Genomic DNA, 288,358 nt, shown 5'->3' on the forward strand with positions numbered 1-288,358 from the left:
GATTTTCTTTTGAAATTGCAGCAAGAGGTAGTGGATGGACAATACATAATGAAGCAGAACAGGAAACAGGAGAGACTTTTTAATTCACACAATTATTTTCCTGTGCAAAAGATGATTACGTTCCCACTGCACACAGATTTTTTTTTTAAAAAGTTCCTTTCTATTTATTAGAAAAGTAACATTTAGAGCATTTAATACAAACCGTTTTGCTGCTACTTATAATGCTTGTCCTGAAAGACCGAGGGACAGTGCTGTTGCAACCTCTGAGACCAGGAAATCTGTAGAGAGTATTTGCGTCTTAGTGTAACTGCTGAGCACCAAGAACATTAACTGCTCTTTCACATGAATGAGAAGCAAGCAGGTTTTCAACCCTCTTTTTGCAAAGATGGCAGTGATCTCAGGCACTGAGCTTCCCCTTCCTCAGTGAGATGTCAGCGCACCATGGTGAGACAGCGATGGGCTTCAAGGAGCCTGGAGCATAGGTGACTTTGGTGTTTGGTGTGGTGGTGGGCTTAGCAAGGGGTTTGGATGGCTGAAGCCTGAGTGAAGAAGGAGATTTAGGAACTGGGGAGCAGCAGAGAAGGAGCAGGGATGAAGGTTGCATGTGGTCCAAAGGAAGAAGGAAGCAGGATTTTTGCAGTGTTGGGGAGTGTTTGCTAAAGAAAGGCTCTTATAATGGAGGGGTGTCCAAGAAAAGTAAATGAGAAGAATTTGAAGATGGGCAAGAGCGCAGTTCAGCTTTGCTACAAGCAAGGCTTTTCCAAAGTGCGGTGGGCAAAAGCATTTTCTTTGCCCCGTTTATGATAAGCGGAGAAAGGAGCGAGGCTGTATTGAAATCTGTGTGGTAGGAGCTCCATTTTCGTTAGGAGACCATTTAGGGCCTTACAAAGGCTACGAGTCAACTGCAAAGAAAGGAGGCATTTCACAGAAACTGAAGTGTGACCCTGTGTTTTTCTTGACCTCAAGGTCCTCAGCGACACAAAAGAGGACCCCAGCACCAATTCTGCGGCAACAAATGCCTGTTGTGAGTAAGTGTATTTAAGGAGCAGTGACAATAAGGAATGACCCGAGGTGCTTGTTTCCCAAGAGACTGCCAAGGTGGGGAGTCCTGTGTGCAGCCTGACAGAGGTGAAGGAGATTAGGGTGCTTGGAAGTATTTCCCTAGAAAGTCTCTCCTGGAATGCATGATCTGGCCATCCGTGTTTACTGTTGTGACACCTGGACAGTGTTTTGTTTGTTTGTTTGTTTTTTAATTCAGTTCTGCAAAAACTATAGAAGTAAATACAGTAAATACAGTCATTACCTGAAGTGGGATTTTTCTAATTTAGGACTGGCAAGTGTTTAGGAAGGCTTAGTAGCCTTGTCTTTATTTCACCCTTCCATTAGCCCATGATTCTTTCACAATCAAAGTAGACATGAAGAGCTGCAGGTCCCTATTAAAGTTCGTGATGGAATTAGGGTGCAGAATGATGGATTTCAAGACATGATAAAACTCTTTCTAGCAAATAGTAGTCCCCAAACATATTCCAGTTGTGACCTGAGAAGGCTGCTGGAATCATCCCAAGCAGCCATGTGTTGGCTCTGCAGATCGTTTGAGCTGAGGAAATGCATTTGCATATGGATGTCATGCTAAGGAGGCAGGGCAGCCCGGATTTCATTACTGCTAATGATGTGTGTGGGAGAAGTGATTTAGTTTACAGCCAATGCCAGGCGTGGCATATTGAGGAAGTACTTCGTTCATACAAAGCTCTCTCTTGCTTCTAAGACCTAAAAAAGAGGGGATTTCAAGCAGTCCCTGGAGGCCCAGTGTTACATGACATGGTCTTGTTAGCACCAAGGGAAGAAAAGAGCTGTGACTGAGGTGAGGGAAGGGGAAGAAGATATAGTAATGATGTCGTGGAGGAAAGGATAGGGGGAGAAATGAAAAGGAATGAAAAGGAGAACAGAAGAAGAGCAACTGAGGATGGAAAATCAGCAGGCACAGCTGACTCTGTAGGAATTGTGGCTGCCAAGACTGGACAGTCAGACTTTGCAGGTGCCAGAATTTTTACTCCAAGTCCTTGTTTTAGTCTGCCCAACTCAAAATGCAGGCAAGCACATTGGGCCTGGGGCAAGACATCCAACTTCAGACGACAGGAGAATTTTCCGAGAACTGGAGATGGAAAATGGACCCCAGGATAATACTGGAGATGGAGCAACTGGTAGTTGCTGCACTGTCAGAATTATCTCACACTATCTCCGTACTCCAGTGGGGCTGCCTCTGCTTTCCCTGCTGCAGCAGGCACTGCCTCAGGCAAGGGGGAAAAGAGAGGGGCCTAGGGGCACATGCTGGGCATGCACTTTGGGGGACAAAGGGATTACTATGCTCAACAGCTTCAGGAAGAGCTATTTGAACTGGGCTCAGTACCTTGGCTGACCTCTCAGGTCAGAGTAATGAATCAGTCAAACAGAAGAAAGCAGACAGAGGGAAGGACAGGGTGAACAAGAAGGAGGAGTAAGTCAGAGGGATTAATGATGGAGATAATCAACCTGATCTAGTTGAAGATGTCCCTGCTCATTGCAGGGGGGTGGGATTAGATGACCTTTAAAGGTCCCTTCCAACCCAGACTATTCTATAATTCTGTGATTCTATAAGGCAGCCAGTGACAGGGAACATGTAACAGCAGCTGGAGGAGCAGCTCAGGGCATGCACCGCACTCAGGGTGAGCGTTGGGCCAGAATTTCAAAGGCTGAGAGGACCTTGAAGAAAGGCCCAATTTGGGGGTTTATGAGGCCCAAGACCTCTGGTGTTTTATACTTAACATGGTATCATTGCACAGTGTACCAGGGCAGAAGGGCTATGAGGTGCTGTCCATTGTTTGGGCATGGGATGTGACAGCATATCTATCTACAGCTCACAATATGAAAACCTGAAGAAAGATCTTTGAAGAGGAATTATTCCTGCCTTATTCATGGAAAAGCAGCTTTTTTTAATGGATTTTAACTGTTTGGCTGCAATCACCCACCGTGTGTGTAATCAAATGGGTTACGAGCTGCTAAAACTCACTCCTGGAGCAGTCTGGAAATGCTCTCTCTGGAAATACAGGATTTTTTGAGTACCTTATTTAAGCTATGTTTTTTTTTTTCTAGCTTTCTAGAGAGGGAAATCATCTGGTCAGTTGGACAGGGGGATGTGAAGGCCACTTCAATAATTAGTGAATGCGTAAATGCAGTTTGGACAGTTCCCTGTTTTCTGCTTCATCTGGGTTGAACTCAAAGGCTATGGGACACTGACATTCAGCTGGGGTTACTGGAAATAAAATGTTGTTTACTTGATATTGCAGGTGAACTCAGAAAAGTTGTGAGATGTCTTTAAATTAAACCAATTTATAGCATTTGTGCGCCCTTGAAAAAATACTGAGATTTGCTGAAGTGGTGGCCTTTATATGCTGTTTTAGGACAAATGTATGCTATTGAACATGTTTTGACTATGTGTGAGTCATGTGAATGATCTTCAGTCGTAGGAGGGCAGCATGTGGACTTCACCATCTAGAAGAAGTTAGAAAGATGATTTAGCATAAAAGAGGAAACAGGAATCAGCTAAGTTTGCAGTGGATCTGCAGAGCAAAGGTGGGGCAGAATAATGCCCAATATTTTCTAGATGTTGTAAAGAGAAAAGGAGAAAAAGAGACTAAGCCAATACATCATTGTGCAGTGGGGCTCCGCTGGATGACTGAATTCTGTTGGAGATGGTTCATTTCTCCTCAGCGACAACAGCAGGTTTCAAATAATGCTTCGTATTTCCCAGGTTTAGCAGATGAAGGAAATGAATTACTTGGGAGGTAGATAGAGCAGATTTGCAAATAGAGGAGAATGTTTTATGGACAGACTTGCAAACATTTGGCCCCTGCAGATGCCAGAAGATTCTGCATCTGCTTTAATCAACGTGGGTTGATCCTTTCTGATTATTTCTTTGAGATCCCCGTGGTTCTGAAGGCAGTAGTTTTATATTATCTAGGACAAAGAGACTGTTCAGCTTCACACAGAGGGCGACTTACCTGCAAATTCAAACTGTGCAGCTTTTGATCGGTAAGAAAGGCAAGTGAGAGCTGATGATCTGAGAATAAGCATTTATTAAGAATTCTGTAATTCCCCCTCTGAGGTATCTCAGCTGTCTTTCAGCTATGTCTTCATTAGAGATACCACAGACTCTTCTGTTTATATTGTCTTCTTTATATTTTGGCAAAAAAGAAAAAAAAAACACAACATGGTAGGAAGCAAAGACTCTTTTTTCAAGCAGGTACCTGGGAAATTACTGCATTGTGCTCAACTGAGTGTAAATAACGGCTGCAGAGTGGCAGACGCTTAAAGTAATTCACACAAAATTTGAAATTACCCATTAATTACTGTCTCAGGGGATACAGGTCTTTTATGGCAGGAATCTCTTCAGCAGATGGGATAAGAGAAGTAATGCAGTTACTGTACTGGGCAAGGCACAGTTGTTCTTTTAAATCTTTTTACCCCTTTGTTGTACTTTTCAGCAGGAAGGTTCCCTTCAGATGTGGAGGTACTTTGTGGCAAGTTGTGTGGTGGGAGCAGCTTCCAAGGGAAGCCCATATAACCGTTGTTCTGAGAAGGTGTTCTGGCTCAGAGAAGTCTGGTTTTTGGGGTTTGTTTTACATTTGAACTGTTATTGTTCTTTCATCCCTATATTTAGGATCTGTTGGCCTCAAAATGTTGTATGGCTGGGTTTGCAAACAGTTGGCTTCTGCAGATACCAGATACCACTGTTTGCTTTGATCACAAGAGGCTGATTATTTCTTTGAGATCCCTGTGGTTCTTGGAGCGGTAGATATATACCACCTACAACAAAGTCAACGTTCAACTTCTCTTCACAGAGAGGACAACTCACCAGTAGATTCAAGCTGGATGTCTGTTCAGTTATTCGCAAATGGTGGAGAGAAAAACCGAACATCCTAGAAATGCTGAGCAGTGCAGTGGTTGGTGTAGAGGCCCCATGGTGTCACCTTGACTGCTTTTGTTTTCAAGACGGTTGGATTGGGTTGGAGGGTAATGGGATCGGGTCTCCCTGTATGTTTATAGTGTCCCTATTGTAATGTATCTCCTTTAAGATAACATCTTTTTTAAACATAAGAGGCAGGAGAGAGGGGAGAGGGCAGGCAGGCACTGTATATAGCATCTATAACATTTAATTATATGAGACAGGGATTTTCCAATGTGCCTTGCAACACAAAGAACATTTAGATATCAGCATCACGGTATGTATTTTCTCAATCACAACACCCACACATTTCCTTAGCCAAGTAGAAGTTTTCCTTCTATGGCTGCATATCTAAAATTAGCCTGAAGGTCAAATCTGAATAGAAATACCCTTGCCATTGAACGTGCTGGGAATGATTGGTGCAATGGGCTCAATTTTCCCATTGAAAACCTTCATTTATTTTTTTAAATAACAGTTGCTTTTACAATTAAAGAGCTTGGAGAAAGGCAAAATGAGGCCTGCTGTATAACATCATCATCAATATTCTGCTTTCACTGCAAGGCTATTTTTATAGCCAACTATTTTAAATGTAACAAGATGGATATAGTGAAGCCGTAGTATAAAAGAGCAAGAGGCTTCAGAATAGCTGAGCACTGGCACCTGAAAGAAAGGCCTTAAAATTCGGAAGATGTTTGTACATGAAAAGATATACACCATGAAGAATTATAAGCTAAGAAATACATTGTTGAGAATAAATTAATAGTTTAGGTCTAAAAATAGTTGCTTAACCTGCAGTTGTATTATGTGAGGACTACAGGGCCTATACTGCACAAACGTAAAAGCACCGTCTTGCAAGAAGTGCATTTATCAGCCACAGTGTTTTATTGAGTGCTTTAATAATACAAGTGTACATCAACTGATCCACAGTCAAAAGTGGCAGGTCCCTAAGAAATTTACAAGCACTTTTTTTTTTTTTTTAAGTAAATCAAAATACATATTAATTTGTTCAACGCAATAGCCTTTTGCGTGGGAAACAGAAGGCTAGTGATAAACACAGTCTTAGTAATGCACAGTGATTCTTGATTTTAAGCTTTTATACAAAACTTGTTCCCAGTAGCATGCACCCACCATTAAAGACTTCAGTACAAAAAAATAACCCTAAACACTACATTTAAGTAGAAACGAGATATAATTCTGAATTTGTTTGTTTTCCCAAAAACCACATGAAAGAAAAAAACCCCACACATTAATACAAAGCTTTGTGACAAAGCTCTATACTATTACAGATCCAACATTCTTTGCACTGATAACCAAAATTCCCTGTCTACATTTGAGGGAAACAACTTTCAAGTTAACAGAACAAAAAAACCCCAAACAAATAAAAATAAACATAAAACCAAAAAAGAAAGTAAGGACAACCTTTTGTCACAAAATGGTTCAAAATTTAATAAAAAATAAGAATGGAGGGAAGGGCTATTGATGCACTTAGTGAATGTGCTTGCACAGGTCCAGCAAATCCTAGAGTAGGTTCCTATGTGGCGTATCGCTTGGTCCACTGTCTGGCCATTCTGTCGTGCTCTGCTCTGTTAGTCATGTACTGAGTGGCAATACTTCCAACCAGGGGGTCAGCTGAAAAGGAAACACAAACTGTGAAATACTCATCAGCCTTGAGTGGATGAAAAAGCTCTTCTTTGATTCACATTCATTGAGTTCTCCTGGGTTTAACTGTAAGAACCAGGTGTCTACAGACACTAGTCCCATTTTGAAAGCATGCGTGCATACAGGAGGAAGGGAAGAGGAAGATGGGGAGGAGACAGTGGGCTGGCAATTAGCTATGCATTTCTGTCAAACATTTAATTAAAACCTTTTTCTAAAATTCTACCTCACAAACTAATGTTCCAGTAATTTTATTTTGAGCTAAAAGTCTCCTTCATGTGACAAGTACAAACATACTATGTCATTTATTTATGGTATTAGACTCCCACAAATAGCTACGTTATCACCTAAGAAGAGGATGGGCTTGAATTCCATTATCAGGTTAAGTGTTTTTTTTTGAATACTTTTAGTTTTGAAGCATTAAAGAAAATATCAGGAATTAGGGCAGTAAGTACTATTTTCAAAGGAGCAAAAGTTAATTCCAGTCTTTGGGAACTGGTATTTAATTTGTGGCATCTTTCTGAACATTTATATCACCAGAATGCTGCATGACTTGGTCTTCTCAAGATGTTTCTCTATTTCCAAAATGAAGAAACATCCTTAAAAGGTATTTTCACATTAATCTGGATCTACAAGTTACTTCACAAATTATTAAGCAAAACTAATCAGCCCTCTAAGAAACATAAACCAATACTTTCCCGTAAGTCACTGTATGTTATCACAATTTTTCTCAGTTTAAAGCAGACAAAATGTATAGAGATTTTATCTTTTCTTGGGGACCACACTCTTGCTATTTCTGCTGCAACAGTAAATTTCCTGAGATTCTACCACCACACCATGCAAGTTCAGAACCACTGATACCATGGGGTTTTTTTGTGACTTAGGACAGATGAACATAACATCTTCTTAAAGTCAGTTAATTATCAGCTTTGTAGCTGACTGAAGATGGTGCCATCCAACAATATGAATCTCAGCTTCACCAGTACAGTCATAATCTGAGTGTGGTGTTTGTGTTATTAACCTCTGAAGTTCCTGGGACTGGATGTCAGGCCATCCACAAAGCCGAGTAAATTTGGGCTTTTTTGTTTGTTTCTTGACGATAAGAGTTTATGATGGGAGAAATGTGTTGGTTTAGCCAAAAATGAATTGATTGGCTTACTGCCAACATTACTGAATATTACTGAATAATATCTAATGAAAAAATCTTTTGCTACTTTCAGGAAGAGTCCATGATTTGAATATTAAATGTGCACCTACTAAATTAATAAGGCAAGTTATCACTGTGACTGTGGTATACTAAGTCCCTGTAGTCTCAGTCCTGCAAACACTTACTGCATATGATTACCTTTATTATCTTGATATATCCAGAGGAGGTCACTGAGGCCTGGACTTTGCTATTTTTAACATGCATGAGTGTCAAAGAAGCATATCTGATCTAAGATCCATTTTAAAAGTTTCAGACTAGAAAGTATGTCACCTTTAACTCCTCAGCCAAGGAGAAGAACTATATAGGGGATTATCAGAAGGATTTTGTTCTGTGCTAACAGTCTACAGGTATTTAAGGAATGCAAATTGTTCATGGCTGGAATGAGGTTTGAGAAGCACTGCAGGGTAAATGGGGAACTTGGGCAATGGGAAGGGGCAGAATTTTTTACCATGAGGGTGGTAAAATACTGGAACCAGTTGTCCAGAGAGGTGGTAGATGCCACATGCCTGGAGTCATTCAAATCCAGGCTGGAGGGAGCTCTGAGCAACCCGATCTGTTTGAAGATGTTAATGCTAAATTGTTAAACTGTTAAATAAGATGCTAAATGCTAATTGCAGGGGGGTTGGACTAGATGACTTTTGAAGGTTCCTCCCAACCCAAACTACTCTACGATTCTATTATTCTCTTGGCAAAATTTTAGGGAGTAGCCACAGGGGAACCTTGTCATAGTGTAAGGTAACCTGGGGATGAGCCTGACAGCTCTGCTGCAAATTCCCACACCATCCTTGGACGGGACACCACTGTGTGAAGGAAACACTTTCACAGACCCATGGAAAAACAAGGGTTGAACTTGGAAGGAATTCTTAGAGCAAAATTCAATGAATGTGCCAGTTTACAAGCCATTGGGGAAGGTGCAGTTTGGCCTCTGAGCCATCTGGTTGTGACGAGTTGCAAGAATATCACAGCATTATCATCTGGAATGCAGCAAGTACTTAATGAGGTTTAGTCCGTATCTAAAGTGCTGCTGCTAAGACCTTTATAAAACCTTATGTGAGTCAGTGAAAAGTGATGTGCTGTAGTAAAGGTTTACCCAGTTCAAATCTGAAAGTCTTTTATGTGTGGGATGAATGATTCTGTGAAAGCGTGTCTTTCACATTGAGAGCCGTAAATCAATTTCCTTGGTATACTGAAAGGGTGCTGAGGATCATATCATCATCCCCAATCCTGGATGATAAATTACAATGTTTCGTTTCCTAGTGTGGGTTTCCATCTATATCTCCTTTTGGGAGAAAGGAAGTATTTCAGCAACATACATCTTTGGAAGGATTTGGAAGGTACAAGCTCTTCCGCTCACCCCCTCCCAGCATAGGAGGGTGTCTACTGTCTTTTGGGGCAAGGGAATCAGTGAAAGGAGTTCTTGATTAGAAAGTGGGGAAATCTGTTGAAGCCCAGTAATGTAGGGAACTGGGCTGTTTATTTACCCATATGTTCAAGACTTTGTCTTTGCAGTGCTTTTTTGGCAGCTGGGGAAAGAGTGGAGGTGATGGCCTGCAAGATGTCTGAGATCTACATAGCTTTTGTTGTAGGCATGTAAATTCCCACCAAAAGAGTGACCTGTGAATCAATTATCGTCTTGGGTGCTTTCCTCAAGTCAGTGCCTCTCTCCATGGGTGTCTACCTGTGTGAAGCCAAGAGAGGTCCTTGCCTGCTGTAGTGCAAGGAGGACCAGCTGTCCCCACAGCCAGCTGCCAAGCCAACGCTACGCAAAGGTGTTCTCAGTAACAACAGTAATAACATTGTTCTTTGCAATTTGGCAGCTTGGCTATACATTTTATTGGCTATAACAATATTGAATAAAAGAATAAACCCACACTTTTGCCAAGCCACTTGCTCGTTCCAGACTCCAAAGTGAAGAAACAGAAAAACAGTTATTGCTAGAGAGGCCTGCTTTTTCACATCCTTGTCAGAGGGTCTGGAGGTGTGTTGTCATTGTATGTTGTTATTTATGAGGATTTTAAAAAGGACTCTTCAACAGGTGTTTGGAGAGCTGGTTTATTTTAGCAGTTCCCGTGAAGCCATAAAAGCATCAGCAGACACAACTGCTGTGTTTGGGAAGTCGGGACAGCTGGCAAGGAGGGAGACATTAACTTCAGAGCCACCCAACCAGTGGCACATTGGCCTGTTTGATGCAGCACACTGTGTGTGTGCTGGAGGACAGAAGGATGACATGTGAACTCCAGAAATGCAAGTGGTCTCTTTCTGCACCTGCATGGGCAACTTCAAGCCCAAGCCCTATTGTCCCTGGTGGAGGAGGGAGCCAAGGCCCAAGGTGACACACCTCTCAACACTTAATGAGTTGTGAGTCACCATCGCTATGCAGTTCACGGGATGGGCCATAAAATTGAGATGACAAGACAAATTGAAGGACCTTAATTAAAATGAGTAAAAAATTTAATTCCCAACATGCACAAGCCTTGGTTATAGTGTCCGAGTCCTACAAAATACCAAATATAAGGAAGAAACAATAGTTCCCATTTACCCCCTAAACTAAAATTTTTATCCTGTCCTTGGATTAATTCCATGCAAAATCGGAGTTCACCAGGAGTTACAGCATCAAACTTAACGTTAAAGAGTAGTGCAAAAGTAACGAAAATACATAAAAAAGCACCAAATTAAACAAGCATGGACGGAAGCTAAGGTTCAGCAAAGTTGCTTACATGGAAAACATTAATACAGAGAACTAAAGTATGAAGAAAAGCTTCTGGATGATTTATAGGAAGACTGCAGCTGCTAAATCCCCGCTCACCTCACCATATGTAATCCTCATGTTTTATCAGAATTCACAAAATTACCCTGAATTTAAATGTAGTTTTGAAAGCTGGGCAAGCTGGATCTCCTACCTAGTTTAAAAAGGTTAGATGCAATGCTTTACAATGCCTTGTCATCCTTTGCAGCCACTTAATAGGACTGTATAAGGAAGAACATTTGTGTCTCATGTCTGTTGTAAGGCTAATCAAATTTACAGCCCAATTCTAGGGAGTTAATGCTATTGGGGATTTGGATGAGTTGAGGTCTGGTCATTACAAAATTTCAGCTGTGTTTAATGCTAGTTATACTGCTTTATCATTCAGAAGACAGACTATAATTCTTCTTTAAAACTACTTTTCCCCCAAATAAATGAAAATATATTGCTAGACTGTATTTTTCTCCACTTGTATTTTTACAGCTATTTCTATGACAGCAAATAGCAATTTCAGAGCAGAACTCATCTCCTGGGCTTTTCAATGCTCTTTTAAAAATACAGCAAACATACTCTAGTGAAATAAAACTGGAGATGGTGTGTTTAACAGCTTGATTTCAATGTGCCTTCTCCATCAGCCACATGACATGCAATGAAATTCCAATTGATAGTGCCAACATGGTTAAAGAGACATACATTTAGACTTAAAATGTACATTACGGGTGTTTGTATGCATTATATATATATTTATGAGCATTTATAAAGTAGAATTATATTTCTATTGCAGTATTCTAGAGTTTTAATAGAGAGCAACTGATGGAGCCAGTTATTACACCATCACAAATGGGTTCTCAGAAAGATTTCTGGAGCACCTTAAAAACAAAAAAAAAAACACGGCCCTATAAAAATCTCATGGTTTCTTCAGCCAAATATTTACAATGCACTTTTTTTTGGTCCAGGTTTAGATCCAGCTCTGTATCAGGGGGAATTCAGAAGAGCTGGCCTCCAGCTGAAGAAGCAGAATTAAGCTGGAAGAATTTCCAAAGGTTAGATGCAACTTGAAAGGTTTTATTCTGTCTCTTGAACTATAAACAACTCCTTTCTCATAGCTGCAAGAGGCATCCCATTGAGAAACTCTATGGAACTAACTGTTCTGAAACATCAGTCACCAAAAAATAAATTAAATTTTCCTTTCTTTGGACCAGCTGTATGAAACGCAGAAGAAAACAAACAAGTAACTTTTTAGTTATTTGGCCTCCAGTTACACCTTTAGAAGAGTTTTTGGTTTATGGAATACATTTTGGTTTTAGGCCTGCTTCTCTTTCCAAATAAGCTGCTGTATTGCTTTTTGAATTAAAAATTGGGAGTGCTCTGTGATTTTTTTTTAGGAAAAGTCCAGGTGCTCTGTAGGTCATCTATAGGACAGCTGCCTTCGAGTCATCTTTATACAGCAGCACAGGCAGGACTGGTTACCCCAAAATTAAACTTCCCCAAAATAAAAGTTCATATTATCCATAGCTACATTTTGTTTGGTGATTTCAGTGCAAATAGCAGTGCAGGACAGTATATATTTCCATACTGGTTTGCAGTGAAAGCCAAGTTTCCTGAATCAAATTTTTGTGGTTTTTAATATTGTACCAACTTTTAAGAAATAGGTCCCAAAAGGCACACTAAAAAAAACCACGCAAAAAACAACCAAACAAAAATGACAGGAAAAAGCAGAAACTAATAATTCTGAAACACCGGTTTTCTTAACAGTAAATGCTGACAGCTTGATGCACATCCAAAACATCCTTAAACTTAACTTTAAAAAAAATTGTTTTGTTTCTAATTACATTTTATTATGTTGTTTTCAGTGGCATCTGGGCTAGTGTTACAAGAAGCCTGGTCGGTGAAAACTACAGAAAAAAGCAGAGTCAGACATGCAATATCAAATATATCATAGAACAATTTAATACTCTGAGAGGAAGAGGTTAAGAGAAGATGAATTGTTTGTGAGTAATTCTATTTATAGTGTCACTTTGTCTCAGGAAGTTTCCATAGTTTGCCACCCGTCACCTGTTTTAAACTTAACGAACTCCTAAAAGACCATGTCAAGGATACTGTGGGTCTTAAGGTGGAAAATGAGGTATGTGAAATGCATCACAGCATCCTTCAGTGATCATACAGCAGCAGCGTTGCTCTCTTTTGCTACCATTAATAATAATGCACAGACTAAGTAATTCTTTGGAGGCAGAGGCAGGTGAAGTGGCACACTGAATTACTCCACTAACCTTTCACCTCTGAAAAGAGCGCTCAAAATCAGGGCAGAAGTGAAAACGAAGGCAGCGCAAGCACTAGTCCCTGTTTGTGCAGCAACAGAACTCTGCTCACGGTTGGAAGTCTGATGAACACATGCGTACGAACGGGAACAACAGAGGGATTCAAGTCAGAACAAAGGGCGGTGGCAGGGCTCTGAATTGCTTTACACACCCTACAAGCTGAGCTACAATTTATTTCTGACTTTCATAAAGTCACAGTTTCAGCTCTCCATACAGAATGTATTTATCCATCTATAAGACTCCTTGAAAACTGTACAGAAGAATGATAAAGTGATCAATAAACACTGTACAAAAAAAAGGACTATTAAAAAGGAATTATTTCTGTAAAGAAAAAAGGTAATCCTTAGACGAGAAAGGATCAAATTCTAGAAAGGTCTAATGTCTACTAGGAAAGAAGTCAGTGAAGTTAATATCCAGTTTAGCAGTTAGTTTATGGCAGAAATCATATGATATGGAGTATAATGAACTCTGCTTCTTGTTTTAGGAATTAGTTTTGCAGATTGGGTTGGTCACATCTCAACACTCAATAGAAAAATTCTGATATATATAGGCTATGGCAGTGTGCTAAAACATGAAAAGATGCCTGCTGAAATTGCCTTAGGCCTCATGCAGATCATCAGGCTGGCTACTATGGTTGACATGGTTTTGAAAAAGTGAACAACCATCTGACCTTCAAGGGTTGTTCCCACCAAAGTAAAATAAGAAGAGATGCTGCAAAATATCACCCTTTGACATAGTCTCCTTAGGTACAAGGTGATCGAATGTGTTGGTGTCAGAAGAAACAAAGGACAAGTTCGTTATGTCACTTCTCAGTTTCAGATAAGACCCTGTATTGTCTTTCCAGGTACAACACGGGAAATAGGGAAATATGGAGCAGATGCATAAGAACTTGAGACACAATCTTTGGAAATGGATCTGAATGTTTAAGCTAACCACCTCTGCATTTAGAGAACTGAGAACTGTGCTATATACTGTAGCTTGGAGACTGTGTAACTTTAAAGCCTAAATTTGCCAAAAGTTTTTGTACCCACATAGGAAAGCCAACCTAGTGGTCACTGTTTTAATGCAGGGCTAAAGGAAACTTACAGTTTTGCACCAAGCTTCCTATGAAGTTGTGTTCACCAGTACATCCCATAGTCCTGGTCACTCAGTCATCTGGCCCTTGGCTATCTCTGCAGCTATACACCTAAAGTCTTTTTCCTGGGAAAAATCAGAGCAAGTGCAGGAGGAGAAGGGGGAGAGTGAGATAAAGCATGGAAGACCCTGAGGTTTCATTCCATTGTAGAGCCAAGGTGTAGGCAGGGTGCATGTCTGGGCACGTAAGCAGGGAAGCTGTCGTGTCACACTGCTTGCAAGAGATGAAACTCAAGAGTGCTTCTCTGAGGAGAAACTTCTTTACTTTGAGGGGGACAGAGCACTGGAACAGGCTGACCAGAGAGGCTGTGGATTCTTGTTCTCTGGAGACATTCAAAACCTGCGTGGACACATTCCTGTGCAATCTACTCTAGGTGAACCTGCTTTAGTAGGTGGGTAGGACTAGATGATCTCCAGAGGTTCCTTCCAACCCCAACCATTCTGTGATTCTTGGTCTTCAAGGTTTTCAAGTCATCATGATGACTCCAAGGAAGTTAAGTGGTCTTACAGTGGTGCCTCAGTTTCCCATCTATAAAGTTGGACTATTGCTTCTCCATCACCCAGGATATTCTGAGAATAAATATGCTAAAAATTGTGAGGTATCTGGATTCTGTGGTAAATGGGGCTATATAGGTGTGTATTGTAAAGAGACCAATATTCTTGACTTAACTCTAACTTTTAAGCTCCATAAAGTTGTCAGAAACACATTTGACTTCTGTTAGTTCATACAATGATTGAAGTTACACAAATATTAAGGCATGTGTGACTTGATTCCAATGTTCAAACTGTTGTCTGGAGGAAAACGTTACGTACCATCGAGAAAAAAAAAATGAGCTCTGCAAATCCACCTTAGAAAACATCCATTTACTAAAATACCCATTTTGGATACATGGAAGGAGAAATTCATTACTCTCCCAAGGCTTGCATTTGATTGCTGTCAGCCTACCTACCACAGATCTGTGTGAAATATGAGGCTGCCTAAGAAAAAGATGTTTCAGAAACAAGGAGTATTATCTGGACCAATTTTATTAACATGGCTCTTAAAGGAAAGCATTGGCAGTGATTCATCTCTGTATATTGCCAAGGGAAATAATTCTTGTTTAAAGAATAAGGTTTTTTCCCAGTCTTCGGTTTTTAGTAGGATTTCTATAAACTTCACTGGCTGCCTGGGAGTTAGCTGAGGCAATCATGGATCAACGGGGCACAGTGTACTGATCTTGAAGAGTTGTCTTTAATTAAGGAAGAACATGCACCTATTAGAAGTGCCAGCATGCTGGAACAATTAAAGTTCTGAAATAACACACTTCACTTTGATGCTTGGATGCGTCTCAAAATTAAAAGGACAGATACATTAGCAACGTATCTGTTCATAATAATGAACTCAATTGAGAAACAGTCATTGTTATTAGAAAAAAATAATAAAAAGGTGTTACTAGATAAGAACTTGATAAGAAAGACATTACATGGCACAAGGGTTGATAAAATTTGCAGAAAAAGTGATGGCAATGTGCATTTACCTTGTAGGAGGTGACTAGGGGTTGGATAATAAGGAAATCTCAGCACATTTTCAGGCAATGAAAATGCTACCATCCATAATGTAACTGGCATGTATCCATAGGGTCATAACTATATTTTCAGAAAAATGCTGTAGATTTTATTTTTGTCTGAACACTTATTAAGGGAGGGATAGCTATTCTACAGGAATTCCAGAATGTTTAGCGTTTCTTTCATCTAAAGAAAAAAGTACCACTTTTCTTCTGGATTTGTGTTTTCTCACCTTCCACTAATTACCATCTCCAGGCAAAGGCATGACCTATGGGTCTTACACATCCCAAACAAACAGTTTAATCCCAAAGCAACTGGGTGCAAAGGCATTGCCTGTGGCCATGCTTTGTACAGTGTTAGACATCCTATAATCACATGCAGCAAATGTAGACTACTACACAAAAAAAAACAGGAGGTCCAACAGGATCCACACTTACTGTGTGGATTCTCAAGGGACAGGGAGGGGAGGAAGTGTTAATGCATGTTCTGGTCTTTAGTGGCATTTAGACACTGGTATCTTACGGGTTTGAATGTTAGTGATACCAAAATCTTCAACTGAAACACATCAGGATCATTTTAGATGAGATGCAGGAGTCATCTGAATCCTGCTCTTGAATCTTATCCCTTTGTTGCTTTATTACAATTAATCATTGGAGTAAATAGAAAAGCCTATATATGTTCTGAATGCTGCTTATTTTAGTTTAATCTGATTTTCTCGTTTTTGTCCTATTAAATCTTGTTATTAATTTCACACATTTAAATCCAAAACTGTTATTAGGAATCCCATGCAAAATGTCAAAAGAATACAAGAGGCTTTTATTTACAAAAGGGGGGGCTGGTGAAAAATTTTATCCTTACTAAAGGCCAATAGGACCTTTTTTCATAGGCCAGGGCCTGAAATCCCTTGGCAAGTTGAACATCCCTTAGAAGAGAAATAGGAACTTGGGTGTGCCTTGCATTAACACAACTCTTACTGTTACCGGTACCAATAATAACTCAAAAACAGGCCTCTCCGTTCCCTCTCTATACTTTCTTTTCTCCCAGGGAACATGTGGAAGGAAGTTGCAGGCTGTATCTGGCTCAGATGTATCTAAGTTTATATCTGCATTGAGAAATAGTAGAAGGAAAATGCCTGGAAACTAATTTGTTCAGGGTTTTTGTCGGAACGGCCCAGATGCTCTCTTTGATGGGCCTGGCTTCCTGGGGCTTTTCTGGACTGCAGGCATGGGTTGTTTGAGCCTAGTTCTGTGCTGCTTGTTGGGACTGTGTCTCACATTTCCACATGCATTTGTGGTCCATACTGTTCTTAAGGAGTCATCCAAAAGGTCACTGTGATATAAATGTAGGGAACAGGTGCCATCCCAGCAGGTATGGGACAAGGACCTCTGGAGTCAGTGTCACTGCTAACGTGTACACTTGATAGGTTTCTGACAGTCCAGAGTGGTGAACTCTTGATCCCTTGAGTGCTGCAGTGTTAGCAGTAACACTGCCCTACCAAAAGAGGCATCCAAGGAAGATGCTTGTACCAACACACAGTGGCTCGAGAAAGTACAAAACCCCGAGTGCCATCTTGCCATGAAGATCAATACAGGGCAGTTACGGTGATATTCCTGGAGGATGATCACTGACGTGACATGGGACATCCTATGACGGGAGCAGGGTGGTGCGAGCTCTGGCAATGACTGAGCCATCAGCAGGTGAGTGAGAAAATTACCTCATTTTAGTAACCAAATAGACTATGCACTTCTAAATTAACTTCAGAACACGAATATAATTAGGCTTCATTACAAACAGATTGTAATAGGACTAGAAGGAAAAAGAGGTTAAACAAAATAATTAGTATTCAACATGTAGGCAGGGTTACCTCCTGGATTAGTTGCAATGAAGTTATATGGCAACACTGAATAAAGATTGAATGTATGATATTTACAGAAATAATTTCATATTTAGTAACAGGTAAAATAACTTTATTTGCAAATCCTATCTTTCCTGCATGAGGGGTCACACTGACTCCATTGTTATGCCTGACTAAATGATGGTCACTTTGCCAAATGATTTCAGGCATTTGCGTAAAAGGTCCTAAGACTGAGCTGTAGAAAAAAAATTATACAAGGCAGAGATGGAAAAGACATGGAAGTTCATGAAGGCGTTCCTTCTGCTAGTATAATATTGTGCCTTACAGTACTTTCTACTTTCATGCCACATTAATAGGTATTATAAAGACTGAGGATTCCAGCCCTTGAGAATTTTCCAAAATCTAATTAAAGTTGCAAATGCTCCACTCCATGGAAAGGCCTTTTTCTACGCCTTGTATAGACGGAAAATTTTACAAATAATTTACTGATCAGAGCTCTATTTCTCTAACCCATATGAATGTGAAATCTTACAGTACAGACCATCCTTAAATTTGGGACAATTACACCATACATTTTGCTATTTAAGTAACTGTCTGCTACTGCAGTTAAAGTGCCTGAACTTAATTTGCTGTGAAAATAGGGATTCTGAAATACACACTGCATATAATTTGTTTTATTTGTTGCCTTTGATAGATCTGCAAAACTGTAAAACACAAACAATCATTTACTCCTCCCCTGCTGAATAATGCAGAAAATTAGCCATGCAAAATAAAAGAGAGATGTTTTGCAGTAGTGTAAATCATCTCGGAAGGTAGAATCTGAATGACTCAGGAATAATAATTTCTGAAATTTTACTCAAGACAGTGAGAGATTAAACGATTTAATAGCTAAGATAATTATATCCAGGATTATAAATTTTGCTTTTCGGGACTGACTACGTTCTTGTGAATCTGTTAGAGAGCCAAATGAGCAGGCTTCTTTTCAGGAGCTTAAAGAAAGTGGAGCAGTGTGATTTCTATGGTGAAACAAGAATAATTATATTTTAAGAACAGGAAGAAGCAGCCTTAAAAATACTTGTGCTAATCAGGGTCCTGAAGGTGGTTCACAGGCAATTAGAAACATATGGCAAAAAAAAGTGAAAATATGTCCTTGCCTACATGATAAAAAAAGTACAGAGAAAAAGCAAAAACCCCACTTAGTAAAATGGAACAAAGTCTAAATGAAAAATCTGGGGTAGAAAAATTCAGAGTTTATGCTAGCTGAGATTTGAGCTATTTGTACTAACTGGGAATAATGGATATTAAATTATTATGAGATGAGAGAATTAAGTGAAGGAATACAGGTAACATGTGATGCCTACATTATTGATTTTTTGGTTTTAATTATTTTTCCCTTAAATATGTACAGTTCTATTAGTGAGAAAATATACCCAGTAGAACTGGTTAAGACCAGATCTGTTACATCTACTTCATTCAAAAGACTCCAGTGTAATTAAGGAGATGTCTATATTGGCTAGACAAAACCTGCATGAAACAAAGAAAATACATGTAATGACTGTAAATTATTGGAGTGTATTTTGAAAGTAAAAGGCAGTTTACTTTGTATCTTGTAATCCATTCAAATTAAGCTAGGATTCCATATTATATATATGGGAAATAATAGCTTTATCTGAATACTTCACATTGTTAAACATTTAACATTGATAACTTATTTCAGTCTTGGTTCACACAAAGATTTATTACGTGTATTCACTAAATCACCAGTCTTCTCTCTGAGGTAATAGGCATAGAAAACCTCCACTGGTACTATTTTAAATTACACATGTTTATTGGAAGGAAAATGAATTGTAACCTTTTGTATTTGTAACATCCATCACTCTCGCATTTTCTCAAGTACTTTCAATTTGACAATGGCTAAGGTAAAGCTCTTAGAAAGCCTGTGTTTCTTTAGCAGAAGTGCACAAACTTTAAAAAACCCTGTGTGTATATTTATCATATAGCTTTTATAAGCTTCATGTGGAAAACCACAACCAACCAAAAAACCAACAAAATTCCAGTTGTATTTTTTTCCAGCTTTACTTCCATTTTGTGAGAAGGCTGAACTTTGTATGTTATAGAAGCCCCTTTTGAGGAATAAGAAAAATGAGGAACAGTTAAGGGTAGTGACAAGACTCTTTTCTCTCCTGAGTGCCAATTACATCCCTTTACATTTATTTCTTGACAGAGATGTACAAAACTTCTTTACTGATTTGGATTTTAGTCAATTTCTGATTTAATCAGATGCCATTTAGTAAACTGATGGTTGGGTATTATTATGTGTGAAGTTCAATTTTTGTCACCTTGTCTTAAATAAAAACAAAATAGGACAAGAAAACAAAAAGCACAAGAAATAATTAGCAGCACGGTTACGCTTTTCCCATTTCAGGAATGGTTGAAATCTAAGTTTACTTCCCTTGGGAAAAAAAAAAAAAAGACAATATAAGATGTGACAGGTAATTTTGTAAAGAAGGTTATAAAAAAAAAGTGGTCTCTTTTCCATAGTAGGAAAAGAACACAAACAAAAAAGCAACACATTTAGTAAAAGTTAAAAGGAAGCAGATGTTTCATATACCAAATAGTTAAACACAGGCAAGAATATAGTGTAGGGATATTAGAAGGTAATTTAGGAAAATTAAAAAAGAATTAAAAAACACACTAGTCATGGCACCACCTAAGTCACCATTGCAAAGGCTATTACTGCTCATGCTTCAACACACAATCTGATCATTGGCTGTGGTTAGGGAAGAGGGAATTTCCTCTCCAGTATGTTACTGTGTGAGTAAAGTGCTTTGAGGGAAGTTTACATTTTTCACTGAACCACTGAGCAATGAGCAGTTACAGGCAACATACCTGACTGAACCGAGTAGTACTGTTTTTCTCCTACAGAATGACTATATTTCTCCTTCTGGTGATTTTTCTTTGTAGAGTTACAGATGCACCAGTTAAAAAAAGAACAGGGTAAGTGCATGTGTGACTGGTATCTGGAGCTACAGCTAATGACTGCTTTGTGCCTTGGATACCACAAAATCCAGATTGCATATTTTATTTTTAAAAAGTAATCTCTACCATTCACTTTCTAAATTACATAAATCCACCAATTTTCTTATGTAAATAACTCCAGACATATTTGAGAGAAAAAATTATTTAAATAGACTGTAGACTTCTGAAACCATAATGGGGGGTTTAAAACTAACTATTTCTAAACAATCTTACTTCTCTAGTTGCATTAATCTTTTTAATGATGTCTTGTGAGCTTTGAATAGCCTAAATCTAAACACATGAGCAGCCTCTATGCTCATGAACAACCCTCTTCTACCCATAAGGTGTTGTCAATGTGCAACTGAAAAGAGCAAAGATTTAGGCCAACATAAATAGTAATCCTGATCCAAGCCTCCTCCCCCTGCACACATAATTAGGAGATATTCCAAGACATATTTTCCTGAGAACTACTAAAGGGATGACAGTTCACAAATGTTTTTCCTGCTGTTACAGTAATCCCTACAGTCATGGGTTCATGTCGAGGGGACTTAGTCAACTGATAAGAACAAAATCTTGTAACAGTTTCATCGTCTCTTTATGACAAAGCAAATTAATTCTCTTTCGATGCTTATCTATGCATGATTTTCATAATGTGCTGCTGCACTGCTTGCATTCACATACATTTAATTTCATGTTTATGGAGCAGGTCCACAGAATTTAAGACATATAGGTGTATGTGTCTGCAAATATTTAAAGACCAGATGTATTAGGGAGTCTCTTCCTGGCAGTGCAGAGACACTCCAAGGGGGGCTTTGGATGCCTAAACCCCACGGATAGTACTGCTAACCCTGCTGGCTGGCTGCTGGCATCTTTAGGTGCCTAAATGCCTTTAACATGTTGGTGCTGTGCGTTCAGCTCAGAATACAAGAAACTCTGATTCAAACTACGGAATAAAAATTAGTATAGTATAGTACTATAGTACAGTATAGATAGTATAGTACAGTATCTTTTAAAAGGAATGTAAAGAGAAACTATTGATAGACTAGCAAGGATTTGTAAAGATCAACTGCAGAATATTTGATAAGTCCAAATATGGACATATTACTTCAATAAATATACAGCAGATTCTGCAGAACTGGCAGGGGAACATACAATATTAAAAGATAAATAGGTACTTTGTAGCAAAAAGAACTTTGTTGCAATTGATGGGGTCATTTTGCTCATATGAATGAATTGATGGCGGCGGGTTTTTCCCAAAGCAATCCTGCTCTGGACGTCATTCTGTGCTTGCTAACAGCAGAATGAAACTATCAGCTTTGTGCTGCGTTTTCATTTTGTGATGCTTTTGGACAACCGATTAAGATGGCCTTTAGGTAAAACAGTCAGGCACACACACCCATCCAGCAGCACCAAGCAAATACATTCTGTATTTGCTAAGCAAGAGCCACCGGAGTGAGCTTGTTGTATCTGGAGACAACCCAAGGCAGAGATTTTAAAAGGAACAGAAAGGTTACATTGCAACTTGTAACAAAACAAAACAAAAATTACTACATGAATTGATTCCTCACTGCTCACTGCTGACTTTTGTCTACTGTCCCTTACTTGTTGCTGTGCTTGAGTGACATGACATAGAGTATTTTCCTGCTCCAGATACAAAAGAGTATTTTCTATTGTGCTGAAACAGCCCAGAAACCTGCCCGTTTCCTGAGAGAGCACAGTATACAAACTCTGAAGAAAAGGGAAAAACAGCTCCAAGCTAAAGAGTATAAATAATCTCAGACAACAGAGCAATTTCATTGTTTACACAACCCTCTGTTGCTTACAAAAAGGATATATGGCAAAACGAGATTATTTTGTTGTATGTCTGATAGTGCTGTGCTGTGACATTGCACCTGGTAGCCTGTGGGTGCCAGGGAAGAATCAAAGCAGCAGGGGTTGGGACAAATTAAATATTGTTTTGGCAGCTTCTAAGTATTTCAGTCACTTTCCAGGATATTAATAATGTTTGACAAATCTACTCAAATATTTTCTGGATTATTTCAGGAGTATTTAGGATTTTCCTGTCTTCTATATATCTTGACAAAAATGTTGTAAAAGGAAACAAGATTTTATTACAAACCAGTACAAAATATATTTGTGCACAGAGAAGACTTAGAGTCCTGTTTAATAAACTGAACAATGATGTTAAGCTGCTAAATAAGAAGGAAAAAAATTAGATTGGATTCTGAAACAAAGCTTTTTGATAGTAGCAAAATGTGCAGATTATGGCTTTAAGGGGAAAAATTACGAGAATGAGGAAAATGAAAAGTGGCTCATCCCTTGAACTTGCTGTCATCCAGAGTTTCTAAATTCACTTCACAACTGGGGGTGAGGGGAAAAGAAGGAATGATAATTGGGAAGTCTAAAAAATTGCAGAAGGAACATCTGACGTGAACCGGTACTGACAGAAAGCAGCCTCTGCTATGGAGAAGCACCAGATGAGGAGAAAGACCATACATATGAGATATATAGAAGAACACAGAGAAAAAAGATACATCCAGTCTGCTGAGTGGCGAGGGGCACGGACCTGTTCTTCATTACCCAGGGCTGGGTAGCTATTTTAGAGTTTGAACACAGAAGCCAAACAGCAGAGCTGTGATCACAAGTCAGCCAAACCCTCACTCCGAGCCAAACGCTCCAGCATGGAACAGATTTTATTTTTACAGCTATGTTACATTTTCCTTTAATAAGCTGTCTTAGATTTATTTTTAAACTTTTTTTTTGGACAGGCTAGTGCTTTCAAATCTCTCAGTAATTCTGAAAATAGATCTTTTTTATTAATACAGTGGACATGTATTAGTGTATCTAAATTCATGTTGGTATGCCTTGAGCTTATCAGCTGAAAAAACAGAGATACTCCTGTGGAGCCTAATGTGGTGACACATGCTTGCTTTGTAAGTGGCCATGGCAATTTTGGATGTTAATGCCCCTGTACCAGAGACATCAGGCCAAAGCAGAGTCAGGAGAAAGGAGCGTGCCAGTGGGTATCAAGGTCAAGGTTGGCAGCCTTGCTCCAGCTCCCAGTGGGAGATGGGCTTTCCTGAGAGGGTTCAAAGGAACCTGCTTCCCTTTGCCTTGGGCGTGCAGAAGACAATTCCATGGCTGGCGCAGGGGGCAGCAAGGGACATCCTTAACAGCCCTATCTAGATTTACCTGTCAATACCTCATACAAATTGGTAGATCTCCCCACCTACTACTGTTTTGCAAAGGTCCTGGTAACAGAGAGCAGCAATTCCAGCAACTTTGTAGCAGGGCAAATACAGTTAAAAGTCACTCTCCAAAGTGCTGTTTCAGATCCTGTTCAGGATCAAAGATAAGCATTAAATTACACTATTGAATCCTTTTCCGCAAAGGATGACAGAACTGGGATTTTTTACTCTCAGCAATAAGACTACAGAACCTTACAAACCTTTAGGAAAACAAAAAAGATTAAAAAAAACAACCAAACAAAAAAAGGATATTGTAATGATTGCATCCCATCTCTAAACTGTCCTAAATACCAGCACTCTCATGCAGGTGCTGGTGAGTATGTTAATAATTTTTTGGCAGAAAATATTTAGGCAAACTTAAAAACATGCCAAACCACAAGGATAACTAGTAATTGCAATAGAAAAACAGCAACAAATTGGCAATTATACCTATTCTGGTAGATAAAGGCAAAACATAAGGATGATGCCTATAAAGCAAGCTTGAAAGGATGTCTCGTGTCCCTTAGTGAAACCAGTAAAGATCCCCATAATCTAAGTATGGTGGCTTTGTTTATCTATGCATAGATAAATGTAAGTCATTAAAATGCACAGCCATGTTACTCAATGTGGGCTAACAAAGTATGAAACAATCTGGCAAAGTCATGATTCATGGCAGAACTTGTAAAAAAGAGTATATATACTTTTAATCAAGGTGTATTTTATTTGAAAACCACCATTTGTTTTGCAAAGGTTTTTAATGTAAGCACTCTGCTTTTCAGATGTGCTGAGCAACTGCAACTCCAATAAAAATTGATGTGCCTTATATCGAAGTAATGTAGCAGTATCCATTCAACTCATTTACTCTTATATTTCCTGTGAGGACACAGAGAACTTTACATGTTACACTGAACAAACTGTATCACACTTTCTGGTGTATTTAAAGGATGAAAAGAGACAAGCAGCTTTTCACTGCTAGTACGATTTGCCACTGAAGTGCTTGAGAGCAGAGTCAGACCAGCTAACCTGGCTAGTGCTGATCCAGGCAAAGCCAGTACTGTTGTCAGGTCATGCATTTGCTTTGCCAGAGGCTAACTAACTTTTCTAGCAAAAGCTTTTCCTTCCTCTCCTTCCTTCCTTCCTTCCTTCCTTCCTTCCTTCCTTCCTTCCTTCCTTCCTTCCTTCCTTCCTTCCTTCCTTCCTTCCTTCCTTCCTTCCTTCCTTCCTTCCTTCCTTCCTTCCTTCCTTCCTTCCTTCCTTCCTTCCTTCCTTCCTTCCTTCCTTCCTTCCTTCCTTCCTTCCTTCCTTCCTTCCTTCCTTCCTTCCTTCCTTCCTTCCTTCCTTCCTTCCTTCCTTCCTTCCTTCCTTCCTTCCTTCCTTCCTTCCTTCCCCACTGGCCATGGAACGTGTGTGTGGAAAGTGGTAAGGAGCTAGAGGCAGAGGATGACACCAAAAGGGAAGAGGCTGGTGTGAGGGAGATGCAGGTTTTGTTCTGATGTCCTAATCAAGGCTTAGCCACGTGTTATTAAGCAGACACGATTTGATGTTAGACTGTTCAGACATCGGGGATGATCAGGCCAGCCAAGTTCAGACTTTGAACGTGTGAAGAAGGAGGCCAAGAAAAGAAAAAAAATTGCAGCGCAGCCTCACTGGTGTTTCAATTTACTTTCTCTGGAGAATTTGCAAATGAGAATTTTCCTGGGGCTTGAGAACCTTTGGCAGGGCTGAGGTGGCAATGACCAAGTGAAAAGAGTAAGCATTTCAACTCAGATCAGCATCACCAGCTCTCTAAATAGAAAAATAATTAATTTGTTTTCATACTTGAAGCTCAGTAGAAATACAAAACCTCAGGGCCCATCCACACTTGAAAGCTCTTTTGGATTAAGGCAGTGTGGGAATTTACACTCCCCAGGCTCTGCTTGTATACTTAAAGTACAGTTGATTTTTACTCCAAGTAAGACAGTTTTCTGTGACTTAACACATATTCAAAGAGGGGAGTTACTCTGAAATAACTGGCTGCACATGTAGGCAAGCTGTAGCAGCTAACACTGGAAGTAAATATTTTAGCACTCAAGCACATAGCGTATAAGCACTTACATATTTGGGTTCATTCAAATGACTCTATCTACCAGGTTTTGTAGGGTTGCTTGTGCACATGCCAAAATATTTATAGGATTGCCCTCCACCTCCCCCCCAGCTTTGATGGAGATGTGTGCTATGCCCCAGAGTGCCAACTTAAAGGAAAATATGAATCCCTGGATTGATTGCTAGTGTATCCCATCATCTTTCCCATCTCTCTGATACCATTCCAGTTGGCGCTCTCGCACTCCCAGATAATTCACACATGTTCACTCATACACAAACGCTACAGCACCCCTTCCCCCAACGAAAAAGTCGGCCAGCTGTTACAAAATTCAGACATTTCATTAACACAGTTTACTGGCTGATATTGCCAAGCAAAATAGAGACAATTAATAATAATCAGGACTGAAGGGTCTGAGACAGCTTATGAGTAAAGGATAGTATTAGTTGTTTAAAAAGGACAAACTCACTCCTGCCTGGAGTGATAGGGAACAAAGGGCGGTGATGTATAACCGGGGAGGAAAGAGACTCTCTCCATGGCTTTTGCAGATTACTGTGTGAATGACAGGAGCGGCAGGAGCAAATACCTCTTTTCATTTGCTCAGCCCGCTGCAGAAGAATAGCAGCGCTTGCCAATGAAGCTGCAGCTGTGCTCTAGCTCTGTTTAATCACTGTGTGTGACTGAGGGTTAATTAGCTGCCATTCTTACTGTTATTTGTTGTTCTAATGAAGATTTGCATAAATGTAAGACTAGGAGGTAACTGATACTTGATTTTTCCCTTCAGAGAGGCTGGGGGTGGAAAACTCTCCCATCCCAAGTGTTTATGTTTGTGGGAGATTCAGTGTTGCCTTTCCATTTGACCTGATCTGCTTCTGGCTGATGAATGGTGAACAAAGAGTTCAAAGTTGCTTATCAAATCGAGAGCTCTGTTGGGATTCTGCCTTTAGAAAGTGGCAGACTAGGTAGATGAAGAGAAGACTGAGGGATCAGAAAGTTTCATCCAGCTGACAGAGAGGAAAAAACATATCTGTGTGTTTCTGTACATATATTAGAGTATATATATATGTGATATATCTCAGTGATATGTATCTCAGTGATCTATCTATCTATCTATCTATCTATCTATCTATCTATCATGTTCAATCTGGATGGCATGGAACCAATCACTTACTAACGATAAAATTTCATAAAAAATAATGAGACAGGCAGTACGACCAGAGCAAGCTGTAGCATATTGGGCAATATGCTGAACAGTAAGACTTTTAAGTTTTTGCAAGCCCTCTGTTGTACATCACTAACACTTAAAGTTCACTTTTTAATATAAAAGGTATCTAACACTAAACAGGCAATCTCAGAAGAAGGCAAAAATGACTCAGCAGTTCACAGTCACCTGTCATCAGCTCCTTGTAAGAGGGGATTTCACAACACAAATTAAGAAATGGCCTTCATTCCTCAAAATACCATAGAAAAGTTTTAACATGACGCAGTAAAAAAAAATCCAAAACTACTTTGTAATTAAAGAGAATGTTTGAAAATGAAACATCATTAAATTGTTTTATTTGCTATGGTCACAACAATGCTTAAGGCTACTAACTGAAATAAACTGAAGAAAAGAGTAACCTTCCATTTTCAGTGTAGCTTGGTGCATGTGATAATATATTATGGGCAACTGTTGTCAGTGTTCCTCTTACACACTTGCTCAGCTAAAACTGTGGCTTGACAGGATCTGTAAAATAGTCTGAGGGAAAGAAAAAGATCAAGAGGGCAGAGGTAGTAAATTTCTAAATTTCAAATCACCACTGGCAAGTGGCCAGCGCTCAAGCAGCCTGTATCCCTCCACAGAGAGGTGACCACGAATGAGTGCAAACTTATTGCCAGTTTCTCAGTCCCAATGCAGCTTTGCAGTGTCTCTAGTCCTTTATTTGGTCTCTTAAGACACATAAGCAAATACTCAGATGCTTTTCTCTACACTTCTGCCCCCAGTCCAATTGATTTCCTACAGGCACCTACACAGATTTTGGGGCAGATGCTAGCAGAAGTCAATCTTCCAGAGTCATAAGCAGAGAGCATCCAGCCCACCTGAAATAAATGTGCCTGAAATGGTAACACAGGGCTCCTCTGCCCTTAGCTGGAAGGAATGCCATGGATTTTAATGCTATATACACCAACAAACTCACATGAAAATAAACAGAGTCAATTGCATTTTTGCCCACTTTCACCTTATTTTGAGCTTTGAAATAATTCAGTCTTCTGTTACAGCTTTTGACTCAGCCCCTGATTACACAATCTCACATTCTGCCCTTTGCAAAGCAGTTTTTAGCCCTTTTGTTGAAGAGAAAAGTTTAAGAACAGGAAACCTAAAGGTTTAAAAACTAGATGGCAAATTAAAAAAGAAAATTTAAGTGTATAATGAAAAAATAAACCAGCAACAACCCTCACAATGTGTAGATAGATCACTTAATTTTTCTTTAATGACTCCTTATTTATTTCTATATACTACAATTTTCCAAGGATACAGTCAGAATCATTCACTGGTAAATAGGGTAAGAGAAAGTGGAAATTACAGATCTAGTGGTCAATGGCAGAAAACAAATCTAAAAGAGCTGAGGGAAGAGGTTAAGTGCTATGCTACTTAATAAGAATGACAGCTTGCTTTGAATACGCACACTGGCTGTCCAGGATATTGAATAAACCTAATTTAAATTAATTTTCGTTATTTGTAGAGTCTGTGTTTGACATCTATCATTGTCAGCACTATTAATATTCTTTTCAGAGACCATATTATCAGCATATTTAAATGAAAGCTTTCATTTTCAATATTTATTAATTCATTAGTGTTTCTTGGTACTAATATCCTGCTTGTAATATCCAAATTAGTGCCTACTACAAGTTATTCTCTACTGATTACACTTTTTGAATTAAAATATTTTTATTCTCAAGTACTAAAAATGAACTTAAGCTCCTGAAATCACGCTTACTTTCTATACTATGTCTTAATTTAAATAATGGAATTTAAAATTTACATTTACGTCTTTTTTAGTAGATAGCAGTAAAACAGTGCACCGACCACAACCTAGTATCCAACTGAATGTGAACTGTGAATGAATGCGAATGTGAAAGTTAATTGACCTTACCCGGGTTGCAGTCTGTGAGGAGGGAGCAGATGGAGAGAAGAACTTTAGAAATGGTTAATGCTGGGCTCCAGTTGTCTTTTAAAATGTCCAGGCAGATGACGCCTTGGCTGTTAATATTACAGTGGTAGATTCTTGTCCGGAATGTTACCTAGAAAAGACAGCATGTCTAAGTACAATGGTGTTCAATACAGTAATTACACAATTATTAGGCAATTAAAAAACTATATGAACTAATGTCCTGCTTTTCTGATTGAAATAACAGCACTCTGCTACTGTCAGTTAAAGACTGGGTGAGATATGGATATTCATAAGAAAATGAAGAAAATAAAGTCTGCCACTTCCACCTTTGGCCAGCGGTGGAACTGGTTTGTGCAAGGAGAGAATGGGACATGTTTCCCGAGCTTCCTTTTGCCTTGGTCTCATCAATCTTATTTTTGTATGGGACCATAAAAAGCTATTCCAGCCCATGATCTGGACAATGTTCATAACTCCAGCCCACAGGTACTTCATGCTTTGAAGGGAAGCAGAAGAAAACAGATTCTTCTGCTGTCTTCATCCATTCACCGTTTGACCCAATAGATTAAGCAGGGGAAAAAAAAGGAGGCATCCCATCAGTGAATCCTGGAAAAAGTAAAGTGAAATATTTTTGATAAAGGCTGCTCAAATAAGATGCTTTTCTTTCCAAATTTTAAGTTACAGTTGAATTGCTTGCGAAAAACCTTTTGCTCTTTTGTAGTTAATTTTGAAGATTTCTCTATCCATTTTATATTGTCTCCCAGGCGATCCTGTATGTACCAAACTGAGAAGAACACTTCTTTTAGCCTAAAATGATGTGCTTCTTCATCAAGCCAAATATTTGGGCCTTTTATTTTAAAAGAATTTCAGCTATGGAAGTCCACTTTGTAGTTCAGAATGAATACTGGAGCTACCAGATAGGAAGGGACAATGTAAAAAACAACCTCTTGGGGGTCTCCATCAAGGACTAATTTCTCCATCAGCTCTATCCAAGTGACAAATCAAACCAGATGGTTTTAATGACACATTCATAACATCTGTAATTAAGATGTACAATTTCAGTGGTCTATCTCATCAGCAATAACCATGGAGAGTAATGGAAACTGATGACAGGCGTGCTCCTGCTCTGATTTTTTTCAGTATCAGAAATCTCAGTGATTTCAGTGAGACTGAGATCAGGCTACTTATCAGTAAGCAGAAGAGAGGATACAAGAGAAATAACACAGTACCTGTTTTATTTGTATTAAAAAAAATATTATCCAAAACACTAAACAAAATGTTGCCCCTTTGGACTAAATCAAGCACCTTTGGCAAAACAATGAATAGAAGAAGTAAGAGATTTCTGGTATTAAAACACTGCATTCAACAAGAAGTACTCTTCCTCGCAAGTACTTTTCCACATGAATCTAGGAAGCACTTTTGGAGTCCAGTGTCACACACCAGTATGTTCTGTAACAAAGTTCCCAACAAAGCAAGTTCATCAGTTTTCAAATGCATCTATGTCTAAAGGTATTGCCAATTAACAGGATAATTTAATAGTCTGCCTTTCCTTTTTTTCCCCTCCAGTTGCGGTTTCATTTATTGTTTTCTAGCCTAAGTGCTTCATTTCAAGAACTTTTATGAGAATTCAAAACGTTTCTGTCATAAAGAGCACAATTTATCCAAGCACTATAGCCAGATGATGTATTTTTTTCCCTCATTAGGAGTCCAAGCACATTCAGCATTTGGAGCGAAGGAAGTCTTCTGCAAGATCAAGAAAATAGTATTTACTGATAAAATTACATTTTCATCTACAAAGGGATGCTATTTTGAACAAGGAAGTTTACAAATACAGATGTGATAAACTATCTTGCACAAACTGCATGTCAAAAGTATCCACAAAGGGAGTTGGCGTGGAAGAGCATCCTGTGAATTGTAGGCCAGTGTTAATCATTAAGTCCTTGGATAGATTAACTCCAGGCACTCTAATACTTGAGGATACACATGAATCAGGGAATGTGACCCAGCAGGATGTCCCACGACTCAGGCAAACACTTTAGCATCTGCTTAATTTTAAGTACTGGATGTTTACTTCTCAGTACATTGTTGGAATAAAGTTTTTGATTAATTATTTTTCCTGAACAAAGGTGCTTTCCTATGCGTCCGTGATGAAAAATTTGAGGACTTCATGCAGTGATATCTGAATACACCGACTTGTAAGATATATGTGGTCTCACCAAATGTAGGGGAAACACACTGAATCCATTGCACAGATTAAATTATACTCTTTAAATTATTTATAGATGGCTCAGACTGAGCTGCAAACTGCTTAAGAGAAGGCCATCAATTTGAGCCTGTAATTTAACGTGTAACTGTTTTGCCAGCAGCTGAGAAGACAGACACATTGCCCAGACTTAGCTGTGTTTGAATCACTGAAGTAGGGACACTGGGAATTTGGCAGGATTCAGAGAGCCACCGGGATGAATGGAGGTGGTTCATGTCTTTCCTAAGTTGTTCAATGCTCCATTGCCATCTTAGGCTGTCTGGTGAATAAACATAGGTGGGAATACACCCATTTGTAGTTGGAAGGCTATTTTTAGCAATACTTAAACCCAAAATGCAGCATTTTTTCACCATGAGCACATGTTAAAGCCATGACACTGTGGAAGGTGCCCACTCACAAGATAAGGCTTGCTGCTGCTTATCATTGACAAATATGTCGCCAACTTGCCAAACATACCAGTCCACTTTAAAATGCCTGCCTTAGTACACAGAGACACTTTAATGACAAAAAAAATCAAAGCTTTCCGAATTTAAAAAGAAGCTGACAGCCTTAATATGACAGACTATTAATGACAGCCATAATATGCTGGGCACAGTGGACTGACGGTGGCAGGTAAGAGTGTTCTAAAGCAGCACCCAGTACACCTGGGATGACACACCACTTTCCTCGGCCAGGTACTGCCTCAAATTGCAGCTAATGTGGGAAATGCTGACATGCAACTTTCTGGATGTGGTGTTTACACATTTTAAATTTAGGCAGGGTCGTTCCTGTTATATGTGTAGAGAGAAACCAAGTGAAAACACCATTCCAGGGGAACTACATTTTCTTTATTGCGGTCATATTTTTACCTTTGATGCCACCTAAATGGTTCCTATAAAGGCTGAACTCTAATTCTATTTATCCGCTAATAAAAACACCTAAGCAATCCCACACAGGGGCTCAAGGGAGTGTGTGGGTGGATAGGAGTTATCCTCAGACAATTGAATGATAAAGGAGTATTTTTTTTTTTTCTTTGAACAATAAGTGTCCTCTATGGATTTACTGTCTTTGATTCTGCAGTTTTAAGAGGATATCTATTTTTTGTGGAATAAAGGTGGAGGTCAGAAAAATGTGAATTATGGGAAATAAGGAAAAATGGGACTATTTTCTGAAAACTGTAAGAGTACTATAAACAAGCTTTTGAAAGATAATGATAAGGAATTTATATTCAATCAGTTTTGCAAGCAAACAATAATAAACTCATCTGTTTATCTACTGCTGAATGCCAAACCCTTCTGAGTACTGTAAAACAGAATTAAACAAATAAAGCCCCCTTTATATAGTCTCTAAGAAGAAAATGAGATTAGCTATTTAAAAGGGGGAGAAAAAATTATTAAACAGAAAAGAAGTACATGTAAAGCTATGGCTGGCTGTTCATCAAATAAGTTTTAGGACTGAAAAAAAGATTGTTTATAGAATCTGGGAAGGGTAAATTAAGATGGATTTCAGCTGCGTAGCTTGAGACAACTGGTTGTAGGCAAGACAAATCTCTCCTGAATCTCAGAGTGATTCTGAACACTGGTTTCCCAGGATGCTGTAGTCCTAAAATCACTCACAATCTCTATTTTGCACCTAATATCCCTATGTTAGGTCTAAACCCAAGCAGCCACTGTGGTGTTGCCATCCACGTGTGTCATTTGCTTAAACTGCGCTGTGAGATTCAGAGACAGGCACGCGAATGCCCGTCTAAATAGACGATATTAGGAAAAAACTTCTTCACAGAAAGGGTTGTCAAGCATTGGAACAAGCTGCCCAGGGAAGTGGTTGAGTCACCATCCCTGGAGGTGTTTAAAAGATGCTTAGATGAGGTTCTTAGGGACATGATTTAGTGCCAGAGTTAGGTTATTGGTTGGACTCAATGATTTTGAGGGTCTCTTCCAACCAAAGTGGTTCTCTGATTCTAAGGCACTGCAGCTTTGAAAGGGCTAGTCCCACAAACACATCAGACTCCACTGAATTCAGTTGTAATGCTCTTCAAAAACCTATCAGGAGGAGGAAATGATTCTCTGGTTCTGCACATTAGCACGCAAGGGGTTACAGCGTGTGCTCAGGAATTGATTTCTTCAGCTTGCCTGGGTTCAAAACCCCACCTCCTGTTGCTCATTCCTCCCACTGAAGCCTGGTGACAGCCTACCGAGAGACAAAAGATTCCCAGAGCCAACAGGAGAATAAACAGAAACAACCCCATTTTGCTCAGCCAACACTGGTAGCAGGGCTGAGATCCCAGGGCTCTCATTCCTGCAGTTTTGGAATGTTCCTTTCAAGCTCTTTCATTTCTTACAAGGGTGCAATCCTGCATGCCTGCCTGAGATGAAACTCCTGCCTTCCTCAAGTATTCCCCTGGAATTCCGTTTTAATAAAACTGTGGTGGCACTACCTGAAGTGGAAGAAGTTGTACTGCATACAGAAAAGGTTATATATATATTAAAAACTACGATGCCCTTTATGATGATGTTCATGGAGCTCAGGAGGGAGTAAGTAGTTCCCATCTCAGTTTGTCAGACTTTATAAGCAATAGATTTGTCTGCTCAAATAGAGAGAATAATAAAACCAAGATCAAGCCTACACTCTACTCATATTAGAAAAATACTCTAGAACAACAATGAAAAACATCATGCAAGAGCCTTTACAAGCCTCTGGTTTGTAACTACAGATTTGAAACATGCACACGAACACTCACTGAGATACTTAATGGATTATCATGCAAAGTGCGTACGTAATAAATGACTGACCACATGATGCTCACTCTTAAAGAGCACGATTTAAATATATGCCAAAAAATGAACTTCAGCCAGTTCTTAAAAAACTTATTAATTTTAGTTGGTAACGAATAACTATACTTTATCAATGGAAAATATATGTCATCTGCATTAGCAGGAAATAATAAATTGTAATTACTTTTGCTTGACCTGCAGAAAAGTCTGACATGCAAACTGCTCTGGGTTTCTGTGGCAAAATGCACCATGCGAGACACAGCTAGCTGAAAGTGGTAACAATTTAAAAGGGATATAATAGCATTCATGAGTTAGCCTTTAATATTACTGAAAATGAAACAGTGTGCAATATGAGTAATTATTCATTATATTCATGGTAATTATGAAGCTGAGTAACCACTCACACTGTCTCACTGAACAGCCCACTACAGGGAAAAGATATTGAATAAGCGCAGCAATACTAAACATCTACAATATATAAACATACTCATTCTGCACACAGATTTAATAGCAGGAAATGTAGAAAGGGACCTTGATAATCTTTGAGGTACTTGAGAGGCAAATAAAAAATTATCGTGAATGGTACAAAGCTTTCTGAAAATAAGGTAAGAGCAGCAGCAGACAAGGGAAGTGGATTACTATTTGGGTTAGGGATCTTCAGAATGGAAACAATATTATAAGATGCAAAGCATCAAAAGCTTTCTCTGACAAAGTAAATATGAGTTTTTAAAAATTATTATAATTTAATCAGCAAAATCTTTCTTATAATTAGTAATTCCATATGGAATATTATTTTAAGATTTACTGGCTATTTAACTTTTATAAAATAAATCCTCCATTTCCTAGTTTAAAGCATGCAGGCTATATCATCCTACATGCACACCTCTCTGAGTTCGCCAAAGTGTTCCTTCATGTTCGGTTTAACACAATGCAACACTTCTGCCCTAGATGTGAGTAAGCCTAGTACATCGCACCATCTTTATTTTACATGAAAAAAATGTATGTCACCATGTGACAGGCGGTATCTGGCATTTTACTGTTTTTCCTAATTCTGCGAAGTTTTGGAAAGAAGGGAGCTCGCGGGTGTGCTCTGGTAATCAAGGCACGGGCAGGTGTGGCAAGCACGGGGCTGCGGGCACAGGGCTGCTGCTGAGCAGGACCTTCAGGTCCTAAACTTCATTTTAAGAAACTTCAGCTTTTCTTCCTCACCCAGTTTTAACAGCCTCTGGGTATTTAGGTGCTCCCTACAGGAGCAGTTCTAGGCAAATTGAGCTCAAATCACTAGTTTTCTGTCCCAATCAGTTCATCTGCTCTTATTCTATAGTAATACTGTAAATAAAATTCTTTCTCTCACATCTGCATATATACACATACGCGTAAAAAAGGACAAGAAAGAACACTGAAATACGATGCAGTTTTAGATCACATGCATTTTTATGCAGTAGTAAAATGTGTGATATGACAGAACTATGTAGTTCAGAGATTTACAAGGTATTGTTCCTATCAAAAGTGACTTTTGCACTTATTGGCAATAAAATATAGTTATTGAACCTTTCCTCAGCCTGACATGTATCTGCTTACATCTCTATCCTTCACTTTACGTCTCTGTGATTCTGTAATTTTGAGAGACATTAAAGTTTCTTCAAGAGCCACTGGGGTTTGACCTGTCCTGAGCCCTGTACCGCTGCATGCTGCCCTATAGGTTCAGTGTTACCTGAAGGTATGGGACGTATGGAAGGAATGGAGTTCCACTGCAGAGTGACAAAGCTGGTGAGGGGCCTGGAGCACAAGTCCGATGAGGAGCGGCTGAGGGAACTGGGGCTGTTCAGCCTGGAGAAAAGGAGGCTGAGGGGAGACCTTATCGCTGTCTACAACTACCTGAAAGGAGGTTGTAGCATGGAGGGTGTTGGTCTCTTCTGCCAAGTAGCAAGGGATAGGACAAAAGGAAATAGCCTCAGGTTGCACCAGGGAAGGTTCAGATTGGATATTAGGAAAAAATTCTTCATGGAAAGGGTTGTCAGGCATTGGAACGGGCTGCCCAGGGAAGTGGTGGAATCACCACCCCTGGAGGTGTTTAAAAGGTTCTTAGGGACATGGTTCAGTGCTAGAGTTAGGTTGTGGCTGGACTTGATGAACTTGAGGGTCTCTTCCAACCAGAATAATTCTGTGATTCTGTGATTCTATGATTCTATGGTGCAAGCATGGGAACTGCAGGCTGCAGTTCTTGTGCTCCAAGAAGAACAGGACTTGGGCTGATCCTGCCAGCTCTGACAGCGGTCTGCTGGTGGCAGGTTGCCCATTTCTCCCTCTCAAAGGACTCCCATGTGTCTGGTTTCTGCCTGCAGCCACCCAAAGCCTTTGCTCGCTGGGAAAGCCTGCCATCTCCATTTATTGTCATGGATGAGGGATCCACGGGCTGCTCTCAGCGAGGAGATGTAAATAGCAATGCTGGGTGAAGAACAAGGCGGTGTGGAGGCAAAGCAAAGAGGCTGGTGGAGGCATGGAGGTACGAATGCGCCAGGTGAGGGACCACCAGACAACAAGGAGGAGAAGGATGGGGAGGGCAGGAGGCAACTGAGAAAAGCTGTGAGCAGCCCAGGATGGCACTAAGAGCTGACCTGATATGACAGAGGCTATGAGAGAAGTATGACGAGGCAAATGAACGTAAGGGATAACAGTGACAGGAGATCACAGCATGTGAGGGCTGTTCATAAGATGCAAATATCTGGGGACGGTCAAGAGATGGTCAGTTGAAGCCCTGCCTGCACCAGGGGTGCAGAGAGGGTACATAGCCATGATCAAATAGGCTGTACTTAAGATTATTTTGAGAGCTTCAAATGCAAATTTTGTTAATAGTGACACATACAAGTAAAGGTGCGGTTCTGCCTTGTGAGGTTCATTTTAACAACTGAGGTTAGTAATACCAAGGAATGCTTATTTTTTCTCATCTACTCCTTGAAACACTGTTTTTCTATTACACTGCAGATAAAAGTGTCCTTAACAAACAATCACATATAAAATAGGCATGAAGAAGTAGAGTAAAAGAACTACCCTAGTACATGACGCTGAATTTTATGAAATAGGTAGAAAGTTTGTCTCACAGAAGAAGGATTCCACAAAATGATATGTAGTGTACAGAGATTAGTGCTATATGACAATTACATATAAAAAACTGAAGAGATACTTAATGTTGCCATTAAGATCAGATTCTATAGACACTGTGCATTATATTTACAAAGGAAAAAGACCCTCCTTGCAGTCAAGCAGTTGATTTAAAACAGCTAAGCTTTCAAATGCTGAGAACAATTCGTCAGTCAGTTGATAGACATATGAGATTTACAAGGAGGAAACGAAGTTTTCTGTTATTTTAATTTTGATTTAGAGGTGATTTAGCATTTGCAGCTTTCAAGTCCTGCGAACCACTTTTCAGTCAGCTGAGATTAAAGTCCCCAGCAAGATTAATTGTAGAGCTGGGATTAAGAGATTTTATAAATCACTCAAATTCAAAAATAAAGCTAGCAGAGTACTAGGATAATGATAGATATATCCATATTGTATCAGCTACAGCTAAATTGAATTGACACTGTAATAGACTGAACGCAATCAAATATGAGAGTAGAAGTTATTAATAAAGATTATTCTAGATAAAAATGCAGACACTACTACAGTGACAATTCCTGGGGGTAGAGTTCTCTTGAAGAGCATTATTTTTCTACAAGCACCTGTACAACCACGGTATGGCTTCCTGATTCATCAAGGCTTCCTGCTCCGGAGGGACGGTATGCAGGATAATGAAATTATTGTCTTTCCTTCACTAACTATCATGTACATAATGATGCAGTATTAATTTGTTGTGATGGCTAAATGTTAAAGGATCTCAGATCAAAATTTTGCACACTTGGGGAATTCACCGATTTCTTATGTGGACCAAGGACAGAAATTGAGCTGAAATTATTTTTGTCAGATCAGGCTGACTAAATGTGATACCCCCTATTCATATACATGTGTATCTACACACATGTACACCCACAGATAGACTCACACCCACACAAGGGACATCTATCTATGCATAGCTATATGTCCCATTCAATACCCTAACGAAAGAGAAAGAGCAAGAGAGAGCTCTCCTTTGTTAAAGCCAAGGGGCAAACTGTCTGAATCTATTAAGGATGAAAGGAAGATAGTTAGAAAGAAAAAGAAATCTGAAAGGTATTTCTAAAAAACTGTTGAGGGGTCATTAAGGCACTGGAGAAATGTAAAGTTATTTGCCTGGCAGGCCATCTCAGTATTTTCATTAATTTCTTTAAGTGGCTTCTCTGAATAGGACACAGCTTTCTCTGTTCTTCAGCCCACTGCACTACAAGGGAGATGCCGTATTTCTGGTCTGAAGTGACACCTCGCCTTGTGACCGAGACTGAAGCCTTGGCAGCATCTGGCCTTTAGCAGAAGGTGAGATCATCTCCAGCTCTCTGCCTCGCTTTGGCTGTCCATACCATCCACCTGCCTGGCACCTCATAAAACCAACGCGATACTTGGGATGCAGCTGAAAAAGAACAGTGATCCTGCGGGCTGCTGCTTTCTTGCTGACTCAGCCAACTGGGCACTCAGCTAATTTCTGCACTGCTACAGAAGCTTCCTCACAGTGGAGGCAAGGAAATATTCTTAATTGACTAGAGCCTCCCAGAAAGCCAAAGCTAATTTGTCAGGTCTCAGATGAGCTGTTCTGAAAATCCTGTTCTCTGGCTGTAGAGATAAATCAGAGATAGGCTGGGGTGGCCCTTCATCACACCTACTCAGTTTGCATCAGTCACACATAGATAAACTTTTTTTGGGGAAGAACAACTCCCTCTGCATGAGTGTGCTGCAGCTGTGAGTGAAGCCAAATGCCATTGATTTAAAAGGAAAGCAAAGCTGAAAGGGTCAGTGACCTCTGCCTCCGAAAATCTGCAGTCCAGTTTCAAGGCATGAGACAAAGCTGAAAAACTGAAATAGGCTGACTTCAAAGAGGGAAAAAATTAATATTGTGAGAGCAAATTATACTCTGACTTACCACACATCCTAGTCTGTTTTGGTAAAGAATGACTTAATTTGATACTATGCTTATGATCCTACTGTAGAGAGACATTGACAGGTGAGGACAGACAAAAAGAAAATTGTGGACCTGTAGGGTAAAGACTGGTTGTTGCAGACTGGAGGGGAAACCCGATGGCAGCGATGCTTGGCTATGCAAAATGAGGAACGTGAAATGGACCATAAAGCGTAATTAGAAGATGTAATGAATAGAGGTAAATCTTAAAAATCTTTAGAGGATGTGGTGTTGAAGGCTACAAAGGTGTAAAAACTGAAGAAATACATAAAAATATAAGTTTTGGATAGATACTTTTCCTTTGTTTAAATAAAACCTGAATGAATTAGTGATTCACTTTCTTTTATGTGCTAAAGATAAGGTGAGACAGCAGCTTAACTATCTAGAAGAACAAATGAAAATTACTTCATACATTTGTTAAAAAACCCCAAATATAGGTCAAATATCTTTTCTTCGTGTGCAAATATTCTCTCAGATGTTTAATTTTATTTTAATAATGTTTTCCAATATGCAGCAGGGTGCCCAGTGATCAGAATAGGCATCAACAATGTTTACAGAAGGAATCTTGATGCTTTAGAAAATACTGAGAACTTTGTATAATACAAAGCAAACAATGGTTACACCACATAAGTATTTCAATTATAATAATAAAAATAAAAGACATGTCCCCCAAATTTATTTCAATATATTTTTCTCACTTTAAAAATTATTTTACCCTTCCCAGCATCCACATGCAACAGAGACATGCATGATATCATAGTGCATAACATCTGAGAACAGATAAGGAAAAAGGATCGTGGAATCTTTCTGCAGATTTTGAAACACTTTGGATTAGGCCTTTTAGCAGTAACTAAGTTATGTGACATGGGCATTTGCGTTTGGAACCTCAAGATGGGTCAAGTAATTGCATCTGGGAAACATGGTTTCTGTTTCTTCCCAGGTCTCTTGTGGTCACATTTTTGGAAGATCAATTTTGACAGTACTCATTTAAATGTTCCCTTACTTCATAGTAAAATAGGGATGAAAATGGCCCATGGAAATCTCAGGAGGAATGTATGAATTCAATCATAGCGAAAAATGTGAACTAGACCTTTTCTGCTATGTACTTACAGGGAGGTAATCTTGCCAGCACTCAGAAATACATTTTATCTCTTTCTTGGTACATTCCACAGTCTTGTACTTTATCTCTAGATTTTTTAAGATGACAGAGCCATAAGGAGTGAAACTATACTTAGAAAAAAAAATCTAAGATGATCTCTTCCCATAACCCTAGGACCCATGATTTTGAGAACAGCACCAAATATCACAAATCTTGCATTCAAGTAGGAGAGATGTCAACACCCAGTGACACAGACAGCATTGTACTGTGAGGCCATATGTTCTGTTCGATGTACTCACTACCTTTCTTTTGGTAGAAATAAGCACGTGAATAACATGTTTAACCATCACTTCCCAACAATACGGACTGGAAGCAGCTACCTTATGACAAGCAGTCATCTTCCCGTGCTGCTTTCTTCAAGGGATTTCCCAAACTATTTTACCTATGAATCAGTTTCATAGGGTCTGGAAAACAGCTGTAATGAAATAGCAGTTTGAGAGGACCTACAGCAGGACTGAAAATAGAGGTCGTTTACAACAATGGCTGAAGTGAATAGAATAAGAATCCATGTGTACAAAATATGCCAGTGACATCATCGGTTGCATCTGACATTAGTCTCATGCACATGTAGTCATTACTTTCTTACAGAGAATAATTTCTCTCTTCATAAACGCTGGCCTTTTAGTAATACAATATGGCATCATCAACTCTCTCATTCTTTATCACGGAGTACATTTTCATATGACTTATATGCAGACTTCTCTTCCAATGACAATTGGCACCAAGATGAAGGCAACAACAAAAAAATCTATTACAGAGCAGGTTAAGAACCAGCTCTTTGCTCGATATTTCATGAATAAGCAATGCACAGCTACATTACTCATGTACCAAAATAATACAGTTGTCAAGCACAACGAAGAGTGGATTGGAAAAGTCTTCACCTCATAGTGAAACAGCAAACTGGACCCAGACCTTCTATTTTAAAAGGGTGCATATTGCATATATTGCCTCAGGACAGATTCAATAGAGAGAATGACAAAAGATATCCCTTCAACTTGTCTTTCACATTTAGTTCTTTACATATTAAGTTTGGATCTTCGGAAGAATTTCAAGCTCTATTTTAGACTCAACAAATCCATTTAGTGGATATGTCAATATCCCCCAAATAATATAATTTTAATTTGCTGAAGGACTGAATGTAACCCTTGCATTACAGCTAATACAAACTGACTAAGCCCAGCAAATAAACAAACTAAAGGGGTCTGTTAAAATGGACCTTGTTTAGCAAGTAGAAAGTCTTGGACTGGCCTGGGCTGAGAGGGAGGCAGGAAGAACAGGGCATCACCCAGCTCAGTGTGCCCAAAGCTTCAATTAACTGAAGGAGAAGTTAGGAAGTTTCAAATTCTTTCTTCACTGTGCAATCATAGCTATCTAAATCAGAAAATATGCAGCCAGCGAGGTGTACAGCCCCTGTAAGACTTGTCAGGGGCCTCAAAGCTTCCCTAAACCAGAACACTAAAAGTGGGAAACAAAGTCGGACCATCTCTAACACTGCTGTGCTGACTCATCTGTGGGTCACCACGAAAGTCTGCTTTACAGAATGAGAAATATTTTGAATTCACATCTCTCATTCTTTTCTTTTCTTTTTTTTTTTTTTTTTAAAAAAAACAACTTTTCCTGATAATATCCATGTTAACTACTATAAACTTTACTACTGTGGCATTAAAATTCTGTTTATAAACATTCGTCTTTCAATAGTGTACTCACGGCAATCAAATAGGAGTCAGCTCCTTCCTCTTTTAATGCAACACCTTTCTAGCATAGACCAACATGGCACACCAACCCTTTCACAAAAGTGTCAGAAAGAGGGTAAATATTTTTGCTCCCACAGCTCCTCCCAGGGACCTGTTCCAATCTCTCACTTTCCACACTGGCAAGGTGAACAATTCACCTCTTTTCACTTTGTTTCATAAGGGACAGGCCTATCAATTTATTTCAGCATTAACAGCCCTGCGGGGTAAATTTTCCCAGTTTCTGTTCCTGTTAGTGAACATGTGTGCTAAGAATTGCACTCAGTCTTCCAGATAAAGTCTTACAAATGTCTTGTATGTGACATTGGTAATTCCTTATCACTACAGGCAATGCCAAAGGATGCATCTTAGGACTGTATTTGCCTTTTTCATACATGCATTTAACAGGTGTTTTGTACTAATCGTGTGATCGCCCTGTAAAGCCTCCTTTTGACACCCTCCCTCAGCAGTTATGACTATTGGTTATCGATGACACTCTGCATTACTGTGTTTCATCCCATTTCTGTTTTTCCAGTCTTCATAATCACTAGATTTTTCCTGTTTCACATTCCGAGACTACTCAATCATGGTAATGCTCTACCACCTTCATGTTACTGGTACAGTTCTATGCTTGTGGTTAGTGTCATTCTTGACAGAATTGAAAATGAATCCATAAGGAATTCTGTAAATATCTGCCTTTCACTCTAGTTTCTTGCCTTTGTTGTGTGTTTCCAAATTCTTCTAGAAAATGGTGTAAAGTGATCACTTATAACTTCATGAACAATACCATATCTTGCATCTGCAGAAGTAATTTATATGGGGTAGTGCAAAAGTTGCACATTTTTGTCAGACTGCCACAGACCTCTGGTGAATGATATGGGTCAAAAGGCAAGATTAAACATCTTCAGCTGCTATTAAAGGGTGCATTTCAAATATAGATGCTTTCATATTAGAAACAAATCCAAATCAAACAAATAACTGCTGGAAATTATGCAACTGCTTGCTAAATAAATCCATATCCATCCAGCTATACTGGTGACATGCAGGCAAATTTTAGGCAGTTATTTAAATACTTTCCATCAAAATACTCAGTTTAAATATTCATTATTGCCTTGAAAGTTTTATATTTCATCCTACAATGATATACCAACATACACATTAAAAGATATCACAAGGAGAGGACTCCTGTCAGACTTTTAATATCCTCCTACTAACCTTAGGTGGTTTAAAAGGGTAGTCCGGTGAAAAGGTAATGTCAAGGAAGAAAACTCCACCTTCATATACAGACCCTGGAGGCCCCAGTATAGTTGACCTCCATTCATAAATGTTGTCTCCTTTGGGTCCAGCACTAAAATAGAAAACAAAAATATAACATAATAACCATATACAATCAAGAATATACTGCATCAGTTATAGTCTACTAGCAGTACCACTGGTTTTGCAGTAACACTACAAGTTAAAATTGTGTATCACATTCATTAAGTTAGTGTAACTGGTGTCCTAAGCTCTGTCAGTGAAGTGATATATTCAGCCAGGATGAAGTATTAAAATCACATTATAAATTATTCAAATAAGCGCAAAAAAATTCCCAACTGCCTTATCTCAAATATTTTAGTGGGCAGATGTGAAGTATTTACAGTGCAAGGATACAGAGACTTTGCTCAGATGTCTTGTCACTGCCTTGCCTCACAAGCCATCCTACTTTCACCTACCTCCTCATCCACCTACCTCATCAGTCAGTAGCAGTGTAATTACACACATTATTATACAGTACAGGCTGTACTAAAGGCTGAGCAGGGTACAAATGACCTTGCAGCTGTACTTTCTAAGTTACTAACCTAAGGACTACAGTCACTAGCACAGAAGACTGCTTTACTCTGCAATCCTTACCCTATCTTAAAAAAATATAAACAAGAAGTTGGTTAAATTGTTGGATTATGTTAAGTCAAAGTCCTAATTTAAAAACACAGTACTGAAACAATATTTAAAATACATAAAACATTATGCTGTATGTGAAACAAGAAAAAATGTTCACCCACATAGTTAATTCCTGAAAAAATCAAACTGAAAACTAATAAAAGTTCTTGAGCATGACTCTTCCAAAAGCCAACACAGCCTCCTTTCATACAACATAATGCTTGTCCACAGCAGTACATATTTTAGTCAGGGTGGCCTCTTAAGGAGTATGAAGATTTCTGTTTGGTTCGCAGCCTGCTGATACCAGTTGCTGATACAGGACTTGAATTTTAATTAGGATCAGTTGGTATGGGGACTTCTAGGTATCTGATTAATATTTTCCAGAGGAAGGCAGTGCTGGTAGGCATTTCAAATAACTGACGTATTATTAAGACATGTTTTGTGAAACAATTCTTGTTATGTTTGCAATAAAGATTTCCACAGCATGCAGGGGTTTGTGAAGTAACCCGGCATGTAGAACAGATGAAAGCTCTTGGCCATGCCCCATGCCTCACAATGTACCCAAGGATACAACTATTGTATGACATCATGTCACGTTCACTGCTCAACTATTCATTTTGTTCACTGAAAGTTAATAAAACCTTCTTTCACCTGAAATTCCTTGGGCTCCCTTCATTAAAACTTCTGACTGCATGATTCCCTGCACACAACTCCGTGACTTAGTGCTGTGCGGTGTACTTCATTAGTCATAGTACCTACATGAATTTTCTATAATAGCTGTTAATGCTTCTTGGCTTTCTAAACTACGTGTTTTCTTAACAAAAATGGGTTAGAGAGACTGTAACATTATGAAACATCCATTTTCTATAGGTCATTGTAACAAAACTAGCAATTGTTTTAAAGATAAAATCTGTTTCTTTAAGTGTCACAATAGCAGAAGTCTTGCCATCCATATTTCACAGTGTCTATAATACATCAGGTTGCTAGCTGCCAAACAAATTTCATTTACCCAGTTCTCAGTTTGCATTAACCTTTGAATAATAAAGCACAGCTGAGACTGCTGTAAGAAACAAACCAGAGAATGAATAATTAAAACCACCTCCACTGCCTTTAGAAAGACCATTCCCGAGTCAACAGGGAAGGTTTAATTGTGACTGAACTAGGCATTAAGGGGCTAATTGAACTCTTTATAAGCCCAAATGAATGTGGAACTACATCAGTGCTATGGTATACAAGGTTCATAGAAACTAAAACCCTTAAAAAAAATATCAGGCAATTAGTTCAAACAGAAAAGGCAAGAAGCAGGGGCAGTCTAAATCTTACACGAAAAAAAGCCCATAATATGTGAAGGAAACCCTTTCCCATTTTCTGCAGAAAAGTGTTTTAATACTTGGAGGAGCAAGGATTCAGTTGATGCCAGTAGGTTAAAATGGAAGTGATTCAAATGTCGATCCCAGAGAAATGGTTGGAAATAGCTAGTAACAAAAGCAAGCCCTGTATTTATGAGACCTTATTTAGCCAGGAGGAGATGGTTGGGCTCTTTTCAGGTTTGAGTGAGGCTCACTTTTTTGATCAGAAGTCTCTCTGATGGTCGCACTTTCATAATCTATATTATTTTTATTTGTTTTTCCTATTTATTTAATTGCATTAACATTTGAAATGAGCAGTCATTAATTAGAATAGTTGGAAAATGCTCCATCTGCCAGTTGAACTGTTTCGGCACGTCCAGCTACAAGCCCAGCCTGATCACATTCTGAGGATGCTGATTAACATTAATTGAAGGTTTTATTTGCAAATAAGAGATGAAGCTTTATTAACTATTATTATTAATTTGAAGAATAGCTTGAATTGTATGGAGTGTGGGAAGACTGCTGTTATTGATGTTGCCTGTTCGAGTGCTTGCTGGCAGCAAGGCCATTCAGCCGATGTAAAATACCGATCCACATGCACAGGCAACAGCTGGTATGAAAGGCAATAGCATGCAGAAGCATAACAGTTTTTTTTTTTAACTTGCACATTAATTATACAAAAAGTTTGACAGGTGTTATATCTTTGTTTTCCTTATTTCCTAATTGTAAGCCTTTTATTTATCCACGTTATTGGCAGCAAGAGCAACGACTCATCAGGCTCCGCTAGAGAAAACTCCCATATGTGCAAGACCTCAGCCAGATCCTTATTCTATAAGGTTTATAATGCAAGAGGATTTAATTGCCCTTCTCTCCACATGGATATCTGCCCGGCACACTGAAGCCTGAGTGTTTTACATTCAGTATGATTTATATTCCAGCTCTATTAATGTTACTGGCAACCAAACCACAGATCTCAAAGAAAGGAAACCAAACATCTCAGTGCCTGAAGTTCTGTTATCTTTGGAAGGAGAGATTCAGATGTGCATCCGCTTGGCAAAGGGCAGACTAAATCTGTCTTGAACTCCACTGACCCAGGGCCAGAGCATACGCATGTTGCCTCCTGCTCACCCACTGCGAAATCTATCACCTTCAGGGGAGAAATAACGATGGCTGGGGCTGTTCCAGGTGGAAGTGGCTGAACTACAAGGATGACATGGTCAGGAGAAGGACAGGTCTGCTGTCAGACCAGCAGCGCAGCCTCCCAGTTTGAGCCCCTGATGCTCCAAGCCCAGCAAACCCACAGGATGAGGCAATGGAGAAGCCCAGTGAGAAGCAGGCAGTGTGACCCCAGAGCTGGCACTCCCAACATTTCCATTGGTAATTGGTAATGTAGGACTGAGGAGGTGCAGCTGAGCATAAAGACCCTGGCGACCTTACATTATCAATGGCTTGTCAAGAGCAAGCTCTCTGCTGTCATTATTCCCCTGTAGCTGATGAGACACTGCTCACAATATCGCCTGGTTTACTCGGTGGGGAAGCTTTGCTCCCTGGAAGAGCTGGGGTGGGTAGACATGGAACCAGTCTCTGTCCCTGTCCAGAATATCAGTACGGTTGTATGAAATTCAGGACAAAGGAGTCAAAACAGGTAAAATAGTCTCCTTTGTGTTTCACCTTTCCTTTGCCTCTTCTTATCTATTTTAGTTCTGCCACTGCCTCCCACATACATGCTTGCAGGTGAGATTTATGCACATCAATTACAGTTAGTAGCAAAATACTTTAAATGCTACTATAACTGAATTCATTTTGCTTTAAATATGCTTAACGCACTGAGTATTTTCTATTCCCTCAACATGTTTCAGTTAGGCAGTCACTTGAAAGTAGTGCTGCTGAAAACTGCTTGTCCAGTACAATCCATTATAAACACCAAGCTTTCCCCGCATTTAGTATATCATGAAATATTAAATTTAAAATGATGTATTAGGAGAGTTGTATGAAAACAACAGCATCTATGAGACATACCAGATGAAAACCTATCTGGAGAAGTTATGCAATTACAGTTGATTTTTAGTTTTATCAGAGCTGTGATCTGCATACAAATTTACTCAATTTCCAGAGAATAACTCAAAACAGTAGAAACACAGAAATTCAAAGAAGTAACAGTATCCCACATGTTTATCAAGTAGTTGTATGGAATATATTAGTCAAAATAATATTATTATTTTCTAATCTAACTTATGTTTTTGATGCAGTTTGTTTTATGAAGCAGCATAACCTTATACTGTAGAAAATAAGGACTAGTTCAATGTCTTCCATTCTTGGTATCTGAATCTTGCTGGTATCCACTTTTAAAGTGTAACTGTACTCTTTAACAGAAGGGAAAGGCAAGGCTATAGCACAAAACAAAGAAGTAAGAAAAGGAATTGTAACTTACATTGCCTGCTAGTACTGACATGCTAATGGTGTGTGTGGGGAAGCCATCAGGCCAAATAAAACAGGAAAGCAATATGGCTGGGAGGTCTTCCCATTCCTTAGGACTCAGGAATTGGAAGATTCTTCTGGACTGGGTAAGTTTAAGTTCATTTTTACCCTCATCCTTTATAGCAGAGCAGAATAAAGCAGAACCAGGTTATTATAGTAATGTTGTCCATGAACTAGCTTTCCATGGCATTGTCTACGGCGATTCATTCTTATTATCTAATCTGAATTGTCTTAGCACACAAAAACACACATCAGAACTGAGGTTCCCCTGCCCTAGGTGCAGTCCATGGAAGATGTAGACCCTCTCAACTATCTTCAGTAACATCTGACAGCTGAAAGAAAAGGGATACAGTCAAGTCTCTTCCCCTTGTTTTCCTTTTATTACACAGAGCCTTGAGTTTACTACTGAAGAGATTTCCCTCTGAGGAGGGAAGCTTACCACAGAATTATCTCAATTTTTAAGACATACAACACTTTTTCTTGCAATCCTGTTTCTTGCTCATCTGGAGCAGATCCTGCCTCTAGCTGCCCTCGGTGAAGGCTTCTGGGAAGGCAGTTGCCCAGAGGGCAAAGTGGATACAAAAGTATTGGAAGATTGGCAAAATAATATGAGAGTACAGCTGGTGAGGGAAGAGGATGGATGTGACAAAACAGAAGACTACAGATTTTGCTTTCAGTGAGATACGTCTCTTGAGAAGCGCATCCGAAGCCTCATCAAAATATACCCAGTACATACACCTCTGCTCTTTGTTTTGAACATGGTGCCAACACTGAAACTGGTCCTAAGCCAAAGTGTTGCCTTGGTCTGTACCACAGCTCGGGGCTGTCCCCATGCCTGGCGACAGCCACAAGACCAGCAGCGAGGCTGTGCTGGCACAGTGGTTGCTGGATAATCTCCATGTGGGAAGGAGTAAAGGCAACAGGAGCTATGCTGACGCTAACGTCACCAGGTGACTCAGACCCACCTGTGCACCCAGCCCAGCCCCATTCAACAAAATGCAAAACAGTGCCATTGAGGAACATCGGCATCACACTCCCATGAGCAGCTGTCGTTCTCAGCCCTGCATTCCCACCCCTGTGCGCCTCTGCTTCGGAACGGTTACAGGCAGTGCCAGCAACATCAGGTATCTGTTGAATTTCTTCTGCTCTTCTCCCAGTTCTCTCTCTCCTCCATTCTGGAAGGCCACCTCATCCACCACCTCTTGAGCCTTCACCCTTTTCTCTTCCCTTGTTACTGACAATTCTCCTTCGTAGAACCTGTATTTTCTATTTTCTGCTTGAGGGTGGTGTCTCTCCCACCCCCTCTCTCTGTACGGTGATAATTCATTGCTCCATCATAGTGGATCCTTCCTCCCTTCAGGAGGTGCATGCAGATCCCACGTCCACTAACATCCCCTTTCTTTTTTCTCTCATCAACAGCCATCAACACATCCTGCTATTTTTCATCTTTCTCCAGAAAAGAGGAGGGGGTGGAAAATGGTGCAGAGGGGATTTTATTACACTACAGCAGTTACTAATTTTGTTTCTTTCTTTCTCTGTTACCCTTCTTCTGAGATGTAGAAAATGAGGAGCAAGCAGCACGGGTGCTGCAGCAACAGTGGCGTAGGGAAGGGAGTCACAGCTGCCTGCCCAGATGCTACAGTGATATCAGGAGGTACTTTTATAAATGTGTGTAATAAACAGTTGCCACAGCAGCCAAAGGAATATATTTCTACAAAAGAAAAACAAAGAGAGAGCAGCGAGCACTGAGACTGCCTGTGGCAATGGGCACAGTTGTATGGTTAATAACACCTCTGCTATGAATAAAATTAGCAGACTGGTCTCCAAGCAGTAAAATCAAAGAACAATTAAAGGAATAAACCCCTTCAGAATTAGAGATAAGTGCTTAGTTCGGCTATAATATTGATGACTTAAACACTCCTCAAGAAATAAACTCTCCCCAAATTTGTACCTTTGGACTGTATAACATTTTCTTCATTTATTTTTCCTGAAAATCTGCTGAAAACTCCTAGGGTTTTGTTTTTTTTTTTTTTTTTTCATTATTTATCCTCATCTCAATTACTTCATCTATACGGTGCAAGAAGTGGTTCTTAATACTTACTATCTAGACCAAGGCTAGAATTTTTCAGCACTAAATTTTATGCCCAAGCAATCTGAATTACTCTAAAAATTAACAAGATTTACACATTTTTAAAGAGTTGTTCATTTCTACTTTAGCTAGATGCTATTTGTAGTGAAAAAGCTTGGCTTTCCATGATCTAACACTCGAATTTGGGTCTACACTAGATGCAGGGTTTTCTGTCACCCTGCAATATTACTGGGAATTTATGTCTTACATATGTTGGAATATCAATATAATCAAATGAGGTAAGCATGATTTTTGAGTAGGTATCTCTCATTAGTCTTAATTATTCATAATGGAAACCAAGGGTGAAGTGACTGGGCCACTTGTCACTCAGTAAGGCTTTGGCAGAAAGTGAAACTTCAGACAAATCCCTTACACCACTTAGTTTCCATTACTGCAACATAATTCAGCTGTAAAATTTGGATCAGACTTCCTTCCAGTTCTTCCAGTTTTCTGATTGAGACCATCTTTATGTAAGAAACCTTAAAAAAAAAAAAGAAGTAGTTTTAGGCAAGCAGTAAGAGGAGGAGGATATTAAGACATTTTTCTAACCCATGCTACAATTCCTTCAAAGTGGTTATATCCTGCCTTTATCATGTGCTTTTTATTGAAGCCAGTTACAATTTTCATCTACACTTTGGAACCAATATGTTTGTGGTAAATGCGACTGGAAGAATATCTAGGAAAACTGATCCCAATGAGCTGTCACAGGAGCACCAACGTATTACAGCACAACACCAGATATTGCTTCTTATGCTTATAAAGAGTGATTGAATTCAGTATGGTATGGCATCTTTTCACTGTGAATCTTCTTGAGTTTTAGCAAGATGTTTCTAGAGGTCCATTTATCACCCAAAAGAATATGCTGTTTAACTTTGGGTCTTCCTGCCCCTTTCTTGCAGCAAACCCGCAGCACACCCGGCCAGTGTGCCCAAAGTCTGTATGAGACAAATCCTTTTTTTTCCTTCTGATTAATTTTCTCTGCCTGCCTGTCACTGGAGCCATTAAAACTTATTGGCTGAAGCCGATGAAACTATGTTGCATTTAAAAATTAATAAGTTTTGGGCACAGTAAAAACAACAAATAGATTAAGACCAAACCTAATATCACTTATTGATTTTATTATTCACTTCTAAATAATACCCCTAAAAATTATTAGAAGTATCCTAGTGCTTTAGCAGACTGGTGTTATTCAGAGAGTACTTTGAAGCTTTTATTCTCTAAAGTCCTGTCTTCAGAGCGCTCCTGAGACAGAAACCATCATGAAGAAAACCGCTTCTTAATGCACAAAATAGTTATTTATATTATAGTATCTACAGCAATTTATTCATTGCAAACACCATTACACAGTGTATGATCACAGCATGCTGAGTATTCACAATGAGATTTTAAAAATGGCAATTTTGTTAAGTATTCTCCACTTTGTTCAGCTGAACAAAATTACATAAAACCCTTCACAGAAGGTTTTCCTTGTTCGGCGCCGGAAACAATCATTTGCCTCCTATTACACATCTATGGGCTCAATTCCCTTTTGCCACATCTCTTGTTTCTTTTTCTTCTAAAGTAATACCACTAACTGTAGTTCCAGCTCTTTTACACCATCAGAAATGGACTGTATATTTTAAAAAAGAGAAAATATTTATCAGCCTGATTTGCCTCTATGGTAAATTATATCAAACGTGATTTGTAGCCATACTTTAGCACAATAGGAAAACACAAGTAACTGGGAACGAAAAACACCACGAAAAAAATGTAAAGATTGTCCTGGGACCTTCTAATATGACCTCCAACCTTGCAACTTGGCAAGTGATACTATTTCCATGTTATTCCTGATTTGCTTTTCCTTCAGGTTTTTGTTTTCCAAGACTGCCATTTATTTTTCAAAACACAACTACTTTTCAATTTAACATTTCCCCTTGCCCACAACAGCTGTAATTTACCATTCTATCTTTTCTAAGTTAAACAGAAAACATGAAAGACAAGAGTGGGGTGGCACCATCAGGCACTATAGTTTTAAATTCTAGATCTAACTTTAAAGGATGGGGTGACTGAGCGTGGACAGATAGCATGGAAACCCCACAGCAATTGGACATTTAAGAGGTGTAGTAGGGAGGAAAGCATTCTTTAAAACAGCATTGACTTTTTAGTTTCTGTGGAAACCTTAGAGGCAACACAGGAGAGAGAGGTAGACTAGGTGAAAGCAGACCAGTTCAAACAGCCTAGAACAACCTGTCATGAATGGGTGTAATATACTGAAAGCTTTGGATTTGAAATCCATTGGATATGTTGATTTGGTCACTTATAAGAAAAATTATTCCAAACTCCAGCTCTTCATCAGGATGAATCATGCAGAATGTATTAGCAACGAATGGATCGGCTGAACTTCAACTAACATCTCCTTTACTTTCTGATGATGGACTGATGATTTAATGTAAGAAATTTTTTAAAGTCTTATCCAAAAGAGATCTCCACAGTATGTTCAAGAAATATTAGTGTTAAGATATTCTTCAGTAATCAGACATTTCAGTAATTGAGAATTATTTAAACAGGATTATTTCTAATATATGTTCACACACATTTTCTGATTATTATGGCAAATAGGCAGTAACATTTTTCAATGACTGCATATTCTCTGTTCCTCAGAAAGCTGATTTTCTGTATGACCACTAGTCTTTCTATCCTTCCCCTACTTGGAAATGATTTATTAAACTGCCTATAAAGAGGTTTGATTTGCTCAAGACTGTCATCTTTAATAATCCCATCTAAAGGCAGTTGTCTAAATAGGAGCCTGGAAATTTTGAAACGTTATGCAACAAGAATAATTTTGTAGCTTTTTTCCTGAAGGGCCTCGATTCTGAGATTTCTTTTTGTGATGTTTTAGAGACTTCAGTTTCTACACACAAGCTGCTTGTAAAACTGTCCCAAAATATTAATGAGGGAAAGCAATGAGAAGAAAATTTAAATAAGTTAATATATACAGAAAGAGATATCTCAAACATACAATACAGCTGTGTAACCAACAAATCTGCTCTTCTGTCCGCCCTGTAAACAGAGGAACCGGCTTGAATACAGACTCCCTTCATCTTAGTGAGAGATTCACACACGCTTACACGTGAAACGCTTGCTTACACAAGGAAACAACTCTGTATTATGGCACAGATTAACTAACATGATGTTAAACACATTATAAAACAAGTCATTTCCTCCTGAGTAAACAAGCCTATAAAGCCAACAGGCACAGAAAAAGGAAATTTGATTCTGAAATCCATATACTTCAAAAGCAGATTCCTTTTATTTAGTCAATTTAGTTAAGAGGCTGTCTTATTTCTCCAGATCTCTGGTAAACAGAAGAAAACACACTTGGAAATTACTGGCGAACAGACTTGTTTTCACAACATTTGTTCTTCATTTGAAATTATTAACTTACTTCAAATATGGTCACCAGCCATAGGTCCAAGGTGAAAGAAACCTTAAAATGTCTCAACTTTTGACTGAGACATTGCCTCCATTGCAGGCCACTTTCTGACTTACCAGAAGAAAACACCATTTACAGGCAATTTTCTTTGCAGTATCTGTGAGGACCAAGCAATTTACACCACTTGACTGACTAGTCGAAATAAATGGGAATCTGGCAAATTTCTGGGAAGTGTTTCCATGAGACTGGGACCTGGTAATGTGGATTATTCTACTTCATTAGAATATTATTAAGACTTTTTAATGCATTCCTTCCCTGGACTCATCTGGATCCGTGACAGGGTGAACAGAAAATAAAAGCCACAGAAATTTCTCATTTTTCTATCAGGATAATTTTCTCCTAGGATCTTTTGGGAGTAGCTTTGGGACTGACGTTAGGAAGGGGCTTACACGGGACTGAGCTTTCTGTGCTGAGGTTGCTGGAAATCCTCTCAAAGTCAGAGCTGGAGCTACCAAGTGAAATTGCTAAAACAGTCCCAGAAACTGGTTATGCCATGGATCACTATAAGAACGGGGCCATTCCAATGTGCTTTTCAGTAAAGGTGAGCTTATCTGGGACAACTGAGGCTACATTTTCCTCAGTATACAGACCTCCGCTGCGCTCCCAGGATCAGGACTGTTGATTAGAAAACCCTTCCCTATAAAGGGCTTATTTTAATCCCTTGCTTTATTCAAAAGCATTAGGATGGAAAGCTGGAAAGTGATCCCGGGATGGGTGATGGCAGAATTGGTTCAAGAAAGGAAGGATGCTCACTTGTCATTTGAAAGCTATAGTGAAAAGGTATGGCTGGAAGGGGAAGATGTCCACCTCTATTCTCAGGATGGGAAGGTGAACAACTGGTGTGCAGGTACCCCCTTGTGAAAGCAATCTTCACCTCAGAGCTGGAGAACTCAGAGTTCTGTAATATCCCCCTCAAGCTTTCAAGTGACACTTCCACTGTTGTAGGCCTCACGCATTATCTACTCTAGAAATGATGCTTTGTCTAACGAAGAAACAACATTAGTAAGGGAGAAGCAGCATTATCATATGTAATTTGTAATCAAATATTTTGTCAGAGAAGAATTAAACTTCACATCTATAAGACCTGTTTTTTTATAACCACAGCGTATGTTCCCTACATCAAGATATAATACCAACAACAGTTGAAATTACCATTACAATTTCCTTGGCAACAGTAACTTGGAATCCTTACTCACGCAGATGTTTCTTGCATGACAAAAACTACATTTGTGTTATTTTCCTTTCCATTTTCAGTCCCAGCTCATCTCCTTTGTTCAGCTGCCAGTGATACCTTCTCACATCATTGTTTATTCACTTGTAATACACCTGGTTGTGTGCATTAAGTGACAAATGGCCAGTCTCTTGAGTCAGAGCTACCACAAGGAGAACCACAGAACACTACACTAGTCATGCTGAAATTTGCCACGTAAAAATAACATGTAGCTTAACCTATGAACACTAGAGTTATATTGCTTATCTTTATCATGCATTACTGCTTATCTTTATTGTCCTAATCACGCTTGTTTAAGCCTTATGTATTCAAAGCAAACAGCTGGAACAAATGGCTATGAGCTATAGAAATCTTCATCTTGTGGTCTCTGGTTCAGCACTAGCCTAGATGGCTTCTGTCCAAATTGTTCGTACTTGGAGGCTCTTTGGTGGTCTGCATCTAATGAATAGGGTTTTTATGAATCCATTTCTTAGTGGACAAATGTCCCAAGTCATAACAATATCACTGCTGATTGCGGCCTTGCTGGCAACTGACTTGATGGAGGAGGAAATAGTCTTTGGCTGGATGTGCCAGTTCTTGCTTGAGGCCCTGAGAATGCTGTGGGAATACATGCCAGACAGCTGCCTGTCCTTACTGGTTATTCACAGGTTAATTAGGAATCTATCTGTGCTAATCACTGTAATGGTCAGGTCGGTACTCCTCACAAACATTGCACTGGGTGTAATAGTTTTAACAGAAAAACGTCCTGCTTTTTTTCTAACACAGAGGGAAGGCATAGTGGAGATACTTCAAGTCCTATTACTGTCTAGGTAACTTGTATATGATCAAAATCAGTGATGGTCCAACTGTACTGCTTGTGATAATTTAGCAGAAATCGATCTGCCTGAGAAAGATTTAAATATACCATTTCATGTATTAAGAGGAAGAACTGTTCCTCTGCCGGATCATATTGAATCACAGTGGTGTGTATATGCATTCTTGTCACAGTTTCTGCACTTTTACCCATTTTGATGCCTTCAAAATTACCTTTTTTAAAATTAATGTACTTGCCAATTGTATATTCTGGAAGGGATAGCAGCTGTTTCCTCACAACTGTACGCATAGCCTTTTGAAGAAAATTTTGTTTATTAATAGTAATCTGTTTTTCATAGCTTTGCAATTTCTAAGATAATAGGGCAAAACACAATTTTCCTTTCATGTTCTCTGCATACTGAAGCGACAGATGCAATTGCAAGAGACTACTCATGCTGAGGGCAAAACTTAGTACTGCTTAATGTGACTTAATGACTAAAAAATGTGTATCATTTATAGATGACATCCAGTACTCAGCTAAGATATTATTATGGTCAATGAGTACTCTTCCCTGCCAGTTAGTAAAAAGATTTGGAATTAAATCTGTTTTTATTTTACTTGTTCAAGTAGACACAATGAAAGCAAACGAGCTAACCACATGAGTAACACAAATGAGATTTGGTCCTTGCTCTTAATCCTTTTCTAGACAGAAGCCAGAATATATATTTTAACTTGAAACACAGAACAGAGAGAAAGGGGGATAAAATCAGGAGTGAAGAAAGGCTATTTTACAGCTACATAGATCTCTAAATACCTCCAGGAACTTTGCATAATAAGGGCAGCTACTTTCAGTTATCACTCTATGGCCCATGACAATCTTTGCAGGAAAGCACTTCTTTCTCCCTCAGGCAATGCTATCAAGTTAGCGCGGATCTCTTGAAATACGTAAGTGCTGTATTTAAAGCTAAATGTATAGCATATGGAGGATTGGAGTTGTGCTCTGGAGAACACCCCCCACCCGAAGGCACTCAGGCACACCAACAAACATCCCTACAAAATGTGGCAAATATAACAGGGAAAATGCCAGAATACAGACATTTCCTGTAGATTTTAACTCAAGTCAAGAGACAATCTTGTGTGATAGAGATACCACAGGGTCCACAACCGATCTTGAACTACCTCAAGACACAATGTACACAATGAATTAGTGTTTAATACACGAGCACTGTTTCCCTTATGGGATACATTACTTAGCTTTTCCTAAAGCTACCAAAGCAATCCACATGCTTCTTTACCAAACTAGGTGTATTCAACGCCAATGCAGAGAAGCTGTGAGTGACACTCAACTTTCCCAGGAAGCGAAGGCTCAATCCAGTGCACTCCAGAGTTGATCTGATGTTCAGTGATGTCAGTGATGAAATTCCCACTGACTTCAATACATTGAAATGCACAAAAAAGAGCACTTATAAGCCACTTGTAAGCCCATAAAATGTGCATGCACTTCTGCTCACAATTTTAAAATATCTTATTTTTAATGAGTCTTGCTAAAAAAAAAAATTGCATATGCAATTGTACACTCAAATTTATGCTCACGTGCTTTAATTTTTTTTCAGTTTATCACGTTAGGAAACATATTTCAAAACTGTATCCTCAGATGATCAACCCCCTCTCCCACCTCAAACCTTCTAAATCAAAAAGCAGCGGATGGTGGTGCGGTCTGTGCAACCACCAAGCTTTGATCGAGGTTCTTCCGTTACAGCAATATTTTAGAAGCATGCAAAAAATATGAACCAAACTTGTTGGTTGACTTCCATTCCTACCACTTCTCTGACATTCAAAACTGAAATGTCAGTTCCTCTGTGAAATAAGAGAACTCTGTAATTTGGGAAGTCTATTAACTTGTCTGACAAAACTAGATTTATTACATTTCTGGCATATATTCCTTCACAAACTAATATTCTTTGCTTAAATAATATTTCTGTTTTCATTTGCATCTTTATACTTATTTTCAAGTAATTTTATCAGTAACAAGGATTATTGCTGGGTTCAGGACTCAAATCCTATTGCAATTCAAAAAAATGGGAACAATTTCACATTAATATTTTTTCTGCAAAGGTAAAAGGTTAAACTGAGTACCACTAGACACAAGAAAATGAATTAGTAAGCTGAAGGAAAGATAATCAGTCTGGCTTCAAGGTTAATTTTCTGTTATTTATTGCAGCTGTTTGGTGTTCTTTTTTCCTTAACTTCTAGCAGTATGCCAATCCAGTGCTAGCACAGCAGACACTACACAAACATTAATAGAAACAATGTCTAAAAATCACACTCTCTTTCAGAAACCCACCCCTGCTCCACAGCTACTCCCTGCTAAAAAATCTGCAACAAAGTAATATCCTTTTTGTTGAAAATCAGGAAACTGAAGTCCTGGCAAACTGACAGGTAAGGTTATTTATTTTCCTCAAAAACACGACTGTGTGAATAAGAGGTGTTCAGAAATGTAAGCGGCCAGCTGCCTTCTTGGATGTGACTGTAAACACTGCATTTAAATACAGAATCATAATATTTACGAACAGAAATAACACACAGTGTGTCTTTCAAAATCCCTCCGACATTGTCCAGATTTTTTTTTTTTGTGTGTGGTAAACAAACCCATGTAAACAGTGGGAAGTAAAAGTGGTTTAAAAATAATTTTATTTTTTTGCAAATGAAGCAGTCTTGCCAACATCAACAGCTACTACTGTTATCCTAACGCTGCTTTCTTATTTCATTCTTCTTGTTTTAACATTATAAAACTGATAAATATATTTTGCTTCACAAATTGAGGGAAGCCTGAAAACCTCAACTTTTCCTCACTTCATAAGCTTTGGAGAATTTATCTAAAATATTTTAACATTTAGAAGCCCGCACTTCTTATTGTATAAATAAAGTTACATCTGAACTTGCACGTATTTCCAACAAATGACAAAACAGATTTAGTGCAAGTCAGATGGTTTTGCCACAAATACAATTTCAGTTTATGGTTATCAATTTAGGCAAATTAGAATTTCCCAACAATGTCAGTTGAAAGTTTGGTATTGACTTACTTATCTTATGTCAAAAAAAGTCAGTTACTTTTTTTCATCCCTTTTCATCTTTCCCTATAATAGCCACAAGTATTCTATGAAGTATTTTTTATTTGTGGGCCATAAAATATTACAGTAATTCATTACATATGGCACTGGCATACTTGTTATAGCTACCTAGTGTACATTTCAATACCAAAATACATTTCTCAGTTTAATACACTACTAATGAATCAAGTAAAATTCAAGTGGTTTGGGGCTTCAGCTGACACTTTAACTTATTGCTCCCATAATCACATCATGAGCAGAAGTGGCCTTGTAATTCTCACTTCATGTTCAGGCAGTAGTAGTGAAACTCACTGTAATATTCTTGTTCTGTGGTTTATAATTACTTCCAAATTTCAGAAAACGTATTTATGTGCCCATTGACACTATTTTTTTCAGGGGGGCTTTCTGTTATGCTAGCCACCACAGATGCCTAAAAACAAACATCCAAAGAATGCATATCCAAATATACATCCAAAGGAATTTTTTTAGCATTTCAAACAAAAGACTTTGCTTCATTAAAATACTTCACACCAGACCTCCACAGCAGAGACCGACCCAGAACCAGAAACTCCTGACTGAGGAGTAGAGGTGGGCAGTCCTTCCCTTGCCAAAGAGATTTTCAAACCCTTTGACAAACCCTGCTTCAGTTGTTCTTTGCTCATTCAATGACATTATTTGTACAGGCATACAGAAGAAAAAAAAGAAAGGTTTTGAGTAATGCCCAGTCCTTTGCTGCGGACTTTCCACCACTGCTGAGGAGAAGATCTGGACTTCAGGTGTTGGGGATAGTTTTTATAAAGTTGCTTCTCCACAGTCACACGTAGCACAGCTTGCAGTCTTTGCTCTACAATATTTAAAACTTAATAACATGTTGCTGCAAATACTTTCTACCAGGTGACGTCAATGAAAATATTCACAGTACTATAAAGAGGAGTCATTAATTATCTTCAAGTCTTACAGAACATCAGGATCTAGTACTAAAAATATATATGGACATGAACAACAATGTTTTGTGCACGTAAAGCTACTTAAGGACATAGCTTCCCAGGACCCACGCTTCCAAGCTGCAGCTTGCTGTTTTTGACAGCAAAGTGAAAAGTTGCACTCCAGGAACTGAAATACAATTCTTTTATAGCATTATTTTTCAGCCAGTACACTACCAGGAGACACTAACAAGCAAGTCCTATTTAGTTCTGTTGAGCAATGAATAAACTCAGTTATCCAAGGATGGAATATTTCACAAGACGACCTAAGAGTTCCGTGTTGGATTTTGAGGGCTAATTTTTGCTTTTTGTGTACAGAGCATGAGATCAGTACCCACAGCAGGCACAGAATACAAGGCTTGCTATCAGCTCAGGTCTTCATCTGTTCAGCAGAAATTCAAAACTGGGATGTCTTGTGTTGAACATCTGCATCTACCGCACCACACGACAGTGGTAAACACTTCGTAGAGCTCAGGATGAAGGGATCTCACCTCCACACAAGACCTTGGTATGCTGCCGGTTGTCAGTCATAATTAACTCTTTTAACTACAGAAATAGGCTCAGCCTCATTTCAATAAATACCGCAGGGAGAGGAAGATGAGAAAACACACTGTGGTACCTCTACAGAGTAGAATACTTCAGCCTATCTGCAGTCAGATTCACCAATTATAAGGCATCCATTTAGTCTGAGCTGGGCAAGCAACGTCTCTGTCAATGGGTAGAATAAACACTATTTAGAGTGGAACCATTTGTAATATGCTTTAATTGGCAATTTTCCCTTAGTGAATAATATAACATCTTTCATACGAGGATTCTGCAGCTCTGTGATTTTTTGTCCCTGTATTAAGAGATATGAAAACTACTGCACAGAATGAATTCTCTTAATAACAGAGCTTAGAATAAAACATCCATTATTACAGGGATCAGACTGGTCTTCTACAACCCTATGAATGCAACCAGAGCAAGAAAGTAATGTAAAACACCCATGTACTTAAAATTAATATATTTTCTCCAGAACAGATGGCAATATAAAATATGAATTAAGAGTAACTTCACATAAATTAAGGAAAAAAGCCTTTTTTGAATAGTAGAAGATACTTCACTCTTTATAAACTGTGTTTACACTTACAGGATTTCTACTGCATGAAGATATGGTCAGGAGGTTCAGCCAACAAAGAACTGCGTATGTTTTTTGTAGGCTATGCAGAGGCTTGCAGACTAGACAGACTGACAACACCAAAATGTCACTGAGACTGTCTTTCAAAGGGACAGCTGACGGAGTTCTGCACAAATTTAATCTCTTCCAGGGAAAGGTAACCTGAAATGATGAAGTCCAATTGACTGGGAGCATCCAGGAGCTGGAACATACTCTCACATAAAACTGCTGGGTGTTGATAAGGTGAGTTCCATTGATAGCTAGACTCTGCAGTTTAAAGTGACTGGAAAGTCTCAACTGAAGAAAGTTTTAATTCTTTGTCTTTTAAAAAGATTTCTATATGCTTTGTTTTTCTCACTTAAATTGGGCAGTACCTATCCTTCAAGGGTCTGTACTGGGACCAATACTATTCAATATCTTTACTAATGATATAGACAGTGGGATCGAGTGCACCCTCAGCAAGTGTGCAGATGGCACCAAGCTGAGTGGTGCAGCTGATATACTTGAGGGACGAGATGCCATCCAGAGGGACCTGGACAGGCTCAAGGAGTGTGCCCATGTGAACTTTGTGAAATTCAACAAGGTCAAGTACAAGGTCCTGCACCTGGGTTGTGGCAATCCCCAAGAGTAATACAGGCTGGAGTACGAATGAATTGAGAGTAGCCCTGCAGAGAAAAACTTGGGGATACCGACGTGAGGCGTCAATGTGTGCTTGCAGCCCATCATCTCCTGGGCTGCATAAAAAGAAGTGGGACCAGCAGGTCAAGAGAAACGACTCTCTCTACTCTGCTCTGGTGAGGCCCCACCTGGAGTCCCATCCAGCTCTGGGACTCTCAGCATAAGAAGGATGTGGACCTGCTGGAGACGGTCCAGAGGATGGCCAGAAAAATGATCAGAGGGCTGGAACACCTCTCCTGTGACGACAGGCTGAGAGAGTTGGGGTTGTTCAGCTTGGAGAAGAGAAGCTTCAGGGAGACCTTATTGTGGTCTTTCAATACTAAAAGGCAGTTAATAAGAAAGATGGAGAGAGATTTTTTTACCAGGGTCTGTAGTGACAGGACAAAGGGCAACAGTTTTAAACTGAAAGACGGTATATGTAGATTGGATGTAAAGAAGACCTTCTTTTTTTAAAATTTTTTTTTTAATGAGTTTGGTGAGGCACTGGAACAGGTTGCCCAGAGAAGCTGTGAATGCCCCATTGCTGGAAGTGTTCAAGGTCAGTTTGCATGAGGCTTTGAACAACCATAACTGGCGAAAGATGTCCTTACCTATGTCTCCTAATCCAGGGGCTGGACTAGATGATCTTTAAAGGTCCCTTCCAATCCAAACCATTTGGGTTTTCTATGATTATATCAAGTTGCTCTATATTAAAAAATAAAGTAGACAATCATAATACATCATACTCTATGAGGATATACGTATTTCCAAGATTTCATTTTCATTAGAATAGACATCTACTTTTCTTTATATTTCCCAGTGTGTTCTTATCAGAATACAAACCCTTTAAACAGCTTACTGGTATCAATTAGAGCTCCTTGTAGTAGAATAAAAAGAACCTGCTTGTAATACATACATATGTTAAAAAAGCTCTCATAAATTAATGTAATGGGCCAAAACTTGTCATTATATGATTCCCTGACTTAAGTGGAGTTTTTCTAGCTTACTTAAGGATTAAACTTGGCTCAGTAAGATCATTAGAAAAATAAAAGACTATGGAAATATTTTTTTTTTAAATCATGGAAGTGGATTGTGTAAGATAAAAATGGAGTAAAAAAGTAAATAGCAGGATGAAGATAAATACACAAAACTCTGTATGGGTACCAAGATCAATATTGTCAGAATGTGATCTGATGCTAAGAAACACACATGCACTATCAGAAAAACAAGAATAAAGTAATTTCTCAGAGGTTCAATGCAAAAGACATTATCCCCTTAGAGAAAACGTTATGAAAGGCTTTCTCTCTTCAGAGAAAGCAACAGAATGGAAGGGAATGAAAAGTGGTAGGAAATACCTCTGCATCTCCAAACGCTATTCAAAGTTAGAAAATGAAAACGTTTCATTACAAGATGAGGAAAAAGAAACAGCTGATCAAAGTCAGCCAACTCGCTTATTTATATCTCAGGAAACACCTCAGGTCTGCACTTTGTCAATCTGCAGAAAGTGAAAGATTTTTCTGACCTCATAAATTGGCAAGAAATGGCTTGTGTACTGATCTGTTCAGCTCAGCAGATATTTGGCACCATTTATCCCGGCTCTCACAGAACCAAATACACCTACCATGAGGGTGATTGCTATGGAGTTTCTCAAGGTCAAGAGGAAAAAGCCTCATTTAAGCAACTGCTATGTCACAGTGGTGTCACGTCAACTCTGGTCTAATTGCCTGACAAAGCTGAAGATGGTGACCACTGAATGCTACTATTGTCACTATTCTGTACCTCTGGACACAGTAGAGCTACAGTATAGTGAGGCAGGACCTCTAAAAAATTGTTAGCAATGTCATGTTAAAAGTCATGAGGAGATGACACCTTATTTATAGCCTGGAGTTTTCATTCAGCTTCCTAACTAATTTGCTATGCAGGTATCACCACTAATAAGTTGAAATATAGCACTGTATTGGCATAGAAGCATCTAAAGAGAACATGTCTAAACATACAGGAGTGGCTGAATTAGTCCTGGTAGTATATATTCACATTCACATTCATCAATAACTTGGTATGTGAATAGGAAATAAGGTGTTTATTCACCAAGATAAATGAGATTTTCCAGCATCATAGTCATTCACTTTTAGGTCTAAGTATGTGTGCTGGCAAGATCTATGTATGGATTGTATGCTAGGACTAGACTGCAAATGGAATTTACTATTTTTTAAATTACATTAACTTCCTTAAAAATACGTGTCTTGAAGAAAACTCTCCTAAAATTTTCATTCCAAAGTTTAAAACTGCAGAGCCTCTCTCCCATATTTAAACTGGGCACTTGAGAAATACAACCCATACTGTCTGCTCTTCATCAGAGCATCATGTACACCCACTGTTAGAGAGACAAACACATCAGATCTGTGGCTGTGGAGGGAGAGCTTCTTCCATGTATTGTTTCTAAAATCAGCACAACTATTTTGTACCTTCTATATGCGTTACCCCTTCAGAACATGGGGTATCCTTTTCAGATAAGTTGGTGTTCTATATCCTGATGGTTTTCTTTAAATAAATATCAGCATGGCAAATTGAATCCACTACATTAGTGCAACCCATACAGTGAGCAGGACTGGCCACCAAACAGATCCTGTGACAGCTACCCTTCTAAGCACAAATAAAAGGCTGTAAAAGAAGATGTACCTGTTTTATTCAAGATTTCACATTACCTCTTCAATGGTTTCTGCCTGCCGACAAGCAAACACATAACCTAGACATCAGCAGCGGGAATTACCTATTCGCTTGAAGTGTGTATTTGCTGACTTAATGAGTTTAGCATTTGTCATGTACACAGAGGTGTTGACAAATACAATCTTCTTGTCCTTCCTTAATCATTTTGTGGAGCAAGAAATTACTCAGTTCATTCTTCTTCCTTACTTTACTTTTTCCTCACTATGGTAGCGTGCCAAAAACCAGCTCACAGCCATTTCCCTTCTCTAATACACAAAGTCAAAGTAAATTTCCATCTGGCAAATGAAATGCGATGTTGATTAGGAATGCAATGTATTTGAAGCATTTGACCTTTAAAGCACAAAAAACTTGCATCTGAAATACAGTAAGTTTGTCATATATCCACAAAGCCACATCAAATCAGGAAATGCAGTTGTTAGAGCTGATTAATGCTGACTTGGCAGTTTCATGATTTTTGTATATATGTGTCATAGCCCTAGCTCTGTAAAAGAACACTGCCAAGTCCTTGACTTCTCAAATATGTTCTTTTAAACTGCTATCCTCTTGTGGAATTATGTTATATATATTCCAATTATATCATGGTTAAGTAAGATCTCAGATTTTACCTTCAAACTGACAAAGTGTAGCAAAGCAAACATTTGAGAAATTGAAATACAATCTAAATGTTACCAGTTTCATGCTATTGATAATTGCTGTGTCAAAAATCATCAAACTGTGAACTTTCTTCATGTTATTTGGAAACTCGTCTGCTGAAATACAAGTTCTAGAAAGAGCTTCAAATATTTCTCCCGTGCTGAAGCAAACTGATTTATGAGCTCAGACATTGTCTACCAGTTGCCTAACAATAAGAAGCACAAACACTGGGTATGAGAGACCTTTAGTTACGTAGCATTCAATCACTTCAATTCAACTCATTTCCTCATTCTACGTAAGTGTAGACTTAGATTCTACCCGTATGGAGGACAACTTATTCAGACCTTATGTTTCAGGGATTACTGCAGCGATTAGCTCTAACCAAGACTTTCTGCCTGGATCTGGGGGAAGAATTAAGGTGTGAAAAAGGGGAAAGATTTCAGGTATGTACAAGTTCTCCAGCTCTTCCTCTTGGGTTACAGGCTACAAAAAGAAACATAGGGCTATGGTGATAAAAAAAAATAGCAGGAAAAATTCTCTTACAAAACCTGCTATGCCAGCGATAGGTTGAATATTATTCCTGTTGAATATAGGCAAGTTGGCAGTACAGGCTCCTGGTAAACGTATGATGTTTTGAACATATTTTGGGGTTCAGATATTCCTCTTAGAGATTAAAAGCATTCACCATGTGTCCCAGTCCTGCTTTAGCAAGACTGGAAAGAACTTTGTACTGATTTCAATTAAAATTAAGCTCTTCCCAAATACAGTTTTGTATTTTGTTTAATTGAATGCACAAGCATGCTATCCAGTAGAGGGGGTATAGCTCAACCATTTCTCTTCGTTGAAGGGGTTGTCACAACTGAGGACAATATTAAGAAGACATAAGCAGGAAAGCTGTGAAAATTTACATGCCTTTAGAAAGAGAAGCTGCAAGGGGAGAAAATAGGAAAATAAATATTAATTTGAAGCTTCTCATTGTTTAATATAAACCAACCAAAACCCAGAAAATATCACAAGTACCTTCAATCGATTTCAGATTGAAACCTCTTCTGTTAAGTATTCTATCTCAACAGTGTACATACCCTACTTATTTTGAAAAAAGATATTTTGCGTGTTAAAAATTCTGGAAATAAACCCAAGCACCATGTAATTCCATCAGTTTTTGCATTACAGCAAAATGAGGTGTTGATGTATTCTCCTTGAGAAATGATGGGTAAAAAACGCCATTATGTGAGTCCAATCCAGTTGAACTGTAACGGTTGTACAACACTTTGCTATATCCCCACTGGTAAAAGCAAATTCTGGTGAGGAAAATTCCCTCCCCCAAAATGAAGCACACCTCAAAGACAGATAGAAGATGCATTTTTATGTTACAGAACTCCTGGCTGCTATCAAACCAACAGCAGCTAGCAAAAGGAAATTTTTCAGATTTCCAAAAAAATGCTTCAAGAATGTCAACAAATATACAAGCTGTGTTAACAAGTAAGTTCAGGCTCAAACTAGCAAACCGATCTCCCATTTATGAGGCCTTGGATTTTTAGTAACTACATTAGACATTTTTATGTGAAGACCTCACAAATACCTTTGAGGCCAAGGTGTGGTTGCACAGCACTTCCCAAATTAGACTATTAGGTCATGATTCAAGAAAGCTCTTAATAACTGCTTAATTACTAACCCAAATGCATATGCGCTATTCAAAGTCAGACTCCGGAAACGGCAGCACCCAATGCAGGAAACCCATTCTGAGTTTGCTCCAGGCCAGTAAGCGCAGCAGGACTTGCAGAATGTGTCCAGAAGAAAGCCTGGTCAGTTTTGAATTCTGCAGAAGCTTTGCAACACTTCAGAGAAATACCCATGTATTCTCAGACTCCAACTGTGCTGTAGTTTAAGATAAAAAAACCCACCCTGCTACAATGTCTTAGAAAGTTAAAATGCTTTGTTATAGACCAGAGCAATTTATGTTTAAAAGGCATAATACCCTGATGTTAAATGTCAAGCTATTCCTATACTGTAAAAATAAATTCTAGTGTTGAATCTTACAGCCCAAGGATTCAATTGGAGTTAAAGAGGTGTAATTCAGGATGGCATTAGCTCAATTGTGGCCATACAATTTCTATTACTAAAACCAGTATCAGATGGGTAACTATGCATATCTGCTCTATTCATGTAAATGTGGGGGGTTTATACACATCAGTTTTGTGCATGCAATGTAGGCACCTATCAGTTACGGAAACAGCTCTAAGTGTACCTGTGCTACCTAGTTCCCTGTATCTCCATTAATGATATTCAAGGTAATCCCAAGAGGTGGGTCCTCTTACAAGCCACACATGCATGGGATGATTGTCAACCACAGCGACCCCAACTTACTTAGAAATAATTACATTCATAGGAGGGAGTTTTTGCCCAGTGTACACTGCACAGCCATTACCCAAATAAGGCTTCTACAACTCAAGTCTACTTTATCCTCAGAGAAACCAGAGGAAGGGAGGGAGGAAGGGAGGAAGGAAGGAACGAAGGAATGAAGGGGGAGAAAGAAAGAGAGAGAAAAGAAAAGACAGGAGACAACACCACAGTAAAGAGCAGAATTATTTATTTTCTCACACTAGGCTGAACAGACACAAGTCCTGCCTGAATGAGTCTCTTAATCCCCCTATTTGCTCCATTTTCCCTTTAATACTTTGTAATTGCAATGCTCTCAGACAGTCCTTCTTGCCTCTAGTAAACTGCACCTTGCAGCTCACAGGCTACCCAGAAGGAGAGGATGAAAAACAAAGGCAGAAGGCCCCACTTCACCCAGCAAAAGGTCACACAATTTTCTGGACCTCTAATCTATACCCATATTAAATTCTTTTCAAGTGCCAGGAGGCTAATTCTATAATTAATGGAAGGTCTGACATTAAATGAGTTAATTTTGTTCTCCTCACTGTGGGTAACATCTAAATTTGAAATTTCCTCTCAAATTGTTAATTAATTTTTCTAATATAGACTGTAATTCTCCCAAGTGAGGGAAACGAAGAGAAGCATGTTTGGAGCCCCAGAGTGTTGCTGCTTAACAAACTCCCAGGGTCAAAGCTGAGCAGAGGAACATCTCTCTCTGCTGTAACTAAAGCAATGGGGAGAATCATGGCTAGTTTGCTACAAAACGTTTACGTGACAGTTTCTGGAAAAAGCTGGGGGTAATCTCTTCAAATGATGTGTTCTGGCTTTAGGGTCCCTGGCTGTATTCATACCAATCTGGATTGAAATCTGAGAGATCTGGGTTCAGTTCCTGACTGCCACAGGCTCCCGTGTCATCAAGCAAGGCAGACGAGTCAATAAATTTCACTATGTTTCATTTCCAGTTGTAACATGAAGATATAAAGCTCATTTATGAGGGGAGAAGGAGAGGGAGAACAATGACTAATGAAAATATTTAAGAATGAGTAACTGAAATCCTTCCCTAACACCAAGTTCATATGCTTTCAGAAAAACAAAACAAAACAAAACACAAACCTCTTAATTCATTAAGAGAAATAAAATAAATCAGTATATTGTTTTTTTCCAGCAAACGCTTATGCAAAAAATATTTTCAATTAAAAAAAAAAAAAAAAAGAACGGCAAATTTCACCCAGTGCTCACTTAGGATTATCTACAAATTCAAGGATTTGACAAAAATAAAACTGTAATCTTGATTTAGACTTTGTCTCATACACAGGCTGCAGTTTCTTGACTAACTTACGAGTCGTATTCACTAACTTCACCTTATTCACTGCTACTGAGATTAGCAGTCCTGCCCTCCCCGCTGCCCGTGACTGTGTGGTTTGTACTGGCATCAGTGCTGGGACAGATGTGCAGCTGGACTGAAGATTAATCTGACCACAGCGAAAAAAAAAAGATTTATTTTTTTTTTTTCTGCTGAAGTAGCTCCCTGAACTAACAAGCCCTGTGCTGACACAGAGAGAGGCAGCAATGAATGGCTGAAGGATAAAGCCGAGGGAGGGACAACCTCTTTCAGTGACCCCAAGGATTTAAATAGGCTTAAATCCATCATGAAACCACTTCCTCGGCCTGATCCCCACTGCCCAGAGGATCCTTTTCTGTCTTCGGTGGGGGACGGCACCTTCACACAGACAGATATCTGAACAGTTACTCTCCACAGATACTATCTCTGCATCAACAGGAAATGTGAAGCTATTCAAGACAATCTGGCCCGGAATAAAGCAGAGGTAAGTGACATTGCATTGAACATGGGACAGACTCTGGCCGTGGCCAGTCACCACCACAGCATTGCACATGCTGGGCTTATGTCGCTTTTCATAATATGCATTTTTGCTTAGCAGAAACTACATGACAACTCAATATTTTAAGTCCCCAAATAATGTGGGGAAAAGAATTTTTTGGACTCAATACAGTAAAAAGGATCATAAAACTGATATAATTAGAAAAAAATAAATGTTTTTGGTCCATACAAAATACTATGTCCAGGAAAACATGGAAACATTCTACGAGTAACAGTCTAAATATTCCTACAAGGAATCCCCAGTATTTTAATTATGGTATTCCTAGGATTTTTCCCTTCTGTGTGTTTGACAGAGTACTGATTTTAATACAAATATTAACATCATCAGGACAACTTCATTTTAAAATGACCTATTTTTTCTAATAATTCTATTTTGATGGTACATGTTTGGTCCTAAATAAAAGTTTCATTTCTCAGACTCTGGTGAGAACTTTAAAAAAAGGGTCTCTAGTGACATAAGCTGCATATTCTTTGCAGATTCCTAAAACATTTTGCAATGGAACTGTTGTAGAAAGTAGAGTATCATTTTGTTGAAAGTCAAAACATAATTCAGTAATATCCTCAACTTTAATTTTTAATGATGTCGATACCACATTGATACTTCGGTCTTGTGTTGATCACATTTCTAATATTCTTTTATGAGCAGCTTAAAAATAAGAGTAAGAAAAATGTCATAATGTGATGTAAAAACACCAACAACTGAAATGAATCTTCCGTGTAGTCATGCTTAAATCAATTAAATAGATCCAGATCTTAGGAAAGTTCTCTAATTATGCTTCAATTACTACCCAAGCTTTAAAAAAATACAGAAAGATAATGAAAAAAAGCTTAAAGTTATCAGGTGCTTCATCTTCCTTGTTATCACTTTGAATATGCAATGTTAAAAGGCATAGTATGTTAAAAGACACTAGTAATGAGTTCTTGATTTATGCCAAGTGAGCCGATCATTTTCTTATGATGGAAGTATTTCTGTGAGCAGTAACACTTACTTAAATAGAAATATTCACAAACTTCTTCTCCAGCTAATTAAAAGCACTCGGTCTGATTAAACATGAATCTAAACAATGCTTTTCACCCCTATCTCTCCCAATTCCATCATAAATCAGTGCTCTTGAGTGAGTCGAGGCTCTTAAGTACTGTCCCTATGCTGATTTTATTTTTATTATTTTAAGAGTCCTTAAAAATATTAGCTCAAGCGACACATGGAAAGGCATGAAGTCTTTGTCTGAAGGCCTAGCAGGTGTTTGCCAGCTTATTGTTTCTAACACTTTAATAAATGACCACTTCCACAAAATGAAATAGGTGATATTTTGTGCTGTTGCTGAACCATTGTGTGGGCCATTCGGTAACTGGAAGGGAACTAGCTGACTCCCTCCACTACATGAGTATTCTTCTTAGACCTCACAAAGCAACTCATCCTATGGCTCAGGGACACTGGTTGATATGTTACAGAAGCTGGTATGGAGGGACAGCAAACCCTCCATACCCCACATTTCCCTTGGAGCTCCCATGACCACTAACTGGGTGGTCTTCCAGTGGTGACAGCTCTGTTACAGCCATCTCGATCTGCCTGGCAACTAAGGTTGGGTGTTAGTTTCCATCTGTTGCTTGTGACCTTCCCCCCAAACACAAGATGGGGTCAGACAGTGGTGGTGGCAGGGAAATTGGCCTCCCCATCCTAGTAAAGTCCTCTTCTTTTATCTCTGACTACTGCGCTTGGCAGGAGCCAAAAGGTTTTAGGAAACTTTGAATGGTTCTTGCCAGGCAGTCTTTTCTATAAATCGGGCTGGCAATCTGGCAGACTGTAAGAAATTGCCTGGAATTAGGGTAACTGAAAGGCCAGCCTATTCTCTAAAACATAGAAAACTAGAGGAGATTAAAAAAACCCAACAAAACACCGCCCTTCAACCTCTCTGAATTATGAGTATCAGAATAGGGCTGAGGTGAACATGATTAAATTAACATACTACGTACACTTTTCCCATTTTCATTTTACAAATTCATCTGGTTAACCTTCTTAGTTCTAAAAAAACCCAACCAAACAAGCCCTGCCACAAAGCCCAGCATTGCTATTTAAACTATCCATAAACCAAGCTGTTAAAATGGTTTTGTTTCAGCTAGTAGTGTTTGTAAATACATCTGAGAGTTGTAATTCGTTCTCCTAATGTAAAAATATAAATGTTTTTTAAAATGTCATTTTAATTTTTTTGAATGTTATCACTGTAAATACTTGAAGGGGTTACTAAAAAAAGCCAGAATGAGACTTTGATGCACCTTCTGTTACTAACTGTCTCATTTGCTGATAAACTTATGGTACAATAAAAACCTTTTTGTTAAAACGAAAGAACTAGGCACACTGTATATTTTCAAAGGAAGTCCTAATCCACGTGAACAAAAAGCCACACTGCCAATTTAGCTCTCTGCAAAAAGAGATGTCTAAAGATTGTGGCCTGCTAATGAAATCTTTTTTAAAATTTTGCCTGTGGAGCTCCCATTCATGTTATGTAGACTGAGAGATGACTGAGACACATATCCAAGAAATATGATAATTATTACTTTTCATAAAAGACAGAAAGCATAGCTGTAAGATTACCTTCTAAAATGCCTCCAGCTATCTGAATTCAGAGTAACACCTTTACAAGGGTAGAACGTAACATTTCACAGTACCAGAGGCTGGAAGGGAAAGACGGAATTTAAAGGAAAATAGCAGCTCCTCTTTTATGAATTTGCAGCCTAAAAAGTTTGAGGTAATTGTACAACTACCAGACCATGTTTAATCTTTGAAAGAACATTTGACAGAGGAAACACAGAAGCTGTAAATTACTAGTAATGACAGTAATCTTTTCATTTAACTATCAGTATATCAAACCACAGACTCACTGAACACAATAATAACTCGTAGATAGGAATCTAAGGAGATCCAGTCTGTATATTTATTTGGTTCTCAAGTACACCGTTAAGCTGGGAGAGACAAATATGTTTGGTTTTCTTAGCAATAATAGAGGCATAACAAAAGGTTTATACAAGAACTAAAACAACAAGTGTCAAAAAAAAAATAACACTTCCCAAACACTGCAGGTACAGGGCCAGGTGCAAAAGAGCAGTTTGAGCTGGAACACCCACGTGAAGGGAAGGGCTGAGGGTTATTACAGTGCAGCTACTGAAACAAGGGGGAGCAGCCCAAAGGCTGATCTGACTTCTGCTCCAATGCAATCTGATGATCGCAACACTGAAGAAATGGGACCATGTGAAATACTAAGAGTAGTAGCTCTGGGACACCTCGCTATGCTTCTGTGCCACAGGGAGCAGCCCTTGGGCTGTTACTGGTATTCAAAACTTGGGATGTGAGTTTGGTATTTTTGAGGAGGTTTGCTGCCATCATTTGTAAGCCTGGGAGCCTGGCCTGGTTCATACCTGAGAATTCTTCCCGTGCAACGAATTTACTCAGTGTGCATTATTTTGGTACCAAGACTTTTGTACTTGGAAAAGGTTTTATTGATACGTGTAGCAGTGCAGTTATTTCCTTTGCTATAAGCAAAAAAATACAAAAACATAAGGAACCTCTCTATCAGTGTAAGTGAAGTACATGATGGTGACTGTTTTAAACACATGTATGGGTTTAATTATAGTGATAACATTTTATAAAGTAAATAATGCAAAAACAATGAATGATAATCAGCCATAATTTATGCTGTAGCAAAAATTATAAAAACAGGCAGTAAAAACATGTGCTCTTTCAATTACAGCTGCTTCTGTTTTTTCCTGACGGCGAAGCACTTCATACAAATATTACAGTTTCAGTGCTCAGTGTTAAAGTCTGCAAGTGAGAATCGAAACCATATAGCACTCTGATTTTATTCTTCCCTCTTTTTTCTCTCCCACAAAGTCTCTTTGCAAAAGTAGTAATTTCTAAAATTGATTCACATCAATCAGAGCCCAGGGTTTGCCATCTATATATCACACCCTCCTAAAGGCATGACTACTCTAACTTTGTTTACATCTTTTAACACCACACATCAACAAAGTCTACATGATTATCTAACTGAACACCATATCCATTTCTAATGGATGGGCTAACACCTTTCTTGCCTGTTTTTCTTCTTATGATATATCTAGTGCCATGTACAGCTTGTGGCCAGTTTATTACTGAGTGACTGTGGATGTTTTCTGCTGCAGAAGGAGATTAGCATGTGTTTGGTGCTAAATGTGCGAAGGGATTTGGATTCGGCAGGGCCTGCTGCAATAAGACAAGGGGTAATGGTTTTAAACTAAAGGAGGGGAGGTTCAGGCTAGACACGAGGAGAAATTTTTTTACCATGAGGGTGGTGAAACACTGGTACAGGTTTCCCAGAGAGGTGGTAGATGCCCCATCCCTGGAAACATTCCAGGCCAGGCTGGACAGGGCTCTGAGCAACCTGATCTGGTTGAAGATGTTCCTGCTCATTGCAGGGGGTTTGGACTGGATGGCCTTTGAAGGTCCCTTCCAACACAAACTTTTCTATGATTCCATGAATACTGAAGGTCATTACTTCTCATGCTAAACACCCAGACCCAGATGCTCTGGACCGGGTGCCTGAGGTCCCTGACCATAGGAGAAGCGGGTGCATTGGAAGGAATTCAGAGCAGATGGTAAGGCTGAGCTGGGAGCTGTTGAAACTAGCCAAGAGAAACATTAAGGAAAGGGTGTGTGCCTCAAATTATTCTCCTTTTGCAGCTTAGATAGCCTTTTTTTTTACGGCCTGCAAGGCAGTGCCTGTGTCAGATAGGGCTTCAAAGCCCCAAATCCACCCAAACTTGTTTGGGCACCTCACTTCCTCCTTTCACACCCAAAACATGATAATTGCCTACTCTTTGTATACTGTTGTAGGGTAAAAACACAGAGGACATCGTACAAACCTACACTTCGCAATTCCCAGCAGAATGTTCCAACCCCATTACACTGGCAAAAAAACGGGTGGGAGAGAGGAAGGGGTCACTTGCCACTTTCTGCCTAAATTATGCCAGTACTACAATGAAGGCAATTTACTTAGTTAAAGCAAAAGGTATTTTATAGTAGTCTGTTACTTTTTGGACTAAAGTCCAAGGTCTACTGTGTTTTAAATTATATTATGCATTACTCTCATAATCTTATTCCCTTGGTATACGACAGTTTCCTGGGATTCTTTACACTTCTATTTAAATTTCAGGGACATACTGCTTTGCAGTGACTTTCAATTAGTTCTCCACTTAATAAATAACTGTATGTAATTGAATATCTTTGTACATATTAAGAATAGAATGTATTCATTGTTAAAATTTAAAATGCTTAGTTATATGCTTGGAGCCAGTGAACAGCATTGTTCACACTAAAATAAAATCAAGGTATTACAACATGGAATGCTTATGTTTAGAAATGGATCATTTGCAATTTCAGAAAATAGATAATTTACAAAGTCTAAAATAAAATGCATGGTTGCATTGTTCTAAGCATTGAGGGACTGAACAAAAGGCTTCCGCTTTCTTATCAGCATCAATTATGGCATGAGCATGAATAATATGAATTGTGATTAAATCATTACTAACCATTTTTGCATAAATTTCCACTTTCACTTCACCAATATAACATTTTTATAAAAGATAGAATTATAATTTTTCTGAAAGCCATAAAGAAAAACCACAGAGCTTGATCTGTGACAATTATTAAGAAGAAGATACAGATGATCTCTCTATCCCTAACAGTTACGGCTAATAACACTCCTGAATTTTATTTCCCAGCCATCATCCCCCATGCACAAGGTTTTCACCTCAGCTTTGATGAAGCCAGAACTGGGAAAAAGTTTTTCCTCTTCCTGCATCTGTTGCAGGGATGTACTTGGTTAAATGGAAACCTGCATAGGACCTGGTGAGAGGACAGAAATTTTTGTATTAGGTGTGTGTGTGTGTGTGTGTGACATAACCAGGCTGGGTATTGCAGCCCATTCATGTAGGCAAAAGAAGAGCGATCAGTCCCGTGTTAATTATGGAGCCTGCAGATTGTGCAGCAGCTAGTATTTCTTTTGTCTGGAAGGTGACTTGGAACAGTGATGGCAAAAGATGATTACTGTATAAACACTATACATTTCCATACCTTTCAAACATAAGCCTTAATTTGGACCAGGAAGAAGATGAGATTAAAAGAAGCTTGGACTTAAAGTATATGATAATCAATCACCCAGAAAAAAAGTTTGATTATATCTGTTGTGTTACTTAAATGCTCTCTGAAGGCAGATGAGACAAAATGTATGTTTAAATATATCAAATATGTTCAAGGAATATTTTAAACAGCTATTCTACATTGAGACATCTTAAGGGACAGGCTCATGGGACTGTAGATGTGGATCCTCAAGTGGGATACACTGAGAGGCTGGACTTCAGGTTACATAGATCGCTCTACACATGCGCATATGGGGACCAGGGACTGTGCCACAGCCATTTTGCTGCATTTTCAAGTGAAAGTACTGTTTTTTGCACAAGTTATTTAACACCCTGAAAGAACCCACAGAATGCAGCAGGGAGCCATGTAATACCGTGTTTGATAATGATTTCTCTCCATGTTTGTGTAGTTATCTGTCTCTCTAAGGTTCATCTGTTGTGAGCTTTTCTCTAGGAGTGTCTGGATTGGTAAAAAGGCTTTTAGGTTTTCTGTTCTCTGATGTTTATAATTTTTGTCATGTATCAAAGGGACTACTGATGCATATAACTCATTAAACAAAATTTAATGAAGGATAATGCATGTGTTTAACTGTAAACACCTGCTATAAATCTTTCAAGGAATGCTGGAAAGCAGGGGGCACAGAGATTTATCAGGGTCTTACTTGTGGAGGCATCTTCATTTGAATAAAAGTAAGTGAAGCATAAAGGAAAGATTTGTGAGACAAAAAAATTGTGTTATTATTACAAGGAGGAGTTTTTTCTATCACATAAAAAACAAGTGACTAGTGTGAGCCAGGTTTCCCGCTTTACTCCAATGGAAAAAAAAAAAAAGTGGCATGGTTACTTTATCACCTTCCAAAATAAATTTTATATGAAAGCTACATGTTTCTTTATGGCACACGAATGAATACATTAGCCTAGGAGAACATTCAGGCTTTTGGTACTCCCTGTATAAGTCAACTGTGTTAAGACAAAAATGTTTTGCAGAGCCCTCCCCAGTAGCAATGCCTGATAAAACAAAAAATAATCAGCGTATAAGAAACTTACAGAGGACAAGGAAGAAGCTGATTACGGAGAAATGTTTTATACTCCTGTTTTAAAACCCAACAAGGACACTAGAAAGAATGCCAGATGATCGGAATAACTGCATAAACAAACGCACTGATAATCAGTCAAGTTTAGAGATAAATTAGTATGGATTTCCTAGGGAATTCAGTTATTTCAAAAGCTCATATTATGGCAGATGGCTGTAGGATGTTCTATTTTACAGGCCTGTGCTACCAAATGTGCAGTTACAACATAACCTACTTATTCTATACCCTTCATTTAAGTGGATCTACCTTAGTACTTGGATAGATTCGCCTTGAACATCCCGAGGCAGTGACACAGGTCTTATTATATTATCCAGAGCACTGGCCTCATGTATCTGGGCTCTATGGGATCATTCCAGATGATACCAAACACTCCCTAAGCTTTGTGTTCAGCTATTCTGTATGGTATTTGACTTGTGAGCATTGCTTCCCTGTTGCCTTACCATGCTCATGTGGTTTCATGCGGACCTGCTTGCTTGCACCGGAGCCTTCTTGTAGAACATCTTTTGTAGGCCAGTACTAATGGCTGCTGCGTGAATTGGGAAGCTCTTTATGGAGGACAACCTTTGTGACACTGCTCCCCATTATTTTCTGTGTATACTTCTAGATCTACAGCCTATGTACGGAGCCTTTGTCAACTGTAAGCATTCAAACAATTATTTAAGAAGGCCATTCTAGGTACTGCTGTGGCTATTATCCCTCTGCATGAAAGGTCCTGGCAATCAGCTTCATCCCATAGCATATGAGGACCAACCCCACTGGCCACAAATACTTAACTACAAAAAGAAACCTACAATGTTCGTAGTCCATGAACATTTCTCCCTCCCCATGGTGCTGAGTACAGCTATCACCATCAGGGGACCCGGGATGGGGAAGGGGCGTATGTGCCATGACTCTTCATCTTTCGTATTGCCAAGAAGATGAACCTGGTCCCGGGACCCCTGGGAGGCACCGTGCCAGGCAGGTGGGTTTGCACAGGCCCGTGTATTGGCGCTTGCTGTGGTCTCTTCCCCTTCCCTGGGATTTTTTTTTTTACGGCTTATCAATGACGTTCAGCTCAGTACTAACCAGGGACTGCAATGAAACCTCTGGTGTGAATTTGTGGACCGTATGTCTTAGTTGGATCATTCATTCTTTCGTAAAGGTAGTGCAAAAAAAAAAGTCACATGTTTGCAACACTTTTTTGGAATAGTCTTTACCTAATCTTAAAAACAACTGCACTGAACTTCCTCATCACTGTTTTCTTTTATGGACACCATGCCATGCCAAGATGTTGTGGTGTTTTGATTTTGTTGTGGTTTTTTTTAATATCAATTTTTTTCCCATAACTTTCTTACTGCAATGCTCAATAAATACCTAAGTGCCAGTGTGAAGTGGATTATTGTTAACATGTTGCAGGAAAATTGCACAGTGCTAAAGCTTGCAATAAAAATAAGCAGAACGCCCACTGTTAATACACTGTAGTTAAGTGTATTAGCTGTTTTCAAAAGCATTAACTCCCACACAAATAGCAATGCTATTTTGTCCAATATATTATTATCAGACAGTGAAAATCAGTTGGGGACTATCTAAAGCCTTTATGCCCGTATGTATTAAAACAAAATTGTTTCACAAAATTAGGAAATTGTGTAGGGACAGCACTTAAGATTTCACTAGGTGTAAACAAATAATAATAATAATAAAAAATTATGAAATTACATACCAGTCATACAAATGACTCTTCTCTGTTTCCCACCTGATATTCAAAATAATTGAAAGAAACCACTTTTTTTTTTCTCCACCTCTCATTTTTTATTGTATTTTCTGTCTCAGTAGCTGGTGAGACTTCATAAATTTTGATCTCTTGTACTTTTCCCTTCACTGGAGGGGGGAAAACTAATATTGGATAAAATTGATACATAAGAAGAAGCAATTGTTAATGATCCTAATGTGGCAGTGGAAGCTCTTCATGAATTTACTGATTATCCTTTTGTTTCTGCTTCCTGTTCATGTGTCTCAGCAGCGACATCATGAAAATAATAATAATTTGCACCCAGATTCTCCAAGTGGTTTGCAAATATTAATTAATTGCAAACCTAATTAAGCCTCTGAGACAGATTTTATGCTCCTGTTGTGCTCTGGAGACCTACATGCATCTCTCCTTAAAGTATATTTCTTCTCCTTATGGGGCTATTCAAAACCCTCTGAAGGTAAGAGAAAAAAAAATTGAAAATAAAGGGGTAGGAGAGAGGGAGGGAGGAAAGCGGGGAGTGCAGGGAAATGAGAATGAACCCCTCTTATTTCACTAGGTATTGTACTGGGCTCTAACTACCTGACATAGGAAAAACGCTGTTTTCACAGCATTTTCTGCTAGCAGTAGTATTAAAGATGACTATGTTTTATCCTGAGGTACTGTTACATGACAAAAAGTAAAAATATAGCTAAAATGGTAAAAGCTGTCAAACTGTATCTTAATTTTACACGTTCTTAGATGATGACTGTCATCTGGCTCCCAGCAAGCTCTGCTTCACATCTAGCTGTGGTTTTGGGTTTGGACTGAGCTGCAGGGGTGTCACGCAATCGGGCACGCTGTCACATAGCAGGTGTAAACCCTGCCACATCCCCTTTCTGGTGTCAAACTGTCACAGGCTCAACTAACAACTTTGCAGCAACAACAAGAAGAGACAAATGCTTTAAAATGCATCCTCTAGGGAAGCTGCTGAGGATTTTCCCTTCTTTCAGGGAAGCACACTTTGGTGTAAACCAGGATGCATGTCCCTTGGAATAACTATTACAACAAGTTATTTCTTTTCCACCTCTTTCTACTCTTTTTCAGAAAATCCTACATCACTCTAAGGAATCAAACTATAGAAACTATAGAAAATACTCACTTTAACATCATTGATGATACCCAGGTGATTCTGCCCTGCAAGCACTATTCTGACTTCAAAAATTAGAAAATAATTATTTCAGTCCTAAAATCTGCCGTTTAATTCTCACCCCATTACAATAAGAGCCAATAGAAGAACAGGCCAACTAGAGTCAACAAAACAATGACCTTTAAGTCCTTGATCATCACCAAAATATCTTTTTCCTAACAGAAATACACATGCTTCTATATTATAAGTGGTTTACCAAAGGGAAAAAAAAACTACACAGTCCTCCAGATGTCTTACAAAATGAAATACTCCTCCTATAAATAGCACACAGTCTGATGAAGACCAACAGGAGAATTAGAGCTCATGAGATGTTTAGGACCCTGCAGGAGTGCAAAAAATTCAAGTAAAGATGGAAGAACAAGTTTAAGATATTTTCTATAAAACTGAAATAATTAAAAGCGTTTTAAATCACCTATCCTAATTAGCAGAATGTGAAAATGTGAATACTCTCTGAAAAACTTAAACTTATTTTTAAAATTATTTTCATGAGTTTTTTCCTCTTTCTTCACCTTATAGCCTTAAAGTGGACAATGTAGCTGTCAAAAGGATTTACAAATAATCTATTAATAAATTCTACAAAAAGCATGCTTTATAATGAGTACCTGACTTTTAAATTGGTCAAATTTAGTAATTTGGTTTACTCATTTTTGTTTCTGAGAAGAGTAGCTGAACAGATGACTGGCTCTGTTTCTCCTATCATTTCCACATTTTGTAATACAAAGGGATTTAATAAAATGATAAGAAGAGAAAATAAAACAACTTACAGCTTTTTCACCCAATCAGTCCATAAATCTTTAAGCCCCCTCACCCCTCCCCCCTTTTTTTTTTTATTAAAAACCAAACCTACCGGCTTATAAATCAGAACATAACTCTTCAAGAAATGTAAAGCCTGATATTTGAAGTTGTATGAGAGTCTTGCAGAAAGGGAGTTGTAATGTGCTGGCAATGATCTCTGGAGCAGCAGATGGCAGGAATAACTTTGTCTCTTACCTTTATTCACCATATGTCATTTGACTGATTAAACTGTATTTATGTAGAAAAAAATAATATAAAACAACACACGTAAGTATAGCTCTTCAGCGCACATTATCCCACTATTTTTTTTTGTGTTCTGATAATCCATCTGCAAACCCCGAGCATTTTCGTGCAGGTTTCCTCTCCCTGCGTGAATTTGATTCATGTTTTTGCACCCCTGCAAAATAACACATATTCCAAACTCTTAGAGCTGTCCCCTCTGGAGTTCTCCCTGGGTAGGTCTTTTATTTGTGAAAATAGCAATGGTCTATACGAAAACTGTGACTGGCCTGTAGAGCTGAACTTTAATTGGCTTCCATCTGATGTGATTTTCTCATTTCCCTGAGTGAGGTGAGGATCACTCCCACCTCGCTGATGAAGGCTCCACTGATGTCAGTTATGGTCTGGAGTCAACTGGGCCAGACTGAAGTGTCTTGGGAGTTAAGAGTGAATAAAGGAAGATTAAGAAAAAACTAGAGACCACCAGGACTAATGCAGCGGGAATGCAATGGGCCGTAAGAAATGTGGGAGAAAGAGATTGATATCCACCCAGCTGATTCTGTTTAAACCTGGCAAAACCTCACTCTCAAATAAGCAAGCTAAGACTTCTCTGTAAAACTGACAGAATCAGCAAACTGGGAATGACTGGTTCCAGTGATTGCACTGACCGAGAGCTCCTCAGTTTGACTTTGGCAGGGATTTACCATCTGCATCAGCTGACAAGTGTAGCCCATTGTTAGAAACTACTTCTAGTAGCTTCAGGCCATTATTCTTTCTCTTGATATCTTCTCAGACTGGGAATAATTCCCTCCTTCATCTACACAGTTACTCTGGAAGTATTTATAGATGATAATTGGGTCCCTTCCTTCCATCCTACTGACTTTTCTCTAGCTGTAGGACTGTCTTATCATTTGTTACATTATCCTATCTTTCAATCACTTTGTTAGTAAAAAAAAAAATGCAGCTTCAGATATAAAGGCAATCAGAACCATGTAATACTTCTGATGTTGCAGGATCTGATAATGTGAAATATACACTTATAAACTGTGGAAAATAGAAGTCCAAAAAGAGAAAGTGAAATAAAATAGCACTCCCTCCACATTCGAAATAGTCTGAGTATTCATTATACAGGTTGGAATTTTAGTTAATGCCAATAAAGTACACAAAGGAAGAAATAACAAAGATTTCAATAACGTTCAACAATCAACTCAGTGAAGCTTCTGCTAGTTATTAAATCAGTTGTGGGCTTTTAATAAAATATTCCAAATCATTTAAACATACAATTGAAATGGTGAATCAGAATGTCTTGACAAAATGATTTCAAGGATATAGATAATTTGAACTACACAGATATCTTGTTTTTCTAATTCCAATATGTTATTAATTCTCCTTCCCTCTACAGCTGTAAGTAATAAACCAGATTCCTATTTTAGCTAGCACTGGATTAAATGTGGAGTATTCTTATTGAAAAATTAAAATTTTAAAAGCCCAAAGTATCCTGATTGAAAAAGAAGTATTACCATTTTGCCTTTTTTTTTTTTTTTTTTTAAGGATTTGGACTCAAATGAAACTTTGTCACCATATGTAAAGTTAATATAAATTTGAAAGATGTGTGCTAATCTGAAAAAAGTATTTAACTGGACTAAAATTTCCCTGGTACACAGAAACCAACACAAACTATCAAAGCTAATTAAACTATCTCTATAAAAAGTTCCTCATTTCTATTTAACACTGCCAATTTTCAGGCTATTCATGAACTATTTTCTACACTCTTAAAGACAGCTTCATGTTGCCAATGTTTTTTTTCACCCTCCCCTTTCCAACAAATGAAATTAGACTCCTTTCTATGCTGTCTACCAGTTTATTTGCTGATAGATTATTATTAACTATCTTCAAACAAAGAAAATACTTTTATTTGCACACATCTGGTAATGATATTCCTGGGTCTAGACAAGTGAAATAGGAGTTAGACAAGATATGTTAGTGAACTTAATACTGTATTTCCAAAAGAAAAATAAGGTAAAACTTCAGAAAAGTGATGTAGTTCAGTATAGTTAAAAAAAATAAGGATGCTACTCAAATATTCTATTCAAGCTTTTGGAAATTGAAATAGGGATTCTTGCCATCTATAGTGATTCAATAAAATAAAACAATTCTCTGGCCATCTATAGTGATTCAGTACAATAAAATAATTCATATCAAATTAAGCATTACACTGAAATAAAACCCCTGCTCTAGTTAAGTGAAGGAATAAATAATGACAAACCTGTTTTGTTATAAAAACATATGGAAAAAAACCTCATTATCTTTCATTCATGGATCTAGCAAATATAACATCCTACTTTCAGATTAGTTTCCCTGTCTCCATGTAATGAGGCATGAGATTATTTCAGTAAGATTTACCCTGGACAAATCACAGACAGATTCCCACTCCACTTAAACTATTAACTCCATGGATTACATGTGTTATGTGAAAAAATTGAACAAATAAAACTGAGCCCTCCTGAACATAAATACATTTTTTTTTAAAACCCCAGACAGTTCTATCAAGTAGAAGAACAATTTGTCTAAGGGTAGATCAGTTTTGAACATAAAGGTCTTTATCCCATATAGTGTCAAAAATATTAGAGTAAGGTGGTATTATTACGTACTGTTCTCCTTATTAAAAATTACCAACAATTTGTTTGTATACCTCTTGTAAAACTATAATGATCATACGACTATCTAAGAGCTTGCTCTTAGCTATCACAGTTTGGTATCTTTAATTATCTATTAGTTTTTGATGACCTGTACAACATTAAATTGATTTCATTATTTATATACATATATTATATGCCTGTAGCATACCATGCACTGTAAGCCTATTTATCCTATATGATTTATTTGTGAATTTAGGAATACTTGTACTAGATCCAATGCAATTATAATACTAATTGCTGATTTGATAACAATTACATTTATATAACATCCCAAATGCACTCAAGTCAGGTAAATATGACTTATTTACTCCCACCTGAGCCACAGCTCCAGTGACAACTCAGACTGTGTAGATTTGTCAGACATGAGCCTATTCCCACCAACTCCAAGTAGGTCGCTTGTATAAAGCCCACTTCTCAGGATTTGCCGAGACAACGAGGATTTTATTATAATATTTAGAATTAAACTGATTATCTTTAGAAATCTCCTCAAATCCTTCTAGCTAGTTACATGAGACTGTCGTTACTGTGTCTTGCCTCCACAGAGGACTATGATATTTTCTCTCCACCCCCACTCCTGATGAGAAAAACCTACAATGCTTTAGTTCATTTACTTCGCTCCTGTAGTTTTAAATGAAATCCTGCCTTGGGATAAGGAACTTCTGTTAATGATAACACAAGGCTACAAAAAATAGTCGAGATAGTAGAAACTAGATTAAGACTCTGTTAATCTAAATACCGGACCCCACATTTCCACCATCACACATTCTTATATGTATTTATCTCAATTAAAACAATTCACTATCTTTTTTTAATCATCTCAATTTTTCCCCGAGAACAGATGATACTCAGTGTAATCAACCCAAACGATAACCCAATGATTTAAAGTAAAACAGAAACAGTGTGTCCTGAACTGAGTTATAACCATCAGGCAAGTACAGAGAATATTACTGAGGAGTTGGTATCCCAGCGGAGACTGGCTCTGAAGGCACAACATGGAGCTCTAGCTTGTGGTAGGTTATGAGCAGATGTCTGCAGTCCCTGAATGGGGCCAGGACAGTGGTATGGGAAGGAGAAGGAAGGAGAACATAAACCCCACAAGGACAGCTAGTTACTCTGAAAAGATCTTGCTAGGACTTTCTTAAACTCGCCTGTAATAAGGGCCTTCTCTAAGCAAACACTCCACAGCCAGGAAAGCCTGTGTCTTGTACCAGTGGGAACCAGCCTGTGTCCTCTCTACTGAGGTGCATAACAACCACATGGATGTTACTGCAGCTTTTGGAAAACACATTACATCTTAGTGAAGAATTTATGTATTTTTAATCATCTTTCAATGCATGTCAGTAGGGATCAAAGCCAGCTGCTCATGAGTGGTGATGTCCATTTGGAACACTGCAAGCACTTCATCATTAACAGGCTGAGGGCCTGTTTTCAATTCGGTTACATTTTCTGGAGTTTGTTGAGCATGGTGATATTTTTAATAAAGCCCTGTAACATTACACACATCAATGTACAAATCTGGAAATAAGATGATCTCAAAGTCAGCCCTTAAAAGTGATGTTGCATGAGAGAGTATTTGGAATGGGGAGCAAAATTAGTTCCTCATTATTTTCTAACTATGGGGCATTACATTCATTAATATGAATTATTATATTATGTTTGTATCATACGAGGCACAAACACCTCTGGATTCAGTGATCAGCAAACAAAACCGCTGAGGTAAAGAACAAGGATAGCAGGTTATTTGTCTGTGACACAGAAATTTCAACAGTAAAGCTCTAGACTCTTGCAATTGAAAAGCATGTAAAATTAAATAGCATTCCTAAGCCCAAACCACTCATACATAACAAACTGTCTATGTTTTATATAACTTAAATGTATTTTTTAATATAATGCATTGATCTACTCTTTCTTATGATTATTTTAATATAGAATGATAATTACAGGATATAGAATTCATTACAGGATAGAAGGTAAATAAAAAATGTACATGGAAAATGTCTTATTCCCATCTCATCTAATTTTTTCTCTGCCTTTTTCAGGCTATTTGTTAAGCATTTTTCTAGCTTATATCCTTTTTTTCTCCTCAAAATATTTAAAAATTGCTCAGGAATAAACAAACAAACAAAAGAAAACCACATGGCCAAAAAGAAACAGATTTTTAAAAATTTTTGACTTAACTTCAACTAAGTTCTGGGGAATTCCAAGCATCCAATGCAGTAAGAGGCCCATTGCTCAAGGTTGGCTGAAGATTTTTGCCCTCAGCCACTTGATCTATATATTTTCCTTTTATTATTTCTTGTCTGAGTAAATAAGGTTTTCAGGAATGAAGTGATTTTTGCACAAACCAAAATTGTACTCAAGATGTAAGTTATACAATGGCACTTTCTTGAACAAATCAGCTTTAGTTTCTTTCCTCAATTAGTTCACCATAAAAAACCTCCCACTTCATGTTGCATGAAGAAGATGTTTTTCATGTAGTACCATGGATATCGGAGTAAATGAAATATTCTGCTGCCTGATAATTATCTATTGTTAAAGTTTTAAACTATTTATTTGTATCTTCTATGATATCCTGCACTTTTTCTCCTAAACACTTTAGGGTCACTTAAAAAAGCAGTAACTTCTTGTGCTGTTTTTCATTTGTGGCACAAGCTTACAACTCTTTTAAAGGTAGCTATTTAAATTTCCTTTGTGGTTACTTCAGTGGTATTATAAAAATAAAAAGCAACTGACTTCTGTATTGTTGTAATTGTGCTTTTCTTCATTTCTTGTAATGCCAAGTTATCAAGTTGATTGTGATTAGTCTGCACTATGGACACTGCTTACCTCTCATGATTCTGTATGAGAATTTGTTATTAAATGTTTGTACGTTTTCTCTTTTTCTCATTCTAAATGTGTATAACTGAAAAGGCAACAATGATAACTAAATCGGTCATGGTATCTTCAGTATGTATGTACAGAACCAGATTTTCAAGTAAATTGATATAATGTATTATTGTTTTCCTATTTTTTCCCAGGCATTAGGAAAAAGCAATGCTGATATTCAAGTACAGCATCTGTATCAACTGGCAGATCTCAAAATTATTTCAGAAAATACTGTATTTTTCGTGAGTAAAAGGTGTCTCTTTATTCGATATGCTGATTTTACATCCACCCATAAAGTATGCATGAAGTACCTTAATTTCCTTAATGACCATAAAACCTAAAAATTTTTTGTAATCTGAAAAATGAAGCATGTAATCAAAGGTAAATTTGCTTAATGAAACATGAGGCTGCACAAACTCCTATTTTTACAAGTATATGGTTTATTAACTCATGGTTTCAAAGCCTGAACAATAACGGTATTGTGAAGTGATGATCTGTGTTTAGACAGGTGCTAACTCTTTCATCCCACTTGTATATTGCTAAGCATGTTTTAACAATTAAAGTTTCATTTGTAAAGTAATACCAAGTATTGATATGAATATGACTAAATTTGGCACTTGGAGATATTAACACAGTCATTACAATATTCTACAACCTCATGCTTGTTTTAAAAATTCCTAGAAACCCTACATTAGCACACACTTGCTTTTCACTACAGCTGGGACCAAATGATGAACACTCAAAATGCCTCTCTTGGTGCATCATTCAGTACTTAAGTGCACGTGAGTCTTGGGTAGCGGGGAGCTTCTTGACTACATCTCTATCAGACACAGTCCAAGACTTCAAAACATAAATAACAAAGATGAATATTTAACCCACATGATATTACGCTAAATATATTCTGAGTGTTTCCCAAATGGCAGTTATGCTCTGGAAAATATTAAATCAGCATAAAGATTGAAATATGTCAAAATTACATGGCAGCTAAAATTGAAGCCATATTAACTTTTATTTTGTTTGCACTTAATTGGGCAATAATTTTGAAGACTGGATTTTATTGAATATCTTGGGAAATCATCTTTATCTTTCTCTGTAATGATGAGAAACGTCAAACATAGTAAATAAAAACATTTTAAAAATGTACAATTTTTTCTCTAATATTTGACTGTGCCAATTGAAATACTTCTGGAGTGAGAAATGAAAGGAGTGATTGTCCAAAGAACAAAACACAGAGTTCTAGGTACATGTTTCTTATTGCATTTAGCACCTATGGGTAAGTACATTCAAGTTAAACAGATCAAAACCACAGAGCTCAATATGAAGTTATTCTCTTGCAAAATTATTTATTTCAGATATTCTCTACATGTTTCCTGCTTGGTCCTGTAAACTCATCATCTTTAGTCTCCTGATACTCAGAAACTTCTTTACATAATGGTCCTCATGAGTAAGCTTAAGCCATTTACTACAGATTTTTCTGCAAAAAAGGAGCTTTATTAAATGAAATTGCTACAAAATACCATTTTGACAGAAGCTGAAACTCTGTTTTGTGAGAGTTAGATAGTCTACGTTGCACTGAGGAAGCCAACAGTTTCCTAAAGCTTTTAATACTATTTGCAATTGAAACAGAGGCTGCAGAGCTCAATTTTCAGGCTATGAAAGCAACAGGGCTCTTCAGTCTGGATTTTCAAAGTATTCAGGAATTGATGGCCAAGATAATTTCAGTAACAAAGTTCTGTTTTCAAAAATGACACATGCAGAAATGAAAAAGGTGTAAAAAAATGACACAAGCTTAACCTCACTGAATGTTATGAACCTTCACTGCTAAAATACTGGATAAACAGTTGGCAAGGTTAAAAAAAAAGCAGGACTAAATACTTTCAAAGCATGATGGCTTGTTTGGAGAAGGTATTACAATATCCAAACAAAACAGTTCAGACTATATAGCTTAAGAAATTGTCTATCCACAACAAGGAACAAGCCAAACAGCTATACAGAAGAAAACTCCTGCATGAACACACACTGCAGAAAAGAATTGTTTAAGATGCCTCGATTTAGTGCCCACGCTTTGCTGTGCCCTTGACAATTTTTTTTTTTCAATAATTCTTAAGAAGTGCAGCTGTTAGGGAAGTAGTATTCACTATTTAGTTATGTATTTTACTTGTGTACTGTGGGCAAGCACACAGACTTATGGAGACAGGCAAGGTCTTTATAGCCATTGGATACCCAGAAGCTTAGCTGCCCTCAGCTTTGAAAATCTGTGCTACTGACACTCATCTTTTTTTCAAGCATTCTACTAAGTTGACTTGACTGACATCTTTGCAATTCTAACTCTAAATATTTAGAAGACATATATCCTTATGCTAACACCGACTTATCACAGGGCAGTCAAATAGGTTTAGTACCTCATCTGTCTGGTAACTAGGGCTAAACACACTGATCTCACCAAATCCACGAGAGCTGCTTATTATTTTTCATACAACAGCAATGACAAGAGTTCCAAATCAAAGGTCAACATCTCTTTAAGTAATACAGCCATTGCATTTAATGAAAACATGGTCTCAGTCCAAAAAGACATATAGTATTTTTCTAAACAAAGGAGTAGTGAATCATACTAATGTGAATAAATCTTAAAGTAAACTAATTCAAAGAAGGCAGTGTATACATAGGCAAATACAATTTCTAGGTACACATGATACAAACATCAAAAGGCCTCGTTTTTTTCTGACCACATTGTATTCCTCATAAACAATAGTTACCCTAGTGCCTCTAAGGCTCTCATATGGTAATTTCTTTCCTTTGGTAAAGAGGCGATATACCTTGGCAAAGAGATGAAAGATCAGACTGTTCATTTGCTACTTTGAGACTATCACATCTGATATAATTATGATTTCCTTTTACCAACACAGAACTAAAGTTCAGGATCACAGGCATTGGCCTTGTTCTTTCCCAAATTTTAGAGAAATTAGACTTTTTGTGGTTTCTCTTGACCACATCGGTGGAATTTGATTAGACACGAACACTTACTACAAGTCACATTTTTATGAGTCGAAGCAGCTATGAAAGTATTTCTCAACCTGCTTAATGAAACAACTGTTGAACCAGCAAAAGATAGCTGTTATGATACAACTGTGGTTGAAAAAATGACTAAGTGAAAACAACATTTTTTCTCAGCAGTTTTACTCTCTGAATGAGCTCACAGTCTGTTGAGTTTTGCAAAAAACCCAACGATTTTACTACTGCACTTTATTCATTAGTACTGCAGCATCAGCACAGGTGTGAGAGACAGGGAGCAATAACTATTACCACCTAAAATGTTAACAAATAGGTGATAGCCATCCCCTAGTATGTCTTTGAACTAGGAGACATGAAGGTGATGAGAATGCTTCTAAGTGTTATTATCTTCTCTGCTATATTATACAGAAACACTTAAGACAAAAGGAGAATCTCCACAGGAAGGGTATAGGAAAAATAAGAACAGTCATTTTTGTTTATCAACTGACTACACTATCTCCCAAACAAGTAAAAGTTGGCCATTCTCAATTTTTAGAATAGTAGGTTTTTTTCATTTACAACCAGCACTGCAAAACTGACATGCTCATAGAATGTCACAGGGGTTTTTTTTTGGTGGTGTTTTCACACCACTAATAATGTTTTTTAAAGCTGAGGTTCTATAAATAACATAGGAAGATTCAATTTAATGAGAAATGACAACATAAAAAATGGTAGATAAATGACACACTTCTTTTTGTAACAAGAATTAAAATACAGTTCTCATTTTTTCAGAGATCAAGGAAGTCTAATGCTTCACAAGCTTAGAAAAGTAGATGCATAGAGATAAAGGGAAACCTGATCTGTCTGATAGTTTTCTTGTGCTTTTTTTCAGCCATATTTCAATGCAAAGCACTGGCCTCCCAGTATGGTTGCTTATATGCTTTCTAAATATGCAGCAGGATTAGATGTCCAGAATAAGTGCCCTTAAAGATATTAAATACTACTGTGATAGCAAGGGGCTCACCAAGTTCACAAATCTGAGTTACTTTCACTCAGTTTTTACTATGCAGATTGACTTGGAAATGCACCACAGCAGATGCTACACACACAGACAGGATGAATTGTTTCTCCTTCCAGGGAGCTTACGGTGGCATTTTGAAATTAATGGATAGTTTTTTAGGTCTTTATGAAAAATGTAGCAACTCAGATTTCAACAGCTATGAAAATAAAAATATTCCTCCATAATATTTACAGGCATTGCTGTGTTATTTAAATATTTTGTTTATTAATTGACTGGACTTTTAAGGCTTTACCTTTTCTTCTCAGAGTTGAGAACTACACACATTTTCTCCCAACAGTTTGGGCACAAATCATTTTGCTCTGGGAATCCATAGGAATATTACATATCCACATGTGATTTTCTTTCCTTCATTTATATTTCCCTCTGTCCCTTGTGGCAAATACTCTTAAATAATTTGGATACAGTGCTGGGAATGAATAATAACACATTTGTTGAGTAGAGTAAGACATTCTTAAAAAGAGGCAAAACAAACCGCCCACCAATATTTCGTTCCTGCTGCTGTACAGTGCAATTTGGACAAGGTCACCCTGGAATTTTTCCCTCTGCAAAGTGACAGCAATAAGGAAATGACAGGCATAAGGAAAATGTCAGTAAAGCAGCCATCCAGCTTTTTGGGTTTTTTAGATGCCTATTCTGGCAGGATGGATCTTTGCTTTTCTGCAGCAGCACAAATCAAAACCAAGTATGAGGCATATACCAGTATATGAAAAGGGCAATTTATGTATATGGTAGTAAAAGAAAAGTTAGCCAAATAGCTGTGAAAGCATCATCTGTTTACAGTATCCTATAATCCAGTTCCTTATCTATGAAATATTTAGCCTACTAATAAGATTTCAAGGCCATACTTACCAATTAAGTAATCTATTTTAATATCTTGATTTGTGAGTTAAGGAAAATACCCAAACATTGCTTGCTTGTGTCATGTGATACCAGAAGCTTAATTAAAGCTCTTTAAACATAAAATCCATTGGATGCCATAAAACTGCCAGGTGTACAAGTCATTATCTCAGGAGAGAAAAAGACACATTTTACTGGCCATAAAAGCTAAATTTTTCTAATACTAGAACCAATAAACCTTTCACTTAATTTGAAAATCCACAGTGCTTGTTAAAGTTAAGCACAATGAAAGTATTATCTAGGAGAATTTTTCTTCTAATGAACAGAAATGTAAAATTAACTGCAAGAGAGGTCACAGTATTGACGGAACATAAACAACAGGAGACTGCGGCTCCTGCACAAGTACATACATTGTGGAACAGTCAGTTTAAATAACCCACCAGTTCATCAGTTCTTCTAGAGCAATCTCACATACTTAGCAAGTATTAAAGACAAAATAGTGGTATCCCAGCCCTTTTAGTAACAGGCAACTTGGGATACCCAGTGAAGAATGACAGTAAGAACTCGAAGTCTGTTAGTATAGGTAATAAGTCTAAAGCAATTACTAACTGCTATGGAAACTCTCTATTGATTTGGCCACTTAAGTTTGATAAATGGGTGTCATATAGCAGAAACTATAAGAAGGAAGAACCTTATAATCCTGGCACTGAATCTTAATTTATTGCAAGAATGTCAAAATCAATATTTTAAAAAAATACTGGTATTGTGCTAATGCAGGCTGCTTTCAAATGACACCCTCTTCCCCTCAGCATGGAAAAATGTCACAAGCATTAATATTTCATGATAAACTGCTTCTTCCATCACAGAAGTTGCAATATACACCACACAATTGTTTGCAATCCAGAACTCAGAAATAGTACTTGTTCTATTTATCAATAAAGATCGTCTTAGATATTTTTCATATCATCTGCTGGCGACAACAACATACACACGCTATTAGTGTTTTCACATCTTACGTTTACTTGTCTGTGATTTACTGTACAGACTTCATGTGCCCAAAGCTCTGCACCACAGAACTGATAAAGAAAATGCTCTGCATGCAGTAGAAACTTGTTCCAAACTTTAACAGCCTCTTGAAATATTTTGCCCTATTATTGGTTTAAGTAGTTAGTACCAGTAAGAACTATTTTAAAATGTATGTACTCAAGTCGCTATTGGATACAGTTTCATGCTTTACAAATTGTTAAAAATTCTGGAGAGAACTTCCAGGACAGCAGTTTGCAAAAACTGAATAAATACTGAATTCATAAACCTTTATGAGAAAAGGACATTTACTCCCCCAGAAGGCACTAGGCAGTTTCCAGATCATTAGTAGACAAACTTGGGATGGAAATGATGGGAAAGAGCACTGAAACAGAGCATTGGAATAAATTAGCTAAAGGTAGAGTCCTACATCTGTGTAAACTTCTAGTTCAGCTATTAATTTAACTGCATCCCAAAACATCCACTAAAGCTTTTGCATTCACATAATGGCCATGAATGAGGACTAGCTCAGGATTAAGTAGGTGTTTCTAGTACCTTTTCCCATGAATCAGTACTAGAATCAACACTATTCAGTCATTCTCATCAGCAATCTGAATAATGTTTTCTAATAAAACCACCGACTGCCACAAAGATTAGTGAAAAATGAAATGTTCAGATGACACTGCAGTCACACAGGGCTTGCCCACAGGTGCAGTCACAGTGAGAGAGGAACCCAAAGCTCTTGAAAACCTAATGGGAGTTGGTTAAGTATTCCCAGCCCATCGCAGTGTGGTGAGGACTAAGCAGGTCAGACCTTGAAGCATCGGGGGATGCTGATGCTGACTCAGCAATGCTGCTTTTATTAATAGATTGTGGCAGCTCACAGGACTCCAGCTTGGGGTTGTTTAATGAAGGCACAGCTGAAGAGTATCTGGATCTCTGGTGTAGAATTTAATGGAGAATAATCCGGATTATACCATAAACTGAGTCAAATCAGACAAAGTGTATTTCGGCACACTGAAAACATTTAGCGACACATGGTGCAGGCCAGGTCTTCAAAATGGGGGACTCTAAAGTCAGGGTTCTAGAAAATGACACTGGATAAGCCATGTCACACCAATATTCAGTGTTGTGCAGTGGCAAGAAGGATATGTAACCAATAGAGAAGTAACTTTACTTATATATATGATGTTGGAATACTATACAGCATGCTGGTGCTCATATTTTCAAGAGATATTGAAAAATCTGGAGAGTGTAACAAAAAGAAACATAGATAGGAGACAAGGTCAGAAAAAATGCCTTATTGTGAAAGACATGAACTGCTGAATAGTGGACTCTAAAGAAAGTTTATTTAGCAAAACAAAGTATAATATGTATGTGAAAGCTGAAGCCAGAATTCAAGTTGGAAGAAAACCATGAATTTTTAATAGTGAAAGTATAATTCACTGGAATAAACTGCCAGGGGAAGTGGCATATTCTTTTGGTATCTTCCAGTCATGAAGGGATCTCTTTCTGGAGGATGAAGTGTGAGATTGGTCCTGCAGTAAAGCTAATGGTGGGAACAATGGTCTGTGATAAACAGGAGGTTAACCTGGCTCTTAGTCTCCTCTGTTGTAAACCTGTGAATCTAAAAAAGTGAAAAGCAGGTAACAACAGCATGAGATTCTTCTGTGTCCTTTCATTTAACAGTTATAGCCTAAGGCATTGACTCAGTTTTCCTCTGGAGAGAAACTAATCAATAGAACAGGGTCACAAAAAGAAAATGAAGTTTGGCTCTAAAATTGGTAACTATGTCTTCTAAAAGTAACAAGCTGGCTTCCATGTTTTGGTTGAGAATACATTTACCAACAATAGTAAAGTTTGATAAAACAGGAAGAGATATGAAATGTAAGGCTGATATTTTTAGGTACCGAGGTGAATTCAGGGGATTTTGAGACCTATCATCAATGCAGTGAAACCACTGTAATACGGAATTTATTTGCTAGATCAGGAAAAATAACATGACTTCCAACTGGTCATTGAGCCAGGGAGTTATTTCAGAGTGGTGCATAACACTGTGAAGGTTGCCTAAGAACTGGTAAACAAGTACTCAAAACGAGAGAGAGGAAGGATGGGCAGATACAGCAGTGAGATATTTTTTCCAGTGATAGCCAGAGGTCAGTAATTACATGGAAAATCAGTAACCAATGTCACACAGGAGGTGAGAGAGGAAATGAAATATGATTAAGAGTCTTATTTAGACACGGTGTGTGAAAGGCCTGTCTGTTTGTTACCTCAGATAAAGTTGTTGAGGATATCACATTATAGAAAGGCCCTTTTAAAGAAATATCCTTCTGATTTTTAACTAATGTCAGTGTTCCATACGCCTGTACTTAGTATATGATCATCAGAAATTCGGACATGTTAATGAGTCTTGTAAACTCGTCATCTCATGCATGTCTTTTTCGACCCCCGATTTTACAACTGTTCTTCCACATGGATTAGCAGGAGAGACACCAGTGTATGTACCTCACCTTAAAGGTACACTTATTTGCATATAAGAAATGTTGCTGTTCTCCTAAAAGCACTTTATTTGTAACTGAAAGCAGCTAATTAACATGCCAAAATTTAGACGTGATTTTTTATTGAAAGGGGGCTGGATTTCCATACGTTTTTCAGAACTTAAAAAATAATTTTCACTTTTAAAAAGAAAAATTCCACAACACGTTTATGAAATTTCTGTGGTTTGTTTTCTCACTAGCATAGCACTGAATAAGTTCTTCCATTAAAGTACTTTAGTAAAGGAAAAAAAATGGACTAACTTCAACAGATTTTGAGTCAAGCCTTTTGAATAAAGAGCACACTCATATTTTCAAGCGGTTTTCCTAACAGTCTGATCTAAAGCCCACTGAAATTAAACAGATTCTTTCCCATTGAGTACAATGAAGTTTGAATCCAGCCTATGGACTAATCACTCCATATGCTCAGATGTGTGTCTGAGAGGAGAAACTGAAGTTTCACTTTCAAATTACAGAAAGAGTCAACTTTTGTCCATAAGAGTGCTCAGAAAAAGAGAAGCAGAACCATTAGACTCTGAAGAGCGGTTGAACCCCCAAAAGCCTGGCACTCCTCACTGCCCAAACAACTCCTATAAAGTTACTAAAAACCCATGCAGAAACAATACTGGAATTGCTGATTCTTTGTTTCATGCTGAGTCCAGCAGTCACCAATGACTTCCATGGACAAAATATGGCATGTGTCTATGACAGTGTCAGGTACAGTCAATCATGCACCTTCAGCAATATTCTGAGTGACAAAGCAAGAGTAGAAACTTGCATTATGTTTAAGTAAAGCAGCCTTAAATTGGACTTTCAGGCCTTCACCTACACCTCCATAGAGGAACTGAGAAGCAATTTCCACAAATAGTCATCAACATCAGGACCCCATTGGGATAACCAGATTTAAGAATATACAACTCTGCCATATGTACCACCACCACCACCCTGGTGTAAAATACATGACTTTACCATTTACAAGTTGATTAATGAGATTCCTCTAAATATTTTTCTTTTTCAGCCATGCAAGATAGAAGGTCACTGAAGAGAGATAATCTCTTTTATTAGATCAACTGATGTATTTGGAGAAAAAAGACAAGTTTCCAGTCACTTAGCCCCTTTTTCAGTTCTGAATTAGAGGCAGCCATCTTCAAAATGAAATGCAAGTGTTCTAACTAGATATATTGATCAGCCAGAGCACCCAAAATGAAAGGGATCCAACACATGGGGAGCAGATGGGGCATTAGCAGGAAGAGGGCTGATAAGGTGCTTATCTCTATAAGAAAAAGACAGGTAAATGATAAGGCACATGTTTCATTCTTCACTATTTGAAGCTTCTCTATTTGGATGAATAGCCAAGACCTTGAGTAAGAGACATTGTCTGCTTTCTTAGTAACATAAGCCTTCCTGATAGCTATACACGCACAAATAATGACTTCAAGGATTAATAGTTTATTAAGTTTATTACAGCTTGGAGATCCACACAACGTAATGAATAAAAGCAATATTAACTTGAACCTGCTACAGCTGCAGTGCTCTGTATATTGCTAAGTACTATTTTGTTAATTACATTTTAGCTTTTTTTCTTTTTTTTCCCCAGTCTTAGCCAAGGAATGTAGCAAGAAATTTTGCACATTGAGAAACAGTGCCTTGCTTTCCTGGATAACTTCTCTAGGTCACAACATTACTGGAGAAGAGCCTCTCTCTGTTTCAGGTTGAGAAGTCAATATTTGTACCTTAAAGGACACTCAGCATTTAGCTGCTGCACCCAGGCATTAGAAGAGCAGTCACTTCATCAAGAAATATATCACTGTAATACAGAGGAATAGGGAAGCTGTGCCTTTTTTACACTAAGAATCAATGTTAGGATAAGATATGCCTTTCTTTAATATTCTGACTCCGAGCAGGACTAATAGGTAACGTAAGAACAACTATTTAAATCCTGAAAGTTATGGACCTAAATCCTAAATTATCCTAATCCTAAATTATTCAAACAGTTTAGGATTTAATTATTCCTTTTTTTCATCTTTCTCAATTTTGTTGCATATTTTTGTTCTAACACATTCTTAGTCTGAACACAAAGCATTGTTTAATTGTCACTTAGATTATTTTAAAGATAACACTCCACCTCTTCTATTGAGGTACTTGGTGTAATTGATGCACTCCATGATATTTAAGAGATAGCTTTTAAAAGTTTATTGGATGATTTCCTAATCCAGATGTTTTGCCTAGTATTTTTCTCTTTCTGCAGAACAAAGTAGATCGAATCCTCATAGGAATTCCTTTACTTCCATTCCATAATACGTCAGCAGTAGCTTTCAAGATTATTTTTACATGAGTGCAGCTTCTCTTTTTTTAAACATATGATTTTCACTGTCAAATGGGAAAAGTGACTGAAATAGCGCAGACCTGCTCTCATCACTCTTATATTATTTTTTTCATGCTTGGAAGTATTGTAATATTCAAGGGAGCAATTAAAATTGTTCCACTGTGTAGTAATAAAGAATATGATTCTCAAGTCAAGTGCCAGCCAAGAAGGTTTTATAAACTAAGAGAACACTGAATTTCTGCATGTCATAATATGCTATGTAGATATTTACTCCGAAAATGATAAACTTCATTATAGCTTAACATTTCTAACAAAAGTGTGAGCCAGTAATTTAAAGAGTGTCCACAGAATTACACCAATACAATGGACCACTTAGAAGGCAAAACATTTGAGCAATAAGATTAGGAATCTATAAATACAAATAAAGTTGTTTTAAAACTGACAAACATTTTATTTCAGGAACGTTTCAACTTTGTATCACATACCATAAAATATACTCTGTTTCAGTGATTTCACCAACCTCTTCAGCATTGCATTTTTCTACTTAGAGAGACAAACTTAGTCCTATTTCTCCTTCTATTATATATTAATGTTTACAAAAATATTGTACCCATGAGAGTTATATTTCTAGGATTCAATTTCAGTACTTGAAACAGCACTGATTCAGAGGCTTTTACAGAAATAATATGTGAAAGCATTTGGATGAAACACAACTGCTTTAGGATTTCCCCTCAGTCCCTTCATGACACACTTAACAGTATTTCTCACACTTTCAAAGATATTTGATCTCTTAGGGAAAATACAGACAAAACCTGTAAAAATAAAGAATTTTGACAGGTATCAAACTAAAAGCAAAGTGTGGTAACATTAATACATGGCAAATCAGACCTCTTCACTATGCACAAATCTGTTTGCAAGAAAACCAGTAAGAGGTTAGTATAACTTGTAACACCACGGCTTCCTCCCCACCTTCTAATTATTTCCAAACTCTCGATTTTATACAACTTCAGGGCCACATGCTCTCCAGCTTGGCATTACACATATGCCTTAGTCCAGGTACTCCGGATAACTACACTGGGATCAGGCAGGATGGAAGACTTTCACTCCAAACCACACAACTTGCACATGTTAAGACCAGAAGTTTTTCTAACTGTGCAGTTTCAATGGGATGAAAGATGTCAGTGGACATGGGTAACAGGGGAGCTAAGGATACATCAAAAGCTCCAGTGCCATTAACAGGCGTAGCATGTCTGGTGGTGGTGGTGTGGCATAGTTGCATAATCATTCTTCTGCAAGGCTCTTTCTGTCTCCTGCTTCACATATCTGTTGGAACCATCTGCAAGTTACAGTTTCTTACCCATAAAACCAGGAACAGCATTTTCTACACAGGTCCTTTTGGTTGTTGTTATACATATATATATTTATTTCAAGCATGCTAAGTACATTGTTAGTGTCAGTCAGACTTGACGTAAGAGCTAGACAGGCTACCCTGGAAACACAGAGCCAAATAACTCAGATATTACATTTTGCACTGAAGAGATGACACAGGACTGTTGAAGAGTCATCTCATTCAATTAAATGCTCCACTATTCTAGTTTTGTAAGTTTTATAAACATAATTCTATTCTTATATGTGTCTCAGAACGAGCAGACTGGGCACAGAGCATGCTAACACTGGGATTGTGGATCATTTTACTTATGGCACATACCCCCTTCAGCAAAGTACTCAGGGCACTGAAGTGTGCATAGGGATGGAAAGGTATTATACAGGAAAGAAAAAATTTGAGGAGATTTTCTTTCTAGTATTTTAGTATTATCATGCTTTGAAATAATGGTATATAAGTGAGAGTTTTGGAGAAGTATCTTTCCATATAAGTAAAGGATAATATCCTAAAGAGATTGATTTATATCTAAAAATTTTAAAAGTAAAGATGAGAGTATTAACAGAAGGGTCCTAAAGACAGCTACAGTATAACCATACCAAGTGTGTATATACATTACTGCTACTGAGTCAGCACACTGCACTGTAGTTTGGCGGAGAGCTCAGAATTCCTGTACCTTGGCCCAGGGGATCAAAGGTGAAGATCTGAACATCTGGCTGATGGTGGGAGAGAAGGTACTTTAAGTTTCCATTCTCTTGAAGTTGGCTAATATGTCAAGCTGCATTTTCAACATAGTAATTGATCTCTTGATTAGAACAAAGTGTTCCAGATTTCAAGGCCAAGGAAAAAAAAAAAACACCAAAAAACCCAACAATCTCCTACAAGTAAAAATGAGAGTATTTCTAAAAAGTTTGGAATGTTCAAAGCATTCAAATCTTTTGTGTCTAACCAAGTTCAACTTGAAAGTTAAAATGAACCTTCCTATGAAGTTGACTGTATAACTGTTTTTAATTTAAACACTTGAGGGAAATTTAATGGGTATCCTTTGCTTCAAGAACATTCAAGAACAGCAAGTAGTATTTTTGCATACTAAACCAGATTTGTTTACTGTTCATAAATGGCATAGAGAAAACTCAAACTGAATGCGTATTAGGGAAATTTCACATCATCTTTTTATCATTTTTACAGTGAGTCAATTTAACAGTGGGAGAGCAAGTAACACCTTCAATGAAAAAATCCAATGGTAATGAAATAACCATAGTCTTTCATATTTCCTGGATAATATGCTTGTGTGTGTAGACAGAAAGTGTTACTCTGTGATTTCAGTAATGACTGCAAGACAGAGGTGTCAAAGTAGTCACTGCCTAAAACAAAATAATAAATAATTTTCCTTCAAACAAACCAAAAAGGAGTTGCATGAAATAAAGTATCCTGTTCTGTGGATGATGGCTAAAATGAGATGGGAAGAAAAACCCCAAGCATTTAAAAGCCTTTGAAGATATCTTAAGAATTAAAAATAGAATCAAGTTGGCACACGAATAAAATTTAACTGATAGATTAATCACTAGAAGCACAGCTGGAACAGCAAGGACAGCAAAGATCTGGGTCCCTGCCATTCTTCATAAAGTGAGGCTTTCCATGCTGTTTTAGCCAAGGATCCCTTGCTTCTTGAGAGGTGCCTTACCATTATGCAGAGGGTAACAAAGTCAATACAAGGTCCTCTGATTTCTCTAGGGTCATGCAACCAACCAGTTTAAGAAAATAAAAAGTCCGCCCTGTATCTCTTCTTACCCACTGCTGTGGCCTAAGGTCCTGAGCTCCTACACCTCACTTCTCAACACACATTTCAGTTTGCTGAAACTCATCTGTCAGGGTAAATAGAACGAACCCTTTGACTATACTGCTACACAAAAGGAGCATCATAGCCACAAACACACTTGAGCAATTAAAGACAGTGTACGTAACACAGAAAAGTGAAAACAACAAAATAAAACCTAAATTATGGGCTAGATTAGGTTCTGCTGCTGGAATGTTGAGCCTTGTTGGACTCTTTCCTTACTGGCTGGTTCAGAGTAGATGGAACTCTATCAAAGTTAGGGAAACACAGCGATGGGAAGAAAATGTTACCCTTTTAAAGACTGCAGTATTTAAATGGCACAGCAAATGCACAGGGACTGGCTCTGTGCTTCTCAGGCCTACTCAGGCTGGCAGAAAGAAGTTCAAAGTGGGGATCCAAGGGATGACTTCATCTGAGATGTGACAAAATGCAGAGAAGGGTACACCTGCTGAAATAAATGGTTTTGTTTCGTGTGTGCTGTTTTTTTTTTTAACAAAGTGAAGCTCTCATTCAAAGTGAGGTTTTCTTAATAAAAGTATTTTTATTAGGGATAACTGTGCTAAGAGGGCTTTCCACTTTCTAGACGTAACTAAGATCTCTGGGTTTGATTTATTCAGCTCCTTTATTCTAACCTTCAAATGATTCCTGCAGTCTTTTTTGAACAGACTGAATAGAAGAAATGGAAAGCTTCACAAATAAGAATAAACTGTCATCAAATGAAACTAGAAATTTGGAACTCAAATTCCTCAGACTGTAAATGGCACAAAAATGCAGCCTCTCTTATCATTGGAGACTCATTTGTGTAGCTACAAATCATGGCAAAAATATTTCAGGATGAAATATGAAAAACGATAAGAGAAACTAATTGCTTAACACATGCATAAAAGTGTGACCCAAGCAGTAATGCTGTGATTACATTTAATACCTGAATAATTGTTTGGCTTTGAGGAAAAGAGATTCTCTCAGAAGACATATCTATAATTACAATTCCTTTGAAATGAATGTTGTACGAGTCCTTAGAAAAAATTATACATAAGAAAACAATTTCTGCAGGTAATATACAGCCCAGTCTGAGAGCCCCTGGTACATGTTGCATCAGAACACCAAGTTTGTCTCTTCATGAATTTCTGTAAAAATTCTGTACCTCTACGGGAATAAGCCTCTCTTTACTTAGTTCTTTTTACATGCATAGATATTACTAGAGAGAGGAAAAGGTGGGGGCTACCTTTGGAGTATGTGAACACTAACTATCCATAACACTGGTAAAACTTCTGTAAAAAACGACAATAGCTAAGTGAAAAAAAAAGCATCACTTTATGCTGCCTGTGCAAATACATCTTGGTAACTGATTTTTTACTATAAACTGTTTTGCTTTTGTTATTTTTAGCTAACTCAGAGCAAGATGCCCTCAGGAGCCACAAATTCCAATTATAAATGCAGCTACAGTTTTGAATCTATCTCCTTTTGTGTACAACGCCTTACACTGACCATCAAGCAAAAGCTATATAGAGATTTCTCACACACTTCAACAGAGCAGGGCAACCTCCACATGGTAAATAATATAACTCCATCTTTATTGTAAGTTCCGCTTGGGTGTGTGTTTAGTACTGTCTGTCTGACTGGAAGATGCCAACCCCCACATAATCCTTGTCCACCTTTGGGCAGTCCACCATCTCCTCTGACCTTTCCCACTGAGTACCTACCTACTCCTACAACAAACAGCTGCATCGCCCTTGATTCTTGGCAAATGTGTCAGGAATTTTTTTCTAAGTTATATAACGATCTACAAATATATGTCACAAAGTATTTCACAAAATAATATTTCATAAATTTATCACAAAATGATATTACGCAAAATAAATTGTGTGGGATATGCTCTGGGGAGTCCAGAAGAAAAGAACAATAATGACTGAGAAATGCAGAGAAAAGTTGCAATACTTTAAAAATTTTAAGCACTTTTTGAGATTTTCAGCCTCCTCTTCCATTACCAACTTTTTCTTGAAGTCTTAAGTACCTTCTCAGTTCTTAAAAAATGACCGCATTAGGTGTGTGCATTTCTATTTTAGACATATGTAAAAACCTCTGATATATTGACATGTAGGTCATTAGCATTGTTTTATGGTACCCAGCCTATTGCAAACACTAACTGAGAGGAGAGCTGGTGCTTTCCGAAAAGATCCTCTGGTCTAATGCAGCCAAACCCTTTTGGCACTTACGCAGGATCTGCCACTTTTCCTGCACTTGGACAGAATGCGCCACCTATTTCTTTCAGCCTGGCGTGTACCTGAAAAGAAACTACTCCCATTCATGAAATGCACCTAAAATGTAGAAATAAAGCATACACTAAGTATTAAATGCAAAGCCAAGTAAAACGTTCCCAAATCTAATATCAATGTTATGATCATTCCAAGATCCTTACAGCAACTACACACACTCTGCACTCTCTTTTCCACCCTTCACATGGACCACTCAGAGTAGTTCAATCAGTTCCTACCTAAAACACACACTTTCTTCTCTACAGATTTGGGAAAAATCAAGCCTTGGTTACACCTTCACAGGCAGCATTCCTCGTCCTTGCAGCCTCCTTATCTACGCTGGCGTAACTGCTTGATACAGCTAAATGATGAACTGATACAGCAACAAACCAAGCAGCAATAAAAATGGCAATGACAACATTAAAGGCGAACTTAGAAGGTAGAGGCTGGCGCTGCTCTTCAAGAAAGACCTGGGTAAGTACGGGCATAGTGGGAGAACATCTGCAACAGTTCCTTGTACACCAGCCAATGCAGATAAATCACACGCTCCAGGTGCACACAAGTATTTGCAAGACAACAGCAAACGAAGGTACATAATGCATTGGCTTGTAAACTTGGTGATTCTGAGTATAACCCCATTACTAGCTCCTACTACATTGATTTATTATCCACATTTGCCTACCACAGGATCCTTGGTCTTTCTTTCAGAGGGCACAGCTGGGGAGCAAGGAAAATGCCCACGAAGCAGGACCCAACACGACTATTTTATTCTAATTTCATTCCAAGCTGGAGAGCTGTAATTTGATTGATTTGGAGTTAAATTCAAAATCAGAAGGATCTCTGACCTCTAAAATATTACATGGCTAATTTTTGCTGAATTAGGACTCTCATCTCCATGAGTTGGATACATATCTGTAGTGCAACAGATATGTTTTGCAACTGATAAGTTACTTAAAACACATGCAATATAAAATATGGTTAAGTATTTCAGTAAAACTTAAATAACAGCCACAAAGCACCAGAAAAAATGCTGTAAAATACCCGTAAGGGCTTCGTTCAAATAACATAAAACAAGCAATTAAGGGGTTCAGGCTTGGAACTATCAGAAAGTCCCTTAAAACCACATGAATTTTAGGGAGTTAAAAGATGGTTCCAGGCTATACTTTGAATTCGGGGGCATCTATCACTATGAAGCAAGTCATTAACAATATTATCTAAAACTCATCTTCGTGTGAACGTGTTGATGCTTTCAGTCACACAACATTATATAAACAAAAACAACCAAGGGCGAATTTGATGTTTTAATTTAAGAAATGGCAACTGGAAATCCTGCCTTGATTATGCACCTGACCTTGCTAAGCTCACAGTGCCTCTGCAAAACTGCTGAATACTAATTTTTAAGCACGTTGTCCTTCAAGCGCTGTTTTAAGCACCCCCTACTACATGAACAGATGAAGCAAACTGCTGACAAGCTGCAGCGCGTGTCATACACACAATGTGGTTAACAAACAGCGTTCTGTAAAACCACAAAGGCCAACTAAGGCTCTGATTAAGTCAAGTGAAATCAGTATTGTTACGCCAGGATTACATTTATATCCAACTTCCTAAGTTTTAGGCTTCGCTATCTGTTTAAACACAGATGTCTCGACAAATTTCTTACCCTCCCCATGAAAATATCAGATAAAAATAAGCCTGACCTTGGAGAAAATTTGTAGAAGGGGAACAAAGCAGCAATTAACCCCTAAGAACTGCACTTCCATTTTCTACCCTCCCACTGCTGACTTTGTCATTCCTTTAATAACAGAAAGATTTTCAAAATTTCTAGTCCATTAACCAACAGCTTGTGGACACCAAGAAGCAGAGGGGAGAAGGCACATTAAAATTAGGCTTTGGTCAGGAAGGAAAAAATAGAAAATGCTGCACATAACTGTACAGAAATGAAGATGATATCAGAACAACTCATAATCTGAAGCTTTTAAAAGTATTTAAGGATACTTCTACAGCTTTGCAGGATACAGGCTTTGGAGTCCTGTTGTTAACCAGGACTACTTTCTGGAGAATTTCTACTTTTTTACCATGAGGGGATAAACATATTATTTAAAATACTTGAAAAATAGTATAGAATCATTAATATCTGATACCTTAAAGCTGGTAAACACAGATGTACTGAATATTATAATTTGAATGTTACTTTAATACTTTACTGATTCAGTGTGTAATATGATGTATCTGTAGATATTAAATTTTACTACCAATTGCACAGAATAATTGATTTGCAAAAATGTTGTCCATTTTCATGGCTTTAGGTATTTAGTCTATTTATTTATTTGTTTATTTTTATATATTTAATTGAGCTTTCTACATTGTAAATTACATTCCTAAGGGACAACACCTTACGTTTCATCAGATTACTGCTTTGCCAATTTAATGTGTTCATTAAGAGCAGTTGTTTTCATAACAATCAACTAGCTCTCTGAATCCTCTTTTGGATGCTAAAAAAGCTTTATTTCTGTTCCTAAGATCTTTGCTGTTACCCTCTTCAGAAACAGCCTTGCTCCTAATATTAGCTAGCAGGAGATTAACGTAATGTGCTAAATGGCTGATAAAACCTTATTTATTTTGTATTTATTATTTGAGAATTTCTACCTTCTGTCTTTATCAACACAGTGCTGTGACAAAGATTTGGACAGCGATTCTATGAATTTTCCTAAGTTTGTGATGAAACATTAACCGAGATCAGTATTCAGGTTATAATCTGACTCTTGAGTTCCCCGTATGGAAATGAAACAAAGAAAGAGAAATTCCTCTGAGGTTACAAAATTTCTGGTGTCTGACAGAGGAGAGAGGGAGAGAACAAGAACTGTTCTCCTCCCGCAAGTCAACTCACATACACACAAAACCAAAGAAATGCCCAAGCTCCATTCCCTGCTCCAGTCAAGGTGTGATTAAATACAAGCAGCACCCTGGGGACACAGCAGGAGTCCATCTCCCTGCAATATGCCACAGCCCAGGATTTCCCCAGATGTCTTCACAGGAAAAGTACATATTCAAGTCTACTCAAGCGATAAAGGAAACTGTGAGGCTTTCCTGCACCTGAATGCATTCCTCCCTCTTACGGGATGGAAATGACACCAGCTCTCCTTCCTCTTTTATGCACATATTTCTTCAGTTTGTTTCCCCCTTACAATTTCATGAGGGAAGTTTTGAAAATATTTGAAATTTTTAAAGAAAAAATGAAAGGAAATCAAAAGAAAACTGAAAGAACCTGAAAACTTAAGTTTCTCCCTGTCTGCCTTCCCAAATGCTCTTCTCCCACTCATAGTTTGGTTCAGGTTTGAAATTACAGAATCTCAACAAGTTTTCCCACAGTATTAACTTTCGCATCCAACATGTTTGATTGGTTGCATTCCCTGCATGTCAGAGTACAGCACAAATACTATAAACCTAATCAAAAGGCTCATGGCCTTAAAGTTTAGAGGATTATTTTCCATTTAAATGACCAAATATGTTTTTGGTCCTGATTTACAGGGAAGCTGCTTTTCATACCTTTACATTTACACAAATCTACAAAATGTCCAAGATGACAGCTTTCTGGATGTTAATTCCAAATTCCCATGCTCTAGGGAGTCCCACTAAAGCACAAACAGGGAGCTGTACACGTGCCAAGAGATTAAGTACAAAAAACTCTACTACCTATGGCTGGAGGTGCATTTCAATGACTAAGTTAGCATTTAGAGGGTTTCCTTTGGAGATGTACCTGCTTAAGGAAATCTGCTTTTTCCAAGGAGAGCTCTATGAGATGCAAAGACATCCCTTGCCACTGTCCCTGCCTTCGACATCGAGAGGCTCCCAGCAGCTCTTGCATGATTAACAGCACCACAAAGCAATGCCTGGTCTTAAGAACTGCCTTAATTAACCCTGATTCCCCTCACTGCTTCTTCTACCTTTGCAAATCAAAGATCTGAGAGAGCACTTCCAATCCCCTTCCACACCTCCAGAAGTCTCTTTAAAAGGTGGTGGCTGGTAGTGTCACTTTCCTCAAATTATTCTAAGCAGCTTCACGGGGATATCCGTCACCTGCTCCTGTGATGCCGATGGTCTCATTACTGCAGAACTGAAATTCCCACCACAAAGTGCAATTTTGGAGGAATCACTCTCAACCTCTGAAGCATCGCTCTCTGTCACAAGGGCACAAAGCTACACAAGACAGAGAGAATCGCCTTTCCCCTCCTCAGTCTCTGCAACAGTTGCTCAAACAGGCAAAAGCTCACAGATCTCTTCACCCTCTCTTTATCAAAGCACAACAGAGCAGGATACATCTTTTTGCTCCTTGCCCATAGCTGAATGGAGAAAAGGCATCATCTGGTGACAACAAGGGTGTTGCTGTTTTTCTCAACATGAGACAACCACAACCTGGCAGAATACTATTCAGACACAACCTGTGAAGCTACAGACCAAGGAGCACTTTTCTAACTACTTATCTTCTCCATCAATAAATATCAGAGGTTACGCATCTCCACAACTGACATATTTTTTCCACAAAAAGATTCATATTACTCATTTAGTCACATATTTCTTCAACTTGTTAAATTCTATGAGGCACTTACACAGATGCATACAAATATGCCATTTATATATCAACAAAGGACTAAAGCAATTACAAAGTGTTTTTAAACGTTATAGTACATACTGTATTATACCAGCGAGGAACAATATATCAATCTCACTGTTCTCCTAGTTGAATACAAATGTAGTACCTGTATAATCCAATCATTCATATCTCAGACAAATATTGTAATGACTTTATCTATGTTACTCTGCAGTATCTTATAGCAGGATAGTATCACTTACAAGAAATAGCATGGTACGGGAATTTATAAACACCAGCCTTGGAACATATACATGTGGCACGGTTTGGGGAACCATTCTTAGTGTAAACTGCAGGACACATGTGGGAAGATCACCTGCCAGATTATCCCGGGGGAAAGCAGTCGGAGTACTGCAGATCATTAGATATGACATACTCATCACCATTATGGCTATGAAGAAAATGAGGGAAGAGGAACTGTCAGAGGAGACGCTACAGAAAAAAACTCAGTAATACAGTATCATATATCAGCAAAAGTAAACAAAATAGAACCACTTAGTCTTCAAAGAATCCTAATTAAGTTAAAAAATCCAGCGCTTGAAAGTTCGGGATTGTCAGATTTATGATTTTCTGTGCACTTGTATTTTCTACTCATTGTGTAGTTGTCTTCTGTACTACATGAAGATAACCTACTCATCTCACTGCTTTATTTACACAGACAGAAGAATTATCTCAAGTACTTCTTTGTTCACATTTTCAGTGTATGGTTATCGGTTCCACTGAATTTATTCTGCATTTACTAGTAATTGACATTAATGTCTCATATTCACCAACTTAATGATAATCTAAGGACTTTTGGAGATAAGGACAGGAAGGAAACAAATGTAAAAAATACATGCATAATCTCAGAAAGCATTTCTCATTTTCTATTTTCTTCTCTCTCTCAAGTGAATTGGAACTGAAGTAGAGTAAGGATTTACTAAAGACACTCGCTGTTCTGCTAAAATGAATCATTTCACCTCACTCTCAAACCTAATTAGCAATATGTTAGCGGGTGGAAAGAACAGATAACAGGCATCTAATCTGCCAAATGCTGCATCCACAGAGGCCCATTTATCTAACCTGCCTGGTGTTTGGTGAAAATCTGGACAGATTGCTACACCCTTAGAGAAGACTGCCTTCGTATCAGACGTGACCTTGCAATTTCTGAAACACCAGGTTAAGTCTCAAGTATTGAATATTTGAGTATAAAACATTGAGCTCTGAGGTAAAATGAAAAATTAATTCACAGTGATGCATATTATATTATTAAAAAAATGCCAACAACTCACTGGTCATTTAGGAGCCATTACTACTACCATGATTAATCTCTTCCAAAAGTACCTGATTTAGAGTTTGGGACCCATTTTATTTCATATTTTAGTCGGTGACCTTGGGATGAAAATAAAGACACACTAATGCAGTTTGTTGAGGATACAAAGTCAGGAGAGTGAGTCTTCCTACAGGAGGAAGATTTGAATGTCCTGTGGGGGAAAATGCATGATCTTGAAGACCCCAGAAACAGAACTGGCTTGAAAGTAATAGTCCAAAGGGCACATGGGACTAATAACAAGAATTCCTGATATATACTGGGAGCTCATTAGTTGGAAATAGCAGCCTATTTTAGTCAGTCACAGGATGACTATGAGCCACTTAATTGAATCCGACCATGAAAAGGGCAAGGTATTTTCTTAAAGAAGAGGGAGTATTCATACCATCATATAGCCTGTATCGAGACCTCATCTGAAGTATCTTGTGTAATTCCAGTTATACATGTTAAAAAAAAAAAAAAAGATGAATTCAAATTTGAACAGGTGCTGAACAGGACTGTTAGGGAGATCAAACACATACCTATCTTACGGGAGGAGACTGAAGGGATTTAATTTTTTTAAGCTGAAAAATGAAGCCTGGGAAGAAAGATGATTGCTTGCAGCTAATGCATTGGAGCCAAAAGATTTGTTAAATCTATGAGAGAATTTTTGTGTCAGAACAAGTGGGTAGAAACTGCTCATGAATAAATTAAGGACAGAAACTAGAAGGTTTGTAGTCATCGTGACAGGAGAATGGTCCTACAACAACCTTCCAAACGGAGAGACTGGGGAAGGAAAATCTAATAGGTGAAACCTAACCAGTCTAGGAAAAATACTGTACGATGTTGCATGCCACAGCAGAGGTCTTGGTGACCTCAAAAATTCCTTAAAATCTAGTGTTTCTATTGGCTTAGCTGAAAGTCCTCATGCCTCTAAAGAGCTGTTTGCAGATACAAGCACTACAGCCACCACAGCCCATAGAGCAATTAGATTTATTTTAAACAGCCTTTTTCATTCTGAACTATATTTATACTTCAAAATACCCATTTGTAAAACCTTAACGAGGCACAATTGCTCAGTCATACTTTCAGTACCCACAGCAGAATCACAGTCACGCAGTTCAAGATCACATTTGGTGTCACAAGCTATCTGTGTTTAAAGTGCACAAGTTAGGAGTGCTCTGCGTCTAGCGGGCATGTTTGGCTTTTAAATCTGATATCTTGTTTGAAGCAGCCAGTCCACCTCAGGAAAAACTGAGACCGTAAAAGAGCGGTCACGTTAACCTGTAACAGGGGACATGCTTATAGCTAGGACAATGGCCTCGAGGTATTTATTCCCTATTTATTTAATTGTTTACTAAGTAAAGCCTCTAAATAAACCAAAAGTGTGAGAAAAAAGAAACTCTCGCAGCATGATATATGGTAAAAACCCCCTCCATATTAAACAATTAGCATCAAATTCCTCTTGCTTAACCAATTGCAGCAGGTGTACTTACAAGCTTTCATTATGCAAGCTAAGCAGTCTATATATAACTAAATTTTGAGGAATACCAATTTCCAGTACTATTCCTTTTTGTCTCACTAACATAGGTTTTTGTGATTTTCTGTGTTTGTGCTATATAAAAGTTCTTCCAGATAAAAAATGATATCTAAAGATAGAAATAGCTTCAAACAATTGTTAAATTAAGTCATTTGCCCAGCTATGAATTATAATGTGGGAGGGAGAAAGAAGCTTCACGGCCTTCTGTAATACTGAGATTTCTAAATGAGCGTTTCCATAATGTTGACTGAACCTTCTAAGTATTTAAAGATGTGAACAGTTAATACTGCAATGTTTAAAAGGCATCAGTTACTCAATGCTCAAATTCAGAGACCATTACAGAACTGCCTCCTCACGTAGAAGCAAGATTCATGGCAGCCTAAGTAATTTCTAAAGACACATGGCTCTATGAACGAGTTGTCTGAACTGCTGTTCTGTCTGTACAACACTTACATAAACACAACGGGAGAAGATAAGCACTCAATAATTTAGTTCAACAACAATATAATTCCTTCCAAAATAGCTTGTTGGAAACACTCAGATTTTAACTCTATGGAAAGAACTTGTCATCACATTATTAAGGCATGCCAGAATAAAGTAAATAATGACACAAAAGCTGGAGTTCTTAATATTAATCCAAATGCAAATTTTCAGCAAAATTATTCTCTACTCAAAGAGTAATTCCTCTTTGTCACAAGAAGATACAGTATTTTTCATAGAGCACAAAACACACTGATTCCTGTTCTAAGTGTAAAGTAAAGCTATTCAGTCAAAGCCAGTCGGTACCTCCAGAATGCAAAGTCACATTACAACAGCTTCAGAATATTCTTTGAAGGCACATTTGGAGCTTTACTAAAATAGAACTATGTATACACAGCCTGTGACGCTCTTATTGGGAAGGCTAATGTTTCCATTCATCAGAACACAGTAAAACATTTTAAAATACTAAATTACTAAACAAATATTAAAAATACAGCTAAATCATATGTAATTTCTGGATAGACAAAGCTTTCAAGGACTATACGAACTAAGGACATGTGTCTCTTAAAAAGGAGACAAATTATATCAGCTAAGTTTTGTACGCAATCCGGTAGCCAATGTAAATACTTTTATATATTAAAAAATCTGTTTATGTGGTGAAACTTTGTAATACATATAGGGATGTGTAGATGGCTGTGATTCTAAAGAACCGGGTATGCTTTTACATCATGAGACCAAATTGTTACATTGGAAAAAAGAATATTAACTTCACTAGATTTGCTCAACTAAGGAAACTATGGGATCATGTAAAATACATGCCTGTCTATAAAGAATTAAACTGTGAATTGACATTAGCAGACATTAGCACCCTAAACTCCAAATTATTTTGCAGTTGCAAGGGTTGAGTGCTACCCCTATAATTACTATTTTGCCAAATTGTCTTTGTAACTTACTAATAAAGGCATAAAACACATTCACTTGACACAATGATTGATGAAAATACTAATGGTATTCTGCTTACTTATTCAAAAAAAGCACTCTGGCTCTTCAGGCAAGTTGAATTTTATTAAACTGAGTTATCACAATGTTATTTTACAGTTTACAATTTATATTAAAGGCTCCCTTTTACATTTAAAGACTACAAAAAAATAAATTACGTGAACAGTGGATATAAAAAAAACTTCCCCCTTCCCGATATGTCTTATATCCTCCAAAACTGTTTGCCACAATAATCAAATTCCCTGTCAGCCATCCTGCACAACTGTTCTCTGCTTCAATGCAATACTGTCAGCATCTCCCCACTACTCTTCAACCCACCTAGCTTACGCCTTGCAGCTTTTTTCCTTTTTCTTAAAAAGAATTTTGGGCAGGAGTATCTGTGTGTGCACAGATTCACTAGATAATGAATGTGGGCCAAATTAACTTTAATTTATCAAGTTATGCTGCAGACCTTCCCCAAGCAGAAGAGAGGGGGAAGACATGGTGAGAAAAGCTCATCAGCAGCTCTGCTGAACTGTTGCTTTTCATGAAACTTGTAAACCACACTAATGAACATACAGACAGGCAGCAAAATACTGTACCTCTCATTTAATGAGAAAAAAAAGACTATACAGTTTACTATTGTTCAGACCAACACAAAGAAGCAGAAGAATTTCTAAGAATGGTATGCTGTATTTATTTTGACATTTGTGGTCAAAATTACTTAACCCTGATAGTTTAATTTACATTTATTTCTTATCTATGCTCACTTTTCTTCTTCTCATGCCTGAGCTTTTTTTCCCCATTTTAATTTTGAGGCACAGCAGGGTTCCTGCTCTATTCCTAATAGCTTTCACTGACAAAAGAACACATGCCCATAATACAATAGTGAAAAAATCATAAGCAGAAAGCAACCAAAGCAAACCAGCACCCAAACACACACATGTATCAGCTGGGGAATTCTTGCCAACTTCAGCTGCTGTTAGCTTTTTCTTTGGCAGCTCTCTGTTCCCCTGAAAAGCTCCAACCTCATTTAAAACCTGGTGGAGTCCGTTCAGCAGCAGTTCCAATTTCTGTTAGTTTTTAAGTGGCTAATAACAGGATGTTTCCGCACAGATGCATGGAAACTCCGCAGTGGCCCAACACATAACTTTTGATTCAACTGAGGAATTGGTCCTGGAAGAGTCAAGTTCAAGTCCCTAAGGCTGTGGTGGCCCAAACAAATTAAGAGAGGCAAAGGGACATTCCCCTATTATACCACAGGCAAGCAAGGTCCCTAAAAGAGCTTCTAGGTCAGCTGCCCTTCAGAAGAGCGGATTTTCCTGTAGAGGAAGATTCTCCACTGACTCGAGAAACTTTAAGTCCTGTCATTGTGTTTATACAGTACAATATAGCTACAGTATATCAAATAGTCTAGTTTCTCTATTCTGCCACTCCATTGCTATATATTTACAGTACACAAAGAGCTGTGAAGCTTGTGTTGCAGTATTACAGACCGATGAACAAACCACAAGTATAGGCTTCCATGTGAAATGCAGCTATTCCAGTACATCATCTACTTCAGCGATTTATCAGTCAGCCATTCTAAAAACGCAAATTGAAACACCTGCACTTGAAATTCCATGTCAGCAGCAAGCTGATAACATAAGAGGAAAGGAATCTTTCGTGTTAATAAACAGTGTAATGGAACTGATACAATGTGTGGCTATTGTCCTTTCAAGTTGGTTTGAGAACATCTACATAAATTAAATGCTCCTTTTTTCATTATCAAATCTCTGAGGTTTTGATGTGCTGTATTTTATTAGTTCAGCAGTCTCACTCAAATAGCAGCTAGCTAACACGATCCTTGCAATTAGTACCTTATGTACATTCTTGAACCAAATTTCTCCTCTGGGATTCAAAGAAAACCCAGGGTCTCATTTGAGTCTCTCTTGTAATTCAGCTACATACTACACTTTTACAGCTATGCAAATTAGCTTCAAGGAAAACTGTGATGTACAGCAAAGGAAGAGAGCTGGAAATTAAAATCCTGCAGGAGAGAAAATATTTAAAATTTCCTTTACATTTTTTCTTTTGTTTAGCTAATCCCTAAAGGCATTAGAGCAGCATGTTTCATCTTGAAAGTCCCTGTAGAATCATGTACTATTGAGCATAACTACAAATGTGATGCTTTGAGCAGCCAGATAATGGTTTTTAATTGGCTCATCATTGCAGCTTCAGCCCAAAAGCACAAAAATGAATTTAGAACCAATATTAACAGGTGATAATTAAATTATGGGGTCTGCATGCTTAATATATTGGAATAAGGCAGATGAGGCAACTAAGACCATTAACTTTAATAATGGAAATCAGTATCTACCTAAAGTAGTATTTTATAGCACATTAGCAATGGTTGATTAGTGTTAAATCATAAAGTAAATTTTGTTTTCTTACTAAAGCTTTTTTTCACTTATTCTACTCTGTACCCACGTATTTAGTGTGCCCACTGAACTAAGGATGCCCTTTTAAACCATTGGGCAAATGAGCAAAACCCACAAATAAACCAGAGAATTCATTGCGATGACTTGAGGACTTTATTTGTTACTTGAATAACTTATTTACTAAACTTCAATATTAAAGCACACATAGATCAAACAATGAGTGAAGTGGGAAACCTTTGATTCAAATAGTTTTAGTAAAAAGTATTCATCATCAAGTCAGCAAGGTCTGTAACCCAGATTTCCCATTCTCCCTTGGTGAACCAGAACTACCTGGGTGCACTGTTACCACTGTAAGAAACGATGTCATGTATTGATAAACACTGCACTTCCTTAGAGCAGCAAACCCAAACTTTGCTGGTGTCTCAGTACCACTTGAATTTGACAAAAGAAAGTGCTGTTTTATCCTTTTTTTTTTTTTCTTTCCCATGTTTTCCATGCCTTTACACCTGAGGAGAGAGGCAGGCTCTGGATTTTCCTGTCTTCTTTAGATGGGCACTCTATTAAATGTCTTTCTCTCCGCCTCCACTGTCTTCTACATTTAATTTACCTTATCTAACACAGAACTATCTCCTCAATCTTGTAAAACTGTGTATCATCGTCTGTTCTGAGTCTCTCACGACTGCTGTCTCCAAATTAAAGTTTTCATTCTGCTTGCCTTTCTGCTGCTACCTACACTCTTTTGTCTTTTCTGCAGCCTATCCTGTCAACTCATTCTTTTCCTTCATACAGGAGCACTAGGGTTCCTTTTTTGGCTTCTGTGTCTGCCTCTTCAGTTTAGAGCTCAGCCATCAGCTTCCCCTCTTTCCACTCCTGCTAATAGAGTGAGAGCTATCAAGTGCTTTAGGAAACTTAGTTTTTCCTGTAAGACGTCTCTCTATCTGTGAAGTCTCTCATTTCTGCTTCTCTCTTCTTGCTCGAGCTTAGTTTTGATCAACACTTGCACCTTCCATGCTACTGAGGATTTTCCAAGTTCAGCCTCCATTTGAAATGATGTTCTTCAAACCCTAGCCATTCGTTACTTTCTTTTCCTGCCTTTTAACTTTGTCTAACATCTTTCATCTGGATGGACATATACGAATTCCCTTCCTCCCTATAAAAACAATATAAAAATGGTCCATGAATCTATAGAGTGAAGCAGCCATAAAGTTACCACAAAGCTACCCATTCACACTAGTGGATCCAGGAACACTGATAAATTAAGCCATGGCAGAGAAATATGGAGGTGTAACCACTTGTTTAGGAAGCTATGTATGAATTTAGAAGCCTGGGTACCTCAGTCTTTGAATGAAAGCACCTATGAAGCTTGAAGGATTGAAATAATCTGTGGCCCATGAACCACAAGGTTATCACTGGCCCTCAGGGAACACATTCCATAACTCTCTTCAAAGGTGCATGGTTTATTAATACATACGCTTAATATGCTAAGTACCTAAGTCAGACTTTATGTAAAATGCAGGAGCCAGAGGTAAGGAGGTGGAAATGGCACTTCAGAATACAAAAATCAAAATCTCGCAGCAATTACCTGGAAGTCCAATGTGATCCATCCAAGTTTCTTCTGACATCATTGCCACCCTACTGTTGTTAATGTTAAATGCCAAGGGAATGCCATTAAGCAATTGAACAAAGATTGAGCAAAGATTAAACAACTAAGCTAAAGAAACAATGATTCTTCAAAAGACAATAACTCATTTTGAACTGGAAGTCAAATTTTATATCCAAGCAACACAAAATTGTTGCAACACCAGTGATTTTCACTGAAAACAAAGTAGAACAAATGCTTGATATGCTTGGTGAAGCTGTGGAGAAGGCTAAAGATAGAACAGATACTGAATGAAGAAGTTTGCAGTTATACAACAAAATTTAGATACACATATGTGACTGTAACACATTCTCATGGCTATAAATTGTTGCACTCACCCCAATGAATTGGACGGCTAGGGTTTTCCCGTATATGAGCCCAGCAATATTGCCTTCCCAAGGGAGTGCTCATAATACCTCTGTTTTGCACCACCGTTTATCATATTTATAAGACATATTTTGCAGGCAATCTATTTCAGATCTGTGTTAGAGAGATTTACTTTTTTTATTGAGAATATTTCTTATATATCCACATGTAAAACCACTTGATTTTATTATCATGAGTTCAACTTTATAGGCCCTAAAGGGAGAATAAAATCATAATGAATATATTTCAATAACCTATGAAAATTATTAAAATATATTCCCTATAAGTCATGGTACTACAATTTTAGCATCCAATAACTCAAACCTACCACGAATTGAGAAGAATGTCTTGCAATACCAGAAAACAGAATTTTCAGCTCTGTTGATTAAGCTTTTGATGGCTCACAAAATATTGGCTCTTAAGCCACTTAGTAAGGTAAAATAAGACAAAAGCATATTAGATTTTTTTTTCCAAAATGCATATGATGCAAGGGAAAATAAATGTTTCTGTTTTACAGGATGATACTTCCGCATAACACTGAGTCCAAATCAAAATGAATAGTGACAAGAATGAAGGTGAGGTGGTCAAATATGCATTGTAAATGAAATTTATCTCATGGTTCCACAGTCTGTCACAAAAATCCCACTGTCAAACATACAGTGTATGCACAAAGAACATCCCATGTGCTGACCTTCAAAACCACTGCAATACTCAGCACTGAGATGGCATTTGCATCCAACAGACAGAGAAACACAGCAGAAAAAATTAATTCTAAAAAAAGTATTTACGTATCTTTCAAAATGAACCAGTAAAAGCCTGGAAACAATGTTCATTAAAGAACCCCCAGCTACTGCTAAAAAAATTCCTTTGAACTTCCAGCAGCAGGATTAAAAGGTCTTTCAAGGAAAGTACTCTGCAGTCATTGTACCATTCATACGCAGAGTATCTTACACACTGCTATGGTCTTTTGTGACCTCGTAAGAAATAACAGCATTATGGGGCCAGTAATACTTATGTGAAGTGACAGCAACACAGAACTCACTGAATTCTTCTGCAATTTTCATTGATTTTGACAGCAGTGTCATCTATGCTACTGAGTTGTTCCATGGTTTTTAAAATGCACTTTTAATATCTCTTTGTAGAAGTCTTAAATACATAGTGTTCAACCCAGCATTGACAACTCCAAGTACTCAAATAAAAATGAGTACTTAATTTCTAAGTTAATTTCTAACTTCTAGGAACACGTTCTTTTGGTTTTCTCCAAACCCACATGAATTAGACATCTTATCCTTCTTAAGCAAAGGCTGAGCTTTTGATGTGTGTGCATATCTCCTAAAGCACCGCACGTGTGCACATACATGAGAAGTACGACAGTCCCAATGAAACTTAACGATTCTCAGTGTTGTGTATACATGTGTACATCTTCTCCAAAGGGAAATTGTATAATGAAGCTAAATAGTAGCAGAGCTTAAAAAACAGTTAAAAAAACCCAAAAGGTCAGGAGTTGTAACAAGTGGGATCAAATCAATAACAAATCAAGTGTCAAATAATGTGGAGTGAAATGCTGTCACTTCTGAAGTCCAGTACATGTGTTTCCTCTCAAAAGCTGTGGCAACAGTGTCTCAGGTTTTTCACAAATTTGTCTAACTGAGCACATTCTTTGGGCTTGCTGTTCAGAAAATAGGATTTTAATTCAGATTGCTCTGGTGAAACGCAACATTCAGAATTCCTGTTTCATCTGTGCCTGGAGCTCAGAAAAATGGGAAGAGCCCAGGCAGACCTCTGTTCGCAGGGAAGTATCAGTGAGTGGAGCAAGATTTGGCCACTCGTGAAAACAGAGTGTGGGACGCTCCATTTGCCTTTTCAGGGGAACAAGTAGAGCTACTGATCAGCTCCAAAAGCCCTTTATTTTTGACCTCTTCATTGCAGATTCCTTTTCACAGGATCTTCCATGCAACTCTGCAAGGAACCTGGAGAGATCCCAAACCTTCTGCACAGCCCTGGGACAGCAAATGCTGGAGCAAATGAAACCCAGCAGGGAAGAGTGAGCAGCTACAGGGACATCAGAGCAGCAAAGAGAAGAAGAGGTAAAGGATATATTTAGATAAAAGATTCACAGGTAAAGTATCATAGAAGGGATTCAAGGCTACACATCCCACTGGCTTTTGTTGAATCAAAGGATCGATCTTGCTGTACACAGCAAAATATTTCCTCTGTGCAGCTTTTTAATTCAGCTCTTAATAATCGGAGACTTGTATTCCTCTTCTATTATTACCTAATATTACTATTATTGATTTATGTAGAACTGCCAGACAGAGAATTTAATCAAGGGAGCTGATTTCAATAAAAGCTTTTGTTAAAATGACAGTATATAATTATAAAATAAAATTGAAGTTTTAATTTTAAAACATTAAACAAATGGAAAATGTAGAATTTATATTTATGAAAAAAAGGAGATTGCAGTTAATACACAAAACCTTTAGAAATCATTACACTCATAAGTCTAGAAATGGAGAATCCCTGGCAGCAACATGTCTGAAGACAGAATGTTTATTTATTAGTGTTATTTTTAAAAGGATGTTCCAAGTCAAACTCGACAGCTTGTTTACAGTGGGGTCCTGCCCAAGGGTGGCTTAAAAGGTATTAAACAGGCATATAACCAGAATATCATGTTACTGTACAAGACACAAGTTTGCCTGTGGCTTGATTTTACACTGACTGCTTTAGCAATTTCTTATTTATTTTTCAGGAAGCACTCATCTGTTCTAGCTTCCCCTCCCTCTGAAAAGAAAAAGAAACACAAGACAAAACTCTTCATATATAAAAATATATATAAAATAAATAATCCTGGAATCAATAGAATATATGCACACTCATATTTCTACACGAATGAGCTAATGGGATAATGGATATCATCCAGGCAAAGTGCTGGTACTGTTTCCAGGTGCTGGGTTTATTCAGAGACCATTAGCTTTTTCATATCTGTAATAATTTTAAGGAGAAACAAGATTTTTTGCAGGTTTCTTGATTGCAGCTTTCATCACAGAATAGTAAGTGTTTGGTAGTCCTTCCCACCACACAGGTTTGGAAAGGGAACACCTTTGAGAAGGGACAAATTGCCAGCAGGCAGGACTCTTAGTAACATCATACAGGTGAGAGTTATTTTGGAAATACAGCAGCTGTTTCTCAGGCTGGGTACATCCATTTGGAAACTGAGAGTGGGCTGATGGGAAACTACTATGCCAAACCTCACACAATTACTTTATTTTAGAAAAATTTGTCTTCAAGGAACATTTAAGTCATCATAAAATATTTTCCCTATTTTACAAAAAAGGCTTTTCTTAAGAGCTCTAACACTGTTAAAAATCTCAGTAGGAAAAAGAAATCTGACTTTGTAGAAGATACATACCTCCTGGACTCTAGGGCCTCCAATCTAAACTGGCCTCAACTTTAAATTATTTAAAGCTGCAGCTTCTGAGCAGCATTTGGCTGAGCAGAGCTTTCTAGAGGCTGATTATTAAAATCCCACAGTATTTCCCCAGCGCCATGAATGCTTCATCCTAACATCGTGCCACATGCTGCTTGCTGAACCTTCAGATAAGACACAGGCAAAACATTATGGCACAATGGTAAGGTGTGGTTGTGCAAAATCAAATAAAATTCATGTAGATGATGATATATGTGACACGTGCCACATATGTGCACGTGTGCACATATGGTGCATATAGTTACAACGTTCAAAATGAGGCTGGTCTACAGAAGAGAAAAAGTGGAAAGGAAAATATATACCAGAACTTCTCAACCACCACACCAGAATTTCCTCTTCTACTACTGCATATCTCTATGGAAATAATAGATGTGATGTGCAACATAAATCACATAATCACAGAATGGTTGGGGTTGGAAGGGACCTCTGGAGATGATCTAGTCCAACACACCTGCTAAAGCAGGTTCACTTAGAGCAGATTGCACAGGAATGTGTCCAGGCGGGTTTTGAATGTCTCCAGAGAAGGAGACTTCACAACCTCTCTGGGCAGCCTGTTCCAGTGCTCTGGCACCCTCAAAATAAAGAAGTTTTTCTTCACATTCAGATGGAACCTCTTTTGCTTCAGTCTGTGCCCATTGCCCCTCACCCTATCAGTGGGCACCACTGAAAGGAGTCTGGTCCCATCATCTTGACACCCACCCTTGAGATATTTATAAACATCGATGAGATCCCCTCTCAGCCTTCTCTTCTCCAGGCTGAACAGACCCAGCTCTCTCAGTCTCCCCTCTTAAGAAAGATGCTCTAGGCCCCTAATCACCTTCATAGCCCACCACTGGACTCCCTCCAGTAATTCCTTGTCTTTCTTAAACTGGGAAGCCCCTATAGGGCTTGAAAACAAAATACTTATATGAAGCCATAGATGGCACAGATAATATTAAAAGATATGTAATTATGAATGTTTTGTATATAAGGACTAAACTGAAACTTTTACCCCAAATTACTTTTTAATTAGCATCACTGAAGTAAATGGAAATACAGAAGTGTAAGGAGGCATAATCCAGCCTCTTGTAGCTATGTTTGGGGTTTTCATTTGAGGCAGAATCTAATTTGCAATATTAAAACAGCATTATCTGTCATTTATGAAACATAAGAAAAAATTTATGACCCCCCAACCCAATAATAATGTTTACCAAAGAATTAGACAGTCCAAGTATAAAAAATGAGTTTTGCATTCTAGTTCAATTTGTCAAGATAGTAATTTCTACTTTGACAATAACAAAGAGCTTTCCTGAATTACCGTTTAATGTTGGTATTTAGATGGAACAATCTTTTACACTGCAGTGGAAATTTACATTGAAAACATGGCCTGACATGCCTCCATTTCAATGGTATGCTGGCACTAGTTCTCCTTGTTTCTCTGCTTTTTTTGTTGCTGCCTATGGTTTGCCAGTAAAAGGAACTGACCTAGCTCAAAAATAACCTTTTTTTTTTTTTTTTTTTTTCCCCTGTAACTTGGCTCAGGTCCCTGATCTGGTTCACTGCATGGCTGCATAAATACTTCTACCAACACAACCTGGGAGTAACGACGGCTGTATAAGCCTGAACTGCAGCCAAAACCAATTACATGTCAAATTATGGTCTATGTTTGAGTAGACAATTTTAATGTACTAGATGTAAAGGATGTTGAGAGGTCTGTAAATGTTATGACTACACAGCTAGCTGAAACTGTTGATTCATGTTGTCTGCTGTCAGAGGAGTGTAAGGGGTTAATTCAAGTGCATTATTTACAAGGGATGGACACAACAGGTTCATATGGGCCCATTTGACACAGCAGATGACACTGAATTTTAAGTTTTACAACTATAAATGTTTCATATATACAAACTTTTCAAGTCTGGCTAAGTTCTAATATAGACCATGCCAGAAAAACCCCAGCAGCAAGCACTCATACAAAGGCTTTGAGAATTAATAGAATGCCCAGTCTTCAGGGGCAGTACTAGGAGGCTGACAGTGAACAGCATAGCACTGAAGAAGACTGACACCTCTCCCAATACTTTACGCCTCTTTTTCTTGATCAGTTCCAACCTGCTCTCCTCAACTTTTTGTGAGCAAGAAGCCAGGGTAGAAAAGTGACCCTTTGCTAAACGCACTCAAAAAAGCCCCAGAAGCATGCTCATGCGTTACTACCAGGTACTAAAGAATCCACACATAGAACAGAGTTGGTTAATGTTGCTACCTACTGTCCTTCTGTCACTTCTCTGACACCAAATCCTCATATGGAAATAATGAACGCAAAAGGAATTACTTGCTCTTCTCCATGCTTGTTCCTCACTAACTCTTCTGGTGAGCACCTACTGTTGGGTCTAAATTGCATTATGGAGGAGATTCATAAAGGTTAACTTTTGCATACCAAGACTAGATTTCCTTTCCCATTAGTGATTAAGAACCTCAGAGAACAATTAATTCAGACACCTGCTCTCTGAAATTGCCTTTTGGATCTATCTCTCTTTTCACATGTTCTAGAAAAAAACCAATAGATAACCTACCTAAGGAAGGCTATCCACTAGTTCTACCCATTACCATGCCACTATGTGCTCTGTTATGGAACAAGTGTAGTCAGAAGTCCCAACATCTTATCAGTCACAGCACTTAAAAATAAACTTAGGGCCCAAAGTAACAGGCAAGGAACCACAGAATGGCTGGGGTTGGAACGAGCATCTGGAGATCATCTAGTCCAACCCACCTGCTAAAGCAGGATCACCCAGAGCACATGGCACAGGAATGTGTCCAGGCACATTCTGAATATTTCCAGAGAAGGAGACTCCACAACTTCTCTGGGCAGCCTGTTCCAGTGCTCTGGCACTCTCAAAGTCAAGAAGTTTCTCCCCACATTCAGCTGGAACCTTCTGTGCTTCAGTCTGTGCCTCTTGCCCCTCATCGGGCAGCACTGTAAAGGGTCTGGTCCCATCCTCTTTACACCCACTCTTGAGATATTTATAAGCATTGATAAGATCCCCTCCCAACCGTTTCTCCAGGCTGAATCGCATGCTCCTTCCCCTTGAAATAGGGAACAGCTTGTTCTCTGCAGAGAGAACATCATTTGGCTGCTCTGTGAATTGCAGGATGCTGAGCAAGTACACACAGGTGGCTGTGCAGGGAGCTAAGGGTGTGAAACTGCAAGGTGATGTGTCAAGAAATTTACAAATTCACAAGTTCAACTGCTGTGCAGGGGCCCCAAAGCCCCGTGAACCCAACACAATGGGGAGCTGGGTGTGGGGCATATCTCCACTCCCACAGCACGTTATGATCCAGCACTTCAGCTCTTATTGACCTGGGTCACAGCTGATGGTTTTAGATTCTAGATATTGTGAACTGCAATTGCTGTGTTGGCTGCTTATGACAGAAATGGATCTGAACACAGTTCTTTCCTTTTATAAATTCTATCTGTAGTGCACTTTTGAAAGACAGTATTTCCTTAATCTAAAATGATCACAGGTAGTACATCTCTGTTAGTTTCAAACGTGAGAGCCAAGATTCATGACACCATAGTTTAACACTGCTCTTATCAGAAGCCTGCAGAGATTAGAAACTGTAAGAAAAGCACTGACGGACGTTTTCAGGCTTTCTGGATTAGTTTGGAATTAACCACCGGTGGCTTGCTTTCTTTGACAACTCTTTTATAATTGGGCACAGATGGATGAAACTACACTACAAACACAGTGAGATTTTCTTTAATCATTAATTTTCACTTAATTCGCCAGATGGCTTTAGCTTGTAGTGAACCCTTTATTTGCTGTTGTGTCATTTGCAGGAAAAGTTTTACTTTTTTTTCGTTAAATTTTTGTGTCTTCTGAAACCCCACTTTATTATTGTCTTCTGATCACTTTCTAAAACCTAAATAAGGTGAATTTGTGTATCTGATTATTTTACTCTTAGTTTCTTGTAAGTACTTCAGTTTTCCCTCTCAGGAACAGAAGACTTTTACACTATCAATAAAGTTTTAATACTGAAAGGTAAAATGTAATACGTTACTTCCCTAAGATGTATAGAATGTGACTCTAAAAGTAGCCTGATTTTTAAAGCATATCTGCCTTTTCTAATCATGTATGTGCATTGTTTGTGAAAATGGGGCATTTTCATTCACACATTTGCATCACTTTTCCTAGGTACTCTTTTTCTGCTCTGCCTCATACTGTAATTGTTGAGTTCACATCCCTTTCTGAAAGTATTTGAATGGAAAAATCAGTTACTCAGTTCAGAAAAAAAAAGTGTTTCTTAAACCTGCGCTTACTCCACAGTTAGGAGTGACTTCAAAAATCACTTATGTTTCATGTCAATTTTCTGAGGCTTTGCTCGTTTTTCACATTAGTTAGCCAAGATGCTCCTTTATAAGCTTTAATTAAAAGTCCTTTTCTTTAACCAGGATGACAAGAGGCTGCCGTTTGGTTGAAAAGGCACATGGCTGTTTAAGTCAGTGGAAAACTTTTTCTGATGTTGAACTGTGTGTATTAGAGTTTCTTAGTCTTTTTATAGCCCAAGATTTACTCTGAGCTGTACGTTGCAGGACATATCCTTCCCTGCAGGATGCTCTCCGGTTCTGTGAGAAATGTGCTGGGCACCAGAGAGGGCAGCATGTGAACAGCTTCTCATCATAGGTGAAAGCAGCAGAATCCTTTAAGAAGTGCCAAGTCTCTGATAAGCCAAAGGACTAAAGGAAATGCTGAATTTGAAGCTGTTCCTTTTCCTGCAACAGGGTTCTCCTCTACGTTTATACAACCTTGGTTTGTTCTTAGTGACTCTTCCTTCAATGAGGCACTAATGAGATTATGTCTGAAGGTCTTTGTTATGCTTTCTGCTGATACATTGGATGTAACATTATTCTGAACTGATGAATGAAGGCAGAAAGAAGAATGGAGAAAGTGTTAAATGGATATGAAATGGAATTTTCAGACAACAGCCCTAGGCAATCAGAACAGGGCAGGGATGAGTGAACAAAAGAACAAGGTTATCTACTCTCATATGTTAAAAATTCTCAGGGGGCTCTGTGTCAACCTTTAAAAAAACAAATCAGAACAATGCAGCAACAGAAACAAGAAAGGGAGAAAGGAAAAATACCCCATTTCTTTCCTGTCTGCAAATGTTACTTTATCTTCCATTGCAGAAATTGATGCCTTTACAAGAACAAAAGGAAATGAACAGGAGGTATAATGAGACTTTCTAACACTTTCACACTTTTTTTTTTTTTTCCTAGAGAAAGATTATTCAAGTTTCTTAATACATGGTATTTAACTTAAATAATATAGGGAGCGATGGAGCTACACCACAGGCCAAGTGCCAAGATTTTTTTCACATAAAACTGGAAGGCAAAGTCAGTCTGTAGATCAGTCTGCCTGCTTAGGAATAGACGCAGCTCTCAAAGTGAAGAAGAAATCTGAACAATATCAAAACAGAGTGTGTGCATTTCCATTGAGAGAGTCCTAAGGCTTTTACTGGAAACACATCTTTGATATGCACTCAAATTTATAATAAGAAAACAAATTCCCTTCTTTAATGTGTTAGAATAACAAGTACGAATGCAAGTTTCTATTGATTTTCACACAATTCCTATTTTTTCCAGTTTCTTTTTGTCAAAAAATAAATTCACACCAAGAGAACACCCCCCAATACAATGACTAACAGTGAAGTTTCCAGATGCTATAAAGAAAAAAAAATAGGCACTTGTACACAGAATCCAAATGGTACAGGTAGCTGTATCAGTTGTACTAGGCAAATCACGTCCTGCAGAAAACACACTGGATCTTGTTGACATCAATGGAAGCTCCACATGCAGAACTGAGACGAGGTTTTGTCATTGGACTGCAGTTGATGGCAAATATTCACATCATTTTAGTCCCATCTGATACATTAATGGGTGATACAGATTTCAAGGTACGTATAAATCATGAATAATGAATGCTGTGTGTGACACTTCAAAGAAGAGGATTAATAAGTATAGGAAATGCACAACTGAATGTAAGTAGTTTGGCTTTTCTTTTAATGAAGAGAGGCGATTTAAGGCTTAGCAAACTAACAGAATTTTTATTTGACTGATATTATCTTTAAATAGAATGTGTTGTTAGCAATGGCATTTAAGAAAAGGGAAAAACCAGAGTTAGTGAGGCTTAAAAACAGCAAGGGAGTAGAATATGTTCCAGTAAGAAAGCATATGAATCACAGAGAACTGCTTTCTGTTATAGCAACAAGATCAATTAGATCTGCAACAGCTGAAAACCATTAACTGCTGTTGGCTGCTGTTAGCGTAATGGGCTTTTTTCTGCTCAGTATTCTGGTGTCAGTTTATCACTTTACTACCCAAACAGTTCTGCCTGAAGCCCTGGTAATCTTAAATATAGAATTGTTAGGAACAAAAGAAAATCTCCTAGCATACAAATTGAAGTATTAAATATTACTAACCTGTTTATAGATTAAACACAGCTTCAGCTGACAAAATTGTTCAGTACAGTGTCAGAGATGTCTTTGATTTATGTTTTTGGTTTTTATTTTGTGAGAGGCAGAAATGGTCACCTAATGTTAGCCATGTTAATTAATTTCTAGCCAGACATATAAGGGGGGAAAAAATTGGGGCAAGAAAAGCTTCCCTAGAGCAGCCAGCAACAGCACTTCTTATTTCTGCTCCCACTTTATGGAAAATAATCAAAACTAAGTTTGTGAGGCTGCTGTTCTCCTTGTCCCAGGGCTCCTGTGCCATCCCCAAACTTCTGTACCAGCTGTGCTTGGTACTTTTTCAAATTAGCAATACATCACCTTCTCTAAAAGCACATCTTTTTACACAGTTTATCTACAGCACAATTTATTAGTTTCTGATTTTCAGAAGAGAAATACGGTATGTCTTTTTTATGTTTTCATTTAAATATTCATAGCATAACATTCAAAGTGACAGTTGGTCTTCTAGATGAGGTTTGTTTTCTTTTGCTCATTAATGGCTTGACCTCAGGCAGCATTATTTCTCTAGCTTGTCAGCTCGGTTTTCTCAGTTCAGTGCTACTCCCTTTCTTCATCATCTTGGTGGCTGCTTTTACAGGCTTTCAAACTGTTGGGTGGGAAATATCAGGAACACCACTGCTTACCCTGGGCTAAATTAATGCCTCCCATGTGAGGAGCCATGTAAGCAAGTGTTGGGTTGTTTTTTTTCTGTTTTTGGTAGTGGGGGGTTGAGGAAATGAAATGCCAACACTGATTTATATTCACAGGGTTCAATTGCGATAAGCCTGTCTGCTTCAAACAGTGAGGTGTGGCGAAGAGATCCACAAGACAGTGCTAAACCAACAAGAAATGTTTGCACAGGACATTTGGACGCTACGCTGACCCAGCCAGGATCTGCGAGGTACAACAGACCCCAACCGTGACACAGGGGCAGCGAAGCCACAGCCAGGACTCTCTAGTTTAGGTACCTACACTGCCTGCAGTTCTGGAGTTATAGGTTGGTACAGGTTTGCTTGAGTGACAGTCCCCATGGAAGGGACTGACTTAACACCCCTGTCTCTGTCCCAGGCATGATTACATTACGACCCACTCTAGTTAGAGGGGTAATAAAAAGCTGTTTTCTTCATTGTCCATGGAAATTTTCTTCACCCTATCCTTAAGCCTCAGAGTTCTCTCTGTGGTTAGCATGGGACTGGTGTGTACAAAAATTTGAGGTGTGCTTTCAAGGCCTTAATACATATGTAATTAAAGGAATATCCCACAGCCTCCACTCCATGATTTGGCTGCTTGGCATCATCAGAATATCTGAGTACCTATAACTCAGCAGAAATTGTATGAAATTACAGGAAATCATGTTGCCAAGAGCCACCTGTAAACACAACGAGGAAATCACTAGTGAAAGACTCCACCCTACACTTCTGTGTACAAATAATGACAGATAAAAAAAAAAAAAAAATTGCAATATTTCATTATTACATAGCAGCTAACCCACATTTCTTTAGTTGTCCTAACTTACACTGAACTTACAATGCTTTAGCTTCAGACTTCAATGCCATTTATTATTTGTCTGTGTCTTAGAAAGGAAAACAATTGAAGTCCTTGTGTCACTGAGGCAGTGGAATGGAGAGGGGACATGGTGGAGACAGAGAATAATGCAACCATCTATCTAAGGATGACTTAAATACCAAATTTTGTTTTCACCTCACATGTATAGTTGTGTTAATTAGTGAAGTGTGCATTTTCAATAGCCAGCTGGGAGGGCGAACAATGTCTTATTTGGATTTTCTGCACAGGCATGGATTTCTTTTAAAAAAGGAAGACTATTTTCAAAGCTTTCAAGATTTATCTCTCAAAACTTGTCCTTGGTGCACAAGACAGGCCAGTAGGAAGGGCCCTGTGCTTGCTCCAGTACCAGGTGCACTGGATAATGTGGACTGAGGCTTGAGCTCTGTGGCATGAAACGCAGGAGCATTCTGCCAGCTACAAGGTCCCCTTTATCACAGTTCGCACGCCTGAAACTAGACAACTAAATAAATGTTTAATATCCCCCTGAAGTATCCTGACTTCAAAATGCAGCTCGGGGGCTTAATAAACATGCATCCCAAGGGCATTTGGAATTGCCCCAAATGGGTGATTATCATCTTTTCTGGAAGGCACTGTACGAGGGCTTTTGTAGATTTTATGTTTCAGAGTTTTAAAGTGACAGCATTCGTGCCTCAGAAAATATCATAGATAATTTCATAGTTTCTTAGGTGTTCCAATGTAATTATTTCAAAGAGCTCCTGCCATTGACGTCTGCCAAGAAAAGAGACAATATCAGAGAGATAAAACACAAAGCAAATATTTTTTTTTGAAACCACTATTAACTGTATAAATTACACAGAAGATAAACAAGAGGTTGTTTAAGATTTTGTCAGGGGGTGAGGCGTGGGGAAGATAAGTCACAATTCCTCCACACACTCTCAATTTAGGAAAAACTCTTAAATTCAGCTGGTGTGAGCAGGGACTTGAACAACTGCCTATGATCTTTTTTAAAAAGGACTCCTTAATTGGGGACAACAGAAAAGTGAATGTAGAAGATCTGTTCCCCAACAGTGATGTAATATAAAACATGGAATTTTTTCTGTTAAAAAAAAAGTGTCTGTCTTGTTTAATATCGAAGGCTAAAAGTAAGAAACAATTTCAAGAAGCAATTATACCCTTCATGTGCACGTTTAAATAAACTTCAATCCGTGATTAAAAACAAACCCAAAACACTTCTTAATGAAGATTTTACAGAAATGGTTTAATGCCTTCTTTCCTTAACATAACTGAGTCTAATTTATTTTAAATTAACCTTGCTTTTTTACAATGTAAATCTGAAATATAGGAGGCATTCCTTAAAATCCTCATGGTGGGCAGGACTTTGAACAACATGAAGTACTGTGAAACTGCTGACAAACACATGTTTATAAATTACCATGAAACAGCAGAGAAATCACTGTTAAGCTAATGCATATTGAGATGTTCCTTTATATTGTATCTGTTAATCAGATACTTGAATGGCAAAGCATAAAAGCAGACAAGATATTGCCCATATAAATTGGCTCATGATGGCCTGTTTTTAAAGAAAAAATTGTCTATATTGACAGAGCAGTTACAGATAAAAATACATATCCCTGGTTTTCTAACATAAAATGGTGTGTCTTAGTGAAAGAACAGTTTCATTTTTATTCTAATTTATAAGAAAATACGGTTTACTTTAGGAACTGTACAATCATGGTGGAGAAGTATCCTGCTCTACAGTAAGTTGTATAAATCCAACTCTCTAGAACAAGAACTAAACAACTATTCAAATACCAATGACTGAAGTTTTCGCAAATACTATATTATATCACATTTAAAATTTTAAAGTGTTGGCTTATTTTAAACCTTGGCAGAACATTTTAAATGAAAATGAGATAAAAATGGTTTTTAATAGGACTAACACAATTTTCACGTGCAGAATCCTAGCTAGATCTCAGTATCTTCTGGTGGAGCTATGCAGTTAAATATTACAGTATTGCCTGAAAAATTTCACAAATTCTTACTCTTTCCTGGTATTATTAATAGCTTGAATACTGATTTTTGTTCGCTATAACAAGACAATCCATCTATTAAGTCAAATAAACATCTACTAAAACAAATAATTTCATCTATTAAAACCATCATAAGCAGAAGCTAAGTCTATGACTGTGTTTATTTCTGAAAACATACAGTGAATATTGAATACTATTTAAGCCCTTGAGCTCGGGAAAATTATTTTGCTAGACTTTGGCATCGGAAGGCTTGCAACCCTTAAGAAATTTAGATATAAGATTAAAAAAAGTGGTTCATTGTTTAAAATCCCAGGAAGTATATCACATTTTCCAAATTTCATCTAAAGAATAAAGTAGGAATCTACAGCCAAACTGGAAAATGTGAACAAAACTGCCTAGAGACAGGAAGGTGGATAGAGATATACATACATAATTAGTGTTCTGATAAACAATTAGGCCTGCATTAATTCTGTTTTAATAGACACATGATAACTGAATTTATCTTATAAAACTTCCTTATTCCAAATACATAAATACTGGGAGATCCTCTCTCACCACAAGTAACACCAAAGAACAAACATTTTGTTCTTCCTTACTGTTACCAGGAACAAAACCAAATGAAGAATTTAATTTGGTAAAAGTTATATTAAGATTTGCACCATTTTTAGCAAAATACTTAAGTCAAACACTTATATTTTGAAACCATCCTGTTTGCGAAGCAAAGTGCAAGTAAGAAATAAACCAGGTGCGAACAAGTACATTTTCTCAGGAGAGAGTGTTCAAATGTGAGTACTGGCCTTAATCCCCCTGGCAGCTCAGGGACTAACGCTGCCCAAGTCAGAGAGTGGTGACAACTCCCAATTGCTGTTGGTACAAAGAAGTAGACATTAAAATGCTTCCATGGATTTTTCACCTTCCTTCCTGCCTCGAAGAACATGTGCTGACCGACTAATCTGGTAAAATAGACAACTTGATCAGCTATTTTATGTGATCACTAGGTTAGATTAAGAAGAGAACTGCTTTGGAAGGTACAGAGTTGGCATCCTTCCATGCACAGCAATTCAATGGCCAAAATAAATCCTGCTGCGAAGATGACAATAGTGTAGACTCAACACAAATAAAGTATTTTGGACATGATTTTACTTTTCAGTTCATAATTAAGCTTCAATTGAAGTTATTTTTGGGGGGAGAAATCAAAGCTTCAGGCCACTATAATGATGCCTTGCACATCAAGTTTCATATCACTGTATATTTAGTTTACATTATTGGAACAGGGTTTGATGATAACCTGTACTACACATAAAAGAAAGAAATCACATTAAGGTCCTTGTTAACTGCCAAGGTAACCAAGAATTTCTCTTAGAAATTTGTATGTGATGCCATTAAGGTAAAATTATCTTATGTTTCCCTCTTTGAAAAATCTTATATCTTCCCCCAAGGCTCTGAATGACATGTCAAATTCTACATTCCCATAGTAAAGAACATATTAAGAAGGCAGTAGAATCAACTGCAGTAAACATAATAAAACAATTTTTAAAAGGAAGGAAGGGAGAATTAGTTCATTTGATGAAAGGGAGCACAGAGACTTACGGAGATGGTACTCGAATTTACCACTTTATGGTAATGGTAGTCTTGCCATCCTATCTGGAACAGCGGAGCAAGGGATTGACACAACAGTTTTAGATCTCTCGCCTTGTACCAAAAATATTATAATGTGAAAGGAAAAAGAGACAAGCTTGTTGAGGAAGGGAAAAATGATAACTTAAAAAAGAGACAGCCCACGGCTGTCACTCAAGAACCAGACTGGAAAATGTTCTGCTATATTACTGGTTTCTGCAAGGTTTATTTTTGGAAAACTGAGGGTAATCTCAATGTCTACAATACCAGTTACAGATACAACGAATAAAGCATTAAACAACAGCTAAAGTATAGCACCTAAGTAAATACCATTTTCAGAAGTACATTCACCTTGTTACAATCACTTACTTCTATTTTTTAAATCTATGCTTCAAATTTAAATATAAATGGATTAGGCACAATGCTGAAGCCCTCCTAAGTGTATATAAAAAAGAAATACCAGTCTTAGTTATCAGTCTGTTTATAGGATTTGAAAAATCACCTGCAATCATGAAATATTTTCTAAGCCCTATTATATTGTGTGCAATATCTTAATTCGTAAAAACAGATTTTTTATTTGAAAACTTGATGGTATTATTTAGTTTTAGTATCTGACTTCATGAAGTACCTCATCAAAAATCCTTAGCTGACTTCACAAAATATCATCTAGCATTTCTCTCCTTCTGTAAAACAAATTCTTTGCCAAGTGTGTTCTTATGAATTCTCTCCTTTGCCTGTTAGACAGGTAGGAGGATTTTTTGCAGAGAAGGGCATGGCGCAGGGGGGACCCCTGATACAAACACTGTCTTTTCAGTGAGATGAAGCTTTTTTGAAGAGAATGGTTTTGCAGGTGTTTCCTAACACTATTTACACCCTGGCTTTATGTAATTACTCAGGGATTTTTATTTTGCATGGAGACTCTGTTGGTGGAGAGCCTTCCTCCCCGCTTTCTCGCATGCTTTGTCTTGGGTATTGTTCGAGTAGAAACTAATTATTCCACTGTTGATCACTTTATTAAAGCTGCCATCTGAAATGAAGTATATCCATGCTTGAAAGACTACGGCTTTAAGGAGAGAAAGCTGTATGGAAGGTCAGTGTTTCCTTGCTCTGGATCCTACACCAGTGTCTTGGACGGGATATGGTAGTTCGGCAGAGAGGGAGCTGCTTTCACACAGTTGTAGCTGTACCTCAACCAAGGGGGTTTGCCATTGGAGCTATGCCAGGTGGTAGCACAGTATTTTCCACCTTACCACTGAAACGATCACAATGGCAGGACTTGAAAGCACAAACCAGCCTGAGTCCCATGAATGAGATCAAAGCCACGTCTTTTGTTTTCTCTCTCTCCGCCCCCCCCCCCCCTTTTTTTTTTGCTTGAAGGCTTTGTTCTAATAGTAATAGTCAGCAGAAAAGCAGAATAGCCTGATGATTACTCTGCTTTTAACAGATGACTCATCCTTTGATGAATCTTGAGGGAAAAGAGCACTGGGTTTGCTTGTGTCTTTCCTGGAGTAGCTTCAGGCCTTGGTGAGTCAGGCCTCATGTGCTCAGAAGCACCAGTCTACAGCATTTACCACTATGTCAGTAATGAGCATGTTTTGCATCAACTAGCATACATTCCTTCTTGAGGCATATATTTAAACCATATTACTGCAGCAAATATTAGGTAATTGGCAGTTCTTAATTCTAGTTTTGTTTCTTACTTTTTCCTGTAAGTTGTAAAATGATTTCAGAAATAAAAGGTGTTTCAGTGTTTCAGAGTTGTCCTATCTTGCATTATTCCACTAAATACCTCTGTCAGGAACACAGAATGTTTTGCAAGTTCCTCACTGGGCTACCAAAGCATTAAATAACCAAGCCAAAAAGCCTTTATTGAAAATGCTACAATGACGTGAATCTAGTTCCACAATAACCTGGGTAGTTATGGATTTTCTGTGCACAAGACAAGAGTTGGGCCAGGTAACCAGTCTGGTTCAGTGTGTTTAGCTCTGTGGCGTTAAGTGGGCACACAGCACCCCACTGCATCGCTGCTCTCCTGTCTACACCAGCCAGATATGGTTATTAAGCACATATGGTTTAAATAGGGAATACGGCTTTTTCCAGTGAGGAGTTGCTTGTAATAGTTAGTCTCTCATATGTTCAAGCCACTTTAGTGATTCAGTTACATAATACGAATGTTCCTTCTCAGATGCACCCTCCACATAAGATCACAGCAAAACATGCACAAAAGAGAACTGAGCAAACAAGTCATTTTAAGTTCCTTTAATTGCATTTGTTTTTTCAGCCAAAATATCTTCAAGATTCCCAAATCCTTTTTTTTTCCCTATATTTTGCATTACACCAGTCTATTAAATGATTTTTATCAAAATTTCATTATATTGAGTGCATATTTCAGTTGTAGTGGTATTTTTCTGCACATTTGCACATGCTAGTGACCGCTAAAGTCTGCTGTTAAATATTCTTGTAGAATATTTCAGTTGCTGTTTTGTTTGCTTGCCAACTGTCTTCCTAAAGATGGCAAATGAGAAAACACAAATCTGTGAGGGTCTAATTGTTATTCAGGCTCTAAAAAGCAGACAGAGAATATCTGAAAATGGTTTTTATATTAAATAGTACTTGAAGGTAATGTATTTATATAGCTTCATATGCATCATTGCATATGGAAAATTTCAGAAAATGTTTACAACCACCTTGCAAGACAGGAAAACTCATTATTCCCATTATACACACAGGCAATTAAAACATAACAAGACTAAGCAACATGCCATGTGAAGAAAGAATGTGGAACTAAACTTTTGTCTTCCAAATCACACACTAGCCTAATTGCTTCTTTTTCTCGAGATAAATACCAACCAGCCTAACTGAAGGAAGATATTAGAAGGTTTGACTGTAGAAATCATCTCTCACAGATAATGTATTTCTGACATGTTTTTGAGATTTAACAATACTTTAACTATCTTTCCTCATCAACTTAACCCATTCCCAACAACTACGCAAAGCTACAAATAAGGCAAAACAAAGCTATCTCAACTATTAATCAGTTATTAATAGAAACTGACCACATAATAACTTGGAATGAGGATGTTACATTAGCCTTTCTGAATGACTGAATTGGGATTTCAAGTTCAAAAGATGTCTTTGGTTTGTTCCTTCAAAAATGATGCACTGTATGCAAATATTTCACTTGCTTACATCCAGTTTATCAGTGATTTATGTTGTTCTGTAAGAATAACCCATGTTCTTCATTATCACTCCCCCAATCACTTGTGTGACTCAAACACTGCAAGTAATTTTATTTCTACTAGCTTATTGATTAAAATGTTACACAATACAGAGTGAAGAACTGATTCCAACAAGATCCCAATAGAAAATGTTCCTTGTTTACAGGTGTATTGACACCCCTTCATTTGCCAATTTCTAATCTAGTTAGAATGCCAGATTGATCTTGCATCATTATTTTTAAATAAAAATGTTAGACCGTATTATGTCAAGCCTTACATAATTATGTATATCTTATAGTAACAATATTAGCTTTCATCAGCTGAAGTTTTAATCTGATAAAGATGGATGCACAGTTAAATGAATATTGACTGGCATAGATTAGATCTCTCTCCTTTACTTCTGTATCAATGGAGACATGCATCAGCTTTTCCATTACTTCACCCAGGAACGATGTCAAGGATAGGCTATAATCATATCGATAATTTTTTTAAATGTTAAATATTTCTTTACAGTCAAGACTAAGACACTGACTTTCAGCTAAATTAAAAAGAAGGGGAAAAAGATGACTTCTGAATGTCAGCTTCTGATTGTGAACTAGTTTCCCCATTTTGCCAAGAAGTTATGACATGCCTCACACAAGGAAGACAAGGCAAGATTTTTGTCATTGTTACCAAAGTAATTTCTGATGCTGCATTTGCCAAAATGGTGCAGGGAGCTATCTGAAGAGGGAGGAAAGAAATAGGAGGAGTAAAGGGAAAAGAGGAACAAAACCAACTTATTTTAAGTCCCCTGTTCCCAGGAAGCAGAAGTACCTCCAAGGTCAGGCTTCAGGAGTTTCAGTTGCATGGTGACTGGTCTCCCTGTCCATGAACTTGCAGAGCACTTTCATGGCATTAAAAGTTTGCTGAAGTGAAGCAACTTCAAATGACCAAAACTCACATGTGCAGTTGCTCATTTTAAGTGAATACAATGCATTTACTTTGCCAACCTTGTTAATTCTCAGTCCTGACTCTTATATATTTCCCTGCCTGTATGAATATGGTTTCTAAATCAAGAACAATGTAGGAAGCAACCCAAGGCAAGTATTGTATCTACGGTGTGTTTTACTTCTCCACATTCTGCAGGTACAATTCCCAGTTATGCCTTGATTGCACCCAGAACACGGAAGAGAGAACTCCGATGCAGGTTCTTGAAAAAGTCTCTAAAAAAGTCTTGAAAAAACCTCAAGACTGCTTTTAAATCAACCATGTATGCAAAACACACATTATCTAGAAACTCCTCTGTACAGGAAAAATAATTAGGCCTAGTTGTGTTAAACAGAAGATAAAGAAAATACTTACAAGGATACGATTATAAGGAACGTGAGCAGATTGTCCTCCTTCATTCAGAGCATTATCATGGAAAAGAGGATATACGAGATGTAAAGCTATATTTGGCTAGACTTAGACTGGCTGAATGAATCTAAGCCACCATTTCAGTTTATTTAATTTAAAAAGCAGGTCAAAGTGCTGCTTTCAGCCAGCTATTAATATTGAAAGGATCTTCTGGTTATTGCAGCTATGCTCCAAAATATCTTCAAAGCATTACAACTATACTAAATTGTATGTCTTGCTGAACAAAAAGAATGATGACTAAACAATTTTTCAAGACTGAAGAGTGCAAAAAGATCGTTACAAACATCAGACTAAAAAAGAACCAGCTTGCTGCTGCCTGATGTTTTCAACCAAATGTATCTCAAAACACCACTTCAGACTAATGGGAAAGAAATGTTTCTGTTAAAAATAAGTTCTCCCTGCTCCTCTCCCTTCCCTCCTGGCCTAGTTGCCATTTATTTGCTTTGAGAGCATCTCTTTCCTCCATACAGCAAGTCCTAATAAAAGTATTAACCAAAGAGTAAAAACTTCTGAAAACACTATTTAAAATTATGTACTAACAAAATAATAACAGCATTGAATTTCACCTTATACAATTTAAAAAGACTGATTGTTTTTAATTTGAGGTATTGGAGATAAAAATAGGGAACAATGAAAGTTAAATTTTAGCAAAACTATGTCTCTCATATTACAACATCCACCCTGTAATACCTTGAGTTCCTGCTACTCAGTTTCACTTCAACCTTCTGCCATTCATTCATACTTCATTTACAGAGACGTTCAAGTGGGTATAAAAAGCTAGAACACTTCCACAGTAGAGCTTTTTACACACTAGTAGCAAATGCTGTAAGGACTGAGAGAAGTCTTTGCACTACAAGTTGGTATCAGACCCTCGTTTTTAAAACTTGGATACACTGTGAAAAGTGAAGAGGACTAAGTAGAGTGGGTAAAGTTAAGCAGTTGCCTATGTTACTGTAAGATCAAAACCTTATTACTACATTGTGTGGTTTGCTTATCTCTAAGGACTAGAGGGTTACTACAAGCTCAGTTTTGGTTTTCTCCAGCTCAGATTCACTGTAATGTCATGTCCGTGATGTTCCTCTTAATCACAACATAAATACAATATTTTTTTTTTTAATAAAAAAGAGACACAGAGAGACAACTGAGTATTATTTCAGCTAGTTTGTATTAGCTAATCAAAATGGAAATTCCTAGGCTATTTACCATTAGCAGTAGAAGTGGACTGCGTTGTGGAGAGAAAAACTGACAATCATTCAATATTCTTGTAATAATACTGTGGTTTCCTGTTTGATCACAGCAATAGTCTCATTTGTTCAGTTTATAACTAATCAACAGCAATCATTTAATATTTTGAAGTAAAGAATTATATTATGAAGATGCCATTGTGTGCAGGATGATAAAGGCTATCTGTTCACAAATTAATGCTCTGCTTCAGAATTAAACATCAAGGGTTGTCCTCCAAACAAGGACAGTCTTGATGGGGAGGCTGAGGGGAGTACAGCACAGCCCGTGTGCTCTAGGCAGTTTCCCCATCTGTATCCAGCCCTGTCCAACCCCAAACTCCCTAAATCTGGAAAAAAAAAATAAAATCAACTGAGCTAAGTGACTTTGAACTTGTTTGCTTTACACAGTTGCAACAAAAAACTTGTCTATTTCTGCCATAAAGAAAATGATAACTTTTTGTTCTACCTATTTGTAAAAAAAGAATACATAATAAAAAATGAGCCACACCAAAATTAAAACAAATCTGAAATCAGTATTCTGTTGGCATATACAGAAACAAAGGCTAATCCAGATGTGTTTTCAGGCACCTCTAGTTTGCCTGGGCACAACCTGAGTAATCCTGGAGTTCCTACATGAAACTCAAGTGTGACTACTCACAACTTAAAGCAAAGCATTCCTTTTTTTCTATTTATTTATTTTTAGAGTAATTTGGAATAAAATAAAACATTACAGCTTTGATTTGATATTGTAAATCTTTCAACCTATTTTTACATAAATAGTCTCTGTTTCCACAGAGGAGAAACCCAAGTATTAACTGTTTACATGAAAAGAAGGTTTGCAGAAGTAATCTCTAAACTATGTAACTAAATTCTTCTCAGGCAACAGAAGGAGTATCAAGCAGCTTGTTGGACAGGACTGGAGTAAAATCCATCTAATTTAATAACTATAGATTTGTGAGAACTTAGAAGGGGCCTACAAATACATATGCACATCTTCATCAGACTGAAAAGTCTTGGTTTGTCTGTATATACATTGCTGCTTGTAGTGATAATTTTCAATATATCGTCACAGCATCTAACAAACACATAGAGAAAATACTTCCTTCATATATTTGAACTGATGAAACACTGAAACATTAAATACATTATCTGAAACAAGTTATTACTTAAGCATTAAGCTAATGAGACAGTCAAAATACTGGAAAATTATAATCTCATCACAAATCACATCAAAATGTATCTCAGCTAATTACCAGCAGAAAAGCAGTGAGAAATTACTTGTATTTCTTGTTGTCCACTAAATAGGCTTTCAACATATTATAAACTGTTCTAAATACGAAACCACTGCTTCTCACTAATAAAGAGTTGTTAAAATACCAAATTTCTGTTGTTTGGATGTGTTTAGTCTTGGAAAGCTATATAGAAAATAACAAAGCTTTTTCTGGAGGTGGGTTGGAGGAATGGATGTTTTCAGAACATATGGTAATAGCAGCATTTATCTACCATACCTAAAATATGTGCTAGTATCTTTTAGCTAAAGGCACAAAGACACTATAGATATCAATTCCCAAGCACTTCAAGCCCAAACTCACACGCAGGTCCCCAAGGCAGCATGAACATTCACTCAAAGTTCAGGTCTAGTATAAAGCTGGTAGCTCTGCTGTTCCTGGAGGAGGCACCGTGTTCCTCATACCTCCTCAAACTGAGGCTTCTCGAATCAAACTATGACTAAACTTCTGCTCAGTTCAACACTTGGGGATAATCCAGGGGGTTCATTTTCACCAGTTGTCCTATGTAAGTATTTGTTTTATTGCATGGCTGCAGATTGGTGTGATGACCTGATTACCTCCTTGTTTTTCCATAAGTTTATTTTTCAGACATCCATGCTCATTTACTGCTTTTTACGTGATGGTACAGAAAACGAGGCAGTAGTCTCTCAAGAGGTAAAAAACAGAGCGGAAGGACTGTTGTCTTCTGTGACATTCATCTACTAAAGAGCTGCACTACTACAGATGAAAGCATTATGGTGAAATTGGGGAAGCTGAATGAGTAACAGTTGATACTCATCCTGATGCTGAGGGGAGAAGCATCTATGAATTTTATTCAGACTCTATGAGGTAAATAACCAGATCAGTGACACATAATTCTTACACAAACAAAATATCATTTAGCTGAGGACAGGGGTGTTCAGAGGAGGAACATCAGTGTTAAAAGCCTAATGAAAGGGGTTGTAGTAGAGAAACAGCAAGAAAAAACGTTTTCACTCTGTACCACATTTCATTTCTTTTGCTGCTCAGCTTCACGTCTTTTTTTTTTCATGAGAGTGCCTGCCACATGAGATGCACTCAGGAGGGGAAAGTCCCTACCCCAAGAAGACCCCAGTGTCAGGACAGATAGAGACTGGTGAAAGAGGAACAAAGACAATGACTATTACTTTTCAGCAAAGCAAATGGAAACGCTTTATGAGGTTGAGTCAGAGCACTGACACACTTTCCAACGCATGCATGCTCCCTCCCCCACAGACTCCTACACAGACTCACCCCCTCAACAACAATAAAAAAGTCAACATCAAACCCAGAAAACTGCTCAGTTATCAATTCAAAGTGGCAACTGCTTCCTGAAATTAATTAAAATAGCCAGACTTGACTCCCTTCTGCTTGTTAGTTCTGGGTCTCTCTCCCCTGTACCACAATCCTTCCTCACTTTGCTTTCTTTTCAGTTGCTTCTAGTCCAAGCATCCCCAAGTCTCCAAAGGGGGTTTATTTTCCTTTGCTTCTTGCCACAGAGCTGTTATACCCCAGAAGACTTTGTTTGCATCTGTAAATGACAAAGACCCTTCAAAGGGTCAGCAGCAGATGGGGAATAAATGGTAGCTGGGGAACCCAGAGGAAGTGAGCAGCACTGAAAGCAGGGAAGCAATTGGAATGGACGATTCGACAGCGTAGGAGAAAATAACTTATTTTAGGCTTTTAAGCTGTGCTGGAAAGGGTATGGTTGGTTACCCCTTGCAAAGGAGCTCCCTGGGGAACAGCTCATTGTACTAAGAGTGGGAAACATGAAGGCAGGGGAAGTATGAGCTCAGACACAGAGACAATGAGCACAAGGCTCCTTCCAGGGTGACTCATCCAGCCGCTGGGACAGAGGAAACCCATCACTCCATAAATCAGCGTCTTTTGCTAACTATCCAAGTGGTGGCACTTGGCAGGGGGGGAAAGCAGCTGTTCACTCCTAACAGCTCATGGGATGGTGCTGGGAAGCAGCACTTAAATAGAGGTTTGGGGGAGATGACATTTGGTGACAAGCTGAGAAGGAAATAGTACAATAAGATACTTAAAGGAATTAATTTCCCTTTGCATAAATAATAGGCAACTGGATCAAAGTCACACTCCAATAACACGAAGTTTCTGCTAGAGCAAAATAAATTTTTTCAAACTTGTGGGTCACTGAACATTTTTCTTCTAAGCAATACTTCATTTTTACATAATTTATGTGCCAGTAATGTAGTTTTCTCATGACAAAGCCCAGTCTAATATTTAACAGAAAGGTAAGACAGATTTTTTAAAAACATGCTCTTTTGAATAGTTATTAGATTTTAGGTAATAAAATTATATGCAAACTAATTGGGAAAAATCCCCAGTATTTATTCCTCAGCTTTATAACTTTGAGCATGGTAATGCTTAGGAGTCCGCAGGTAGCAGTGCCTTTTCTCATGAGCATTGTTGTCACCTCCTGCCTTGAAAAACTAAAGAGCTTCCACTCTTATGGAAGGCAAATAACACACCAGACCACTGCATTAAGTGATGGGCCAAATATTACATTAGTTTCACTATTAATTAATCAGGGTCAACGGTTTAAGAGTAAATTTGTTTACTAGAAGTGGCTGTTTTCACAGCTTCTCTAACAGCCCAGCAGTTACAGATCTCTTCTGAGTAGTTTCTCTCATCCTCCTCTATCCTCAGAAGAAGTGTAAAAACAAAACTACCAGTTTTGTTTTATACTGATTGATTTTGTTTATTAGCTTCTCAAAAATAACAAGGATGCAACCTAAAGTAGCATAAAGCTTTTCAATTATCTGATGTGGATAACTGAGCCAGAAAAGCTCATCCCAGATGATGAGAATCAGACTGGGTCATCTGTAGCTTACTGATCGCCTCCACCTGCATGTAGAACCCCTGAAACCCAGCTACCTGTGCAGCAGCTCTCAAGTATGGCCAGGACTACTCATACTTGAAGTTCATTGCTTCTACAACTATCAGGAGGACCCAGGTGCCATCTGGGACTGTTCGATCCCCTATGATCTCATTTCATATGTAGGAGTTGAAGCACAGGACAAGTAGGTTTCCTACTACATCAGAAGTTCTCAAAAATCAGAAATCCTCTCCCTTTCAGATGCTACCAGGGAGCCATAAAAATAATAATAATTTTAAAACAGCACACAAACAAAACAAACAAACAAAAACCCAACAAACAAAAACAACACAACAACAAAAACAAACAAAAACAAAACAAACCATACAAAAAATCAAACAAACTAAAAACAAAAGTGAGAGGTTAGTTTGCAAGCAACAGTCATTCCTGAAGAACTCCATTTAGTCATTTCAGAAGTGACTGAACATTCTGAAAACCACTTAACTGGTTTTGTGTGGGGAAAAAGCCAAAGAATGGCAGGCAAAAAAGAGAGGCAAGTCATCTCTCCTCTCCTTTCCCAGGAAGTGCAATTTCCTTAAAATAACTGGGACAATCTACCAAAACTGGAGACTATTCCTTTAGAAATAGAAGCCTATGGCTAATGAACCCAAGCCATTTTGGTTGAAACAGCCATATTTACAGGTAAATAAGCAACTGGCCACCAATGTCCCATCCCTGAAACCAAGAAAAACACTCCTAATCTGAATATTGAAATATCTAAGGTGTTGGTGTTTTGTTTTTTTTTTTTTCAGAAAAACTTCATAAAACAGCCTTGTTTGAGAAAAAGAACTGCTAGCATCATTGAGAAATCTTCCTTGGGCTGGGAAAAATATTTCTTCAGCTTTGGGAAAACTCCAGCTGTTATAGTAAACATGAGATGAAAATGAAAAAATAACCCTTTAACAAACAATCTCACTTTTAGCCTTTCACACGTTCTCCTACCAAGAGTAGATCAGCCTTGAGAGGATGAGCAGCAACATCTGAAACCATGGAAACTGTAGTTTGCCTGTTTTTCTTAAGAGCTGGGCAACAGGCCCTGTCTGAAATCTAGTTTCCACACGGTTTTGCAATTAGCCAAGTCAAGTATGAATGCAGCAAGTTAGGGAACAAAAATAAACAACATTTCATACTTCATCCTAAGAGTTTCTGAGTTATTATGAAAGCCTTTTCAGAACCACCCTTTGAGACTGAAATTACTGGGTTATCATCTGATTTTCTGGGCAAAAGCACTTGCAATTTAAAGAAAAGCAGGATAAAGAGCTGTACCAGTGTGACATAGGTACTTTGCAAGACAGAATGTATATGCCTTCTTTTCTTGGTATTTGATGTCTTATTTGAAATTAAACTTCTATTGAGACATTATAGAGCAAGAACCCAGTTCTGCAGTTTGCCCAGAGAAAGGCACATGCAGACTGATGGAAAAGGGGAGCTATGGATGAAAGCTTTTCAAGACAAAATCCTTCATGAATGCTGACTAGAATTTCCCCTTGCTAACCATGCAGAAACTGATTAGATGTTCAGAATTGGGTACCACAGAAAAGACATCAACTATTAGACAACTTCTGTGGCAATCTACATCTTTATTTCTCAAAATTGCAAACAAATCCATACAGATGTGTAATTTGCTGACCCCCTGGATCCAACACATCGGTTCATAAAAAGGAAAGTAGTAAACTGGATACCCAAAACTACCAGGCAGCAGAGTAGCATTAAGGCCTTTCTTTTAATAACATGACTATTCTGTTCTTCCAACATGGATATAAGTCACACCAGAAGGTATCTCTTCCCATTGATTAGTCATAAGACCAAGGATCATGCCATGCATTTTCAATACTATGGAAAGTCTTCTATCGCTAACTTTTACTAATCCCTAAGTAAATTTATAGCAAAAGAAGGAAACGGTATTTGAGGTTGATGACTATGAAGTTACTGCTTCACTAAAGACAAAGCCAGAAGAACAAAGCTGGTACGTTGCTGAAGTACCAATGAATAAAGACTTTTTAAGAAGCTCTGCATAAGCAGTATTGTAAGCATTACAAACTTGAAGGTTTACTTTGAAACATGGTAAAGTGCAACAGAAAGCAGATCTACTGCAGAGAAAAAAGTGCACAAGCCAAACACAACCACACATTCCTAAACCCATTTATTTTTACAACACATGCACAGCAGTTGTACTTATCTGTAAAACTGCTTATGCATAACTTAAAAGTTTATGCAGAAACTATTAGTACCTCAGCACTGGATAAAGCAACTCCAGGATTCCCTAACTTGTTCATTAGAGAGGTGCATTTCATCTCTACTAGAACAGGAGCAATAGCCATTACATCTTAGCACAGACAACCCCTTGTCACATAGAAACATACTGGAAAAATACTCAGCTGAAGACTTGGAAAGCAAATTTGAAGGGATGTATGAGAAACCGAGTTTCAGACCATGGTGAGTGAATATAACACAGAAACCACCACCTCCCCTCTTCCTGCATTTTTACTGCCGCCCTTCATTCAGAATTTGTAGAAGATGCAGCAATGCTACAGAGCATTTCTTTTCACACGTACCCTCAGAGTCAGCTTAATGCATCTTATGGTATTTTGGAATAAATAAGTTACAATTTAGTAAAGATGTCGATTAAGATTCACAGTTCACTTATAACCCCTAGCTGACCAGACCTTAAGTGCAAAACTTTGGACTTTTCACTTTGACTCCCCAAAAGCTTAACAGAGAGGGTTAAGAACACACTTGGTTTATCTTTTCTTTTAAATAAAGCAACATCTTGAGGAGAAAAACTGTTCACAGGCTTCAAATATCAGCAAAGATCCAGGAACAACGAGAGAGACTTGCATTCAAACACTGACCTACTTCCTATTATAGCTTTCCTCATAGCTGAAGAACACACAGTGCTGCTTTAGTAAAGCTGAAACGCTGTGGCATATGCTTCTGCAGACAAATAAAATGCTGACAGGCAATGCAGTAAACTGAGCCACGCCACTTTTTCCTCCTGTGAAAGCCCTTTAAACGCGGGTATTACATTATTCACTGGGATAATCACTGAATACTTTATAAACGGGACAGAAAGTCAATTATTCTACACATTCACCATCACAAGCAAGAGCGTAAGATCAATGTGCCTATAACCTATTTTATAAATACTTCAACAAAAACAAACAGGAGAATTAAGTTCGTAGCTTCTTAACACTTTCCAGAGCTGCTAATGTATGTACTGTAACTCACAAAGGCTATTTATAGAGGCGAGCTTCTGCACAGCATTCTTAGAAAATCATTTTTATTAACCCTCAGAAACCATGTTTGTTGAAGCCCTGAGGATGTGTTGCAATTAACAATTGGTGTGAAATTTGAATTTCAGCAGTGTTTTTTATTACCCAGACATAAAATGCCAGTTGACACTTTGTGATTAAGATGAAACACTAAGTATTATTCGATTAAAATCAACAAAAGAGCAATAAAAGCTACCAGTCCTAAATACTCTGGTGTTAAATGCAACACGTCACGGGATGTGCACCAGGGATACTTGTTGAGAAACCTGCACAGCATGGCTGAGACTTGCAAACATGCAAATTTAAAAGATCAGAATTTATTTTGAAGCAAAGTAGTATAGGTTTAATATTAAATACCTTTTTCTTCAGCAGTTTGGAAATGAACACAATTGCTGGCATTCATTGCCTCAATTTTCATTTGCAAAAATAAAATGTTTGAGGGTTTTTTGTAAAGCAGAGTGTACCTTAGTTATGCTATAAAAAATAACAGAGATCCATGGAGATCCATTTGTTGGTTTATCCTAATAATTACAGGAAAACACATTTACTGGGTTTTTTTTTTGCCTATATACAACACATTAAATCTACTTAGAGTTGCTAAATTTAGGATTATTCCTAGATGGGCATATTAAGCCTGAAAATGAAATGATTTTAGAATATGCTACAAAATCTCTTTAACTAACTGAAATGTATATTCACTAAGTGTTAGGCTGTTCCAATTGATAACTTCTCTATTTTAAAGAAATTAACAAATAAAATATATGCATAATGTTTAGCGGTGCAGCTATTAAATCTAATTAAAGAGACCTTACCAACAGTTTCTTTCAGCAAATTCACACCAGATTTTTAAAGTTAGAGCATACTTAAATGCCTTTAGTAAAGAAATATGCCAGAGGCATGTTTTTTGTTAGCCTTCTAAAAATATTCTGTGCTAATTATTTTTGCCATATACTTAAATTTCACTGGGGATGTTTTTAAGCAATTTCCTCTCAATGCACTGTCAAAATATATGGTATATTACAGTAAATATACTGTTTACATAATATGGAGTATTTTGGAAATTTCACGGAATATTTTTACAATTCATAAAAATCTGCAATAGCATTTTCTGCTGTACCTTGCTAACTTGCATTTAGTCTTGCATATTAGAAAACAAAAGGTAGCACTAAATTCCAGTAGAAGTCTCCAATAATTAAGGAAACATGGATGAACATGGATGAACAAATGCTTTTGAAAACAGTTTAAGTAATAAAATGACTAAAACAATGTTTATGCAAAAAATGAATTAAAATACTATTCAAATTCTTGAATATGAAAGATATTCCAACAAGTACTGAAAGACTCACAATTCTGGGTATAGCATATTTTCTCCAATATGAACACTCCTGTCTAATGGCAAGGCCATACACAAGGTTCTTTTGTAAAGGTTACCAGAAACTATCGGAGTGGATTATTGATATATTAACTTTCTCATAAGGAAGCACAAGTTGTACTCAAGTATGAAAATCTGTCACAAGAGCATATGAAATCCCAGACTATATTAGTGATCCTATGCTCTGATACCAATAATTAAAAGTTAGAATTTGCAGAACCTACTGCTTGATCAGCACAGGTAATGAATTATAATTAGAGAAGTATACTTAAAAAGTATTGGTGACAATGACTAGGTAATTTGTAGTTACACTCTCAGAGCTTAATTAATAATTTGAAATTCAGCCATGTCTGCTTCAATATTCGCTAGCTGCAACCATTATACGGTTAGGTTTGGGAAAGAGGAACAGCTGTTTGCACCTGTAAAATCCAGCCCCCTGTGAGACCCTGCCCAAACACGCGGGAGCAAGTTCTATTTTGCACACCAGGGTTTAGCCCAGAACAAATAGTCCTGGCTTAGCTGGCTACAAACGTGCAAACTGAATCCCCAGAGGCAAGCCCAATTATACCATTAATGTATTTGTTGCAATATAGTGGTATTTTGAAAACCTGGAACTAAATATATCTATATAAGAAATGAAGATAGAAGCTGCTTTAGAAATCCAGTGTAGTTGCATAAACCAAAAGTTAATAGAAGCAGATAATTCAGCCATTTTTTACATTCAGAAGCATTTAAGAAGGTGAAAATATAATCTGTTCAGGAAATATTTTATTTTAGTTCTAAAACACCCACAAGGAAAATGATGATAAAAAGCAAGAACAAGTTATAACTGAGTAGATGCAATTTCATTAGAGAAACAGATTCACTGTGTGTAAATATTGTAGGCGGTTGTAGGTTGGTATTTAGGAAATGTGCCTTTTTAGGCTTTGCATTCCAAATATTTTATGAGGTTTTTTTCAACTAGGCAGTATATTTGCTATAATGACTTAACATCTTATTGTGGCTTTAGAGCTAATAAATCACTACGTTTTATGGATGAATATGCACAGGTACATGATAATATGATTCATGTGTGGACCAGAGAATAATTCAGAATCATTGGTATCTGTAACTGCTCTGGTGGCCCTCATGGGTTTGGAAGCTATTCAGGAAAATTTAAAGTCCATTAGCATCATACTGTAAAAGAGCTGTAATTTCTATAACAAAATCAGTTAGAGGCCAATTCAAAGTGGAGTAATTCCAACCCAAAATGAGTAAGAAGTCAAGCTGTTGGTGATGCAACTTGTGATGGCCAGAAGAACTGAATTTACATGTCTGAATCGAAAAATGTTTTCACACAATGTGTTTTACTTTTATTTTATCATGACATATTATTTATTCAGTTTGTAGAAGTATGTAACTTGGACTTCACCCCAGTTTGAAATGAGAAAAAAGAAATCTAGTTCTCTCAGTACAGTTATAAAGGGCAGATATTGCTGATTTTACAACTACCACAGTCAATGTTACGATTATAAATCTCGATGGAATGGTCTGACCATTATTATTGTTTCAAAGAAAATTTAATAGCAGTAGTGGCCATGTAGAAAACCATGACTCCAGGAATGAAGTAAGATAAACAATTCTTATTTCTTACACTTGAATTTTATTTTATATACTTGGCTTGATACATTGTAGCTAAGCTATAATCTTTGACACCCAGTCTCATAATAGCACCACTCTTTCTGAATTCTGACGACAGGAGATGAGACAGTGTTTAACACAATCCAGCACCACATCAGCTGAGAACTCCACTTCTACAGCCCTCTGCTTTTGTGGAGAAGTAGTGAGAGCTTTGTAAACAAAATTTAAATGTTAAGCATCAGCATCCAAAAATAAATGCTCATCTATTCAGAAAAAACCAAAAAAAAGCTTTAAAAAGAAAAATCATTTAAGGGTTTATTTTTAAACAGTTATTTTTAAAGTGATCAGCCTTGGCATCAGAACATTCTTCTGTCATAATAAGAAAAGGGAGTTTAATTCTGAGGGATCAAGCTGCTTGCTTTATTTTGAGTTCCATAATTCTTCCTTTCCAAACTTAACAAAAGCTACCAGAGTGTAACTGCTCAGCAGTAATTGACTTAAACATCCAGAGAAAATAACAATTAAAAAGGTACAAAGGGTTCCCCGCTGTACAAATACATTAAAGTAGGTAAATATGAATTCTGAATAAATGAATTTTAATACATTCACTCTCTGAAAAGAACTCTTTTATTCTGTATACACAAGCGTCACAAACTGTTTATGAAAACAACTGTTCTGAAAAGTAAATAAGACACTGGCAAAGAGTATGTTGTGTCCTACTTCTGAGGCTGATCTGATAGTTGATAATTCACTTCTGTACTTCATGGTTTCACTCTTTTAGCTCAAGTATCACAGTGGGTGGATTGAAGGGTCACCTTCAGGGAGACACTGTATCCCGATAACTTATTTCAACATTCATATTGTCCAAAGTGGAAATACTGATGGACAATAGCATGTGATGACATATGTCAACCATGGGAGGGAAGTTTAATAAAGCAGGAAATGCCGTAAGGAAATCTGGCTTCAATTTCTGGCTCCGAGACAGCTTTTCTTTATGTGACAAATCATGTCATCTGCCTAAATTGCTTTTCCCACAATTTAAATGGGATAATATTTGTTTACTTTTCCAGATACTGTGAGAATTAATTTATTTATACTTGGGAAAGCATTTCAAATTTGTAAAATGGGAAGCTCTACTGGACCTTAGCATAAAGTTGACCTGTAGACTGGGAATACTTCTCATCAACAGCAAGCAGGCAGGCTCAGATATGTTACTGCAATTTGAAACCCCTTTCATGCAACTTCTGCCACAACTGTTAACAGAAAATGTTTATTCCTGGCACACTGGCATTAGCAGTCTTAATTACAGTAGTCTTACATGTGAACACACAAGAACAGCAACCAAATTAAATTTATTGCACTGCAACTGGATTAAATTATGGCACCTTAGTTGTCACTAGCACAAATATAATGGGTCTTTTTAACAACTGGAGAATTTCTCATTCTACCATCTATCCCTATCTCATCCCCACAATCTCAGAGATCCTTTTTTACCTGCTTCGTAAAGACTTAAGGCTCAGGTATAACTGCATCAACACATGCTCAATGGTCTGAGTATAAACTATACGTAGTAAAATATAAAGATACACGTAACGTTTTAAAACTCTCCAGATCAAAGATAAAGAGATTAAAGAAAAAAAAAAAGATATATTTGTGGCACATTGTGGAAGCAGAACATGAGAACTCTCCTGAACCACTGTAAGAAAAAACTGCCTTGGTAAATTCACTGGGGACCGAGCAGATCGTGAAGGTTCCCTACATGCATATCCCATCAACCAAAAGGAAGACAGATTTGCTCATTAAATAATAAATAAGTTATCAGCAACTGAGCTCGTAAGAAAACACAAATTAAAATGATGACCTTTGAAACTCAGAATATACCTAGTTTAACAGCTGCTAAAGAGCAGAAAGCATACAAAGAGGTTTACTGTCAAGCCAGCAAAATTACAGAATCTAATAGTGTGAATGGCCAAGCCAATTCTCCTGATATCACAGTTAGGTGCAGCTACAAGAGACAGTTTAATCCTGGATTAATTTCTACTCCAAATAATTGGAATAAAGCTCTTGATAACTGTCTAGCATTCCTGGCAGGATTCCAGACAGTCCCACGCAAAGTATTTATCATTCACACGGTACTTCCACTGTCTGTTTAGAAAGAAAGCATGACTACTATAATTGACTGAGATAATATTTCCATACCAGTGGTATTACATTAATGTAGCTTGGAAGCTAAAACCAATATAAGTTTGTATGATTTAAGAAGGAACCATATGTTATCCTTGTAAAAAAAAAAAAAAAAATCTAAATATGTTTATACTTACAGTCTTTAAAGAAAACAAGTAATTTTGAAAACAAACAAACTTGTATCTCAACTGAAATTTCAAATTTTTTTTTTTTTTTCTCTCCAATCAGGTACATTTAGAAAAAGTGAGATAATCCAAACCAGTTTATTCATATTTCATTATCTTGAAAGGCCTTGCTTTTGCCACAGGTTACTAGCACATATGTGGACCGATCAACTTGTTTTCCCTCTTTGTTTATCTGCCTAAATCCACAAATGAAGACTAAGGAAAAAAATAGCCACAGTTTCAGTGTGCACGAGTTTTTGGCAGTTTGCCATGAAATATAGGTTCAAAACTGTGGCGGTTATTCCTTATTCTCCCTAAAATAGTAAATAGAAAGAAGTGTCAAAGAACAAAGTGCTCACTGAAAAAAAGGTCAATTCTGGTGCAAATCCAATGCTGTTTAATTATGTAGAGGCAGTAATGAAGTACAGATTGTCACCTGCTGCTGTTTTATTCTCAAAAACCGAAAACAACAATTAATTAATTCTAAATTAGAAATGGATGTTCCGGACACTGAAGGGTTACAAATATACACATCACAGAAAAGACATTGCATTTTTGTCTACAGCGAGAACCTACAAATCCCCCATAGAGCATTCCCTATTCTGCTCTTTGGCTCGTTTAGTTATAACGTGTTTTGAGCTTTGTATTATACTAATGGTGATTTTTAATTAGTATTTTATGCCCAACGGGGGTTACTGTACCTGCAAGGCACACTGGTCAAATCCACGTCTCCTGAGCAGCAGCTGGTGGCTCAATTCCTGCTCTGAAGTATCACTAAATAACTCTAATACTCCCAAAATGAGAAGATAGTTTCACATCTTACTAACCTCAAAATATTATTTTCATTGCCTCTGTATGATTACCTTCTCCAGCTAAGAGACCTAAAGTTCTGAAGAAGTCGTCTTTGTGTATTTATAACACCGACAAAATGTGATGGGGCAACCTTATCCAAAGGATGATGCTGGACATCCTTCACCGTACTGTGAAGCAGCAGTGGCAGAGTAGCTCACTGTATACCTTAAATTTAACCAGCATACACTCATTGCATAGGGAAATAAGCCTAACGGATCCATATAACGATGGAAGTGGCCCAGGGTCTGATCATAAAAACTGGGAGAGGACTCGGTTTAAGGAGCACACTCTCATTCACTCTCCAACCTCCCTTTTCCACTATGTTTTTTATGGCTTTTCTTTATCATCAGTCCAAGTTATTGCCAGGGAATAATAAGAAAAAAAAAAGGACCTAATAACTCTACCGCCGATGTTCTCCTTCCTTGGATTCTGAATAGAGCAAGAGATTCTCATTTTAATTCAGTGAAGTAGAATTTATATAAAACTTCAAAAACTTAGAGCTATTTGACCACATCAAATGCTTAACCTGCACTCACCAGAAAAAGTTCAAAGCACAATCTTGGTGCTACAAAGAAAATGGAGTAATTTACAAAAAGTACCAGAAGATTCTTACATTCTGGAGAGGTTGTGGTGGTTTGTTTTGTTTTGTTTTGATTTGTTTTTTTTTTTTCTTGTTTGTTTTTGTGTTTGTTTGTTTATATTGGTGTTTTGTTTGCTTGTTTTTTAAGGCTGTAGCCATGCTGGGTAGCAGGGATTAACCTGCAGATTTTCCTCATTAAATCACCTATCTTTGGAAATTCTTGTATTCACGGAGCTCTGCCACCAAGTAACCCACCCAGCTCTAAGGTCAAAAGAAACCCTAGATGATTTAGATCATTTAAATTATTTCTAAAAATGTTGAGATCCCTAGCAACTCATTAATGGATTTAAGTTGTCCTTAGTTTTAAGGGCTGTGCATGCTGGCAATTCATATTTTGTAACACTGAAGAAAAACAAGATAAATGTACCACCATTTTGTTACTTCCCTTCCTTAGAGTATATCCATCTGAAAAAAGACCATGTAATGGGTTTTTCCTTGTTTCTTAACATAAAATATTTCAGCTGTTCTCTCTGAAAGAAATACCAATACATCAGCAGCCAAACTCTCACACCCAGTCTAGATGCAACAAATCCTAATATAGGCAATGTAGCGGAAGAAAAAAAATCGGGAAATACTTCCATTTTAAGCTGTTGTTGATTACAACAGATGACAAAGTTTTGAATCAGTACAAAAACAGTAACTATGTCTTAGTTTGTTAGAACAACAAACTCCTAAACAATGATATGTTTTCCGAGTGCCTGAGCTAGTGATACCCTCAGCTGAGAATCTGATGACTCAGAACACTGTCAATTTTGTTTGCTGACATTGTTGAGCTCAGTACCCTATGTCACAACTTCTGAGTAGTTTATCTACAGCAAGCCCAAAGAATGTGAACTTTATTATTGCAAATCAGTTGCTGTGCCTAAATATTTAGGAAGAAACATCAAGTTTCAAACACACTGGAGTTTTTCTCATCATTTAAAATCAACCCTGCAGCTGGAGGCAATATAAATTCAAGAATGACTTGCATGAAAGATGTCTTATGTCATACACAACGCAGCAGGTCTGGGCTGACCCTTCTGAGGAACCACTGCCCTGTCCCAAAGGCGGCTGCTTGCTGGGCTGTGCTGGCCACAGCTGAGAACCACAACTCCCCCCAAAAACCACCAATCCCGCACAGCTCCCCACACCAAGCTGCTTCTCGCTTCACCCAGGCAGCCAGCCCAGCAGAAGGCCAGCGCAGAATCGGGGAACCAAAAAGTATTGCCCACTCCTCCTTCCCAGCCAGGCCGTAGAAGAAATTATTCTACTGCAGATGATCAGAGAGCTGGGGATTAAAAACCAAGATGGTTTCCTCTGGCAGCAGCTCGGGTTCTGCCTGCTTGGGGGGTTTCAGCAGTGCTGGCGCAGCACTTTTGGACCCTTGCTGGGGTCTTCGGTGTAACTGAAATCCCTTTTACATTCTGTACAAAGGCAGTAAGACAAAACGTGGCAGAGGAAGGATGTCAAAATACACTTTGTGGTCTCTAAATCTTTCGGTAAGAGGAGTATGTACAACCCTCAGGCTGCAAACCATGAGCATCACTGTAATATATGCTTCACTGATATATGTGATAACATTCTCCCTATGCATCACTTTTTATTGTAGCTCGGGAAGAGAAGAGGAGGAAGCTAAAGAAATCCATTTAAAAGAATTGCATTATTTCTCTTAGCTGCTGATTTTCTGACAATTACTAATGAAATACTTCACGGTCCTGTACTTTTTATGTAAAATATACTCCCAAATACAATTTCTTTCTTCTTCAGCTTTCTCATTTATTTTATACACATGGACAATTATACACTTACATCTTCCTGGTACCTCACTATTTTCTCTATCAGACCACTTTATGGTGAAAATCAAGGTTGTTGAGATAACAGGGATGGGGAAGATGGGCAGATGACTATGAATTGTATATCCACCCTTTCACACTTTTCTCCTTTCCTCCACACCCCCTGCCATTCTCTCTCTCCATCTTCTAATCTTTGTTTCTCTTACAAAATAAATGTCACACATTTTTCATCAAGTAGTATAGAAATAAACTTACCTTTCCATATCCACTTGTCCCTCAGAATACTCTCCTCTACAATGATAGACTGACAAATTACAGGTCTTACAAGTAAGGAATCGTCCTGCCCCTCTTACAGTGTAGATTTGCATTCTGCCTTTCATCACCTCTAGCCTCCACCAGTGTCAAAACTGATTGATTGGCTGTTGAAATATTAATACTTTCATCTCCTTTCCCATTTTGGTCTTTTGAACTGATATAAAATGAGATCACAGCCCAATACTGTAGGTAACACATAACATAAGCTGTCACATCTCCTGATTTTCTGCTTCTCTAATCAATCGTGCAAGTATGTCCTTAGGAAGAGCTTCTCCATCTGGACTCGAGAGCTGAAGCCCCCCTTCAGGTAGGGAGGACATATGCTAAAAGTCTTTCTGATTAATTCCCTTCATTCTGCACATTACCTCTGGATAAAGCCACCACCAAACAAACTCAGCTACCACTTCTCAAAGACCACTCAGACATCTGCCATTATTTGCAATATGCTGCATTCTCTCAAGCAAATCAAAATATACCTCCATCTCTCTGAACAGCTGCCAGCTCCTGTCTAGCCACCAGCCCTGTCTCCTTCCTTCATCTCTCCAAGCACTGTCCTCATCCTGCTATTATGCAAGCTGATAGTTAAGGAGATGTTTTTTATTTGGGTCTCCTAGTTCTTTGTGTTTGAATAATATCTAAATGCTTTCTTTGTCACTGTCCCATAATTTACATTTTCCCATCTTTCACCAAGCATATTGCCATGTGGGATCTGATGATGTCTCATTTCTTTATTAGACCTTCTATTTCTCTGTACTTTCTGTTTCTCATTTCTTTAGCAAATACAGTTTTACCACATTCACAACTGCTCAGACTGCACCTGCAAGAAGCAGTTTCCTAAGCTCTTCGAATCATCATGTAGCCCTCTTTGTAAGTTCCTCCCACTAACACCTGCTCCTCCATCTTATTAAATACAAACTATTTGTCTTCACTTCATGCCCTATTTCGACTTGGCCATTTCTCATTTTTATCAGCTCTTATCTCCAATTGGCCTATATTATTTTCCTCCATCATTCACTTGCAAAATTCCTAAATGCTGTTGTCTATCGTCCTGGTCCATAGTCACACTTACCTAGTACTGTGATAAAATAAATAATGTTAATTCTATGGCATCCATTGAGGATTGCCAAAGAGGTGTAATAGAACAAATCTCAATCAAATCGGGGAAAAAAAAAAAAAGTCAACACGACTGTTCCTCGCCCATTTCCTGGCAAATTTGTCCTACTATTCTTTTTAAAATCTGGTGTTCCAAACACTACTGGCAATCATCATTGATCATTTAAATATTTCCATTTTCTTTTGCATCATAGGCAGGTATGCTGTATTTGGCTAGGTGACAGCCTGTGCTTACCTGATGATGTGTTAATTAAATAGGACTCATTTACTCACCTCAACACTGTTTGCTTTTATTATGAAGCCTTTTCGAATGAAATAAAGACAATCTATTTTCACTTAGGAATTTTAAAGTCACATTGCAAATATTCTGAAACACTTTTAAATCTTGTATATAACATCCTACAACCTTTTAAAGGGTTATGTTTACAATAAACTATTAGTGTATGTGTACTCAATTATTCTGAAATATTTTAGAAGACTTCCATAACATTTTCTACTGCACTGCCTGCCATAATACCTCAAAATCCCTCCTTCTGTCACTCTCAGCTTTCTTTCTCCATCATAATCCCCACTCAAACGTATATTTTTGCATAAGGAAATGGTTGCAATGATCTTTTCATTTGTTACCTCCAGCCTGGACTGCTGCAATTCACACAAGCAAAGGCAGCAGGAGGTTCTGCAGGGATGAACAAGAAGCTCCTGCCAAAACTCAAGCACAACAAGGAAGCATTCAAGAGGTTGAAGCAGGGTCAAGGTGACGCAGGAGATATACAGGGACACTAAGCTTGCAGGAATGGGGTTAGAAAAGATAAAGCGACCCAGAGTTGAGTCTGGTGAAAGGATGTGGAGGGCAAAAAGGGCTTCTACATGAGCCGCAAGAGGAAGACAAGGGAAAATGTGGGCCTGCTGCTGAATGGGCATGGGCCCTGGTCACAAAGGACATGGAAAAGGTGGAGGTACTCAGTGTCTTCTTTGCCTTGGTAAAGAAGGTACGATGGGCCTTTAGAAATCTGAAGTCTCCGCAACAACAGGGAAAGTCTGGCACAATGCAGACTTTCAGTCAGTGGAGAGTGGTCAGGTTAAGGAACATTTACACTGGACACACACAAGTCCATGGGAACAAATAGGATGCAACATAGCGTGCTGAGGGAGCTGGCTGATGTCACTGCAAGGCCACTCCCAAAATTGTCTTTAAAAGTCACAGCAACTGAGAGACGTTCCTGACGACTGGAAGAAAGCAAACCACACTCCTATCTCCAAGATGGGCAGGAAGGAGGTTCTAGGGAACTACAAACAGGTCAGCCTCACCTTGACCCCATCTGAACACAGGAAAACACTTTTTTTTACTATAAAGGTGGTAAAACACTGCAACAGGTTGCAAAGAGATGTTGTGGAATCTCCATCCTTGGAGATGCCTAAATGGACACAGTCCTAGGCAACCTACGCTAGCAGATCCTGCCTTGAGCAGAGAAGTTGTACTAGATGATCTCCAGAGGTGCCTTCCAAAACTAGGTAGTCTGTGACACTGTGAAATATTCACCTTATATAAGAATGAACACTGAGTCCCAAATATAAGCACTTTTCTAGAGCATCTTTCTATGTGATAATCCAGAACTATGTATCTTTCATTAGATACTACTCATTTTCATTTGCCAAATCTTAGGCCAAGGGTCCTTACTTTCAAAGCCCTCAGAAGACCTGACACTAGCTACAAGGCATTTGTTTCTACCAGAACAAAGTCTGTGGGCTTTTTTTCAGAAAACACAGCTAAGAAAACTGGCACAAAAAATGGAACAGCAAGTGAAGACATTCATAGTGGAGGGACTCTGGAACAAGCTTGCAAATTGAGCCAGATTAAAAATGCCTTGTTAGTTTTAAAACATAACAGAAAATTGTTCCTCAGGCTACAGCTTTCATAATACTACGAAGAAATTATATGTAAGAGAACCCTATTTAACTTCTACGTACAAAAAAAAAATATCAAAAATACATTCAGAATTAGGAAAAGCACCATTCCATGAGAAAACCTGCTGGTATTCCAAAACTACTTAAACTGCAGTATGAAAGCAGCCCAGAAAGTACTTTAAGGGATTTGATGCTGCCTGCTGGCAAACAGCTATCATGGTAGAACAGAAGTTGGTATGGGCCCCAGAGCCAGCAGCTCTGAAATTATCACTGCAAGACTTTATCTTCTGCATCGGAGCAGGTTTTGCCTGACTAAGGAATCTGGGTTTGTTTTCAATTAAAGCATTAAAAAATGAGGGCAAAAATTTTAATCAAGAAATGTTTTTATCCCATAGCCAAAGAATACTATGTGGATTAATCATCTCTGTTCACATGCTTTTGTTGTTTTGTCAGGGGCAGGAGAGTTAATAGCATATTTGGGCAAAACAGTGAGCACATGACAGTTGAGATGCTCTGAAAGACAACTCATGTATGACCTTATTTCAGACTAAGACTTGGATCCATTTAGCTGATTTAACGGTGCTACAACAAACAACATGGATAATTTCCTGCTTTGTCTTAGGTAGGAGAAGCTGGCAGCTATCTACAGAATGAATCAGAGATTTTTCAGCATTGCAATTTGGGGCATAACAAGTGCAGCAAGTATGACTGAGCTTTCTTTCCCTTTTGTAAACCCTTAAAAATGACTGTAAATATTTTTCAGTAAATAGATAAGTAATGCTATTGTAATTTAATAGGCATATTTTTCGAATGCAGTTATTTTTATTTTGTATGCCTACATTTTTCTTTGGAGTTAAATCAGAAGTACAAACGAAATCATGTAACATAATAAGCTATGGAGACCAGATACTGTGAATTTATACTTCAATTGAGGACAAAGTAAGAGTGTCCATAAGAATGATTTAGCAATTTAAGAGCATGTGATATTTATTAAAACAAAGGCCCCAATACCCTGATAGAAAGACCTATTAATATTTAATGCAATAGTCTCTGGGCTTAATTTTTTTGTCAAACTGCTAAACTTTAATAAAAGCAAATTAATATTTTTCAGTGAAATAAAAGTTATCTCCTATTACTCTAGTAGACACTTAAAATAGTCTAAATGAAATTGGCAGCTGTGTATAAAAACCTCATTTAATTTTCACAAAAGCTTTTAAGTACTATTGCAGTGAGCAATCAATATCACCTAGCTGACATAACAGTGAAATAGTTGGGTGCAAAGCAAAACAAATAAGTGCAATCAAAGTAAATGAACTGTGATCATACCAGCAGGCCTAGCAAAATTAGCTTTAATCTTGGGAATATTTATGAAGTATATGCATAATTTTTCATGATAAAATTTCACCTATGGTTCAAGGCATACCAATAAAACACTTTTTGATGGATACACAAAACAGTTTGGTTGGAATTCCATATCTGTCAAGTGAACCTATAGTAGAAAACAGACGAACTTCACAACCAAACAGAATGTTTCTGTCTCAAATTCTGGTTTCACATCTGCCTATTAGGACTATCTCCTGAGTGAATTAATTATGATTAAGAGCCACACATGTTGCATCCACTCCCATTAATAATATCTTTTAAAATAACCCTTCAGGTATCTTGGCAGGCATGGCAAAATTAGTATTTAATATTTCTCTATTGAACTAATTAGGATGAACATAAAATCTGAAATACAGGATTTGTAAAAATATTTTCTTATGAAATTACACATAATTATAGTCTTTTTCAAATATGCGTGCCTTTTAATATGGTATTTAATCTCTATTCTCTTCTATGAAAAATAGGAAATAATAGTAGGACCTATAAAGCTTTTCTTGTACCAATGAGCTGAAGAAAACTCATCTGTATTTAATGCAATATTTCCTTTGTATTTGTCATTATGAACATGTAAGATTAGAGGTTGCATAAATCTTTTCTATACATCATTCACTACAGTTTCCATATGTCAGTAATTTCAAGCCTCACCAAATAATTTAGAATCAATTTCACATTTTTGCTTCCCTCTTTCCCTGATTTACATCATAAATAATATAATCATATTGGCTAACTACACTTCCCTTGTATTAATTTTTTAAATAAAAGTATTTCGTCCCTGAAGACTAATGATTGGCATTCATTCTGTGACAAAGCAGAATGGCCACCACAGTAATTAAAAAAACACCATAGCCCTGTGCATCAAACAAGCAACAGTTTTTCTCCTATATAAATGTTCCTGTTCTAGTAAAGACTATGCAAGTCCTCAAGAAAGCACTTGCTGAGAGCCAGATCCACTTCAGAGAGAGGTTTTGGCAATGGAAGTAGAAAACATGCTACCATCTATAATGAACAACAACACAGGGAATAAACTGAATGAGATAGACAGACAGAAGTAGGAAAGGTTTGGAATTTCCTTTGAAAAGAGAGTTCTGCTTTACTAACAAGGTGACCTACACTTTGGAATAAGTGTCTGCTAGTTATAAATGCCAGTAAAGAGAAAAATTGAGTAATTAAGGTATCCACAAACACAGTACAGAATAAATGTGGGAGAAGAAAACACGACTTTTTCTGGTCCGGTAGCACACTATATAAAAGTTCAGTTTTGGAAGTACCTGTTCCAGCTTCTGGCTTTTGGTGCGTTAAGTGGCCATGCAAGGGAGGCTCCTCAACATTGCATGGGAGGCTCAAGGTGAGGCAGCTTGGCTGGAAGAAGAACTGAAGCTCTCAAAACAGAGCTCCAGGCCAATGCAACTCATTTCACAAGATGGAATGAGAGAATTTCTGGTAATGATTATTTGCTGACACAAAACAGTCTACAAGTGTTCCCATGGTATTGCTGAATTACCTTGTTTGCTCCTTCTGAAAATCAAAAAATTATTTGCAACATCTCCCTTCAGAAAGCAACCCCTTCTCTTCATGCAGATTTCTCATATGTCTGGTTGCCTTTTCTCTGCCAAAACCATACCATCTCCATACACGTAAATATTTTTCCCACTGTGAAATTATCGTATTAGCACAAGATCAATTTAATTGGGAACATGCATTGTTTAAACTGTATCTGGTTGTAAGTTCTTGGTGTTTTTTAAATACAAAATTCCACCTAAAGTAAATGTAAAGTGGCAAGTGGCAAGATACCTTATGTGAAAAATACATGTTGCCTTAAAGAGCAGAGGAGAAGATAAAAAGCTACTGTATATATATATGTAGAAGGCGATGTTCTGATGCAAATGTAATTGTGGCCAAGAAGCAGAAGTAAAGATGAAAATTCCAAACTATTGGAAAATTGTCTCTCTTCTGATTACTGTTTCCTGCTCTAATTTCAGTAAAGCTTTTATTTTGAGAAGGTGGGGGTGGGGAGGCAAAGGAAGACAAAAAAAAAGGCAACACAGCAAAAGATTTTAACTCCCCAAAATTGCAAAATCATCTACTTTACTTTTTTTTTTTTTTAACAGATTCTGTAAACCTAGCCAAATTCTGTGCTTAGTTAAAAACAGAACAAGTAAAAATAGATACTAGAAACCAGGCAAGATACCACAAAAGTGAAGCCAAACAATGAGTTAATATAAAATCACGGGATATGCTTTGTGAACAATAACTCTGTGGAATAACTCTGGATGATTTATCAACAAAATAAAGTTGGTCTTCCTGAACACTGGTGGTTGCTGGTACTGAAGTGGTGGAGTCGAACTTCCTCAATGGTTACGTTTTGTGGTTAAGGGAAAACGTTTGCCTACCCTATCAGTAGCTCATGCAGGCTATCAAGTACCTCACTGTATTCCGCTGTTTCATGACAGAAAATTTTAACCTAATCCCTCTGAGTGTGCTTGATGTTAAATTTTATTACTGCCATCAACCTGACATTAACATTTTCATTAGGCTTTTTGAGATTTTGCGAACTGTGCTTTCTGCCACTAATCCAAGATGTTGCATTAAAACTTTCAAGTTTTGATGGCAATAAGCTATAACAGAAAATAAATTCAAATGGTGAAAGTAAGATTAAGGTACGTGCTACTTTCTGTGTTTTACTTACCCTCTCTTTTGCCAATTTTTCCACGCTAAGTTCCTTACAGATTATTCTTTCTTTTGGCAGTTAAACTGAGCTTGCTTCTCAAAAATAATGAAAAGCAAAACTAAAAAGATATCCCTCTTTCATGCAGATGTCTGGAGGCTGGCAGTATCAGTAACCGCAGAAGCCCCATTTGCATAGGCAGTTGTGAAGAGCTCTCCGGGTCGTTCCACTTGGATGGTGCAAACCCGCTTCAGCTGGCGTGGCTGTTTGCAGGCGGTTAAGAAGGGAGCTCACAATCCTCCAGAAATATCGCCAAGAGAAGGAAACCTCCGAGGTTAAGTGCTGCAGAAGACAGTCTGAACGTGCTCCTGTACTCATACGCACATAATGCCCCCTGGGCAATTTCAGCATTTGTTGTGTCACTGGGATTTACACAGGATACTTCGTGAGGACTGTCAGGATTTTGCTCTACTGTCACTCATGCCAACAAAAAGCAGGGCCCAGGCCTCAATTAAGCAAATTATACAACTTCTGTTTTAACTACATCCTTAAGTTTATCTTTTGTTCCACCTTAAATGACAGATTACATGCTACAGTGCAAGACAACACAATCAAGGTTTGTCATATCAGAAACCTCAAGGGATAAGCTCATGAAAGTTTATGCCTCCAAAATGTGAATCAAAAAAACCCAGGAACTATGGGTTTTATTTCATCCACCAAAGTTAGTATTTTCTAGCAAAAAGCAATCTATCAAGTGCATACAAAACTGGAACATGACTCCCAAGTTGTAGAGACTACTATGGTCAGCAGTGTACTCTTTCCCCAGTAACGGCTCAGAATTTCCACCGGTGTTCATGTGTGCAGAGTAATATTGAATATCACAGAATCACAGAATGTTAGGGATTGGAAGGGACCTCGAAAGATCCTCTAGTCCAATTCCCCTGCTGGAGCAGGAACACCTAGATGAGGCTACACAGGAACATGTCCAGGCTGGTTTTGAATGTCTCCACAGAAGGAGACTCCACAACCTCCCTGGGCAGCCTGTTCCATTGTTCTGTCACCCTCACCATGAACAAGTTTCTTACCATATTTAAGTGGAACCTCCTGTGTTCCAGCTTGTATCCATTGCCCCTTGTCTTACCATTAGTTGTCACCAAGAAGAGCCTGGCTCCATCCTCATGACACTCACCCTTCACATATTTATAAACATTAATGAGGTCACCCCTCAGTCTCCTCTTCTCCAAGCTAAAGAGACCCAGCTCCCTCAGCCTTTCCTCATAAGGGAGACGCTCCACTCCCTTAATCATCTTTGTTGCCCTGTGCTGGACTCTCTCCAGCAGTTCCCTGTCCTTGAACTGAGGGGCCCAGAACTGGACACAATATTTCAGATGTGGTCTCACCAGGGCAGAGCAGAGAGGAAGGAGAACCTCTCTCGACCTACTGACCACCCCCGTTGTAATACACCCCAGGATGCCATTGGCCTTCCTGGCCACAAGGGCACAGTGCTGGCTCATGGTCATCCTGCTGTCCAGCAGGACCCCCAGGTCCCTTTCCCCTACGCTGCTCTCTAATAGGTCATTCCCCAACTTATACTGGAACCTGGGGTTGTTCCTGCCCAGATGCAAGACTCTACATAATCTCATCTCTACCTACGAGCATAAAGGCAGCCAGCCTAGGTTAGGATCTTGTTTCTGACAGTGGCCAAAAGGGACATGCACAGAAGAGCTCACAGCAGGGTCACTATATAAAATACATTTTCCAGTGCTTCCCATTCTCCAACTGAGGGACCTTCTGCAGTTGGGGCAAACGTGTTTTCTACACACATCATGGATGTGTGTAGCAAAAATTTATCTTTGGGGCTCTTTTCCAGCCTCTCCTTGATTCCACTTGAAGTTTCAGCATTCACAACAAATGTCAGAAAGGACTTCCCTAGTTTGCACAGGTATTCTCTGAAACCCTCCATAAAAGAGTCAGCGGTTAATTTCCCTTGATGCTAATTAATTCCTGTATCCAAAAATGTGGAGAACTACTACCTCCTCATGAAATATGTGATTTTACACAACCCTATTGTATCAGCTCTTTGGTAGTCCTTTTTTCGCACTGAAGAACCTTATTCAGGTTTTGTTTAACGGGGGAAACTGTTCTGTACTTTTCCAGAATACATTAGGGGAACTGAGAAATCTGACCTTAATTCACAAACATCACAGCACATATTCACTTGAGCATCTGTAGAGCTAGAAACACCAAGATTAAAATAACAGTTAAAAGCGATATTTTAACAGTTCAAACTATGTTAAAAGTTTTGGATCTCTTAAATCCTCCAAAGAATCAAGTTGAATTTATAATAGTGTCATGGAAATTAAACTGAATTCCAAAACGGGTGAGGGTTGTTCATAGCAATGCACGTTATTGGACACGGCATCACCAGGATTTCTTGACATGATCAAAACAGACTTCAGTACTACACAAAAAATGAAAGGGACTGTTAATTTTCTTGGTGTATGAAACAGATCCGAAGCTATATGATCCTTTCATTATTTTTTTAGTTTCATTATTCTTGCACCAATAATAAAATTAAATAAAATCAGTATTGTTGCTATTTCTCAATCTCTTTAAATTAATTCTGAAGAACAGAGGAAAACAAGTTTTTTCAATTCTGACCACAGTTCTGATTATGAAACCCACTTCAAATGGCCTCACAAACCCAAATATCAATATAAACAAATCATTTCACTTCTCTTGGATCATGATCTCCGATGTGGATCTGGTTAAAAATTAGTAGCACTTTCATGCTTTTTTTTTTTTTTTTTTTTTCATGCAAGCTATAACCCAAGACAAATTGAAATCTTGAAAACTTCTCAAAATATACAGTACACCAGATATATTTCTCCCTCTGAGGAATATGAAAAACATGAAACAAAGTTTTAAGTCTGGAGGCTAACATAAAAAGAAAAATATATAGGGTTAATATTGGCATAAATGGCAGCTAGTAGGTGAATAACCTTGCAAAAAACTGAGAATATACCCAAAGTGTGAGTAATTGCATAATGGCTTCACTATTTACCTTATCCAATTATTTATTCACTTTGCACTGAAAGCATAGATGTTGCCTAATTATTAAGAAAGCAAAGAGACAAGCAGCACACGACATCAGTTGATTATATTTTATACATCCCGTTGCATTCTTTACATAAATACAAATTGCTTAATTGGCTAATTCACTAGACCTTAATGTGCCATTGCTGCAAAGGTGATCAACAGCAACCTTCTTAGCAATTATATGACAGAAAAACAGAACAGGCTGCAGATGAATCATTAATCACTTCAGTTTATCATTTTGTCCTGTCTGTATTAGGGGAAAACCACTAGGAAGTTAAATACAATGTTCTGAACTTATTTTAATAACACCACTTATAATTTAACATGATAAGGTGTAGTCCGTATTCTAACTTAAAACTGCCTTTCATGAAACCAGGTTTTGAAATGTTCATGTATTTTCTTGCTGTACACTCTGCACAACAGGCTCTCTCTTCTATAAAGTTACACTAACATGCAGAAGAGTATGCATATTAGAGGAAAAAATATTAGCAAGAGTATCTCATGTATAAAACAATAAATTGTGAATAAAGTTTTTTTTTAAAAAAAAAGTAATAACATTTTATGACAGTAAATTATGTGATGACTTTGTCTTGGCTGCAGGAACCCTGTCGAGTGTAACAAGAGAACAAGAACTGAACATGGTAGAGAAATGATGCACTTTCCCATCAGGGGAAAAATGAGAAAGTCAGTTGTCCTAAAAGCAGTAGCGGACTATCTGAACTTTGTGTTGGTAGTTTTCCAAATTCGTTTGCTTGCCTATCATTACAGATGAAGAAACAGTGCTATGATGCAGCCAACCAGGAGCAGTGAAGCTGAGAAAATGTATGCCTGAACATACATCAATGCCATGATACGACAACAAAGTTTTCAGAGTAAATTAAATTAGTGGAACTACGCAATCTATTGGCTTTTATTTTTTCCTATTTTAATTAGTAACCTTCTGCCATGTTTATTGTGAACCAGAACATTTCTATCATCTCTGAGCGATATAGATATTCTCCTTACTTGAATATTCTCTGTTCTTGGAAAAAGTCAGTATTGCAGGAAAGACTCAAACGTTGCTTAATTTTTTTATATTTCTTCTACTGCAAATACAAAGTTTGGACTTTGAACTAATGACACAAAATGGCTAAATGGCAGAAAATTAGATAGGTCATTTTGTGTGAATGAGTGCTGTCAAGTAAGTGCCCACTTCTAACAGAAGACCAGAGGTAAATTCCTTGTGAAGGTCTGGCTGTGTTATCTGTTAACAAACGAGCTCAGGTATATTTAGCATAGAGTCAAACTCACCCAGAGCTCTCTGTCCACTTATCAATGCCACAGCAAAACAGGGCACATGTCTACATACTGACTCCTGCATTTTACAGCATGGCATCATGATGAAAAACATCATTTTTATCAAAGTGCAGCCCTCTCCCAGGTAGTAAGTGCCAGCAGAGAGATCAGAAGCATCTGAGCATGGTAACACCTTAAGCTGTTGCGCTACAATCTGCCAGAACTCATTTGTCAGAGGCCGGAGGCAGCGGGAGCTGCCGTCGTCTCTCCAGAGGCGGGTCAGACAAGATGTGTACAATTCCAGGGGCCTGAGGGATGCAGCGTCCCTTTCAAGGCTGTTTTAACCCCTCAACCCCTCGGCTTTCAATGTCAGTTGTAACTAAAAGCTAAAGTTAAAGATTAAGTCCCAGCAAAAGAGTTTCTCTCAGCCAGATTTTTTTTTTAATCAACACCTGTTAAGAATTCTTTGAAAAAAGCAGGGGAATTATAGAAGATTTACTATCAGAAATCAGAGGATTTCCACTTCAGATTCAGGATGATTTGCTATCAGGCTACTGGGTAAGTAGGACAGATTTTCTTTCTTATTGTAAATAAAACAGTAAATGAATATTACAGCATTTTATATGTGAATTTTGTAAAACACGCTTTAAATTATACAGAGCATTCAGAAGCTCTATTCTGAAGTTATAACCACATACGCAAGGATAAAAACAAGAGAAAATAAAGTATTTCCACCCTAGCTGCCTTTTTTTTGAAACTATTTACCCTGTAAATCCATTCCCTTAAATCACTTGACTTTACACATTAGAAATTTAGGAAGTACTAGATGTTTAAAAGTCTGTTTCACTAGCACTACTAGATACACACACAAAGAGGTTCCCTGGTTTTGTTACCCTAATACCATCATAAAAAACATGAGGGAGAGACTGAATGATTGGTCACAGGTCTGGGAAAAAATACATCACCTTTAAATTATACCACTTCACATTGTTGTATTTTTATTTGCCAAAGGGCACCTACTGCACAAACAGCATCTTCAAAGGTGATTGTGCAGAGAAGGTAACTGAACAAATACTTGACAAATGATAGGAAATTAGGTTGTTTGATTTAATAAAGCTGCCAACTACAATTTTGTAATACAAAGCTAAACAAAGTAAGCCTGAAACTTGCAACAGAGAGAATTAATACCAAGGTGAATTAGCAAAAAAGGTTTGCAACAAACTATAGCTAACAGTTAACTAATACACCAAGTATAACTAATGCATTTATTACCTTTGTGCAATAAATACATCATCAAATGATACATGATACATGTGTGTATATGTGTACACATATGCACATGCATGTAATTATCAATAGAAGGGGCCATTCAAAGGGAACTTAACCATTCTTGGTTCCCTGCTCCAGCAAATGCCATTAACACCACCCAGGACTGATGGCATCCACCAGTGTGCAGGCTATCTAATGCACCTCCTCTGAGTAGCAGCATGGTAGCAGATTGGAAAAGTACGTTCTTTATTCTACATCTCTCCAGCCTAAACAAACATGTCTGGAAACTATTCTGACCTACAACAGTTGACAAGACCCTGCCCTTTTCTTCCTGCCCTTCTTTTTGTACCAGGCAGCTAAAATCAGAGGCTAAAAGCACTATAGATACTTTTCCACCACAGGCAACATGGGGTGGGGGAGCAGCTTAATAGTCAAAAGTCTGGACTAGAAAATGATAAAACAAAGGAACCTTCAGCATAGAATTTGTAAAGTGCATTTGAAGGCTTAAAGCAAAAGGCCCAGTTATTTTTTTTTTAATAAATTAATTACTTTTGGGATCGAAGAATGTATACAAACCCATATTCATACAGACACACTACTGCAGAACTATGCATATATATCACTACAGCAGAAATAGTTCTACTAGGGTTGCCTGTACGGAGAAAATATGCAAACCTACAGCACTTTGTGTGCAGTCATTTTTTTGTGTGTTACTTGAGGAATCATTCAAATCAGAGTTAAAATTTGGTGCATTATCTGACATTTGTGATTGGTATTAAAGTAAAAAGTTCATGGATTAGTCAAGCAAAAAGCCAGCAGCCCAGAGTAGCAAACAGCGTCATAGAGAAATGGGGAGAATACATATTTTATCAGGTGAGCCATCTCTTTTATATTTACAATCCAATCCAACTCCAGTTTTGTTCGTCAAATACAGGCGAAGTTAGAAAGGCCTGCTTAATCGCCTTGAGAGGTGCAACAAGCCAAAAAATTGCAACAAATTCACAAGAGAGATAACTATCCAAATAGTCACTCCAAAGAGCTGGAGTTTTTCACAAAGGAATGAGGGAGCGAGCACAGACAGCCACAACAGCAGGATACGTCCACTGTTGGAGGCTCTTCTGGTCTGCGTTGCTCCTCTGCTTGATGGCCTTCATTTAGATGGACTGCTTCCACATTTCAGCCTCATCTTCCAAGCTGAAGCCTTTGGTCAGAAGAGGTGACAAAAGCTATCACTGCACTCAGAATGCTCTTGTGCATGCAATCTTCCTTCAGGTAAGAAAGGAGAAATATTTCACACCAGAGTTATGAAAACTCCCTTCCCTAACTATTATATCAACCAGTCTTTATAGTATGAAAAGTGTATTACCTTTGTTAATACATATATTAGCTCACATTATAGGCTGTCCTGTAATGAAGCAGTGGAATTTTACTGGAGACTTTGGTATTGTTCATGCTAAAAAAAACAAACTAAACAACAGCCTGATCCTGGAAATAAGGATGCTTTTCGGAAGCTTAGGGCTGTCCATTAAGGACAAAGGACACCCTTGGATAACCAAAATAACACCACCATCCTACCCCTCTGACTCAGCTTTGAAACCCTCCCAGTGTCATCTGGTGTCATAGATAAGCAGCTCTGGCAAGACTGACTCCAGGGACATCTGAATCAATAGACAAACAGTAAGAACGCTGCAAAAGTAGAGTTGCTTTGCAAAGTTTTACTATGATTAGTAATCACTAGTGTGAGTGCTAGTGATTAGTCAAATCATGTTGTACCTGAACATCTGAATATGTAAAACTACACATCTGGAGTGCCCCAGTTTGGCCGGGAGACCTCATAAGCATGAATAAATATTTACCCTTGTGACTTTTGACTTTGTGCTCTGGTCACTGTCCTTAGTTGGCACCGGCCAGCTGCAAACTTTTGTGACACCAGCCATTCCTGAACCTGCTCCACAAGGAGGGAAAACTCACCACGGGGACCAGATGCTTCCCATCTTCTGTGCTTGAAGGCAGCTAATGGGCTTCTGCCCAGGTACGAGGCAAGTCCACAATGACAGAGGTATCAGCAGAAAGGGAAAGTAGTCTCCAGGAGAATGGGTGATCCCACAGATCCAACTGGTTGTCCATGATTCATCAAATTAATGCATGAAAGACACAATTCCTATTTCCTCTCACAGTACAAAGTACTTTGAGAAAAATATTCATGCAGACTGAAAATAACCAGTGTTTAAAAGTTTATTACTAATTCACACTGCCTGTGTTAATTTTTCAGTTTTAATTTATGAAAGAAGAATAAAAGGCCCAGTAAATACCTGCTTAGAGTTAATGAAAGTTGGTTTATTGGGACAGTTAACCACAGCTAACCTTATTTGTTTACTCTAGCGATCTATTTTATTTACGCAATACCAAAGCCTTTTTAAAACTCTTGGAATACATTAAATAATTTTGTTACAAAAAGCCATTAGAGAGAGTTTGCAGAAGTCATTTTTGAAAACAGGATATTTATTATCTGTGTTACTTTCCTGGAGATACTAAGCAGGATAGAGTCACAATATTGATGCATACAATATCATCTATGCTTCTTAATCACATTACTAAAACAAAAAAAATTAAAAAGATTTATGCTTTTTTGACCCAGCCTTAAGCAAGTTGAACAGCTGAATTACAAGCCAGTGGAATGCAATGGAAGCGTACAATATAATACCTTAATTACTATTTAAAAAATAAATATGATAAGGTTTGAACAATATGGTACATTTAATGAATATGGGTTTTGTTGGAGGTTAAAAAAAATCCATCTACGTAGAATCATAGAATAGTTTGGGTTGGAAGGGACCTTTAAAGGTCATCTAGTCCAACCCCCCTGCAATGCGCAGGGACATCTTCAACTAGATCAGGTTACTCAGAGCCTTGTCCAGCCTGGCCTTGAATGTCTCCAGGGACGGGGCATCTACCACCTCTCTGGGCAACCTGTTCCAGTGTTTCACCACTCTCATAATAAAAATGTCTTCCTTATATCTAGTCTGAATCTCCATTCCTTTAGTTTAAAACCATTACCCCTGCTAAAAAGTCTGTCCCCATCTTTCTTATAGGCCTCTTTAAGTACTGAAAGGCCACAATAAGGTCTCCCCAGAGCCTTCTCTTCTCCAGGCTAAACAACCCCAACTCTCTCAGCTTGTCCTCACAGCAGATCTGTTCCAGCCCTCTGATCATTTTGTGGCCTCCTCTGGCCCCTCTCCAACAGATCCACGTCTTTGCTGTACTGAGGGCTCCAGAGCTGGACGCAGGACTCCAGGTGGGGTCTCAACAGAGCAAAGCACAGGGGCAGAATCACCTCCCTCAGCCTTCTGGCTCCTTTTGATGCAGCCCATACCTACCTACATTTTGCCATTTTTGTTATACAGTAGCAATATGTAGTACTATTGGGTATTTCAAGATGATATTCCCATTAGTCTGAATCACTTCTTATCAAATAAAATCCAAGTGCTAATATAAAAAGACAATTATGCTGTTAATATTGTCTCAGAAGGTATGACCGAATTGATTTACCTATGTATGGGAGCAGGGGCTTTAGTCGTTTGGTTACATGACTTCTCTTAAAAGCACTAATTCTGTGACCCCTCTTTGTTTAGGCAGTTGTTTCTTCAATTCATTTGTTTAAAGAATATACATACATATAGTTTGAGTTTAGGCGTAAAGATTGCAACACAAAGCATGTAATTGCAGTGTCACATTTTGAAACTAGACACATAAACACTACCTTTGACACCATATAACTGTGTATTCAGAATTAGAGCAATCCTTTTCAAAACTGGCACTGTAAATTTAATACCTACTTTTGTCCCCTCTAACTCGTTTCTTTTTTTGCGTTACACTTAATCCAAGACAGAGTCATAAAATGAATGCTACTTGACAAGTGTGCTTAAACCCCTACCTAAGCCTAAGCTTAACAAGAAACAAGAAAAATTAATGGTATATTCAACAGAATAACTCCGATTATTGATTGCAAGCACACACTTCTTAAAACTACATGTTTAGCGCATTAACTAGGATGCCATTGCTTTTTTGCTGTCTTGAAATCCAGTTGAATCATCAGCAGTATGACTTGAACAAAGATCAAACCTAATATTTCATTTTTAAAACAACTGATTTTAGTATGCTTAAAGAACTTAATGCAGTCAGGAGGAACTTCTATCTCAAAAGACTGCTGCATCACTAGACAAATAGATTACTTTGTTGCCTTCAATGATAATGCCTATGTTAATTATTATACTCTCAAGACATCCTGGTATTATGAAAATTGCGTAAAATCTTGTATAGGCTGGTGGGCAAGGCATACTCTATTTATCTGTAATAAATATGAAAGATAATTAGGCTTCTCAAAGTGAGCAATTTGCGAACAATATGAATCACTATCTCAACCATAGCCTGTAAAGAGCTGACTAGAGGCGGAGCTGCATGGGCTTCTGCTGGAGGTTGAATGCTCACTTAAGGATCCAGGCATGGTTTGACATTCCTCTCTGATATTGCGGTCATTGGTGGAGAAAAATGTCGGGGTGCTAAGGATGCTCTGAGAAAACCATAAATAGTGTGCTTCCTTCCCACAGTCCTGATAAAACTTCTTTGCTTGCAGCTGGGATTGTGCGCTCTGGCCTACAGTATTGATTCATCACCTCTGGCAAGCTTCCTGGAGACACGGGCTCTATCTGAAAATCCTTCAAGAACAGACAACCTTAGGTGGTGGCTCACAGATGCTTCAGCACTCTAATCACACTTTCCCAGAGCTTCATCCTTGTGGACGCTGCATTTATAGATCATCTCTCTCGAGACACGCACGCGCAAAAGTTAAGCAAATGGACATTCTGGGCACTATATGGAGCCCGCATTCTGCCTGTATTTTAAGCAGTACAGGATATGCACAAGTCTAGACAACGCAGTGAAACACCCACTTCGCCATTTCCCTGCAGGTTTCACTATTTTCAAATTGAATAATTTTAAGGATCAGCAAACAGGATCCCAGTCTATATACATTTCTTTTTCTCTCTCCTTCTCCACTGCCAGCTTCTGTTGTGATTTGTTATGCAATTACAAGCTCTCATCTGCAAAGAAAACATTCCTATCTGTTCCTTTCCTTTGTCCATGCTTTTTATGCTCCCTGTTTCTTCCAAGGTCTATTTTTGTAGCTGAGTCCCCTGACTAGCTTAACTGCGCAATCAATACTTGCTTTTGTTACTTCTCCCTAAGGATGAAACTTGAAAAGTTGATTTGTAAAAGATAATTGACAGCCTTTTGTCCACTGATACTCTATCTGAAACAGGATCAAAGTTTAAAAACTAAACTAAAGCAACCTCACCCTTCCCTGAAGCTTAGTAACAGTATCTGTCACAAACATTTATCCTGACGCTCTCTTGTGGTTTTTACCTGAACAGAGAGGCAAAATGCAGCAGGGGATGCAACCTGCCCTCTTAATGAACCTGCTAGTGAAATTTGCACACTGACCCTGAGAGACCTGGGCAATCCTCAGCGCTGAGCAGAACAACAGTTCTTAGGATTGCCACAGTAGCCTAGAAAGTCAAAGCAGAATGATTCTGTGGAAAAGAATTAAATAGAGAGAAACTTGTAATTACTGAAAATGTTTTCCTTATTGTTGAGATGCTTATTTACAAGATTTGTAAATACAGTGGTGTCAAAGAAACATGCATTTCTCCCAAAAGGCATCTTGGCAACCCGGAATACTGCCAATGGTTTGACTCAAAAAAATAAAGGGTAATGATGTGACTGATAAGAGAGTCTTAACATTCGACGCCTCAAACAATACAGTATTGGTGCTTAGAATGTTTAATTGAAAAAAGTACCCAAATTTGGCTAAAATATCTCTTTAGAAGCTGTAACTATTTGAAACACTGTTTAAGCTACTTAGACCTGCATCTGTGGATGCTACTTTTTGGTTTTATCAGTGTGTTTTTCAGGGTATGAAAAAAATCAACTTATTTATCAATTAAAAAACCCAATTTATGTATTAATTTAAAATAACAGCATATAAAAGCCAAGCACTGCAGTTTTCAAAGTTAAATAAATAGCTGCAATATAAAATTACATAATAGCTATGTTACATATAGTAAGCTACTTAGAATTGTCCATGATTGAATATGCTCATTTAAGATAAACGGTTGATTAAAATACAACCCCAATCAAAAATTCTAGAGCTCCGACCTGGAACTTTACAGAGCTGCAGGGAAGCCGGCTAAGATTTGAATTAAAAAGGGATACACAAAAAAACCCAAACAGAAGTGATGCATATATTAGACACACTAGTGCAGTTTTCATTTCCTACTATGGTTTTCATTTTCTTAAAGCACTTTTATTGGTGTAAATTTGGAGCAACAGATATCATTGTGGTAACCAGCCACCCGCGCCTATCTCTCCCTGAATCCTTGTCCAGCTCCATCACTTTACATAAAAATGCTGGTTGTTTCCTGGATGGACACAGTCTTTAGTTCTGTGAGAACTCTCAGAAAGTGCAAGATTGTTACTAAAAACACCTAAAGAGGAGTCCTCAGTGTCTGCTGTGAGCATTTGCAATCATCTTCTCCCCCACACACTTCTCCTATTAGCTGTTTATTTTACCACAGCTGCAATCTTTCAAACACATTATGCTGGACAATGCTAAGATCACATCAGCTTACCCTCATTTAGAGTCAGCTATACCAGTAACCCTCCTAGCCACTGACAAGGGGAATCAATTTTTTACTTGAGGTAAAATGCCACTAAATTCTTGATACATGTTCCCAAGAGAGGAACAATTTAGCAAAGTCCTTCTTGCAAAGTTAATGGATACAGCGTGCCTTGACTGACACTGCAAGCCACTTTTTTCTCCCTTTTTTTTTACTAAATCTTGAAGAATGCAGATTTTTTTTAGATGCCACGACAGAACTCTGCTAATCCATGATGACATTCTTCCCAAGGATCAGTAAACACGTGAACAGATGCATAATCAATTTTGCTCTCCCAGACATTAATGGATTTTCAATCGTATTCTACAAAACCATTAACAGCTTCCTTACTCCAAATAAAAATTAGTATTTTAGCTTCAAGACTGCCACACTACTAAAATAAAAGTAATCCCCTTCCATTCTGAACAGCAGAAACCTTTTTTCACTTCTATTCAGTGCTGGAACTTGAGGAACAATATTTGACACAGTAACAATTGCTCCATTGTTTAATTTCTAAAAGGACATTAAAATTAATAATTCTGCAGCAAAGATCTGACCCAAATTATTAGAAATTATTTCTAGTTATTTTGGAGCCATAACTCATAGCAAAAGGAAAACCTTTTCTCTAGATGCAAGACCTACTCCCATAAGAAGTAGACAGTCAATGTATCTCTTATTGTATTTACTTCAATATTGGAGTGAAAATGCCACTTTCTTTAGAGGAACGATGATCTTTACACATCTACCAGCGTGCTGAGTTCACTATAACACATCTATTGATGAAAGCTGTTTGCTCTCGTTCTTTGTCCTTTCATATTCAATTATTTTTTTCCCCTGGATCTTATACAAGTGACTACTGTTGCTTTCTCTGACAATTACAAGCTTTGTCATCAGATATAAAGATCTACTATTTTTAAGACACTAAATAAATTGAGCCTTCCATCTTACTAGAAAGTGTATGATCGTTTATTTGGGATTACATTTCCAGGATTTATTTGCCATATCTTTGAGTCCCCAATCAACTGCCTAAAACAAAATTTGATTGTCCGTGGCAAAAGGGCTGTAAAAACTCACTCTTCTGAACAGTAGTGACAAGTGGAAAATGGTTTATAACCACTTTGTCGTCTAACTCAGTAATTGTTTTTATGAAAAATAATTACATTTTGCAGCAAAAATAGCTTTCTCTCTTTCTAGGGTAAAAACATAATTTTCCAATTATGAACTTAATAACCAACTGTAAACCAGTAAGACTGTATTCCCAAGCCTAAAGAAAATTGTATCTGGCTGCACACAGTGATTATTTTTTTCAGTCATATGCCAAAACCAAACTAGCAATAAGTACATGAATTGCACTCTACCAGTGAAGAAAAAAAATCCAAAACCAAAACCAAAATAACCCCAACATACACACAAAACCCCCACACAACTTATCATGAGTAGTAGCAATGACTCATTGGAAAGAGAGATAACTCAGGATAACCTAGATAACCCTGGGGAACTGTGTGAAAGACTTTAAAAATCCCCTTTTAAAGCAACAGCAGGCAGACTGCAAAAGAAGCAAGTGATCTAATCCTACCATTCAGCCTCACAGGCTCCAAAATACTTTGGACAGCCTGTTCCTTCCAGCTGCTAGAGGCAAACGGAGCTTCGAATTCATAAGATACTTCGTATTCAGAGCCTGATATGAAAGGATAAACTCCTTTACAAAAATCTAAGCAGCAGGGAAGAAAGGTCTCTATCCAGGCATTTCCCTAAAATCTCTTATTAGTATACATAATACATTCTCCTTCAGTAATTTTAAGTAGCTGGTTAGTTATTTGGCTGGTCTGATGCGTACACAAAGTTCTTTTTGCAATTGCTGAATTCACTGTTTTATTACTGACTTATCTTTTTAAATTTATCCTGGTAATGCAGTCTATTTTATTCTCTCTAGAGCAGGTAATATTCATGGGGACATGGTGCAAAACATCTACCAGCAAGTTGTGAATGTGACTATTCCATCTTTGGGACTCATATGTTATGTTATGAAGTAGCAAGGGAATCTTCTCTGTCCTTTCACAGAATCTGCTCTTTCTTCTGCCTTACTGAAGACAACTGAATCCACATTATACCACGTTGGATTATCTGAGCCCCTTCAGTGTATCTTCCTGTGCTAAATTAGATAAGTTTGACCTGATAAAAACACTCAGGGCTAATAAAATCTACTCTGAACAAGTCAAAATAGTAACTACAAAACTGGATATACTGATTTATGTATAGCAATCACCTAACACTATGTGAAATATATGCCTGTAAAAGATTTGTTTGAATCTCCACTGTTATTTGTGTTTTGTTTTGTTTTGTTTTTTTTAATCTCGGGACTCAGTCTGATCCACAAATTTAAGTAGGCCTTAAGTAAAGCAAAGATTAAGACATGAAACAACAAATGAGAATTGTAAATAATACATTTTTCTCTAGTTCACAGTAAATACATATAAGCACTCCCTATGGGGCTACCAGAACATCGGATTGGTAACCATTTTATCCATTATAAGAGTGCCATGGAAATATATTTTTCTGTCACATGCTAGGAAAGTAATCTGTAACACAATGTCATCCAAAAGCAGTTTCAAAACACCTTCATGATTTGCGAGACAGCCCCAGAGGTACTAAACTGGCAAACAAGGATGAATGAGAAATGGAAAAAAATCAACCAAACAAAAACCAACAAAATGAACAAAACAAACAAAAGCATGACAATAATAATAATAATAATAATAATAATAATAATAATAATAATAATAGCACATTTTTATAATCTGCTGCCTTCCTGGGCAATTGCTACTTAAATATACACTCTCATAAATTACCTAACTGCCAGATGCCAGCCTCTACTGCAATGTTAGTAACATTCTGCTTAAATATTTGCCTGTTCTCAGAAGCATTTCCTCTTTGTACCTGACATATTCATCAACTTACTATCTTTCCTACCTCCCACCCCCTCAAGTATAATGGAGAACTATCAGCACTTTTGATGGTTCTTAGTGCATCTTATTGAAATCACAATATATTTGAACTGCTCAAATACGAGTTTGATTTGTCTAAATGTATGTTTATATTGATTCACCTCTGCTATAGTGATCAATGTTCATCTATTTTATAGGTCTCCAACAGTGCCTTCCTGCGTAATTTCAAATATATTCAAAACAATTTATCTGTTCTTGCTTATACTATATAAATGGAATTTTTTTGGTGAGATATAATGAAGCACATACAGTTGTCGTTGCCAGAGACACTTCTGTTACAAACTCAGCAAAGCAGCAGTATCATTGCATTAGTTGTAATATCACTTCAGCAATCATCATGACCATTCGAAAAAACAAAAACCAAAACAAAATTAGATTTCTATAAAGTAATTCACACATTTCATTACAATTTTATTATTAATCAGCACTTTTAATTATTTCCTCACCTAACTTAAGACCAATGATTTTGCTCTGTTTCAGCAATGATAGCACAGGTAGACATGAACCTCTCTGAATTTGAAGAGTTGCCAGATCATTGAAACATAAATACAGATTTGTCCAAGCAACAGTTAATTGGCTCATTCTCTCTTCCGTGAGGCTCACTCATGTAGCACCTATTACCTAGAATCTGATGCAGAAACAAAAAGATTGGACACTAAAGGCTCCACAAATTAGAGACTAACTTACTCTTCCAGTTATGTATTTAGCAATGTGAAGGCTATTTAGAAATAATTTTCCACAAAATTTGAAAAAAATATTCTAGTGAGGAATTGATTCTTTAAGTGCAGCTCAGTCTAGTGTATCAGCTATGGGATGTCAGTCATTTAAGACTTGCAATCTAGAAGACGCTACTAGATGAGGAAGGAAGAGAGACAGAGCCACACTCTGCCAATCCTCTTGCAATATAAAAAAATGTGGAAAATAAGGTGGCAGGGCTTTTTGCTCAGTCTGCAAAGGAGAAATTGAAACAGTCTAGGAGCAACCTGTAAGATCAGTTCTTGGTGCTCTATGGTTTCACATTTATATTCATGACCTGAAGTAAAATAAATCATCACTGATAACAATTACAGTTTCAACAGAGATGGAGGAAATGGAAAACACTGAATTGACTAAGTAAAGCAACCTGAACTTCTTGATAAGTACAAGCAAATAGCAGGATTTGGAATATGAAAAAACATGAAGGCTTACATGGAGATACTAAAATGCAGGCCATACTGTCAGATTTAGGAAGGCAGACTCATAAATGTGCCACACCAAACAGCTGAACATGAGCACCTTATATGACAATAGATAAAACCAAAAAATCTTACATTGGAACAAGAACACGCCAGGAACTTGCATTATTTTGCTTTCAAATAGAAAGTTAATGGAGAAACATAAAGCATGGAAAGTTAATGGAAAAGTACCAACAGCAGAATCAGCATTTAACTATACTTCAAAGTATAGTTAGCTTTAACTATAAAATACAGTAGCATATTCCTAACATATTTTAACCATGGCAGGAAGATATTATAGAATGAAATGTAGTATCTGGATGTTACGCAAATCCAGACTGCTGTTTACCTGAAGGATAACTGATTGCTGAGACATTAATTTGTTTCAACCAAAAGTCAATCTTTCCAAGAAGACAAGCTTTAGTTCAAACAGCAATGAACTCAGAAAAGTCTTAATGTCACGCGGTAGGTAGAAGGGCACACTTGATGATCACAGTTGTCCCTCTTGACCTATTGATCTATGAATGAATGCTATATTAACATCTTTGAGGCCTGCATTTTATTTATTAATACTGTAACTCTTCTGCATCAAATAAAACTAAAGCTATGTGTCATAATATGGCATTTAACTTGAAAAGGACAAAGCAGAAAACCCAGCTATCATTCATTTGTCACATGCGCGAATGCTTAAATCTGTAGCTACCAAATGTTTTATTTTTCTGCTTAAGTCATTGAGTCCCAAATGATTTACGGGTCTTTGAATCTTAAAAGAAATAGCCATATTTAAAATACACTCCCATTAACTAGCAGAGGATAATTCGAAGATCAGTGTTTGGAATTGATGACAACAGAATATTTGGGAAAGCACGATCCAAAAAAGATCTCAGACTGTGTGAGCAATGTGCAGGTTTCAGTTCTCATTGCATCAGTACTAGAAATAATGATAATTTTTATGGTACATTTTTGAGTTTCATGTTTAATACAGCTTATAAAAGAAGTTCAATATTACTCCCTGATGTATTACTATTCTGCCAGTGTACAGCTGCCAACAGTAGTTAAATCTGATTAAAGCCCCCTGCCGAGTTAATCAATCTGATAATGTCAGACATTATTAAGGAAGCATACATGATACGGTCACACTGCCTATTATCAGTGGCATGTACACCAGCGCCTTTGTCTTCACAGAGCACTGAAGCTACTTAAAATAGATAAGCATAAAAAGGATAAAAGGCATTATAAACTTTCAGTCTCAAACATTTGTATGCTAATTCCTGCAAAAATACAGCTATTTAATACGAGATACCTTTTATTGTAGGATTTTATTTTAGGATTTATTTTAGGAGTTTGGGGAATAACAAAAAAAATATTAAATTTTTAGAACTACAAAGTGCAGCTTAAGAATACTTTACATCATTCTGATCAACGCAAACCTGCTTCTAAGTAAGAAAGTCTTTTTGTTTTAGAATAAATTCCTTTTACAGAAGGCTCAGTTTGAGCCATACACATCAAACACAGGTCTTCAAAAGACTTATACAGTACTTGACCTACTCAGAAGTCACCAACATTGTTTTTGCGCTACCATTTCACTAATACATCCTAATGCTGAAATCATTTGCATTTGCAAAAGGAGCTGCTTCTTTTCTGTTTACATTATATTAAAAAGCAAAGTCATACCTATTTACACTGAGCTGTATTTAGTCTTTGGATTTCAGCACTATCAGCAAAAATATCTGTCCTTAGCTCTCATGCTAATCAGTTCCTCAACAGATGAAGGCTCTGTAACACCTGGCCCAGTGCTGTTCCTTTGCAAAACGTGTGAAAAATTGCAGAGGACAGAAGGACACACCATGTTATTTCAGAACAACAGAGAGCAGACATGCAAGGGGTGCGTGAGGGGGGAAACAAGTACGAAAGAGAGGTGAACAGTGAAACAAACTTTCAACTCTAAGGATTCAGTAATTATATAGAATCATAAAATCATTTCAGTTGGAAGAGACCCTCAAGATCATCAAGTCCAACCATAACCTAACTCTAGCACTAAACCATGTCTCTAAGAACCTCACCTAAACAACTTCTAAACACCTCCAGGGATGGTGACTCCACCACTTCCCTGGGCAGCCTGTTCCAATGCCTGACAACCCTTTCTGTGAAGAATTTTTTCCTAATATCCAGTCTAAACCTTCCCAGCACAACTTGAGGCATAAAAGAGAGCTTGAGACAAACTCCTCTCCTAGAACTGGTGGAAAGGCAAATGCTGTAGTGCCTTATGATCCAGGAGAAGTTGGAGGCAAATCCCTGTTCTAACCACAATTTCCTGGGTACCCAGCTGAACTGCTGGAGTCCCAGATAAATACCTGTAATTAAATCTATTCAAGTGTTCCTGGCTTGGTCCAGCACTGTAAGTAACACCAATTACCCCTTCTATATAGCTACATATTTTACTGATATTCCCTATCAATCTAATGCCCAATCCAGAATTAAATAATCAGATCTAGACCTCCTCATCAAGAAACAGACTGTCTGAATTGTTATTTTGGCAGGAGGCAGGAACCAGACTATTACATCACAGACTTGAAGACTAAGTATATACCATTTGCTAAAAATTCTATACAGCATCTTCCTGTCCTCCTCTAGAAGCAGAAGTTATTTAAGCAGCATTATCTAATGCACCTACAGTGGTAGATTCAAGATCCCTGCACATTAAGTCAACACCTCGACTAGGAAGAACCTCTCAGTTTTGGTGCAGGGCAAGACAGTAATTAAAGACCAGTCTGAAATATATCCATATGTTTATACAGATAGAACCACCACTTTCCATAACTGTAAATCATACGGAATTTAGAAGCATATTTCTTTTCCCACAATTTTTTCTTTTGGAAGGTTTTTTTGCCCCATATTTGCTGCACTTCAGCTGCACTTCAACTGCAGTATTTTTTTCCCATGTTTAAGAATAAAAGAGAAATAAACCACAATGCTGCTTAACTGCTGGATTAACTCTAGTTCAAGAACTGAGATGCAACAGGTATTTCCAGTTACAACTGTCAGAAAAAGGCTAAAGCATAAGATTTTTCGAAGAAAAGACTGCAACCTATGTTTAATCAGGGACATCCACTCCTTATCATACTGCCTTTTGGAGGAAAAGGCAGATTTAGCCAGTGTTAGTTCTTTAAAGAACAGCATATTGCTGTTCTTCAAAGAACAGCAATAACATTGTCAAAACGTGCTACAAATTTAAAAGAAACAGAAGGGAGTGTTTTGTTTTTACAGAGCATCCTCTTTTTTTTCATTTTTCTCCCCTGCCCTCACAAAATAAACCAAACTGGGGATCAACCGGTAAAAAAAAACACAGTGCCAGTAAGAAACAATTTATTACGGATTTGTGCCTCAGGGCTGAGATCCCCTGTGGATTCTCTAATGTCTAATATGGATTGTATTTACATATTAATATTCCCACAAGGCAAAAGTCTCTTCTTTATCAGTCATTTGATTTTCAGGAACCTCATATGAATTTAATATATCTGAAACCTCTTTCCCACTATCAACTGTGGTTGAAATTTGGCCAGTGCTTGTGGGAGGGGAGAATACTGAGAAGAAAGAAGCAGCTGACAGGATTGACAGGGAGATGTAAGCAAACTAAGTGCATAAATTGCATTTTACAGCAACTCTTACTCGAAATCACATCATCTGATTAAGACACTAAAAATTCACACCTCTACACAGACCAAAGGTAAGAAAAGAAAACCAGAATTTAGGACTTAGTTTAACACCAGTAAAACTGCTCCTCTCACAACAGATAGACCAAGTAGGAAATATATTCTGAAATTCCAACTTCCTTAATAATAATAAGCACCTTTCTGGCTCTTCCTCCTTGTCCAGAATGCACCAAGCACTACTTTATTTTTTTTTTTTTTTTTTTCTGGATTCTCTGTTTTATCATTAGATGTGGTCTATGCTGAAGTGATATAGCTGTATGACTTAGAAGTTGAGTATTAATTCCACACACCTGACAGCTAAATTAGTAACAAATACAGTTCCACATATGCTCAGATACAAGGAGAGTGCCCTATTAATTCCAGTCAAGCTTTTTGGGAAGTATGAAAATTGTGACAGAAGGCAAATTTACCTCATACAACAAAGGCTTGTCACTTATCTGTTGATCCAGAAAGACACTGCAGAGTCTTTATGTCTAAAAAATAGCTACAATCACAGTTCTTCAGCAATGGGTATCTTCTCATCCTTATTGAGTAAAGGAATCACAAATCTCACCTGAATCAGGAACTTCACTAACAATCAATTCCCTTAGCAGAAACCAGCTCGGAGACTACAGCCTCTCCCAAAGGTACACATTTTCTTAAAATTATTGCCAGCGTAATAACAGCAGTATCGTATCTCTGAAGGCTGAAGGTCAAAGATGAACTTCATAACACCAAAAGAATGCCAGTCAGCTCACTGTCCTCCCACAGTACCTGGTATTTGGCAGCCTGAGGCACAGAGAGAGAAGGTACTGTGAAAATTGCCTGCTCCAGCTCTCCAAAACAGCAGATCCCTCTTAATACTATGTGTGGTGAGCACAGATGGAGGTTCTTCCAAAACCCAGCTACCTCTTAATATTAAACACGTCCCTAAACAGGAACTTTTGCTATCCAAAGAAAGTCGAGAAGTGTGTTTTGATCCTTTGTGTTGCTTCTGAGATTATTTCAAGAAAGAAGCTTTTGGAAGAAATCAGCTCTCTGGTTTTCTGGACGTTCTGTTGAATATGTGATGAAAGGGAACATGTTGCCTGCCCCCTGGCCACTGGCACACGAAAGCAATAGCTGCAAGGATTACATGTGGGCTCTGGGCCATATGGTGTGTAGGCTTATTGTGGGAATTTAGCATTTTTTAGACTCCTACTTTCTTGTCAAATTGGTTGAAATTAGCCACTGGGTTTCCTCTCTAAAAACTTTGGAAACAACACTGTGATTGTATAATCTTATGCCACTGAAAACCAGCTTAAAAGGTAAACAAAAATACCATAAGAACTATATCTGTGCTCTTCAGAAAGGCAAGATGGAGAAGTTATAGGAGATGCTTTCACAAACAGGGATATTTACTGGAAGCTGGAGCTTTAAGCTTAGCATTACAGAAATGAGTATATATTACAGCATACAAGCTTAGTGCTATGAAGGTTTAAAATAGAGTTCAGAAGCTAAGCCAGTTTAAGCCACACAGTAGTATTCCATTATCCTTCCAGAGAATAGCACAGAGTATGTATGACTGACATACAAAAACATAATCTTATTTGCTATTTAGCTATTTCTAGAAACTCAACATTATGCTAGGTTGTCTGCAAATAATAAAAATGCTGTTTTGTGAATGAAACAATATATGAAGTAAAATAATACAGTATTGAGTTCTATATGTGATGAAATGCTTCTAACCTCCAGATAGTCATGTTAGAAAGGAATTTATTTTAAATGTATTATGACCACATCTATTCAACATATTGAATATATGAATATATTGATACTCAGTCTGGAGAGGATAGAAACTAAAAATCGGGATTGCAGACAAAGTTGAATGATCATAGACAGGTGGGGGAGGTTGTTTGCTTTAAACAGGGCACAGTTCCTTATTCACTGCTGCAAACAGCACATGCTTGGCATTTCATTTTAGCTGAAAAAGTTTAATCATGTAGCAATCAACAAATTGTCTATTCATCTGTGCCAGTGTTCTGAATTATTTTAATGGACCTTCAATTGCTTACCAAAATGCCTTTCCATCTTGTCTCCCATCAAAAGGTAAAGTCCAACTCAACAGATTTCTCATTAATAAATACCCCCAACCTAACCTAAAGTCAAGCTTCTTTTGTCTTTAACAGAAGTTTTGCTATGTGCCCTAGTACTGTGCATCCAGCATATTGAAGGGAGGTAATCAAGCCATTCAGATTACAAAAACCTACCTACTACCTGTGGACTAATCTTCTGGCCTCTCTTGGGACACACACAGGCACAACAAGTTTAAAGCCATGAACAGGAATAATTTCTGGAGCATGTTTTGGCATTACACAATCATTTAAGACCAACTTGGCAAGTGAAGATTTCTCAGTTAATGTGTGATGTGTAACATGTTCAGCATGCATGCATCTGTTGTGTGCAACTTATAGATGCCAGCAATACAAATACTCTCCTTTGAAGATCATTTGGCCAAATGAAAAAAGTAAACACGAACCAACCTAACAAAACAAAAACCAACAAATCAAAGAGACAAAGATTGAGAGATAAATCAACAAGAGGGTTACAGGGACAGCACAGAGCAATTGATGTCCAGGATATTATTCCCTGTTGCTAATGCTCAGGAGAAAAAAGGTCCTGCAGTGGGAAGGGAAGGAGACAGGGGGCTAATTATCAAACACGCAGCCAGTAATGATGCAAAGGAAGACCATATGATGATCAGCCTTCTAAGCTCTGAAGCAGGTGACCTAACTTGGCATTTGTGTATTATCCCAGAGAGTGCTGGGGGGAACTAGTCCTCGTGGCTCCTAGGAGTAGTGACAATGGAGGAAGGGCTGGGCGAGATATGGAAGCAAGATTTAGGAGTTAGGCTGAAGCTTGGGGCTCAAAGTGCAGAGCCGTATGCTCTGGAGGGCTCCTAGCACTAGCCCCTGGGCTACAGACAGCACAGTGGAATAACTGGTGCAGGGAAGAGTTCAGCTTTATTTTGAGAGAGAGAACTTTTGGATTGCATGGAGTTGATACAGAAAGATGAATCATGGAGGGGGTGGGGGAGGTGGGTCATCACTCCATGTGCAACCTTTTGGAAAGTAGAAGAAGCCAAGCATTCCACTCCATGTCTTCAGGCATATCTTCCCTTTTCTTTTATGGGGAAATACCTAAAAGGATATTAAGTTTCTACTATACTCCCTGATCAAATCAGTTCTCAAAGGTAGCAATAATATATTCTCTCTCAAAGAAGAAAAAGTTTGTTCAACTTGCAATTACATGATATTATCATTGACTTGTCTATTTTAGGTTAGGGGAAAGGCTGGTAGAGCAAAGACAATATTTACCATGCTCCAACCATATTCAGGTCTCACTGAGCCCTGAAAGGAAAATGATACAAAAAAAAAAAAATCTCCAAGGAAAACCAAACAAGAAGTATGCTAGACAGCAATGGTCTCTTGCTCTCCCTGCACACACCCAAAGAAAGAAATATCCAACAGTATTTTGATTGCTGGACATTACCATACACAAACATATGTCTAGGAATCAAGCACAGTCAGTCAGAATTCCTATTAAGACTGAAGATAAATAGAGAGTAGAAGAGGCTCTAAGCTGATGAATCACAGACTACAACTGAGGCAAAAAAAGAAAGAACAAAAATGGTAGTTAGGCAGAATCAGCCAAATTTAGCCAAAGATAGTTATCCTTATGTCAAGCAAAGACACAGAGAAGAAAAAATGCTATTATAACATCTTAATTTATCGACCATGTCATTTTATTACAAAGCATCATAATTATCAGAGTCAAATAAGTTCTTTCTCACCAGGTGAAATGATAAGATACAGTTTGACTTCAGAATGGTAAATACAAGTGTAAATTTCCTTCAAAGCTAAACTACAAGAAAATTAAAATCACTGAAATTCAGAACTAAACAAGTGAGTTTCACATTCTCTGTGCAGTAAATAAATAAATAAAATCAGTAAAGCCAACACTGAAGCTATGCAACTACATTTGGTTATTTCAGGCACACAAAGTGTAATTGCAGCCTTCTGAGCATGTATTTTGCCCACACACAGCAAGAGGACAAATATGCTGTGAGATGGTCAATAACTCAAATTCCATTTTTACACGTGGTAAAAAGTGACAAGACTGATAGCAATATGCCATCCATTCTCATCAGTCACACTTAGTCCTCAGATCTCCATTATCCACAAATCCTGCTATACAATCAAAAAGAAAGAACTACTGAATTATTTATTAAAACTGACACCATCAATTATGCTTGCACGTAAAGAGTCACTGAGCAGCCATTTAAAGAATTAGAATGCACCTTTTGGTTACTTTTGAACAGCTTAACGACTGCTCTGCTATGGGAGAGGGTGGAAGCTCTTCTCAGACATTTTACATCTGAGAAGTTAAACTTGCAAAAGCATCATTTTCTGTGTTTCTGGCCAACAAAAGCTGGACGTGTGATACCAATATTCTTCTTTTTCCTCCAACATATCACCTTTTGACATAATCTGAAGAGTCTACAGAGGCATAAACTAAAGTTACAGCCTCGGAATAGCCTTTCTACATTGCAAGGGCAGCAACACTGACCATCATCAACGCCAACAGCCCCAGATAATGAAATGGGGTACAGGTGATATTTCTTGGCAGCCAGCTCAACTCAAAACCAAACTCCTGATCTCTCAGTACAAGCCAGGCAATGCAATTGTCTTGTACCCTTTCGGCACATGGCGTCCTTTTTAATTCACACGTGATTTTCATTAAATTTCTATCACCTTTTAACATCAGTGTTATTAAGTTCATGTTTTAAGAGATGAGAATGACTATATTATTACTGCATAGCAATACCCAAATACTAACATAACATTGCTTTCAGAAGAGTGGGTTACATTCCCCAAACATCCTGTCTAGACAATTATGCAAAGCCATGGCGCACTGAGTTATTTCCCAGCATCACCTGGTGGCCCTTGCTCCCAGTGCAATCACAGCTATGAAAGTTACTCTTTCAATATCAGCCAGGAGGTAGAGAGAAACCTGGAAGTAATCTAATAGACAAATGATATATAACCCCTCATATATATGCCTTTCAGCATGGAAAGGTGCCCAGATTCACACGGTTTCTGTTCGTGGTGGTGTATAAGACACAGTCTGTGCCTGTAACAGTAAATTATACATGCCAGGGCTGTCTGTGGGCACTAAGGCCAGCTGGCACAGAACAGCTTGTGTCCTTACTCCCTCACCCTCCAAAGTATGCAACAGCCGATGGGAATGTCTTTCAGCCTTCCTCTTCACCGCCATGCTCAGGATTTCTTCAGGAGAATATTGGTTGCTGCTGTCCAAAGCCTTGCCAGATTGTTCTAATAACTAAGTAATAAAAAAACCTGAGTTTTATAGTCCAAGAGCTCACTCTGGTATTGTTCGTTTTACCCGCAGAGATCTACGTGACAAGTCCAGAGGGCTCACCTCCACTTTGTAACAAGAAGTAGCGGAACATAAATGAATACATAAATGGAAGTAACATAAGGGGCTAGAATAAACCATGACACAACGCAACAGATGAACATCATGTTACGAAAGACATTAAATAGCTATATTAAAGTGCTTCAGAAGAAAGAATGGAAGCTATTAGAATAGAATCATACAATCATAGGATCACAGAATCATAGAATAGTTTGGGTTGGAAGGGACCTTCAAAGGTCATCTAGTCCAACCCCCCTGCAATGAGCGGGAACATCTTCAACTAGATCAGGTTGCTCAGAGCCCCATCCAGCCTGGCCTTCACCGCCTCCAAGAATGGGGCATCTACCACCTACTTAATTTCTGCATTTTCTATTTTTTTTCTTCAGGAAGAACTACCGAAAAAAGTAGCAAAATGGACAACTAGCTGAAGGCTTGCCTAGGCATAAACTTGCACTGTTCAAGAAAAACACATTATTTAAGACTATTTTTAGCTAAGCCATTCAAAAAGCTGCAGGAACATTTAGAAACAAGGTTTACATTGATTCAATTTAAAATCAATAGACTTAATATAACCCTAAACAAGACTGAAACTAAAGAATTCAAAAATCTATCTGGACACTTTTTAATTAAAAACAGTTTAAAACTAATTCAACCAATTCATCAGCTTTTGTAGCCTGCATATTTAGATAAAGCTGACAATTCAAGTCACTGTATCAAGGGGATAAAAGAACACATAGCAGAACCTGGATGAAACCAGTGTAAGGCTTGCAAGTCAATTGTTTTGCTAAAGGGTGAGTGAAATGGTGAGCACAAATTATCTGTAAATTCAATGGAAATTTTAGGACCAAATGGCATTTACTCTAGAAAAACAGACACTAATATATTGTCTCTCCACAGATAAGCAGAAAATTTACCTTTTTCTATCCACCATACAAGCATTCTGTATTTGATACTGAATTCTCAAGAGAACGACCACTTTCTATGACTGAGATGAAGACAGGAAGAATTCACAGTGGAATGCTGTCTTCAGACTTGCCACAGAAGGACACAGAATTTTGTTTGAAATAGTAGGGAGAATGAAAATTCTGAAAGTGAAATATGAGAAGTTTTGCATTTATCGAACTGACTAAACAACAGCACAGTTTTATGAGTCAAGCATCTTTGGATTATTGTGTAAACTCAGTAACAGCTTGGGGATTTTATTTTTTTTTTTGCTTCCTGGCTGTGTTCTGGGGTGGGGTGGTTTGTTTTGTTTTTTAAAACTTGCTTGCAACAAATTCAGCAAAGTAGATTGAAAAGCATTGACAACACTATTATGCAATTTGGTCTTATCTCCATTACTTATCACACTGCATTGCTACTTACAATTCTGTTTATTCATTTCAATCAATACATAGTCAGAAAGGACTCTCATTTTGTAGCCTCTGTAATTGCTACAGTATAAATCCCGAAGTTACCTATCTGTGATAAACATTCTATCATTTAAAAGTAACTGTCTTGCTCCCAGACATTTCTCACCTTTTCATATTTGCATAAAGTAAGCTCTTATTGGTTTAGTAGTCTGTAAGACATGTAGCATTCGCTACACTTCTACAACACATTCACTTATCCAAGCAAAAAAACCTTTCATTTATTTCTACTTGGTAACTCAGTGTAGGTGACCACTAAAATTAGACATTATCTGTGCCCTTTATGATAAGAAAAACATGAACATATACTGAAGTATTCATATGAATAACCCAGCTAGACTGCTTCTGGAATTGGACACTCTCACATCACTGTGGTACTTACTAATCATCTCTGCGTGTTTTCTCTTTGAAACATTGTTCTGTTGCTGAGCTATAACAAACAAACCATGTATGGCTGATTATACTACTGCACTAACAATTACAAGTTGGCCCTTTTCCATTTTGTCTGTTAAAATCTTCATTAGTCATGTGGAAAGCTACTAAGCCATACAGAATCTAAAAATGTTACAAAAACGTATGGAAGTGTTTAGGAGTGAAAACAATTCATGTTTCAACAATTCAATTTATGTTTCTTACCCACAGAACTATAATGCATACTAAATAAGAGAAATAAATTAACAAGTAAGTCGTCTCTTACTAGTAAGTAATGAACTGTCCTCCTACAAAAGTAATAATATGCAAATACCTTAGCCAGGAATTTATGGATGGTCGTGGCAAAAAAACCTCCCTTTAAACTGCTGAGGTATGTTTATTTTATCTTTACTTCTTGAAGCCTTAAAATTAACCATTCTATCATTTTACTGTGCTTTGTGCAAATTTTAGACATATTTACAATGTAGTCTGTCTAGTAGAGTTACATCACTTATTTAGTTTGAAAATTGTACCAAATTAACATTCTGAATGATTAAAAAACCCAAACAAATAGAACCCACTTCACTGGAATATTAGTAACAAACAAATCACTAAACATAAACTCAGAAGTTTTCACATGAATAAGGAAAAAGCCAGTACGGCAGTGAAGAAAAGAACAGTATCACAAGTATCAATATACAGCTACTGCTGCACCAAAATAATTTCATGATTCTCAAGGCTAAAAGACCCGTGCAGCTAATAATTTTTAAACAGCACAGGGGAAAAAAAAATTCTCCTAGGGGGCAACAGGTGGAACAAAGTGCATGCATTCAATTCAAATATTTCAAAAAGAGGGAAAGTTACAGGGTAAAATCTTAATTTTGAAGACTCTAGGGTGAAAGGAGTTATGTAAATTGAACAAAGCCAGTCCCAGATCTTGGGATAGCCTTGTGGTTCTCTTTGATATAGGACTACACGGTTGCATACAGCTGACCAGCTCCCTTAAAAAGTTGTGCAGCTAACAAGAATACAAAAAAAAAACCCAAACCACAATACACAACCTGCTATCTTATACTAATATTTTGCATGTTCTTGCATTATTTCTCTGGCCACAGGGCTACTTACAATTCCCCAACTCTACAGGGAATAACTGAAAGTTATCTTTAGAATCATTGTGAGATGCATGGAGTAACACTAAGAATTTGTAAGGCATAGTACAAATCATAAACCTCTCAGATACATCAATAAGGTTGGGTCACAATGCACAGGGAGTCATCTCTAAGGTAACAGTACAACTGCTAAAAGCAACCACAGACATAAAAGAATTAGGATGTGTTGACAAGAGGAACTCAAGTTTAAAGTATTTCCCCACAGCCCACATGAGGGGAAACCCAGTCCTTCTAAATACTCAGCATGTTTTTACTACAGCATCCTTTAGTGGTATTTATACACAGTGATGACCTCATTCTCTAGCACAGTGAATGAACATGAGAGAAAAAAAAATATTTTGGTTGTGTTATTTATCAGCATTTGGGCTCATTTAAATACTACTTGAATAACAATTATCTTTCTCAGCTGAGCAGAGCATCAGGTTGGCAGACTGTGCTTCACTTCTTCTCAAAGTGACAATTAACCTTGATATCAGTCTGCAAAGTGCTCTGTGCTGGCAGCAGAATAAAATTATCATTAACATATAAATCATAAAGATTCTACTGAAACCGCGATAGCTGTAGTCCCCCAGCTATTTGTATTCAGTAAAGAGCAAAGCAGGTTGTTGCAGAACATCTTAAAAATGCCTCATCCTACAGCCACCATATTGTGGGCTTTTGAGGTTGCATTTGTGGCTACCTGAAAAATGTATGTTTCACATATATGGCAGAACACTCACAGTTAATATACATTATTAATTAAATATCTCTCAGGGAGGTTTGCAGTGCAGGAGGTCATTACACTTGAATCATGAATTTAAATCTGATTTACACTACAGCAATATCAGACTCAAATGAGATTTTCAAGTTGATTATGTGCTGCCTATCAGCTAGCAAGTTTCCCATCCTGATGACACTTGTCATCACCTGACCTTATTCTTCAAAGACTACAGTTTACAAATAAAAAACCAGAACAAAACCAAACCAAACCAACAAAAAACCCCAAACAAACAAACAAACAATCACTAAAACTTCCACTATAATTCCGTTAATGCTGGATCAAAATTTGAAACAGTCCTCTTGTATTGATGCCTAATCGCTGTGTTGACGGGCTGTTGAGGAACATACTCAGACAACCAGGATTATGGTAGTTGTGTCCACAACAGCCCATTGAAATCCCATATTAAATAGATGCTTCTTCCCTCCTAGGCAGCCCAGACACGTAGCAAAGGAAGAAAATTGAGTCATCTTCTCTAAAAATTTCCCACCTTCAAATGTGCAATGACAAGCGACTGTGAAAATGTTTACAGCCATTTTTGATACGACACTTCATTTTTGTAATGTGCACGCTGTGTGTCAAAGTGTTTTACTGTTCTTGCTGCTACCAACAGGACATTGCTGTGAATAAGACGTGGCAGTGAAGCAAGCCCTCTTTCAGAAATACTTTTATAGACTGACAGGTCTTATCTTATCTGTAACAGAACACAAATAAGACAAACAGCTAATTATCAGGGGACACATTTGGCATTGGGTTTTTCCCTCTACTAGACCTGGCTCTTTTCTCCGAGCCGGACTACGGCAAATCTTACTCAAGTACCTCGGCAAAGAGAGAGGCAGGACAAGGAACCTTCTCTTTGTACCCTAGGCACAAAGTGACTCCAGAGGATTGTTTTTTGGCAGGCAACATGGCAGATGATTGTATGCAGGAGATACAAGAAGCCATGGTTGTGTTTCTGACCCAGACAGCCCAATCAGTCCTCCGGGATGGGTGAGGTGCAGTGCTGAAAGGTATACTCCCACCATGCGTTTTGAATAAGCCCCAGTGTCTCTCATAATGCCAGCTGCAGAAAAATGAACTTACTCCAGTATAACACGGATAAAGGCTAATTCTTCCCCAGTAACCGAAAGCCAGACACTCTTCCCTAAGAAGTCAAGAATGCCCTTCATTTCAAACTATTCAACAAAACCTGAAATAATGGGAATGCTCCATTTTCATGCTAGAGACTCGGTCAAAATTCCTGTACAACGTTCAAGCTCAGTTAACTCCAGCCAACAGCTTTAACCCACAATACTTAATGAATCCCAACCACTGTTACTTTATATTACTGCAAAGGCTACTGCTGCATTAACCATAACAGTCCTGAAACTGGTTGTCCTGGGAAACCACCCTGGCTGAAAGCTCCACATTTGAAATTCTGTTTTCCCCCTGGCTTGCAACCCTGGTCTAAATGACACAGCTATGAGCTTGGCAATCAATTATTTACATCAAGAAATCTGAAATTGCATGCTAGGCAGACATCTAATTTTTCCATCATAAACTTCTCTGAAAATTAAATGTTACATTCCATCCATCCTCTTTTGAAGGGTTATAACATGCCTAATTTTATAGGTAATATGTATATTTATCCTATTCAGGCAACCTAAGACAGCAAATAGGGAAACTGTACAGCATTTTTAAATTTTCTGCTTCACATCTATGGTAAAATGACCTTACAACTGACACCATATAGTTATTCTAAGCATATGGTAATTATCTTAAAACCAAAAAATAGGTCGCAAGTATCAAGTCCTAAACTCTGACTTATTGTATGTAAACAGACTAATCATAAATTAGTGTAATAGAACACTCAGTTGTCATTTTAGAATTAGAACACCTTAAAATGTAAAATAAATCCAATTTGTTACTACAGGTTTATATGCATTACTCATATAATTATGAGTGATGCAGAAGATACTGCACTGGTGCCATAAAAAGAAAAAAAATCCTTTGGCAAGTTATAATAGGAAGGATAATAATCCCTGTTAGATTTATGATGTATCTTTTCAGTGGTGATTACTGTCAATACCTCCCAAACAGAAGTTAAATCTGTTAGCATCTGAGAGCAGCTAATCTTGCAGAAATAAAAAAGCCTCCTCCCTCAAAAACCAACCTGTACATGAGGCGCTCATTTTGAAGGAACTAAATTATTTGTTATTTCTCCACTGACCAACAATATTATTTTCTGATAAAGCAATTACATTATGAAGAGTCACTGCTACATTTTTTACAAAATGACTAGAGCCAGACAATACAGAACAAAATGCTTTTAAAAGCTTTAAACTTCCTAAGAACTATACCAAGCTCCAAATTTCATACAAGTTATACTAGTTTAAAATAAAAAAACAAACACTGAAACCAGAAAAACCTTGAGAATTTCAAGCTTTGTCAGCTATGTCAGTGTTACTCAAAGAGTAATTGTTGTAACTGTGTACCACTAATCTTCAAATATAACTTCATCTCCTGAATTAAGCATAAACCTTTATATTTCAATCCTAGCTACAGTCACCGTCTTGGCGTCCACAATATTTACAATATTAAAAGGCTGAAGTGTCAAAAAAGCATATTATCACTCACCTATAGCCTTCTCTAGGCACAGGATGCATCTTAAGTTAATAAAAGCCACATAAACATGGCTTTTGTGCAGACAGTAAATTATGTATTTAATTGCACATTTCTCCCTAAAAAACAGAAACAGTTGGCTCTCTGCTATTTTTGTTAACATTAATCAGAGGAAACTTCAGATTCTGGCATAAATTTGACTATCGTATAAAAGGTAATATTTAAAATACAGAATGCCTTACCACACAAACACGAGCTGCCATATGTGAGGCACTGCTAAGCATGGTTTCTATTAAGCCGACACACAGTAACTGGCTTCTTTCCAAGCAACATGGAAGTGTTTAAAAAACCCAGTTTAATCCAATTCCACAGCTTTGAAACAAAAATAAAGTGCTGCAAGGACTGTTAAAATGAAAAATTAAAGGCATGTAAATAAATGAAAAAATAATTTGTCAGGGAAAATGAAAACAAATATTATTTCAAGTAGATATCTTAATTGTAATTAGCAACATTTGGCATGTGTTATGATATGATTCAAAGCTGCAGCCAATTAGATACCCCCAAAAGCTTGTAACAAAGCTGCAAATGTGTAACTGCAGCATAAATAAGTTTTACTGCACACCAAGAAAACGGCACCCAGATCAATTTCATAGTTTGCTTCCAAAATGCTGTAAAGCATGCTCTCTTACTAGTTCATGACTTTTCAGTCTTAAACTGCAGCTTTTCTGCCAGATTTTGGAAAACAATTTGATTAAATTCAGACTACTAATTGTAAATCTGCACACATTCCATGTATACAAGAATAAAAGACAAATTACAGCACTGCCTTAGACTGTCATGCCTATGTAAAACCAAAACATAACCAGCAACAACAACAAAAAGAAAAAAACAAAACAAAACAAAAGTGTATAATTTAACAGCTGTTAAAATGCTGTAGAATTGTGGCATTTGATCTGAGAAAGACTGATTTTTTTTAAAATGGATTTCCATCAAGAGAGGAAAATACTATTCTTCCTTTGGAAGGAAGAAGAGGTATACGATAGCATTCAGGAAATAACATGAATTTGATGCTTTTTAAAAGTTTTCTTAAAAAGGAAATTAATTTTAAGTATCATATAGAAGATCAGAGTTCAAATTCTGCTCAAATGTGGGTGTACTGAAGACAACAGCATTAGGCACTTCTGAGACTGTGCCATTTATTTAAGGAAACAAATACTTCATTATCAGTAATGCTGTCAGTCCCAACCAACAGACAAAGTACCTCACATTTGCCCCATTTATTCAATAATTAGTAATTTACTAAAGGGTAATGAGTTGCTAATAAAAGCATGTTTCTTACATGATTATCATGAAATGGCAGTGACTGCTTGTTCAGTGCAATAGTACGTGCGACAGTCACGCTTTCAAATAACTCTGCTCTATCAGGTTTCTGTAAATAAAATGATCCTTACGTAGTTTCTATACAAGTCATTAGCCTACATTTAGACAAAAAAAAAAAAAAGGAAAAAATCCCCACAGAAATAGCCAACTAAATTTAAAAGCTACACATGTAGATATTTCCTTGCAAGGTCTCCTAACAATGATGCAAAGTCTCAGCCAACGTGGTTTTGTTTCCCTTGCTGGCAAGAAACGACTGTTTATTTAACACATGTTTTAAGGTTTGGTGGGGGGAGAGGTTTTTTTGGCATTGTATGAGGGTTGTATTGAAGAGATTACAAAAACATGCATATATAATACCAGTTTTATCTTATAAACCAAATTCAGGCTTGTGGGGAAACCAGCTGCAACTCGATATGAAACCACTGGAAGAAGATTTCTCAGTTCAGAATTTCCCACACTAAGAGCAAAATGTTTCTTTTTACCCTTGGTACAATCCTCCACGCCACCTTCCCCACACTTGCAATTTAAACTTTACGAAATCTTGTACACTAAGCACATTGCAAAGATCAAGGATTGTTTCCATGTCCATCACAGGCTCGTTCTGGGTACTTTTCTGCCCTATACCTGCTTCAAGGAATGTGTGATCATCATGGTCCCTCCTTATGCCCCAACCTCCACTCATTTTTCTGCTTCACCTGCCCCATGGGATGCGCTCTGGCATCCCCCTGACCTTCCATATCTGCCCTCACACAGAGCTCGCTGAAGTACACTTATTCTTCTCTAATACTATTTTCTCTTTTCCTCCTGGGAGAGGAGTCGTCATTATTTGAAAACTGGGAGAACTGGCAGAAATCATGCGGAGGTATTGTTATGCTGGGAAGTATTAATGGGAGTTGTCAGCCAGTTCCTTACTTCATCAGCAGCAAGTGAAGTTGCCGGCCCTGGCGAGCAGCCAGCTGTGGGCTCCCTTTACTGCCTTTATTTATTTTTCTCCCATTCTCATCTTCATGAAACTTGCTAAGGTTTCTAGCCAGCAGTGAAGCTTTCGAGTCCTGCATCTAATCCATCCTAAAAATCACCCCATGACTGCAATCAGAAACTGAGTCAAGCGGAGATTCAGAATTCAGTTTATTCAATTTAAAAAAAAAAAAAACACAAACAACAACTCAGTGCTGTCTAATGGTTTTTCATATCAAACATACATTTTCAAAGATATCACATCACTAAAGAAACATCAACTGCATTTTAGATGGCCAAGTACACAGCATCTTGACACATGGAAGACCCACAAAAGAAACATCTGTGTGTTATTTTTTAAAAACAGATGCTTTGTGAACAATATGACATTGAAAGGTCTAGAGTCACTTTTACAGTGAAAACAAACAGATATTTTTAAAAGTGTTTTAATACAGTTACGTGCTTTAGAACGTAGAGCACAAGTCATAGTGTCCTGCACTGTCTTGAAAATAGCTAAAGAAATTTAAAGATTACATAATAAAAGTAACCTGACACTCTTCATCCAAGGTACTTCAAAGTGCCAAGGTAATAAATCTAAAAAACTCAGCAGTTATAAAAAACAGGCAAGTTAACTCAAGTGATAAAATATAGTATAGTTGCTATTATAAAATACAATCTCAGTGTGATCGTTAACTTGCATGTTTTTGGGACATATTTCTTGCTGCTTTTGAAGCAGAAAGGGAACCAAAATTAGAACATAAAGCAGTTGCAATGAGCACTCAAATACACGTTACATTCATTTTATCCTCAAGTGAGTGTTGATACATCACAGATTTTAAAACAACAGGATTCTGCACGTTAGTATCAACCATTTCTATGCGTATCTTTTAGATTGTGTTCCTATTTGCTGGAATTTCTTAAGAGGCCTAGCCAGGCAAAGTTATATATAATTTTCTTTGTCACATTGTCTCTAGAAGGTTGTAGAAAACTAGCAGTAGACCAAAGTAAGCCTAAAAAAGCAGAAGGGGAACTCCATGGGTAACATAATATAACGGGAAGAGAGCCCAGATTCATACCAAGGAGGCTGGAAATGTTGGTGAGGAAAAACGTTCAGAGCAAGTATTCCTTACTGCGGTTTTCAACCCGCTCACCCGCTAGCATCACATGCATCCTGGTCATGTGCCTATGGCAACAGACTGATGGAGTCTGAACTCAAATGATCAAAATCACTGATCACAGTCCCTTTTAGAATAAAAATATGAGCTGTTATATCTTGAGGATTTTTTGCCACTTGAATTTTGTGCCTAGATCCTCCTTTGGTGAAATCCCTATCAGAGGATGTAGGATTAAGCCTTTCTTTACCCAGAGGAGCCACTATAGTCACATACTCCTTCTAAGGGACACAACAACAATTAGTATGATGTCAATCACCCTTTGCACTTCCAGAGTTTTATGGAGGAACCAAATAAAGACATGCTGTTCTGTGTCTACACTGCCTCAAAGTTTCTTCTTTGGTTACAGAGCAGGAAGAACCTCACTGACATAGCTTGTGCATTCTGTACATGAGTAAAAAGAACTCAACAGGCATCTAAAGGTAGCGAAATAGGTAGTGGTCATTACCTAAGCATACGCAGTGTTACTGAGCAAGATCTTAATTCTACCAAAATCATCACATAAACTCTGTGCAAGCTAAAGGAGACTAATCAAAAGAGAAGCAAAATTAGGTTGAGCAAGTTGCATTAAAAACAGAATTCTTCCAGCACTCAAGAGGAATTGGTTTTTCATTTTACATTTGGAGAAGGTATTTATCTGCTTTCTCTAAATATTTTCACATTTACTCAAATATTTTAAGGAAATATATATAACCAAGATTATTCAGATGCCTCCCGCCCCCAAGCCAAACTGATGCTGTGAGCATATGGTCTAAAAACTGTAAGGCATCTCCTTGTTCATACTAGAAAGCTATGTGAGTGTCCATGTGTTCATGTGTGCACACAGGGAAGAGACAAAGACCTCCTTAACAAGTTCCTCAAGTGAGAGAGAAGGAAGGAGACTCAAGTAGGCTGGGGCAGCACGATAGATACTTGATGTACCTGCTGCTCTAGGTTCCTACATTTCACAGAATCATTGAATAGTTTGGGTTGGAAGGGATCTTCAGAGCTCATTTAGTCCAACCCCCCTGCAATGATTAGGGACATCTTTAACTAGATCAGGTTGCTCATAGCCCCGTCCAGCCTGGCCTTGAATGTTTCCAGGGATGGGGCATCTACCACCTCTCTGGACAACCTGTGCCAGTGTTTCACCATCCTCATTGTAAGAAATTTTTTCCTCTACATCCTAGAGCAAGGCAGACAATATTCTCCCCCTGCCTAAGTCTTCCCATGCAATTGTGCTAACATCTGTTTTCTGCTCCTGACACTTGTGTCATCTCCTTAGCTTTAAAGTAGCACTAGGCAAGAGTTTAAACCAATGGCCCCCAAAAAAATAACATAACATAAAATGACATAATCCCTTTGAGTTGTAAAGATCACGGCCTCACTATTTTGGCAAAAAACGAGCCAGAGCAATATTGAACAGGAATGTCAGGCTCCACATATTCATTAGTAGCACAAGAGGCATCCATGAGGGATGCTGACCTCTCTCCCTAAGCCAAATTGAATAATCTTCCATTCGTCTCTGCACCACCCCAAAACCAACTGTGTTTTAACAACCTTTTCAGTGTGATTAGTTTTCATAAGCAAATACTAGGATCAGATATGCTGGGTGAATATCAATTTTGCAGACAGTATAAGAAGCAAGGAATTTATGTAATGGCTCCAAACTAATAGAAAAGACTACATGTGGGGTTTTAAATTGATCATTTTGGAAGGAGAACCACTCAATTTGTCCACTAAGCTGCACAACCCTTTAAAGAATATTTCTAAGCCTCAAGCATCACCCACATTGCTACAGGGAAAAAGAAATAAAACGTATAACACATAAAAGGAATTGCAGTAAATACACAGAAAAGAATAGTGTCAAATATGTTAGAGAACATCAAAAGAAAACACGAAGAAGATAGAGAACAACACTGACTTAATAGGAAAATTTTGAGCAGTTGCTCCAAGTGGTGTCCACAGAGAGCTGCTATTTGCTTTGCACTGGCTCTCTTTGTTTCCAGCTGCTAAATTCACATTGAAATAAGCTAAAAACATATTAAATACTTTCCAAATATTATTTTCCCATGTAAGCAATTGGTATAAGTTGCCACAGAGATGTGTTCTCTTGCCAGTGAGAAGGGAAATAGTATACAACACTGACAATAGAAGTTGTATTCTATGAAATCTATTGTCTTGGGCAAGATGCAGTCCAAAATATGGGAAAGTTTGAAAAGCCATTATTTTAGCTACAAGAATTCCTGACTATTCCCCTCTTCCAGCAACGCAATATATATGAAAATGACACTTAAATATGAGGTTTTTATTGCCCGTGAGAAAAGATATACTCTGCACTACTCAGAGGTATATTATGTGCAACATTTCTAGCAATCAAGCTTTGGTATTTCAATGAGGAGGAAAAAAAAAGAGTGGCAAATGTCTACAATTTAGGTATACTGTCTCCTGACAAACTAAAATTTCACAATGCTCAAGATTTAAAATACAAATGTACCCACTCAGCATTTAGGACTCTCCTTGATGGTAAATTCATCTCTATACAAAAGTAAATGGGGGAGGTGGGGGAAGGATGGGACAAAACACATAGCAAACCCCATCCAGTTCTTTCTGTTAAATGTGAATTCTAATAGGCTTTTTTACGACATGCCTTACTCCAAAAATAGCAATGATTACACTGTTCAACTCCCACACACCCTCTAACTTGACTTTTTGACACTTAGAACATTACACATTCTCAGTCCTGAGGAATGATGCAAAGTTTGGGAAGCCAAGAGGACTCTTTCTATCGCCCGGAACCCAAAGTACAGAATATGGAATACAGCAGTACCTAGGGAGGCAGGCAACTCCAATTTCTTACAACATGAAATCCTGTTTTAAAGACAAACGTGACAGATTTTTTTAGGAACTCCGAAATCCATAGCTTTCCATAGTTTTGGAAAGAAGCTGCAAGTCGCAGCAGTGATAATCTGCCAATTACAAGACATGTGTGAGCAAGACATTTTTGTCTTCCAGACAAACAAGAAGATTATACAGACTATTCTCTTCATGGGGATGAGGCGGGGGAAGTGTTAAGATCGCAGCTGCTGCAGAAGTGGAAGCTGCAACTCCCTTGGAGCCTGTACCGACTGCGTAGCCAGCCTAGCGTGCCATTAAGGGATGCTACTGTACTATAGATACTTTTCCATTTTGGTGTTTTTCCCGAATGAGACAAAGCTGAAGCTTTGGTCTGCTGTAGTTAATGGAAAGTCTTGCAACACATCTTACAATACTGTACCCAAGTTCCAATTCAGCTCAATATCCTACCTATCAGAAGTTCCTAAATAACTACTCAGGGAGCATTCTTGAATAATACAGCTTTTCTTCATGTCTCGTGTGACAATTAGTTTTGAGATTTATCACATTCCTACTGCCCAGTGATGATTTATGTTATACTTAAAACTCCCCACTGAAATAAAAGAGGATACACAGTGAAGGTAAGCTGGAATCACAACCATTTCAAATAGCCTGAATCTGTAAGGAACTTATCTTCATGAAATACAGGTGTTTTTTTTTTTTTCCAGAAAATATAACAACTCTTACAACAATGATCTAAGTTTCACTAAAACAAGAAAATGAGTATCAATACTTTAGAGTAAGACATACTATATTCCAGCTTGGCTTTCTTCATTATATTGAAGAATCATATCTAGCTGATTTATTTATTTTGTAATGTTTAACTATAATAGAAAATAGATGAAGTTCAAATGAAAACACTGTTTAGACTGTGTCAACAGAGCATAAAACTAAATGAAGTGATTCCGTATTGACTATAAAAACATATTTGCTAATAGTAAAGTTACTAATGGTTATCTATCAAGATCACAACATGAAATAAGTCTGCATCTTAAGAACTATGTCAAAGCAGCAGACACACGAAGTTAGATGTTATTTTTTTATTTGGTAAAACAGCATCATGCAGTGCACTTTATTGCTATTTTATCATTAGTGTAAATAATCAAAAAACCCAGGAAATCTCCAGCTCACTTTATCTTTTTTTTTTTTTTAATTGCAAGTCACCAAAGGGCTTTCCACTAAGACAGCGAATGCTCACTTTACAATTGGTAGCAAAAGAAAGTCAAATAACAGTATCTTGTTTCAGTATACAACTGCTTTGTTACAACGGGAAGGATTCAGCAAACTAGAACAAATGACACTGCTGTAAAAACTACGAGCCTTCTGGACTCAGTTCAAAGACTTATGCATTCTTCTACAACAGGCTGAAGTTATATATTAATCTCAGCAAATCAATCCACTAATAGGCATCAGTCATCAACACCTAAGTAAAGATCTGCCATTTGAAACAGCTTTGATGTGACTGAAGACTCACACACAGTCGTAAGTATGACAGAACAGCTTAGCTATTAAAATGTTTTATCTAGCAAAGAACTGTTCATCCTAATTGACTGAAATACTCTTTGAACGCTATTATTGCAAGGCTACTTCACTACATAGCCACTTGACTTATATCTTAAGATCCAGCACGACCACATCAAATCTTGTTAGAATATTTTCTCACACATACTTTTGTCAAGAGACAGACCAAAACAATAAAGCTGACTGTCATTTTTACTACCAGTTGCTTAGTTAATTTGATACTGAAACGTACTTGGATTCATTACAAAAGCTGCAGGCAATCAGCCATTTCTATCAATCTTTCTTTTTACTGCACTAACAGAATGAATCCTACTAAACCCCATCAGTTGAAATGGGTTGGCAGGACCAGGTGGAAGATATTCCTCTGCACCAAGCCCGACCTCTCACCACAAGAGGTAGGGTGGTCAGAGATCCCCAAAGCAGCTCTGACCAAGCTCCAGCACTGACAACACATCAGGCTGACAGAGAAGAAGCCCGAGACAGTCATCAGAAAACAACTATATATCTCCCTGGCCACTGGGTAGCCAGGGTTTCTAGGCTTCCCTCATTACTCATTTCAAAACCATTTTTAAACACACCGAAAGTAAACATACCTGACAAAAACCAAACAAACCAACAAATCCACACAAGAACAAAGTCATTATTAGAAAGGCTATGCAATGATATATTCTACTTCAGGAAGTTTCCACTGAATATCATAATTGATCACCAGAAACACAGTCAGAGATTAGTAATACTTTGTGCCTGTAACATTTTTCTTTCTCCATTATATTCACAGTGTGTTAACAATTTGCAACAAAAAGGAATCAAACATACCAGCAACTGCCACCAAGATTACATTTTACAGAATCAAACAAAATGCTATTGATTTAATTCCTCAAAAGAAGGGTGATTTGATTTTTTCACCGTGTATGTATTAATGCATGATAATGCTCATCAGTTTTCACCATTACAGAAAGTATATCATATCAATTCCTTGTACGTGGGCAAACACATGTTATCTACAAGCTTTTATTCCAAAATTACTAAGTAATCAGCATAAAGGAATAACTAAAATTTACCGCAGTCCTCTATGCAATTTCCATAATTCCAAATATTCCGTTTCCACATTCTAGATTAATAAAATCCAGGTGAACTTACCTACAGTTTGGAGGAGGATCTAATGTAATTTCTGCAAGTTCTTTCTGAATTCTTAAGAGAAAAAAAAAATATATTATCAGGACTTTTTTTTCCAATATATTTCTTTCAAGTTTATAAACATTTCTACAGCAATCAATAATAATAAAATGTAATTCTTACTATTTCTGATGGAAAGCTGATGATATAAGGTTTCATGAAACCACTCAAGAAAATATTGAACTAAAAATCAAATATTTTCTGAAAAACAAGCCTCCAATCTGGGACGAGTTACGCCATGAGCAGCCACCTAGAAAATCCCCCTTTTTCTACAGGTCAGGATACTCAGCTCCTTTCTTCACCCACACAACAATTAAATGTCTTGTATAACCTCCTTCTCTATTTCCCCTCTGACGATATGCCTCGTAGCTCTTGCTCTCCAGATTATTTAGCTTCTTAATATACCTTGTATTGACAGGGCAAAAACCCCAACTTCATAGGTTGTCTATTACCCTTTTGGAAAGAGCCCATTCCAGTCTCCTCCATAACCTCCTCCTAGGTATTTTGGGGCTGCTATCAGGCCCCCCCCAAAGTCCATCCTCAAAGGGAAGTGCTCCAGCTCCCTGGCCAGGCTGGAGACCTGTCACTGGACTTGCTCCGAATTGTGTCTTCTGTGTACTGGGGGGCCCAATACTGGGTACTCATTATTCCACATGCAGTCTAATAAGAGCTGAGTGAAGGCAGATAAATCACTTTCCTGCACCTACTGACTATGGTCCTGCTAACACAGCCCTGGAGACTATCAGCCTTGGTTGCCGCCTCACTCCGCCAGAGTTCCCATGTCCTTCTCAGGAGAGCTGCTCCTCAGCCGGTATTGTTACAAGGGTTTAGTCCTTCCCTCATGCATGATGTTGTGTTTCTCCTTGTTGAATTTCACAAGTTCCCCATCCATCCACTCTTGCAGACTGATGACGTCCCCCTGTGCAATAGTACTGCCCTTGCCTGTACCACCTGCTCCCCTTAACTTGGTGTCATCTGCAAACTTGAGAGGACGCTCTGCCATATCCTCCAGGTCAGTGATGAAGACGTGAAGCTGGTGGGCAGGTCCGGTACAGATCCCAGAAGTGCTGTACTTGTTACAGGTATCCTACCGGAGCTGTTCCTCCAGGCAGAGTAATTTTGTTGTTAAGGATTTCTAGGTATTCCCAGGCTGATGCTCCCACGCCAAGTCCTTCAATTCCTGATCTCTGCCACATCTGGCAATATGGGCTCTTTTTCTTTATACCAGCAACTGCATAACAGCCAGTATCTTCCCCTCTGCAGAAATTTAAACTTGCAGAGTAGGAGTTTGCAGAGTTCCCAAAGGAACTTGTAAGAGTTTACAGTTCCCAAAGACTTGCCAGAGGATGATGCCATAAGCAGGATTGCAAAGGCCACCTTCCCTATAAACTACGCCCAATGTTTTTTTATAGGCTACTTCAGTGCAAAAACACAAACATTTAAAAGCAGGAAAATAAAAACTATTCAGTGCACCCTCAGCATTTTCTTCTTCCCTTCTCCTTCACAAGATTTCATGTACAGGAGCACATTGCTATTCCTGTCATTCCCTACACTAAGAAAGAAAACCTGCATGATAATACCACTCAAATTCCTGAGACACATGCTCAAGCCACAACCCCAAAGTTCAGGCCTGACCTGAAGTATACACAAATCTTGTTAAAAATGACCACCACCCATTTTGCACAGAAATACAGGCCAAGAAAATGGTTTATCAAAACAAATATTAAGTTATATTGGCATACATAACATAAAAATGAGCAGTTTAATCTCTATTTAATGTTAACGTCCCAATACAATCTTACATGCTAAGGAGTCTCACAGCCACTATCAAAATTCCCCTTATGCCACTCTGAGTTGATTTTATGGCTATAATGAATAAATGAACCAAAGGCAACAGAGGAACTGGCCTGAACCAGAAACTCCAATCCTTTATCATTCTCATTCTGAAATAATTAGGACATACGTGGGCAAGATTTGAAGGCAGAGGTAATAACAGCTTATTAGATCAGCTGATATGTTGTAAAAATAAAAACACTCTTTCAGACATTTAGCTTTTCTTCTAACTTCTACGTATCCCAATCCTACATACACACACACTAGATACTCCTGTAGAGGGGGAGAAATTCTATGTTTATTTGCTTTTTCTACTCATTGAAATATTTACATCTCCAGTACATAGAATTTCCCCGATAAATAACATTCCTTTCCTGTAAAAATACAGGCACAGGCTGCTTAATCAATATTTGCAGCAAGACATTGTAGTGACACTGAAAATCCACCACATTTTTTAAAAGGGAAAATCTGATTAGTGAAGCCTAAGCACAACAAACATGTTGTTTTTAAAAAGTTACTCTATTTTAACAATCCCACTTTAGAAAGGAGAACTTAGAAATGTAGGAAATGCTTTAAATTTTTTTTCCTGAATATGTCAAATTTCTACTGTGTTTTTTAAGTTTACACTATCACAAATTCAAATCATGGGAAACCTAGGTAGAATGGAATTTCTCTCAATTTCATGTTTTATGGATTGTTCTGCTTTTTCTGCCTTTTAAGAAGTTACAGAACGATGCCGTTGAACTTCTCTAGACTCAAGGATTATTCCTTTGCTCTACATATAGTAGTAAGAGCAGTTAATATTTCATTGAGTTACAATGAGTCTGAGACACATCAAGAATGGATTGACAAGTGTAGCTTAAATCCTAGATAAAAACCCTCCCATTCTTCCTCCTAACACATGCCCTTTCCATTCAGAAAACAGAAGAGTATAGGGCTCTCTCCTTTTCTCCCTCTGTTCTAGTTCAACTCAAAATTTCTAACTTCTAATGCCAACAGCATTAAAATGCCCCGTTATCAAGCTTTTAATGTGATTGAGCAAATAAGAACAAAACACCTTTCTGCTTCAAGCAACAATTGATCAGATGGTACTTTCTATTTATGTTCAAAAGTCCTAATTGCTTCTGCAAGTATCTAAGATAAAGAGATGTTTCATTCATTATTATTTTTATACAAACAAGATACAACCTATTAATGTGATACTGTCCATCGATTGCTTCTAAGCAAGTTGTCTGTATTTATTCTTCTACTCTGTGGCATCCCACACTAAAATTAATATATACACCTTACAACCTCTTTTGTTGCAACCTTAATTTACCTTGCATTCATGCTGAGCGCACATTCATAAACAGTTTCTGGAGAGCAGCTGACACGCAATAGCTTGTTCACATGTCACAGCATTCAGAGTTACAATTAAATCATCAGACAACATCCCAGAGAGCTTTGCACTGATAGAGACCTCCAATGTACAAGCTGGCCTTTGTCTGCACGAGTTATTCCCCTGCTCTGGCACTTGTTTCATATCTCCATTGAGCTGCCCTCAGAATCTGGCACAGGAGAGGATGTGCCTCATTTCCTTTGCTGACCACAGAGGGTTCACCGCGAGAATATGCAGCCTCTGGCAACAAAACATTTTTTTGCAGGGTCCTTTCTGGCATCTCTTTCTTTGGATTTTCTGCCTCAGTACAGCTATGTTTAGCTATGACAGAGGGGAATAAGGACTCTAACTAAAATCCAGTTTATATTTAAACCAATCATATACTGGTTTATTATATATTGGGGAATGGTGTGACAGCAATAGGAGAAGCCCTTGCTAGTAATCAAAGCCCTGGGCTGTACACATGGGACATTTAATTTGCAATGTCAGATCCGATACTCTTTTTTTGATCTTAAAGAAGTCATTTGACCCCTCTCTCTCTTGTATATATATACATATTAAAATATTTTTCCCCTCCATTTTACTAACAGAAAGGAACAAACACAGTTGCCTTCCAGTAATAGTGCAAAGGTTAATCTACCCCTAAATTCAGAAGCATGAAGTACATTGTGCATTTCAAATATTATTAATTCTTGGAGACATATATTTACTACTTTTCCAAGCCTAAGGGGACTATGTGTTGTTTCCTGCATGAAACAGTAGGAGTTCTTTAAAGCTAAGAGAGAACTGAACATGTCAGAGGATTTCCCAATACGATTAATAGGAGAAGAAGCAAAATAAAGGACTGTATGACAATAAGCTATTTCTACCACGTCTACTTTTCTAAAATACATGCCTCGTTACCCATAAAAGCCAGGTGAACCAATAATCCATATGGAAGAATATACTATTTAGAAAATACTAAAAAATGCGATCACTGGTATGTATTGCAATCTTACATGAACTGTGACTGAGCAGGAAATTGATCTAAAGATGGTTAGTTTCATGCTGGAGGAAAAGAAATGTTCTCGCCTGCATACTACATGCACAATAAATGACAAGGATATTTCTCACAAGAAAAAGCACACGGTATTTTGTCATCCTATTTAACATGTTAAATATAATGCCCAGATTCCTTGAAAATAGTGCTGTGCTAAATTTCTCAGAGGAAAAAAAGAGGGGGGGAAGTTCATTTTTGTTTTGTTGAATTTCAAACAAATTTAATCCATTACCTATTTGCTACTCCTTAAGGTTGTAACTTATTTCAATAAAGAATAGAAAAAAAATACAACTAAAGTTTTAAAGTTCACAATTCACTGTGGGCACAGATATTTATTAAAAAATTCCAGGCCTGGACAAAAAGGTTGACAGATTTTCAACTATCAACTCCAGGAGCCAAGCAAAACAATACATTTATTTGTTGAGCTACTATGTCAGCCAAGAATGGTTACACTTCTCTCAATCCAAAGGTCATGCTAAGATTTGCTACTTAAGAGGTAACAAGATGCCTGCTGTTTTCAAGGACAGCAATTCAATTCCATGTCTGAACTGTAATTGTGATATGCAGCAAGTTTCTCAATCTTGACATGTTAGGTAAGAAAGGTTGCTTTTTAAGGCAATGCCCTCTGGGTGAGGAAAATTGAAGGACCGGTACGCTGCATGACATATGCTGTAAGCTATTACACCTGTGTAGCAGCTAGCCCTAAACGTATTGACAGAGAAAGGACGGCATGTGATGGCACTCTGCCTTCTTGATGCCGTCTATAGTGCTGCTAACAGAAGAAACTCCATATGTTAAACCCAAAAATCTTACTGTAATATAATATGAATGCAAGTGGTTTCATGTAGCCTCTATAATCAGATCATTTTGAAAAGCAGTAAATTGCTGGAGTAGTATATTCATACATAAGACATGGTAGCAGTTTACTCTTACACCAGTGAAAGTCAGCACACTGCTAAATCTTGATTTATATAAAACCTAATACTACTGAAGATGTTTAGAGCTAATTGACTCCATAAATATACAAATCTAAGGCAGAACAGAAGTACTCCAAATACAGAGGCACAAATCCTCATTGTAATCCAAGACATACAGGAGGTATCATAACGTAATCCAAAAATACTGTGACTACAATTCCATATGCGCAGAAAGGCTTTTCAAGTGAGAAAACGCGACTTCCAAACCCTGCTTAGAATCAAGTCCATAGTCTGTGACTTCAGCTTAACTTGCTGGTGTTCTCTGCTCTAAACAGGAATTAAGGAATCTTGACCAAAGCCGCAACTGCACTACACTCTGCTGTTTGGGGTTTTTACTGATTTTAGCAGAGTTTAGTCCTTTAGCTGTAACAGAGTTATTAGAAGGAATTGCATAGTGAAACACTTAAGTGAAGATTATTGTGACTTTAAAGTAGTGCCATATAAACCCACAGAATTCAAAAGCTGGAAGAGGAAAAAGTCACTAAGCATATATTCAGTCTTTTCTTTTCAACAGGAGAGCTGAATTACTTCAATTTATTTCAATTTTTAAAAGATTACTTTTTAACCTGGTCAAGAACAACATTTCATTGAAGGAGTATAGCCCTATTCCTGCACTGGTTTTAATTTCTAATGAACAAAAATAATAATATTACTATGAAGATATTTTATATAGACAGTTTCTGTAATACTTATTTTGAAGACTCCGTCATTTTTCTTTCCTTCATGTTACTCCTCTCCTTTTTATCCTCTACTTTAATTTCTATTTTTCCTTTCTTGAGTCATTACTGATTTTAATTAAAAAGCAAAGAAACAAAACCTGCAATATGAAAACCTGACCAGACTAAGAATGTTTATAGAAATGTAATCCTAATTCTAACACAATGACAGACTACTGAATCCTAGAAAAAAAACATAAAAAAGAAAAAAAAAACCAACAACCTATTAATGTAAAAGCTATGTTGCTATGATCCTTCCACAAAGTGCTATGACAACCAGCACTCATAAAATACATTTTTTCAAAAATATTATTTATTGTGCACGTATCTACAGAACTCTTATAAGTCATCTCAGCTTTTAAAATGCATAATCAAAGGCTGTTCTTCAATATTAGTAGACATGTAAAACTGCCTTTAGAGTCTAACTGGCAAACGTACTGATGTCAGCAACTGGCATAATTAGTTTCAGCAGAACCATAAGCAGATATGATTAAACTTTAAAAGGTTTAAGTAATTTTATCACTGTGAAATGCATGTTGATAAAAGCTCTAAGCTTTGAAGATACAAAGCTAAGATTAATAGACCAATTTCTGACATATCATTATTAATTTTTTAATAGGATAGTGTCCACAGGCCCTTGTCAGAATTGTGGCATCATTAGGCATCGTACAAAGTTCAGAATACATAGACTCTTTTCTGAAGATGTTAAAACCTGTTTTTTTTACGACCGCAAATGTCACGACTAGACCAATATTCCTAATACTAAAAAAGTAACAATAGCAGGAAGCAGACGAAACAGAAGAAGGCCAGAAACTCTAACGGCTGTGAGGATTAACTACATGAATAACATCATGGTCTGAAATGAAAGCTGGGTGTTTTTTTCTCTTTTTAGTCATAAAAAGAAATATGGGCAAGCTTTGTTGGACATCCTGTAAGCAATATGACTAGGTAATCTCCTAATAGCAGGAATGGGTCTTCAGAAAGCATTTCACCACAGTCCTCATGTAGGCTAGCTGTGAGGAAGGTGCATGAAAATACCTCACTGGAAAGACAAAAGAGACTTCAGTTCAATCAAGTCTGTAAATGGTAAGGGACAGATTAAGCCAAGACTAAGATTTGAATCCTGTAGAGATATACACACAGGTCCATATAATGGTGCTTACAAACTCCTACTACATGCTTATCTTATAAATTATGGCTATAGGACCATGATGCTGCTTCTTTACCACAGCACCATAGTGGTATAGCTCCAGTGTTTTTTCTTGTAGTTTACATGGCCTTGAACAAACGAAGAAACAGAATCTAGGAATTCTGCATCAGGATAGTCTGCAGAATTGGTCACTTGTCAGATTATCTTAAAAGTGCTTTTTAACTTCAATCACTATAATCCAATTTGAATTACGCTGCCTAGACTAACACCCCTACGTGGACTAATGGAGCAACACTAAGCTGTAAATTCCTTCTGCCTGGTCTGAGCAAGACAATTGTTATCTGGAAATTGACATGATAGCATATAATAATTTAAATAGCTGTTCTACAAACCCACCTTTCCAATCAGGCAGAAAAGAGAAGGAAAAGAAATGGGTATTAAAACAGACCACAGTTTAAGGTAATGAAACCAACATGCATTTGTTGTTCACTCAAATATTTCTGACCTGACCATCTGGGAAAAAGAAACGCAGCACTTTAGAGCAATAGGTATTACGGTAGTCCTAACATGCTGAGTTACTGAACTGTCTGAAACGTTTATGGTTAATTAACTGTAAGTTACACTGACAAGTTTCAACATCAGTCATACATACACATACAGAGATACATTTTATAAGGCTACAAAACTGTCTGAGTTTTACTAGCAATAAAAAAATGTCAGCTTTTATCATGCAAGCTACTATTAAAACCATGTGAAAGAGCCAATCTGTCAGAGAAAGGAAGAAAGTATACAGGTCTCATTATTGTGACCAGCCTCAAAAGGCTATTACACTGACACAGTAGTGTTATAATAAAACAATAAAAAAATTAATATACTGAGACAATACATACATCTGATGGTCAGCCGAAAAAAAAAACCAAAAAAGGAGAAAGGAAAATAAACAGCCAGAAGGAACACTGTACCTTTTAGCACTAGTTGACAGTTTAGCAGCTGTTTTGCTTGATATTTTGCCCTCTTTTTTCTTGGGTTGAACTTGCTCCCTCTCTTGCTCCTGCTGAACACCTTCACGCTGATCTCCATCAGAGCTGCCTCCACTTGTGCTTGGACTATCATCAGCTCTCTGCCCCTCTGTAGACATGGCAGATGCTGCTCTGAACAAAAAAACAAATGACAAAAGTTAGCTTCTTCAGAAAAAACTGCCTGATAGTATTTCTTACATGCCTTAAGGAAATAACACACAAGATTTATGTTTACGTCTTAATACATAATGCTTGTATTACAGTACTTCAGTAATCTTAGTGCTGAAGAGCTTCACCATAAGCATCTTAACAATAATTCAGGAGTTGGTCATTTTAAACCCCATGTCAAATAAAAAAATAAACACTTGTAGGTATGAAAAACTTAAGTTATTGTAGTTATGCGGGAAATACAATTCTGCAAGCATAATACCATTCACTGTAAGTGATATTTTTCAACTGCTCAGCAATATAATGAGTTAACTATCTCATCACTATGCTGCTGGTTCAAATCTAACACAGTTTGTTAAAAACTGGGAGCTATTACAGTCTTAAGACTCTCTGTCATCCTGTATGAAATAAATCTGTGGACTCATTCCAAGCCTATAATGTGGGTTTCCACATTACAAAATCCTCATCTTGGCATGCTCAATGGAAACATTAACAGAACCAAAAGGCACTAACACAGGACTGTTTGTATTTACTAAAACAGTGTGTTCTAGAGTGGTAAGCATGCTGGTAAAGGATATAAATAAGATTTTTCCTGACAAATTCTGTCCAGGCAACATGAGGTAACAAAGGTGTCAGAGAACAGAAGTGACAAGAAATCTCAGTATATTTCAGTAGTCAAGTTAATGCTTTATTTGTACACTTCTGATACTAGTTAGCTATTTTCATCTCTTCCTTCATTTTAAATAGTATAATAATATACCAACAGATGAGGAATTACAAGCCCGCTGTTACAGCTGTCATGACTTCTCAAACTGTTCTAATGAAGGGCAGATGTCCACAAAAAACTCACTGAATTAGCATACATGGTGGCAATGAGTGTCAGAAAATTTTACAAAAAAACCTAACCAACCCAAACCCAGGAGGTCTTTCCTTTAACTCCAAACCTGTAGTTTATATACATATTTTATATATCCTCTTCTAGAGATTTTAATAAAAGAGGCACCTTCAAAGAACACAGGCCCAAACGTTAGTTGCTTACACCCACACAATCCCCTTATATCTGGGTGGTTTTCTGATCAAATCTATCTGAATAAAGAATTTGCTCTTTCATACAAAGAGGTCTAAATTGCTGTGAACTTTGGCTTGCACAGACACTATCACAATTAAGAACAAAACTATTCACCTTGACTATTATATGTTTTAATACTCTCTCAAGGGAGAATAATGAGATTGCAGGCTCAGATTCAACCATGCTCAATCAGTGGATTAAACAAAGTTCATCTGCCTCTGAATATTTATGGAAAGAGACAGCAAAGGCAAAGTAAGATCAATGCCAACAGGGTTATGTTGAAAAGGACACTTTTTAAGAAGGCCGTAAGTGTTCTAGTTACAGGTGCATGTAAGAAACTAAATTTACTCCTATTCTGCAAAAGCCTTAGCAAGATCTAATTCTATCAATTAGTAGACATGGTGGAGTGAAAGAACTAATATTTTCAGGCATTATTGACAGAATTCAACTAACTTCAGGAGGAATTAGTTCTTTTTTTGTCTAATTTATGAAGATATTGAAAAGGAAATAGAGAAGTATGTCATCCCTTCAAAATGGTAAAAGAAACAGCAAGTAATAGCAAGTGGTGGATATGGGACTAGGTTTCCCATAATCAGCTGAAGGTCTATTTTCAATTTTTATTATGGAAAACAATATTTTATAAATATATTTTCATGTATAAATTTTATATATAAAACAACACTTAGCCTGCTCATTTAATGAACTGAAATAACACATAGTTTGCATCCTTAAATTAAAACACAAAAATCATTCATTCTTAGAGAACAATTTCCTACAGTACAGCTACAACCTTATATTCAACATAATTTGTATATTTACGCAGGTTAATGTTTAGATACTTACATCCTAGTTGTCAGTTTTTAAGATAAAAGCTACAGAAGATTTAGAGGTAATAAACCACAAAAGTATCCTGACAAGTCAAAATATACATTTAATAACTATAATGCAATTTAGGTAGTAGGTAACCGATTTTCTTTGCTTGTACATACAGCTAAAATACAATCTCATTCTTTATAGAACACTTTTGATGGCCTTTGTTTACTCTAGATTTTAGTTCTAATCTTTGCTTAATACATCTAATTTTAAAGAGAAAAATTCTCTTCACAATGTATATAGGCTTTAACATGGCAGGCCAGAAAGTTAAGAGCATATTTAATAAAGCTTATATGCATAGGACAACTTTGTAAATAATTTTAGCTATAAATATTACTATTATCTAAAAACAACTGTATTCACTTCATAAATTCAGGTTACTGTCCAGCAGACAAACACCGTAACAGTAGCCCAGAGCATATAATTACTGCATATGTAATTCCAGCATTTACAACAGGAAAATGCTTAAATCTGTCATTTGATGTCTGGCTAGTTTCTTGGGTTCTTTTACTCTCTTCTTCTCTCTCTGCTACCCTTTCTGACATCCAGGCAGTTCTTTCCATGCCCTCTCCTCACAGTATCTGCAATTTTAGGAATTTTGCACAGTTCAAGGTATGCCTGGTATCGTGGTAAAAGTATGTTTTAAATGGCCTTAAGTCAGACACTTCAAACAAGGTTAAAGACAAACAAACATATGAACAAATAAAGAATGGGAAAAAAAAAATCAGCTGAGGGGATGGCATTGTTATGAAAACATTTCACTGCCAGGAACACAGACAAACACAAGATACTCCTTGAATGTGGACAGCTATGCGTGTGCTTTCAACTGTCACACAGGGTGAGAGGAAAGACACGCAATGTCCAGGTCCCCGGCTGCCAGGCTATTCTACATTCAGACAAGGGTTGCTAACCTCCCTGCTGTTGTGCTGAGAAAAATGAGCAGAGGGGGCAGAGGAAGGAGTGAAAGTGGACTTTAAAGTCTCTCCCTTAACGTCAGATGATTCAGCAGAGACACAGATTACAAGTGCAACTACAACTATCAATTCTTGGTGAAGTGTCCAAAAGATACTGCTTCTGTCATATATATCCACGTGCACTTTCACATCCCTCCTCAAAAGGAAAGAAACAAACAAAAAACAAACGATGTACAACAACAACAAAAAACCAACCACCACCACCCCTGAAAAAAAACCAAAATAAAACAAAACAAAAACAAAAAACAGCAGTTGGGAAAGAGAGATCCTGGCAATGTCCTGATGGGTCCCAAGGGCAGCACAGCTAGTGATGATGTCTTTCTAAAGCGGTCTTAATTTCCTATAAGCCAAGATAAATTGAATATTTCTGGAGGATCCACGAAGAGCAGCAACAGCAGCAGCTGCCTTACTTCGTCTTCATTAGAAACCGTAAAGGGCAAAGGGACCAAAACATGACAGAAGGGGACGCAGAAGGAGCCAGGTTTCTGGCCGGGCAGGGTCCACCTCTGAGACGGACACCCGGAGGGACGCCCCGGGCTCCCACGGCCCCACCGCCACGGGTGGGCACACACGCCATTCACCCGTCGGGGAGACCCAGAGTGCGCCACCGGGGCGGAAGGCGGGGGAACGGGGATCCCCAAACGCCACACGCACTCCCCCGGCCGGGAAGGGTGAGAAGTAGGAGACAGCCGGGGCGAGGAGGAGGAGGAGACTGCGAGAGGAAGACGCCGGGGGCACAGGAGGGAAGGGTGGAAGGCGGGCTGCGGGGGCTCCTCGGGGAGCTCCGTGGAAGGGGAGGGGTAGTGCCCCTCCCAAGGGGCTCCGGCCCGGGGTGTCCACAGTTGCCGGGGGGGGGGGGATGTGGGGATAGTGCACTCCGAGAGGCTCGGTCAAGGGGGGTGGGGGGGCAGGGGGTACCCCGGCGCTGGAACGACCCAAAGACGCAGCGAGTGCCGCGGGGACAATGCGATGGGCGCGGAGTGGGGCCGGGGGGGGCAGGGAGGGGCAGCGGGGGTGGGCGCTGCTCCCGCCCGCAGCGGGGCAAGCAGGACAAATGGACACGGAAGAGTTGCTGAAGGGGTGCGGGGATGCTGAGGAGCAATGGAGGCTGGAGCGATGGCCGGAGGATGGATGGAGCCAGGGGGAGGGGGGAACGGTGGCAGAGATGTCGAGGTGGCGGGGGGCGACGAGGGGCGGACGGGACTGTTGCTAAGAAAGGGCACGGCCGAAGATGACAAGTGGGGGTGGGAGAGAAGGGGGTACCAGTCAGCGCCGGGGGGGGATGCGGAGGGGGGAGGGGAGATGAAAGATAAAGGTAGAGACCGAGGGTCGCAGTTAAACGGGTGGGGGGGGCTGCCGTGAGGGAGCGATGGCGAGGGACGGGGGGGGTGGGAGCCCGGCGGGGGGAGGGGAGGCAGCCGGAGACCTCAGCCGGGGCAGAGGTGTACCTCGAGAGGGACGGGGCGGGCGGAGGGGAACAGCTGCTACCTGCAGGCGAGCGCAGGTCCCTCTGTGTCTCTCGCTGGTGCCGGGTACAGGCTGCGGGACAATCCGACGCGGTCGCCCAGACTCCGGCCGGGCGCGGGGCTTGGAAGGGGCTGCAGCCGCTCACTGAGTCATGAGCCCGCTCCTCCGCGCTCCTCGACCTCTTCACCGTCCCTCTTTTCCCCCACACTCTCCCGAGCGGCAGCGGCGGCCGCTGCTGCTGCTTCTCCCACCGCCGCCGCTCCTGCCCCCGCCGCCCGAAGAGAAGTGAAGCTGCTGCTGCCGCGCGCGCGCGCGCGTCCCCGCCGCCACCGCCTCCGCGCGCGCGCGCGCCCCCGCCCGCCCGGCCAGCGCCGCGCGCGCCCCCGCCAGCCAATTAGCCCGGGCGCTCGCGGGCCGCCGAGGGAGGGGCGCGAGGGCGCGCGCGCGCGCTTTCGGCGAGGGGGCGGGAGGGGAAAGTGACAGGCGGGGGGAGGGGGGGCGGGGATGGGGCGCGGGCGCGCGCCCGAAGGTGCCATTGGAGGCCGCGCGCCGTCGGTATGGGGCGGGAGGAGGGGGAAGAACCGGCGGCGGGAGCGCGCGTTAAAGGGAAGCACCGGGGGGGGCGGGGCCAGCGGGGCCGAGTAGGAAGGAGGCGAGAGGGGATGGAGGAGCGTGGAGCTCCAGCCGGGCGTCGGGGCTCCGCAGGGGGATGGAGGTTGGGGCACTCGGCCCTCCTGTTCTCCGCAGCCAGCTCACCCCGGCCCCACGCCGCCGTCTGTGGCCGGCGAAAGTCCCGGGGGCGGGCGGGAGCGGGGTGCGGGGCGCGGCCGGGCCAGGGCAGGGCGGTGGCGGGGGCCGGTATCAACTTTCTTTGCTCTTCTCGTCTTTTTCTGCTTCTTTGTTCCCGCCGCCGGTCGCCCCCTTCCCCCCCCCCCCCCCCCCACCTCTCCCGCCCGGTCCCGCTGCCCGCACCTCCCCGTGGCCTTTGTCTCCGCGAAGCCACCGCACGGAGCAGCCAGGGACACGCCGGGTGCCCCTCGGGGAGCGAAGGCCCCGGGCAGCTGCGATCGGACGTGTTATCTGGTGCGGGGGGGCGCCGGCGCCTTCCCCAGCGCGGAGAGAGGGCCGAGGCCGGTGACTTTACGGTCACACTTTTGTGTTTGTATCGTGGTGGTTTCGTTACCACAAGGCTACTGCGTCGCTTTAGCACAGCTTGATGGCACAAACAGCCCCCGGGCCACTAACAACGTGGGATGACGTAGGGCATCCCAGTTGGAGATGGGTGCAATAGCGTGATTGCAGTCAGGTAAATTAATTAAATTAATCTCGCCTCCCACGCAAGGAGACATTACCTCTATGGCAAGCAGCGCAATAAGGAACGGGAGAGGCCAAGACAGAGCCACGCTTAAATGTTGCATGTTTAGTATGAATAACATTAACCTGTAACAAAACAAACCTCCGACAGAACTGGCTGTCAGGTAACCGGCTGTGTGGGCCTGAGATACGTCTGTCCCTGCGCTGACCCTGCCGCTTTAATCTTTACATAACATGCAGTTTATGCTTGGCTACTTAAGTAAACTTTTATCACCTCAAACCTTTCTTCACCTAGCAGGGAAATATACCAGCCAAGGGTAAAGGGGTAATGACAAGTCAAAATATTTTCCACCTTTTAACAGCTAAAGGGAATTAAAAAGTAAAATGTGTTCCCGCTGTACATGTACAAGGAAAAGTTTCTCCCTGCTTGAGCTGTGAAGCATTGTACTTGTTCTGACTCATGGTTATGGTGTAGGTGGAGTCCATGCTACCAAACATACAGAAATTGAGAACTTGAAGCACTGCTGAGATATTTAAGGATTAGAAACAGTATTGGCACCTGCCCTCACATTATATCCAGAAAACAGAAGTGATTTTTGCAGATTCCCTGTACATAAAATTAATCTTTGTTGAGTAATTGTTTTGAAATAACTTGGTTTATTGTCTCTTCCTATTTCTTTGTTGAATACTCCCAGTGACATTTTCGCTTAAACTTAAAAGTACTGCAGTCAGCTAGTTCTTCCTATTTCACGTGCATTTACAATATATTTTCCTGCTTGTGATGAACTCATGGAGAGAAGCTCCTCATGTCATCTGGGTGGGTGTTCTACCATGCAGTGACTTCTCACAAAGACAAATAACTAAGTAATTAATAGAATATGATGTGTAAACATCAAATCTCCTACAAGTAATGCTTCCCATCGCATTGCAAGGTTTCTGGCGGAATTGCATGCTCCTGACATCACAGTCCCCTTTTCTAAAATCACTGAAATCACACCTTCTCCTTTCAGTCACTCCAAAACAGATCTCCCAAAAACCACCCAGAAAGCGACAAAATTCACTTCCAAGTGAGTCTTCTACCATATTTCCTTAATGTTGCTCTAATTGCTTAAAGGTACCTTAAAGGAGGCATAGATTTGCCTGTTTGAATACCCCATCTGTTGAAACTGTTCAGCCTGTGTCAGGACTTCAGTGACAGTCAAATGTGCTTCATTATAGTCGTCCTTTTCTGCTGAGATTCACAGGAAGGACAGAGAGAGAAACTCAGAGAATAGCCTAATTCAGACAGGGGTAGGATGGGGCCATACAGTGTCCCAGAATCTGCGTCATAAATTCACGGTGCCAAAAGAGCCAAGAGAGTGCTGAAGTGCTCTAGCACCAAGTGAAGGGTTTGAGTCATCCAGAGTCAGGCCCTGATCTTTCTTGTGGTGTTTAACCTCTGGCCCAAAGCCCAAAATGTTGGGGCTTTAATTAAGGACAACTAAACTAGGGAGAAGGTTTGTGCTGCCTTATGAATAGAACATGCACACTGAGGTGTGCCCTGTGATTTTAAAAGTGGAGGTTTTGAATGAGCCCTACCTATCCAGTGTAAAGACAGTAGGGCAGGGTAGTCAAGTGCTCCCAGTTTTATCCTTTTGACCTTTCAAAATAACATGTTTGGCCCTCAAATGTTAAAGGTTGCATAATATTGTGTTTTTCAAAATCCTTTGGAACATTTTTATAAGTTTGGATCATATAGGGTGAAATCCTGATCCGTTTGAAGTGAGCAGCAATACTCCAGTGTTAGATTTCACCCATGCTGGAGTGCTAAGGCACACACATTACACTTCTTTTTTTTTTTTCCCATGATTATTTTTATGTGGTTTCTAAAAGCTGACACTATTTACAACACCGGATGCATCCAAAACAACACAGAGTTTGGCTCACCTGGCACAGACAGTCATGCTTGAAGACTGTTATGGTTGAGGCCACTTCTGTTAAGGCCTCTTGATTTAGATTGTCTGCTATAAGGACAGATACGTCAATCAAAACCCTTGAAGATGGAGAAACCTGAGCCAAGTTTCCATTTAAGAGCATTTAATTTTAAAAAGTGTTGGAACAATTTGGATTTTTAAATTTATTTAGACTGACATTTATGGCAAGTTTTATTTCTGTTCAATTAAAAACAGGAGAATTGAGGTATAATAATTGATATCACATATCAAAATAAGGAATAAGAAAATGCAATTCTGAGGTTTCTTTTGCATTTCTATTTATGAATTATTCTTCATTCCCATCTAAAAGGGCACATTTTAATATTGCTCTTTATGTTTTTAAATTATCATCGTCATCAAGTTATAACTGATAAAAAGGGATTGGTTTTCTGAGGTGGAGAAAAGATGAGGGATTATCTAACTGTGATACAGCTGAAAGCATAACAATATCTCTCTTGTGATAGCATATCTCACTTTCAAAACTTTAATATTTTACATCAAAAAGTGAGATGGAAATATTTGGTTGCCCATGGTGTGCTCTGTTGTTCTATCAATCTCTTTCAGCCAAATCCTAATGAACCAGATCATTTCAGCCATCTGAACCATTGTTAGCAGAGGATTGGAGGAATGGGGACAGAGGTGCCTTTATTCATTCTTTACCTGATTCCACTTCTCAGCTCCGCAGGAGTTATCCCAGCCTTTGTCACTCCCCCCATTTCTTCCCTGCTGAGTCTTGGGCCCCATGGGGCTGTTCGGAGAGTGGCGAGCAGGCAGCTCTCAGCAGCAGGCCCAGTCTTTCCCAATCTTGTCCTCCATCCTGAGCTGAGGCGGGGAACAGAACAGCATGAGTTTCTGCTGTAGCTTTATGCTGTGACCGGGATTCCTCTCCCGTAGCTGGCTTTCGTTATACTGCTGTGATGGCACAAAGCTGTAAGGATAGTCCAGAGCATCTGGCCTGTTCTCTATTCTTTTTTCCTCTCTGGTAATTCTTTTTCTTCCATTTGTAGATAGTTTATTCTTACACGGCATCTTCTTTCTTTCTCTTTCTTTCTTTCTTTCTTTCTTTCTTTCTTTCTTTCTTTCTTCTTTCTTTCTTTCTTTCTTCTTTCTTTCTTTCTTTCTTTCTTTCTTTCTTTCTTTCTTTCTTTCTTTCTTTCTTTCTTTCTTTCTTTCTTTCTTTCTTTCTTTCTTTCTTTCTTTCTTTCTTTCTTTCTTTCTTTCTTTCTTTCTTTCTTTCTTTCTTTCTTTCTTTCTTTCTTTCTTTCTTTCTTTCTTTCTTTCTTTCTTTCTTTCTTTCTTTCTTTCTTTCTTTCTTTCTTTCTCTTTGTTTTTCTACAGTCTTGCTTCGCTTTTGTTGCCACTTGGATGAATCCCACTCTGTATATTGGCAAATGTAAACTGAAATTCACAGGTACCCTGATGCCTGAAGCACCAGCTGTGTCTGAAGACACAGCATGTGAGAGATTCAGAGATCAGGATTCTTCATGTTAATTTTGTTTTCCAGCATGTAAAATGAAGAGGAATATTACGGAAGATATCTGCAGCAGAAATTTCATTAGAGTTTTCAGCTAATTGTGTGAGTCTTCATCCCTTAGAAAAATTACATCCTATATCAAGTAAAACATGATTGAATTCTGAACACCAGGTAATCTTATTATTCAAATAGTGCCTTGACAGAAATCTGTTTAAAGTATTTTCATGGCATTCTCAAGTAAAATGATTGTGTGGGCACAGAGATAAGTTACTACTAGCCTGACTGCTTTATTTGCTCTACAATACTGGAAACCCCCAAATCACTTGAATTTATTCACCCCACTTTTTTCCAGCCATTAAATATTAAAAGAGTAGTATGTTGTGAGGCTAACAACTTTTAAGATCTCTTTTGCTCTACTCCAACCTAAAAAAAACCCCAAGAATTTGTAGCTTCTCCTCCTCCCCTTTGCTCAGAAGCAGAACAGCTCCCACTATCATTCAGCTGGAACCAGAAGAAACAACTGGGACAATAACCATGTGGCATCAGAGATCTTCATGGCTCTCAGCCGCCTCGCTGTCCAAGATTGTAAAGAATAAAGATAAAACATATTAGGGATGGGTGGGAGGGAGGTAATAACTTGCTTCCGTGTCCTTAATGAAAGCCTGGCTTTTTCTTTAAGATAGGGAATAAATCACTGCTTAGTGTCGGGAATAGAAGTTTGTTTCTATGTGCAGGTTTAAAGCCAAAGTTAAGATAATTGCACAGGATAATTCTCTGATAGTTTCTAGACAGAAATCATTAACAATTGAATCCTAGACTAAGCCACTGCTTTAAAAATCTCATCTAGTATGTACGGAAGGGAAAAATCTTTATTTCCAGAGCTATTGTAATGCAGTGACCTGTAACGGGAAGAATTCCCTGCATTGCCTGTCTTAATTCATCACCATACGTGGGAGAGAATGTTGAAAAGTAAAGATAGGTTAGAAAAGAAAACTGGGATTTTTTTTAGGTGTTATTTCCACACACTCTTCAGCACCTCCACATTCCTATTATTTTCTGTTGGTTTCATAACATCTTGTTTCACAGAGTCAGAGCCTGTTTTTCTGACTAAAGACGGGTAAATTCTGAGGATCTCTTGTGGTTCTGTAGGGAGAGTTACATCTTCAGACAGAAAGAGAAACCGTGGGCACTCATATTCCCTTTTAATAAAGTTAAGGTTCTAGAAAATGTGGGCTAATGTCCTCTATGGTTAATGCATGATAAATGCATGCTTAAGGAGGAGGCTAGTGCATCCACCACAGAAAAACAAACCCCATACAGAAGGCTCGTTTGGTCCTTTCAATATGAATGACCAAATACATTTCAGGAACCCAAGGGACCACAATCAGTCTGAAGAAAATTGTCTGCCTTCTACAGAGTGGAAATTACCCGCATGTTCTCTGCAGGGGATTCCCCCAGTGAAATGGAAGTCCCCTGCAGCAATAAGTCAGACCAGTGAAGGTTTGCACTTCTTTCCTGAAGACCTGGACAGGGAGCCTGATCTCAGTTATACTTGGAAGCGATTAAGGGGAATGTTTGCAGTATGATAAAACTAAATTATCCCTTCTGCTTTATGGAACCTTATACCCAACAAGTGCCAATACAGCAGCTGCCAGTGGCTAAATCCAAGGACAAACAGAGAAAGAAAAAAAACGGAACTTCTTTTATCTCATCCTTGGTGGTAACTATTGCAGGGAATAAATGACAACTTTTTCCTGTAGGTCTAGGCAGAGCCTGAAAAATTAATGTCTGATCTTCCCTGAGCTCCTTCTGCAGGACCTCAGGGAGCAGAAACAGAACAGCCAGTGCTCATCTTCCTCACCTACCCAAAATGAAGCAGGCAGGAAGTGGAAGCAGCAACTTCAGGGAAGGGACACACCCTCTTAATCACATTGGAACGGTTCCTGAGGCCACAAAGTCATGGAGAGGCAGTGGGGAGGACACAGGTGAGACATACACTTCATTTGAGAAAGCTTCAAGGCACAGCACAGGAATATGTGTCTGCTTCCTAAGTAAACAGGCTTTTTCCCTGAATATCCTTACCGCAGTTCAGAGCCCCGAGCAGCGTAAGTGGGCTCTTGGACACCTTAATCTTACCATAATGAGTGTTTATGGAATTTTGCTTAACCTCATAACTTTCAGAGCCTACCTAGCTGTATTTATTACTGTGTTTTAATCCAAGCAGACCCTTATTTTGACCAGCTTTGCATCTTACATAGCCATTTCTACCTCCGCAAAGTGGATGCTTTTTGCATTTTACAGTCAATTTGTAAAAGTGGAAAGTAATTAGAGAATCCAGCACACATTTTCTCTTTGAAATATTTCTTTGTCTTGATTTCCCATGTTCCACAGGTTCTTTGAAATGGAATCCATAGCATAGCTGAGGACTAGGTCCACAAATGCAATGTGGTATCCCCGTTGCAATTTCTAACTATTGATGCTGTGTTGGCTAGTGAGGTTCACAGTTGTCAGGGAGGCCATACATTTCAAGTGAAATACATTAGCAGAGCTAGATACTTAGACAATGGAGGTCCACAAATATTTGGGTGAGTAGTGAGCCACCTAACCTAGTCATTAGGAAGTGGCAAGGAGACAGAAGACACCGGCACAGTTTCTTCCACAACTGTAAGTACCTATCTCTTGTTAGGGCTGCTAGCTACAGGGTTTCTACATCCATTTCCATTGCCTGTTCAGTCTTCTGGTGACGGAGACATCACCGATAATGTGGGAAATGGAAATTTAATTCTGTCTGCTGACTGAAAAGACAAAACCACAGAGTTTCTAACTCCCGAAAGTGTGTTCTAACCACTACAGCATTTTGGTGCTTGGTGTTTTGTTCTCTCTTGCTGCATCTCTTCTCTCTAAAAAATACCTATGTCTATACTGGGTTGGAACTGCAAACGTGAGAGGCCTAACAAACAGGCTAAAAGTCATTCTCTATCTTTTGATCTTTCACTCTTTTAATATTTGATGATCCCATTCAAAATGGAAAAGCATTAGCAAGAGAGATTAAGAAGTCCCCTGTCCCCTCCTGACGCCATTGCTTGTTTTTGAGGCAGCAACCTGAGATAATGTGTCCCTTCAAGGAAACAGGTGGTTTGTGCCCATGTCTCTGACATCCTTGGTGACGGTCGAACTGCTTCATGTTTCGATGAAGTGATTCTGCCTGTGCTTTGGTGAAGGAGGGAGTGCTTGCTCTGCCAGGCCAGCATCTGCAGAGGAGACACCAAGATCCTTAGCTTGTGAGATGTCTTTGTCAGGATCACAAATAGGTGTTGAACTGCTTGGTGCCATCAAGACTTCAGGTTTCTACTTGTGAGATGACTAACTTAAAAACAGAAAATACCACAGTCCACCATTACCTGGGAAAATCTGTTAAAGTGTATTCAAACACACTGTGTGCTGACACAGAAGTGAGGTTTTCAACAATCCAGTTCAGACTGAGTGGGACTCCCAGATAGAACATTGCCAGTGAATGGATGTCAGTGAAGATATCCTTGTTCAAAAGCTCTCACAGTGCTGTGTGCTGCCCTGCCCCGGGGATGGGGACAGGCCAGATCCCTGGGTCTGCAGCTGGGGAGCTGGAGACTGTCCCCACTCTGGCATGGCTGGAGCAGGGGCTGAGTCTTGGGGGGCTGACATGGGGCCCTGGACACAGTGGGGGGAATCCCAGGGGAAGCTGGACAGGGATAGTTGGGCTGGTGAGGCTCCTCAGGGCCCTGATACTACGTCAGCGGAAACCGCTTTTGATAGCCATACATTTTTGCTAAAGAGCATTTTATTACAACCTTGGACACACAAGGAGTATAATTCTGAATATCACTGTCTCTACATTTCTTAACTTTAGATTTCATGTAGTTATATATAAAGAAATCCTGTTTTTCAGACAAGAACAACTGTTATCTTGGGGGAAAAAAAAAAAAAAAGGTGCTGTTTGGGAAAAGCAGAAATCAGTCACTCCCAGGAATGCCCACTAATTCAGCTAGATGATAATTATATTCCACAGTCAGCCAGCCAGGGTTTATTATTCCTTTGAGACAATGGAAGATATAATTTGCTTTTGGAAGAATTTCAACAATAGCTTTTCACTCCTGCACGCCGGCAGCTTGGATTGCACAGCGTTACCGGACCAGAGCTCCTGGTTGTGAGGGGACACCAGCTAAATGGTTTGCTACACTACATCTCCTGTGAGGTGAAATGCCATGGAAGCTGTGAGCTCCACAGCTGCTTCGGCATCTGCTCACAGAGCCCACAGATCTGAAACAATGGACCAGAAATTGGCTGGCAATTTATATATAATGGTCTGGCCGTTACTGGTAATTAAAAATCCATTTGTGAGAGCCTAGAAGGTAAGGGAGGCCTGTGAAACACAGACAGGTTTCTTCTCACCTGGGTGGACTAGGAAAGGCCTAGAAACAGAGGTACATCTTTTTTCGTGTGGACCTATTTCAAACTCCTTTGAAATCAATGGAAACATTCCCATTGACATTAATGGACTTTGGATCAAATCCTAATAGCCACTATAAAACCTTTTTATTGATGCCATACATTATTTGCCATGTATGTATTTTAATAAAGTGGTCCTGAATGTACCATAGGGAATGTACTTCTTAGAATGGATGTCTTTTTTTAAACTCTAACAAGGGTAAGCTCTCTGGCAGGATAATTTGGTTGTACTTTATTTCTGAATAAAAAGCACTGTTTAATTTTGTAGGGAAAATAAAGAACTGTGCAAAAGTCCGTGGGTTTCTTTAAGGAGAACCTCACATAGGCATTTTCTTTATTCTGGTTCATAACAGTTCATTCCTCAGCTATGGCTTTGGTCGGAAACTCAAAATGCAAACCAAAACTGACTAAGAAGCATCAAAGCTTGGGTGATCTGGTTTCATGTACTTTACACAGACACCATGTACTTTACATGGTCACCAAAACAGATCTATAGGCAAGTTTGTTCAAAACAGTATCTAGATTAATGCGAAAGTTCATGAATATTGTAGTAAGACTTTTTCTAAAAATGGGCTAAGTTTTAAACTTACACTGAAACTCTAAACCAGCCTAGTTTCATGTGATTTCAAATTTTATTATGAGTGTCTTGAAGGAAGAGTTTTCTTTTTCTGGTAAAACTTAGGATATGAAGTGAAGAGAGCTAAGGTGACTTGTGTAACTCCACAAACTGAGTAAATTTTCCTCAGTTTCCCTTTCACAAAATATACATAATAGTCACATGGATGTCAAAAAGCTCAGACCCCCTGATATTTGTATATATTTATGAGTCCTTCAGGTCAAGATGCAAAACATTAATACAACTCCGGAAAGCATCAGTGCATACTACAAGAGCTTTCATTTTCCACAGCATAGCTGTAAAGGTGAATTATGATACCATTTTTCACTCCAGAAATAGAAGGAATCATACATCCGAGATCTCAGACTGCAGCTGTATTCTTGGTAGCAACAGTAATGTACAGTGTTAAAAATTATATAGGAAGACAGAGATTCTAAGTAAGCTACAAATGATTATTATCACAGTTTCAGAATAAGCTGTAAGTTTGTTTGGCTGGGTTTTTTGTGGCCTTCTCCACAGAGAACTCCCGACAAACATATTGGCACACAGCTAATGGCAGATTAAAATTCAGCAGCTGAAGCAATTAACGCCCCCAACCCTGCTGTTTTCCAGCAACATCTGCCCTGTGACAGGGGTGGCAGGATGGCTCGTGAACCAGCTCCTGAACCTTACAGTTTAGCATAGACCAAAATCAATGCTGGTTTACCTTAATAGGCCTGGCTGTAAGCTGTGGTGGTTTCGAGCTGATTCATGAGCTGTTCAGCTCCACCCTGTTAGGAGGTGGCGACCTCTGGGAGAAGTCTGGTAACCTCTGTAAGGATTCTTGGAAGAAGAGCAGCCAACACTTCAACCTCTTCAGTTTAGTTGGCAACTGTTTACTGCAAGCCGTAGATCTCTAGCTATCATATTATTTTAGGTGGGATGAAGATCAGGACCTGTGTTCCCCGCTGCTCGTAGCAAAGATTTATTACTGCATACTCCAATGTGTTATCCCAGGGGGTCTCAGTTTACATCAGCATCTAGCCTTGAATCTCAGGGACAAAGATAGAATTAATCAACAACCAACCAACTGTACTATTTAATGATGGAAAAAAATATTATGGAAAATACATATTTCAAAACAATAATCAGTCAACAAATATGTTTTGCTTGTCAGCTTTCTCCTGCATAAGTGCCTGGCAGGTCCCATCTACAGGTCTGTCACCTTTGTCCAGAGTGGATACCTCAGCGTTTCAGATGAAGCCTATTTCTGTTTTGTTTTTATTGCCAGTCTTTCATATCAATCCATTAGTTTTTGACATCTCTCTGTGTCCAAACCTCACTTCTGCCACAATTTATGTTCTAGAGCCACATACTATTGTAGAGCCTTATGGCACCCTGGGAGGGCACATGGCCCAGTAAAACCTTCCTCTTCTTTTGCTCACAGTCTCTTTTAGATTTTCCAGGTATACAAAGCACCAGGTAGCCTGCTGTCTGCTTCAGAGGACACCTCACATAGTTACCCCAGTAGCAAAGCTTCAGCCCTGTTTCACTCCCCTCTGCTTCCTTGCAATGCTTCACACTTCATCGTTTGAAGACGGGGATTGCCTTTGTATCTGGCCTTCTGCAGACAATGTGACTTGCAGCAACTCCGTATAATGCCTGCCTTCCACATCATGTCACTTTAAAAGGTTGTGAGCCAAGGCAAAATGTGTCTTTGCACGAATAAACTATTTTATCCCTTTTATCCTTTCAGTGAACAGATGATAATGTATTATAAATTTGAGTTGTCTGTCAGCTTATGGCCTTATTCATTTATTTATTTAGTAACAAACAGATTTTGGCATCTGGAATAAAGTTCTCTTTCATTAACTACCTTGAGAAAACTGATGGAGCTGAGTATTTTAAGCTTTAAAAACACACAAAACTAAAACAAACAAACAAAAAGGTCCCTATAGGAAGTGGAGAAGAGTTGTACCCAGAAGAAAAAAACTGTGGTGAGTAATAAGAGTATCTCATAGTCTAATTCTGTTTGAGTAAGGCTCCCATCATATTTTCACACATTTCTGTACCTTTGTTTTTTCTTTTATTTCACCTTTTTTGTCACTTACTTTTACCTTCTACTTTTTGCCTGTTTTTCTTTGAATAAGGATTTTGTACCTGAACTACTTGTTGTTTCTCTCCCTCTGTTCTTCCCTTTCCTTTTCCGGACACTATTGTTCCCTGTTGTCTCTTTGCACACATTCTTTTTCTTGACTTTGTCCCTGGATAATCTTCCCTCCCCCAATCCAATCTGTTATGCATTTTTTCCTTCCAGATGTGGAAGTGTGTGCCTTAGTCCCTCACTTCACGAACTGTAACTCACAGACTGTTGCTTGATGACGAATTGGGAGGCTGTTCATCAGAGAGATATTGAGTATCTAAACTACTTTCAGAGATAAAGCACGTCAGATACCTGTCTAGGATTATTTTCTGCACAACTGTATATGTTATAACGTCATGAGGGTATAGGTCTATGCAGTTGTGAGTGAGAGCAGATATTTATGCTCCCTGCATGAGCTCTGCTAAGATACCACCCACACTAAAAGTCAGAGTTGCTAAAATTCTAAGGCAGTGGTTGGAATTGCAGCCCTCTCCGTATTCGAGCATGTAATAATCTAGTGATATAAGGACTCTAGCCTCTCAAAATAGGTGGTCTTACTTTTTAGTCTGAAGACCTCATGGTGGCCTTAGTTCGTACTTTTAATTTATCTGAAAACCTATAGATGGGATTCTAACATACAGTAGTACCAGTCCTGTTAATGACTAATTTCAGAAGTGGATTAGCAGTAGCTCCCAAAGATATTAGAGGTACTGTAAGGGTGAGAGATTAAAATATTAATAGTCTTGTCAGAAGAGGATCTCTTGTAGCTAATTATAATATTATGGGGTTACATGGGTAATGGGCCTGACACAAACTATGCATTAGATCTGAGCTGTGTGGATACGAAGGACCAAAGCAAAGGTAACTGCCTTGCCTTTTCTTTACTTTCATGGGCACTGCCCAAGACAAGCCTCACCTCTTAGGAGACTCTCTACTCCCTTCAATGTACTGGTCAGCAAACTGAACATGTTAGCAGTGTTAGAGTAATGAAAATAACAAGGACACTTGTCTCCCTGGGTCTTTTAGTCTGCTGCTCTTTGAGCAATACTTGTGTGTTCCGCCATGACCCAGGTTGCAGTTCTACAGTTTAGCACAAATGCTTTAGTCCAAGTGCTGAACTGGGACGGTTTGAGGAATCAATCTTACTAAGGAGGAAGACTTTGTGAAATACTGAGAGTTTCCTTTAACTTTAAGCCATAATAAAGTGATTTCTTAAAGTCAGTTTACATACAGAACAAAACCATTTTGTTTGATTAAACACAGAACACCAACCATATTTCAAGACTCGGTGTTTTGGAATAGTCTTTAATTAATTTTCAGCAAGATTCATAGAGTAAGCTTAGGTCAAAAGGAGAATTGTTTGAACAAACTAGCCCCAAGTATCTTCTTGCTAATTGATTCATCACATCTCCAACACACTTTCATGTTGGATTCTTTCTGTTCTGTAAAAGAAATATTTTTAGGTTTAGAAATGAGGTATATAAACAAAGGGCACATAATGAATTTCAACCTGAAATAGACCAGTTTTGGAAATGTGATGTTAAGGCAAGTCTTAACCATGCTTGATTCAGCTGGGTAGTATGCCTTTCCTTGGGGAATACTTCAAAGAATGATGCACAGCAGTAGTGACTGGGAGGATACAGATAATTCACACAGCCTGCATGCTTTCACACCCTTGTCTCAGATCAGCAATCCCAGATGGTGATCACCCAGAAGAGTCGCAATCTTTTTATAGTCAATACTCTGCAGTCACAAAGTGATTTAACACATAAACTCCGTAAACTCAGATGGGATTGACATTACCTTCGGTAGGCTGAGCACTCTTCTACATCCACTTACTGCAGGAAATGAGCATGATCACTCAGGGACAGTTCATACCTCTGTAATTAACAGTAGTACAAAGTGGGTACAAGAACATATCCTTAAACACTGTTGCTGAAGGGATCTGGGCCTGGGAAAGTAATACATATCTTGACATCAGTAAAGCTAGCAGAACATAACAATCAATTACACCAGTGTAAATCCAGAATAATTTAGCTGACTCCATGAGATACATATGATCATAGTTGGCACCTGGATAGTACTCTCAGTAAAGAAAATGGCAGAGTGATATTGGCATGTCCTCCACCAGAGTAAAGCACTCAGCTTTGCTTCCAATGGGCATCAGTTAGCAATTTTTGTTTCTTCATGTAGGTTAAGCCTTAGCTTTTTTGCATCTTTCTTATCTCAAGTCTTCTGAGAATGCATTAAGACAGCAAAAACAGCCGCAAACTAGTGTCCAGTCTGACTGCATTGTGAGGTCTGTTATGGCAGTGGTAAGAGTAGAAAGGGTATGAAAAAGAATAAGAAGGTAGTATTTCTTATTCTTTGCCACTTCTATGCAAACAAACAATTCAGCAACTTTTTACTCTTAGCTGCTACCCACCTCAACCTAGCCACTGTGGATTGGGTCATCTATATTACTGTGCAATGCGATTCCAAATTATCTTCTATTATAGTAGAAAATGGGTTTGTCCATGTCTTATAGTGGGTAATGTTTGCCTGGCTCTGGTGATGCTAGTTGCATAGAGACTGTTTCCAAGCTAAACCACTCCTTGACAGAAGTCATCATTCAGAGCACCATGATAATATGAATCTGTTCCTCCCAGTTGTGGAACCATTGTGGCTCCCTCTACCTCAAACATCTTTACACTGCCCTTCACTGTGTCTTTACCTCCACTGAGAGGTCTCTGAAGCACAGTAATTCCTGATAATGGCATGCACATGTTAAACAGACTATTAATTAAAACAAATCTCTTTATCAACTAAGACTATTGCTAAAGTACCAGGTTTTTCATGTGAAAACAGCAGAATTCTTCCACCACTCTCTGGTCCTTCTAGAATGCCTCTCCATCCCATATCCTGCCATTTAAAAACAGTTCTACAGTAAAAATACATTTTCTTTAATAACTTGTAACCTTTTTATAAACTGGTTCCATTTAGAATTCTATTTTAATGACTTTTTCACAGGAAAGAGAAGATATTAAACCATGTCATTCGTATTCATGACAGCAGCCATCATTGCATCCAGACAATGCTGAGAAAATTTTGTGAGACAGAAATAGGAAAATCAATTATAATGAAACTTTTATTTACTGAATTCTTCTTGATGGATTTTAAAATGTCTGGACATATATCATACATGTATAAGCTGTTCTGGAATTATTTAAAATTATTTGTGAGACTCATAAAAAAAAGAAATGTCTGAAATTTGCACTTTTGGGATTAGATTAAGCTGCCTGCTCTCTGCAAAAGGGGAGATTTTGGCTAGTAATGCACAAAGTTTACAGAAAACCAACATGAAAGAGTTGTGGAGAGATCCTCTTTGAAATTGTAACAAATATCATAAGTGTTCTTTTATTCAGACTCTAAGATGCTTTGGAACCCCAAAATTACAAGCATTAGATAAAGCAGCAAAGAAAACAGAAGTAATTTCTAACTTTCCACAAGACACTTATTATGACTACCAGATACCACATTATTTAGACCTCCATTCTCCTCTCGGGTACTCACACTGGATTTGTTTTATTCCACCCATGCAAATAATGTGGGATTATCAGAACTCATATTTTTATACTATAAAAATTAATTGCACTGTTTAAAACAAAGATCTCTAGTCAGCAAGGCCAGGTATAGTGTGTATATATATATCAGGGAATCCTGAGTTGCTTATTTAAGTGGATCCAATGCTTTTCTCTTATAAAGACTGTATTCACATGTGTGTTCTGGGAGGAGAGTAAAAGGCATAGATGTAAAAGATACTGGGCCAAATCAGATATCTTTCCTAACTCAATAGTTGGAAAAACACACTTTGCCAGTAGTAAAGATTTGAAGATCTGGCCCATAACAATCCTTACAACAGTAGACAGTATTTTGTTCTTGGCAGAGCACCAAATCTAATTTACACTGCATTTACTGGAGAAAAAAGGTTAAAAAAAATTGTTCTACCTCCCATTTGTTGCAGCAGCGTATGGAGCGGTGAACTGCTGATCTGAATGGCAGCAAAGGAACCAAAAGAGGAACACAGGAACGCTCTGCCCGTGCTGCTGCTGGTGACGTCAGGAAATCAGTCTCCTGAGGACAAACAGCCAGCACAGCAACCAGTCTTCGTTTTATTTCTTTTTCCCCCTCCTCTGGCACATTAGCTTTAGCAGGCAGATTTAAACATTAACAAAACACTAGTGTTTACACGTGTTTTCCACTTCATCTTCATTACGAAACTACAATAAACAGGAGCCCCTTGCTGCCCTGGCTCATATGCTGAGCTGGATCACAAGAGGCTTCACATGAAGACTGCCTGCAGATGCTGTGCAGCAGGAGAGAGGGCTGCGATGTGATACCGTGTGACAAAACCAGTTAGTTCCCTGTACCCGGGGCTTACGGGCAGGGAGGAAGAGCTCTGTGATCAGTACAGAAATGCAAGAAGTCAGTATAATGCCCCTGAAAAGCTGCCCGGCTCTCTGTAGGGAGGCAGAGGAAGCTCCTGCTCGTCCAGCTAGTAATAATTCACATCTAGCAGCCTCTGCACCTGGATAGCTCTCCATGCCAGGGCAGTTTTGGCTTAAAACTCATGGGACTAGTGTGAGAGTGTAGGCACCATATCCATGCAAATGCCTGATGCTTGAAGAGAGGGAATGCCTTGCTTTCGTTCCTTTATTTTGAATAACACCAAAGTGCAGTTTTTGAGGGTGGGCATCTGGCTTCTGAAGGTCTGCCTGCAGGAGCTCACCCTGATCAGCTGCTCCCAACAAGGCAACGGCTTCAGCTCCTGCTGAAATTCCGCAGCCTGGTTTAACAGTCACCATTGCAGGTCCAGAAGCCAATCCCTATTGAAGCATCACTCTTTCACTTCACTTTCTTTAAAAATAAAGTAGAAGCCCTATAGAATTCAGCCATGTTTCTCTAGTTTTTTTTGCCAGCACCATTGATTCCAAAATCTGGCATACCACCCTTTTGCTGTTATGCATTTTATGATGATTGGGCACATCACATTTTTAAGATTAAGCTCTCTACAGGTTTCTCACTGATTTCCAATATTGGCTAGCATAAGTCTTCCTGTACATACAGCTACTCACCTCAAAGGATAAATTACTGTGGAAGCAAGAAATGTTGGAGGAATGTATGTCCCCAATTGACTTTAGGAGACAGAGTTTAAAAAGAAAGTAATGGAGAAGGAGCTCCCTCACAGACGAAACCAATGAGGTGATGAAGGGTCTCATCATCTGGGGCTGTTCTGCAGGAGCTTTCTTCAGCTTCCCCACAGACACATCATTATCTTTAAAAAAAGAACCACTTTTATCCCGGCCCACTGTGTTCAAGTCAGGTAACCTCAGTTGTGGTTTGGAGGCTTGTGAATTTCTTTGCCACGAGTATGGGATATAGAAATTTTTAGCCCAGGATAAAGACATCTAATACAGAAGAGATGAAGATTTATTTGAGCACCCGCTAAACCATAACAGATTTGCAATTCCCTGCTGTAGATCTCTGTTTTCCTTTTCGGCCTTGTACTATATAATTTTGGCTGGGCAGATTTTGAAGTCTGTATTTGCTATCAAAAAGACAGTAGCTCCCACAGAAGGAACTCTGACTGTGTGTTCAGAATCTTTATGTCTGGTGGCAGACTGGAAGTTGCTGGTGGCCTTTGAAGCACCACTATCAGCTGTAGAAGTTTGAACCATTTGGGAGTTCTTGGACCTAAGACTTCCCTCCACTCATCCACCCCTTTTGGTGTTTGCTTGTTTGTTTGTTCTTTTTTTCTAAATGTTGTAGGAAATGCACTGTTTTTTTCTTAGCTCTCGGAACAAAACTTCAAACTTATAAACTACCTTGGTAAAGAATTCTGAAGACCTAAATTGTCAAATTTTGTTCCTTAGTACTTCACATTATCAGATGTGGATTAAATAGTTCCCACAGTTATATTTCATGACATAAGGTTCTCATTTGCCACCATTCATATATTTATACTAATGCAGTCTTGCTATGTGACTTTATATATCTTTGTATTTCAAAGCCTTCAGATGAAACAAAAAAGATGTTATTATCTCGTTTTATTAGCACTGTATTCAGATTTTCAGAATTCCACAGTAACAGGAGAAACTCAAAAAGTAATTAAGAGATTCTCCAACACAGGAGGAGTTTTTGTTAAAGGAGAAAACCAATTCAGACTGTAGTTTGCAGATGCAAGAGGAGTTAGGGCTTGAGTCCAAGATCCTCCTAATCTTCAAGAAAATAGCTGCTCTGAAGCCATGGGAATGAAGAGGTCATTCATATACTTTCATTTTCCTTTCAAAAAAAGCAAACTATTAGGAGCTTATCTAACAATTAAAACATCTGCTCCACAAAGGAAAGCACATGTCAGCTTGCATTACGTAGATTGAAAGGATGTATTTTATTATATAACTTAATTTGCAAATATAAAAAGTAGCATATTAATTTGCATTTGTAAGAAACACAGTTTATTTCCAAAGATTAATAACAGATGATACATATGTTTTTGAGAAATCAACCAACCACACAAATGATGGTTTCCAAATACACATTTATTTAGATTTAACCAGATACCATATACCCTGCTCTATGTAATATGCTTGTAAGTCATGCTGAAGATTTCGGTGTTCAGTTTTGATATTATCACCACACACTGACATTTTCAAAACTGCAAATCTTCTATACTACATTTTTTCCCTGATGCAGATATAGATGGTAACGGATGGCAACAAGTAACTCATTTGTAAATCTTTGCTATCTCTTGTTCCCTCATGCTGCCCTTGTTAGTTCTTTGCCTATCTCATCTGCCCTTTTCTGTGGGTAGCTGCCACCTCTCCTACTGCTTTGATTCTGCTATGCAGACACAGGTTTCATTAATGCTTTTCAGCAGCTGTGCGTGGCTTTAAGCTTTTCGAACAAAGGAATTGTGAAAAACTGCTTTAATAGAAAAAAAATATGGTGCAGTTTCTCGTGCTAAATAAGGTACTGAGATCATTCAGAATGTGGTTTCATTTCTTTAAATGTAATAATTACCTTTTAAAATGTGCATGTGGCTTAATCTTTTTATGGTGGATGATAATGGAGGAGTTTTATATGATTCACTTACGAGTGATGATAAGGATGTACATTGTAGATTATTGCTCTATCACCATACATTTGAAGAGAGCTCCCTTGTGGCAGTAAAATAATAATGGGACTGATTGCCTCACCCTAAAACCCACTGGAAAGTGCTGTTCTGGGTTATTTTAGGGCATAACACATAGATTTGTTCTCCTGTGTGCTTCCTTATTGCTCCTAGGAGGTGAGGAGATCCACCTGCCCTGCGGAAGGCACTGTGCTCAGCAGTTTGTCTGTGTCCCCTAGTCCACAGCAGAAACCCCTGCCCGAAAGCTGTGTCCTGGCTCTTGCTTTCTCACCACTCTCTAGGACTGCTTTTTTAATGGGAAGCTAACTGGTGGTTCCTTGCTAATTTGGGATCCACCTGCAGAAAAAGAGATATGGAGGGGAGGAGGAACAAACATATGGAAAGAAGCAGAAAAATAAAGTATAGTGTGGGAGGTCAGTGGGAAACCAGTGTGCACCCACTTTCTGCTTTGTTCCATCTCTTTCTGGTGTCAGAGAGAACTATTCTTCAGGATGTGGCATTTGCTACAGGAATGAGTGTGGCTGAGCCAACACCACTGCAGTCATATGGACTGAAATATGTAGATTTAAAACAGCTTTTCACACTCACTAAATGCCATGTAATTTTTAACCTACGATACTCAAGAAATCTGTATTGAGGAAAGACATTATAAAATACTAATAAAAATTGAAGAATGGCCAAAGATTTTATCAGAAAGGTTTGTTTTAAAAGCAGAACAAATCAGACAGTTGTGGGTTGCAAACATCTTTCTGGAGACACCACAGATGCTGGACCTTAGTAGGAATCAGTCACGAGGACTGGGATAGAGAATGTGGGAAAATGTGATACAACTCTAAAAATCCACTTCAGTTCCCACTGTAAAACTGCACCTAGCCCATCTTTATCTCACCTGCCTCAGCTTTCTTGTCACCTTGTCCAGTGATATCCATTTGGTTGTAAATCCACCAGGAAACATTGCTGCCAGCTAAACTTCACCGGGTGCTCAATTTAGCTGGATTTGAAACACTGAAGCTTTTCAAGCCAGAACAAAATATTGACGCAAAATGGGTGAAAGGAAGACACAGAGCAGCAGAACCCTCCTTTGTCACGCAGGCAATGATGTGTGCGCTTTGCCGGGAGGTGCTAAGAGGAGCTTCATGTCCCTTCGCTTCTCCTCTTCCTGTGCTGCCTGCAGGAGTTCCCGCCGTGCTGCTCTGCTGCTGGGCCCAGCCCTCTGCAGCCCCAGGAGAAGATTCCTGCTGGTAGCACTGCTGAGCCAAGCTGCCAGCCTGAGTATTAACATTTTTAGCGATGTTTAGTGCTCTCCTGAAGTCATCAGCTCCAGATGTTCTGAGACTGTGGGGTGAAGCTCAGATTTATATGAACTGTGAAGAAAAGTTTGAAAAAATGGATGCGATAATTTCAAAACCCTCAGTAAAGTCACCCTCCCACCCCACCTCCAATGTCAGGCTTTTCAAGGCAAAGTAGTGATTTTTGCCTCACTGTATTTGAATGCCCAAGGGCAGGAGGTTGTGTTACTACAGCTGCTGCATTAGGCCTGTTTAGGAGGGTTTGGGTCTAAGGTTTAATCAAAGTCTGTAGGCAAAAACCTGTTTCTTCTTTTGCGATGTCTTTTATTTAGCTATGTTTTGCATCTGTTCAGTTAACCCCTAATTGCAGAGGTGACTTAGGGCAGCTCCTCACTATAGGCTGTTTTACGTGACACAGAGAAGTGCTGGACAGAGGCCAGGATTTCATTGACATAATCCTATCCCATGGTTTGCAAAAAATTACCTTTGCTGTAGTGGAGTCAGTATCCACAACTTTGATTTAAGGAGGCTGCTATTCCAACACAATGATTCACAAAAACAACAACAACAAAAAATCTGTGAACATGTGAACTTGCAAGGAGTTCAGAGTGTCTCTTGAGTTCCCACAGTTCACTGTAGATTTTCAGTGTATCTCAACTTGCTAGTTCAGAGGTTTTCATCTTTCCTACATTCAGGCGTGTGCTGTTTCTTCCAAGAAGACCTAGAAGTTTTGTAATAACACTCCTTCCACTCTCTTGAAAACTACGTGCCAAACCGAGGGATTGTGATATGCTTTATTCCTAGTATTTTAAAAATATACATACTTCTTACATGAAAAGGACAGAGTCATTAAATGGATTGCTTTTGATTGACTGGTTTTTATTTCCTGCCTATAAATCTATGACATGGTTCCAAGCTGAAATAAGTCAATAGCTGGTAACATAGCTAAAGAAGGGTACCAGGCAGGGAATAATCCTGTGCTGGTATTACTACTGGAATGAAACTACATTGTGCAGAAATTACTACCACATGTGAGGGAGATGAGTCGTGGAGGAAGCTGTCTGTATTCCTGCATCTTACAGTGATGATTTTTGAAAACAGCACAGTGGCCTCTAAAATATCCCATTGATTTGTCGTGCTCTCTGGCATTAGTAGAACACTTGGTGCCTAGTGAAGTTATAATGCAATTAAGAATGGCAAATCTTCCTATTCTGTACTGTTTCTTTTTTTTATCCTGCAACTAGTTTACGCAGTATCACCATCATCTGCAGTCCTGTTCTTCAGTCTCCAGGGCCATGTTTGTGATCTGCGTGTGGGGAGCAAAGGATAAGGAATTTTACTTTATCTGTTCTGGTCTTTCAGCTGGTGATAAGGGCAACAAGCAGCTCACACAAACTTCTGTTGATGACAGCTGGATGGTGGCTCACTTAGGGAAAATGCATATATCTGAAGCCTGGTCCTTCTTTATATATATATATAGTATTGCAGTTCCATTCATGCCCTTCAGTTTTTGTACTGACACAGTCATTTAAAGTTGACTTCACATAGAGCCACAGTCAGTGAATCGTATTTGAAACTCCTCTATGCAGCTTTGCACTGAAAGTTAATTGTATTTGGTCAGTGTGGTATTGCTCAGAATCATTAAGAAACAGGGTCAGTGAATGGCAGTGTTCAGATTCATTAAGAAATCAGATTTTCTCCTATTGCTTCAACACTTTAATATTAAACCTTATCGTATGCATAACAGCATGGTACATATTAAACAAATAAGTTCACACTGTGTCAAATAATTTATATAATTATTAGCAGGTCTCTTTGCTAGCTGTATAACCTTTTTTAAAAAAATAAAATTGAAGAGTATAATATATTTTTTAAATGCTGTGGAGGCCTTTTTGTATTTCTGAGAGACTTTGGAAATCTCACTGTCTCTTTATGAGATATATCTAGGGATAATCTGAAAATGGAGTTAATTGATGTAATGTTTATCATTCTGATATTTTCAGAGCCCTTGGTTGGGTAAATCTATTAAAGAGTGATGTGTCATTCTGCGTCAACTTAGGCCTAATCTACCATGTTCTTTGTATCCTTTTACTTTCTGCATGTGAGTAGCTTCCTTGGTTTAAACAGAAGCAGTTTAATCAAGCATATGAGTGTTTACAGGGTATAATGAAGATATAAAACATTAACACTCTTTCTGCTAAAATGTACTTTTAACATGGTCCCTTTTCCACAGGTCTCAACCACATACTTGATTTTCTTATCATTTTGCCTCAAGTTGTTTAAGCATGTTTGTACTGTATATTTCACAATTCCTATGTAAATAAAAAATATGCTTTAAATAACCTTCTTAAATTGCTGAACAAACACATCACTAGATGGAGAACAGAAAGAAAAAAAAAAAGGTAAACTGGTCAATCACACTTATAGGAAACTCAACCAATTAATTGGATCTCCAGCATGGATAAAAGGTGCAGGAGGGAGTTGGGTAGAGAAGGCCTGAATGGCCTCTGTCCCCGTCTTTGTGCTTCTGAGGATGGTTTCACAATAGTGCACCCCTGCATATGTTTCAGTGGGCAATGGAAGGATGTGGACACTGGTTTCTTGCTAACTCCAATAGACAAACAGTGAGCTATTGGTAACTGGAAGCTCCTTTGCCCCATTCTCTCTGATCTCGGTTAAAAAGAACTTTTATTTACAAGGTTATGTTGGCTCCTGCTCAGTCCCTGATCTGGTTCACTCTACAGCCAGACAAACCTTTGCATCAACCCAACTGAGGCATAGCTACAAAATCAAGAAGCAGGAATTACCTAAGTTGGCATAGCCACCAAAAGAAATGGGCTTCAATTACAAAGGAACACGCTGGACACCCATACCAATGGCTGTGCTCCCATCTGGGGTGCCAGTGGCAAGAGGGTCCCTCTTCACCTTTGTGGGGCAGGAGTGCCAAGAAGCTTCTTCCACAGTTCCTGCAGGATTGACAGCAGGGCTCTTCACAGTAGCAGCAGCCTTTTCCCCGGAGAAAAGCACCTGGAGGGAGGGGAGGTTGTAGATCAGCCTCCCAGTCTTTACTTTCTCCAGGGTGACCAGCTGGGACCTGCCGCAGTTCTTGGCACAGAAATGCTCCTCCCGAGGGGCTGCTGACAGGACCCCGAGAGCACGTTGTTAACACACTATTGAGACTCATGGCACACCTCACATTTTCCAAAGTTAATGATGCAGACTGTCTGCAGATGCAGGCAGACATCACTTCTCACACCTATGGTGCTGATGAGCTATTTACAAAAAGTCATGTTTTATCTAAAGTGAATAAATACATATAAGTTTTATGAAAATTGACTTTTTTTGGATAAGTTTCAGGAAACATGTTTTCACTTAATGACTGGTTTGAATCCAGGCCAAATTAGTAAGTCTGTAAGCCCGGACTGAGCAAATAATTATTTATTCAGTGAAGATAGCTGCTTTTCCTCACTAGTACATAGTTCATGGTCAGACTGTGAAACTCTTTAACTTATTTGTAATTCAAAGTTATTCATACATTTCCTCACATAATAATTCTTGGTCTAAAACTATTTATGAAAAGTTTATCAATGCCTGCCATGAAGAGACATGAAGGAATGGAAGTTATGTCTGGTTCAGAATCAGCCTGGAAATTTAGATGGATATGCTCTAATGTGAAGAAACTCCACACTGTTCAGTGAATGTGGCTGTTTTTCCTCAAACCATTTATTTGACATGCCAGTTTTTCTGGTGTTTGACCAGATCCATAATTCATAAAGAATTTCTCTCCCCCCTGCCCATCATTTCCTCAGCTCTGCTGAAAGCCTTGCAGTCAGCCAGCTGTTCTGAATGAAGGGTATTTATGGTCTCGTATGGGTTCCCCGTAAATAAGGACACTGGTGATGAAAACACAAGTACTACCTTAGGGCCATCTTTGCGAAGAGGAGAAAAGGACATGGACACTTACCTGCTTACTTTGTAGTAGAATCGGCCCCTCTGGTATGGGCTACAGATAACAGACATTAGTAGAGCAACATGAACTTTTTGGTGTGAAGGGCAACACCTGTACCTGCTGTGCTGTCAGAACAAAGCCAGCATGCAGTACCTCTTAGCATTCCTTAAATGCTCACAAAGAGAAAGGTGGGGAGGGGGATCTGCTGTTTCCATCCCTGATTCCCTCCTGTGTCTGGCCAGAGCTCCTCTGGGTGTCTCTCACTGAATCACACAGCTCTTTTGCAGAGGAGCTGACACTGCCTGGGGTTTCTGCCTGGCATCCCAGCCCAACCTTCAGCTCTCTTTCCTCTGGTACTAACATAATCCCTTTAGTTAACCCTTTACTTTACCCCAAACAAAACTTCCCCCTGATTCCTTTCAACTCTATTGTCTTTCCTGCCTTCCCTCTCCACTGTTCCCCTGATGCAGCGCTTATCTTGTTCTTTTACCTGCTTCACTTTCTTCTTTTTTGCTCTTCATGATCTATTTTCTTTCTCTTCAGCCTTTCCTATTTCAGGGAGGAGGTTGCCTCTCCTGGCCCCAGGCAGTGCTCTTTCAAGGTCTGGCTTATTCTACCCTCCCATTCTTATTCTGTATTTTATATTACAACGGAGCCTCCAGCTGGTATTGATAATTGCTGAAAAGAGAATTCCTACCTGAAGAATTTAGAATGTAGGCGAATTAATTCCACAGGTTGAACAGACCCATCCTTTTATGTACATACATTTTTAAAAGACAGTTATTAAAGATATTAAGAACCTAATTTGGTTGTGTCAGGATTTTAAGTGCTAATATAAATACTCATTTAGGCAATGGGCTATTTTAAAGATTCTTACTTGCTTATTGGTTATTTTTTTTTTCTGGCTTTGCAGGTTTTTTGAACCTATCTTCAGCGTTACAGAGTAGTAATAAAGTCAGTTATCTGGATCTTATCTTTATTTTAAAATAGTTTATTCTTTCCTACTCAGTTCTGCTTTCTTGGTCCCGGTAGCATTCTGCAAAATAGAATAAATATTTTCATTCAGTTCTGCAGGTGGTGAAAGATATAAAACATTAGAATGGGTTCTTTAACACAGCTGTAAACTAAAATGATGCTTGTAAACTGAAATACTGCAGTTTTGTTCGCCCTGAATTTTAAAATAGTTTCATGAGGTAATCGAGCCTTAAAGGATCTGGATTTTTAAAACTATATTATGTTATTATGCACTTGCCACAGGGGGAGCATATGCTAGCTGCCAAAAATCTAAAACTGGATTCTTGGATGTTAAACAGATAAGATTAAGTCATAGACTTCAGCTCTACTAGAAGCAAGCACAACATTCATCTGAAGCATGTGACAGCTATGTCCTGGAAAACTGTTTCTAGACAGATATTCTTGGCTGCTTACATAGACTAAAATAGGCAGTTCACATTCATTCAATCTACTGAGTTTTAAGCACCTCTGTAGAACTATTCAGTTGAATATTTTCCTGATATTCCTCAAGTGTGGCATTGCTTCTTTAGGGAGACTTGTAAATTAAGCTTTTCACTTAAGATGGTTATGCTCTTATGGATTTCTGCTGTTTTTATTGGTTGCTGAACATACACTGTGACATTTGGATTTCAAGACTTGCTTTTTATTTATTGTATTAATGGATTTGAATCTGTGCTGGATTACAGGTATTAGTTTGTGTACATTTAGTATTACATTTTATAGTGCCCTAAAACATGACAGGCACTACAGTGAACAAAAATAAAGATATTATCTCTTCCCTGAAGAATTTCCATCTAACTTTAGATTAGAAAGAGAGTAATAAACAGCAGGAGGAGGTGGAGTGAGGTACTACCTCACACATCACAGCAGTAAGATCAAGCTGTTAAGCTGTTGGGGCTTGTAAATACCTCAATTGCTTAACTAAATGGTTTATTTAAAATAATTATGATCAGCGAGCCACTAATTGTAGGCACCACCAAAATGAACTTAAAAGGAGGGATTTGAATGAAAAGTTCAAATTCAGTGAACCAGAATCAGCGTTGCATCTCACAAACAGGACAGAATGACACAGAAGAGGTTGCAGGAGAGGTGGATAAGTGGGACATGAAGGCTGATGTCAGTGGTAAGTGGAGAGATCAAACCTGCACACATAGAAAGTGTGCAGTTATGCGGGGCACTGAAGGTGAGAGCAGAAAGTCTAAATCTAATGTGGTGGATAAAGGAGAGGTAGTGGACTGATTTAAAATAGATTTAAATGACTAAAGTGTTTCAGCTGACTTAGCAAGGTCGGCAGCAGTGTTTTAGGGAGAGTATGGTCCCATTGCCGGGTGGACCAGACTGACAGGAGGCATGTAGCTTTCAGTCATAAAGCAGCCAAGCCTGGGATGAATATTTAATCACTGGAGCAGAATAAAAGGCTGGAAGGAGATTACTCCATAAGCACCGCAGAATGTTTCTTACCTAGTCCCAAGTCTCCTATCCCTCATCAGTACAGTAGCCTGCCTCCCTTCGTATCATGGCTCCACAGTAATAGCCTCCCTGGGCTTTCTTCCTACAGTGTCTACCCTGAAATATCTATCAGAGCAGTGTCCAAGTGCTGCCTTCTAGGATATATATGGTTTGGCAGCACAAGTTTAGTTCATACCGGGTAAATGTGCATTGTGGCAAGTGCCATGTTTGCTCAACAGTGAGGTCAAAGGTTGTTTGAAAAGATGGTTTAAATGCTCCAAATTCTGGAGTGATTGTTTCACATTAAGATAAGGCCCAGTGACAGAACTACACCTGGAAATCTTTGCCATTGCTGTCCACAAATACCAATATGAAAAATCAAGCTGCTCTGAAATGCCCCATCCAAAATACAGTTCAATCCCACTTGTCTAACTACTATTAAAGAAGAAACTTGGACATCCCAGATGACCCAGTTTTTGTGCTATTGCAAACCCCCAAACCTTTATACCTCCCTCTTTGATGGTCTCAAATGGTTAACAGCTAGATTTTATGTTGCTGAATCTTGTATGTTGTCAGGCAGCACCATGTCGATTAAATCGCACTCAAGAGAGAGTTAACCACAAAGCTGTAAGTATTCTTGACAGGTCATTCTTGCTTGAGCCTGGTTTCTTGTGTATAAAGATTAAAAATCTTGTCACAGATGGTAAAGAATGAAGTACATGCAAAACAATGGAGCATCAATAACTCATAAAAAGCACTTAACAGAAGTGGCAGAATTTGAATGAGAGTGTGTATATATTAAACAAAATAAGACTAGTAGTAATGTTGAAGATCGAGTACTGTAAAATAATTTTATTAAGTATTGAATGCAAGTCGTAATTGACAGTGATTGTTCAGTTCAGTGATGAATGAGTGTGAGAATTTTATTTTTATTCAGCACTGTACCAAACCAAGGCAAATAACTCCTTTGTGTTTTGCATCATTTGCTTTTCTGAATATTCCATATTAATGATATTTGAAATTAACTGGTTCTCATTCTTTGCTCTGCTGGGTCAGGTTTTGCTCTGCTCCTTTAGAAGAAAGCAACCCTAAAATAGGCAGATGCCGCCATTGGCACCTAGTAGATTCTTGAGTTACATGATGGCAGCTACTTTATCCTTTTATCCTGGTAACTAGTGTAGGAGTTTTGGCTTCAGAAAAAAGGATATGACCCGTTAGGGTTTTTTCCTAACTGTTGTCCTGCTATTGGCAGCTGAGGTAAGTTATAGCAGCATTCTCAAGCAAAGAAGAGGCCAACTGGCAAAGTTATGACAAGTTCAGAGGTCCAGCCTGGTAGCCAGGTAACTCTGGGTAAAGAGAGTAGGAACAGCCCAGTACTTTTTACCTACCTGCTGCCTCTCCAGATTTTCTTCAGGTGAATGGAAACCTTGAACAAGATAACCATTTGAGATCTGCGTTTTCCCTCTTTCTTGTGCTTTTGATTCTGAACTCTCAAAATAGGTAGGCAGCCCTGCTGACTGAAATGCAGCCTATGCTGGAGGTATCTACATTGGGAAATAAATGGCAGTGGTTTAATCAGACTTAACAGTGCTATCCTAGCCCATAACACACACGCAGGGGACAAAGAACACAGAATTTTATTGACAGCTCTTGGAAGTTTATGTTTTCAAAATGTGTTTTTCAACAGCTGGATTTGACTGAGATACCAAGATTGAGAAGGACACTGACAACTACAGTGGCTTGCAATAGGTGATTTTTGAGGGTAACTTTCAGTCTATAAACACCTCTGTTTTTATGGAATACTAAGAGATCTGTAAAATCTGATTTAGCAAGCCTTGTATCTGTAGAATGCCATTCATTACACAGAGCTGTACACTTCCACAGGAAAAAAAAATGTGGAGACACAAAACTGAAAATAATTTTTCTATAGGTCCTTGAATAATCTTTATCTGAGAGACAGGGCTGGCTTCCAAGATATGTTGAAGAAATCTTATAAATACAACGAGAAAAGTAATTTTTTCTGTAACTGAATAATCTAAGTGACTGCTATGGTTTCCCTGTGGATTTCCTATCCAAATACCAACTCAACGGGTTTGTGATTGCCCTGTGAGAGCCAATGAGTTCACAATCTGCAGTGGGAAGACTGCAGACCATGGTAAAAAGGAGCCTAGAAAAACTGAGCCTGCCTTACTACATTATTATTATTTTATACATTATTAAATTGCTGTAGTCTGAGTGAAAGTGCTCATAGGGCTATGATTTTCCCGTTCTTTTTAAATTGTCAAAGGATTTGAGTCACTTAAAAAAAAATGGGTGGAACAGAGTGTGCTACAGAGGATTTAGCACTACACTTAGTCTTGCTGTACTTAAGACAGGCTACCCCTCAGGCAGGTTGGTGTAATCTACACAACACGTAATTTCCATAGGTGTGAATATCTTGTAGGGCAGGATTAAGATGGAGAAGATTTACACTGCTGGAGAGCAGTCAGCCTGCTACTTCTAGCGATGGGTTCTAGAGCTGTTTTGTGTGCTCAGTATTTTTGGAGGACAGAGCAACAGTTTTAAACTGTGTTTAGCCTAAAGTTTACAGTAACAGAGGGTGCTGACTAGTGCCAGGTGGTCTCAGCTTTTTGTTGCTGTAGGCAGGATGGTGGTTTCAGGGAATGTTTGTGGGCTGATGCAGGAATACAGGGTGTGAAGGAGCATGATGTGGTCCGGTCTCTCTGAGTTTGCAAGCCAGGGAAGAAGAAAAGCCACAGCCCCTTCAGGAAGATTTGCAAACTCTCCCTTGGAGGATGTTTGGGTTTTGTCTCATCCTTGGCAAAAGAGTACACAGACCCATAGTACTGTTTGATCTGCCATGGGGTTGCTGTTTCACTGCTGCTAACTCCCTCTGTTTTGCACCCCCAGCATTTACAGCTGCAGCAACAACTGTCTAAGGAACACAGTCTGTGGGACTCTGGACCAGAAGAGCAGCTGATGCTGCAGGTGAGGCTGAGGAGAGAAGACGATGACCAGGCAAGGAGCTGCGGGTCCCTCATCCCTGCTGCCAGCCCAGCAGGCAGTGCAATGCTGCCTGCCCCAGCTGTGAAATGGGAACAACCTGTGTGCTAGATGTGGCTCAGCTGGACCAGACCCAGCTTGCTCAGCCTAAGTAGAGCCGGTTTGAAGCTCTAATTAAAACAAAGTGAGGATAATAAACTTCAGAAACCATAGGGAGAAATCAAAGCTTCGCAGGAGCCATTTCAATAACTGGTAACATTTGACTTTTACTTTTGTTCAAGCTTTTAGAAGGTGTTTGTTAGATCAAGTTAGTTAATATGACCTAGCATTATGCCTTAAAATCCCCATCCAAATAAGTCCTTGGTGAATTTCAAGGTCAGGAAATACTTTTGTAACTGTGAAGGAATAGCACCTCTCTAGTTCCTATTTCAAAGAAATGCCTTGAAGTCAGAAAAGCAGTGAATTTTGTGCCCCTTATGGTTGTGTTTGGCATTTTGTCTGGGGATGGCTATTTAGGACAGGCATATCTGACCTAAATGTGGGTGGGAAGAGAAGACTTGCAAACACAACTGAGTCACACGTGTTGGCTGTTTGCATTGTGCTAACTAACAAAGAAACCAAAGCTATCATACCCATAGCTATTTCTGCTTCCCTCTGACTGGTGTGCTGGCACATTCGGTGTTTTAGCAAGTGATAGGGTGCAGGAGGGTTGGCTGCATAGGTTTGAGCAGGTGCTAGAAAAAAGTGGGCCAGCAATGTATTCTGGTTCATGTTGGCATTGATATGCAAATAAAGCACAGCTAGTAATGTATGTGTTTTTTCACACTGAGCCAGGTAAATCCAGTTTTTAAAAAAGAGTCTGGTGGTATATTAGATTGCTTATACGAATAAAGTGCCTGCTTTGTACTCTCATTTTCACACTGGCAATTAGCATAATTTTGGACAATGGTTTGATTCTGATGAAGTTTTTTTGGAAACAAAATGAAAAGTTTCTATGCTTCTGAGTGCTGACTTCTTTATTCTGTTCTTTGCATAGGATAACTGTTGAAGGCTTTCTGCTTCATGCTGAATTTGACTCAGGTTTAAATGTACTTTGCATATTTCCTTATCCTGCAGCTGTAATTGCTTTCAGTGAGCCTTGATTACTATCATCCTCTGTCATGCCCTACTGCATCTGACCAGTTACAATTGCACAGTAAAATAGCAGTTCATGTGATTTTTTTATCTGTGGCTACAATTTTTATGTTGCAGTTATATAATACCTTGATTGTACCTCTGATATGTTAATGCTTACTTCCTTAACTGGGTCTTGAGAAGATCCATTGAAGTCCTGTTCCTTAGTAAATTACCTGAAACGGCTAGGCAAGTAGAGCACACTTAACAGACTGTCTTTTGTTTTCCTGCTTATGCTAAATACACTTGTTTTTTTTTTTTTTTCTTGGCTAACTGTCTGAGATGTAATTATCCAGAATTGTAACTATCAGACTTAGGTGAATCTTTTATGTGGAGATCAAATGCCTGATATTTCATAGAAAAGCTTGCACTAAAGCATGGAAGAGCTCACTGAGCAGCTTTGAGTTACGGTCTGCTGCCTTGTAGGTAGGGTGATGCTCTCCCAGCTGCAGGGGGCCTTCCTGGAGCTGTATCCTTACACTATTTTTCAAACAGTTTTGTTGTTTTTATGGTTACCAGCCACCAACCACTCACTCCTACCACAGCCCCCGTCTCAATCACAACTTTAAACTGCCTTATCTCTGCTCCTGTGCCTGTTTCTGGATCTGTTTTCCTTCTTTTGTGATGGTTCAGTATCCTCCTTTTCCTTCGAATTTCCAATCTCCTCCGTCTCCTCTAGGACAACTTCGGATCCTGCACACACCTTGATTTTCTCCTCCTCCTCCATTTGTTCTCCCTCTTTCTCTTGTGGCCTCTATAACACTTAAAGTTTCTAAAAAGTTTTCAGCCTTCCACCCTCCTATCTCCCACACTCTGACTCTCTGGTCCCTTTTTATGTGACCTATGTATATATATATATGTATATATATGTATGTTTATATAAATGGTTTCAATGTGGTGGTTGGTCCCTTGAGGGATCCTCTTGTACCTGTGGCCTGCTTAGCTTACTTCTTAAGGGGCATAAAATGAAACAAGACACATAACAGGGTAGGTCATGTAACTAAATCAAGCCTGGATCTGTGGGCCACATGGGAGGCTGCAGGTAGGAGGCCTCTGAATTAACACTTTTTGTGTGGAGGTTCAATGGAACAGAACAGGTCCATGACCTGTTATACCCAAATGAATTCTCTACTGCCACGTAAAGGATCTAATGATTTAAGGCTGGAGTGTGAAGGCCAATCCTATTAGCAGAAGCTCAAACAGAGAATCTTATGAAACCTGCGCTCAGTGTTGCTTGGCTTCAGCTGGAATATTTGTGCCTCTTGAAGCCATGTGTCCTCCTTGATGTTTCCTCTCCTCTTTTTTCACTTTCATTTTTTCATCCCTCAAATTTAAAAGAACACTTCATTGTAAAGTAGTAAATACCTGCTCTTACAAATGTGTCTATTTCTGAATGAATTACATTACTTAATTAGCAATTATTCTGTAAATAATTGAACTGAGTCATACATAAATATCAACGTCTAAGGTGCTATTTAACTTGATGTTAATTAATATGAATAAATAAATAAGAAAATATGAATAATGAAGTCAGTATCTCTGCCACATCATCCATGACACTTTCATGGCCTTGGTTATCTGGAGACGTAAAATGACAAACTGTTTTTCTTAGTCAGAGGAATCTCTGACTATATTTTCCCTGGTTCCTTATTTTAAGCTGTCCAAGACACACACACTGATCCACAGTTGCATTGTGCTACTGAGAGCAATTAGTTTCCCTTTAGCTTTCTCTTTATTTGAGAAAAACTAGAATATAGCTGTGTGTTTTTTTAATGAACTTTAAAACACTATTTCAGTCAAGCTTGTATAAGCAATAAGTTTATTTATTTTAGCTTTTTTTTTTAAGTGAGAAAGAACTGCTAGTTTCTGAAAGCTTTTTTATACATTTCACATCAGCTTCTAAAATTCTGCTTGTTTGAAAGAAACTGCCAAACGCTTGAAAGCTTGCTCATAGTTGCTTTCTAGTTATTCTGGCATAATACCAGATATAAGTCTCAAATGCTGATTAAATCTCAAGGAGAATGGAGATCCAGAATTAGTTGCTTGCAGGATGTCATACCTTATAAACACCAGGGGAGAAATAAATTAACACATCTCAAGATAGATTATGGTAAAGGTCTAGAATACATAAATAATTGTTCAATGATGTGACATCTACATTTCCTGTATTAAACTATATTAGCTGAATCATTAATAGAATAATTAGCTGAACCAATGCAGATAGTAAGAAGCTGTTGCCCTGGTGAGGCAGGAACAATATATAGAGCAATATGTCAGGCAGTAAGAAAAAAATTAAAGATCACTTTGCTTTCCAGTGGTAGTCCTTGAAAGTACTAGAAAAGATACACTGAGCCTGCTTCCAAGGATGGCCTTTATAGCAGCACCCCAGACTTGGGAGAAATCTTCCTCAAGAGCTGATCTTGACAGTTTTTACTGCTCTATCACAGACTGTCTCTAACCACATCTGAGAACTCATATCTGAAAACAGTCCCTGCCCTCTACTGGAATGGGCAGCTCAGCATGTCTCTTCTCCTGGATCCTTGGATGAAAACGCACCATTGTGCTCATAGTCACTTTGCTTCATGAAGTAGGGAGTAAGTAGGCCTTAGCTAGAGCTTATGTATTCATTAGAGGTGGCAAGAATCCACAAGGCCATGGCACAGGTTGACAGATTTAAAATCTTCTGAGCTGCAGGTCATGTTAAGAATGGCATGACAAGAGACAAAACAAATTCATCAATTGCCATATATTTTATTCCTGAGAAGTCTAGTGTTTTGATGACTACAAAAGAACAAAAAACACCTCCCAAACCAACCCAACCACTCCTACCTACAAAAACCCATCTCATTGATATAGGTCATGATGTGGGGGAAGGATTTCTCATGATCTGATACTCCTCCAGGAGCCACTTAAAGCTCCTGACTAAAGTCTGATCTCCTGGCTACATTTGGGGTAACCTAGCACTTAAAGAAAAGCTAGAGGTTCATTGTTCAGTCCTTGAACTAAGAGTCCATGAACACAAGCATAAACATTAGAAACACCTCTGTTGGGTGTCCCCAGTATTACTTGTACCTCTGCTTCAACAGCATTTAATTTTAAACAGCTCTGAATCCTGTCAAAGAGAGCAATAGGTCGCTGTGTTAGCCTTCAGACAGACAAGATAAAGGGTTGTGTGCTGAGCCACTTTACCTGGAAAGAACTACATCAGCTCACTCACCTTTTCAGATGAGACCGCAAAAGAAAAGCTAGACACCAAACACTCATCAAAGCACCTAAATTGTTTACAGCTTCCATCCTTGCTCAGCAGGTTTCCAGTGTTTCAGGTCTGGTATGAATCCATAGCTGGCATTGGAAATGATCCCAGGCAGGTCTGGGAAGGACTTTTCGAGACATATGTCTGGAATGAATGCAACATGTAGTTATATCAGTCATCCCCAAAGCCTCTGAACTCTCCTGATTCCTGGAGGAAGAAGTGCAGCCGCCACATTCTTCTCTGAATACTTCCTAGAGCTCCTACCTATCCTTGGTGGCCTCCATTCTTCCAGACCAACAAAACCCTGCTTTTTTTCTTACAGTCTGAAGAGATTATGAAGTTTTAGGTTGGCATTTCAGACAGTGGGGAAGGCAGATAGTCTGGTTACTCTTAAAGATGGGGGGGAGGGAGTTAAAATCAGCCGGCAGAGCATATTGGCCACTCACAGAGCTGCTGCTTGCTTTTCTCTGTGGTGTCAACCAGCTGCAACAGCAGGAGAAGGGGGAAAGAGGAGGTATGATGAAGCACTGGCTCTTACAGAAGGCTGTGCTTGTGTGGCATCACTCCTGGCTCTGAGTTAGCTGATAGCCTGGTAAAATTAGGTCACCTGCCAACATGCTCTTGAGTCAACATGCTCTTGGCTTTTAACATAAAATTTGAGGTTAGGCAAATAGATTAGTGAGAGAAAACTGCCTCTGAGAACCGTGTGCTTGATGGAAGGAGGCATGGGTGCCTTAATTTTGTTTTATACCAGCCCTAGTGGTCCTGAGGAAGTCCTGACTGTGACCACAGTCACACATTTAGTCCTTTTGCTGTGGGAGAGGCCCCCACAAAATTACTGCAGACTGGAAGCTGCTGCCTCAGGAAGTGAGTGGGCAGAGGTGATCTCTCCACGGGGGAGGCTGGCAGGGCTGGGTTTTCCAGCATGATGCTGGTCTGATCACACCACAGGGTGCTATGCCAGGAATGGGGTTTTCCTCCTCCCGCGGCTCCCTGAGCCCTCCCCATCAGCCAGAGAGGGAGGGTGCTTGGGGAGGCAGGTGGGTGCCCACCACTCCCCCAAGCTGCAGGTACAGCTTTTTTACCAAAAGTAAATGTTGTCCAAACAGGCACTAGCAGCTGTGTGGGGAAAACAGAGGTGAGGTTTCAAGTAAGAAGTGGGATTTTAATTCAGAACAAATGCAGAAGACCACAATATGTATGGTATGTTCAGCACAGCTTTGAGGCTTAGCTGTCTTGTTTTTAATTATATCCTAATATGATAGCATGCCGCATTATTCATGTTCTTAATAATGGCTTGTATTGTTTAAGGAGATGCAAGCAGGGAGACCCTAGGGATATACAAAGCTCAGACATTTTAAAAGCAGTAAGATTCAACTTTTTCAAATGTTTGTTTCTTTTAAAGTGGTATATCTTTCTCTGAAGCATATGCGGTACCTCATGGTCTGGGCCAAGAGGGATTTCAATGGCACTGTAGGAAGGATGAACAGGATTCTTAGCTCAAAATCAGGGATCCAGCACTGACATGTTCAATGTATGCTTCTACAAGATGTTTTACAAAGTGTTTCTGGATCATTATTAAGCAGAAAACTTGCTTGAGTGTTACTCCCTATGAATAAAAAATATTTACCCCGGCAGGTTTGATATGATTACTTTACAAATCAACCAAGGGACTGACAGTCACGTTTATGTGAGAAATACATCTGGAGCTAGAACACAATATTCTTAATGGCATTTGCTGATTTAAGTTTTGTCTGCAAACTACCTTTTTTTTTTTTTTTTTTTTTTTAACTCTCTTATTTAATTTATCTATTAACACTAATTAATCCCTGGAGGTCCTAGTATCCTACCTCTAAGCTGCATCCACTGGTGATCAGGGCCTGGGCTGTGATGCTGTAGGATTGGGATAGTCTCGAGTAGCTTACCTGGCAACAGCACGGAATTGAATTTAAATATATATATATATAATATTGTGTCAGGATTTAGAAAAGAAGAACAGATGAGAAAGGACTGGAATTCAGGAAACAACTGCACTAAATAATCACAGATGGAAATGTTCTAAAGGAGGTGGACATGACTGGATTAAAAACCCCACAATACTAGTGGGAATGGACATCCAGTAAACTGGAAAGAAAAAGAGAGAGGCTCAAGGGAGCATGCTATTGCTGTGTACCTCCAGTGATAGCAAAATGGCACATTTTCATACCTCACTGCTCTGTCTGAGCTCTTTTTAGTTACTACATACAAAAGTCTCAGCCTGTTAAGATATGCACGAGCCAGGATCAATATTGCAGTCACAACTAGGGCCAAATCCTGTTTGCCTTACTTTCCTGAATAGTGCCATTGTTTAAGTCGAATTTGGCTGCTATATGTTATTTAATTTTATGGATCACTGATTCCTCTTGAACAAGGACACTGAACACCAAGGAAGAAGAGGTGGGAGAATCTCAGTGGGAATTAGAAAATAATCAACAGCTTGAGCTCCCGTCTGGTGAGGCTCAGTTTTCAGACCCACCTTAAGCCATAACACCATGCCTGCATGCAGTGATTGCTAGTGAGAGCTGTTTCTTCATCAAGTTTGGAGGAAAGCATCATGAGTCTGCTCAAGGACGGCAGATGCAGACTGGGATAACAGTGTGTATAGTCTAGATCTAATTTGAAAAATAAAAAAAACATTTGTTATGATTGGCATCTTAGCATAGCTCCAGGATCTAGTTTCCTGAAAATCACAATATAGTCAAAGTATAGAGTGGTGTACAATTTTTATTTCCTTTACAGGAAACAGTTTTAAAATAATAAACTAACCCTAAAACTTATATCAAGTAGCAACTCAACATATCTTCCCAAGTCTGGATGTTAGTTTGGCTATTAGGAAAGAGACCTCACAAAATACCCGTGCTAGATGATACCAATTATCTGTAATTATTTTTCTCTTTTAATTCAAACATGAAAGTATCTGGCTGTACTCATAAAAGACTTATACCCGTGATGACCTAACTTTGTAGTGCAGACTTGCATCTGCCTCCTTTTTTTTTTTTCCTTAAATAACGCAAATGAAAATGGGCCTGTGTTTTGCATTTTGCCTGAAATAGTGTACCATTATTTCATCTGCTAGGAATGGAAAATACTACATTGCCACGATAGTCATATGTAAAGTATCAACCATGCATTTTGGTATGGTGTTTACACAGAACTCCAGAATTCTTTCTAGCTCCTTGCAATACATATTGGAAGAATGGAAGGGCATTTCTCTTCAAGTTGGTTCTGGCAAGAAATCTGAGAACAAGGGAGAAGTTGAGAATTAATCACAGTTTATGTTATAAATATGAGACTGATAATGACTCAACTGGCAAATTTCAGAGCTCATTTTTTTTCTGAATGAAGAATGAGTGTTGCTGAGTAGACCACTTGTACATCTGCTTAGTCAGCTTACAGAAGAGTTGTGGTGTGACCATGGTCTTGGCTTGAGACAGGCAGGGTCACCAGTGTTGTGAAAGTGGATCCATTTTGCAAGACAGGAGGTTCCAAATCTCTGGCATCATCTTTTGGAGGCTAATCCAGCTTGTTCTGCAGATAATTGGTATTTCCCCCATGGCTTTTAAGGAAATAAGACTGGTTCTTTGGCGTGCGATGGAAACAAAACTCTGCACTTCTGGAGGTCCCTGTGATTTAAGTGGGGTGAGACACTAATTTTTTTTTTTTTTTTCTGATTTGATTTAAGAAAGCCTCTGATTCTGTTAGGGGAGCAGGAGTGGCAGAAATGAAAATGCATGCAGGCTAAAGGAGAACTGAAGGGAAAACCCACCTTTGATTCAAGTGCAGTTATTATTGCTAAAATATCAGACGTTTACATTATGCAATACATCTGTAGTATTTTAGTAAATAGCATTTCATGTGAAGAGAGGGAATGGCCTCTGCCTGATAAGTTTGCAGCCCTAACTGAATGATTAATGAAATCAGAGTCTAGGTATTTAACTATGTATAAAAATTGCAATGTGCCAGCTTGTGTCTTGGGATAATGGAGGCAGACTAGTTCCGACAGTCATCCAAAGGGATTTCATTTCCCAGATATTTAATCCAAGCCGTTTTGTGCCCCGGTCTGCACACCATTATATTTCAACTCAACATAATATACCAAAGACATTAACTTCTCAGAAAGTACATCATATGTGATATGTTTTTCATTCACCAGAGCCACAAGACAATGCCAAAATGCCATGTTGTAAAGTATGGCTGTCATGATCCATTTGTAGAATGAAATAAGTACCTACTTTATTTCTTGTAAATCAAAATCAGCAGTGAAACCTATTTATTGCCATAGGGACCATACTTAAAATTCTGGAAGCTGCTCAGTTGATTAATTTGATCTGAGAAGTTTACAGATCTCTTGAATAGTAAATACCATCTTAGGTACAACGCTTTGTAGCTTTGATAAGGAAATGTGATATAAAAACACCCAACAAATCAGGTTTCTGAGAGATGATCAAAATCAGATCAGAGAGAAGCTGAATGAGATTAAGATCTTACACTGAAAATAACACTACTAGCTATAGCTCCACACTGTGACTGTCTACCTAGCTAAGGACTCCAAATAACACATAATTATAATGTATAAGTGTTTCTCTAGATTATTATTCTGTAGAACATTTGAAAGATAATGTATTTACCCATTTTTACAACATGTTCCTGGATTCAGTGTAGGCCTCAGAAACAAGAGAAGACACTCATAGCCTCTGTATAAATTGGTTAGCATATTAAAAGTAACTCATTTAATATGTCTCTAACTTAATATAAAAAGCTGTTCTTTATTTTAAAATATGTTTTCTGATAAAGGAGCTCAATAATATGTAATTTCATTCTAGTACAGTTTTACAAGAATAGATGTTTTCTGTCTTAAATTATATTAGTCAAGATAGCTGGCTGAAACTCCAGTAGGAGATGGGGGAGAGGGTGGAACAGGCTGCTGACGGTTATCAGCTCAACAAAGCTACGGAGAAGGCCAGCAGCAGTATATTTAGGAATCATAGCCCCTTTCTAAAATAAAAAGTGATTTTAATGAAGCATCAGAGCTCAGACTTCTACGGTTCGTGTTTTGCTTACTTCTCTTATTTCCCATTGGGGAAGCCACACATCCCAAATTCTTTCATTTGTGTAGCTCTTACCATTTTCTTTATGCCTCAAGGAGATGGGAAGGAGACCCTAACTTCCTCTCCTGAAACAAAACACACCTCTTCCTCTTCCAAATATCTACCAAGCTGCTCTGCCACTCGCCTCTTTAACTGGACATGGGAGAGAAAATACAACAAAAGGCTCATGGATTGAGACAAAGACAAGGGAGATCACTCACCAGTTATTGTCAAGGGAAAACCAGACTCAATTTGGGGAAATTAGTTTTATTTATTACCAATCAAAATCAGAGTAGGATAATGAGAAATAAAAGTGAACCTTAAAACACCTTCCTCTCAACCCCCACTTCTTCCTAGGCTCAACTTCACTTATGAGTTCTCTACCTCCTCCTCTCCGGTGACACAGGGGGACGGGGCTTGGGGGTTTTGGTCAGTTCATCCCTCATTGTCTCTGCTGCTCCTTCCTCCTCAGGGGGAGGACTCCTCACACCCTTCCCCTGCTCAAGTGTGGTGTCCTCTGCCATGGGAGGCAGTCCACCAGGAACTTCTCCAACATGAGTCCTTCCTGTGGGCTGCAGTTCTTCAAAAACTGCTCCAGCATGGGTCCCTTCCACAGGGTGCAGTCCTTCAGGAACAGGCTGCTCCAGCGTGGGTTCCCCAAAGGGTCACAAGTCCTGCCAGCAAACCTGCTCCAGCCTAAACTCCTCTCTTCAAGGGGACACAGGTCCTTCCAGAAGCCTGCTCCAGCATGGTCTTCCCAATGGGCCACAGTCTCCTTCAGACATCCACCTTCTATGGCCTGGGGTCCTCCTTGAGCTACAGTTGTGTATTTGCTCTACCATGGACCTCCATGGGCTGCCATGGCCAGGGCTATGCCTGGCCTCAGCGTGGTCTGCAATCTCTGATCCAGTGGCTGGAGCACCTCCTCCCTCTCCTTCTTCACTGACCTTGTTGTCTGCAGGGTTGTTTCTATCATATATTCTCACTCCTCTCTTCAGCTGCAGTCTCACAGCTGTTTTTTCCCCTTCTTAACTATATTACCTGAGAGGGTAACATGTACCTTTCAGAGCTAATTCTTGTTCCCCCTTTGGTAGGTAACTGTGTTTGGTTTCACCCTCTTTTCTGACTGAAGGTGGGATGAAGGCTGGCAGGTTGTGCTCTTCCCTGTGCCACAAAAGCTGGATCTCTTGTACATTAACTATGTACCCTGATGGGCTTGGCCTTGGCCAGAGGTGGGTCTGTCTTGGAGCTGTCTGGCATTGGCTCTGTTGGACATGGGGGAAGCTTCTAGTAGCTTCTCACAGAAGCCACCCTGCTACCAAAACCTTGCCACACAAACCCAATGCAGCAGCTCATTCCTTCCCCCCTCCTGACTCCTGTCATTTCCCATCCAAGGTGAGAGGCTTGGGTCTAGGGCACCTCCCATTTCTACACAAGCTTCATGTATGAGGGGCAAATAAAAGCAGAGTTGTCTCAGCTTTCCCTTGAAACAAAAAAGAAAATAAAAATACCAAGGGCTTCCAGAGCCCATTCTTGTTCCCCCTTTGGTAGGTAACTGTGTTTTGTTTCACCCTCTTTTCTGACTGAAGGTGGGATGAAGGCTGGCAGGTTGTGCTCTTCCCTGTGCCACCAAAGCTGGATCTCTTGGCAGTGGTAGTGCCACAAACTGATCCGAACAAAACTGAAGTAATTCGTGTTTGAGAATAGTAAGGTAAGGTACGAAAATGAGCATTAGTTTGTAGATGAGCCAGTACATCTCACAGGTGTGTTGAAGGAGTACACTGTTTTACATGTGCTGTGCTTTTTCAAGAACTTGGCCTTCTCTGTAAACTGAAATGATTTTATTATTTTTTTCACTGAAGTTAATTGAAGGTCAGAACAAGTTGTTGTACTGGCTTTTCCTGGCTTTATTTCTATGTGAGTGTGTATATCTGTGTGTGTGTACACAGACGTCTGAAGCCAAGAGGTAACCTGAAGGAATTAGTGAGTGAGTTTTATTTACGATTTATATCCAGCCTCACTCCATTCCTTGCTCCAGCCGTACGTTGCTAGCAGCTAGGGAAGTCTTTTCAGCTCTGTTTCATGGAATAGTGAGGGCCTGCAGCCCCCCGTGGATGCTGTTGTTAGAGCTCTTTACACTGGAGGAACTCAGGCACCCTTTATACCCCAACATGGCACCAAGCAGAGACGCTTGTGATTGTGACAGGAGTGATTGGTCTTGACATATTTAAAAGAAGTAACAACACTCTCAAATATTGCTTGGTATCATGGAATAAAGGTATGAATAATGTGCAAATGTTGGGATTTTGCCTTCTTCATATCAGGCCTTTCAATTTCAGGGTCCTTACTGTCTGTAGGGACAGTTGCTATTTTTTGAATGAGGGTTTGATGCTGTGTGTTACGAAGGCAACACAGAACAATTTACTTTTTCCCCACTGTAGCCTTTTTTTCCCTTAATCCAAAATAAGTTATTCAGGATGCAAGTGTAAATTTGCTGTTTACATACAGAAGCATGTGCATGCACTATCGTGTTATTACTTAAGCACATGGCAGCCCACGCTGGGAAATGTGATAATTGACGGGTGTGACGTATTAACCTCCACTGGTGGGAAATGGCTGAGAACCAGTTCAGCTGCTGGCTGGAGTGAATCCCAGCCCTGGCAGCAGTAGGTACTCTGTTACTGTCTGAAGTAGGAAAAAAACCAGTTGCTGTTTCCAATAGAAAAGGGAAAGAAAAGCTCTGTAAGCTGATTCATTCTTTCCTTCATTTGAAAAGAAGGAAAACAGGTAATTGTTCAAGAAATTTAAGCCTTATTTCTGACATTTCTTGCTAGAATTGCTGGGTGGAGCTGAAGCCTATAATTAGCCCTCATTTATTTTTCCTTTTACATGGGGTCTATGCTTTATCATTTCTGCAGGTTCTCAAACACTTGTCACATTTTGTAAATTGCAGATATGTTTTTTTTCCATGTTGACAATGTATAAACAATTTTAAAAAAAGCGACCTTTAACATATTAACAAGATATTCCGATCAATAAGTACGAACAGAATAGTGTTAAGGCGTCTTGATCAGTTTCCAGAATCTTGTTTTTCTCTGTGTATTTTTAGGAGTTCATGCACATATAATGGTGTTGGAAGGGGTCTAAGTAAAGTGACAAATCTGATGGTTCCCAATGCAGCTACATGTCCCAATGTGCTATGTCCACTGGGCGAATTAATCTGTTGTCCACATGATTACATATCTGTGTGCATTGCAAGAAATTTAACTAAGCAACTTTTGTTCTAAAGAGCAGAAACATCCAAGAAGCTTAAGGTAGAGGTGGGAGATTGGAAGTAATCAGATGATGATAGAGAAGTTAATGTCTTGAGTGTTCTAGCACTCATATGTCTTTTAAGTCAGCATGGAAATGATTGTCAGGAAGGTTGACATGAAAAGTACATTTTTTTTTTTTTTTTCTAAGTTTTTGCTTCCTCCCTCCCTCCTCTTTTCCAATTGCTGCTTCATAGTGTTTTGCTGTGATTTGTTTGTTTGTTTTGTTTGTTTTTAATAAACAATAGTGCACCATCTGACTTTGGGTAAATGTTGCACCAGTAGGGTATCTCCCCCCTCACTTAGAGAGGACATCTCACCATTTCCTTTGCCCAGGCTGCAACAGAGCAATTAATAATAGCTAGTATATTGATTTTCATGCAAGTTTTGAACACCTAGGAACAGGTTTAAAACCAAAAGTCTGCTTTGCATACTTAGGTTGACAAAACATCTTCGGTCTGCAATAAATTTCAATAGCTATAATGTGTGTTGAAGTTGAACTAAAAACTTAATGATGTGATCTCTTATCATTACCAAACTCTGAGCTACTCAGACTTTCCTTCTGTTAGCAAAATTACTGAATGCCTGGATTAAAACATGGATTTTTTTTGTAAGCAGCCTTTGTCCTCACTAAGTCTAGTTTTCTTCTTCCAAATTAAAACATGGATCTGGTTTGCTTTTGTTTAGGAGTTCATTGTATTCCAGAGTACAAAGTATCCTCAGCAAGTGTGACAAAATATTGCCTAGAAGTTAATTGCAAGGAAATTTTCATTATCATAATGTTATGGTTCTTTTTTCAGATATGTATATGAAATGGTTATCAAATCCTAGATACTTGTAATAAACAATGGACTGAAAATTATTAACTGAATATACAGCAAATCTGCCATTGAGAAGCATTAATGAGAGTCAATCTTGACTAGTGAGCTGTTTACTGAGAGAAAAAATATAACCTAGATACATAGTCTAATATGTACCTGAACTGTCTTACAATAATGAGTCCAATTAGCTCCTCATTTTTCTCAGTTCAGCGCTTTACACCACTGAAGAGCAGCAAACAAGTTAGTTATTTTTTTTAATTTTCTTTGTTATGAGGTAAGAAAGCGTCTGTTTTAGATTTAAAAAAATATAGAAAATTGTAGACTTGAAACTTCATTTCTGTTGCAAAGTCTGTGAATACTTAATTGTGTCCTTTTTTATAATATTGCTACACTCTCTAGTGCAGATTGCCTATAGCAATTAGATAAATTTGTTTTTTTACATATGTGAAATTTGCAATAGTCAAAACTGAGTTAGGCTTCACCTCTCTTATTTTATTTTATTTTGTTTTGTTTTATTTTATTTTTTTATTCTGCAAACCAAAGTACTATGCACGATGAACAGTTTTTAAAGGCTTAGCTCCTGTTTTAGGATCGTCCATCACCTTAAATGCCTACAGTCCATTTACCAAGTGAAATAACAGAGTAAAAATAAACTCATGACCCTGAAAGCACTGGTGGTTGCAGAAAGACTTTTAGCCCTTTAAATTACAGGTTGCAGAAACATTACACTGAATTATTTGATCCTTAAATTACTTTCTAAATTCTGGATGCCTTGCATCAAATTCCCAGCTACCGAAGAAATCTTGATGTAAAGCATGATGGCTAGTTAGTCATGACAGAGTTTGGTATAAAATAATAGAAAAGCTTGCCTTTGAGAGAGCTGTAAGAAAACCTGACTGCAGTAAAATGTTTGTGAAGCATCTATTCTTCTGTAATCAGTAGTTTAGCTTTTTCTACTTTGTGTTTTGCTCTGCCGAATCTCTGTTTTTTACAGGCAGTGTCAGATCTGGTACACATGTCTACCTACTAGCACGCTTCATAAATATAGTCCTAGCTTCCTCAAAAGAGAATTTACTGGAGCCTTACTTACCCCATAATATAGACTGTGCTTTGTAGTGCATGAAATCCAGGGGTCACAGTAGTCAGCTGTGCCCTGAGTGGACCAGATCAGTGTTTTGGGTGGGGAAACATCGTTTTGCGCATTCAGTCAGAAGCACTAGAATAATTTAGGAGCCAGGGATATGTCATGTAAATGAACTCAAGCAGCTCTACTACCTATTACGCTCACAATTTCCTTCTATTCTGAGGGGCCTCATTGAGTCAAGGAATTAGTACAGCCCTAGGGCTTCTCTATTTGATTAGCCAGAGCCTGGATTTGTTAAACTCCCAGACATGCTGTAAAGTTCTTTTTCCTTCCTGGAAGCTTTTGAGTAAGGATTCAAAGGTGAAAGGGTTGGAGGTTAAAGTTCTGACTCTCCTCTCCTCCAAACCCCTTCCCTTCAAGAAAGGAACAAAACAAATCACTTAAGCATGTGCCTATCTAACTCAGTATTGCCATCTCTCACATGTTTTGTGTTGATCTTAAGGCTTTAGCTGTGGGAACTGAGGTTCAAATGCTCAGCTTTAAATTAAAGCTTAGTTTTAACCAGACCCTTGTGGTTCTGGACTATAGCTTGAAAATATGAGTCCAAGGAAAAATAGTATCTTAAAGAAAATACTACCTTATTACTTCAGAACACAGTGCTCAACTCAGGATTTTTAAGTACCTGTATTTGGTAATATCGCAAACTGTAAGCATGGGATTACTTCCAGTAAAATAAATGAAACTTAACTTACGTTTTATAAATATTACTAAGTTGAGGTCTGAGAATTACTTACAGACAATTTTACAAAAATGGGACATACTACTTACAGGAAAGCTGGCTAACTGGAAAAACTACCTGCATTTTTTGTTTTGTGAGCATAATCCTTTAAACTGTATTCTGCTATTGAGGGGCTGTGGTGATTTGGAGACTTTACTACACAGAAGATCAAACGTCTGATTGCCTTGACAAAATTCCTGTGTGATGGAGTGTCCTGTGGTCAGTGGTGGTTCCATGGAATGTAGCACGTTTGTTGGCCAGGAGCAACAAAATTTGCAAAAATATCGTTACATAGCTACCTATTTAGGCAAAGAAACCCTTGGATAATGACTCAGATTTAAGCTGTGGATTTTAATATTCCTCCTAGGATTTTTTTTCTCTCTCCTCTGCCTGTGAGGAGGATATAGGGAATTGAATGAGGTGGAGTAATGGATGAGGGGAGTACTTTGTACTTGGCAGGGTTTACAGTCTGGGGTTGTATTTTTCCTTTCTGCAGCGTTCTCCCTGGGGAAGATGCCTGTATGCAGAATGTTCAATTATCGAAGCTGTCAGGAACATGTGAGTTCTCAAAATGCAGGCTTGCAGCACATTCCCAGTCATTTTTACAGATGGCTCAGGTCTCCTTCTCATACCTTCAGCTTAAGCACTGGATTAATAATTTCAATCATTCACCCTAAATGGGGTGAATTGTGAGTGTGTGTAAGAAAGACAGGTATATTACACAGAAAACAGTTAAACTATAGTTGAGGTAAGGTTGTTTTTTTGTTTGTTTATTTTTATTGTGTCTGCTAGCTAATTAGTACACTCCAGTCACATAACTGAAGATTGCTTTTCTTATTCCAGAAGATGCAAAGGTCATTAAGGATGTAAAGGTCATTATTTTGTGTTTAGAAAGAGAGAAATCGAGATATTTAGAATGAAAAAGCAAGAAGTGGTTCATGTATGTGGGCTGAAGGAATTTGCTACGAAATCTCCTGACGAGGAAAGATGATCGTGTGCTCAGCTTGAGTTATCACTGTCAGTTTGAGACAAAGATGAACCAACATATTCTATAGCTTCAATAGGAGGTCACAGGCAGGTGCTGAGAAAATGTGTGATTTGAATTAGATAGCTGTGAGTTTGCTCGGCAGGGGTATGTGGCTCATAGAAACTAGGTTTCTTAGTGGTCCACTTTATTTTTTAGCGTGAATAAAAATAGGTAACGTGAGTAACAGTGCTACCTTTGGGGAGAAGAGTGATTTGCTATACTTTCTACTTGTTTCCATCCAGAACTTCCTATTATCAGCCTCTGCTGTTCCTTAGAGGAAAAGACTGAAGGAGATGTGCAGCACAGAGAGCAATTTATTCTAAGCTTTCAGGAAAATTTGCAACACTTAAACCATCAACATTCAAAACCGTGAAGCTGGGGGTGATGTCTATCTGAGAACAGAGTTCATAGCTGATGCACTCTAGATCTGGGCACTTTCAGGTAGCTAACGTAGTGATCACTGGACTTTGTGCAACGATTGTGAATCTGTGTGCCAGCCTTCACTGTCCCCACTAAATGAGACAGCAAGTTCTTACTTTAGGCCATGACTTGGCAAAGCAGATTCCATTGCATTGTTTTCAATTACTTCCGTGCTGGAAGCTAATCTCTTGCTTAAGTGCTTTGTAGACTTGAGCCTGTGGTTCTTTTTGAGATTTGGCTGTAACTTTCTTGCAATATTTTGCAAGCCATCCATCAGCTACACAGACAAAAAAAAAACCTCAGCTGCACAACCCACACACAGGGTAGAAGGTTTCACACACCTTGTACACTGCTGAGCTCGACTCCCCTGACAGGGTGAGCTTTCTGTCCTGAGCCCATGTCACAGCTCTGCCTGTGACATGCTTTTCTCCTCCTTCTTTCCAGGAGTAGTATAAGGAGAACCTCAAACCAGAGGGCCCTTGCAGGAACTTCCAGTCTTTTGACTATTAAATGCTTTTTGTTTGTTTGTTTGTTTTTGTTTTTGTTTTTTTTCAGTAATATGAAGATATAGTAGCTACAGCCATACTCTTCTTTCCCCATCTTCCAAGCATCTTCCACAATTATTTTGGAGGCTGTTAAATATTTGGTTTCATTTGGAAAACATTGTGACATTCTTTGTAGAAAGACACCATCGAGAAGCAAAGTATCCATATTACTGCTTTATAAAGGACCCCTTTGAACTAATGAGGCATTAATGAATGGACTGCTATGTTGGATCTTTCTCATATAGGAAGGGCACAAAGTCGTTTCACATAAATTGCAGGCCGTTATGATAAATAGTTTGGCATGAATTTCCCTAGAGGTGGAACTTCAAGCCAAATACACAGCAGCAGCTGTGGTGACATTTTATGCAGAAAGTGTTCCAGCCTCTGTGCTGGAAGAGTTGATGTTGCAGGATAGCAGAACATATATAGAGCCATCTTACAGCAGCAGTCCTGGTTTATATTGAAGGTCTGAAAAATACCTGTGTGTGCCTGAGCCAAGCAATATCGGTCTTCCTCCTTATCATAATTTCCCAATGATTTTGTACCTGACTTAACCAACTACATTCGCTGTATGTCAAATTTTAATGATCAAGAAGTCTCTGTGAATTATATTTCTTATTTTCATAAGGAATGGTTGTGTAAATTTTTGCTGTGGTACTCCCAAAAGTATGAGTTTTGCCTCCTACATCTTTCAATGTCTGTGATGAACTGTAAGAAATATCAAGTATTGCCCGAAAACCGGTATCCAAATTGAACCCCAGGGCATATAATTATACATAGGTCTCTGGGAGTTTTCAAGGATAATTTTTTCCCCTTTCAGATGAATTTTAGGAAAGTTACACAAATTATTGAAAAATTGGGGAAAAAAGACATTTTTTTGGTGTTTTCAGTGGCAGTCTGTGCTTTCACAGCTTAAAGCTGCCTACTTCATTTTTCCCATGGGCCAACAAACTTCCAGCCTTCGTCCAGCAAGCTGACAAATCCCTAGAAATCAGTCTGCCATAGAGTTTTCTGGCTTCTTCAGAATAGTTTCCCCATCCTTTTCACATTCCTACTGGCTTTATCCCTGAGATGGGCTCTGCTGAGCCTTGGTATTCTGCTTGTCCTCAGCAGGAATCCACAATGAAAGTGTGAGTGCCTTCAAACACTGGTGGCTGGGAATGGTGCCAGCCAGACCCAGTGATGGGCCTCACCTGCTACTGGCAAGCCTGCAGGTATGATTTCCTCAAAGCAGTGTTTTGTTTCCACAGCTGAATCCCACAATGCACACCTATGAATAGTGTGTGTGTGTTGGTGTGATGTGGCAGATGCAAGGAGAGCAGCAGTCAAGGTGGAGACTGCGTCTTGTGAAGGTGAACAGGTTTGGCTTTCTTTTTAATTATTATATTTTCTTCCATGTAACAAAGGGGTTTGGATATTCATAGAATAGGACATCCTTTCTCTTCTTTGCTTTGCTTTGCAGGGAAGTATCTATGTTTCTCCTTTCCTCCAACAACCTCCCAAGACTTGCATATGTCTGTGTATACATGTGCTATTTCACAACAGGGATTTGGGCAGACAACACAGGCTTTTATTACTAACACAAACATATCAGCCATATACAGTAGCACTTTATGGTGAAAGGTCCAACATCTGATTTCTAATTAATCTTATTTTGGATTTATTTGCAGCTTTTAATCTGATACTTTAAACAAACAAAAAAAACCCCACACTATTTTGGAGCTTATTTTGAGTCTTGTACTCCTGGTACTGAGTCTGGCTCTCAGGTGCTTACCTTTCTATAAAACCACTGAAACTTTCATATTTGGAGATAAATAGAGAATTTAGTCCTCAGTGACCATGAGTGTTGTTGGTTTTTCTTTCCTTAAATCCCTTTAGAAGAGTCACCTCTTTAAATGTGTTGCCTGACTAACATCTCAGGTCGTCTTTGGTGAAGTGCCATCACCTGGCAATACTGGAGATTAATGTCACAATTTTTTACTAATGATTTAATTTTGAAATAGATTTTAATGTAAATAGTCCATTATACCAAACATCATGAGCAATTTACTGGCTCTGCAAGAGGATTTTACATGTTGCTTTTAGCCAGCCATAGCCAGGACCAGCTGGGTGTCAGGGCTCTGAGGCCACCATCAGCCCACTAATGTCCCTGACCAGCACCCCAAGGCTACCCCATGTCAGCTCCCCTGGGCCATCAGCCCCTGCCCAAGTGATGCCTCAGCAAGACCAGCCTCAAACTCTCCACAGCCATGGCCTGGCCCAGCTTAGGCCTGTCCCCAGGGAGCTGCCTGATGCCCAGGGCTGCCCTGGTGCCCTGCTCCTGGCTGAGATGGTGGGATGGGCCCTGGCTGCTGGGACCTGCCCTGACAGACCTCCATGGGGGGCGTTTGACTATAATTGCTGCTTCTCCACCTGTTCCTCAAATTTCCTTTCTCACTGTGAGCTTTGGGAGTCCCTGTTTGCCTCTGATCGTTGACGTTGGCTTGCTGAGTTTCTCCTCAAGTTGCTTGTCTCCTTCACCTGTGCATTTTTTTAGTGTAGAGGTAATTTGTTTATTATTATTGCATGAACATTACCTCACATAACTACACTTTGATGTCAGTGACTCTGGCATGTAACATCCATTACACATAATGCTGCTGTTTTTTCCAGTGAAGGAGTTGAATAAGTCCTAGTGACAAAGCTTAAAGAATGGTCCTCTTAATTATCTAGGGTTTTTTTTTCTCATATTTCTTGCTACGCAAACTCTGGTTTCTGTTCTCACCAGCTTTCTGTAATGCAGAGTGGTTTTTAAAGTATCATGGTGATATATTCATCTGGAAATGCAATCGAAAACAGTTTACTTGTAGTATCTTCAGTCATTTTTGAAGATTGTTCACGATTTTGAGGAAAAGAGGGGAGAGCTTATGGCTTTTGACGACTTGAAATTGACCAAATGTGTAGTTGATACATATCTTGTCCTTATAGCTATTGAATAAATTGCTATTTTATTTCTTCTCACTTGTATATAAAGATATTTTACAGATGGTATTTGGTTTAGAGGTTGGGAACGATTTTCCCTGGTGTTGCTCACTGCCTGCTCTTTTTATTCTCACTATTTCCAGGTCTTTGAATGTAAGCGACAAAGTGTGTATCACAAATTGAGAAGGGATTCCCAAACCACCTGAACACCCAGGCTGAAGCACTTAACAGGAATTGCTCCCTTTTTCTGTCTTTTAAATGCAAAATCCTGCTGTTCATCTGTGCGGCTCTGAATTCACGCCTTAGAAAGATCCTGATGGTATTTGTATTAATTTCTGTGACTATTTTCAATTTGAAATGCGAAGCAAGGGTTACACGCCAGGTACAGCTACAGAGGGCAGGCTGTTGCACTGTGCCTCTAGCCTGTAACCTGTTTGTACGTGCAAACAGAATAGCAGAGGGAGGCTGTGTTTTTTTCTTAGTACCTCTCTGTGCTGTTTAATGGGCATGCTTACAGAGAAGTTGGCTTTGCTGACCGTCATTTCCATCGAGGTGTCTGAGAGGGCTTTCAGCTGTACAGCTGTGCTAGCAGGAAGTTCATTTCAGGCTTGAAAGGAAAGGGTGTATTTACATGGGAGGAGGCTTGCAGGGTGAGTGCCCATTATAGATGGACATGCTGGGCTCTGTGCCTGGACACTAAGCAGGGTGGCCCTTGGGTGCTGCTGCATGCCCCAGTCCCATGGCCTCCCATGCCAGCCTGTGTGGGACAGACTCAGAGGGATGGACAAGAGATTAGGGTGGAAACTGAGCGCATGGCCCTGAGGGGACTGCACTGAGCCCAGTGCTACTGAGGCTCTGCTAGGGAGACAGGCAGCCCTGAGCTATGGTGAGAGAGGGCAAGCCTTAGCCCTACATCCAGCTTCCTCCTCTTGTATGATTCCTATTACCCCACAACTCTGAGCTACACACTTTTACCCATGCAAAGTAACTTTCTGCCTTTGGTCTTGCTGCTCTCGTATGCCTCAAGGTTTTACACAAAACAAAAGTTGCCATTGCATATGATCTGATGAGGAAGACTCATCTCTCACCTGATACCCTGTCAGTGCTTCTGCACTGCACTGTAAATGGGTTGTAATAGGGAGCAAAAGATGCCCTGAAATAATAACAAAATGCTCGCTTTGGTGTTTTGCTATTGGGGAGGGAGGGGAGAGGGGAATATGAGTGTTTTGGAAAGTCCCACTTCTTCCAGCATTGTGTCCTGTGGGAAGAGGGGTTTTGGGCTGCAGTCACAAGGGGGGTGAGAAGGGTGGGCAGTGAGCTGCCTGCGTGGGCTGTGCACGGTGGGAGGGAGCCAGGAGCATCCTCTGAGGCACCAGCTCTGCTGGGAGGCCAGGGAACGGGGCTGGGAACAAAGGAGTATCAGCCTGTACAGACAGGGAGACAGCCAGCCCATCAGTGAAGGGATTGATTTTTCCCACCAAAAGGTCTTCTTTGTTTTTCTCTTTGCTAAAGGAAAAAAAAAAGGAAAAAAAAAAAAGACAAAAAAAAAAGACGAAAAGCAAACCCCACTTATTTAAACATGTTATGTTTATTTTTTTTCCTACTGAAAATGTTTCATTTTTATTTTGAGGGAAAACACAGACAATTTCAGACAAAATATTTTCCTTACATGCTTTCATTTTGCTAAGGCCTTTTTTCTGTAAGAGAGAATGTTTCTGTGTGTGGTGTGTGCATGTTTATGCATGTGAGAGAGCTTCATCAGCTTCATCTGCCTAAAAGTATGAGTGGCTGAGCGCTATTCAGTTAGGTTTTCCATCCCCCTGCAAAGCAGGCAGAAATCATCAATAAAAGACAGACTGGCCAGTGCTGCTCTGGGATGATACATGTATGCAATATTTATTGGTGTTGTATTTTTCTGACCCTAAGACAAATTTTCTTCTACCCATTAGTTTTTCAAGGTGCCATTTGTGCTCCTCTTTCCTAATTATTTTTGAGCAGAAATTACCTCAAATTGCCCATCTTTCTAAAACATTGTAATACACAGACTTGTCAGAGAAGACTGACTACCTTTACTTCCTTGAAGTCAAGCACCAAGGTGTTCAGGATCTGCTGGAAATCATTGCCTCTCACAAAGGGAATTTCTTTTGCCTCAAATGTAGCTATAGCATTTTACTTCACTGATAACAATGAAGGGTAATAAAGATACAACTGCAGCCTTCAAGAAAGAGACTGGTAAACATCATTGCTTTGAAGAAACTATTACTTGATGAATTGTACTGAAAGGCTGCAAAGCCTTCTTCATTTGTTTCCTTACACAAAAAACCCTCTTTTGATCTCAAGATTCCTTAATTACTAAAGAAAAAAAACCCTACTTCTTCAACATGAGGGTGGTGAGACACTGGAATAAGTTGGCCAGAGAAGCTGTAGAAGCCTCATCTCTGGGAGTGTTCAAGGCCAGGTTGGATGGGGCTTTGAGAAACCTGATCTAGTGGGAGGTGTTCCTGCCCATGGCAGAGGGGTTGGAACTAGATGATATTCTAAGGTCCCTTCCAACCCAAACCATTCTATGATTCTACTTACATGGTCTTTAATTTATTTTTCAAGAATATATGCCATTTAACCAAGCAAACAAGAAATCAACTGGAAGTATAGGTACCTCAACTCTCCTACTTGACATGCTTCAGTCCCCAAAGACTGGCTGGTGTGTAACTACACTTTAGCAAATACATGGGTAAAAATAGAAAGGAGTCAAGAAATTAACTACCATTGCTCAGAAATGATTGGACTAATTAATTGTAAATAATATGAGAAGGCACTACCTTGGTACATGTAATAAAGTACAGCTGTGGTCCTCCTCTATGTGGGACTTGTAGCAGGGCAGCTGGGGCATGGCCCAGCTGGTCACTATAAAACCCAGCCTGTGAGAAAGGAGCTTGGTGCCCCTAAAATAAGGGGCAGGATGAGTAGCTGTCTAAAGCCATAGCAACCACTAGGCAAGAGACTTAAGTAGAATTAAAGCCATCTGGGTCTGTCATTTAGCCTCTCTGTGGATCAGTCCCCCATCTGTAAAAAGGTGATAATCAGACATTTTTCTATCTGTCTTGCTGCGATTTGAGCTCTTCATAACTAGAGTTTCCCTTTCTGTTCTGCATGTCAGGATGGTGCCTTGTACAAAAAGTCCTGATCTTATTTGGTGCCTCTAACTATTACTGTAATGTTAAAAAAAAATAAAATAGTGAAAGTAAGATTACAACCTCAAGGTCAGCTTCTGCTGTATTACACTCACCCTTTCCCACTGAAGCTTGCCAGGGTGTTACTGAACACAGAATTTGGCCTTTAAGGTTTCAGTGTACAATATGCACATCTTGTGCTGAGATTAAATATGAATATGTTTAAAGGTCTGCTTTCAATCCAAATTTTGAGGGCTTGCCAAAGTAGCAGAGATTGAGATAGGATCTTTTGTACTATTAATTGAAGGCTATGCTTTTATTTCCTTTAATTTTTTTTTAAAGCCTCCCTCTGTGGTGGAAGATATCTTGCTGCTGCTTGGATTGATTCCAAATACTGTTTTCCCCTTCAGCTAGAGCTGCAAAATGTAGTGGGTTTGATTCCTCGCTAAGTATCTTTTGTTAAATACTCACAATTCAGAGTTGCAGATACCTTAAGGTGAAAGGGAAACCAGATCAAGATGCTATTAGCTGCCACTAGAAAGAAAACATGCCATAATGTCATATGAGTTAATAACTTTAAGTAGCCTGTAAGATGCTGCTGTGGAATTAACTGCTTAACAATAATTCAAAAACGGCTTACAGAAATTTAAGAATGTGGATCATTTAGTATGCCTGAAATTATGCTCCTGGCATATATGTATGACACATGAGAGCACTTACCTGGAAATTTATTACCCAGCTCTGAGCAAACAAAGCATGACCTACATTTGACTAAAGTCAGCTGTCTCTGGCTAATCCTATGGGCTTCTTTTTATTAATGTCACAATTGCTAATGTGGTATAACATTGTCATTACTGAATAGCACAGCGGGATAAGCTGCAGCTGTTATTTCTCTTTCTATACCTACTAACTCATTAAATTTGAGTTTTGGGGAATACAAATTGTAAAGATTATTCAAATTCTGATTGAGAAATGGGACTACTGGGAAATCGACGGTATATAAAGTAAAATTTTGAATCAAGGATTTTGGTGTTTTTTCATCGGGAAGGTTGGAATATTCACGTTTGTTGTGTGGGGTTTTTTTTTTCTCCCCAGTTCCCAGCATTAGGCTCCAAATTAAACCCAGGGTAGAATATCAAGAAAAGGAATAGAATGATAGAAATTATTGCATGGTGAATACTATTATTTCTGATGGAAAGGTAAAATGCAAATCTTCTGTAGAGAGAACACTAAATGGAGGAGTTTTGCACCAGAAGATCAGTAGTATACTAAGTATCCAATTGTTATTTTACATAGTATAATTTCCTCATTTAAAATACCTAAAAGCACTGGAGTTTAAAGACTTTTTTTTTTTTTTTTTAAAAACCAAACTTTTACAGAATTCTGTAGCATACATAGAGGCAGGTCTTTGGTATTTCCACAAAAACACATGGCAGTGAGAACTGACTTCTCCAAGAAGGAAAGTTTCCAATTTTTCTGCTTCAGGACTGAGATGCTGGTGTTCCTTTTTCCTTTAATTATGCTATGCTTTTTTTTTTTTCTGAGAGCTTTACCACATGCTTACTTTCCTTCTCATCCTAATGTCTGGTTGAAAATTTTAAAGAAAACAAAAATATCCAGATTTCAGTGTGCAATCTGAATGGAGATCTTCTTTCCCTAAATGTCCTTAATTTAAGCTTCTTTTATCCAAAACTGTGGCTGCAACTGTGGGCAGGAATGATGGCTTCCAGAGTGAGGTGTTCCAAGCTGGCTGCAGCCTGGTGAAGTGTCTGGCTGGGGGAACGTCCATGGCCAGGGGCCTCCTGGGCAGGCAGCTGTGCAGCCCACGCACCAGCTCCACGGGAGCCTTTTTGGGGTAGGAGGAGGCATGGCTGGGGCTTTCCCACACCCCGGCAAATTCCCTGCCTGCCACGAAGCCAGTGGAAACTGTGTCAGCCAGCCCAAAGTTAGGTCAATGCTCAGGGGTCAGGCCACAGGGTGGGTTTTAATGGAGCTAAGCTGACGGTTGCAGCTGAGGATCTGGCCATTAATTTCCGTTCTATTGTTACAGTGAATAGGTTTACAAGCTAAATTCAGTGCATGATCTATTGCTGTATTATGATTTTCAAGGAGTGCAAATCCCTTGACTTTCATAGATGAACTTGGAGAAGGACAATGGTGTTTAAGAAAAAAAAATAAAGAGAGGGGTTGAGGTGGGGGAGAACCAGAAAGTGGGTGTATGATCTTATAATTATGGTGAGAAATATATGGTAGCTGGGCTAATCCAGAAGCTTGGTGGCATCTGAATTCCTCAAGCCAAAATTAAAACCTCCTGCATTCTTTAGATGAATTGGAATAAAAATGATCTCTTAGGCATTCATGCACTTAATTACATTCTCTCCTCCTCCCTCCCCAGCTAACAGAAAAAAAAAAAATCCTCTTAATTTCTGCATTCATGTTTAAAGGGTGATGTCATCTTCTAGGCTGCTGCTGACTGCTCCTGGGGATAGGTGGTCACTCCTACAGTGGATGCTGTCCACTCAGTATGTGCAGGAGATACATGGTCTGTAATGTCAATGAATCTAAAAAGCCTGGAAAACAGTATGGAGAGGAGGGGGACTTGAACTCAGATGTCATAGCTAAGGAGGCAGGATAATGCACTGATCAATCTTTGCGGGTGACGGATGGAATTTGTTCATAGGGATTATTTGGAATATAACGTCTGTGACCTCTACGATCATTTTATCCCCCTAAAGTTTCCGTTACTGCAACAGTGTTGATTTATTTCTTGCTCTTATGTCTTGATTGAGTCATCTTCAAGTTTCCCAAAAGTGAAACTTTTCCCCCATCATCGTTTGATTGCAGACCGGAACAGGATTCAAGGATGCAGGATCTGTCACTAGGCCTCAGGTCACAGGGACTGCAGACAGGGTCCTCCCCAGAAGCCAGCCATAGTTGAAGAAAACGAGACCCTCATATCTCCCACTTTTATATGAAGTAACCCATGGATGGGATGGAATACTTATTTGGTCAGTTTTAGTCACTTGTTCAGTTCACTCCTCCTTGCAAATACGAGACGTGCATCCTTACCAGTGACCCTGTATTCCATTGTTATGTCTACCAAAACATATCCAACTTCAGAAAAGTACAGTCACTTCGAAGAACTTAGCTGAAAAGAAAATTCACTAAAAGAGAAACTGGTCTTGCTTTTAACAAAACCAGGACACCCCCATCTTCTTTTCTTGTACAAACTTGGTCTCATAGGAACCTACCTTCTCATCTACAGAAAGCTTGATCCCAGTTGCCTTCTTGATCTGCCTGTTATCTATTTCTACAAGCTATTATGGCTACTCTAATGTACGAGCTTTTAAAAATCAGGCTTGGTGGGGGAGCCTGGGGACCACAACAGATAGTGTGGAGCATAAGGTGCTGAGGCCACTTGTAGAGCGAGCTTGGCCCAGAATGTGAGGAACTTTGTGTGAGTGATGGGAGGACAGGCTGTGCAAAGTGATTCATACGGGAAATATGCTATGACCACATTGAAAAGAAAACAACATCAGCTCAAATTCTGACAGCATTTTCAGTGAGAAGAAAAGCTTTTCCCTTTTTATTAGGTGGCTTGTGGTCTGTATGAGTAAGATTGAGGCCTCAGCTTAATGCTTGGTGAGCCAGTGCCCACCACAGGCATTGACATTACTGCAGAAGAACTCGGTGAGCCGAGAGTCCCTTCAGGATATGACTTGGGAATGGGATGCTATGTGGAAGTTCTCTTTGCTCCGCTTGTTCTGTGGAAAATGAGGATTTCAGAAACATAAAATAGGATTTCTAATGTGTAGTACACATAAACATACTCAAAAAATTCAGTCAGACTAAAAAAAGAGGTAATTATTGGAGGCTCTTTTTTAAAAACAAATGCCACAGAATTTGTGTTAGTTAACCACATGGCTGTATGTGGGAATTAGCTTAAATGATGCTTTGTAAGACACAATCTCCTCAGGATACAGGAATGGTCTGTTCCCCCTCCCGTTTTTACTTTCCCACTTTTTTGTTTTGTTTTGTTTTTAAATTTCAATTATTCTTACTTTTCTCATTTCCTGCTTCACATTGTTATTGAAAATGAAGCAAGAGCATTCCCATGCATCAAACAAAAGCAGTTCACTGTTGATGTTTGAACATGTAAAAACACAAAAACACTCTGCCTCTCGACTTTCTTGTGGGTCTTAGGCTGAAGAAAATAGACTGTACAGATCAGTCATGAAATGAACAGATCTCATGCCATCCTTGTCCTACCCGTGCTGTAGGACTATCCCTCTTAGAGCAGTTTCTTCACTAAATGAGCCCTTTCCCTCAGATTAGTAGTTTGCTCCCTCTGTCTGTAACAAGTGATAAAGCAAGGGCAACAGCAGAGCCAGTTTTGAAAGCAATATCTGGGATCTTTAGATGTGACTATACAGGAATGTAGGATTGCTCATAAGTTTCCGATTGTTAGAATAAAGTTACTAAGAATAGAAATCCCTGTGAGCTTGTCTCTGAGAGGCAAAGCACCGAACAACCAACTTACTTCTAGTTTGTACAATTTCAGGCTTGGGGAAACCTGTGTAACTGGGCAATTGCCTGACGAAGGCATGAAGTTCAACAAGTTAAAAACTTTTGGAGAGAGTGCACTCCCTTCAAATAAAATATAGTGAGTATTTATTTATTTATTTATTTGACAAGCTTTTGTAAGTTCTTACTTTTTATGGGGAGGAGGTGAAGCTGGTTCATTTCCTCTTCCCTGCTGTTTGCTATCCACTGTGCTTGACTTCCACAAAGTCTATATGGGCTAAATGAGAAACCTAAAAAATGGGCTGTCATGCAACCCCAGGAAAGATCTGGAGGTAGATATGTGTACCTGCTTCCTGAAATAAGATTCTTTTGATTGCAGATTCCATATCGATATTTCAGAGAAGGTCACATTTTTTTTCTGCCGCCTCTCTTTCCTGTGGCCTAGTTGCTGCTGAGGCAGCTCAGATGTATGTCCGCTGCTTGCTGATTTTTATCATGCTAGTGTGGAGAAAAACAAACAAACAAACCGCAAACAAACAAACAAAAAACCCCACTACCAAACAAAGAAATCATGCAGAAGTTAAGGTTTCCATTAAGAAAAGTCAACCTCTTTAAAACAAGATCTGAGCTCTACCTTCAATCAAGCTAAATATTTGTTGAGCAAACACATTAAATAACTTAATTTATGACATGAGAAGTGACTGTATATCAAAAAGAAAAAAACAAGTGAACTTAAAATTGAGCAGTTTCACCATTGCTTCTTACAGTGTCAGTGGCAAAGCAAGTGTGTGAGCTGGTTAAATCATCCGTGAGTAAAATGACATTGTCGTGCAGGCTACGAGAATAGGAAAAGATACTGGCCTTCAGCACAGAATTTAACCTGACTAAACAGTATTCTACAGCATGCAAAACAACTTGAAGAGTTAAGTTGTCCTTAATAGCGTTCTTATGCTGATGTACTTGGATTCATAAGCCCTTTTCTTTTAAACAAATGCCATCTTTCATTTCCAGATACTCCTTAAAAAGGCATTGTCTGCAGTTTAATATAAAAACCTCTTTATCAATTTTCAAGGAATATACTTGCACTGTGTCTTGTTATTTCTAGCTTGACAGAGCAGAAGTTGTAAACCATCAACATAATAGAATCCGTTTTGCTAGATATTTCACCATGGGAAGGGCACTACTTTAATCAAGGCTATTTGCATTCATGTATTATTTTGTCCAAAGCTGACTGTTTAAAATAGCTGATCTGTATCTGAACCTAGAACAGGTTTTTTTTTTGGTGAACATGCAAATTAACTACATCATATTATGAAAGCACCCATTTGTGACTAATAGCAATTATCAGAGTAACGCTGCCTTTGTTCTCCTTTATTATCCTCAGAACGGATCGTTCTTGCCTGTAGTGTAATATTGTATCTTTGGTAATGTTTAATTTTATGTAAGAAGAATAATAAAAGGAAAAACGCTGTGAAGAATAAGGAAGTTCTTTGTTGTTCACAAGAAAGCTGAAGACCTAGTGCTTGCCACATGGAGGAGCTCAAGTATCAGCTTAGGAATTACCATCGCCGCCTGGAGAGCTGGTTCCCCGGCCAAGTCGGGCTGGAAAAGTAACTCCTGGGAATGCCCTGGCCTCGGGTCTGTCCCTGGGCGTGCGGATGAGGTTGCTGTAACCCTGTAGCAGTTAAGCCTAAGGGCATAATTTGGCCTGTGTTAGCGTTAATACTCTTTCCAACTGGTATGCCATATAAATCACAAAGACCTCAAAGCTGCTTACACTGGTGGAAACCCTGTCTTCTCTGAACTATTACTTTTTGGCAGTTTTCCACGTCTGCTTCCACAGCTCCTCCTCCTGCTATGAGATATAGGCCTAATTAAGGGGAAAGAAAGCGATTGAAGTTGCTGATAAAAGTTATTCCTACCTTACTGTGCAATACTGCATCGTAGATATAAGTAATGTAGATTCAGCTCCCAGATCCAGCTGTGCCAACATAAAAAATCATTGAACTGCAGCTATTTTCAGTCCTTTTCTGTCCTAACAAGTGATTTTTTTTTTTTTCACTCCTTGGCTCTGTTAGTGGGGCAGTTTATGCGAAAAAAAAAATCCCTGTTTAGCTTTAGGAAAATCTGTCAGTGTTAGGTAAAATAACTCACATCAGTCTGGGCTGGTGGTGACCAGCAGGGCAGTTCTTTGCCTTGGTGGACAGACCTGCGAGTGGGGCCTGTGGGCTGTGAATGTCCTGGTCTGACCAGTCAGACCATCTTGATATGTACTGGTTGGGAGAGGGTCCCTGTTTTCTGCTCCTCATCTTCTTCTATGTATGTGTTGACTGGATAGTGCTTGTAAAGTAGAAAATATCAGCTCTGATGAACTTCGGAAAAAAAAAAAAAAAAGAAAAAGAAAGAGAAAGGAGATGCAGGGATCCTGCAGAAGGGAATGGGAGAGAGGCAGAGACCCCCTGTGCAGCTTGTTTCTTAAAGCTGGGTTTTCACAACCTGCTGACTTCGTAACCACATTTATGCTCGGTTTAAAGTCCCAGTTTCAGCTGATCTGTGTGGCTATGCCTGATGTGTGTGGGGGGTGCCTGTGGGAGCAGGTGGCCGGCTGCTCTCGGGGGACACATCTGGCCACAGGCAGGTGCTGGGTGGGAGGCAAGGCTGTGCAACGGGCTGGAGAAGGACCAGCAGTCTGAGGCCTTTGTTTGCTCCGACAGCCGTCTTGCACTGAGTATTTCTGGTTGTAAACAGGCTCTTCCCTCCTTTCACAGTAATACGATCATGACTCGTCCTCTGTGCGGATTAATTCATTTTGTTACCAGTCTTACCTTTACTAATGAATTATTGTCGCACTATTACTACTTCTTCCCCTGAAGTATAATGACTTAATTCATAAGGTGTTTAAAAGATGCATGGACGAGGTTCTTAGGGACATAGTTTAGTGCTAGAGTTAGGTTATGGTTGGACTCGATGATCCTGAGAGTTTCTTCCAACCAAAATGATTCTATGATTCTATAATTCTCACTCTCCTATATGTGCTGTTGATGGGGCTGGGTGTGCAACTGGCACAGCTGTGGCATCTGCACTGTGCTGCAAACACACATAAGCTTTTGGAGGCTCCTGGAAAGCAGAAACCATCTCAGAGGATGTGGTGCATCTGAACTCCTGCATTTTTCCTTTATTACTCCCATTTGTGACCTTGGCTGGGGCACTGCACGCTGCCATAGTAGAAACCTGAAGAATTTTGGGGTTCTCCAGCCACTCCTGCTCCCTGCAGCTAGCTTGTGGGGAAAACAGCAGCTTGTTTGTTTTGCAGGAGGCAAAGGTAGTTTAAAGTAGCCACTGCTGAAGCTTACCAGCTAATTTTAAGTTACTGTGCAAGTTTTTGTGACATGATGTACTAAAACTAGAAATCTCAGCCTTCTGAAGTTGGTGATTAATGCACATTCTGAAATGGCTTTATTTTCCTGCCAGGTAAGGTCAATGAAAAAAATCTGTAATTTATACATTTATAAATAACTCCTAAAGACTTTGTGTTCTTGTTAATCTTCATCCAGAATGGCTAAAATAAAGAACATTAGTTGCAACCAACCTACTTTATACAAATAATTTAATTTTAACTTATTTTTGCCTCTAAAAAATGTAAAATCTCTCAACTTGTTTTGCAGGGAAATCTTGCCTCATTTCCCAAGATTTAAGGAACAACAACAAAAAAAGAGCTCATGTCCTTACCATTATAAATAGTTCAGAAATGTGACACATATGATGGCTGCAACGGTAGCTGCTGCTGCTGAAAGCTCAGCTGGAAGAGTTGTAGTTAGAATCACTTCTAGAGATCCAAGTTTTTTTTTTTTTGCGTGAGCTAGTACATCTTCCCGACTGTGTGTGTGAGTGAACAAGCTTCACTTCTAATAAATTGAATATGATTCAAGAGTTCAAATTGTAATTTAGGCTTAGAATATGAATCCTGCAAAATCTACATTTGTACTCTTGCCTTTTTTTCTATCTGCTGCAATGCTAGCAAATATATTGAGTAAATTAATTTGGTGGAAGGTGTGGTAACTGCAGCAACATAGCGCAGAATATGTTCTAAATTATCAATAATGGGTGACAAATTGTATGAAGATGCAGTAATAGATGGAGTAACATATACTGTCCAAGAAATGCAAGGTTGTCCTAATTCCATAGATCTGGGATGTTAGAAACCTTAGCTGAGGCTTAGGATCCCCTTACAGAAACCTGAAGTGATTCAAGTGTGCAGCTGAGCAAACAGAGAGCTCCACTTCACTTGCTAGGAATTTGCATTGGTGGAATAGTGTGGGGAATAGGAGTGAGGAGATTTTGGCCAGGGAAGTGCCTTTTGCCTCTGCTTCTTGGCAATTTAATCTAATTAAAAGAAAGAAGCTTTACTAGTATATCTATCCTGTACAAATTTAAGCACTCCATAAAACTTCTCTCTTCAATCATTTAAGCAGCCCATAATGACTCTCAGGTTAAAGAATTAATCTTCAGTTCCATGCTGAAAGTCTTCAAATTTGATAATTCTTGAGGGATCTTTGAAAGAGCAGCATTGTGCCGACCCTTTGGAGCAAGTCATTAGTGAAACAGCTTTGTGATAAATAGTAGTGTGCTAATGACCTGCGGATGGGCTTTATAAGAGAAAGTCTCTGATCTCTTGGGGTCAGTAAAGATGTTATTGCAGATTTAGGAAGAATAAGGGTGTTAACGCTTCTGTTCCAGACACAATCTGCCTCAAGCAGTTAAAATCTTTACTGAAATCCCTGCTACAGGGTCATTTAATACCTTTCACTTCTTTACACTTGACTTAAGCCTTGTTTCTGTGCCTGTATAGAATAGCTGTTGTATATAACAGCCACTGAACTCATGGCGGTTAAAAGCTATCCTTTTTCTGGAAGGATTTGCAAAGGCTTATTTCTTTTTTCTTAATTAACGTTTGTAAGGCTTTTTTGTGATCCTCAGAAGCATGAATGCAAGGCTTCCCATTCCTGCCAAATCTGGAGTTTTCCCCCAGGCATCCATTCTTTGGGAGTCAAGTGGTGCTGAGGAAGGGCTGCGGTCCAGTGGAGAGCCTGGCACACCTGCCGCTGCCCTGGGCCGGCTAGGAATCTTGAACTCCAGCAGTCTCAGGGACTTTGAGAGGATTTCAGTGACAATTCCTACCTGTGAGTGCTGTGTTGCTGCACAGTGCTGCTTTCTCAGTGTATGCTTGTGGTTGTTACCTTATACAGCAAAAGGCTGTATTTGACTTTGGAAATACAGCAGGAAAAAAAGAGGATCGTACCTTTTTGTTCCCTTAAACAAATAAGAAAATTCTTGGCATTTTTTTTCATTTTCTCTTTTACCCCTCTTATTCACATTCTGAAAATTAGGTGTTATCTTCTTTGTAGTCTTGAAAAACTGGATGATTGTAAATTTATACAATCACTTTTCAAGGATAAAATCCTTTTTCCCCCCCTTCCCACTCCATTTCCTATTCAGCCTTTCTGTTATTCTTCAGACTGTAGGTTGTAGAAACTGAAGAGCTATATGTAAGCATCATTAGGACTTGCTCCCTTTTCCATGTCACCTAGGAACATCTCTGTGCTCCCTTTCTTCCACCTCCAGTCTAGGACATGCCCCAGGAAAGCAAGAAATGGGTAAGATTGCTATTTCAAAGGTAAGATAAATAGAAACACCCTCACTTTGCCCAAAGGAAAGAAATACGGGGACTGGAGACTCTGAAGGTAGTACTTTCTGCTCCTATGGCAAGGCAATGCTCTGGGCAGAAGATGTTGCAAAGTTGGAATGACTGCGAGCTTACTGACTTTTTTGGCAAAACGTTATTTTGGCTCTGTAGTTGAGTTCTGCTGTTGCCCTTCCTGCCCCGATAATACCTGACTAAATTTGAGGTGAAGACAAGATTGAAGGATTTTGAAGATAATTGTATTTATCTGTTTAACTACATGAAACAGCAGGAGTAGTTCTTTGTAACGACTGAAACTTTTTAAAATGTAAGGGCCTAATACAGATCCTTAATAATTGATCTGACTCTTTTCAGGAGTAGCCAGGGGTTCCCAGATCTCAGGGTAGGGAATGCTCCAGACCTTTTAAACAAAGGTGTTTTTTCTGACATCCTGCTCCTCAAATTCACATGCCTGAGAATTGAGAAAAAAAATTCAGAATTGTATTCAGATGTTTTAACTCTCCATTCCCTAAAAGATCTTCATAAAGTGTACGATTGCAGAATGAGAAGAGTAAAGCTCTCTAAATCTGCAAAGCATCAGAACTGTGTTTGAGGAGCTACCCTGATATCTCCTAGACTAGATGAGATAATGCATGATTAGAATACTTATAATCACCAATGAAAAGTAGGAATAATAATATTCACAATCTGCAGTACTCTTTAACTTCCCTGCAGGTTGAAATGCCTGTTAAGGTAGTTGTAGCATGTGGAGTGCTAATACAATACATAAGGATCATTGTGGGGCAAAAAGGTTTTAAAATAACTTCTCAGTCTGCGCTTTTTGTCTGGGAATGTGATCTCACTTTGGTCTCAGATTTAAATCCTGCTTTGATAAAGTGCCTTAGGAAAGCCACCTTTCAATGTACTGTCTTTTGTCTCCTTCTAGTGTTAATATGCACTTAAAAATATTATGAAAACTAATGCAGAGGATTTTTCAGACATAAATAACACACTCATTTTCTTTAGTAATTGCTGAATGGCTTTGCATTGAACTGGTACTTTTTCACTTCAAATGTGTGCAGCCTTTCTTTGAGTTGAAGGTATTTGCACTTTTTCTAGCTTGTGGTTAAGTTTCAGCTGCCCCTTTGAAGAGCTGTTTAAGGTTGTAATCCTTCAAGCAGTCGAGCACAAAGCTCAGTTGGAATTGCACCAGGATGATTTGCAGGGTGGAAGCTGCTGTAGCACTTCGGCTCAGTCTAGCGGGGAAATGAGAAAACCCTGCAGGTCCAGAAGAGAACTCAAGAGATCCGAAGGTTTTTGAAGTTTCCTTGTCTCCTTCCAGCCATCCACAAACACCTGCTTTGTGAGGAGTTGTCTTTGGCTAAGATTTTTTTTTTTTCAAAACCTTGTCTGTGTGTCTCTTTTAAAAAATAGGAGTTTTCAAGAAAAACATTGTGTAGGCTGAAAGACATGCCAAAATTAGGAGTTAACAATGCTGTATTATGGATATTATGACTGTGCTCTTCAATTACTTCCAGTAAGCCCTTGTTCAGTCAGCTTTAGTCTTCATGCGATTCCAGTTTCCAGAAATCCAGCTTTGTATCCCTTTGATATGCTGCCAACATCTTTCCCTCTCCTGTCTTTTCTGTACGCTGCCTCTGAGGGTTTAGTCCTGCAAGATGTTGAATATACTGGATGTAATTAGAGGCATGAAAAATTCTTGTGGCATTGATTGTTGCTCACACTGACTATATATGCCAAGCACTTCACAGGCGTGTAAGGTAAAGCTGGCATTCCAGGTGTCTCTCTACACACTTTAACAGTTTATATGTCAGCAGTACTCTCTTCATTCCTGAAATTACACACGTACTTTACTACGCTGGGACTGAAACACTCAGCATTTTGCAGAATCATGATCTTGAAGACTACCCATGGTATGAAGTTTGGTTTATCTACCCAGACAACACTTCGTATGCTGGTTATGTAAAATAGAAAGTGAGACAAGCGTGTTCCTGGTGGAGTAAGTGACCACAGATGGGCCCGTGGCTGCAGCTGTGCAGCAGCTCCCAGTTCCTGCCCTCAGCAAGTTGTGCCCAATACTGAAAAGCAGAGTTCTGGGGAGATGAAAAGAGCCTGACTCTTATCAGGGTAGGAGGCTTCTGCTTATATCATAAGTGTGGTTTTATTGTTGTCTTTTTCTTTTTTTTCTGAGGAAAAAACAGGTATGTCACAACCATCACTTGCCAAATATGAGAGATGAACAGACTTACAGAGTAACAATATCTTGTGCAGTTTGATTGCTCACTGTTTGGCAGACCAAATCCAGGGAGATAAATGATTGCATGGGAGCTTCACCTCACTGACTCAAAATGACTGTAGTACTCTCCTGAAGGAGATAGAATATCTTTATGTTATATAGTGCTCCTTCAAATTTCCAATAGAAAATAATTTTTAGTATTTCTGTGTCTACAACTTTTATAATAAGTGGACCATAAATTCCCTCTCTAATATTGTGTGCTCTGTAGTTCTGGTGATTTATCATAGGGTTAATTTTATAACTTGGGTCACATGAGGACTTGGGTTGTAAACTGTGTCTTTGTTCTAAATCTTCAGCTGTTTGTTCTGACCCAGCTCACTGTAGCACTTCCATTTCTCCCCAAATACACTTTAGAGTAAGCTGTACGACAGATTTTTTATACTTGCCTTTACTGGTATCACACTGAACAAATGAAGAGAAAGAAATATAGAATCGTAGAATAGTTTGGGTTGGAAGGGACCTTCAAAGGTCATCTAGTCCAACCACCCTGCCATGAGCAGGGACATCTTCAACTAGATCAGGTTGCTCAGAGCCCCATCCAGCCTGGCCTTGAACGTCTTCAGGGGTGGGACATCTACCACCTCTCTAGGCAACCTGTGCCAGAGTTTTGCCACCCTTGTTGTAAAGAATTTCTTCCTTAAATCTAATCTGAATCTCCCCTCTTTTAGTTTAAAACCCTTAACCCTTGTCTTATCGCAACAGGCCATGCTAAAAAGTCTGTTCTGCTGTGCTTTTTATAATTAAAAAAATTTATAATTTTGATTAAAACATGGAAGTTTGCTTATTAAAAATTTGTACATATTTATCCTGCAACAGCCTGTGAGCTGATTGAAGAATAAATAGTTTCTGCAGAAAGGAAACTTATCATTACACAGTTTCAAGCACAGCAAATACTTATTTTTCTAAAAATTTACATAGTGTGAGTTAGTTAAGGTCCAGCGTATGTGTCAGGGAGTGCCCATTTATGTCTAGTCCCGTGGATGTGGAGTCCTTTGGCTGTCTCTCTTCACACCATCCAAGCATAAGGCAGCTCCTTGTTTGCATCACCTTATGTTAGTACAGCATGCAAATCTTTATGCCCAGCCTTTCTGATAAATAAAAGAGTAGATAACTTTCCTTCCAAAGCACTTTGTATCTCTATACCAATTGTGAAGCTTCTCAAGGGGCAACTCTTTTGTAATCTTAATGTAGTACTTGCACATCCCAGACTCTTGATACATAATGTTTCAAAGAGTAGAAAGAGCTCTGCTCTGTGATGCTGAGACTTCTACGAAGATGAGTCATGTTTATGACATTGGGCATAGTTAAACTACTTATCCTATACGTCTGTTTAAATTGATGTAGGTAAAATAGGCAGTTATGGAAGACAGACCATAAATCTGGCATTCTTTCAAGGCCAAGAGCAATCAGTTAGTGCCAGTGCAGAGTCATGGAATGAATTTTAAAGCAATCAGTTTATGCGAAGTCTTTCTTAACGTACTTGCAGGTCTAGATGTAATAGGAAAAAAAAAAAAAGACAGCAATAGCTCATCTGGGAATGATTCTATTATGTAGAACAATCTGAAGCTATACAGAAAAACATACTGTGAGCAGGAGTGGTCTGTAGAGGTTTGGTTTTTTTCTTTTTTGCATTTTTTTCCTTAAATCCTGACAGGTACACAAGACTTTACATCAGAAAGCTGATTTTTAAAGTGTGGCATTTGTCTTAATTTTGCTCTTTTCAACTTCACTGACACTGTTTTGCCACTGAGTGGGAGTAAAATTAAAATAGCGTTGAACATTATTGACAGTTTTTTCAATCCGGTAATTTCCTGGATTTGCAAAAAACTCTGCCTGCTTGGCACATAGAAATCATAGATTTCAAACTAAGTCTTGGATATTTTATGGAGCCACAGAGAATTTCAGAAAATTTGGAGCAAAGTCTCTGCATTTATTTCTCTTCTCCAGTTAGTAGTGAATAAAAATATTTTTTGCATGTATGTATGTGCGTGTGGTCTTTCAGATAAATATATACAAAGGTAGAACTTATTTGAGGTTATGGTATGCTGAAAATTCTTGAGCATTGTTTTGTTGTTTTTTCTCAGCTGAAGTCGTGCATATAAATTTAGTCCCGATTGGAAACCATTGATCTAGAACAGTTTCTTTCTTTGAATACAAAAATCTATATGCATTCATTTAAAATGAGCATCACTAGGCAGGCTTTTTTGAATGTTTTTTCAATAAAGCTGCCTACGTCCCTGCTTATGATTTAGTGCACTGTCACAGGTTGCAGTATATTGGTTTTAGTTGTCTCTTTCTCTGGTGCTGCCATTTCTCTCCTTCCTTTCTGCCCTTTGACTGAGACCCAAAGGCTATTCAAGAGTGGGTCTAGATCAGCCTCTGTAAAGAAAGGTTTTTGAAATTAGATTTCAAGGATACAAATGTTGGAGACTTGGGTGCTTGCTGATGGCTAATTCTAAGAAGAGACCTGTAAAAGCAAGTGGGGGAAATGGGGCAGGCACTTTTCCAGTAAGAATTTACTGACTCACATTGATAGTAAGATCTTGCTCTGTGCCTAAGAAAAAGGATTTCCACCTTGCATTCATCTCTGAAGGCCAGATCCTAAAACAGAATTGGTTTCTTTGCTAATAGATTTTGTTTTCTTGCACTTCTGTAAAAGTTTGTATGTGACTATGGGCTTATTAAAATATTAAATCATCCTGGGGAGGATGAGAAATCATCAGTGCTTAAATATCTTCTGAGATTTACGTTCTTTAGGTAACACCTCCAAACACATCTAAATCTTGTTAAAGTGTTTGTGTCATGCTTCCTTTCTGTTTACTTGCAGGTTATTAAAAACAAACAAACAAAAAACCACAAACAAGCAAACAAACAAACAAAACCCACCAAAAAACACCACCAACAACCCCCTCCCCCACGAAAACCACAAAATTCAGAGATTGGATCTGCTGAAGAAAAGAAATAAAAGATTGACATGAAAGACGGGAGGGAATTCAAACTGTATTAAAGAACTGTTTAAAGAATTCTGAAACTAGAAACAATTTTCTGTAAGAGTAGCAGATGTTATAACGTATAACCCCTCCCCCAGTTTTTAATGGAATGTGAAACTGTTAGACAGTTTCTCTTTTGAAGGAGCTAGACATGAGAGTATAGATCTTTGTTTCAGGGAATCTGAGAATGTGTCAGACATCTTTGCGTATAAGGGGACTTTGAAGTACATAACTAAACTTTGTACTTGAAGGAATTAAAGGATGTTATACAGCTTTGTGTGAAAGAGAACTTCAAAGCACACTGAGCAATAATGAAAGATCTGCAGTTACTAAATTTACAGTAAAGAAACCTAGTAAGTCTTCCTTTTTATGTATAATAGCAACACGAAATTTACGGAGAAGACATATAAGATGGTGACTGAATTGATCAGTCAGTGGACTATGCAGAATTCTTTATCACTTTGTATTTTAAGTCCAGATAATGGTGATAAAAAAGCCATGGTTGTTCAAGGTACCGAGTTAAGCGGATTGCTGTGGTCTTCAACTCTGAATGGATTCTCCTATTCAAATTAACTGTATTTAGTTGAGCCTTGATTTTCTGCATTTGGACTAATAAAAATTGTATTTTCATGTTAATCTATGAGAAGTCTGTTAGATTGCTGCGCATATGTTAAGTTGTAGCCTACACTAGGGATGTTCTGTCTTGTAATACTTCAAGAGAATTTCTGGAGAGATAGGGTGACAGATAGAAAAATCCAAGCATTTGTGTACTGTAGAAGGAAGTTGAGTGGTGTAAGAGGACACAAGACCTTATGGTGTAAGTATACTTCTGCTAAAGCCCTTAAATCTTGTAAATTTGGAAGAGTTTATCAGTTACATGATTGCTGCCAATGGCACATAGCATATATGGGTTTTTAAGCTTTTTCTCATTTTTTTCCCCTGCTTAGGACCTGCATGGGGATGCATATAAAGATGTTGTCTGAAGGGAACTAAGTATTATTTTCAGGTGGGAGGACTGCGAATTTTTAGAGACAAGAGCCAGTGCAATCATGACATTTAACTTGCTTTGACTGGATTTGGATTTTGGAGGCTGTGTCTGATAAGTAGACTGGCACAAAATAAACTAGGATGTGTATTTACAGTGTGCTACCTACTTCATGCTAATTGCTCTTTTGCACATTTTGATATGCTTGAGGAAAGGGATGCCATCCAGAGGGATCGTGACAGGCTTGAGAGGTGGGCCCATGTGAACCTCATGAAGTTCAACAAAGCCAAGTGCAAGGTCCTGCACCTGGGCTGGTGCAATCCCCAATATTAATACAGATGGGGGAGTGAATGGTTTAGGAGCAGCCCTGTGGAGAAAGACTTGAGGATCCTGATGGATGAAGAATTGGATATGAGCTGACAATGTGTCTTTGTAGCCCAGAAAGCCAGTTGTATTCTGGGCTGCATCAAAAGAAGCATGACCAGCAGGTCGAGGGAGGTGATTCTACCCCTCTACTCCTCTCTGCTGAGATCCCACCTGGAGTCCTGCATCCAGATCTGGAGCCCTCAGTGCAGGAAAGACATGGGCCTGTTGGAGAGGGTCCAGAGGGGGCCACCAAGATGATCAGAGGGCTGGAACACCTCTCCTGTGAGGACAGGCTAAGAGAATTGGGTTTCTTCAGCCTAGGGAACCTTATAGCAGCCTTCCAGTACCTAAAGGGGCCTACAAGAAAGCTGGAGAGGGACTTTTTACAGGGGCATGTAGTAAAAGGACAAGAGATAATGGCTTTGAACCAAAAGAGGGTAGATTTAAATTAGAGATAAGGGAGAAATTCTTCACCATGAGGGTGGTGAGGCACTGGAACAGGTTGCCCAAAGAATCTGTGGATGCACTATCCCTGAAAGTGTTCAAGGTCAAGTTGGATGGGGCTTTGAACAATCTAAGGTAGTGGAAGATATCCTTGCACATTGCAAGGGGGTTGGGCTAGATGATCTTAAGGGTCCATTCCAACCCAAGCCATTCTATGATTCCATATTCATAGTACATATTAGGTGTCCTCAGTACATTCATTTTCTTTTCAAGCAGGATAATCCACCTTACACAAAGGCATCATTAGTTTCCATGCAACTAATGCGGGTTTATTTCATTCCCTGTATGCATGACTTTGAAGGTTATTGTAAGAAAGATGTTGCTTGGAAGTATTTGGAAGAAATGAGTGTAGCCAGGAGGAGATGGCTGATGCAAGGACTGCGTTAGGGAGTGGGGCAGGCAGGGCTATGACAGCTGCTGCTGGAAGAAGACACTGGCAGTGGTCAGACGCAGAGGAAGGCTCTGGCTGGTGGGACATGTCACCTGACCCAGGGATCAAAGTTTGCTACACCAACTTACCGTGCATTAACTTTGCCATGTAAGGAAACCTTAAATGACTAAAGCAAAAGTCTGTACCCAGAAAAAGCTGTTTAGAGCATCATTCTTGCAGATGACAAATTACTAGAGCTAGTTTTATATCTAGATCTTTGAAAAATAAAAAGAAATTAAACCATCCCCATTTTTGCTACTTCTCCAAGTGACAGCAGTATGTTATCAACTAAATCAATGTAAATGAGCGCTGACTTCAGTGTTTTCTCACTTAGCCATGAAAGTGTTGAATGTTTCTTCAGTGGCGTTTTATTCAAATTTACCAGCTGGAAAGAAGGGGGAGAAGTTGTGGCTCTGGAGATCCACTGCCATCTGTGCCACGCTTTCTCCAGAGACTGCTAGATCCTGCTTTGGGGTCTTTGTCCTACACATAGCCACCGAGGGCTGCCCACACTCTCATTACCCTGTTGTTTTTTCTCCTTTTGTGAGTTCACAAGACGAATGAGTGGCTAAGGTCGCTATTGAACTTTGAGTCCTCAGGAGACTCTGCTACAACTTGACAGAAAGCCACACTTCCTTTTTTGAAGATGAGATGATTTGGTAGTGCCAATGTCTGTGTATATATAGCAAAACAGATGAAGAATCTGTAAGATCTTATATTGTCCCCCTTTCTCACTATCTTGCAATGAATGCCATACAAAAACCATTAAGTGATGCACAGCTGTAATTCTAAAAGACTATTATAAAGCAAGTATTTTCAAAAGTATCCATTGGAGGACACTAGAACACAACATATCACAGGAAGCATGATGATTCTATTTTTTAAAAAAATCCACATTTCTCTCTTAAAGAAGAAAAATGTAAATAGAACTTCTTTTTGTTTTCATAACACAGTCTGAAAATCCATGATTACCTGAGTGTTTTATTTTGTCTGTCACACCTTCTATAGCTCCATTATTGCTTTGTTTTTGAGACTGGTGGGACGTACTTTCTGGCTGCTTGTATAATCACTTGTTCTAATTTTAGATAATACCCAGATGGGCTCAAGCTTTCCCATTCATTTTTTATTTTTTCCCTTTCAGCTTTTAATCGCTTCCAAGTGTTACATTATTTGATTATATTTATAATGATTACTACCCTTGTATCTCCTTGCTTGCATCTCACAGAAAAAGTTTAATGAGTGGCCAATCACTAGTAACATAACTGAGTTATAACTCAGATAAATTAGCACTGGATTGAATAATGTATTTGAATCAACATGCTCCTCTGTGAGTGGAAAAAAAGATTTCAGGGTTTGATTCAATCTAACACAAATAAACTCTCATCTGCCTTCTCAATGACAGCATCCTACTCCTTTCTGCTCGCTTCCATTGCATTCAAAATTGCAGCTGCTGAAATTATTTTCCTCCTCTGTCATTCAGAGGGTGGAGGTAGAAGATAATTGTGTTGTGCTTAAGCTTCTTTTGTCCTTGTTTCTGAGGTCCCTTACAGCTCTGAGTTTTTCTGTCAATTAGATTATTCCCACCTGTGGCATTAACCTCAGTTTTCTTCCCAACTTTCATGCCGGTCCATCCTCTCCATTTGAAGCAATCTTTCCTCTCCACTTGAAACATACTGGTAGTGCAATGTGATGTGTTGCCTTGAAATTTTCCCTTGAAACTGTTCCTTAAACATGAAACTCTTATTGGTATCTTTTTTCTATTTTAAAAACTAATGAATGAAGGTTCAGTGAAGACGGTGGCAGAAAGAGGGAGGAAGAGAGAGAGGAGAGAGAGTTGTGGACAGGATAGCGTGTGCTTTCTGGTCCTGCTAGTCCCGTAACTTTGCGATTCCTTTGCTGTCACATTTTTAAGTTTCCTTATTCCATTGTGTGTAACGTAGGTTTTATTTTTACTTTTATATTCATTTCATGAAACATCTAATTACTACTAAATTATCAACCACTTTTTCAGTGGCTGATAATTTAATATTAATTTCCAAAGAGAAAAATATTAAATACTTTTTATAAATAATTCAGTTGAATTTGGCTCTTCACTGTTTTTGCATAGGGTCAAGCTTTAGAGCAATAAGTGTCTTTACACTTCAGTGACCTTTATAAAACTGCAGGTTTAGTTCCTAGTTTAATTTAAAGGGCAAACCAATGCTTTGCAAAGTTCAGAAATCAATGTATGTACACACAGAGAAACCATGATCACACATGACATTTCCTTTTATTGCACAAAAATTTAACTCTGATCACAAGCATTAGTGAGTATTTTATGTTTCCATTTTGCTGTTACTTTGCATGTACTGTCCATTTCTGCTTATGCTTGTGTGCAAAACCCAGCCATTATATTTGTTTTAAATTGTAATATAATGGTGAGATGGAGGGATTTTCTGTTTAGAATGTGGCTTCACAGTGATATGTCTGATTAATTTATTCCTATCCCTTACTGTTACTGTCCTCAAATCATTTCCTGATGCCTACTCTAGGCATCAAAACATTTTAAACCAGATAAAGTCAGATAATAAGCCTTAAAGACAGTGTGTGGTATTTTATAGTAAGAATCACTATTGCTACATAATTCTAGGCAGTGTGGTACCACACCGTCTTCTACAGTCTTACAGAGGCAGCCTGCTGGGAAAGCTATTTGTCATAAGATATAAATTGAGATAAATTTTTGTTATGCAAAGGAGAAAGGTGACTGGGTAGCCTTTGTGTTATTGAACCTCTGTGTGCGTGTAAGCAAAATAGTCAAATCCCAAAGATTTAACCTGCAGTTCTGCCTGTAATGGGCCAGGCTGCTCCCCTGCTACTCGATGTCAAGCGTTGCCTTTCTCTTCTGATGGCCCTGCTGGCTCCAGGCACTGTTTAGCATTGTTCAGGTAGCCCAGCCTGGCCCAATGCTTGCAGTTAAGCTTGTGTTTCACATTTAGGAAGAAATATGAATTGAATAATATCAAACTAAAGCCCCCCAAATCAAAAGGAGTTATGTCTGAAGTGGTCAGACATCCCTAAAACAGTCTTCTAATTTGATATTTAAAAATGTAGCATGTTTCCAAGTTTATGCAACTGCTTCCTTTGAGGAGTTATTGAAACTCTACATTTGAGGACTATAATTATTATCCAAATTGCATAATACCATACAAGTTTTGCAGCTTCCAGAAGCCTTTAACCTCTATTATGGTAACTCCAGTTCCTGCTCATCTGCAATTCATCAGGTATGCCAAGTCTTATGTGCTCTGGAGCTTACAGATGGAATTGAATTCTGCCTTTATGTCAATGATAAATTGCTAATGAATCCAATATAAGCAGCCTGAAGAGAGATGCTGACTGTCTCAGACTTGACACTTCTAGCCATGAACATTAATATTCAATATGATCAAGGACTTTAGTTAAAATTAAAGGCTCTGATTCTAATGGGAGTTGGGAACATTTCTCTGCATTTGTGTTCAAAGTTGTCAAAGTTTGAGTCTTTTCAAATCTAGGCTATCTACCATGCCCAAATTTCTCTTGTTTATGCATCGTGGGTTC

General features: G+C 38.7%; 1 protein-coding gene across 3 annotated transcripts; it reads right to left on the minus strand.

Annotated features, from left to right (window-relative positions):
• Positions 1–5,840: 5,840 nt before the first annotated feature.
• Positions 5,841–213,767, minus strand: LOC309436642 (ubiquitin-conjugating enzyme E2 E2). 3 transcript variants are annotated; one of them, XM_082045982.1, is made up of 6 exons: positions 213,483–213,767; positions 208,854–209,037; positions 200,763–200,813; positions 43,120–43,252; positions 28,899–29,046; positions 5,841–6,610 (listed from the first exon to the last, which is right to left on the minus strand). In XM_082045982.1, the coding sequence occupies exons 2-6, from the start codon at positions 209,027–209,029 to the stop codon at positions 6,513–6,515; spliced, it is 606 nt and encodes a 201-aa protein (XP_081902108.1). In that variant the 5' UTR covers positions 209,030–209,037; positions 213,483–213,767; the 3' UTR covers positions 5,841–6,512. The 3 variants fall into 3 exon arrangements, with proteins under 3 accessions (XP_081902108.1, XP_081902107.1, XP_081902106.1); XM_082045981.1 differs by having other exon boundaries at positions 208,854–209,042; positions 213,443–213,767; XM_082045980.1 differs by having other exon boundaries at positions 208,854–209,042; positions 213,483–213,766.
• Between the last annotated feature and the right edge of the window lie 74,591 nt (positions 213,768–288,358).

This window comes from Streptopelia decaocto (genome assembly GCF_964273445.1).
Source record: "Streptopelia decaocto genome assembly, chromosome: 2".
In the NCBI taxonomy this organism is placed as follows: domain Eukaryota; kingdom Metazoa; phylum Chordata; class Aves; order Columbiformes; family Columbidae; genus Streptopelia; species Streptopelia decaocto.

Coding starts and splice junctions, on each gene's coding strand:
- LOC309436642 (XM_082045982.1), bottom strand. CDS start 209,029: ATGTCTACAGAGGGGCAGAGAGCTGATGATAGTCCAAGCACAAGTGGA. Junction 43,253..200,762: donor GATCCTCCTCCAAACTGTAG/GTAAGTTCACCT, acceptor TTTCTATTTTAG/TGCTGGACCCAAAGGAGACA. Junction 6,611..28,898: donor CCTCACAGACTGCAACCCGG/GTAAGGTCAATT, acceptor TTTCCTTTTCAG/CTGACCCCCTGGTTGGAAGT.